Source organism: Lutra lutra, chromosome X, assembly GCF_902655055.1.
Source record: "Lutra lutra chromosome X, mLutLut1.2, whole genome shotgun sequence".
Lineage (NCBI taxonomy): Eukaryota > Metazoa > Chordata > Mammalia > Carnivora > Mustelidae > Lutra > Lutra lutra.
This window is the reverse complement of record NC_062296.1, coordinates 11317850-11606207: the sequence shown is the minus strand read 5'-3', so window position 1 is coordinate 11606207 and position 288358 is coordinate 11317850. Positions and strand designations below refer to the sequence as shown.

The following is a 288358-nucleotide window of genomic DNA, read 5'->3' as shown; positions in this document are numbered from 1 at the left end:
GGGAAAGGATGATTACCTTTTCCCCCCAATGAGTTGTGGGCTGTGACAGTACATTAGTAATTGACCAGTGTCCTTATCTCATCCTGTGCAATCATGCAGGGACAATCTACCTGATGTCCAGAAGGCAGTGTATTGTAATGGTTAAGAACAAGAGATTGGGGAGGAGGGAGGTAAATCTGGCTTGAGATCCTGGCTCTGCTATTTAATAGCTCTGTGATCTAGAGAAGTTATATAAACTTATGGAGGCTGAGTTTCCACATCATTAAAATGAAGATGACAATAGTATATAACTCATTTAGGGCAGTTGGGATGGTTGAGTTAATAAATGTAAAAAGACTGAACCCTTTGGTATTTAACAAATAGTAACCATTTTATTATCTAGTCCTCAATAGCTGGGATGGAAGGAAACGGTACAAGGCTGCTGCAGGTGAGAACCATTACCGAACATTATGGAGGTAAAAGTAATGGGGCAACAGAAAGAGTAATTGAAAGCACAGATCTGGCATCAGAGTGTAGGTTTAGACTCCTCCAGCTCTATGTGACCTTAGATAAGATAACCTCTCAGAGCTTCACCTTAAATCATGGGGATAGTATTGATTATTTTTTCACGGGGTTGTTCTGAAGGATCAATGATGTGATGCATATGAAATGCAGAAAGGGACTGTCCCGATTGTATGTGTCTGTTCTAATCACTTTTCTGATTGGCCTCCTGTCCTTCCACCCTCCTTCACCCGTGGGAAGAACTGTGAAGTCCTAGACAGACGTCATGAGTTGAGCCCCACTAAGACATAATTAGTGCAAATGAAAACATAGATTTATATCCTCCTTGATTGTGTCCTTGAAGGATAGATCTGTTAAAAAATGGAAGATGTCATACATAGTTGGTCAATTGATCAAAGGTGTCAAAGCAATTTAGTGGAGGGGAAATAGTCTTTTCACCAAACAGTGCTGGATTAACTGGACATCAATACAGAAAAAAAAAAAAGTGAACACCAACTTTTACCTTATGTCACATGTAAAACAACTCAAGATAGATAACAAATGTAAATGAATTCTAAATGGACGTAAACGTAGAACTCCAAACTCTAAAATATCTAGAAAAAACCAGGAGACAATCTTTGTACTTTGGGGTAGGCAAAAGTTCACAGATAGAACACAAAAAGCAGAAAAATATAAAAAGTGATAAATTTTATGTGATTAAGATTTAAAACTTTTACTATTTGAATGATATTGTTGAGAAAATGAAAAGACAAACCTTGGAATAGGAGAAAATATTCATAGCACTTATATCAAAGTACTTGTATCCAGAATATATAAATACCTCTTCTAATTCATTATTAAAAAAAAAACCAACCTATAAAAATGGGTGAAAGACTTGGGGCGCCTGGGTGGATCAGTGGGTTAAGCCTCTGCCTTCAGCTCAGTCATGATATCAGGGTCCTGGGATCGAGCCCTGCCATCGGGCTCTCTGCTCAGCGGGGAGCCTGCCTCCCCCACCCCCTCTTTCTGACTGTCTTTCTGCCTACTTGTGATCTCTGTCTAATAAATAAGTAAATAAATCTTTTAAAAAAATGGGCAAAAGACTTGAAGAGATATTTCACAAAAGAAAATGGCCACAAATGGCCATCAAGTGAATGATGCAAGCAAAGCCAAATTTAAGAGGGGTATTTTCTAGGCTCCATAACCCTGCTTCTTCCCATCGTCTCTTCCATACATTGCTCTATTTCCTCTGTTCCTTTTGCTCCTTCTTATCTTTTCTTCCCTGAAGAGAAAAGGTTTTGGAGGGCTCAAGTCCAGTGGTCTGTATTTGCTTCATAGTCATATAGCTAGTTCTAGGCGGAACCGGAAGCTAAAGCTATTCTGACTTCCTGGCTGCAGATTCCTCATGGGGTGCCATGGGACTGGTTGGTTGCCCTTTCTCTGCACCTTTAGATTAACACTGTGCACTACTTTAAAACAGGAAGCCCAGCAGATGCAGAGGCACATTTATATTGGAGATATGTTTGCAAAGCAGATGTGCCATGTCACTTGCTGAGATGTAGTAGGTGTCTCTCTTTCACTCTGAGTGGCAGAATTACACCTCAGTACTTTGGGCAAAGATGGGTAATCAGCATTGGCTTTGGCTCCCAGAATCAAGGTATAAATTTATATTGTTGTAACGCAGTTAACACTTTCAAGCTGATGTTCTCACCTATTTGTAAAGTTTTGTGAAATGTTCCTTCTCTTGACAGTCTGGAAAGAAAAAAATGTTTCCCCAGAACTACCCAGAATCATCTGCGCCTAACTAACTGCATGACCTTGGGCAGTCACATCCCTCTCTGGGCCTCAGCATCCTCATGAGTAAGACTGGGGATTGAACTAGTTGATCTCTGAGGGCCCTTCGGCTTTTCCATTTTTTACATTCTCTAGCTGCATGACTCCAAGTCATTAGCCTTAACATTGAAATGCCACTAACACAGAGTTAGGTGTATTTTTTTGCTGTTGATTTACAGTGTCTGGGATTCCTCTGCCTTGTTTATCGCTTCCTTGGAGCTGTCTTGCATAATTTCCCTGCTTACGATCTTGCTGTTTCCTACAGACAGTGTCGTGTTTGGAACGTGAAGGCAGGAGTATTCGGTGCAGAAGCCCAGACCTAGACCTATCCCCTTCTGACACTGAAGCTACGTGCCTCTCCTGTTTCTTGTCCTCTGTCCCTCTTCCAGTTTGTTCCACTGCTACATTTGGGTTTTATGATTACAACTGCAATAGCAGGCACAGATGTTTTTTTCACTCAATTGTATGGTTAATGGTGAGATGGATTTTTCGAGCAGATGCTCGCATGTGGGTGCTATTCTTTTCTCTCCTGACACATTCTCTACACAAACAGCAGATTGTGTGTCTGGTGTGCTCTGAGCCTCGCAAGAGAAGAATTCAAGCTGAATAACATGGGGCTGATTTTCAAGCTCCTAAAAAAATAACACAGGCACTCAACTTGACAAACTCTTGATAGCACTCCGACAGACCAGAAACCGGAGCCGTATCTCCAGCCTTTGCCAGTTTTACCTGAGGAGGCTGAGAGGAAGAATTTGTCCTTTGAAGGGCTGTCTTATGAAGGGAAAATGGTATCTGATACAATTTTTAAAGAGCTGGACTCACTTGCTCTCTCGCTGGTTTCTGTGTCTCGAGGCATGTCATTTCAGTTCTATTTCGTCATCTGGGAGATGGGATCGATAATAAAAAGCTGGTGTGCGTCACTGGTGGGGGGAGGGTTGCTGAGTTGCAGAGGTCCCTGCTTCAGTCCAGTCCATGCTCACCATGGCACATATGGCTAACTGGAGTTGACTGACCAGAAGCCCATTTGCATAAAGGACAGAGAAGCCTCCAGGGAGAAAGGCAGATGTGTGGAAGGCTTGAGTTTGGGCTTGACCAAAACCATGAGAGACTATGGACTCTGAAAAACAATCTGAGGGTTTTGAAGGGGCAGGGGGTGGGAGGTTGGGGGAGCCAGGTGGTGGGTATTATGGAGGGCACATATTGCATGGAACACTGGGTGTGGTGCATAAACAATAAATTCTGTTATGCTGTAAAGAAATAAAAAAAAATTTCAATAGTGCCAGGGCTTCTCAACCCTGGCACTACTGAAATTTGGGGCTAGACTGTTTAGTGTGCATTGTAGAGTTTAGCAGTGTCTCTGGCCTGAGTCCAGTAGTGTACCACCCCTCAAGTTGCGACAATTAAAATGGTCTCCAATTAAAATTGTTTCCAGATATTGCCAAATGTGACTCTAAGGGCTCCAGTTGAGAACAACTGCCTTGGAGGCATTCAGTCCTGGCTTTAAATGCTAGCCCTAGGGGCGCCTGGGTGGCTCAGTGGGTTAAAGCCTCTGCCTTCAGCTCAGGTCATGGTCCCAGGGTCCTGGGATTGAGCCCCACATCGGGCTCTCTGCTGGGCGGGGAGCCTGCTTCCTCCCACTCTCTGCCTGCTTCTCTGCCTACTTGTGATCTCTGTTAAATAAATAAATAAAATCTTTTATAAATAAATAAATAAATAAATAAATAAATAAATAAATGCTAGCCCTATTGCTTGTCCAAGGTCATGCTGCTAGTAACCCTATGTGCTTCAATTTTCCTCATCGATAAATAGGATTCTTAGCTACTTGGTAGGAGTGATTGTTGAGAGAATTGAAATAACAGATACGTACAAATTTTGGCACATAGTAACACACTACCTCCCTGAGACAATAGGGCCTTTGCTTGTTCCGTTACCCTCCCCTAAGATACTCTGTTGCTCTTACCCCATCCCTTGTGAACTCCAACTCATCCTTCAGATCTCAGCTAAATTATCACTTCTGGGGGGAAGCCTTCCTTGGTCCCTCAGACTATATCAGAGCTCAGGGTACTTTCAGCACTTATATTATTGATATTATACCATATAAGACTTGGGTGATCATTTCACTAATGTCTTTTGGACTACCAGACTGTAAGCTTCATGAGAGCAGGTGCTATGTTGCTCTTGTTCGCTGTTGCACTGCTGGAGGTCAGGACAGTGCGTGGAAGAGAACATACTTTCAATAAAATATTACTGGAGGCAAAGAGGAAGCAAGAAATAAGGAGCTCAACACAACACTGAAAATATCATTATACTTTAATTGCCCTAAGAAATTATAAGCACCTAGTTAGCCCAATGAAAAGAATACAGTCACAAGAGAAAAACAGTAGTTCTAAGGAAAGTCTGTCCCTGGACAGACAGCTTAGTTCCCATAAACCATGGAATTTGGTGGGCCCAAGAAATGAAATGGCTCTTTTCTACTTGAGTTTGGAACTAAAAGAGTCAGAGAGATGAAGAGCAACAATATCATCTTTATTCCTAAAACCTGCTAGGTTTGGAGAACATAGTTTATGTGTATAGCAACATACGCCTAGTACTGCTTCCCAGAATTAGCTAGATTTACCTAGTCATAGGCAGCACTACACAAATGTGCCACACCCCTGCCAATGGGAACTTGCATTTCTAAAATTCATGGTGTGCAGATCAGAAACTATTTGTTCCCTAACAGAAGGCCTGTCCCAAAGGGAAAAGCAAGAGGTGTTGAGCTGAGGGAAGATTTTCCTCCTCCTGTGGAGAAAGGCTGGGAGTGCTACTCCAGTGTAGGTCCCTCCATTTAGGAACAAGATGCCATGGGAAAGGACATCCACATCCACTCCTGCCAACAGGTTTATGTCTGTGTCCAGAGAAAGAAGAGAACTTGGAGCAAAAACTAACATAGGTATTTCATTAAAGAGCCTGTAATATATTAGGACCTGCACAGTATTGCTCTGGGATTTCTCTGATTATGGTAGAAAAGGATAAAGAAGTTATCTTCCCCATTTTCCCACAAAACTCTGAAGCTTTGGCACCTTGAAGGCCCTGGCAAATTGATCTCACCAGTTGTTTCTGGGGGACATGGCAGTCCCATGGAAATGGCAGGGGGTCCCACCGAAGATGGGCATACTCAGTGGAAGAAGCAGTGCTCAGTGCAAGGCTTCTAGATCAGGATAAGAAGCCCATGCTTAGTTGGCAATTTTCAGAGGCTTATAGTACAAGGACCATGGAAATGATGAATCCACCCCTATTTTAAACTCGGCTACACTAATCAGGGAAATTTGTACATGAAAACACAAACTTTGTAAACTGTAAATCTGTTCAAATGCGAAAAGGCTATTAAATTTTCCCTTTTCATTGTTTCATTTGTTTCTGTTCCAACCCAATAAGCTTTTTAAAAATTTTTTTTAATTTTTTTATAAACACATAATGTATTATTAGCCCCAGGGGTACAGGTCTGTGAATCGCCAGGTTTACACACTTCACAGCACTCACCATAGCACATACCTTCCCCAATGTCCATAATAACCCAATATGCTTTTAATACCTTAAGTCTTCATGATATTCTGCTGCCCATTTGCTGTGGTCTGGTGACTTTTTAGGATCAAGACAGATAGGTGCGTAGGTAGGTATGGTGGCTTGAGAATCATCAAGCAACATGACGTGCCTATGTTACCTGATCTTAATAAAAGCCTCAGACCAAAAGACTAAAATGGGCTTCCCTAGACTGATACATTGCACACCTGTCTCCAACATTTGCTGCTAGACAGAAAGCATATCCTGTGTGGCCCCACATGGGGAGGGACTTCAAAGCCTATATGGTTAGCCTCTCTGGATTTTGAGCAATTAATATCTTTTCCTGTTGCTTTTGCTCTGTACCTTTGTTGTAATGAACCTTTCCATTCACATTGAATTGTTGTTGAATCTTGTGACTCCTTGTAGTGAGTCAACAGTTGAAGGTGGTCTTGGGGCCCCCGACACACTCTACCTTCAAAATATCTCCAGAAGATGGGGGGAAATTGGAGGGGGAGACAAACCATGAGAGACTGTGGACTCTGAGAAACAAACTGAGGGTTTTGGAGGGGAGGGGGTAGGGGGCTGGGTGAACTTGGTGGTGGGTATTATGGAGGGCACGTATTGCATGGAGCACTGGGTGTGGTGCATAAACAATGAATTCTGGAGCACTGAAAAGAAATAAAAGAAAAAACAATTCCTTAACTGAAAAAAAATATCTCCAGAAATTAACCACATTGTACTATCTTTTCTGCTCCTGCTCTGGTCCAGACTACCATCATCTGTCATCTGGGATAATGCAATACTGATTGCACTCTTACTTCCCTATATCCAGTTTTCTAAAGAGCAGCCAGAGCAATCCTCAAAAAATGTAAATCTTATTCCATCATTCTCCTACCTTTCAATACCTTCCAATGATTCTCCACCATATATGAAAAGTAATGCTCCTTACCCTAGCCTACAAGGTCCAGCATGAGTTGGCCTTCTGACATCTCTCTGAGATCATCTTTTACCACTCTCTCCATTGATCATTTTGTGCCTCTCTGCTTCTAGAACACCCTAGGTTCATTCATTCCGGCAGAAGCTCTTCCCTTCATCTAGAAAGATGTAGCTCTAGCTCTTCCTCTATATTTTCCCATGGTTGGCTCCTTCTGGTCATTCAGGTCTCAGCTCAGATGTCACCTCACAGATCACCCTAGCTTTTAGCTCTTCTCCTCAATTGCTTTTACCATATAGCTCTCTTTATTTGTGTCCTTTATCTGAAATTATCTTGTTTGTTTTTAGAACACAATCCCCTTGAGGGTTATACCATTATACCATTATACCAGTGCTATAATGAGCACTGTCTTTCTTATTTACCGATGTTTCCCCAATGCCAAGAACAGTGCCTGACTCATAGTAGCAGACACTCAGTAGATATATTTTGGTTGAGTGAATGAAATCTAGAACAATTTGCAGTTTCAAGGATATTCCTATTGGGAGGTGTGTGTGTGTGTGTGTGTGTGTGTGTGTGTGTGTGTGTGTTCTGAAACATGCTGGAAAAACCTTTATGTGGGTAATGTATGTATAAGGCTAGGATTTCTCATACAGTGAAAGCATCATCTATACTATTCATCATTATGTCCTCAGTTTCTGGAACAGTGCCTGGCTTATAGTAAGTGTTCAAGAAATATTCATCAAATAAATGAATGGTACCTGATACAAAGTTTGCATCACAAATATTTGGAGAAAAACATAAGTTAAGATACCACAAATACCTAGGTAAATGGTTTCTATCTTTCCCTTCCCATGTTTCACATTTTTCTTCCCCTCACTGAAAGTTCATTCTTTCAATCAAAATTTATTTAGGGTCTAATTTGTGCTGGTGATATTATAATACAGCTACCCAAACTAACTTACTAACTGCATTACTAGACCAAACTCCTTTAACAGTTGAGTTCATCTTATATCTTTGTCAACTGGGAAGTAAGAAAATTGGTGAAAGACTGGAATCACACTCTATCATGTAGTATCATAAATTTTGACTCCACATCTAAAGATTTATACACAGGGAGAGAATTAAAGGGATGAAGCTAGATAAAAGATCTAACGATGGTACAGACTGAGCAATTTTTTTGTCTACCCCTAATGCCTATGTCTACTGCTGGGATTTTAAGAAAGTATTTCTATGAAGTTCAATGTGCTTTAATACATTTTACAAAAGGATTGACTGCCTTAGTCAGTTAAGGGTGGGTTGTGCCAGCCTGATAGCATTATTTGGATGCCTGCTTTTGGGGTAAAACTTCAAAGGTGAATTATCTTGGATCAGAAAGACAAATTATTTCCAGTGATTTTGGACAAGTAAGGGCCTCTACAATGTCTAGGAATCTCAGGGGTGCTATAATGAGCACTCATGTACATACATATCCATTTATACCACTGAGGTAGATTCCTACAACTGAAGTGGCTAGATCAAAAGGTATGCACTATTAAAATGTTCATAGGTACTGTCAAATTGCTTTCCAAAATGCTGAGAGCGAACTTATACTCCTGCCAGCATCTGTGAGATATTGCCCTTTTCCTGTACCTGCACTAGCAGTAGGTATCATAAAACCTAATTTTTCTAATTTTCAAAAAAAATCATATGCTTTTGATATCTCAATTTTTACTTCCTTGAAAACTGAGGTTGTGCATATTTTCATGTTTACTGATTATTTTTTAATTCTGTAAATATGTATTCACACTCTGCCTATTTTATACTGTATTAACTGTATCTTGTATAAAAGATTATTATTGATTTGCTAAATTTTTTGTGTATTAGAGATATGAATAATATAACTATATTATATATCTATTATATTTTAAAATATTTCATTTATTTTAAAGATTTTATTTATTTATTTGAGAGACAGAGATCGCAAGTAGGCAGAGAGGCAGGCAGAGAGAAAGGAGGAAGCAGGCTTTCCGTGGAGCAGAGAGCCTGATGCGGGGCTCGATCCCAGGACCCTGGGATCATAACCTGAGCTGAAGGCAGAGTCCCCAACCCACCTAGCCACCCAGGTACCCCTCATTTTCATTTTGTTGTTTGAATTTATTTATTGAATCTTTTGATATACTAGAAATTTTAATATTTATATGGTTAAAGTGATCAAGTTTTTGTTCCTTCAGGATTGTTTTTTTATCTTGCTAGGAAATCCTTCTGATGTGAATTTGCAAATTATTATCTTCTTACAACATGGAATTTTTTTGCCATTTCAATTTTAATCATTCTAAGATACATGTATATGAATTTAAATTAAAAAAAAAGAAAATATCAATTTATTTTCTTCCAAACATATTCCAATGGGCCCAATTAGATTTATCAAATACTCCTTCATTCCCTCATATCTTTGATTACTCCCATTTAAATATATTTCATTCCTGTATACGTTTGGATCTGTTCTTTGACTCTGGGTTTTTTTTTTTAACATTTTATTTATTTATTTATTTATTTATTTATTTATTTATTTGACAGAGAAAGAGAGAGCCAGAGAGGGAAAACAAGCAAGGGGAGAGTGAGAGGGAGAAGCAGGCTCCCCATTGAGCAGGAAGCCTGATGAGGCGGGCCTCGATTCCAAAACCCTGGGATCATCACCTAAGCCAAAGGCAGATACTTAATGACTGAGCAACCCAGGTACCCCTCCTTGACTTTTTGTTTTACTCATCCATTTGTCTATTCTTTTATCAATAGGATAGTCCTTTGATCATAGCAGCTTTATGATATACTTTGTTATCTGTGAGGTCTAATCCTTCCACAGTTTCTTCTTTAAAAATCTTGACACTATGAACAGACACTTCTCCAATGAAGACATACAAATGGCTATCAGACACATGAAAAAATGTTCAACATCACTAGCCATCAGGGAGATTCAAATTAAAACCACATTGAGATATCACCTTACACCAGTTAGAATGGCCAAAATTAGCAAGACAGGAAACAACATGTGTTGGAGGGGATGTGGAGAAAGGGGAACCCTCTTACGCTGTTGGTGGGAATGCAAGTTGGTGCAGCCTCTTTGGAGAACAGTGTGGAGATTCCTCAAGAAATTAAAAATAGAACTTCCCTATGACCCTGCCATTGCACTACTGGGTATTTACCCCAAGGATACAGATGTAGTGAAAAGAAGGGTCATCTGTACCCCAATGTTTATAGCAGCAATGGCCACGGTCGCCAAACTGTGGAAAGAACCAAGATGCCCTTCAATGGACGAATGGATAAGGAAGATGTGGTCCATATACACTATGGAGTATTATGCCTCCATCAGAAAGGATGAATACCCAACTTTTGTAGCAACATGGACGGGACTGGCAGAGATTATGCTGAGTGAAATAAATCAAGCAGAGAGAGTCAATTATCATTTGGTTTCACTCAATTTGTGGAGCATAACAAATAGAATGGAGGACATGGGGAGTTAGGAGAAGGCAGTTAGGGGAAATTGGAAGGGGAGGTGAACCATGAGAGACTATGGACTCTGAAAAACAATCTGAAGGGTTTGAAGAGGTGGGGGGGGTGGGAGGTTGGGGGAACCAGGTGGTGGGTATTAGAGAGGGCACGGACTGCATGGAGCACTGGGTGTGGTACAAAAAACAATGAATACTGTTATGCTGAAAATAAATTTTAAAAAATGATTTATAAAAAAAATACTTTATATGTTAATTGAATTTAAATAAAATAAAAAATTAAAAGAAAAAAAACTTGGCACTTTTTGGATTTCTGCTAAGAATTCTAAACTTATTTTTTATAATTGCAAAAAAATCTACTTGAATTTTGATTGAAAATGAATTAATACACTAACTCCATTGCCCAGCCTTCCTATTATAAACAACTACTAGACAAATAAATCTTACCTCTCTAACCTTAAAGACTGCTATTCAGATGGAAAAGTCATTTTGACTGCAAATTGAAATCTGTAATTCATAACGTCTGATCCTCTGATTTGGTGCTCATAAATTTTCTGTCTCTGTAGCCTCCTACATGTCATTATTGGTGAGTGGTCACATGAATATCTTGTGCTTCAGTGTCAATTGCTCTGAAGGACACTTGCCTTATTCCTGGAGGTGATATCCAGAGCCTCCAAAATTATTTTCATGTAAGCCACATGGTTTACATTTTATCTCATATTTAACATGCTCAATGGTATTTTGAAACAGAAACTTAATTTAGATTTAGGAATATATTACACCTTTAAGGCTTTCTCTTCCTTTCTAAGGATCATGGGATGTCTATCTATTTATTATGTACTTTTATATGGTTTCAATATGTTCTTATAATTTTTCATTATAACATTTCTTCCTTGGTATTTCATAGATTTTAAGGCAATTGTGAATAGAATTTCTTATTTTTTCCATTTCAATTTCTAATTGTATATTGTCAGTATAAAACAAGGTTCCATCTTACTTCTAGCCAACTTCCTAAATTTTCTTATCCTGATTGTTGATTTACTTGGTGATTTTGAGTTTTCTAGGTACATAATCATAATATTTGCAAATAATATTGATTTTGTCTCATGTTCTAAAATGTATACTACATACTTAAGTTTGCTGTCTTATTGCATTAAGTAATGCTCCAAATAATAATTACAGATAGAGGAAGATGTTTTTTATACTAATGTTCAATAGTTATACTGAATACTATGTGGGGGAAAATCTAAATACTTAATGACAAGGGAGATGCACCTCATGCACTCATTTTAAAAAGATGCAAATTATTTCTGGAATATGATCTAGTTTGAAAACATACACACATACTCACATATAATATAAAATTAAAAAAGAATCTTGGGTGAATATATGTCAGCATAGAAACTGTATTATCATGGGAAGATAGAATTTTCCCTTTTAAAAAATATTTTTAAAATAAAATAAAAACATATTTTTAGGTGTTTTACAATTTCCATGTTGAGCACATATAGTTCTTGTGATCAGAATAAAACCATAGAGGTTATTAAGACCAAGATAGAGATTTTTAGAAGAAGTATTATCAGATAATGAGAAGGGGCTCCTTATTTGGTCTGCAAGGTCTAGACATTAAGTTCCAAAATATTAACTGCAGAGAGTTTTTAATACAATGGCAGTTACTCAACATCCTGTCTTTATATTTCTATGACTCTAGTTGCTGTCTTCAAAGATTTATGGAATGCTGGCACTGCAACTCTCCTTTAGTGCAAACTGGCTCTGCCAATGCCATCTGCAAAATGAATTTGCTAAAAAATGTATTTGCAAAATGGCTACCTTGTTGGACCTAGGTAGAGGAAAGAAAGAATTTCTGCTGAGTACTGCCTCAAAGATCCTCTTCCATCACTTATGCAGTCCCTTCTCCCCAGAGATCTTTTTCTGCTTTCTCTACCAGCAATCATGCCCTTAGCTGACACAATTCTAGTTAAAACTGGTCTCTTTGAAGGTTTGCTGTTGCTTTCCTGTGTTTCACAAAGGTCATAAAATGGTTGTAACTTCTGTACACAAGTAGAATTAAATAACTTGCACTCTCATGTTTTATAGCTTTTGCCCATTCTTCCTACTGAAATTTTATTTAGAAAAGATGTTCACCTGAATTTGCAATTAACTGTGAGTCAGCCAATGTAAGCCATAGGAGCATCTTAAATTTTAAGGATGGAGGCTCTGAAGGCTTTGTTGTCTGTGGCCTTTGGTTTTTTTCCCTCCTGGTGTGAATAGAGTGGAGGGCAATGGAGCTTAAGGAAACCACATAGAGTAGAAGCTGTCTAAGGCATATTAGGTAAAATCTAAGACAAGAATTCCAAACCTGCCATGTTTGAAAGCATAAACTTTCCTTCAAACCCTTAGAACACAGATATATCCCTTAAGCCATTGGTTTATGTTAGAAAGCCCCATTTTTTTTTCATCCTGTTAAAGAATATTTTTATGAAAGTGTTAATTTTTAAGTGGACTGCTATATTCTGAGCGTATGTTCTTGGTTTGAGCAATTCAGGAACACCCTACATTTTGATCCATGGTTGAGGTTTTAGATGGTATTTTCTTTCTTTCTTGCATTTTCTAACAAAGATGCTACCACTGAAAACAAACTGTTGCTTTGTCAAGGCCCATATTTTGTTATTCAGTGTTATTTATACAGAGTCTAATAAAACATTATGCTACTAATCGAAGGTGATAGATACAAAGTATTGTTTTGTCTTCTGGCATTATGGATTATGCTAATGGCCATCTGCCCATAATTGATATTTCATTCTTCAGTCACAGAAAAATAAACAGAATAAACTATAAAAGACAATTATTTTGTTGTGATAGATGCTTTTGCAGTTGTCTTTTATTCTCCATTATGTTTTTCATAATTTCTTAGTTAATTATTTAGTAGTATAATGCTTTTATGGCACTAGGACTGTCACTGCATTCTAAATGGGGATTTGAAATATATTGTATATACACAGTGATGTCATCCCTAATATCCTTACTGTGCAGCTGGAAAAGAACAATCAAGCCCGTAACAGTTAAGACATATGGGGGCTAATATTTTACTTTTGTTTTCATACATGTCAAAGGGTAACTTACACTCTAGTTTTCTGCAGAGTAAGAATTAGTAATAAAAATAATCCATCCAGAAAAATATAGGTTTAATGGTTATAATGAAAAATCAATTAAGCCAAAGTCTCCTTGGATTCTGCACATATAGCCTTAAATTAGAGGGAAACTCATTTCTTACAAGGAATTTATTTGTTAACTTCACTCTCCATTACAATCAAAAGTTCCTTTTGTAGTTGTGTCTGGAAGTAGATGTGGATATATGTAGTCAAAAACCATTCATTGTGTGTGTGAAGAGAACTCTAGTGAATACCACTAAATACTAGGAGGAAATACAAAAGAAGCCAAGGATGTGGTACTTACTCTCGAAAAATTTATGATCCAATTGGGAGCTGTACTCTACAACTTAGGAACATTTGTAAGCAAGGCATCCAGGGTGAATTGATAGAGGCTTGAAGTGCTGGAAGGTAAGGATTTGGGTAATACAATTACCCACAGAAATTACTCACTATTTTGAAGGGTCTAAGGCAGCTAAGAAGAGAAGTTAAAATCTTTCCTGAGATCTTTACACTCTATATGCACAGTGAATAGATGTCATTTGAAGGTCATGGTATAGTCCCATGGTAACAACTAGCCTTGCATTGATAATTGAAATAGCATCATTGGTGATTCGTGTCTTTAAATTAAGTACCCCCTTCCCCATGAATTAGGTATGATTGGTACCTCAGGTTAAGTTATGTGATTTGCTTGCCATAGTCCATAGCAGAACATGTACCTGTATACAGAGCTTCTATTTATGGACACCATACCCTTTTCTGAACTTCAAAAAGAGAAGGGATGGGACATAATGTCTGCTCATTTTTCTGTCGGGTTCCTAATGTATCATTGTATATTGTTTATTAACCTTTTGGTTTTCATATACAGCAAATATTTTCTCCCATCTGTATTTTTTGCTGTTGTTGTTACTTTATTATGGTACTTTTTGCCCAAGTTTTAATTTTTATGTTGTCAAATATAAGAACTTTTCCTTTATGTATTAATACATATGTTTGATTTAATGTTTAGGAAGGCCTTCTCTACTCCAAAATCATACAAATAGCTTCCTTTGTTTTCTTGTATTTTTCAGTTTCAATTTTTATGTTTATATTTTTAATTTATGTGGATTTTTTGTTGATGTATGGCATGAAGTACAGTTTAACTTTGTTTCATTCCTTTTCCCCCAGCTTGTTGTGTCATCATTATATACTTCATGATGACAGAAAATGAAACCTTTATCCCATATTGAATTACAATGCATACATTGTTTTTTTTTGTTTCTGGAATCTCCCTCTATTTAATTGATCTATTTGTCTATTCTATTTAGTGCCAGGATCATGTTCTTTTTATTGTTGTAGCTTTATAGTAGATTTTTATATTTATAGGGCAAGATTCCCGCAATATATTTTCTCTTCCATAAGAATTTTAGAATCAACTTGTCAAGTTTCCAAAGAAATTTTCACTGGGTTTTGGTTGCAGTTGAATTGAATTGAACTGATGGCTTAATTGGAAGGAATTATCTTTATAATATAAAGTATTTCTATATAGGAATTCGATCCACCTCTGCAGTCATGCTTGCTTATATAGATACTTCAATTACGTATAATAGGTTTTTTATTTCAAAAAAGTGCTACCCAATTGAATTTGAAGTCATTTAGAGCATATTTTCCATGTATTTATAACTTTTTCCAACTTATTTTGCCTTCAGCCAACTGTATTCAAGAGAAGTTTGTGAAGCTCTAAATGCCTACCAACGACTATGACACAACTCCCATGATTCTTTCTTAATGAATAGGAACAGCATGAGTCCAACACTCTGACCACAACCAGCCGGAGATCAGAACCAGTCATATATAGAACAAGAACTCTGGGGGTGAAAAAAAGAACTTTTTCCATTAGAATAGTTACTCTCTTAGGTTACTTTCTCTTAGAAAGGGGGTGGGCAGGGACAGACAGAGAGAATCTCAAGCAGACTCTCTGCTGAGTGCGCAGCTCAACTCGGGGCTCAATCTCACAACCCATGAGATCGTGACCTGAGCAGAAACCAAGAGCTGGACACTCAATCAAGTCAGCCACCAAGTGCCCCTCTACTGGGGAACTCTAATTGGGGGGAAAGTCAGTGGCTGGTCATTGGGCAGAAACTGGATGAGACAAAACAGGAATTGGAAGAATGAGGCAATAGAGTTCGTAATTATTCAGAAGCCATGAGATAAGAGAAATGTCCAGGAGTAGTAGCCTAAGCAGAGCAGATGGAAGCAGAGAAAGTGGAAAAATCTAAGTCAAGAATATGGTAGAGTTGTTAAAATAGGGAACAATAAACATCTGTTGGTAAGGGGATAGGAATAAGACTGGGTCCTTGCTTGTTGTATTTTGAGTAATATTCCAGCTCTCCAAGGGCTGCTATTGAAACTCCTGTCCTTCATTTCTCTGTGTATTTTTCCAATTAGTACTTTTGAACTCAGTCAACTGGGACACATTTCTGTTCCTTGCAAACTGAAAGATTCCAATAACATGGTTGCCTTCTTTGAATTTGAGAACCTCCTGCTGAATTCCACCCCAGATTGTTTCTCCCTGATTCCCTATTTCCTACAAAAGGAAGTTCCTAGTTCAGACTCCATGTCCTTAAAAATACAGGAAAAGAATAGAGGGTTACTTGGGGATGCCTTTACCTATCAAACAGAGGATGCTAGAAGTGGTTTCCAAGAGTTGTCTATGTAAAGTCTCCAAGTCTTCACTTTCCATTCTTTCTTGAACACACTCAGGCTTTTCACTCTACCGTTCTATCACAATTACTTTTGTGGAGGCCAGGGAACATCTCCACATTGATAAATTCAGTGTTCAATCCACCTTCCTCAACTTACTTAATCTTCAGCAGCTTTTGAAATAGTTGATGACTCTTTCTTGAAACACTACATTTGTTTAGTTGCTGACATCACACTCCTAATTTTCCTACTGACCCCCTGGCTAGTACTTCTCAGTGTTCCTTGTTAGTTCATCCTCATCTCCCCAAACTCTTCATGCTGCAGTGCCATAGGGTTCATTCAATCTTTGAACCTTTTCTCTGTCTACACTCACTTCAGCTAGGTGATCTCGCGCAGCCTCAGGCCTTTACACAACATCTATAAGTTGATGATTTCCAAATTTATATCTCTCCTCTATGCTCTCCTCTCAGCTCCAGACTCATTTATCTAATTGCCTAATCAATATCTCTACTTGGTTAATAAGCATCTCAACCTTTTTTAAGCCCACAACTGAACTCCTGACCTCCCCTAATCTTCCCTTCATAAACCTTCTGTTTCCTCATTCTTTCGCATTTTAGTTAATGGTGATTCCGTCCTTCTAGTTGTTCAGTCCAAAATTCTTAGAGCCATCTTTGATTTCTTTTTTACTTTTCACATCCCAAACCCTCTACCCTTTACAAATGCTCCTAGGTAATATCTTCAAGATATATACAGAATCTATCCATTTCTCACAATTCCTGTTGCTATAAACCTGATCAAGGCCATCATCTTCTCTTGTCTTGATTATTCTAATAGCTTCCCTTTTTCCCAACTTGGCCCCATAAGTCTGTTCTTGATACATCAACCAGAGTCATCTTGCTGAAGCAGAAATCAGATCTTGTCACTCTGCTGGAACATAATTTTTCATTCATTTCTCACTCAGAGTAAAACCATGTAAATTTTGCAACCTTCCCCTCATCTGACACTCTGCCCATCTGACATTCCTTATTTCCCTTCCTTGTTGCACTTTATAACACTTTAAACTTTCTAACACACTACTTGTTTTACTTATTTATATTGTTTATTGCCTGACTCTGTTTGTTTGACTATATGAATTTTTTTCTATCTTATTCATTATTCCAACATCCAGAATGGTACCTAAAACATAGTGAATGCTAATAAATACTTACTAAATGGATTAGTTAAATAATTGATTTCTTCCAACACAAAGACAAGAAGGAGTCACCTAAGTAAAATAAAAGGGCTTAAATATTGCAAAACCTTCCCTATATGCCATCACATAGCAGCTAAGACTTTGTTAGTCAACTCTTCAATGTATTTCCATAGCAAGCTGCAATTACCCTATCAAAACCCTGTTTGAACTATATTGCAATTATCTACTTACTAATCTTCCACACTAGACAGCTCCTACATGGTAGAGATGGTTTAATATTCACCTACTTATCTTTTGTATTGATTGAGTAGAGCCTGCCAAAAATAGGTACTTTGTACTATTTGTTGAATATATGGATAAATCCATGAATAAACGTTCTTGTCAGTCCTGGAGGCTGCCTTACCCAGTATGTTGTTAATATTGACACTGTCTTCTTCCTGAAGAATTTAGAAGTTCTCCCAGAAGTATACTTCCAGTTCAGATCCCACCTCCCCACCAACCTATATTTGCTGACTCTAAGGAGGCAAACTGGCCAAAGCTGACAAAGCCACTGTGAATGATGACCTTCTTTTCCACCCAGAAGACTGGGTAAGACTAAAAGCTCCAAAAATCCTGTCCTTAAAGGGCTGAACCTTTAGAAGTAAACAAATATTGAATGTAAAGATTGGTCTTTGAGCCTCAGTGCACATAAAAATTCCTTTCCCTCTGGGGTATTAGTTGGCCCTCTACCTAGAGACTATGGCTTTTCTCAGATGAGCATGATTTGAGCTCTGAAACAGCATCTCTTTCCAATCAATGTTCAAAGATAATCACTGCTCCTTTCTGTTACAGGTCTTCCTCCACCTTCAAAAATTACATTGTGTCAGTGATGGCATAAGCACCATAAAACTGTTGGCTTTACTGTAAGATAAAGCAGCATAAAAGCAGTTTTGCTGTTCAGCTGGTTTCAAGAATACCTTCCTGCCCTGCAATGGCATTTTCACAGGTGTCCCTGTCACCCTCTTGATTAAATAGCCTGAGCAACGGTGTTAGGTGATGTGATAGTTTATGTATCTGAATTAAAGCTATGGAGACATACAAATTGTCGGGGTGATTTTGCTGTTGCTGTTTTTGTTTTCTGTAAAGTTATGTTTCTTGTAGGACAGTTTAGCATCTTTTCTTTCATTTTATGTTATTTTTTTCTCTCTTTTCAATTCACTTTAAGGGGAAGACACCAGGGCACCTGAAGCATGAAACCAATAGAAAAAAGGGCCAGTGTCTAGTTGGATACTACCCCTCAACCCTGGAAAGCAATACTTTCTCCAGTGCTAAGCAATGAAATGCTGGAACAGGAAATGCAAGAAAGCAGCATGTCTTTCTGTTCACTTTCCACCCTTCAGCAATGCAATTGTGTTCGGAGTATTAAAAAATTGACCCATTATCAACCAATCCCCTAATTTTCAGTTAGCACCTTAATTATCAGCTAACTGGAAACTAATACCTAGTCCTTCAGTCAAGCTTTTTTCGGGGTTTTAAATGGTAATCAGCAAGAATGAGTTCTCTTGCCCTGCCTGCCAAAACAAAGGGGGGTGGATTTTTTTTTTTTATTCTAAGCTTTTTCATGAGGAAATTCTATTTCCTTATGAAAAGCACACTTTGCACTTGCGAAATAATTAGGCAAGAGTATGAGCTGAAAATTACCTTTCTTGATCCTACTTTCTACTAGAAATGCTTATACATAATAAGTACTCAGTAAATGCCTTGTGAATTAATGTCTAAGCCCACTCTTATATCTTAGTGGCAATGAACTCATTTCATATGGGAGAAAACTGAGATCTGATATATGGCCACAAAGCTAGGCAAGGTTTCCTTGTTCTCATTCCAGTCTTTTCCCCACCAAGCACTCTGCTGATATGAAGCAGGAACTATATTGAAACCCTGCCACTCAAGCCCAAGATTCCTTGGGACAGTAAGCTGAAAAGAGCCTTGTGACAGCTGGTATCTAGATGTAATTTTTATTTTTATGGATCGACAAATTAAAATAAATGAAGTCATTGAAAGAAAATTTTAAAAAGCAATCATCTGGGGCACCTGGGTGGCTCAATGGGTTAAAGCCTCTGTCTTCTGCTCAGGTCAGGATCCCAGCAGGGAGCCTGCTTCCCCCTCTCTCTGCCTGCCTCTCTACCTAATTGTGATCTCTGTCTGTCAAATAAATAAATAAAATCTTTTTTTAAAAAAGCAATCATCTGTCTGATGGACAATATATTAGCCTATTTTTATACCACATTTAGGAATATTAATTATATATAACTATAATCATTGTTCTACTCATTCTACTTGGGATGTTCTGTGAGCTATTTAAAAATAGGGGCAATATTCCACTCTCAGTCCCTGTGGCTGGCACTATGGTCCAAGGAAGTTGCTCTGTGAATATACCAGTAATTAATTCATTAATTAATTAGCATTAATAAAAACAATTGGTTTAATGGCATCAGATGGTCGTACATACACACAGAAACACACACAAACAAATCAAAGATAGTCACTAAGCCAATGGCAGGAAGAATTGGTATCTGTTTTACAGCAGAACTTCTTGAAAGTCTTAAAAGTATATATATATATACACATGTATATATACACACATATATATACATGTGTATATATATATATATATATATATACACATACACACACATACATATTTATATACATATACATATAATATATGCGCACACACACATAGTAGGCTAAATCAAACCATACTAATCCAATTCATACTCTTGCATTTCCTGGGCAAAGTTAGTCCCAGACATTTACAGTAATCCATCTTCTCACTCTCCAACACTCATCATTCCATACTCTCCAACACTCATAGCTTCACCATCACAGCCTCCTGAGACCACACAAACTAGCTCACTTTATTCCTGATATGCCAGTTACACACAGGAAGCCCTATATTCCCAGGGTTCATCTCCCACAGTCTAAATTCCATATAATTCCACACCATCACCTCTATCCTGTCCATTTCCCCAACCTTTCCCCGATTCTGGAAAGCCTTCCTCTGTGTCCTCTGAAACTCCCCACTCCATCATCAGCAAAACCCACCATAGCGTTAGTCTCCTTTTGGAAATTTCCCTTTCCCCCTTTCTCTAACTAAAACCTCTATCTTCCTTGAGCACATTGCTGCTTCTGCTGTCTTCTTACACTGTGCTTCATTTTTCTCCCGCTGTCTCCTTTTACACTGTATCTGGAGGTCAGAGAGAGGCCTACTTCGAATCCTCATTACTATATCCAGAACATTCTCCCTTACTCCTCCCTAAACACTAACAGTTTTTTTTTTTTTTTAAGATTTCATTTATTTGAGTGAGACAGAGAGAGAGACAGAGTCACAGCGGGAGAGGGAACACAAGCAGGGGGAGTGGGAAAGGGAGAAGCAGGCTTCCTGCTGAGCAGGGAGCCCAATATGGGGCTCTATCCGAGGACCCCGGGATCATGACCTGAGCCAAAGGTAACAACTGAGCCACCCAGGTGTTAAGGCGCCCCAACACTAACAGTTTTGATTCTCCTGTCACCAGGCTAAATTACTCACTCTGCCCCACTGTTGTGACATTTTTTAAAGATTTTATTTACTTATTTGAGAGAAAGAGAGAGAGAGTGTACGTGAGTAGGGGGAGAGGCAGAGGGACAGGGAGAGAGAGAATCTCAGGCAAACTCCCTGCTGAGTAGATAGCCCCACACAGGGCTTGATCTCAGGACCCTCAGATCATGACCTGAGCAGAAATCAAGAGTTGGACGCTCACCTGAGCCACAAAGGCGCTCCCCATTGTTGTGATTTCTAATGGCTCCTGGGCCATTCCCCAATCATTTCCCAAAGATGTTATTTCCAGGCTCATTGACATTTTCTCTAAAATGATACCTGTCTTAATTCTTAACAATTTCATAATAGCTATAAGTGATACTTCACTTCAACATTCCAATATTTCAATTCCTTGAAGCTTTCTCCTCTAATGATTTTGTTTTAAATCTGGATACTTGTTCCCATGGTCATAACTTTGATTTTATCATAACTAATGTTTATGCTACTGTCCTTCAATCCTCGTGTTTTCTCTCATCTCCTTGGCCAGATTAAAATCCAGAGTCCAACATTAAAATCCTTCCTTTGCAGTGACACTCAACTCCCTTGCTACTCTCTTGCTTGGTTGTACTCTCTTAGAAAAATAATGACCTGGTTAAAACCAACTCTCCTCCTCTTGTGCACCAGTAGTTATGCAAATGAAAGTGGATGGATAAAATCACACAGCCATGCTTACTGGAATGACTTGAAATTCATTCCTAGTAAGTACATGTGGATATTTAATGTAATCCATGCACTCCCTCACTCTCCAACAGTCGTGCTTTTACTATGTCCTCTCTCTGTAAACCCCTACAACCGCCTACCACACCTTTACTATCAGCTGATGAGCTTGCTTACTCTATCACTGAAAAATCTGCAGAGATCAGAAGCAAATTTCCACATACTTGTCCCATCATCTGATGGCATTCACCTACTAAAAGCTGTCCTCATATACTTAACCTTCCCACCTGCCACGATTGATTAATTATGCACGTTTCTGTCACAAGCCATTCTTTCTGATCTACACTTTAGCTCTCCTTTCCTCTCACTTATTCTAGACACTGAATTGCTCCAACAGTTCTTGACCTGTCCTACAGGATCATTTGTCTCCACTGAACGGGGCCATTCCATTAGCATACAAACATGTTGTTATGCCTCTTGTCTTTAAAGAATAAGCTCGGCCGTACTTTGCTATCCGGGTACCACCACATTCTCTCTTTATCCTTTGCAGCAAAAGTCCTTGAGTTTTCTGTACTTACTGTATCCAATTCCTTTCCTTCCATTCTTTCATCTTCAAACCAGGCTTTCACTATTACCACTTCATACCAAACAGCTTTTCTCATGGTCACCAATGATGACCACACTGCTAAAGACAATGGTCAAGTCTCACTTCTCATCCACCAGCAGCATTTGAACAGGGCTCCTTAAACAGTTTCTGGCTGAAATATCTGGCTTCCATGATACATTTTGTTCTTTTCATCTCACAGGCATTCCTTTCTGAGTCTCCTTTGCTGTCTTCTCCTTTTCTTCCCAACCTTTAAAGTAGGAGGACCAAGGGATCCTTACTCATAGTTCTTCTCTAAAATACATTTCCTTTCTTGGTGGTTTCATCCAACCTCATGTCTTTATCATCTATATGCTAATGACTCCCAACTCTCTATCTCTAGCCCAGACCTCTCCCCTAAACTCCAGACTTGCATATACAGCTGTCCACTTGACATTTCCACTTGGATGTCTAATAAATATCTACTAGATACCGAAAATTTAGGATTCAAAATGAGAGCTCCTGTTCTTCCCATACTAAATCCTGCTCCTAGCACAGTCCTGCCCATCCCAGTTAATGGCAGATTCTTTGGCTATACCTTAAAATATATCTAGAATCTGCCTCCTTTTGAACCTTCCCACCAGTGCCACCTTCAGACCTAGAGAAGAGGTGGCTTTTCTCTTGGCTTACTTCTTCAGAGTGCCCTGCTTATCCCAATCACACAAAAGAAATTTATTAAGGAACACATGGACATTTTTGTTATGTGAGAACAAACACTCAGCCCTGGCAAAATATAATCTGTGGCCCTAAATATTTTCTTGATTAATATCATTCAGGCACCAGAGAAACACTTACGTTACTTGTTCTGTATTCTTGAAAAAATAAGTAACTACATATAAATGCTCTGAAGAAGCACAGTTTGTGTGGCTGCTGAAATTGAAGTATAGTGTGGGGAGGATCTGAGAGGCAGAATCTCCTAAATAATGAAAAGAACAAATTAACTTAGCAAATCCTCCCTCTCAAATAGCATAAGTGCAATAGACTCTTGAGTAAGAAAATATGGTTTCCCAGCAGTGCTAAGTGTCCATTTTCTTGCTTTCTTTTGTGTTCTAGTTCATGGTTCCAGAGGGAGTTATAAATGAGTTCAGTATTCACAACTGGACATGGCATCTGAGGAATCTTTCTTCATATTACACAATTCATATTTGCTTAAATTTAAAAAGTAAATTTCTTTAAATTGCCACTAACTTGTGGGAAGCATGAAACCAATTTTTAAAATTACTATACATATCTATATATTACCTTAAGTGTTTGTGAAATTTGTATATATCCTAGAGAATTAAATGATGACATTTAAATATATTGTAATATTTTTTGCCATAATGAAAATTTGCCAAATGCACTCAATTATAGTATTTGAATGTGGTAAGTAAAATCTATGGTTCATTTGTGACTCTAACTATTGCTTTAACAATTACATTAGCAATTGCAGTTGTTACTGCCTCACAGATAGTCTCCCCAAATTGAAGTTATTAATAATATGTTAATAATGTAGTGACTCAAAAAAGGATATCTGCCATTGTCATGAACAGAACGAATATTATGTTAAAATCTTGATTATAATGATTTTGCTGAAATAAAGACAAGAAAAATTTTACAGAATAGATATATAATAAACCATGAAAGGTATGTTTTATGCTATTAGTAACACATACATTGTTAGTCCACCAACAGAACGCCCAGATACACACAATAATATATAAATTTGGTCATACTTGACATTTTCCAGCTTTTGGTTACTTAAAAAGCATATATTTATGATTAAAAAATTCATTTTCCAGCTTTAGGTTACTTAAAAAGCATATATTTATGATTAAAAAATTCATATTTGAAGGCATATTTGTAATAAAAAGACTATGTCATATTTAACACATGTGGGCTTTCATTTAAACTCTTTCCCTGAGCACTACACATTTTAGGGTGGCCTAAGATTGGTCCCACTGAGTTCAAAGCCACCTTAACTGCTCACCTGAATTACTGCAGTAATATCCTAACTGATTTCTCTGCTTACATGTCACCATACCACTTATTCTTAACCAAATAGTCAGAACATTTCTGTTGAAATGTAAGACTGAATCACTCCTATATTCAAAACCCTTCAGGGTTCCTTACATCATCAAAGCCAATGGCCTACCAAGGTACCATACCACATCATTGTATTTCTCCCTCATCTCCTATGACCCCTCTTAGTTTACTTACTGCTTTCTAGTCTCCTTAGCTTTCATATTATTATGCAAGGCACACTTCTGCCTCAGGCCCTTTTCATTGGTTATCTCCTCTGCCTAGAATGACCCTTTCCCTACAGACACATGGTTCACTTCCTCTTCACTATCAAGCCTTTGCTCAAATATCACTTTCTCAAATGAGGCCCATTTAAAATTTCAAGCCACCCCCCAGCAGTCTTAATTCTCATGGTACACACACACACACACACACACACACACACAGACGCAAGGAATATTATTCAGCCAGCAAAAGAATGAAATCTTCCCATTTGCAATGAAGTAGATGGAGCCAGAGTGTATTACGCTAAGTGAAATAATTCAGTCAGAAAACAACAAATATCATATGACTTCACTAATATGTGGCATTTAAGAAACAAAACATGAACATATGGGAAGGGAAAAAAAGAGAGGGAAGCAAACCATAAGAAACTCTTAACAATAGAGAACAAACTGAAGGTTGATGGAGGGAGGTGCGTAGGAGAGAGGCCAGGTGGGTGACTGAGTATTAAAGGGGGCACCTGCGATGTATGGTGTTGTATGTAAGTGATGAATCGCTGAATTCTACTCCAGAAATCAATATTGAACTATATATTCACTAAAATTTAAATTTAAAAAATTACTGAATAAATGAATGAGTCCTGCCACTTCGGCCAAAACAGTATTCCTATTACTCAAAAAGAACTATACAATTTCCTTGCTTAAAATCTTTCAGGGATTCCCCATTGCTCCCAGGGCACAATCCATCCTCTTAATGGCTAATCAGAGTTTGCATGTCTTACAAGGTTTATAAAGCTTTGCATTATCTGTTTTTCACCACCATTTTAATTTCTTGACTTTATCCCTCCATGTCCCCACCCAAACTCACTCACAGTTTATGGCTTAACCCAGTCAAACTTTCTCATTTCCTACTCTGTACCATATCAATATCTCCTTCAGATTTTGATATATTTGAGGTTCTGTCTGCCTGAACTCCCCTCTCAAGCCAGTGAGAGCACACACTCCCATATGCAGTCTTTTAACTCTAATAAGCCTTCAGAGATCTTAGCTTCAATGCCACTTAAGCTGTCAATGACTCACCTGAGAATTTGTTAGGTCCTCCTAACAAGAGTTTCTATAACCCACTGAACTTCCACCTCAAAGCACTTGCCATAATCTTGTTATACCAGTTTAGGTATCTTTTTCTCCAGGTGGATTTTGTGGTTCTTGAGAACAGGGCCCCTGATAGGCATATCCTCAGTGCTTAGGCCTGTGCCTGGCAATAATAACCAGTGTTTTAGTGTTGGTGTACTTTTCTAAGCACTGACTATGTATTAAGGGACTAATCCTAGCAAATAACTCTAAAAGGTATTATTACCCTCTGATTTACAGAGGAAAAGAGCAAGGCACAGATATTAAGCAAATTGCTGAAGGTCATAAAGTAATAATTGCCTAAGCCAAGATTTGAACCTAGCCTGACTGCCCAGATCCAGAGCTCTTGCCCCAAGCCATCATGTTATACTGTCTCTGGAGCATGGTGAATGTTAAGAGGGCAATACACAAAGGATGGGGCACGCATAGGCTCAGTGGATGGCACTTCTGAAAGATAACTTCTTCAACAGAGGCCAACAAGACCCCTGTGCCAGCAGTAGGCAATGACTGTACCCACCGAAGACATAGACTGCCACACAAAGTTGATCCTCAGATGCCTGATGTTGCTCCTGATCATCACAACTTGCTGTGTGACTCCACAGTCTTCCTTCCTAGACCTGTGCATCCCTGTTGATGGAGTATTCACAAGGAAACTTTCCTGTTCCTGACACAGTATTCATATCTGAAAGCAATAGGCCATCATTGTAAATCAGAAAATAAGGAATCGCTCATGAACCTTAAAAATCAGATAAAATTAAAAATTTTTATCTCTTAAAATGAGATAAATAGGATGAGAAATAGAAAAGGTATCTTCTCAGCAAAATTAAAAATTAAAAAATGTCTTACTACTCATAGCTGAGTAAACATTATATGGATAGTGCTAGGAGTGTAGCTTGCTTACTAATTCTCAAGACTTTATCAGTCTCTTTTCCTATTCATTGTATTTCAAAATGGCTCATTTACTCAGAAAAACCTTATCCAAATAAGGCAGAAAAATACTCTTGAAATGTGTGGCAGACCACAAGTAGAGAATATTTGAAAGAAAATGTCATGTTGTGCCCACCGGGGTATATTTTTATGTATCTTTTTTTCCTTCTGAGCTGACCAGTGTGGACTCTACCTGTCTTCAGTAGCTGTTTGAAGAGACTAAAACAGGTCTAGACACCACGAGATCTCTGTGCCATCAGACAACCTAGGGAATTGGTTGAGAAAGGTAAGCCTGAGTATGTGCTGAAAGGTATTCACTAGAGGATAGACGGGAGATTCAGAAAACAGACCGATCTTGACAACCAGCTTCTCTCTTACAGAAGATATATCTAAATCTATATAAATCTATTTTTATAGATCTATATCTTTAGATTTTAGATATATTCACATATCATTCATCCTGAGTTACTTAGAGAAGACAATATGTTTTTATAATAAGGAGGGATTTTATTTTACATCTTAGAGTAACTTGATAGGAGGGTGAACTCTCACACCCTTGCTAATTCACTGATAGAAGGAACTAATGTCTGAACGTCTCCAGAATAGAGTGAGCACTGTGCCCACAGATAAGCATACAGCCACTTTTCTGACTTGGGTTTTCTCAGGGATTTTAAACTTTAGTTTTTAAACTTTATTTATTTTAAACTTTAGTTTCTTTTCATGCCATTGGGAAGATTAATATAATTCAGAAGGGCTTCATATCATAGCTGGGGTGAGGCTATGGAATAGTAGACTGCTTTGTCAAATCACTTAGTAATTAATGACTTATTGGGTATGTAAACATGTCAAGTTTTACTTCACGTTTTGGGGAAGTTGTGGTATATTTGTGCACAATACACTTCTATAAAGTATCTTCTCTGCTTCCCAGAAATCTAGAGGTCAAACTGTGCTACTGAAAATAAACTGAACTGTGGTCTCCTCCTATCTACTGTCTCTTACACTCAATCCAGCCTGAGAAATTGGTGTGATCCACCTGTAACATAAATCTGATTATGACATCCACTGTTTAAATCTCTTTAATGGCTTCAATTTTACTATTGGATAAATCCAAATTCTTCATCATGAAATGAAGTGACCACCAGCTTTGGCACCTGCCATAGCATCCTCTACCTAGCCTCACATAACCAAAAGATAAACTACACTGGACTATTCCCAGAAAACAGCATAGACTTTTTAATTCTATGCTTTTGAATATTCTGTTATCATTGCCTGGAATGCCCTGCCACACATTCCATGAAGTATTGACTCTAGTTGTAACCTGGAGAAGCTCTCAGTCAACTGTAAAAGACAGAAGCCCAAAACAGTTTCCTGATTGTGGCGAAATGACAAATAAAGTCAAAAATACTCCTTTAATGAGCACCTAATAATGCCTAGTTGGATATAACAGAACTTCTTTCATGTACATACATGAGATCATAGTTTCTGGCATCAGAAATGAAGTGAATACTGAAAACGAGAGCAGGAAGTAATGAATTAATATCTTGACTATTATAAGGATAGAAATGATATGGGGTTATGAGTATCAATAATCTGAGGGCTGGGGCTTTTAACATCCACCTGAGGACAGATGAGTCCTTGGGCTCAAGCAGGACAAATAATTTGAAGTAAGAATCTGGTTTAAAGCTAGGACCACTGAAGAGCTGCATTTTCAGCTAACTGATTAATTATGAGAAAAAACAAAAAGACAAATCAAGGTTCCCAACAGCATAGGGATATGATGAGGAAGAATTTTTGCCTCTATATACCTGGGTAGAAAATTATCAAAATATCTCTCTTAATAATTCAAAACCCTAGATCTATACCACATGTGGACTTGGATTAAGAGCTCTAAGCTCTGCCCGTGTGATGCAAGAAACTCCAAGCCAATAAATTAGCATAAGATGGGGGTGAGCTCAACTATCTCTGGACATTAGCAAACATAAAATCATCCTGAAGGGATATGCCTCTAGCCTGGTGACCCACAATTTCTTCATACAAAGCTCAACAGAAAATAACTTACACTCCAAAATTTAAGAACACAGGAGGAAATAATTTATCATGAGTGAGAATCAGCAGAAACAGCAAAATAGAGGCTTACTACTTTTCCTTCATTCCTCCATCCACTCAGTAGGTTTTATTTTATTTATTTTTTAAAAAGATTTTATTTATTTATTTATTTATTTATTTATCTATTTCTCAGAGAGAGAGAGAGAGAGGGAGAGAGAGATACAGATCGAGAGCTCAAGCAGGGGGAACAGCAGGCAGAGGGAGAAGGAGGCTCTCCGTTGAGCAGAGAGCCCGATGCGGGACTTGATCCCAGGACCCTGGTATCATGACCTGAGCCAAAGGCAGACGCTTAACTGACTGAGCCACCCAGGCATCCCACTGGTAGATTTTAAAATAATCTGAGAGACTATAAAATACATATATTTATGATAATTAAAGATCTGGTTAGAATAAAAACCATAAGAAATAACAAGATGATATGAAAAAGAAAAGGAATGTGGATATATGGAAAATAACTAAAAGGCACTTCCAGAAATAAATAATATGGTCTTTGAACTTCAACTCACAATCTATAGGGCAAAACTGTCTATAATCCATTTAGAACTCATGAACTAGAATACAGACATTTAAAGATTATCTAGAGTTCATTTCAGAGAGATAAAGAAATAGAAAATGCGGAAGAGATATCAAGGGACATGGAAGATAGAATGAGACATTTCAATATATATCTCATAGAAGTTCTGGAAAGAGGAAATAGAACAGGGATGAGGCAATATTCAAATATTTTTCTAGCATTTATGAATATAAATCTTCAGACTCTCGAAGTATAATGAATCACAAGAAGACAAATAAAACTGAGACTACTTGTAGATATATCATAGTGAGACTATAGACCAGCAACAGGGAAACATTTTAAGAGCAATCAGAGGACGGAGGATTATCTACAAAGTAATGATAGATAATTAGATAGGCATAAACTTCTCACATTCAGTAACAAAAGCCAGAAGAGAATGAAATCATTTCTGTAGGTAACAGAAGGAAGAAAGTAACTGTCAGCCTAGCATTCTATAACTAGCTAATCTGTAATGTAAAAATGAACATACTTTCAAAGAAATAATCTTTATTTCAAAGAAATAAAGAAAAAAATAAAGTCATAGATACTTGCTAAAATAACTATTAATAGAACTACTTCATTTTATAGAAATTGAACTCAGAAAGAGTGAGATATAAGGAGCAATGGTGAAAAAGAAAGTGATAAATAAGTGGGTAATATAAACATGGACTACATATAATAATAATTATGGCTAATTTCAGAGAGGATATAAAGCCCAATGGAATTAAAATATCAGCCATGTAAGAATGAAAGAAAATGATCTCTGTAAGAATGTTCTAAGGTTTTTGAATTATCCAAAAGGAGGGCAGAGATACTGCTAAAATTTAGTTTAAATCATTTCCATAAAATGTTAAGGTTAACAACTAAAATAACAAATAAAAAGTTTTCTTTACATACAGTTGACCCTTAACAAGAGTTTGAACTGCACGGGTTCACTTATATATGGATTTCTTTACAATACAGTTCTGTAAATATATTTTCTCTACTTTATGATTTTCTTAATATCATTTTGTCTAGCTTACCTTATTTTATGAACACAAATATAATACATATAACATGCAAGGTATGTGTTAACCAATTGTGTTATTGGTAAGGCTTTCAGTCAACAGCAGGCTATCAGTAGTTAAGTTTTTGGGGAATGAAAAGTTACACAGATTTTTGACTGCACAGGGGATCAGCACCCTTAACCCTGTGTTGTTCAAGGGTCAACTGTACTAGTAGAAGGGGAAAAGGTAAATAAAGAAGAGTGGATTTGTAAAAAGAATGCAGGAGAAGAGAGAGGTAAACTAAAGCAAAGAAAGAGTATAGAAAAAAAGAAAAGCAAAAAAATGATAGAAGTAAGTCCAAATATATCTGTTATTACAATAAACATAAATGCCGATAATTGTTACTTAAAATCAAGGTTCTTATATGGCATGTGGAAACTTTTAGCCATATTTTGTTTATAGAAGATATGCCTAAAATGCAAAGACCTAGATAAGCTAAAGATAAAGGAATAGAAGAAAATACATCAGGATTCTCATGCCATGGAAATATTAGTATCAGATGAAATCAATTTTAATATGAAAGAAGCATTATTAGGGATAACATAATGCTTAAAGATATATTATTGGGGATTTATAATCATATAATGCATAGCATCAAAACACATTACACCAAAAATATCAGAACTACAAAGAGAAAAATCACAAATCCATGACCATAGTGACATTTTAATATTCATCTCTCAGAAACTAATGAAGCAGGAAGTAGAAGTATGAAGACTATAACATTTTGTACAGCAAAATTAGCAAAGTTTACCTAATGGACATATTTAGAATCTCACACAATTAGAGAATAAACTTTTTTTCAGAGCACAAATGGAATATGTATTTAAAAAATAGTTTTATTGGGGCACCTGGGTGGCTCAGTGGATTAAAGCCTCTGCCTTCAGCTCAGGTCAAGATCCCAGGGTTGTGGGATTGAGCCCCACATCAGGCTCTCTGCCCAGCAGGGAGCCTGCTTCCTCCTCTCTCTCTGCCTGCCTCTCTGCCTACTTGTGATCTCTGTCTGTCAAATAAATAAATAAAATCTTTAAAAAAATAGTTTTATTGGTGATGACACAATATCTACCCTTTTAGATTTCAAGTATTCAATAAAACATTGTTAACTATATTCACATTGCTGTACATTAAATCTCTAGAACTTTTTCACTTATATCACTTATATCACTGAAACTTGAGCAACATTTCCCCATTCTCCATCCCATATCAGCCCCTCATAACCAGCACCCTACTACTCTCTGCTTTTATGAGTTTTGCTATTTTTAGATTCCATATACAAGTGAGATCATACAGTATTGGATTATTTTATTTTATTTTATTTATGTTTATTAACATATAATGTATTCTTTGTTTCAAGGGTACAAGTCTGTGATTCATCAGTCTTACACAATTCACAGTGCTCACCATAGCACATACCCTCCCCAAGGTCCATTACCCAGCCACCCCATCCCTCCTACTCCCCGCCCCTCCAGCAACCCTCAGCTTGTTTCCTGAGATTAAGAGTTTCTTATGGTTTGTCTCCCTCTCTGGTTTCATCTTGTTTCATTTTTCCCTCCCTTCCCCTATGATCTTTTGTCTTGCTTCTCCAATTCCTCCTATCAGTGAGATCATATGATAATTGTCTTTTTCTGATTGACTTATTTCACTTAGCATAATAACCTCTAGTTCCATCCACATTGTATTATTTTACTTAGCATAATGTTCTCCAAGTTCATTCATGTTAAAAAAAGAAAAAAGCAAGAAAGAAAGAAAAAAAAGGGAAACTGATAACTATGTGAGGAAATGGACATGTTAATTAGCTTCATTGTGTTGATGATTTCACAATGTATATCAAAATATCAAGTTGCATACCTTAAATATATATAATTTTGTTTGTCAATTATACCTCAATAAAAGATGGAAACTTATATAAAAATAAATAAATAAATGAATTCTGTCAAGAAAAAATATTAACCATGTTTTAGGCCAGAAAGAAAATGTTAGTAAATGCCAACCAATATCATATAGAGCAGACAGTATTTGTTTTGTTTAATATGAGATGAAATAACAGAAATAAATAATTAAAAGATAACCAACACCAAATATATTTAGAAATATTAAACTCATGCAACAAACTGAATGACAATGAAAGCAGTTCCTATCAAAAGTTGTGAGATATAGACAAAGCAGTGGTAAGAGGGAAATTTGTAGACTCATATGCATATATCAGAAAAGAGAAAGGACTTCAAATTAGTAAGCAAAATTTACAACAGAAGAAATCATAAAAACAGCAAAATAAAACTAAAGAAAAGAAGAAAGAAGAAAATAAATATAAAAACAGAAATAAAGGAAAAAGTAAATGGAGAAACAGGAACAATGAAAAATTTGTTTTTTTTTTTTTAATAAAAAGCAAATATACCAGATAAAAGTCTGGAAATGTGGCTCAAAAAAGAAAGACAAAAGGGCCAAATAAACAATATTACGAGTGAAAATATGAACATTACTGAAAATAGAGCAGAAGATTCAAAAAGCATAAGGGAGTACTATTAATAACTTTATGCCAATAAACATGTAAACATGCATGAAATAGATGATTTCTTAGAAAAACAGGACCTCTCAAAAGTGTTTCACAATGCATTGAAAACCTGAATAAATCTAAAACCACTAAAGAAACTGAAACAGTAGATTAAAATCTACCTGTGAATACTCCACCAACACACACACACACAAACCCATATGCACACATCCCAGTCAAGTTCTGGCAAACCTTTAAGGAAGAGACGATCCTATATTATACAAACTGTTTTTGATGCCCAACCACAGCGAGACTGAGGAACATTTTAAAAGGCTACAAGATGCCACTGCAAAGGCTGAGAACTACAGAGCCTGGTTTTACTTCTTTATTTTGTAGCAGAGGAAAGTGGGACTTAGGTAAAGTGACTTTTTCAGCTCACAGGGTCAGTTATGTCCCTCAAACTGAAGTTGGTATTTTTTTTTAAAGATTTTATTTATTTATTTGACACAGAGAGATCACAAGTAGATGGAGAGGCAGGCAGAGAGAGAGAGAGAGAGAGGGAAGCAGGCACCCTGCTGAGCGGAGAGCCTGATGCGGGACTCGATCCCAGGACCCTGAGATCATGACCTGAGCCGAAGGCAGCGGCTTAATCCACTGAGCCACCCAGGCGCCCCAAAGTTGGTATTTTTATTGGCACAGGAAGATTTCACAGAAACCTCTTTTGGATAGTTTTCTTTTTTTAAAAAACATTTTTAAATTTTTTTATTAACATATAATGTATTATTAGCCCCAGGGGTACAGGTCTGTGAATCGCCAGGTTTACACACTTCACAGCACTCACCATAGCACATACCCTCCCAATGTCATTAACCCCACCACCCTTTCAGTACCCACCCCCCGCAACCCTCCGTTTGTTTTGTGAGATTAAGAGTCTCTTATGGTTTGTCTCCCTCCAGATCCCATCTTGTTTCTTTGGATAGTTTTCTTATTCAGAACTGCAAAACCTATATTTTTCATTCTTTTTCTTCTTTGGAACTGGTTATCAGTAGTAGAAAGTTACACTTCTGATGAGCCCATAATAGGAAGAAATATGTGATTATGGAATGCCATTTCATTTTGAAGAAGGATTGAAATTGAATTCTTCAGGAGTGAAAGGAGCAGACAATAAACTTCTCACCTGAAATGGTTCAACATCAGGTTTTCACAACATAGAAAAATGAGAGAGAAGTACTTTGTGCTCAATTTTTCTGTAATCCTAAAGGGGCTCTAAATTAAAAACAAATCTATTAATTTACAAAAGTGATAGAAAATATCCTCTTTCTTCTTTAGAGAGAATTTCTTTTGTGGTTTATACAAAGGACCATGAGAATTAAACCTAGAACTTTCTTGGCATTTAGTTCCTCACTCTTGCTCAGTATTAGAGTAGATAGGGAGGGAGTATCTATCATATGCTAACTGGTTCAGAAAGTGTCCAATTAGATGGAAATATTTCAATAAATGTATCAGCCACAATTACAAGCATAATGAACAGGAGTCGAAGTATATTAGTAAGGATTATGATTCACTTTTAGAAAAGTTGATTTAGTTCCAGCTCAACTGGGTAGTTCAGATTATATTTCCGGTGGGTAACAGGCATGTCAGTTACATTGTGAATACTTCTACAATAGCCACAAATTATAATGAACACAGAGTTACAAAAACTAATGGAAGATGGCCTCCACTATGACAAAAATCAGATGGAAGGCCAATGTCCAAAACTGATATTTAAAAACGTATATGAGACTCCAAAAACCCCAAACATTTCTGTGTTAAGAGCAATCCCTCCAGGGCACCTGGATGGCTTAATTGGTTAAGCATCAGATTTCAGCTCAGGTCATGATCTTGGGGTTCTGGAATTGAGCCCCAAGTCAGGCTTTGTGTTCAGCAGGGAGTCTGCTTGAGGATTCTCTCTCCCTCTCCTTTGTACTCCCCCCCACCCACTCATGCGTGCTCTCTTTCTCAAATAAATAAACAAATCTTTTTTTTTAAAAGAACAACCTGCCCAAGAAACTAATATAATGTGTTCAGAAGAAATAGTCTATGCAGCCCGCACTCAAATAGTGACAATAATAAACATCCATTGAATGCTTATTATCTGTGAGTTATTTTAATATACATTATCTTATTTAATATACATAATAATTTTTCAGGTTTGGCAATATTACCTACATTTTTCCAAAGGGGAGGCTGTAGTAAATAGGTCAAGGGACAGCACCAGAGCTTTAACTTAAACCTGCCCATTTCATCCCTAGTGTTCTTACCATTACTCTATTGTTGTCACATTTTTAAGAAAAGATTTATTTATTTGAGAAAGAGAGAGAGAGAGAACCGAGGGATGAGCAGACAGGGGGAGGGACAAGGAGACTCCATGCTGAGCACAGAGCTTGATGCAGGGTTCAATCCCATGACCCTGTCATCAGAACCTGAGCCGAAATCAAGAGCCAGAAACCCAACTGATTGAACCGCCCAGGCACCCCCACTGCCACCTTTTAGAAACTCTTCAAGGTTGGAGCCAAGAGATACTCCGAAAGCAATTTCACAAAGTTCCCGGGAGAGGTTGGGCTGGTTGGTCTCTTTTCTCTCACCCTGAGTTTGTGTTCCCGCCTTGGCATTTCTCTTTTCCTACTGCCTCATGTCAAGAGAAAGCTATACCCACTTTCTTTCAGGCCAAAGAATAAGCAACAACAGCTTTTTAAAAAATTTGTCTTTTTTTTTTTCTCTTTTTAACAAAGGTATGACAAAGTGGGATTTTCAAAACAAAACAATTTTACTAAAATTAGAAAGAAACATGAGAAAAAAAAGGAAGGAAGAATCAGAAAAAGTCTTATCTCAAGTGCAGTTTTCTGATCTGAACAGGTAAAGAGTTGGTGAGAAGGTCCACATGTAAAATAAGAACTTTGCTCAGAAAAGTCTCCTATTCATTCTGAAGGTCCTTTCCCCCAGATCTTGAGTATACTGGAAGTAGAGTGATCATAATGTTAATGGCTTAGCCCCAAATGCATAAGGTAACCCTGTATTTTTCCTGGTATATAGCAGGAAGGTCAGAAAGTACTGAGACTCAAAACTATCCTCCAATCACCTTCACTTGGTCCTGTGGTTATCTCCTCACAAGTGCCTACAACTCCTTACTATGTTAGTAATTTTTGCCCCTCTACTTTTATTAATGGAACAAATCTACAAACTCTAGGCACTGGACTTTGTGACCTCCAAGGTCCTGCCAGATCTAAAACTATAGGTTTCTAGTATCTGTCTTTCTCTGACTTATCAAACTTAACATAATGCCCTCAAGGTCCATCCACATCATCAAAAATGGAAGGTTTCCTTTTTCCTTATTGATGAATAAATAATATTCCATTGCACATATATGCCACATTTCCTTTATCCAATTATCCATTGATGAGCATTGAGTTGTATGACATCAATTATACGTGGGACTCAGGGTAGGGAAATGTTTAAAGATATAAACTTGCAACTAGTAGACAAATAAACGCTGGCTATCTAACAAAAGCACAGTGACTATAGACAACAATATTGTATTATAATCATCAAACTTGTTAAGAGACTAGATCTTAATTATTTCCATCACCAAAAAGAAATGATAATTATGTGATGTGATAGAGGTGTTAACTATCACTACAATGGCAGTCATATTACAATATATAAATGTGTCAACTCAACATGTTGTACACCTTGAATTTAGGCAGTTATATGTCAAATATATTTCAATAAAAAGAACTATAGGCAATGAATTCTGTTATGCTGAAAAGAAATTAAAAAAAAAAGAACTATAGGCTTCCACGAGATGATGAGCCAATGCATTTCCAAATCATCTGAATGCCTGAGAGCACTCCTTCATTAGAACCCTAGTGAAACACAGTGTTTACTTAAATACCTTTGTCCTCAGTTCTGGTTAAGTCACAAAGCTCCTTTTGGCACTGAGCTGCTCTGATGTGATAATAGGTCTCATCACAACAAAAGTAACACACAGGTTTTGTCCATACAGTGCTATTATGTTTTCAGATGTAGGTAGCAGAATTGATTAATTAAAAGTTAACGGCAATGTTGGGATGCCTGGGTGGCTCAGTTGGTTAAGCAGCTGCCTTCGGCTCAGGTCATGATCCCAGCGTCCTGGGATCGAGTCCCACATCGGGCTCCTTGCTTGGCAGCGAGCCTGCTTCTCCTTCTGCCTCTGCCTGCCACTCTGTCTGCCTGTGCTCACTCTCGCTTCTCTCTCTATGACAAATAAATAAATAAAATCTTTAAAAAAAAAAAAGTTAACGGCAATGCAAACTTAATTTTACCTTCAGTGTATCCGTCCTATTTTCTCTGAAAGCCTAGGGACCTGCTGTTGAAAAGTTATGATTTATCATTGTCTGCAGTGGTTTCTTCTGAAAGTCTGATAAGAGTTGTGTTATTTTGCAAAATCATTATCAGTTTCTGCTACTTTCATATTTTATCTCTTTGTTTATAATGAACTGCTCCTCTGAAGAATCACTTAAGGCAGTTGTTCACTGAAATAATGTGCATATCTAGTTTAATTTGTTATAGGAACAATTAGTGCTAAATTCTCCACACTGCCATTCTGTTTTATTTTGCTCACAAATGGGGCCAATTAACTCAAGGGTTTATTGGTCATTCTTTTTGTAATAGCAAGACTGGACTTTTCAATACAAAGAAACTGAGTGCTTTTGGCTTTATTTTGATCATTTCTTCCTCCAAACTATGATTTTCTGTTGTCTTGGAGGCCAAGCAAACTAGTAGTTCTTAAGTGAAAGGAGAAACCATATCCCACAGGAGATTAGCTTAAACCCCAGAGTGTAATCCCTACTTTCTGCCATATGGAAGGCTTGTGTTGATCATTTCTAAGAGACACTGCCAGGCTGCCCAAATAAATCTGTCCAAAACTAGCAGAAATTGCCAGGTTTTCACTAGTGTGAAAATCTATACATGCGGACACTAATATTTCCCCCACCTCCACTCTGGCTCAGGACATAGTCTTTTAATGAAAAGCAACTGACATAAAAAATTCTTGTTTCAAATGAAAAAATACATAGATGGAGAGATCTTATAAAGACAGAGCAGAGAACAGTTGGAGTACAAAAAAAGATCTGCTAATGCACATCTAAATCAATAAAATAATAAGTATTTTCATATTGCTCTCTTGTGGAGGAGATTGAGAGAGGCAAAATGTGATTTAAGGGAACAGCTAGGGTATAATCTGTTGCTTTGAGAGAGTACCAGCCTAAGAGAAAAGCTGTCTGAGGCAACCGTCACCTAGTTTAGCAATGTGGGTAAAGGAAGCCCTCCATCATATCATTCAGCCGGAGCGATGTCAGTGACACTGACGCTATGAACCAGACCTATATGGCAACTGCATCAGAACCTGTACAAGTGATACAGAATAAAGCACTCATTATAGGAATTATCTGGTTGTGTGCTAATGTGGGGACTGGTGATGTGGAATCTCTCTATACATCTGTAGTTTCTGAGTCTTGTGTTTGCCCTGAAGATAGAAGGGCAGGGAGTTAGGAAGGAAAGATGCATGTAAAATGGAGGGAAGAAAGGAGAAACCAGAATCTGCAAGCATAAGCTCGAAGCCACGTGAATCTCCTGCCACCTCTTTGATGACGCAGATAAAATGCAAGAGGAGCCAATGTGTTTCACCAGGAAGCTGAACACACACCTGGTTCAGAAGTCAGAGAAGCTGAAGCTGAAGGTCCAGCAGGCGCTGAAGGGGCTACAAGCCTGAGTCTAATACCTATGCCAGTAAGATGAGAAAGGAGATCTGTGACAATGTGCATGGACTACCACTCTGCATAATCCTACACTAAACTGAGTGTAACTCTGTACCTATGAATATGTGTGTGTATGTATATATATATACATATATATGTATATATGTATAACTACGTAACTATGAGTATAACTATATTCATAGTATATGTACTATGTATACACATAGTATGTGTACTATGAATATATATACATATATATGACGTATATGAGTATATATGAGTGTATATATATATATGAGTATATATATGTATATATGCATATATATATGAGAGAAGGGAGAGAGAGGGGAGGGAGAGAGAGATGATTTACATACTATAAAATTCAGCCTTTAAAACTGTACAATGTAATGGTTTCTATTATATTCACAAGGTTGTGAAACTATTGACAGAATCAATTTTAAAACATTTCCATTCAAAAAGAAACCCCATATCCTCTAGCAGTCACATCCATCCTTGCCTTGCCCCCAGCACTAAGCAACCACTAATTTATGTTCTATATCTATGAATTTGCCTATTTTGGACATTTAATATAAATGGAATCATATAATATGTGGTCTTTTTGGAGTGGCTTCTTTCATTTAACATTTTCAAGGTTCATCCATGGTGTATGTATTGGTACTACATTCCTTTTTATTGAGAACACTATTCCCTCATATGGATATATCTCATTTTACTTATCTAATCAGTTGGTGGACATTTGAGTTAATTCCATTTCTGGTTATTATAAATAATTATTCTATGAACAATAGTGTATATATTTTGGTGTGGGCATATGTCTTCATTTCTCAGAGGTATATATATACCTAGGAATAGAGTTGCTGGATCAAGTGGTAACTTTATGGTTAACCATTTGAAGAAATGCCAGACTTTTCCAAAGCAGCTACACTGCTTTACAATTTCACCAGCCATAAATGAGGGTTCCAGTTTCTCCACATCCTCAGCAACACTTAGTGTTTTTTATTATTGTTATTATTATTATAGCCATCCCAGTTGGTGTGACATGATATCTCATTGTGATTTTGATTTGCATTTCCCTAAGATTAATGATGTTGACCATCTCTTCATGTGCCTATTGGCTAATTGTATACCTTCTTTGGAGAAAGGTCTATTCAAGTCCATTTTTTTTAAATTATTTTTTTAAAGTATGCTCTACACCCAATGTGAGGCTTGAACTCATGAGCCTGAGATCACAACTCACATGCTTTACCTGCTGAGCCAACCAGACACGCCTCAAGTCCACTTTTTGAGATCTTTTTCTTTCTGTGTTGAGTTGTATAATTTCTTTAGATATTCTGTATATTAATCATTTATCTGATACATGACTTGCAAATAATTTATCCCATTCTGTGGACCGTCTGTTCTTTTTATTGATAGTGTCCTTTGAGATACAAAATTTTAAATTTTTATGAAATCCTCATTGTTATGAAATCCAACTTTCTCCTTTTGTCACTTGTGTGTTTGGTGTTACTTCTAAGAAACTATTGCCAAATACAAAGTCATAAAGATTTGTACCTGGGTTTTCTCTTAATAGTTTTATAGTTCTAGCCCTTATATTAAGGTTTTTGTTTCATTTTGAGTTATCTGTATATGGTCTGAGATAGGAGTCCAACTTCATTCTTTTGCATGTTACTGTCTTAGGGCAGATCACAGTTTTAAAGGCAACAAAGCAGCAAATTGAGACTCTGTGAACCTGACATTCAGTTCTTTTCCTGCCACTAATATGTCTGGTTCAATATTTATCAATTAGATATACTTCACTTATTATAACCAAGGTCTTCTATGTGTTTGATGTTATTGCTTTGTCCACTTGATCTATAACGGTCTGACAGAGATGAATTAAAACCTGTACTTCTCTTACATTTTTATCTTCTTCATTTTATTTCCTGTTATTTTTTGTTTTATGAAAATTAATGCTGTACTATTTGGGCACAGAGATATTCACAATTGTTGGGTCTTTCTTAAGAATTTCACCCTTTGGGGCCCCTGGGTGGCTCAGTGGGTTAAGCCTCTGTCTTCGGCTCAAGTCATAATCTCAGGGTCCTGGGATCGAGCCCTGTGTCAGGCTCTCTGCTCAGCGGGGAGCCTGCTTCCTCCTCTCTCTCTGCCTGTCTCTCTGCCTACTTGTGATCTCTGTCAAGTAAATAAATTAAAAAAATCTTTAAAAAAAAAAAGAATTTCACCCTTTATCACTACAAAGCATCCTATGATTTTTCTATTTTAATGTTTGTTGCCCCAAATTCAACATGCCTGATATTAAAATTATGAACTCTGCCTTATTTCTGCTTGTGTTTGCATAGTTTAATTCTGTCCTTCATTTCATATCAATATTTCTGAGTCACCTTATATACATATATACATATATATTGGATTTTCCCATATGGTCTTATTGGAAAGTTTTCATTTTTTTAAAAGATTTTATTTATTTATTTGAGAGAGAGCAAGAGAGAGAGAGCACGAGCAAGGGGGAACCACAGAGGGAGAAGGAGAAGCAGACTTCCTCCTGAGCAAGGAGTCCAATGCAATGCAGGACACCATCCCAGGGTCCTGGAATCATGACCTGAGCTGAAGATAGACGCTTAACCAACTGAGTTACCCAGGCGCCCCCAAAAAGCTTTTATATTTTAATATGTGAATTTAGTTGATTTTACTTATTGAAATGACAAGCATATATGGACTTAGTTTTGTCAAATCATAAGCTATGCTTTCTGTTTTTACTGCCTTGAATATATTTTCTTTGACTTTTTGTGTATTTCTTCTCATACTTTCAAAGGATTACATTTTAATTCAGTAGTTTTCCTTTAATTATAAAGAACACACTCAATCCTCTGCTATTTCTGGTAGTATTCACTGCTGATAATGAACATTAGTATATTTTCACTTTCTCCATCTTTCTTTTCTACCTCTCTATTACTCAAATTTCAGTTCTCTTATTTATCCAAGTATTTATCATTATCCTTTAAAGTATCTGGGTACATGAATTACTTTATCAAATTAGAATACTATGATTTGACGTCAGTTATGAAAGACGAACCTGATACTGTAAAGAACACAAGCCATTTTACTCCAGTCCTTCCTTCCTTCTCTTCCTTAATTACCTCTTTTCTACATCATCAGAGTTTGTGGAATTTGTATTTCTTTATCTGTAATTATAATCTCCACATTTATTTTACTTTTAGCCCTACATTTCAATGGATTCAATACCTACTATTAGTCTTTTTGCCAAATTTTCCACTCATCCCCTCAAGAATGCAGCATGACCACTGCTGCTATAAAAAATAACCACGGATTCAGTGGCTTGAACGACACAAATTTATTATCCTATAGTTCTGTAGGTCTAAAGTCTGACAAGTTTCTCAATAGGTAAAAATCAGCAAGTCAGCAGAGCTGCATTCCTTACTGAATGCTCTGCTAATTGTCTCCTTGTACCTCCAAGTTGTTGGAATTGTAGGGCTGAGGTTCTTGTTTCCTTATTGGCTGACAGATTGCAGAGCTATCTGCATGCCTTGGCTCCTGGTTCCCTTTCTCCATCTTCAAAGCCAGCAATGGTGGTTTGGAGTCCCTCTCACGTTGATTCTCTCCTATATCTCTCCAAATGCTCTTCGGCCTCTTTCCTCCAGTTTTAATAAGAGCTCATACATTTATACCAGGCTCACATAGATAATCCAGGATAATCTCCCTATTTTAAGGTAACCCTAATTTCAACTGCAAAGTTCTATTTCCTATGAAAGGTAACATATTCACAGCTTCCAGGAACTGGGACATCTTTGGGTGTCCATTATTCTGCCAACTATAACCATCACACCATTTTAAGGTTTTCTTCATATCACAGAAGAGAAGCCAGAGAGAAGTTTCCCAGAATTCTTTTTCCTAAATGGTTCTGCATTAAAGTTGCCTACGAGAAGCACTTGCTCGAGATTTAGAAGGTGGAACAGATTAGTCCATTATACTGTATCAGCAGTTGCAGCCAGATGCAAGGCGGATGTGAGATTACAGGGAGCTTCCCAGTACGCTCTTGAGAGACATCTGCTTTGTAGTGGCAGACAGAGATAGATACTGGGAGATTCCTCAGGATTCTTGAAAAATCACAATAACCTCCCAGCATATGAGTAATATAACTGATATGAAACATCTTTTCTACACCTTGGAAAATTATCATACTCCTTTCTAAGTACGGATTGGCTCCCAACATTTTATCCTTTGCATTTTCAATACTTCAAAACATTTCTTTAAGAGTTCCTTTAACGTGAAGGGTTTTGCCCATGTTGCTTCTCCGTGACATTTTTATCTTTCTCATTACAACCACTTTCACATTTCATGCTAGGGGTTATTTGTTTGTTTCTTTGATATACTTTCATTTGTTGGTCAGTTCCATCTCTTATTATCCGTTTTTGTAAAATGTCACATAGTTTCATCAATGGGAGGAAAGTATGTAACACAATTAGTAGGCTTTGCTGTCTGGGTCTGAACTGAGTGTCAAGCCTATAGTGACCAGTTGCTGACAGACTGTGTAAGAAGTAATATGACTGGTCATTCATCATGATGTGTACTTATTATTTACATAGTCATATGTGGACTGAAGAGATAGCAGCAAAATGTGTACTTTATGCAATTATTCAATTGATGCTGTGGTAACTGACATTTGAACCATTTTTTGAGTGGTGGTATTAATTAACTAAATCACAGTCCATTAGTTTTTGGGGGGGCTACCGTAACAAAGTACCACAGATTTGTAGCTTAAATAACAGAAATTTATTTTCTCATAGTTCTGGAGGCTAGAAGTCCATGATCAAGGTGTTAGCAGGGCTGGTTCCTTCTGAGAGCCATGAGAAAATGATCTGTTCCAGACCTTTCTCCATGGCTCATAGATGGCCATCTTCTCCATGTCTTCACATCATCTTCCCTCTGTATGTGTCTGCAACCAAATTTTCCAGTCATATTGGATTAAGTCCCACCCTAATAAGCTCTTATTTATTTATTTATTTATTTATTTATTTATTTATTTTAAATTTCTTTTGTGTGTTTCAGAATTCATTGTTTATGCACCACACCCAGTGCTCCATGCAATACGTGCCCTCCATAATACCTACCACCAGGCTCACCCAACCTCCCACCCCCCTTCCCTCCAAAACCTTCAGTTTGTTTCTCAGCATCCACAGTCTCTCATGGTTCGTCTTAACTTAATTTCCTCCCTAAATTCCCTATCTCCAAATAAGGTCATATTCAGTAACTGAATTTTTTTCATTTCAGTAACAAATTTGTGCATATACAAAGAGTATGAAAAGAGAGTGTCCTTTGTTTACCTGAATAGACCCTCACAGAAATATAGCTAAATTTTTAATTTTAGTAGTATCTTGAAAAATGACTCATGGGAAATATGTTCCATTAGTTTTTTCCAAGTGCTAAAATCACTCTGTGTCTTTATATGTGAATGTCAGATTTGTTATGTTTAGAATTCTTAAGTCACCTTTTCTTTTAAGATCTTTGAACACTCCAAAGTTTTTTTCTCCTAAATTCAGGTATATTTATATAAATTAGGAGGCAAAGATCGCAAGTGTTCAGTTGGATGAGCTGTAACAATTGTATAGAACCATGTAACAACCAACCAGTTAAAATGTTGGAACCCTTTAATCACTCTCAAAATTTCCCTTGTATATCTTCACAGTCAATCTCCCCTGCACATCAAGCCCCAAGCAACCTTTGTTCTGATTTCTACCACCACAGAGCAGTTGTGTCTGTTTTTGAATTCTATTTAATTTGAACCACAGAAGTATAGCTATAAATTGAACCCCAGAAGTATAGCTAGCTTCTTTCACTCAACATAATGCTTTGGGGATTCATCCTTGTGCTGTGTGTGTCAGTCCTTTGCTGAATGGTATTGAATATAGGGATGTGCCACAATTTGTTTTATCCATTCTTCTGTTGATAGACATTTGGGTTGTTTCCAATGCTTTATGAGCATTCTAATAGAAATCTTTTGTGAACATACATTTTTATTTTAGGAACAGATACACATTTAATTGTATAAGGAATTACCAAACACTACAGTTCTCAAGAGTGTCTGTACCATTTTTACATTCTAACCAGCAGTGTATTAAGAATTGTAATCATTTCACATTCTCAAAATCATTCAGAATTATCAGGGTTTTTGAAAAGTCATTCTAATAAGTAAAATAGTATCTTACTTTACTTCCCTTACACTAATGATAGTAAGTACCTTTTCATATACCTATTAGCCATTCCTATGTCTTTTTTTGCAAAATAGTTTATTCAAGACTTTTGCCCATTTAAAAAAAATAAGTTGTTTGCCTTTTGTTTTTAGTAAATAAACTCTATTTTTGGAGCAGCTTGAGGTTTACAGAAAATTTACTGGAAGTATAGTTTCATATTTTCCCTCAACCATCACGTCACAAGTTCCTATTATTAGTACTATTAGTCAGTGGCTTGTCTATTCATTTTATCTGATAATTTGAAATTTATTTATATTGGCTTAAATAAAAGCATGCCTTGTAAAATATACATTTTTTATTGAAGTTTAGTTGACATGCAATATTTTGTTAGTTTCAAGTATACAATACAGTGACTCAACATGTACCCAAATTATGAAATAATCACCATAATTAGTTACCATCTCTCACCATACAAAGTTATTATGATATTATTGGCTATATTCACAATGCCATACTTTATATCCTCATGAATTAATTATTTTATAAATGGAAGTTTGCATCTCTTAATTCCTTTCACCTACTTTGCCCATCTCTTTATCCTCCTCCTCTCTGGCAACCATCAGTTTTTTCCTCTATTTTATGAACCTATTTCTATTTTGTTTTGTTTCTTTTGTTTTTCACATTCCACATACAGTGTCCAAATGATATGGTGTTTGTCTTTCTCTGTTTGACTTATCTCACTTAGCATATTCTTCTTCAGGTTCATCCATGTTGTTGCAAATGACAAGATTTCATTATTTTTTTTAATGGCTGAGTAGTAATATTCCACTGTGTGTGTATGCGTATGTGTGATATTGCCTTTTTATTTAATCATCTATTTATGAACATGTAGGATGCTTTCATAATTTGGATATTACAAATAATGCTTCAATGAACAAAGGATAGATATATTTTTTTAATTAGTGTTTTCATTTTCTTTGGATAAATATCCAGAAGTGAAATTGCTGGATTGTAAGGTATTTCTATTTCTAATTTTTGAGGAACCTCCATACTATATTCCACTGCACTAATTTACATTTCCACTACAAGTACACAAAGATTCCCTTTCTTCACATCCACACCAACACTTATTTCTTTTCCTCTTGATAACAGAAATTCTGACAGGTGTAACACAATATCTCATCACAGTTTTTTGTTTGTTTTTTTACTAATTCGTGTTAATTGATATTTTCCTATCTCACTGTGATTTTGATTTGCATTTCCCTGATGACGTTGAGCATCTTTTCATGTGTCTGTTGGACATCTGTAAATCTTCTTTGAAAAATGTCTATGTAGGGCCTTTGCCCAATTTTTAACTGGATTTTTTTTGGTGTTGAGTTGTGTGAGTTCTTCATATATTTTGTATATTAACCAGATATATCACTTCTCCCATTCAATAGGTTGCCTTTTATTTTGTTGACGGTTTCCTTTGCTGCACAAAAGCTTTTTAGTTTGAAATAGCTTATTTGTTTCTTTTGCTTTTGTTGCCTTTGCCTGAGGAGACAGATCCAAAAAATATATATATATATATATATTCTAAGACCAAAGTCCAAGAGTTTAATGTCCATGCTTCTTCTAGGAATTTTATGATTTCAACTTGAAATTTAGGTCTTTAATCCATTTTGAATTTATTTTTTATATGGTGCAAGACAGTGGTCCAGTTCCATTCTTTTGCAAGTAACTGTCCTGTTTTCCCAACACAATTTATTGAAAAGACTGTATTTTCCCCATTGTATATTTTTGCCTCCTTTCTTGTAGATTAATTGACCATATAAGCATGGGTTGATTTCTGGGCTCTCCATTTTGTCCCATTAATTTATGTGTCTATTTTTGTGCCAGTACCAATACTGTTTTGATTACCATAGATTTGTAGCATAGTTTGAAATAGAAGTGTGACACTTCCAGCTTTATTCTTTTTCAAGGTTACTTTGATTATTTGGAGTCTTCTGTGGTTCCACACAAATTTTAGGATTATTTGTTCACATTCTGTGTAAAATATCATTGGTATTTTCATAGGGACTACATTGAATCTGTAGATTTACTTGGACATGGTAAATCTTCCCATTTGTTTGTGTCATCTTCAATTTCTTTCATCACTGTCCTATAGTTTTCAGAGTACAGGTCTTGTAACTCCTTGGTTAAATCTATTCCTGGGTATTTTATTTTTTGATGTAATTGTAAATGGGATTATTTTCTTAATTTTACTTTCTGATTATTTGATATTTGTATGTAGAAATGCAACACATTTCTGAATATTAATTTTGTATCCTGCGACTTTACTAAATTCATTTATTAGTTCTAATAGTTTTTGTGGAGTTTTCAGTTTTTTATATAGACGTTTGTATCCTGCACCTTTACTGAATTCATTTATTAGTTCTAATAGTTTTTTTGTGGAGTCTTCAGTTTTTTATGTCATCTGCAAGTAGTGACAGTTTTAGTTCTTCCTTACCAATTTGGATGCCATTTATTTCTTATTCTTGTCTGATTGCTATCATTAGGGATTCTAGCACTATGTTAAATAAAAGTGGGGAGTGGGCATCCTTGTCTTGTTCTTGATCTTAGAAAAAAATCTTTCAGCATTTCACCACTGAGTATGATGTTAGCTGTGATTTTGTCATATACAGCCTTAATTATGTTGAACTATGTTCCCTCTGTACCCACTTTGTTAAGAATTTTTATCACAAATGGATGTTGAATATTGTCAAATGCTTTTTCTGCATCTATTGAGATGACCATATTATTTTTATCCCTCATCTTGTTAATGTGGGGTGTCGCATTGATTGTGAATGTTGAACCACCCCTGCATCCCTGAAATAAATCCCATTTGATTATGGTGCATGATCATTTTCATGTATTGCTGAATTCAGTTTGCTAATATTCTGTTATGGATTTCTGTGCCCATATTCCTCATGGAAATTGGCTTGTAATTTTTGTAGTGTCTCCATTTGGTTTGGGTATCAAGGTAATGTGGGCATCATAGAATGAATTTGGAAGAATTTCTTCCTCTTCAGTTTTTGGGATAGTTTGAAAAGGATAGGTATTAACTCTTCTTTAAATGTTTGGTAAAATTCACCTGTGAAGTCCTGGGCTTTTGTTTGTTGGAAGGTTTTAGAGTATTAATTGAATTTATTTGCTGGTAATTGGTCTATTCGAGTTTTCTCTTTCTTCCAGTTTCAGTTGTGGTAGTTTATGTTTCTAGGAATTTATCCATTTCTTCTAGATTGTCTAATCTGTTGGCACATAACTATTCATAGTAGTTTCTTACAATCTTTTGTATTTCTGTGATATCATTTGTAATTTCTCCTATTTCTTTTTGTTAAAGATTTTATTTATTCATTTGACAGACAGAGATCACAAATAGGCAGAGGCAGGCAGAGAGAGAGAAAGGAGGAAGCAGGCTCCCCGCTAAGCAGAGAGAGCCCAGTGTGGGGCTCGATCCCAGGACACTGGGATCATGACCCGAGCTGAAGGCAGAAGCTTTAACCCACTGAGCCACCCAGGTGCCCCAATTTCTCCTCTTTCATTTCTGATTTTATTTACTTGGTCTCTCTCTCCTTTTTACTGATGAGTGGGCTAGAGTTCTATCAATTTTGTTTATCTTTTCAAGGAACCAGTTCTCAGATTATTTTTTTTTCCCATATTTAAAGTCTCCATTTCACTTAGAACAAAGTTTCTGTTCTAAACTTTATTCTTTCCTTCTACTAACTTTAGGTTTTGTTTGCTCTTTATTTAGTTCCTTTAGGTATAAAATTAGATTGTGTGAGATTTTTCTTGTTTCTTGAAGTAGGCTTGTATCACTATAAACTTCCTTCTTAAAACTGCTTTTGCTGTGTCCAGTTGATTTTGGAACATTGTGCTTCCATTTTCATTTGTCTCAAGGTATTTTATGGTCTCTTCTTTGATTGCTTCATTGACCCACTGGTTGTTCAGTAGTATGTTGTTTAGCTTCCACATGTTTATGTTTTTTCCAGTTTTTTTTTTTCTTGTCATTGATTTCTAGTTTCATCCTGTTGTAGTCAGAAAAGATGTCATTTTGTTCATTATTTTCTGGTTATTTTTGTAGTTCTTCTCTGTTTCTTTCTTCTCTTGCTCTCTTTCCTTTTGATTTGATGATTTTCCTTAGTGTTATGTTTAGATTCACTTTTCCTTGCATTTTATGTATCTGTTATAGGCTTTTGGTTTGTGGTTACCATGATGTTCATATACAACTGATGAACAGAGCAGTCAATTTTAAATTGAAACTCTCTTAAGTTCTAATGCATTATTCATTTTCTTAGCATCTCTTAATGAACAATATATTTTTCATCTTTATGAATCTAATTTATAAGTTTTTCTTTTATGGATAGAAGCTTCATTCATAGTTTTAGCTTTTATTTGTCTATCTCAAGTTAATGGTTATATACAAAATGAGGTAACATTTGAAGCTCATCTTTCCTTCCCATATGGCTTTATAGTTGTTCTAGAAGTGAAAAATCTATAATAGCAATTTGCATTCCTAACCCTAATATCTTTATTCCTGAAAAACATTTTACACTAAATGTAATGAGGGTTCCTTGAGAAATGGCTGATTACAGAGGTGGGACAGGAAAAGGACAAGATGAGCCAGGAATATCTTAGTGTCTCAGAAAGAAAGTGCTTAAAGAATAAAGTAAGCATGTTTTAAAAGGACAGAGAAGCCAGCTTAAAAGGGTTCCCACTTCAAATGTGGGAAATTTGAACATCAGCATGAATAAAGACAGTAATGGATTATAATCTGCTGTATAAAATAAGAATTCAAGGGCTCATACTGATAAAAATAAAGATGAATAAAAGATGAAAAAGCTCTCTTTTAGGGTAGAATGTAAACTAATATTAAATATTTCTTAATAATCACAAAGTAATTATCTTAACTTTGGAGGGGAAAACCTGGCAGAAAACTCTCTTAACCAACTGATAAAATTACTACCACCAGAGATGGAACAAAGGGACATTGTGTGCTTTCTGATATGATGCACTGAGAAAAACAGTGACAATTCTGTGGTATTCCTGCCAAAAATGCATAAAATAAATATAATAATGGAGAAATACTAGCAATTGAGGGACACTTTGTAAAGTTACTAAAAAACCTGCACTTTTCAAAACTACCAAGGTCATGCCAAAGAAAGACTGAAAAACTGTTCCAGACTTAAGAAAACTGAAAAGACATGGCAACTAAATGAAGCACACAATCCAGGATTGGATATGCCACCTAAAAATTTCCTGTTGGTAATAGCTAGAGAAAATCTTAATGGAGCCAGTACATTTAAAAGTACCATCATGTCAGTGTTAATCTTGATTTTGATAGTTAGGCTATGGTTTTGTAGGACAGTATACTTGTTTATAGCAAATGCATGCTGTAATAATAAGTGGAAATGAGTCTTCATGTTTGCAAGTCTCAAATGGTTTAGGAAAAAAGATCTCTCTCTCTCTCTCTCTCTCTCTCACACACACACACACACACACACAAACTATGAGAGAAAGATAAACCAAATGGGGTAAAATGTTAATAACTGGTTCACCTGAGGGAAGCATATGTAGGAATTCACAAAAACCCTACAAGTCTTTTACACATTTGAAATTATTTCAAAACAAGTTTTAAAAGAATGGAAATTAAGAATTAATGTGTCACCAAGATCTATAAAGAACTTACCCAACTCAACACCCAAACAACAAACGGTCAAGAAATGGGCAGGAGACATGAATAGACATTTCTCCAAAGAAGACATACAAAGGACTAACAGACACATGAAAAAATGCTCAACATCACTCAGCCTCGGGGAAATACAAATCAAAACCACAGTAAGATACCACCTCACACCAGTCAGAATGGCTAAAATTAACAACTCAGGAAACAATAAATGTTGGTGAGAATGCAAGCCGGTAGAGCCCCTCTGGAAATAGTATGGAGGTTCCTCAAAGTTAAAAATAGAGCTACTCTATGACCCAGCAATTGCACTACTAAGTATTTACCTGAAGGATACAAACATAGTGATTCCAAGTGGCACCTGCACCCCAAGGTTTATAGCAGCAATGTCCACAATAGCCAAACTATGGAAATAACTCAGAGGTCCATCAACAGATGAATGAATAAAGATGTGGCGCGTGTGTGCGCGTGCATGCGCGCGCGCACACACACACACAGAGACAGAGGAATATTACTCAACCATCAAAAAGAATGAAACCTTACCATTTGCAATGAGGTGGACGGAACTAGAAGGTATTATGCTGAGTGAAATAAGTCAGTCAGACAAAAACCATGATATGATTTCACTCATATATGGAATTTAAGAAACAAAACAGGATCACAGGGGACGGGAGGGAAAAATAAGATAAAATCAGAGAGAAAGACAAACCATAAGAGACTCTTAACACTAGGAAACAAACTGAGCATGGCTGGAGGGGAGAATGGTGAGGGGATGGGGTGATGGGCATTAAGGAAGGCACATGATGTAATAAGCACTGGGTGTTATATACAACTTATGAACCACTGAACTCCATCTCTGAAAGTAATAATATACTATATATTAATTATTTGAATTTAAATAAAATTTAATTTAAAAAGAATTAATGTGTAAAAAAATTTTACACTTTAAAATTTACTTTCATATTCATTTTCTCACTTGAAACTCACACCAACTTTGTGAGAGGGCATTTTTCTTCACTTTTTACAAATAAGGAAATTGGGTTTCAGAGATGCTCAATGGCTTATCTAAGAAAGAACATGTCAGATATAAAACCTGGACCAGCTATTCTCATCCCTGGTCTAACTTTCTTTTTACAATTCCATGTTGCCTTTATTTATTTTATTTTTTTTTACCCTCTTACACTGTTGGTGGGAATGCAAGTTGGTGCAGCCACTTTGGAAAAACAGTGTGGAGATTCCTCAAAAATTTAAAACTAGAGCTACTCTATGACCCTGCAATTGCTACTGGGTATTTACTCCAAAGATACAGATGTTATGAAAATAAGGGCCATATGTACCTCAATGTCCATGCTGCCTTTAAAGTTCATGTCTTACGGGGATGCCTGGGTGGCTCAGTCGGTTAAGCATGCAACTCTTGATTTTGGCTCAGATCATGATCTCAGGGTCATGAAACGGAGCCCTGCGTTGGGCTCCACATTGGGCATGAAGTCTTCTTAAGATTCTCTCTCTCCTTCTCACTCTGCCTTACCCCTCCTACTCATGTTATGTTCGCCTTATGCAAGTTACTCATCTCCTCTGGAACTTCATTTCCTCATCTATGACTGGTTTTCATTAGCAGGCCACTCTGTAGGTCTGTCTCTCATTTAACAACAAAATAGCCCTTAGAACGAGCAACTAGCACTGTCCCCTCCAACTCTGAACTTCTGTGAGTCCATCCCCATTTTGCACAAACACTGGGGTCCTTGTCGGAACCAGTCTGAGATTTGAGAAAGATACATACCTCCTCTTACCTAGGGAGGGTTTTTACTCAAAGAGCCCATTTCCCATATTGAGAGAATTAGGCACTGAGTAGACAGGAGGAGCCAAAGGTGCTGAAGGAGGCTAGCAGGAAAGCTTAGGGAACCTAACAGGAGAAGGTGCTGGAACTCAGCTGAGGGCCAACCAGAGATACTCCTAGGGCTGAGAGAAGCACTGTTTCCTTCTCTCAGGTAACCCTAGGACTGTTGGCCTCTCCCGGGAGGATCACCATGATGGCACATTGATGAAGGAAGTTTTCTGGAAGTACAATTGCCTCTTTACTCTGGGAAAGCATGAAATATCCAATCCCAGATACAGCAGGAATTCTCCCACAATTGAGAGAGAAAACAGAAAATGTTACAAGGTAGCCCTCAGGATGTTGCAATGGACAATTTCTTCCCTAAAAATCATGTCTCATCATTAGGAGAGTAACATATTTTGAACTGAGAGAAAGCAAGACCAACATAGTAAACAAGACCATGACAATATGAACCCAAATTTCAAAAATTCTTTTCTTTCCCTAATGCTGCCCTGAAATGTGCTTCCCTCTTTTACATAGCATATATATCCCTTAGAGAACACATGGACAGTTTTGATTTTATTTTTGCCACACTGTGACCCTGCCAGTTCTCATTACAAATAGCATCGCTGGTAGTAGAGGGCAGCAATATGCATGTGTCCACTTGGATATGACAGCTCACGTGACATGTGTGTCACATGCCGTCTCCTTAGATTCATCATGATGCCAGATACTTTCTAAACTATATGAAAATGCCAGAAACAAACCAAGTGTATAAGTTCTTGTATGTTCGAGGTGACTAATTATATTAATGTAATTAGGATAGAGGAAAAAAATGGGAATAAAAATCTAGTGCAATATACTGAAGGAAATAAAGTCTAGATTATAGCATAATGGAAATATACATGAATAATACAAATTATTCAGGAATAAGACATTAATTTATAGAAATCACTCAGTTATAGAAATCTGATTTTCTAGTTCTGTATCTTTGGGACGATGGGTGTATTTGGCACTATCCTTCTCCTGCATCATCTGAGAATCTGAACAAAGTTGGGTCTTTCTAGTTTTCAGACAGGAGTGTGTACCTGAGAAATTCAGGTGGAGTATTATACAATCATGAAGAAGAGAGATCTGTGTATTCTATCTATGTCTCCTGACATATATCTTGATCTCTCAACATGACTCGTTCAACATATCTGTTAGTAGAACAATGTGTCTTTGGATTCTGTGAACCCCATGTATCTATCTGGAAGGAGACAAACTGAATTTTGGGTTTTCAAGTGGGATTTTGTAGGGAGAAGGAGAGATACCAGGAATGTTTCCTTTTTAACACACCAGTATGGATTTGTTAACCATAAGAATATATTAATTTAGTACTTAAATAAACATGTAAAAATGTTTTAGGACATTTGGTAAGCTAGAGAGGGTGAAGCTACACCTTTCATTCCTCTCTCTAGGCCAAGAGGTCTCCACAGCCCTCTTGATGTGGTTACTGTAAGAAGCAGTCCAAGGGGTGCCTCATTAAGAAGGAGGGGGAGAGGTCTATGGGCAGAAGCCTGGATCTTAGTGGCACCTATATGACTCACAAATATCTCCTCCAAATCGGCTTTCTGCACCTTGCTGAACATTCAAGTGCCAGGCTGGTTTAACCAATCTGCACACACCTCTCTACAGCTGAAGAAGTAAGGGACACTTTCACGCTTGTTTCGAGGGAATGTTACAAGTCTGGCTGCTAGTTTATATGGGGGTGGGGTTTAAGGCCTGGGGTTTAAGGCTTAAGAGATAAGCACTGGAGATTACTCCCTTGGCCTTGGGCCAATGGTTCTGCTAAATACTGGGGTCTGAAACACTACAGGACATTCTGAGCTAGAGCTGTCCTGATTAAGTTCCTGAGCCTGAGATAAGATAACACAGTGTACTTTGCCTCTGCCCCCAGCATCTTCACTCAGTTGAAAAGGAACATTCAAGGTTCACTTGAGAGGAGAGAGGAAGGACAGTGACGTGTAGCCCAAAGCAAGGTGAACGGAGAAGAAGGGCTAGCAGGCCTTAGCATTGATGGGAAAGCATCAGGGGTAGCAGGAAGCTGGTTAACATGAACATTAGGCGTCTATACATTTTTTAGCTACTGATACTACTCACCTCTTCCCAGCTGCTTCCCCTTGGGTCACTGATGAACTGCCTGTATCTCCTCCCTCCCTCCAAGTTGGGAAGCATTTCCCAAAGTCACTGCTCAGCTCTGTGATCAGTTCTGGCCAGGGTATTTCTTGTTTTCTAGGAACTCAGAGCCCCCTCAGAGGTGATACCTGTGGTTGCCTCCTGTTTCCCTTCCAGATTCCCCCTGTCACAGGGTTATAAGGAAGAGGACTAGGGCAGCACGAGCTTAATTAGCTCTGGATCCCCAGCAGACCTGCCACATTCACAGAAGTCCAGTGTATAACAATTGTTCCATGGAAGGTCATGTGCAACACATTCAGAGAAGCTGAGACTGTGGTACTGTGCCACCAATGTATTGCTCTCTTGGGTCTCGGGCTTCTAGGGTGCCTGTCCTTGTGTATGGTCCTTGTTCAAGGGCCACGTAGGCAGCTCATTTCAATCACCAGATCTGGTGCCTGCCACAGAACGTTTGCTACTGGGACTAGAACCCTGAGTATCTCTTCTTGTATTAGGGTCTGCACATGGAAAGTGGAGCTGGACATTCACTACTGCCCAGCAGGTCCACCATCCATCCGGTGCTGTGAATGGGCAGAATGGCCAGAAACCTGCCTCTGACATTTCCTGTCCCTTCAGTCAATCCACTGAACACTTACGGGGTGCCCAGTAAATACTTTGAGATGCTGAAGATGAACAAATGACTGAGAGAAGGTCTCTGCTTGGCCCCCAGGGGCTTCTCATCTAGTGCGGGAGCTCATGTCACAGGAGAGTCCAAGGTTCATAGTCCATCCTACATGCTCTCAGTAGAGTGATCTCTTCCCACTTGGACCTTGGCCTGTTTCCTCTCCTCTCAGCCTCTCAAGTCCATGGATGCCCACTCAATTCTATTGTAAAAATACTAATTGGGGTGTTTTAAAAATTATTTTGCCATTTTTACTATGTCAGTCATCATTTCACTATTTCATGATCAGAAATAGATAATTTTGGACAATTTGAAGAGTATTTTGAACACTTTGTGCAGCCACCACTTCCATTTTTTATCTCAACATCTCAACATCTGTACCCTGAGATTTTTTCACCCACCAAACATTTCTGGATCTTCTACTCTGGCCCAGACACTTTTCCAGGCATGCAGGATAGAGCAGCTACCAAAGCAAAATCTTTGTTCACAGAGACTTACATTCTAAAGTGGAATTACATTCACCATTTTGACTGATGAACAAAGTGCTATAGGATATGAGGGCTGCTAGTATGACAAATGCTATGTAGGGAAATGAAGAAGAATAAGGGGTTAGAGATTACTGATAGACAGTAGACCACCTCTGATAGACGAGGTGGTCAGGAAAGTCTTTTCTGAAAACAGTGGGAGAAGGAGTCAGGGCAGCTAACTGGGGAGAGAGCCTCATAAGGCAGAAAAGATAGAAAATGCAAAGATACTGAGGCCAGATGTGTGGTGAGAATAAGCAAGAAGGATAATGTAATCATGGGAATAGGCACAGGAGATGAGGCATGACCAAGACTTTGTTTTTTATTTCAAGTGAGAGGGAAAAACTGTTGGGAAGATTTTGAGCAGGGGAGTAAAAAGTTCTCACTTTTGTTCTAAAGGATTCCTGTGCCTACTCTGTGGGCACCGAGAAATACGAGCCACTGCCCCAAGACACTGCCAACCCCTTCCTTCCCTGGCCATATCCACGTGGGATCCGTTCCAAGATCCCCAGTAGAAGCTTGAAACTGAGGATAGTATTTAATCCTACATAGACTATATTTTTTCCTATACATATATACCTATGATAAAGTGTAGATAAATTAGGCACAGTAAGACATTAACAACTAATATAATAAAATAGGATGTTTATATGCTTTGCAAGTTTCAAAATATCTCCTAAAATATCTTATGGTACTGCACTCACCCTTCTTGTGATGATGTGACATGATAAAAACGCTTAGCGATGAGACGCAGTGAGGTGAATGACATAGGCATTGTGACGCAGCATCAGGCTCCCGTTGACCTTCTGAGGGTAGGTCAGAAGGAGGGTCAACTGATTCCAAACCAAACCACTACTGGCACGGGTAACTGAAGAGCAGCGCAGGAAAGCAAAACTCCTGTGCATACTGTAGGAAGAGAAGAGTGAAATCTAAGCGGTTTGCAGCAGTCTGGGTGAGGAAGAAAGGCTGGGGCAGGGTGGTGGTAGAAGTGACAAATGATTGAACTAGGGATGTATTTTAAAAGCAGAGCCAACATAATGTCAGCTCTAAGGTCCTGGACCCAACTTAGCTGCCAGCAACTATTTGAAAAATAAATTTCAAAGTAGAAAACCAAAACCATTTAAAAACACAAATCTTCATTGTTAAGCAACGAATAATGTATGAATGCTGGCCAAGGGACACTAATACTAGGACATGAACTAGAGGGCTAAAGATAGGCAAGAGACTGCAAATGGTTCTCCAATGTTGATTCTGCAGAACTTTTTACACTTCACTGTTTAGAAAAATACTTTTTTAAAAAGGAGGTAGGCACACAGTATTATTTCCCAACTAAAGAAAAAACCCCCGTTGAAATAGTTTTGTAAGAGGAGCCCTAAGGCTCTTTCATAACTCTGGAAAGGTTGTGACTCCCGTGGCGCAGCCAGCAGAGCTACTAGTTCTCTGGGTGAGTGAAATTTAAATAAGCAAGGAAAAGTGTTAAAAAAAAATCACGCAAGTGGAATCTAGTAGCCACCAACCCACCAAAGAACACTGAATTGTGCGAATCGGCTGAGTCGAAGGGTGATCCTTTAAACTTGAGCAGGCTGGCCCTGAAACATGGGCTTTAGCACTCACTCGTTCCTGGCTAAGCCGGGCCCACATCCGGGGTCAACCGGGGTGCCCTGCCTTTACACGCTCCGGTCTCGAGAACCACCCGCCCGCCAGGCCGAGACCCTACCCGCCCCTTTCCCCCCGACCAAGTCTCCGCGCCCCGGGCGCCCCCCCGCCGGCCACGCCCCCACGCGGCGCCGGTCGCCTCCCTGGCCACGCCCCCCGACCCGGGCCGCGCCGGCGCGCCGGCCGCCCAAGTGGCTGTGTGGGCGGAGCTTGCGCAGCCGCCGGACCCCTACGCGCACCGCCCTCCGCCCCTGGCCACCGTGAGCCTCCGCGGACACGCACTTCCTGCGAGGCCTCCGTGCGCACCTTAGCTGAACCGAGCCGAACCCAGCACTTCCAAGTCGTTAGCCATGGTGGACGAGCTGGTGCTGCTCCTGCACGCGCTCCTGATGCGGCACCGCGCCCTGAGCATCGAGAACAGCCAGCTCATGGAACAGCTACGGCTGCTGGTGTGCGAGAGGGCCACCCTGCTGCGCCAGGTACGTCCGCCGAGCTGCCCGGTGCCCTTTCCCGAAACGTTTAGCGGCGAGAGCTCCCGGCTCCCTGAGTTTATCGTGCAGACGGCGTCTTACATGCTGGTCAACGAGAACCGATTCTGCAACGACGCCATGAAGGTGGCATTCCTAATCAGCCTGCTTACCGGGGAAGCCGAGGAGTGGGTGGTGCCCTACATTGAGATGGATAGCCCCATCCTAGGTGATTACCGGGCCTTCCTGGATGAGATGAAACAGTGTTTTGGCTGGGATGACGACGAAGAAGATGACGACGACGACGAAGAAGAAGATGATTACTAGGCCGGGAGACCCTCGGGCCCGGGAGGGGGAGGGCCCTGCACGCAGCCATCCTCTCCCCCCCCTCCCCTGCCCGGCCCGGCTCGGAGCCGCCAAGCTCCCTTTCGTCCCCGGATCCCCTTCCCTACCCTTAACCCTCCGGTTCTCTATCATCCCCCCGTAGTGCTTGCCTTTGTTCCAGGAACAGTGCTCCAGTTACCTGCTGCTGGGGCCTCGCTCTGAAGCGCGCTGCCACCCACTCTGGCCAGCCCCAGCACCCTCCCCTGCTAATTTGGACTGTGTCCTGAGCCCCAGCTATAGGGCAGGCCCCTGTTACAAACTGGTTAGACTACGCACAGCTCTGCCCTGCCGACTGCAAGGCCACCGTCTGCCCAGAGACCTACGCCACTTCACCACCATCCACCACATTCCAGCGACAGACCGCAGCCTTTGAAAATAAGGACCAGCCTAGAAGATGCCTGAGTTGGCTGCATCTCCTCCTCGGACGTTAATTTGGACAGCTCACCAACCCCCAAGGGGCCAGTCTTTCAACCTGGTTAGTTCCCGACCTTCTCCCAGAGTCCTCCCCTTCCCCACCAAATTGCTGCAGGGGCCTAGTGTGCCCAGCAGCCAAATTGTTGACATTTCTTTTCTCCTCTGCACCAGTTTTGCACAGCTCTCCTTTTACTTTCAAAACTGCAGCAGTCCCAACAGATGTGTGCATTTGGACAAACGTACTAAAAACAAAACAAACAAAAACAGGTACTCAGCCCAGCTCCTCAGTACCATCTGGAAAAAGCATTTACGTTCTTTTCAATAAATATCAAGCACTACAAAAAAAAAAAAGAAGAAGAAGAAAGGAGTGTCTTTTAATGGTTAAGTGCTATCATTGGCCTCTACCAATCTCTCTCTGACTCTCATTATTTCCCCTGAGATCAGGGAACCTAGTTCAATCCCAGTATTCGCCACTGTCATCTCTAGGCGACAGAGGACAGCTATCACAGGATTTGATAGAGATTCTGGTACTCTCCTCACCAAGGCATTTCTTAAAGCCCTGGCGAGAGGATTGAGTGTCCTCTGGGGCCTCCAGGGTGGCATGCGTAAGGGGTGGTTGAGCAGGTGGCACACCATCCCAAAGTGGGACACTAGACGTGAAAGGGGACACTATTAATAATTAGACTGGGACAACAAGCATGAGACACATACAATATTCCCATTTTCCTGAGCCTTTGGGTTACTTCCTCAACACTGCTAGGGAAATTCTGCCCCTTAATTCTTACCATCTGAGGACTGCTATTGAGTTAAGACTTAAGTTAACAACGTAGCACCTTTCAGGTGCTTGAGCTAACATTAAATCCTGGGTCCTGGGTGAGTGTACCCATAGGAAATAGTGATCTTAACATTTCATCACCCCAGGTGAACACTCTTAGAGTCCCCAGCCATACATATGTCCCGGATTCCTGCCTATGCAAATTGGCAAGATGCCTGGCTATCTCCTGAACTAGACCTTGTCCTGTTAAGGGGGCTGTGCTGAGACCTCTTTATAGGCCTGGACAGCTCAGGGGCATTGAGGGAATGGGGTGGGTGCTGAGAAGAACTCTTTGAAATGTTAAATTAGGGAAGTTTGGTTGTGGGGTTTGTGGGAGCTGCCTCTGCCAACCAGGAACATTTAGGAGGATTTGAGGGGTTTACAGTTCTCATCTATATCTGCCCAAATGTACTCATTATACCATAACTGGAGTCAGCCCTACCTTAAGATCTCTAATTTAGGTAATAAACTTCCCTATTACATAAGACCTTTTGAGGCTGGTTATTCTTTTATTTTTAATAGTAAACCTCACAGTGTGGATTAAATGAGATTCTGGTCATCATCCTGGTCACCTCACAGGCTTGGATTCATTGAGATTACGCCCATGAGGTCTTTACAGTTGTCCCTACTACATGGTGAACATCCAGTAAATATGGGCTGTTACTCCAGACTTGGGATTGGAAGTCTAACTTGGAAAACAGGTGTCTTGCTGTGAGTTTGGCTTTAGTAGGAAAATGTCAGGGGTGAGCGGGAACGGAACAGGCTCAGGGAGAGGGAATGAAAGCACGCTGAGACATAGTTTACTCATTGGGTTCTGACATAAAGTCAGGTAGAAAGTTTACTTGGTCAACAGGAAAAAGTTTAGGGCAGGAGTGATTTCTCTGGCCTAAGAAAGTTGTTTCTGGAGGGAAACGATGGGTGGATATGGTTTAGCAAAGGAGGTTGAGGCCCAAATGGGGTAAATGTGGGAAAGTGCTAGGCAAGAGCTGAAAGCTAGGTAAAGGGTCCAGGAAGACCAAAAATCAGTCATTCAGAATGATCAGTGGTCCAGGTATACTGAGAGGTGGCCCAGGTATAAGAGTGGTGAATGAAAGGTGGTTGCCCTCACAGTGATTCCGGTTTGTAGCTTTTATGGTGCCTTGAGCCAGAACTAGGTTGGTATCTAGCTCCTGGTAAGGTCTGGAAAGAGAATCTGGACTGTGATTAGATCGGGGAGTGAACTTTCTGGGGGTGGGGGGAAGTTGAAGATGAGTAGACGGGATTTATTCCTTGCCACCAAACCAAGTGAGCACATGCTCTGTGGGGAAGGCAGAGATTTCTGTACAGTGAGGCTGCCGTGCTAAGACAGCATCTAAGGACCATCAAGGAATTTCTGAGATCTGAAACGTACAAACCCTGGGTGCACATGCGCAGGTGTGTGTGTGTGCGTGCGTGTGCATGAGTTTGCTCTGAGTGTGTGAATGTGTATGGCGGGGCAGGGGTGATGTCCTTCTTGTATCCTGGAAGAGCAGGCTATGCTGTGAGCTGTAGAGGACAGTGTGGGAATCTGGCTACTTTGGGGGCAGATTCTGCAAAAAAGCACCGTGTTTGGCAAGGACTCTACCACTCAGGATGAAATAAATTCATGGTGGTGGCATAAGGCAGAGCAAAAGAGAATGAAGAAGTAAATAAGCATGTCTAAAGATAAAAGCACGACTTGGATGCAAACTGTGAAGGTAGAAATGCTGAAATAGCAAATACGAACTTCAGACTCCTGAATTCTCATATTGGTCATACTGGCTTTGAAATGGTCACTGACATGCTATCAAGAAAATGAAAATAATATTAAAGGTCACAATCAATTAATCATATTAAATCTACCAATGTATTTTGGAGTTCCTTAACCATTTGAATAGGTAAACACTGCTATCCCTTACTTAGGTGTTGCTGTGTTTTGCAGGATGGTATATGAAGGTAGAGGTACAATTATGTATGTTGTGTTTGCTTATTTTCTGCTATTACAATGGTGAAAACCTCAGCAGTTTGGAAGTAAGCAGAATAGAGAGAAATGTCTTTTTGAAACTGTGGAACATTTGCTTTTTAATAGGAATTCTAAGAAAATTTCTAGGTTCTTAATGCAATTAAAGCTAATAAATGGGCATCAATTCAAGGTCCTGAGAATGGGTGATTCTCAAGGTCCCAAGGTCCTTGATGGGTGATTAGGTTGAGGAAATTGTATGGAGCAAATTTATTATTTGCATTAAAATATGAATTTTGTTAAAGTTGTGTTTAAAGGATAGTTCAGGTATATTGCTTACAGTCTTATGACCACTTAGGTCTAAAGGTAGATACAATGAACTAGTTCGTGTCCTTTGACAGTACTGGTAGCCACTAACTTCCCTTAATGAGAATCTGATCATGGCCCCTGGATTTTCTCCCCCTTCTGTCTGAAATTCCTCTTAAGATTTTTTTTTTTATCTTTAAATATTCTGTTGTCCGAAGACACTTTTTTTAATGACATAATTACCCTGGGATGGAAGACTTGCTTGGAGTAATTATGAATATCATAGTCAGATTTGTTCATGGAGCAGAAGCCCTCCTCTGGATGAGGAGGGGGGCGGCGCTGGTGAGGTACTGCAAGGGGACTTCGGAATAGCCAGATAGAGCAGCATTTGTGTATCTCCCTTTCTCCCCTTGGGCTGGTGTCTGAGGTGTGATCTGTTACAAATTTTTTTCTTATGATACTATTCATAACATTTACATAATTCCTCCCCTCCCTAAATGATAAATTATTTCATTAGCAAAATTGCAATAATAGATCTTATATTTTAGCCAAAGTCTTTATACAGTTAGTTTAATTGAACAGCCAATTCAGAGTCAACCAGTCAGCTCAAGATAAAAAACTGTCACATGACTGTTTATGTGCCTCATTTTATTTATTTTTTTATGTGCCTCATTTCATCTTTAGTTTTAAAACAAATAATACCAGTAAAGGAAAGCAAAGGGAATTATATTTCAATGGTACCCAAAATAATTGTGATATTTTTTATTTGTCTGTTCTGTAGACACGGATAATTGCATTGCCATACAGGACTTTTAGAAATGTTCATTTGAAGAAAAAAATGTTCATTGTAATGTATGTTAAAATTTTAACATATACACAAGTAGAATAGTATAATGAGCACCTTAAACCCATCTCCAGATTCAAAACCTACCAACATTTTTGCTACCGGATTATCCCTTTTCTTTCTCATAATTTTTATGGAATATTTTATTTTATTTCTGTAGACTGGGGCAGGGAGGGATAGAGGGAGAGCAGAGAGGGAGAGCGAATCCTAAACAGGCTCCATGCCTAGCATGGAGCCACCATACCTGGGGGCTTGATCTCACGCCTGAGATCATGAACTGAGCTGAAATCAAGACACAGATGCTTAACTGAGCCACCCAGATGCTTCTGGAATGTTTTAAATCAAATCCCAAATACATCAATTTGAAGGGTAACTTCAGTACTTCAGTATGTTCCTCTAGCAGATAAAGTTTTAAAAACAATCCATAACATCATCATCACATGTACTGAAATTGACGATGGTTCCTTAATATTTAATACTCAATTCATATTCAAATATTTTTTAAATTATAAATAAAAATGTCTTTTTGATTATTTGCTTGAATTAGTTTTCAGAAAATGTCAACACATTGCATTTGGTTTATATATCTCTTAACCTTCTTTTATTGGTAACAGTTCCCCTCCACTCTTTTTTTCCCCTATAATTTATTTGTTGAGAAAACTGTGTCATTTGTCCTATGGAATTTTTATATTCGGGATTTGCTTTATTTTTTCATATCCTTGCCCAATTTCCTCTTGAGTTGTTGATGTTTCTCAATTTTTTAGATGCTCCTTATTTGTTAGGGATCTGTGATTTATGTTGTAAATATTTATGTCCAGTTTGTCATTTACCTTTTTACGTTCTTCATATTTCATTCTGTTGTGAAAATGTTTAATATATTTCCATTTTTTCCATTCTCTCTTCTCATTCCTGTGCTTCCCAGTTTATGTGCATTACTTTTTTCTCTTAGTGTTTATACCTTTAAATAGTGTATATACCTCTATTATTTTTCAGATACGAATGATCTGTTTTGACTCTCAGCCATGAAAGATGAGGAACTCAACATATGCACTAATTCTATTTCCCTATCAACTTTGTAAGTTACGTCATTTCTATGTTGTTCCTGTTTGTAACACTTACATATTTTTCTGTGACCATCATCCCCTCTTCTTGTTATCTTAATATATCTAATAAATGAAATAATTATCTCGTTCAATTTTCATAATCTCTTTTGGTTAGCCAAGGGTATTTTTTTTCTTTTCCTTTTTTAGTTGTTTCTTTAAAAAAAAAGAACCTCCTAGAACTATGTGCTCTGAGTTTTGAAGGTGAATGGTTTTGTTATGGGTAGAGTTGGTGGGACACACTTTCTCTTCTTTCATTTCTCTACTAACTTTTAGCTTTGACTTATTTTGTAGAAGTCTGAGGTCATCTTAATATTTTTCACTCATAATCGATTTGATATTTTTCTTGAGTTCCCAGATATTTTTTCTTTACATTTGAATAGAGTATATCTGAGTGTTATTTATTGTTTGTCGTATTTTGTGGAACCTAGTATGACCATTTAATAGGTAGGTTCAAGGCCTGATTCATTTATGCAAAGCTGTCTGAATTATTTCTTTAAATGCATATAATATATACTGATATATATGTTGACTCTCCCTTTTACCTACCCTCGATATTTTAAATGTTCTCAGGCTTTTCATTGTATTTTTTTATTTGAGAGAGAGAACAAGTGATGGGGAGAAGGGCAGAGGGAAAGAGAGGAAGCGTGAGGGGCAGACTTCCCACTGAGCAAAGACCCTGATTTGGGGCTCAATCTCAGGACCTTGAGATCATGACCTAAACTGAAGGCAGACACTTAACCCATTGAGCCACCCAGGTGCCCCTGTTCTCAGGCTTTTAAAATGTTTTCTTCATTTTTCTTTTATTCCACTTACTTTTTTTAAAATTTATTTTATTTTATTTTTTATAAACATATAATATATTTTTATCCCCAGGGGTACAGGTCTGTGACTTGCCAGGTTTACACACTTCACAGCACTCACCATAGCACATACCCTCCCCAATGTCCATAACCCCACCCCCCCAACCCCCCTCCCCCCATCAACCCTCAATTTGTTTTGTGAGATTAAGAGTCACTTATGGTTTGTCTCCCTCCCAATCCCATCTTGTTTCATTTACTCTTCTCCTACCCCCTTAACCCCCCATGTTGCATCTCCTCTCCCTCATATCAGGGAGATCATATGATAGTTGTCTTTCTCCGATTGACTTATTTCGCTAAGCATGATACCTTCTAGTTCCATCCACGTCATCACAAATGGCAAGATTTCATTTCTTTTGATGGCTGCATAGTATTCCATTGTGTATATATACCACATCTTCTTTATCCATTCATCTGTTGATGGACATCTAGGTTCTTTCCATAGTTTGGCTATTGTAGACATTGCTGCTATAAACATTCGGGTGCACGTGCCCCTTCGGATCACTACATTTGTACCTTTAGGGTAAATACCCAGCAGTGCAATTGCTGGGTCATGGGGTGGTTCTATTTTCAACATTTTGAGGAACCTCCATGCTGTTTTCCAGAGTGGTTGCACCAGCTTGCATTCCCACCAACAGTGTAGGAGGGTTCCCCTTTCTTCGCATCCTCGCCAGCATCTGTCATTTCCTGACTTGTTAATTTTAGCCATTCTGACTGGTGTGAGGTGATATCTCCTTGTGGTTTTGATTTGTATTTCCCTGATGCCGAGTGATAGGGAGCACTTTTTCATGTGTCTGTTGGCCATCTGGATGTCTTCTTTGCAGAAATGTCTGTTCATGTCTTCTGCCCATTTCTTGATTGGATTATTTGTTCTTTGGGTGTTGTGTTTGCTGAGTTCTTTATAGATTTTGGACACTAGCCCTTTATCTGATATGTCGTTTGCAAATATCTTCCCCCATTCTGTCAGTTGTCTTTTGGTTTTGTTAACTGTTTCCTTTGCTGTGCAAAAGCTTTTGATCTTGGAAATAAAGGCCTTAAACTATTCTGCTTACTTTTATCAATCTGCTTACTTTTATCAATCCCATTTTCTATGTGCTTTACAGTGCTATCAGGAGTACCAGTCGTTATTTGCGCTGCTTCCAACCTGGCTTCATTTCTGCAATAGTTTGGTTTTTCTTCCACTTCTTTGCCCAGTGCTGCCAGCTCCTGTTTTAGCTTCTGTTGACTCCTGCATATTTCTGAAGCTCATATCTCTGATTTATTCTCTTGTCGTGTAGCTATGATTCCTTTTTATTTTTAAAGTTGATGGTGATATATTGTGATACAATGTGTCAGTGATCGAATAAGTCACTTCTGTTTCCTGGCAATATTTTTCTGTGGAGCATTATTTGCCATTTTCTCCCCTGTGGCAGTATTCCAAGAATCCTTTCAGGATCTTGTCTACTTCCTAGTAAGGCCACTCTTCCTCAGCAGGGATAGTCAGCCTTCTTTGTCTTTTTCAGTCCAGTCCCAAAATAATTTCCTCTGGCACAGATAAGTCAACATTGGTAGCTTATACCTTGCCTACTTCCCACTTTCCAAAGATGAGACAAATCTGATCCCCTACCTCTTTGTTTTAACATGTCACGGGTCACTTCAGTAGCATCAGGAAGAACCTGGAAGGTAATTAAAATATTGATGACTTACAATACTTCCTCACTATAGCTGTGTGTGTGTGCGTGTGTGTGTGTGCGCGCGCGTGTGTGTGCGTGTGTGTGTTTCAAAAATCAATTTTACTATCAAGTTTTGGAACGACTGTTTCTTCCCATGTGTATCAGGAAGACAAATGGAAGGGTTTTCGGCATCTGTACAGTAGAGGAGATGCTTGTGTAGACATCTGATCAATGTGTATGCAGGAAAAAGAAAGAAATCTGTTATCCATTGGAAGAAGAGTTGGGAAGGTTGAAATTAGTATCAGAAAACGGACCTTTGAAGAGATAGACAAGTGTATATGGAAAGATCAGTTTGTTGTGAGCTGAGAATAGTTTGTTCTTAAAGTTTGAGTTCAATGAGAATGTGCTGGTGATCAGAAAGATCTTTGATCCCTGTTGTGGCTTTGCCACAGATTTACTTAGCCAACCCCAGACAGTTTACTTGACTCTAAACTTCTGTACCTGTAACATGGGAATAATTACAGCTCAGGACTAATATAAGAAAAAACTGCTTAGGGGGCACCTGGGTGGCTCAGTTGTTAAGCATCTACCTTTGGCTCAGGTAGTGGTCTCAGGGTCCTGGGATCGAGCCACTGCTCAGTGGGAAGCCTGCTTCTCCCTCTCCTCCCCACCTGTGCTCTCTGTCACTCATTCTCTCTCTCTCTCAGAACAAAGCAAAGCAAAACAAAACAAAACAAGAAACACAAAACTGCATAGCATCTTATCTGGTAATCAGTAAATGTTAACTTCATTCTTTTCTTCAATAGAGATTAGTAAAATAGAAATGTGAGATTGACTGTTATGGCAGACTTGCATGTTCTGGTAGAGAGATAATGATATTGGGACGTGTGGAATATCAGGAGAAAAGCTATCTAACACATTAAAATAAACAGTAATATCAGAGGGAAATTCATAGGAGTAGATAGTAAAGATTAATTCACATGTGAACAGCACTTGACACTTTAAAAGTTGCTTTTGCATTCATTTTCTTCTTTGCGACTCACACCAACTCAGCAGAGGATTTTTATTTACATTTTACAGTTTGGGATAGAGATGCTCAAGGACTTGTTCATGGTAGAAAGTGTCAGAATTGGGGCCAGAAATTCCCACCCCAAATCCAGTGCTCTTTTTATAATTTCATGTTGCCTTTGAAAGTAATGCCTTGTTCAGGTTGCTTATCTCTCATTGATCTTTGCTTCTTTGTAACCTGAAGTATTTTCATTAGGGGGTAACTTCGCAGGTCCTTCTCTCATTTAACAAAATAGCCCTTAGAATGAGCAACAGGCCCTGTCCCCTCCAACTCTGAACTTCTGTGATAACATCCCCATTTTGTACAAACACTGGCACTTGCAGGAACGGGTATGAACTTTGGAAAAAGATGCTGGGATTACCCTTTTATTTTTTAACAGCAACAACAACAATGCCAAAATGTTTATCAAAGGAGACAGACTTAGATAAATTAGGATAAATTACATCCCTCTATGAGCTACAATGCTGGGGTAAAACTAATATTTTCTTTATATTTATGAGGGGAATTTCTAATAGGAATTGTTAAGGATAAAAGGAATTCAGAGATATATGTAGAGGATGATGCCATTTACAAATATTTTAGTATTGATTTATTTATTTCAGTGGGGAGGGGTAGAGGGAGAAGGAGAGAGAGAAACCCAGGCCGACTCCATGCTGAGCACAATGTGGGGTTCAATCTCACGACCCTGAGATCACTACCTGAGCCGAAACCAAAAGTTGGATTCTTAACTGACTGCACCACCCAGGCGCAGTATATTGTATATTGTAAAATATATAAATATTTTAGGGGCGCCTGGGTGGCTCAGTGGGTTAAGCCGCTGCCTTCGGCTCAGGTCATGATCCCAGGTCCTGGGTTCGAGCCCCACATCAGGCTTTCTGCTCAGCGGGGAGCCTGCTTCCTCCTCTCTCTCTGCCTGCCTCTCTGCTTACTTGTGATTTCTCTCTGTCAAATAAATAAATAAAATCTTTAAAAAAAAATAAAATAAAATATATAAATATTTTAAAACCTACATGTGTATGAATGTCTGTATGTGTGTGTGTATACATACATGTACAAAAGGTGAAAAGAACAGAATGATAAATGCCAAATTTTAAAGTGTTCACCTTAGAGAAAGGAGTAGCATGAAAGGAATCTTTTTGCTATTTTATTCTTTGTTGCTCATCTTTATTATAATGAGCACTAGTAGTTGAAAACAAATAGAATTAGCACTTATTCTGGAAAAGTTATGGTGAAAATGAAAAACAATTGTTGGCACTATTATAAAATAGTGCTCTTTTGGAAACAACAATTCATATTGTAGGAACCATAAACCGATTCACAACTTGTTAGAAAATACAGATAATTGGTTTTATAAATTCTGTTATGTTACTTTAATTCTACTGAACAGTTATTAATAAAACTGTTTTATCAGTGGAAACAAGCTATACTCAGACATTTACTTTAGTGGTACTCAGGTCAGTACATTTGGATACCAGTACATTCCCCTCATACCTCTTCAGGTTGTCTCTTTCTTTTCAGCTACTGTTGCCTTAGTTCACATGCTCATTGCCTGCCAGGTTTATCTGAATGGACTCCCAGATGATCCTTCTTCTTACTGGCTCTCTTCTTTCTAACCTGTTCTTCTCATTGCTGTTAGTGTTTTTTTTTTTTTTAAGATTTTATTTATTTATTTGACAGACAGAGATCACAAGTAAGCAGAGAGGCAGGCGGAGAGAGAAAGGGGGAAGCAGGCTCCCTGCTGAGCAGAGAGCCAGATGCAGGGCTTGATCCCAGGACTCTGGGATCATAACCTGAGCTGAAGACAGAGGCTTTAACCTACTGAGCCACCCAGGCGCCCTTAGTGTCTTTTGATACCTAAATCTAATTTACCACATTTGTATTCAAATTCCTTCAATGATCCCCACATTCAGGAAATTTTGGAATTCCTTAATATAACATTTATGTCTAGATTACTCTTTTTAAAAATTAACTTTTTAATGAGTTATAATTAACATACCATAAAATTCACCCTTTTATGTGGTTGATTCAGTATTTTTAGAATATTCACAATGTTGTGCAACCATCACCGCCATCTAATTCCAGAACATTTTCATCATCTCAAAAAGATATTCTGTACCCATTAGCAGTTGTTCCCCATTGCCCCATCTCCCTCCCCTCCCCCTATCCTTGGAAACCACTAATTTCTGTCTCAATGGATTGATTGCCTATTGTGGACATTTCATACAAATGAAATGATACAATACATGCCCATTTGTGATTGACTTCTTACACTTAGTGTATCTGCAGGGTTCAAACTGGTTGTAGCATATATCGGTACTTCATTCCTTTTTATGGCTGAATAATATTCCACTTCATGAATGTACCAAATTTTGTCCATCCATTTGTAAATTAATGGACATTTGGGTTATCGTGCATCTCAGCTATTATAAATACTGTTGGCTATAATTTTCATGTACAAGTTTTTGTTTGAACACCTGTTTTCAATTCTCCTGGGTTTATATCTAGGACTAGGATTGCTAGGTCACATGGAATTCTGTGTTTAGCATTTTAAGGAACTGACAGATTGTTTTCCAAAGTGGCTTTACCATTTTATAATCCCACCAGAACTATATGGGTTTTAAAATTTCTCCACATTCTCAGCAATATCTACTTTGTCCGTGTTTTTGACTGTAGCCATCCTTCTTGGCATAACGTGGTATAACATTGTGATTTTGGGGGCGCCTGGGTGGCTCAGTGGGTTAAGCCTCTACCTTCGGCTCGGGTCATGGTCCCGGGGTCCTGGGATCGAGCCCTGCATCGCATCGGGCTCTCTGCTCCGCGGGGAACCTGCTTCCCCCTCTCTCTCTGCCTGCCTCTCTGCCTGCTTGTGATCTTTGTCTGTCAAATAAATTTAAAAAAAATTGTGATTTTGATATGTGGTACACAGAAGTATTTAATTTTGATGAAGTCCAACTTATCTGTTTTCTCTTTGGTTCTTTCTGCTTTGGTGTCATATTTAAGAAACCATTTCCAACCCAGGATCATGACAATTAACACCTATGTTTTCATAGTTATGTTTTACATCTATGTTTTCAAAATTCTCAAAGTTTTGTTTTATCTCTTTTATTTTGGTCTTTGACCCATTTTGAGTTAAATTTTTATAGATGATATGAAGTAGTGGCATAAGTCCATTCTTTTACATGTGGATACCCAGTTGTCCCAGCACTATTTGTTGAAAAGACTACTATTTCCCCATTGAATTATCTTGTCACCCTTACTGAAAATCAATTGACCATAAATGTATAGGTTTATTTCTGGAATCTCCATTCTATTTCCTTGAGCCGTATGTCTATCCTATGCCAGTATCAAGCTGTCTTCATTACAGTAGTTTTCTAGTAAGTTTTTAAATTGTGGAGCATGAGTCCTCCAAATTTTTTCTTCTTCCAAGATTTTTTTTTTTTTTTTGGCTATTCTGGATCCCTTGCATTTTAATATGAATCTTAGGCTCAGATTGTCAGTTTCTTCCAAAAAAGGCAACTAGAATTTAATAGGGATTCTATTGAATCTAGATCTATTCGGGGATTATTGCCATTTTAGCAATATTAAGTCTTTCAATTAATGAACATTATCTTTCTGCTTATTTAGGTCTTCTTTAATTCAGTGATGCATCGCTGTTTTTGTTTGCATGTCTTCCACTTACTTTGTTAAATTTATTCTTTATTTTCTTATTCTTTTTGCTATTACTCAAAATTGAATTTTTAAAATTTCATTTTTAGATTGTTTCAAGTGCATAGAAATACACCTGATTTTTGTTTAGTGGTCTTGTATCCTGCAACTTTGCTGAACTTGTTTATTAGCTCTTATAGTTTATTTTGCAGATTGTGTAGAATTCTCTATATAAGATTATGTCACCTGCAAATAGAGATAGTTTTACTTCTTTTTCAGTGTGAATGCCTTTTATTTCTTTTTCTTGCCTAATTTCTCTGGCTATAACCTCTAGTACTATGTTGAATAGAGGTGACATGAACATATATCCTTGTCTTGCTCTTGATCTTAAAGGGATAGTTTTCTGTCTTTCACCATTAAGTCTAAGGCTAGCTTGTGGGTTTTCATAGATGTCTTTATCAAAATGAAGAAATCCACTTCTTCTCCTTGTTTGCTGAATGTTTTTATCATGAAAGGATGTTGGATTTCATTAAATGCTCTTTCTGTGTGTATTGAGATGATCATGTGGCTTTGTTTTTTATTCTGCTAATATGGGGTATTACCTGGACTGATACTTATACATTGACTCAATCTTGCCTTCCTGGAATAAATCACACTTAGTCATGTAATATAATCCTTTTTATATGTTTCTCGATTTGATTTGCTAGTGTCTTGTTGACAATTTTTGTCTGTATTCAGACAGAATAAAGTCCTGTAATTTTTTTGTGATGTCTTTGTCTAGTTTTGGTATGAGGATAATATTGGCCTCATAGAATGAGTTGGGAAGTTTTTACTCACATTCCTTTGCACTTAGTGTTTTTGCTTAATTGTAAATTCAGAAGTAACTCAGTTCATAGATACCATCCTCATTTTTATGCAGTAGCATAATTAACTTTTTGTATTTGCTGTAGTTATTCATAATTCTTTTATGTATGGTGTTATGTATGGGAAATATTTTATTATGACAAAAATAAGTTTCACCATTAATGACAATGTGCCTATTGTATTTTTATATCTGTGGAGGTATACCTTTACAGTAGGTTCCTAGGAGAAGGATTGGTGGATCAAAAAGTAAGTGCAGGGGCACCTGGCTTAAGCCTCTGCCTTCAGCTCAGGTCATGATCTCAGGGTCCTGAGATCGAGTCCCGCATCGGGCTCTCTGCTCAGCAGGGAGCCTGCTTCCTCCTCTCTCTCTCTCTCTTTACCTGCTTCTCTGCCTACTTGTGATCTCTGTCAAATAAACAAATTCTTTAAAAAAAAAAGTAAGTGCATATGCAGTTTGTCAGATATTTCTAAGTTCCCTCCCACAGTGGTTTTGCCATTTTACATACCCATCAGAAATGGATGAGACTGCCTGTTATCTTGCAGCATTACCAGGATAAGGGCTATTTTGAATTATCTGGTAGGTTTTTAAAAAAATTCATCTCAGTTGAGTTTTAGTTTGCACTTCTCTTATTGTGCATGAAGTATTTTTCCTATGATGAGGGCTATTTTCATTTCTTTTTCTATGAATTGTCTGTTCATGTCTTTTGACCATTTTTCTGATCTTGTTTTTCTCATCATTTAAAAGCTCTTTATATACTTGGGAAATAGCGCTTTGCTTATGATATAAGTTGCACGCATTTTCTTCCAGTTTTTCATTTGTCTTTTTTCTTTTTTATGGTATCTATTTTCTGCAGTACTGAAGTTTTGCATTCTTATGTAAATAAAGTCACAATTCTTTTCTTCTATTTCTTCTAGATTTTGAGTTAGTTAGAAGACTTGTCCCAAATCCAGGTTGTAAATGAATTCCCCCCAGTGTTTCTTTTAATATTGCTGTGGCTTCAGTTTTTGAACACTTACATTTCTGTTCTTTTTGGTGTTTATTCTAATGTATGAAGTATCCAACTTAACTTTTTTCCAAATAGCTATGTAGGGGTCCATGCCATTTGTTAAAACATTCATCAGTTATGTAATATAGTCATCATGTACTAAATTTCCATATGGATCATTTTGTCTATCTGTGGACTTCCTATTCAGTAAAATTAGTCTGTAGGCCTGTTTCTCTGCCATTATCACAGAATCTTCATTATAGAAACTGTAGAGCATGTTTTAATATCTGGAAGCACTAGTCCTCCTTTTATTGCTCTTTTTTCTCGGGGCTCTTACATGTTAATTTTTCCATGTGAATTTCAGAATCACCATGTCTAACTTTATAAAAAATAACTTATTATATTTGGTAAGATAGCATTAAATTAGCATATTGGGAAGACATCTACAAAGTTGAGTTATCCTATCCAAGTACAAGAGCTGCCTTTTCAATTGTTCAGACTTATTTTCAGGCCTTTCAGGAATATTTTAACATTTTCTTTATTTAAGGGTTTTATTTATTTGACAGAGGGAGGAAGAGCACAAGCAGGGGGAGCAGCAGGCAGAGGGAGAAGCAGGCTCCCTGCTGAGAAGAGAGCCTGATGTGGGGCTCAATGTTAGGACCCTGGGATTATGAACTGAGCCAAAGGCAGATGTTTAACTGACTGAGCCACCCAGGCACCCCAGTTTTAATAATTTCTTATATAGGTTTTGAATATTGTATTTCCTAAGTAGCTTCTAACTGATTTCTCTCTCTCTGAGTGTGTGAATGCTATTGTTTTTCTGTGTTAATTTTATGTCATGCCAAAAAACTTCAATTTAGTTTTTGTATTTATTTTTGTTTTTCCATATATACTATTATTATATTATACATAAAACTTCTTTTCCAGTTCTCATACCTACAATTGTTTCCTCTTGTCATGAAATTGTAGTTGAGGTGGAGGGAATTCTTTCCTTGTTGACAGTGCCCATAATGTTTCCCCACGTTTGTATTTATAAACACATAGATATTTGTGTATTGTGTATGTGTGTGTTTGTTTTGTGTGTGTGTGTGTGTGTGTGTGTGTGTGTGTGTGTGTGAGAGAGAGAGAGAGAGAGAGAGGGAGAATCATGTTACCTCACAGTGTTAAATTTTGTATAGCCTGTTTTCAGAATCTATGGAGAAAATCTTAATAGTTTTTTCCCTTGGATTTATTAAAATGGTGGATAAAGAATATCCTCATTTTAAACCTTCCTTGCATTTCTGGAATGAATCTCATTTGGTCGTAATATCTTTTTTTTTTAATGTGTAATTGGAATCTGCTTTTACATAAAATTCCAAGTTTTCTATCAGTATTCATGAGATTGGTCTGTAGTTGTCGTGTTTGTGGGTTTTTTTTTTTTTTTTAGAGGAATTATTTTTTAATTTTTTTATTTTTTTCAGCATAACAGTATTCATTATTTTTGCACCACACCCAGTGCTCCATGCAATCCGTGCCCTCTACAATACCCACCACCTGGTGCCCCCAACCTCCCACCCCCCACCCCTTCAAAATTCTCAGATCGTTTTTCAGAGTCCATAGTCTCTCATGGTTCACCTCCCCTTCCAATTTCCCTCAACTCCCTTCTCCTCTCCATCTCCCCTTGTCCTCCATGCTATTTGTTATGCTCCACAAATAAGTGAAACCATATGATAATTGACTCTCTCTGCTTGACTTATTTTACTCAGCATAATCTCTTCCAGTCCCGTCCATGTTGCTACAAAACTTGGGGATTCATCCTTTCTTTCTTTCTTTTTTTTTTTTTTTTTTACAGCTTTATAAACATATATTTTTATCCCCAGGGGTACAGGTCTGCGAATCGCCAGGTTTATTAAGAGTCACTTATGGTTTGTCTCCCTCCCAATCCCATCTTGTTTCATTTACTCTTCTCCTACCCCCTCGACCCCCCATGTTGCATCTCCTCTCCCTCATATCAGGGAGATCATATGATAGTTGTCTTTCTCCGATTGACTTATTTCGCTAAGCATGATACCCTCTAGTTCCATCCACGTCGTCGCAAATGGCAAGATTTCATTTCTTTTGATGGCTGCATAGTATTCCATTGTGTATATATACCACATCTTCTTTATCCATTCGTCTGTAGATGGACATCTAGGTTCTTTCCATAGTTTGGCTATTGTAGACATTGCTGCTATAAACATTCAGGTGCATGTGCCCCTTCGGATCACTATGTTTGTATCTTTAGGGTAAATACCCAGCAGTGCAATTGCAGGGTCATAGGGTAGTTCTATTTTCAACATTTTGAGGAACCTCCATGCTGTTTTCCAGAGTGGTTGCACCAGCTTGCATGTTTTTATCAGGTTGATGTAGCAACATTTTGCTTCATTCATCAACAAAATGAAAGTTTTCCTTTTTACTATGCTCTGGAACAATTTAAGTAGCAGTGAGATTGTCATACCAGGTTCAATTTAAATCTATATGAACAAAATAGTCATTGCAAGATTAATACATCAAAATTCTCCAGTGGAAAAAAAGGTGACATTTGAAAATACTTTGTTTAATAAATAGTTTACTAAAAGTTTAATAATGGTTAATCACAGTTAATTTTTGATAATAGTTAATATCATGTTTAATAAGTAATTTTATATTGTATTGTGTGATATGCACTTCAATTTTATGAGTATTTTATACTTGTTTTATGGATAAGAAAACTGAGGCTCAGAAGGATTAAGTAGCTTGTGTAAGCCACACAGTGAGCAGCAATGAAAGAACCTAAACCTATACTCTGTTCATTCTGTACTGCTTCCATGAAATGTAGTTCACCGTCTTTATGCCAGTAGTTGGCCAAACATTTTAACCCACAACAGCTTACCTGTGTATTTAGTAATGAAAAACATCCTTGGTTTTGAATATTTTTGTTGTACTATGACAGTACCAGTTCTCACTACAAATAGTATCCTTGGTGATAGAAGGCAGTAATATATGTATGGCTATTTGGATATTATCTCTCTCTCTCTCTCTCTCTCTCTCTCTCTCTCACACACACACACACACACACACACGCACATACCCTTTAAGGACATCATGGGATAAGATTACCTTAAACCATGGATTCATAAAATCCAAATAGGCTTTTGTCATACAGAGTTGCTATTATTTAGGGAACATACTTTCATTTCATACTATATTCTCAGTTTACTTGTCTGCTTAATGAAAAGATTAGATTGGCTCTATGTTGCCAGCCATTTTGAAGACAGGCCTATTAAAAATAAAAACAAACAAAAATTCCAAGTATCTATAAGAACAGACTTAATGTGATTGCAGATATTTACTATAATATATTGAAATTACAGAAACAAGCATAATACATAATCTCTTGTACCTTAAAGTTGACTACCTGTACTAAAGTAACTAGTAATTGGAAAAGTGTAAAATAATAGAAGAAAATACGTAATCAGTAAACTCAATAGTATAACAATACAAAAATATATACATTTTGCTGATACGAAGCATTTTCATTTTTTTTAAATTTAAATTCAATTTAGTTAACATATAGTGTATTTTTAGTTTCAGGGGTAGAATTTAGTGAATCATCAGTTGCATATGACACCCAGTGTTCATTACATCAGTGCCCTCCTAACACCCATCATCCAATTACCCCATCCCCCCGCCCACCTCTGCTCCAGCAGCCCTCAGTTTATTTCCTGTAGTTAAGAGTCTCTTATGGTTTGTCTCCCTCTCTGTTTTCTTTTTATTTTATTTTCCCTTCCTTTTTCCTATATTTATCAGTTTTGTTTCTTTCTTAAATCTCATTTTATTTATTTTTTATTATATTCAATTAGCTAGCAAATTGTACATCATCACTAGTTTTTGGTGTAGTGTTTAATGATTCATTAGTTGCATGTAATTCCCAGTGCTCATCACAACATGTGCTCTCCTGAATACCCATCACCCATTTACCGCAGCCCCCTACCTCCCTCCCTTCTGTAACCCTCTGTTTGGTTCCCCAGAGTCCAGAGTCTCTTGTGGTTTGTCTCCCTCTCTGATTTCTTCCCATTCAGTCTTCCCTCCCTTCCCCTGTGGTCCTCAGCACTATTCCTTATGTTCCATATATGAGTGAAACCATATGATAATTATCTTTCTCTGCTTGACTTATTTCAGTTAGCATAATTCCCTCCAGTTCCATCCATGTCAGTGCAAATGGTGAGTACTCATACTTTCTGATGTTTGAGTAATAATCCATTCTATATATGGACCACATCTGTATCCATTCTCTCTGTTGAAGGGCATCTCATCTCCTTCCACAATTTGGCTATTGTGGACATTGCTGCTATGAACATTGGGGTGCATGTGCGCCTTCTTTTCGCAACATCTGTATCTTTGGGGTAAATACCTAGTGGTACAGTTGCTGGGTCACAGGATAGCTCTATTTTTAACTTCTTGAGGAAACTCCGTACTGTTTTCCAGAGTGGCTGCACCAGTTTGCATTCCCACCAATAGTATAGGAGGTTTCCCCGTTCTCCACATCCTCACCAACACTTGTTGTTTCCTGTGTTGTTAATTTTTGCCATCCTAACTGGTATGAGGTGGTATCTCATTGTGGTTTTGATTTGTTTTTCTCTAATGGCTAGTGATGTTGAACATTTTTCATGTGTCTGTTGGCCATTTGTATGTCTTCTTTGGAGAAGTGTCTGTTCATGTCTTCTGCCCATTTTTTGACTGGATTACTTGTTTTTGGGGTGTTGAGTTTGATAAGTTCTTTATAGATCCTGGATACCAGCCCTTTTGTTGACTGTTTCCTTTGCTGTACAATAGCTTTTTATCTTGATGAAGTCCCAAAAGTTCATTTTTGCTTTTGTTTCCTCTGCCTTTAGAGACCTGTCTTGAAAGAAGTTGTTGTGGCCGGTGTCAGAGAGGTTATTGCCTATGTTCTTCTCTAGGATTTTGATGGATTCCTGTCTCACATTTAGGTCTTTCAACCGTTTTGAGTTTATCTTTGTGTATGATGTAAGAGAATGGTCTGGTTTCATTCTTCTGCATGTGGCTGTTAATTTTCCTAACACCATTTATTGAAGAGACTGTCTTTTTTCCATGGATATTCGTTCCTGATTTGTCAAAGATTAGTTGACCATAGAGTCCATTTCTGGGTTTTCTGTCCTGTTCCATTGATCTATGTGTCTATTTTTGTGCCAATACCGTGCTATCGTGATGATCACAGCTTTGTAATATAGCTTGAAGTCAGGCAATGTGATGCTCCCAGCTTTGCTTTTTTTTTTTTTTTTTTTCTTTCAACAATCCCATGGTGATTCAGGGTCTTTTCTGGTTCCAGACAAATTTTAGGATTTTTTGTTCCAACTCCATGAAAAATGCCAGTGTATTATATTTTAATAAGGATGGTGTTGAAAGTGTAGATTGTAGTGTAGTGTTGTAGTGTTGAAAGTGTAGATATTTGATAAGGATGGTGTTGAAAGTATAGATTGCTCTGGGCAGGATAGACATTTTCACAATGTTTATTCTTCCAGCCCATGAGCATGGAATGTTTTTCCATCTCTTTGCATCTCCCTCAATTTCTTTCATAAGTATTCTATAGTTTCTAGAGTATAAATCCTTTACCTCTTTGTTTAGGTTTATTCCTGGTATTTTATGGTTTTTGGTGGTATTGTAAATGGAATCGATTCCTTAATTTCTCTTTCTTCAGTCACATTATTAATGTATAGAAATGCAGCTGATTTCTATGTATTGAATTTGTATCCTGCCATTTTGCTGAATTGCTGTATGAGTTCTTGTAATTTATCAGTGGAGTCTTTTGGGTTTTCCACATAAAATATCATGTCATCTGCGAAGTTTGACTTCTTTTTTGCCAATTTGGATGTCTTTTATTTCTTTTTGTTGTCTGATTGCTAAGGCTAGGAATTCTAGTACTATGTTGAACAAAAGTGGTGAAAGTGGGCATCCCTGCTGTGTTCCTGACCTTAAGGGAAAAGCTCTGTTTTTCCACCTTGGGAATGATATTTGCTGTGGGCTTTTGATAGATGGCTTTTATGATGTTGAAGTATGATCCATCTATCCCTATATTTTGCAGAGTTTTAACCAGGAAAGGATGGTATGTTTTGTCAAATGCTTTTTCTGCATCAATTGAGAAGATCATATGATTTTTTGTCTCTTCTTTTGTTAATATGACCTATCACATTGATTAATTTGTGAATGTTGAACCACCTTTGCATCCCAGAAATAACCCCCAGTTGGTTGTGGTGAATAACCCTTTTAATGTACTCCTGGATCCTATTGGCTAGGAACTTCTTGAGTATTTTGACATCCATGTTTATCAGGGATATTTGTCTATAATTCTCCTTTTTGATGGGGTCTTTGTCTGGTTTAGGGATAAGGGTAATGGAGGCCTCATAGAAAGAGTCTGGAAGTTTTCCTACTGTTTCTATTTTTTGGAATAGTTTCAGGAGAATAGGTATTAATTCTTCTTTAAATATTTGGTAGAATTCACCCTGGGAAGCTGTCTGGCCCTGGGCTCTTGTTTGTTGGGAGATTTTTGATGACTGTTTCAATCTCCTTACTGGTTACAGGTCTGTTTAGGTTTTCTATTTCTTTCTGGTTCAGTTTTGGTAGTTTATATGTCTCTAGGAATGCATCCACTTCTTCCAGATTGTCTAATTTGCTGATGTATAGTTGCTCATAATATGTTCTTATAATTGCTTGTATTTCTTTGGTGTTGGTTGTGGTATCTCCTCTTTCATTCATGATTTTATGAATTTAGGTCCCTTCTCTTTTCTTTTTGAGAAGTCTTGCCAGGGGTTTATCAATCTTATTAATTCCTTCAAAGAACCAGCTCCTAGTTTCGTTGATTTGTTCTACTGTTCTTTTGGTTTCTATTTCATTTGGCCCTGGACTCTTGTTTTTTGGGAGGTTTTTGATTATTGTTTCAATTTTCTTGCCGGCTGTTGGTCTGTTCAAGTTGTCTATTTCTTCCTGTTTCAGTCTTGGTAGTTCATAAGTGTCTAGGAATGCATCAATTTCTTCCAGTTTGTCTAGTTTGTTGACATATAGCTGCTGGTAATAAGTTCTAATAATTGTCTCTATTTCCTTGGTATTGGTCATTATTGTTACACTTTCAGTCATGATTTTATTAATTTGGGTCCTTTCTCTTTTTTTGTTTTTTGTTTTTTTTTGATAAATCTGGCCAGAGGTTTATCGATCTTATTAAATTTTATTAAATTCTTTCAAAGAAATAGCTTTTAATTTCGTTGATCTGTTATAATGTTCTTCTAGTTTCTATTTCATTGATTTCTGCTCTAATCTTTATTATTTCTGTTCTCCTGCTTGGTTTAGGCTTTATTTGCTATTCTTTCTCCAGATCCTTTAGGTGCAAGGTTAGCTTGTACATTTGGCATTTTTGTAATTTTTTGAGAGGCTCAGATGGCTATGTACTTCCCTCTAATTTCTGCCTTTGCAGTGTCCCATAGGTTCTGAACCAATGTTTTCATTTTCATTAGTTTGCATGAATTGTTTAACTTCCTCTTCAATTTCCTATTCATTCTTTAGCAGGATGCTTTTTAACCTCCAAGTGTTTGCATTTCTTCCAAATTTTTCCTTGTGGTTGAGTTTCAGTTTCAAAGCATGGAGATCTGAAAATATGCAGGGAATAATCTCAGTCTTTTGGTATCTGTTGAGACCTGATTTATGACCCAGTATGTGATCTGTTCTGGAGAAAGTTCTATGTGCACTTGAGAAGAATGAGTAGTCTGTTGTTTTAGGGTGGAATGTTCTATATATATTTGCAAAGTCCATCTGGTCCAATGTGTCCTTCAAAGCACTTGTTTCTTTGTTGATCTTCTGCTTAGTTGATCTGTCCATTGCTGTGTGATGGGTGTTAAGTCTCCTATTATTATTGTATTATTGTCAATATATTTCTTTAATTTGATATTAATTGGTTTATAAAATTGGCTGCTCCCAAGTTAGGAGCATAAATGTTTGTAATTGTTAGATATTATTGTTGGATAGACCCTTTAAGTATGATATAGGGTCCCTCTACATCTCTTACCACAGTCTTTGGTTTAAAATCTTATTTGTTTGGTATGAGGATTGCTACTCCAGCTTTCTTTGGAGGTCCGGTTGACATGCTATGTGGTTCTCCATCCTCTCACTTTCAATCTTGACTTTAGGTTCAAAATGAGTGTCTTGTAGACAGCATATGGATGGGTCCTGCTTTTTTATCCAATTGGAAATCCTGCATCTCTTGGTGGGAGCATTCAGTCCATTCACACTGAGAATAACCATTCAAAGGTATGAATTTAGTGCCATTGTATTGACTATAAAGTCACTGTTTCTATAGATTGTCTCTGATAATTTCTGGTCTATATTACTTCTGGGGTCTTCCTTCTTTTATAGAATCCCTCATAATATTTTTTGCAGGCCTGGCTTGGTGGTCACATATTCTCTAACTTTCTGCCTGTCCTGGAAACTCATGATCTCTTTCCATTCTGAATGACAGCCTTGCTGGACAAAGTATTCTTGGCTGCACATTCTTCTCATTGAGTACCCTGAATATGTCTTGCCAGCCCTTTCTGGCTTGCCAGGTCTCTCTGGATAGGTCTGATGTTATTCTGATGTTACTCCCTCCACATGTAAGGAATCTCTTCTCCCTAGTTGCTCTCAGAATAGCATCCTTGGCTCTAAGATTTGCAAACTTCATTATTATATGTCAGGGTGTTGATCTATTTTTATTTATTTTGGGAGGGGTCCTTTCTGCTTCTTAGATATGAATGCTTGTTTCCTTCCCCAGATTGGGGAAGTTCACAGCTATGATTTTCTCAAATATACCTTCTAGTCCTCTCTCTCTCTCCACCCCCTTGGGGATCCCAATAATTCTGACAGAACATTTCATGGTGTCATTTATCTCTCTAAGTCTATTCTCATGGGCTACTAGCTGCCTATCCCTGTCTTCCTCAGCTTCCTTCCTTTCTATCAGCTTATCTTCTAGATCACTAATTCCTTCTTCTGCCTCATTTACCCTGGCTGTTAGAGTATCCAGTTTAGACTGCATCTCATTCATAGCATTTTTAAGTTTGGCCTGATTATCAGGTTGCATTCCTGCCCTTAGAGATTCTATATTGCCACTATTGCTTTTCTCAAGCCAGCTACTGACTTCATGATTGCAACCCTGAAGTTTGTCTCTGACATCTTGCTTATATCCATATCCATTAGATCTATGGCAGAGGACATTGTCTCTTATTCTTTCTTTGTTGGGAGTTCCTCCTCCTAGTCATTCTATTGAGGGATGGTTGAGGGAATAGACAGAGTCCAAAATATCAACCATGACCTAAGCAAAATGTACCTGGAAAAAATCTGAAGTGGTTAAAAACTACCACAGATATGCCACCAAAGCCAAGATGATCCAAAACAATAAAAAAGAAAGAAGAAAAAAAAGGAGGAGGGGTGGGGAGAGAGATTATAATCTCTCACGGTGGACAAAGCAGGGTGATTTGCCTATTCTGGTTTGATTTTTGGTCTGTGTGTTAGAAGACACTATATCCCAAAATTGCAAAGGAGAAGTGAACCCAAGGAGGCATATGGGAAGATAGAACATGGGGGAGGGGATAGGGAGCCTCTGTCAGCTGGTTACCCGCAAGTGATAAAGCAGTGGAGCACAAAATTGGAATTTTTAGAAGTCTGTTCTAGTGAGGGATGGTGTTCAGGCAGCTAGGAGGGGATGGGGGAGAACCATCGCAGGGACAGTGTGGTCTCAGAATCCTTGGGGTCATAGGAAGATCGGGGGTGCCTGACTGTGGCAGAGCTCCCAGGTTTTGGGACAGTGAAGTTGGCCACAAAGAGTGAGCCCAGGAGTGGGCGCTCAGCTCGGGTTTGCCAAAAACCGTGATCTTCAGCACAGTCGGGCCACTGCTCTCTAGGAGGGCCCCAACAAGCGGCAGATCCAGGGAGACTCCCCTACCCCCCCCACCCTGGGAGGAGCAGCCTGAGAGTGCGCTGTAGGAATCTGCTGCATTTGGAGACTCCAAACGGAGCCATGCGCCAGAGATAGCAACACTCGGTCACAGGCCGGGTGAGCACGGAGCGCGGCTGGAGACCGGGGAGACAGGAGGGACTGACCGCTTTTCCCCCAGGGCGCACTGAGGAGTGGGACCCCGAGCTCTCTGCTCCTCCCGGCGGAGACTGGGAGGCCGCCATCTTCATTCCTGCCCTCCGGAACTCTACGGAAAGCGCTCAGGGAACAAAAGCTCTGAGAGCAAACCTGAGCGGATTACTTAGCCCGGCCGTGGCAAGGGCAGTGCAGTTCTGCCTCCGGCAAAGACACTTGAGACTCCTGGCCACAGGCCCCTCCCGCAGAAGATTGTGAGTCTGTGGAGTTTGGTTCATGCAGAGGTGGAGATGGTTGACCTGGAGCATCTGTTGATAGGAGTGGACTGCAACATTTTGGCTCTGGGCCAGAGATTCTGGCACGGCCATGTTCTCTCTGACCCTCTAAAGAGAAGCGGAAAGACACCAGGAAAGAAAAGCCCCGAGGCCAAGCAGCTCACGTTAAGCCCATCCCCCTGACAAGAGGGGGACAACTCCACCCAGGCAAGGAAGCCTGAGAAGCCAAGAGCAGGCGCCTCTCCCAGAAGATAGACTGGAAGAACAGGTGAATGATAAGCTTGTTTCCACTGGATAATCTTTCCTGCTTTGACAAAGGTTAGTTGACCACAGAGTTGAGGGTCCATTTCTGGGTTCTCCATTCTGTTCCATGGATCTATGTGTCTGTTTTTCTATGTTTTTTTTTTAAGATTTTATTTATTTATTTGACAGACAGAGATCACAAGTAGGCAGAGAGGCAGGCAGAGAGAGGGGGGGAAGCAGTCTCCCTGCTTAGCAGAGAGCCCAATGCGGGGCTGGATCCCAGGACCCTGGGATCATGACCTGAGCCGAAGGCAGCGGCTTAACCCACTGAGCCACCGAGGCACCCTTTGTGTCTGTTTTTGTGCCAACACCATACTGTCTTGATGATTATTGGTTTGTAATAGAGCTTGAAGTCTGGAATTGTGGTGCCGCCAACTTTGGGTTTCTTTTTCAATATTACTTTGGCTCTTCGGGGTCTTTTCCAGTTCCATACAAAGTTTAGGATTGTTTTTTCCAGCTCTGTGAAAAATGCTGGTGGTATTTTGATAGGGATTGCATTGAATGTATAGATTGTGAAGCATTTTCATTTTGATGCGTAAAGGCCTATTTAGCCAGAGCGATTCCATCCAGTTAATCAGTGATTTTGTTGTTGATGCAGTAAAACTTAAACTGACCCTGCACCCCCCAGGGGAACTTACTTAAAAGCAAGTCTGGGAAACCAGTAAAATATGGTCAACCAGTCCCTGATAACAGAGCCCAAATACAAGGGCGGGTCAGGTCAGGTGGAGATAACAGAGCCCGAATGCAGGGATGAGTCGGGCCAGGTGGAGGTATCCAATCAGTGGGGCACACATACTGTCTCCCTAGCTACCAAGGAGCGTGGGCCCCGCCTTTTGGATGCCAATTCTGACCAAGGTGATAGGCTAGTTCAAGTAGCTACTATGGGGTGAATTGTAATTCCGTTGGCCACCCGTGTGTGACCTAGCATGACTGTGCAGCTTTCTCTGCGTGTTACAATCTCATTGGCCACCTGTGTGTGGCCAGGCTCAACCACATGGCCTTTGCTCTATAAAAGTTAGTCTGTGAGGCTGGGAGGGGTCACCCTCTCTGTAAGAGGCGGCCCTGAATGGTCGGTTTGATTCTCGATGCTTGGCTCGAAATAAAGCTTTGCTTGACTTTCGCTTTGTATCAGTCTTGCTCCTTTGATCATGGGCCTATCATTGGGGGACCTTTCAGATGTACATTTATCTTCAGACTAATTTTGTACAAAGTGTTCTAGCAAGTTAGTTAACATGATTGTCTTTATTTCATCTAATTCTAGTAGTACCTGGAATACTTTATCAGATGTAAACTTTTTGTCATGGCTGTGCACAAGGTGCCCCTTCTCCTCTCTGAATTCATCGTTCCCTTTCTATTCTTCATTCAGAGCTCCAGCTTGACTGGCTTTTTACAATTTCAGGACTGCCACAGTTTTTCCTTCTGCAAGAACATCCACATGTTGTTCCTCTGCCTGGGACAATTTTTCCTACCTCTCTTTACTTAGCTAACTCCAACATTCTTCTGATCTTACTTCAAATATAATTTTTTCAGAGTGACCTTAGCTGGCCAGTGGCAACCCCCTTTCTCAAATCACAGCAATTTACCCTGTTATAACCTCTTGGTGTGCTATACTTTTATCTTGAAATATTTGTTACATAATTATTTGTGTAATTTTTTAGTCCCCCATTAGAATGCAGGCTCTGTGAGGTCAGGGTCCTTGCATATCTTTTCTCCACTATATCCCTGGTATCTAGGTCACCTAGTAGGCACTAGTAAATATTTGTCATTTAAATGAATGAATGAATGATTTTAAATAAGTACTGTGAAAGAAGTTGTTACATGAGACAATCAGATCTGGGGAAATCAGAAAATTCAAGCATCATTACCTTAGCAAATACAAAAGGAAGGAGACTGGCATGAGCATGCCCTAAGAAAAAAGTAAGCCTTTCTGCAAAAGCAGGACAGCATGTAGCTCTTTTTGTAAAATGTTTCAGTACTTTATGGGCCATTATCATTTCCTTATTTAATTTACAAATGAAAAGTTGTAAGCAAGAACAGCTGGGAGTGGAATTCTTTCTGAATTTTATCAATGATGTACACAGCTTCTGCCGCTCTACTGGAGATACTAGTGTATTTGGGGGAAAAAAGTCGTTGAGAACACTGGATTCATGTTACCACCCTAGGGACATTGGGAAAAGCACAGATTTAAGTTTTAGCTTAAACAAATAACATGGAGGACATAGGGAGATGGAGAGGAGAAGGGAGTTGAGAGAAATTGGAAGGGGAGATGAACCATGAGAGACTATGGACTCTGAAAAACAATCTGAGGGTTTTGAAGGGGCGGTGGGTGGGAGGTTGGGGGAGCCAGGTGGTGGGTATTATGGAGGGCACGGATTGCATGGAGCACTGGGTGTGGTGCATAAACAATGAATTCTGTTACGCTGAAAAGAAATTAATAAAATAAAAGGACACTTTTGGAGAAAGAAAGATCATGGGTTTTTAAAAATGTCAATACAAGAATCATGTCTGTATGCATACAGCAGTTAACTGTTTTGAAGTTACTTTTTCTTCTCTCATACCTTATTTCCATGTCCTTTTCTTTTTTCTATATTTCCCTCTTCCCTTGACTGATCAGTCAACCATGGAATGGTTAAAGTAGTTTTTGTAAGTACACTCAGCCTATACACCTTTAGGTCTAAAATTTGTAAAGGTACAATAAAAGGAATTCCGGATGCAACATCACACTCTGCAGTGAGCTTGTTTTAATTGCCTCTGGGATGGTAGCTACCCTCATGAATATGAATGGAACAATAGAATTTGAGAGAATATTTTATTTATGTGTTCTTGTCTGTTAAGCATTGCATATTTAATACTTTTTGGTTATTTTTAACATTTCTTTTGTCAGAAGTGCCCGTGGAAAGTGTAAGCATCATTGATAGTAGTTTCTAAATTTTCAATTGGAAATTATGATGGAAATATTTATTTGATATCTAGTATTTGCATGGTGTTCTGCTGTATGGCTGTTGGTGGCCTGGTTCCAATGTTTACTTCCTCAATGAAGCCTTCCCAGGTCTCAGCCTGTTTTCCCTGAGCACATATATACACACATCAGATTCAATCTTGCCCTTTCTTCATATTCCTTTAGCAGTTAAATTGGATTGTTCCAGAAGACCTGAGAGAAATGTTTTGATCAGTTGCATGGCAGTCAACACATTTTTAGGAGTTAGAGACAGAAGAGGGAAGAGGGTATGTATTTACTAAGCTTTACTTTGCCCTTTCTCTAATAATACCAATAACAGAGCCCTGCCTTTGAGAGATACAGTTTTGCGGACATGTAGTCCTGAAGCTAACACAGTACTGGAAAATTTCCTGCCCTTCATGGTAGTCATCTAAGTGGGTAATGTCTTGATATCATCTTATATCAAGGCATTGCTAGGTAGAACTTGAAAAATGCCTATAGAATATAAATAAACTCCTTGAAATAATTGAATGGTAGGCCATTGTCAATTATATATCTGTTCAATACTTTAAAAATACCTGGAGATGCACTTTAAAAACACAACAATATTCTGAAATGCATTTTGGTTTCTGGCCATACATCTCCAGTATGGGAGAGATTCTCTTGCAAAGACGTCAGGAAAACAGACAATGTATGGCTTTAGTTTTGCTGATACAGTGCTTCAACTGCTGCTAAAGTAGCTTTCAAATCCCTGGGATAAATTATTCTCTTTTGCGAAAAGTAACTATTTGAATAGAGGTCCAATGTCACTGTAGTTAATGGCCCAATGACGATGCAGTTCATATCAAGGATGAAAATGTTTATGGTATTTTATTTGTTTAGAGATCTTTGTGCATCTCAGGAGACATAGTAAGTCATTTTGTAGACACCAAAACTGAGGAAAAGACTGTTGGAAGCACCTAGGATTACAGTCATAAGCCTACCTCAGAACTGAGATTAGAATTTAGAATCCCTGGGTTCTTGCTTTTGTTAAGAAATAGTGATGAAGGGAAGTGTACATGGTGACAGTTTGCAAGAAGTGAGGTGTGTGTTGTGTCTTGGGTGGACTTGCTCAAGTAGATATGGTTATCAGTCCTTTGGATGTTTTATTGTTAGGCATCCCTGATGTGGCCCCATGGAGTACTGAACCTGATAACATCTCTGAATGCGTACAGTATGCCAAACTCTGCCAAGCACAACGTATCATTATCTCTTTTATCCCAATCTTTCAGAAATAGTATTATTCTTCTTTAACAGGAAATTGAGGCTCAGCGAGTTATAAGTACTTGCCCAGATTTTATGACTAGTGAGTACCCAAGCCAGGATTCAAAGTCAAGTCTACATGATCCCAAAGGCACCACCACACAATGATTCTGTATGAATAATCAGCTGTATCAAATGAATATATCATGTAATAGAGTAGTGAGTATATACAGGAGGGCTGGCATTTGAAGGGTGGGTGGCTACTGTTAACAAATTACTACAAACTTGGTGACTTAAGGCAGCATAATTTTGTTCTCTTTCAGTTTTTGAATCCAAAAGTCTGAAATTAAGGTGTATGCAGGGCTGCAAGCCCACCTCTAGAGGCTCTAGGGGAGAGATGGTTTTGTTTTGTTTTTTTCCTTTTCCAGTTTCTGGTGGCTTGTGGTTCTATCACTCTGATCTCTACCTCTGTGATCACATTGCCTCCTTCTCCTCCATCTGTCAAATTTCCCTCAGTCTTACTCTTAACAAGAACACTTGTCATTGGAATTAGGGATCAGCAGGATAAGCCAAAATGGTCTCCTCCTCTAAAGATCCATAACTTGATTACTACATCTGCAAATATCCATTTTCCAAGTAAAGTAACCTTCACAGTTTCCAGGAATTAGAACGTAAACATGCTTTTTGGTGGGGGGTGGGTGTGGGTGGGGTAGTATTTGGCTTACTGCAGTGAGTAATGGATTTCCATGGTTAGAATAAGTTGCACCAGGGTCTTTGACCCCTTTCTCCCAGTTTTGCTTTCCTGGAGAAGATGGGATTGTTGGAGCTCTCTCAAAGGCCTGAGGAGATGGATAGGTCAGATAAATTGAACAGACCGGGAAATGCTGAAGCGGTGTGGCAGGATTAGGCCTATGGACTCGAATCAGCCAACATGAAATCACTGATAGAAAAATTGAAAGATGCTATGGAATAAACTAGTTTCAGAGCGAATGTTCACTGTGGAGACCCTGTCTTCAAGGGACTTACATTCTAGGCAGCATGGCAGTTCATTGCATAAAGTATAGGCCCATCATGAAAGTTCATCAGTTGCTGGATATTTTCATAAAAGTCCACAGCAAAAAAAATAAGCGTTAAGTGAAGAAATCACCATACTGGGGGAAAAACATGAAGAACAGAATAAAGCTGAACAGGCCTGCTCTCAGACAAAACTACCACCCTTCCTCTTTGGCCAGCTGTGAACAGGGTTCCACCACCACTGCTTTGTTGTGAAGCTGTGAGGACTAATTTCATCTTGCCCTTTTATCCTTTGTGTGTCAGTCCCACAAGTATCCCAGGTCTCCTGATCGCCATATTTGCCTTGTACATCTTCACTTTTACCCCATTTCTCAGCTCCTATGCCCTCTGGAAATCAGGGTTAATGTTCAGTAAAATCCTATCCTCAATAATGTCTGTGAATAGTTCCTTTACCTCCTTATTTTAACTGAAATCTGGCTCTACCCTAATGGCTGTCATGGCGGCCTTTTTAAATAGTTGATTTTATTTTTTTTTTCCTCTAACACAGCCCAACTGTTGTTGATCCTGGAGTCAGGATAGGTATTTTCTTTGTTCCTCCTTGCTGATGACCTACTAATCTCTCTTCCTTCTCCTCCCAGCTTGGAATCTTATGTCATGAGATTATAGATCTCCCGTTACTCCTTTTGGTGGTTAATTTTATGTGTCAACTTGACTGGACCAAAGGGGGCCCAGAAATTTGGTCAAACATTATGCTGGCTGTGTCTGTAAAGGTGTTTTTAGATGAGTTAACATTAAAATTGTTAGCCTGCGTAAAGCAGATTGCTTTTCCTAATGTGGGTATGTCTCACCAATCAGCTGAAGGCCTGAATAGAACAGAAAGGCTGACCTCCCTTAAATAGGACAGACTTCCTTCTGCCTAACTGTCTTTGAGCTAGGACATTGTTTTTCTTGTTGTTGTTGTTTATGTTTTTGTTTTTTTTCTGCCTTTGGACTTAAACTGGAGCACTGGCTCTTGCTGGCCCTTGACCCCGGGATTACACCTTCAGCTCTCTGGGTGCTCAGGCCTTTGGACTTGGACTAGCACTGCATCATCACCTCCCCTGGATCTCCAGTTTGCTGCCTGTAGATCTTGGTACTTGACAGCCTTCATAATTGTGCAAGCCAATTCCTTATAATAAATCTCTTTAAATCTTATTGATTCTGTTTCCCTGGAGAACCCTGACTAATATACCCCTCCTGATTACAGTCATCTACTGACTTCTAGTTTGCTCTTCAGTCATTGAAGATGTTTGACCTCATGCACTATCACCCTTATCAATACTGTTCCTGTTTCAATTCTTGGTGACTTCAATACCCATGTATAGGTTCCTTTCAACGCCTGGCCTCTCAGCAGTATGACTTTTTTTTTTTTAGTTTTATTTTCTTCACCAAGGTTGCCACTTGTTCCCATGGGCATAAATTATCTTGTCGTTATTAATAACTGCAACCCCTCCATAACCTCAGTGTTAAGCATCCCACTTGACTACCATTTCACTCCCTCTGGTACCTGATGACAATTATTTTACCTCACTCAGGCCTTCAAAATAATGACTCTACTAATTTTTTTCCAATCATTCCCCCCCCCACAAACATATCCTTACTTCCTTCCACATTGGGCTCAGAGCCCATTGTTCATTATTATGTTAAATTCCCTTGCCCTTCTCTTATTAATCACACTCATTTGACGAAGTCCCCAGCCCAGTTAAATCAAACTGTGATTGCTAAGTGGTCTTACTTTAAATTCAAGATCACCAGCCTCAAGAGGGTCCTTAACACTGCCTGGCAATTATGCTATCTTTGCCAATTCCATTAGCACTCTCAATGACTATTTCATGCCTTCTCCCTTTTCAAAACTCAAATATTCACTCCCTCCACTTGCTTCCTGTTCAACTGTGAAAACAGAAATAATCAGAAGAAATTTTTCTCAAGCTATCACCACATCTTCCTACCAACCCACTTCTACGCCCATATATTCAGCCTTCTTTTCTGCTACCAGAGATGAAATCTCGGTATGAACAGCTAAAATCATTGCACTTGATCCCATCCCTGCTCACCAACTGTAAGATATCTCTCCTGCAATTCTCTTCTCCCTTTCCTGTACCATTAATTTTTCCCTGGATCTTTCTCATGAACATAACCTACCAATCTTTCTCTCATCCTAATAAAACAAAAAAATAGCTCTCTTGGTTGCATTTTCCCCTCTGGCTGCTGCCCCTTTTCTTTTTTCTTTTCTTCTTTTTTTTTTGTTTTGAAGATTTTATTTATTTATTTTTAAGAGAGAGAGCACGAGAGAGCACACAAGCAGTGGGGACCAGCAGGCAGAGAAAGAGGAAGAAGCAGACTCCCCACTGAGCAGGGGGCCTGATGCAGGACTGGATCCGAGGACTCCCGGATCATGACCTGAGCTGAAGACAGACGTTTAAGTGAGTGAGCTGCCCAGGTGCCCTGCCCCTTTTCTCCTTCCCTTTTACAGTGAGAGCCCTTGAGAAAGAGTAGTGTAGAGTCATTGTCTTTGGTTCTTCTCCAGTTTTTTCTTCAAGGCTTTCAATCTTACCATTCCATGCACAATTGAGTTTTATAAGGTTATAGTTGTAGACTGAATTGTGTCCTCCCCAAATTCATATGTAGAAGTCCTAAATCTTAGTACTTCAAAGTGTGACCTTATTTGGAGATAAGGTCTTTACAGAGGTAATTAAGTTAAAATGAGGTCACTGAGGTGGGCCCTAATCCAATAGGACTGGTGTCTTTTTTTTTTTTAAAGATTTTATTTATTTATTTATTTGACAGACAGAGATCATAAGCAGGCAGAGAGGCAGGCAGAAAGAGAGGAGGAAGCAGGCTCCCTGCTGAGCAGAGAGCCCGATGCGGGACTCGATCCCAGGACCCTGAGATCATGACCTGAGCCGAAGGCAGTGGCTTAACCCACTGAGACACCCAGGCGCCCCAGGACTGGTGTCTTTATAAGAAAGGCAAATTAGGACACACAGAGAGACACCAGGTGCACATGGGCACAGAAGAAAGGCACACAGTAAGAGGCGGCAAGCCAAGGAGTGAGGCTTTAGAAGAAACCAAACCTGCAAGCTCCTTGATCTTGGACTACTAGCCTCCAAAAACTGTGAGACAATAAAGCTCTAGCAAACTCTGGATGGCTCCAGGGATCCATCGTTGGACCCTCTCTGTATTCATTATTCAACATTCCCATTACTATGGCTCTGGTCCAATATACAGTTTTGAGATTGGATTTTAGCTGTATTTTTCTAATTTAACTCTCCACTTCTGCATTTGACTGTCTAACATAGTAGCCACAGTGGCATTTCTGAAGGATTATATTACTTCTCTTCTCAAAACCTTCTAGCAGTTCCTCTTTCCACTAGTCCAAAATCATTCCATAAGGTCCTCATGATCTTACTCCTGCTTACCTCCTTAATGCCTCCTATGACTCTCCCCTTGACTTATCCAACACTGGCCTCCTTGCTTTTCCTTGAGCATGCCAGACATGGCCTCCACCAGGATGTATTTCCACTTGCTTCTCTGCATCTAGAATGGACTCTACCCAGACAGCTGTGTTTCTCTCTCCCTGACTTCTTTCAGGACTCCACTCAGAAGTCACCTTCTCAGTTAGGTCTTCCCCTACCATGCTGTTCAAAATTTGAATGGCACCAGCAGCAATCGCTACTTATATCCCTTGCTTTTCCACACAGCACTTATCATCATCTGACAAAAATTGTGCTTTACTTACTATATCACACATACTCAAATAGAAACTCCATGAGGGCATAATTTTTGTCTGTTTTGTTTGCCATTGTCTGCCTACCTCCTAAGATAGGACCTGGCATGTATTTGGGTGCCATGAGAATTTGTTGAGTGAATGATCAAATTATATTCATAGCTCAAAATTCCATCATGGAAGAGTGAGTCATGAAAAATAAAAAACTCTTGAGATTATTTAGAATTCAAAGGAAGATGTTGGGAACCATGGATAGAAGTCAAGTCCTGTAATTGCCTTTTTCTGACTGTGATCCCTTCCAAGTTTTTATATTAAAAAATCCACTTGTTTCAATGACTTCAATTTGGGTGTAAATTTTATAGTTTGAGTTTTCTTTACCTAAAAAAAAGCCTCTTAGCACTACCTATGTGAGGAAGTAAGAGGGGGCACACTAAAGCATAAGACATCCAAATAACACTTGGCGACATAGGAGTTTTTACAAGTTGCTTGCTTTTCATCAACATGATTTTTCTGCATCCTATAGAGTCTGAAAGCGTGTATTTTGAAGGACACATGGTATTATAATTGACCAGTGTCCAAAGAAACTTCCCAAAGCATAAACATTACTTAGGAAAGTTCGTGAAACGTGCTGTGAAACATAAATATGAAAGCTCATTTCTCGCAGTTCGGCTAGACATTACATTATCAGTAAAACCAAAGTCTTACCAAACTTCACCGTGTCCTTCTGGGCTGCTTACTTTATCCCATTGTCTTATCTGCTTTATATGATTTAGGGTATTTTCCTCCTTTGTATTAGTGAGGCTTATTTCCTTTTCCAACCTTCATTTGGAATTATTGAATGATATTTTGGCTAAGTACCTAGCATAATGTCTGACATATTGTAGCCCCTTGATACATTTTGAATGAATGAAGAAATATTTATTTTAAAAATTCAATATCTTTTGTCTGTGTTTCTCAAAGGGTGATTTGCAAGGTACCTGCATCAGAATCACAGGGATGCTGATTTTTTTTTTTAATGCAAATTACTACAGTCCATCCATGATACACTAAATAGTATGGAGGCATTGAAAATCTGAGAAAGTTATTTTAAGCTGCTACTGTTTGTCATACTGTGTGTGATATGCGCTGTGATAGACAGCTGAGATATTTTTGGTCCTGTGAAAGAGCTCACCCTTCAATAAGAAACAGGGAGCAGATAACAAAAAATTAAACGGATAATTATAGAATGCGGTTAGTGCTATGAAGGAATAGATAGGGTGCTTTGATAAACAATAATAAGATGATATACTCTTATATTGGGTGGTTAGGAAAGTTCTCTTTGAGGATGGCTTAACTTGAAACATGAAGATATTTAAAGCCATAGTACACTCATACATTTAGAGGTTGAAAACAGGAGGATGGTGAGGATCCAAATCAGAATATTTTGGAGAATGAAAGGAGGCAGGACAAGTGTGTGAGCGAGCAGCTCCTTGCTGGCACGCTGGTGACACTGCATGTCTCCCCGCAGGCCATGTAAACAAGGCTCAAGGATCATGTAAAAATGTGGATAAAAATAGTACCTATTTCATATGTCAGTGTGAGGATTAAATAAACAATTAGTACCTAGCAGATAGAACATGCTTAGTAGATGTTAAATATTGTCTGTTATTTTAACTTTGATTTCTTGGATACTAATGACATTATATACCTTTTTATGTGTTTATTTTCTCTTATTGTTTCTTTTTGGAGGTATTTCCTGTTCACATTTTGTTTTGCTAGTGTTGTAATGTTGTGTTCATCTTTTCCTCAGTGGAAAGGATGACCTTGACCTTAGTCTTCTGTCTGTAAAATAAAGAGGTTGTATCAGCTGCTCTTTAAAGGCCTTTATGGCGTGTCGGCTTCATATTTCTAAGTGTCTTAAAGGCAGAGACATTTCAATGAGAAGGACCTGGACCCCTAAGAGTTTTAAAAAGTGTTCTGACACTGTACTTTATGATAAAGAGGCAATCAGCACTTGCATACCTGGTTTTCTTGTTAGGCAACATAATAATATTCTACGTCTTCATCCCCATGTTGCTCAGGTTTCACTGCTTAGAAGTAAGTGGTTTGTGAATATCATCTTGAATTAGCCTAGTAACTTCTTCAAAGCCATCATGTTTTGCTTTGAGATTCACTTACTCGTCTTTGCAAAAGAGTAATATCATATAATACATTTAAATTTCACAAAGGAGCAGTATCAGATAGTACACTTAAATTTCACAAAGGTAAATTTTCCTCCCAGAATGTCCTAGTTAACTGCGTTGTTGCCAAACATTCTCCTTGTAATTAATTATGGCAGTAGTAGCAGTGAGATGAGCGATGTAAGATCAAGACTAGAAATAATTCCCTTGCTTTGAGTTTAGGTCATGACATATCTTTGAGCCAGTAACAGGCTACATATGCTTATTGCTTCTTTTTCCTACAGATTCTCTTTGGGCTACATTTGGATGCATCAAATCTTCCTGGAATTTTAGTTAATACCTCAGTCACCTATGGTTATTAATTAAGTTCACAGAGAAGCACGCATTTAGATACTTGGGTATTCCTGGAGAAGGTAGGACCTCTGTGCTCATGGGGAAATCAGGGCACACTATCTACTAAGAGATATTACTATACCTCAAACTAGTGCCATGGTACTAGGATTACAGTAATTTAAACTTTCTCAGTTCTCTCATCTGACAAATGGGAATAATAATGCTATGGATTTGGCACTATTATTATGCTGACATAGTGTTTTTCATATTTGCGTAGCTGAATCTTATAGTTTCTTTCCCCTCTATTATGTTGTCTTTGTCTCGTATAGTGCAAGAGCATGCCCTAATCAGATCAGTATTTACCCAGTCTATCTTTTCTAGTTCTTCTGTCATTTTACTTTTTACATTTATCTCTCTGATCGTCTTGAAATGTATTTGATATTTGGTGTGAGACAGAGAACCTAATCTCTTTCTTTTCAAACACTTAGCCGATTGTTTCAATATCACTTATTTAAGGAATCCATTCTGCTACCCGTTTGTCATGCCAATTTCATGATGTCCTCCTCTTGGATGTAAACATGGGAACATAGCTTTGTTTCTTGATTTCTTCCTTCTCTTCCAATTTTTCATCTACCTAATCCTTTATCAGTATTTAACTGTTTAATTATTGTGGCTTTATAGTGTATATTAATATGTGAGTCACCTCCTTTTTTTGCTCTGCTTAATCTTGTCCAGCTGTTGTACGTAATCCTCAGAATCATTATTGTTAAGTTCTAAAAGCACATCAAATAAATTGGAGGTGGGTGTTTACGCTTCCATTTGTTCTAACTCTAGACCTATAAATAAGTTTGACTATATGGGTAGTGTTTTGTATGTCATGGAAAGTGTGGTTGATTGTCATCTTTAGGTATGTAGGGTGACCATATAACTTAATGTCCAAACCAGGATACTTTTAAGAGTGAAAGAGGATAGGACAACTGTGTAGGGTAGATCCACACTGGTCCTCTGACAACCTTGCGTACCTCCACATGGGCCGTATAGGCGAGGCTCAAACACAGACTGGCCTGAGTCTTGGTGTAATGCACTGGAACTAAGGCAGGAACATGGCAAAACTGGCAGCCTTATGAAGAGATGTCATGAGGCATTTCTCATTTGACCCTTTATCTTGTGAGAGGCTAGTAGGAGGCAATTTCTCATTTGCCTCCCTGGTTTTGGTGAGGCACAGAATGTTCCAGTCACTCCCCTCTCCTTAGAGTACAGCTGCATTCTATCAGACCACTTAGCTGAAGTCTAGATGGGCTCCCCAGCAACTGAGCAACCTACCGCTCATGTGGTCTTTCATTCGGCCACTTTGATTTGCTGTCGTTTTATAAGTCAAGTGACACATGAAGCTGACACCATGTTGCTCTCACTTTTGCTCTCTGTGTAGGTAATAAACTGAATCTGTCTGGGCCCTTTATCTTCTTACTGTTAGTCTGTTTGACAAAATGCTAAACCAGTTGAGATTTGGGAACAATAAGAATAAAATGCAGCAGAACAGTCACGCCCACATTGTTCTCCACATTTTCCCCATGATACGAAAGGGGCTCGATGGTGGTTTGTCCATAACAGTTTTATGCAGTCAGCAATACCAGTAAAATACCTTCTCAGTGATATCTTCTGGTAAGCTCTTGGGCTTTCCATTATTGTGGTGTTACTGCTAGAGGAAGGCAGCTAATCAGACACACATTGTATTTAACTTCAGTGATGATAACATGCTGACTCTAGAACATTTTGGAATGTACACAAAACTAAAATGACAACTCTTATAAATATTCTTGGTATATACCCTTTTAGTCTTTTTTTAGGTACTTTTACCTAGTTATAATGACGTATTATGTCTATCTTCCAATCTGCCTTTTAAAAAAAATTATTTATTTGACAGAGAGAGTGAGACAGCACAAGCAGGGGAGAAAGAAGTTGAAGCAGACTCCCTGCTGAGAAGGGAGCCCAATGTGGGGCTTGATCCCAGGACCCTGCGATCATGACCTGAGCCAAAGGCAGGTGCGCAACTCTCTGAACCACTCAGGCACCCTAGATCTGCCTTTTTAATCCTAATGCTTTTAAATGCTTTATAAACATTTTAATGACTACATATGTTTTCATCAAGTGGATTTGTCAGTTTTTGTAAATACTTTCCAATTAAGTGAATTGAAATTACTTTTCTGTTTTTTTTTAATAGTAGCCAATAATGTTGTGATAAACATATCGAGCCCATATGATAGATTCCCAGCAGAGAAAGCTGTTTGTTTTCAGGCTCTTGATGCCTACTGTCAAGTTGCTTTTTAAAGGGTTTGCCAATTTACATTCCCACCAGCATCTGTAGTATCCATTGCCTAGCTCTGAAAGTGCAAAACAAATCCCAGAGCCTCATAATTATTTATATTAACTTTCTGGGAAATTAGGAATAATTATGTCTATAAGGACCAAGCAAATTCAATGAAACACTAAATGAATGTTTTTTTCATACTCAAATAATGTATTGCATTTTTTTAAAAAGTGAAAATTTTTTGACAGATAAGTTTTCCTGAATGATATATTTTTTAATTTATGTTATAAATATATTAAATGTCTATAATGGCAGAAGAATATCTAGTGTGGACTTGATGGTCCTGGATATTACCTAGAATTTCCACAAAGGTGGAATGCTGGAGCGTGCCTCCTATTGCTGATCAAAGAAAGATTTCTCTATAGCCGCTATCTTGATTGCACTATGCAGGACGTACATAGACCAGTGGTTGTTAACTATCACGAAAGTAGGGAGTCCTTTGGAGAGCAGGGAAATGTAAGGACTTTCTCCCTAAATAAAGTGAACGTATGGACATAAACATTAAATTTGCAGAAATTTTCAGGTTTTTGATGATCCTCTTGAAGTATATGTGAAGATTCCAGATTAAGAACTTCTGATTTAGGCTTTGATAGCCCCATCCTAAAGATTTCGATGAGCAAAATGTAGTAGACCAATTTTGCTCTAGTGCATATGGAATATAGTGTAGTGAACTTTTACTCTCTGGACACCATACATCCAGGCACAGTTTTGCCTCAGATTTCTGACTGACTTCTTGGCAAGTGAAAGCCCCAGACCCTTGACTAAAGGAATGGCATCTCAGCCAGTTCTCCTCCCTTTCTTCTAATGTGTATCATTTCTTCACAAAAAATGTGGAAGTTTGCATTTACAATTGTTGGCCATCATCCCTGGGAGGTACACATGAATTGTGAGTGGTGGTTTTCAAATTTCAATATCCATAAGACTCTTCTAGGAGCAATTGTTAGTATGCAGATTTCCAGTTTGCACTCTGAAAACTGTTTCAGTTGTCTGGGTTAGACCTTGGGGATATTTTTTTAAAATAATGTCTAATTTTAGAATCATTTTGATTTACAGAAAACCTGTGAAGAAAAAACACAAGAGTTCTTTATAAAATACACCCAGTTTCATTTCCTCTGTTATTAACATTTGACATTAGTATGGTACATTTTTCACAGTAAATGAGCTAATTTTTGATACATTATTATTAACTAAACTCCATACTTTATTCAGATTTCCTTTGTTGTTACCTAACTTTCTTTTTTCTGTTCCAGGGGCCCATCCAGGGTACTACATTACATTTAGTTGTTATAGTTCCTTAGCCTCTTCCTGCCCATAACAATTTGTCAGACTTCTCATGTTTTTTGTGACCTTGACAGTTTTGAGGAATACTAGTCAAATACTTCTTAGGAAACCTGTCTAATAGAATTCTTCTGATTTTTTCTCATGATTGGACTGGTGCTCTGGGTTTGGGGGAAGAAGACTACAGAGGTTAATCACCATTGTCATCACTTCCTATCGAGGGTATACACTATCCACATAAATTATCATGATTTACATTAGTCTTGATCACATGGCAGAGGTAGCGTTCATCTTTTTCTCCACTGTAAAGTTATCCCTCTTACCGCTTTTCCATACTGTCCTCTTTGGTAGGAAGTCACTACATACAGCCCACACTTAAAGAATAGGGAGACACCTGGGTGGCTCAGTTGGTTAAGCATTTGCCTTTGGCTCAGGTCATGATCCCGGGGTCCTGGGATTGAGTCCCATGTCAGGCTCCCTGCTCAGTCAGGAGTCTGCTTCTCCTTCTGCCTGCCTCTTCCCCTGCTTTGCGCTCTCTGGCAAATAAATAAATAAAATTTAAAAAAATCGGAAGTTAGACTCCACCTCTTTAGAGGTGGAATATTTGCATAAAGTATTTGGAATTTGTCTGTAGGGGAGATTTGTCTTATTTTATTCTTATTTAGTTATTTCATCATTTATTCATATCAGTATCGATTCAAGGTTACTTGTTTTATACTTTGGTCTGTACTGTAATACTACTTTATTTTGTTCATATTGTTGCAGTTTACACTATTGGGAACTCTTATAGTTGCCACCTATGCCCCTTTGGCATACCGCCATCATTGTATTTTTTTCTCTTCTCTTCTCTTCTCTTCTCTTCTCTTCTCTTCTCTTCTCTTCCTTTCCCTTCTTTCTTTTTAGCACTTCCTCACTTTCTGTCTAGTGCTCTAGGCACTTCTCGTGTATTTCTGGCCCCAGGCTTACAATCATCCATTTCTCCAAAGATCCTTGGTTCTTCTTATCTGGGCACTAGGTATGTTTATTGTTACTGGGATGTCACTGTTTCCAGATCCTCTCAGCTGACAGAGCAAGGGCATATATGTTGTATACTAACGTATGTGTGTATACCCAGCTGTCTAGATAGACATCATCTATATTGTCTATATGTACATCCATATCTATATTAAGATAAACATGAGCTCATGCTAATTCTTCACCTCTAACCATCATTACATGGATCATTCCAGCATTCCCCTTTGCTTGTTGTAATCTCTCATTTTGAGAGTGAGAAGCCTGGCTCCCACCATCCTCTATCCATTTACTTAATACTTTAATTCCAGTATACATGTTCGGTGTTTCAGAATTATAACTTGTACTACCATGGGAAATGACTTTACCAACTTTACTTTTATGTATAGTTCCTTTTGCCTTTAGGCTTACAGTATCCACGCATTTCCAAAGTTACTTAGGTTACCATCTTTTCTCCCACTGTCCCCTTCAGTGAAGTTGTTTCATACTTGTATAATAATGGTTAGATGGTTTTGTCACACCCTATATTCCGTTCTGGGATTTTAAACTTCATAAATGACTTCTAAAATTTGCATACATTAAGATATACTCTTTGTGTTGTGAAATTATATAGGTTTTGATAAATGTATAGTGTCATGAATCCACAAATACAGTATCATACAGAATACTTTCACCACCTAAAAAATCCTCTGTGCTTTGGGGCGTCCGGGTGGCTCAGTCATTAAGTGTCTGCCTTCAGCTCAGGTCATGATCCCAGGGTCCTGGGATTGAGTCCCGCATCGGGCTCCCTGCTTGGTGGGAGGCCTGCATCTCCTTCTCCCAATTCCCTTGCTTCTGTTCCCTCCCTTGCTGTGTCTCTCTCTGTCAAATGAATAAATAAAATCTTTAAAAAAATCCTCCGTGCTTCAGCCATTAAACCATCTTCCCCCAGTCCAATGCCCTGCAAACCTCTGGCTACTGATCTTTTTTATTGTCCCTGTAGTTTTGTTTCTTTCAGAATGGCATATAATTTGAATCACACAGCATGTAGTCATTCCGACTGGCTTCTTGCACCTACTAGTATGCTTTCAAGCTTTCTCCATGTCTTTTCATGGCCTGGTAGCTCATTTCTTTTTATTACAGAATAACATTTCACTGCATAAAAATACCATAGCTTTGGGGTGCCTGGGTGGCTCAGTGGGTTAAGCCGCTGCCTTCGGCTCAGGTCATGATCTCAGGGTCTTGGGATCGAGCCCCACCTCGGGCTCTCTGCTTGGCGGGGAGCCTGCTTCCCCCCCCCCCTCTGCCTGCCTCTCTGTCTACTTGTGATCTCTCTCTGTCAAATCAATAAATAAAATCTTTAAAAAAAATACCATAGTTTTTAAAACTCTACTCACCCATTCAGGGGCATTTTGGTTGCTTCTAGTTTTGAGTGACTGAATACAGCTACCATGAACATTTACATTCAGGTTTTTTGCGTGAACATAGGTTTTCAAATCAACTGAGTAAAATACTTGGGAGCACAATTGCTAGATCATATGGTAAAACTATGTTTAGCTTTGTAAGAGACTTCCAGACTGTCTTCCCAAGTACCATTTTGCATTTATACCAATGAATAAGAATTCCTCATCAGCAGTTGGTATTGTGTTCAGGTTTTATACATCCTAGTGGATGTATTGTAGTATCTCATTGTAATTTGCATTTCCCTAATGCAAAATGATGTTGAGAATTTTCATGTGCTTATTTTCTTTGGTGATGTATTGTGATATTTAGTCCATTTTTAATTAGCTTGTTTCTTATTATTAAGGTTTAATAGTTCATTATGTATTTTGGACAAAAGTTCCTTATCCTATATATATTATCAGGTAGCTGTTTTGTAAATATTTTTTTTCAGCCTATGACTTATCTTTCTATGGCCTTAATGGTATTGTTTACAAGCATAAGGTTTAAATTTTAATAAAATCCAACTTATCAATTTTTTTCTTTCATGGATTATGCTTTTGGTTTGTGTCTAGAAACTCATCATTTCACCCAGGGTAATGTGGATTTTCTTCTAGGCTTTCTTTTCTTAAAAAAAAAAAAAAAACTTTTCTTGCCACCCCATTCTCATTCCTCACCATAGATTCTGATATTCATGGTCATTTCTTGTATAACACTTTGAGAAACACTGGTGTAGAATTTGGGAGCTTGGGTATTATATTTAGACAGCTGTCTATTCAAGTTCTGGCCCCACTACTTGATAGCACTATGATTTTTTTCCAAGTCCCTTTACGTCTGTGAACTTTAATCTCTTCATTTACAAATGTATCTATAATATCAACAGAGTTGTGAAGATTAAATGAGTTTAAATCTGTGTTGTTCGGGACGCCTGGGTGGCTCAGTTGGTTAAGCAGCTGCCTTCGGCTCAGGTCATGATCCCAGCGTCCTGGGATCGAGTCCCACATCGGGCTCCTTGCTTGGCGGGGAGCCTGCTTCTCCCTCTGCCTCTGCCTGCCATTCTGTCTGCCTGTGCTCGCTCGCTCTCCTCTCTCTCTCTGACAAATAAATAAAAAATCTTAAAAAAAAAAATCTGTGTTGTTCAAGGGTCAACTGTAAATTGTAATAAGAACTTTTAGGTAAGCCACATGGTAACACAAAGCAAAAACCAGCAATAGGTTTACAAAAGATAACCAGAAGGGAATCTAAGCATACCAGTCTGAAAACCATTCAATTCACAAACTAAGGCAGCAAGAGAGGAATAAAGGAACAAAGGAACTACAAAATATACAGAAAATAATTAAATATAAGGCAAATGAGGCTCTGAGAAATAAAGTTCCTTTTCCAAAGGTCACATAGCTATTATATGTCTGAGTCTGGATTGGAACTTAAGACTGCAGACTCTCATGGTTCAAGTGAAATGGGTATAACAGTTACTGAGGGTATTAAAGTGATATCCAAAAAAATCAAATAAGGCTTAAATGACAAGATGTACTTTCTGGGTAATTGTCAGTTACTATATCTACCTTAGGTTTCTGTTTCAGAAACTCTGTCCTTAGACTGTCCAAGTATTCTTTTGGTTCTCTTGGTAGTGTGTATGATGTGACAATGACCCATCTTTCATGATGATCCTCATTAGACAAATGATCCATGACTGAAAGCAAAGATAATTCTATTTTATATTTCAGAAATGTGTGTAACAGAGATTCCAGTAATTGTGTGACATTTGTCTTTTTGCATTTTCTAAAACTAACAACTCTATGGTTGATGTCATTTTTAAGAAAGTCAGTCATTTAGTTTCCCAAAGTAAGTTGGATGTCAGTGCTAAAATTTAGAAGCATCCATGCTTTACTTCAACCCCTGCATATGTTTTTTCTTTGCTAATTTGATATTCTATATTTATTAGCACACTATTTCTTGTCGACATCTTCATGAACTTTGTAATAATTTGTTTATAGTTTGACTTTGCCTTCATGTAGCATTTGACAGATATGAATTTGTTGTACCCTCATTATGAAACTCACCGTGGTATACCGGTTCTCAGTATGTGCCCATTTCACTTCATATTAGTACTCCTCAAGGGATGGACGCGTGAATTATTCATCTCTGTGTTGTATTTGGTACTAAGCAGAGGCCACTCCCTTAGTATCTCCTTTGACTTCAACAAATATGTGTTGAGACGAATAAAGCCACAGAGTGGGAATATTTCTGGTCATAATCTCAAGATGTTTCACGGACATCAGGGAGTTTTCATATTTTTTTTAATATTTTATTTGTTTGTTTGACAGAGAGAGAGCGAGAGATCACAAGTAGGCAGAGAGGCAGGCAGGAAAAAGGCTCCCCGCTGAGCAGAGAGCCCAATGTGGGGCTCAATCCCAGGACCCTGGGATCATGACCTGAGCCAAAGGCAGAGGTTTTAACCCACTGAGCCACCCAGGCGCCCTGGGTTTTCATATTCTATTTGACATTTGCCTATAAAGAATACAGTAATGACTGATCTATACATTTGGTATTATTAAGTTGGAATCTTGAGGACTAATAGGTCTCTGATTTGCATTTCATATGAAAATTTACTATTACCAAAATAAATTCTCTATAGGCCAAGAGAATGATTTTGAGAAAGTAATCTCTAGAGCGTGAGAAATCTGAGATTTTTCTTTCCACAAAAATACTTTTAAAAAAATTTGTTCTTCTCATTGGGTGTCATATATAGCCCTTGTTTCTCTTAATTTCATGAACATCTTTATGAACTGAAGTAAATTTGAAAGCCATTTTTAAAACAACTTTTCCTGCTGCCTTTTAACTGGCATCTGTCCTTTCTCATTGATTAATGGGGATTATTGATTTGGCTTATTACATGTTCCTCAGTATTAGGAGACTATCTTATCTCCCCCTCAGATTTTATTTCCCCTGCAGTTTTCTAAAGCTGTTAATTTTCTACAGATGCTTTCACGATGCACCTATTCTCAAGGACAGAGATGCTCAGATAAGGTTTGGCAATGTGTAGAAAAAACTTTTACCTCTCTGCTCTCCAGGTGAGGAAGTGAAGGATTAATGGAGCAGTGAAAGAGAATAACTGAATTGTTGTTATGGATTGCTTAATAAAAACAGATTTGTGAAGCAATTACATTTAATGTTAAACAATATTTACAATGTAACCATTTTGCTGTAGGCTGAATGAGAAGATATATGTGAATATGCAGAAACCTGCGAAGTGCTGTTTGGCATCATTTATCATTAAGCTATTTCTTATTCAAGCTGCTATCAGAGGCCTTACCACACCTCCTGCCCACCTTAGCCCCTCTCCCCAAATTAAGACAAGACAGAGTATAGATGTTGACTTCTATTTATCGTGTTTTTGTAACTTTTCTTCATTCAAGCAGCACCTAACTTTGGTTGCTTAAATTAGTTTGTGGCAGTTCCATGTTCCTATTACTGTCTGTGTTACACCAAGATCTGACCCAGGCCGGCTCCCAGCGCTCATCTCAGCCTAGTGCACCTGCCTTCTAATACCACAATACTATTCAAAGGACATCTAACATTTTTTTTTTATGTTGTCTTTGTGGGCCACTTTGTCCTCCCTTCCAACCTTTACTTTCTTTAATATGTCTGCTTAAAATTCAGTCTTAACATATTTTATGAATCTAACTTGTCCTCCATGAAGCCATCACTTAGATCTGCCCTCCTGGGGGGTAATCATGAACAACTTTAGGTCCCTTTCCCCTTAATAAGCACTTGAGAAGAGCTCACATGTCTGTTCTGTCTACCCCAATGTCTCTCCACTCCCACATAGCAGTCTTCTCGTCTCCAAGCTAAATATCCCCAGTTTCTGTCAAACTTTTCCTCCAAGAAGTGTTTGACTCCTTTGACCTAAAACATTTGTTACGATGACTCTGTCTCCTTCAGTAATGGTGGCTGCTGCCAGGTCAGGTGTCCCCCATCCTACACCAGTAGAACTGGTTTGTTAGATCCAAGTGCAAATCTGTGTTGGGTTTTTGATCATGGATTTTTGTTTATTTTACTCTGGAATTGGAATTATTCTGATCATTCGGTCACCTCAACTGTTTACTTATCTAAGGGTGTTTCAAGAAAGGGAATATTGGAAGATATGATAATAAAAATAAAATATACTCTATATTGTATTCTTATATGTCTTCTTTCACTTTATCATCATGATAACACTTTGAGCCTATTATTAGTTTCTGACAGCATAACATATGTGTTAAATGGAGGAATTAATTAATGTTCAAGAGCTGCACTAACTTTCCCAAGGTCTAAAAGATCTTAAGTGGCATTCTGTGAGACACCAGATCTAAACTTCTTAAGTGTCATACTACACAGTCTGTTTTAAGGAAGACTTTGAAGAATAACAGTGTCCCAAGCACTTACGTACTTGAGACTGTGATATTTTGTATTTGTCACCTTGAGCTTCATGTGATCTTTCATTCATTAGTTTATTCATACACTTCATAAATATTTATTGAGCACCCAATATGTACTGGGCATAGTGTAGTAAATAAGGTTTCCTTTATTACTCATTTTCAGAACTTTCTGCTATTTAAACTGTGTCCCCTGAGGTGCTGAGGAATATATGGCAATTTTCATATACCTATACCATTTTCTTCTCCATGTTTTGTGCACAATGGGTACTCATGTTTGTTCAATGGTGTGGTGGTGTCATACAAAAAATACTAGAGTGGGATCCAAGTTCTGGCCCTCGTATTTACTATCCCTGTGACTTCATCTGTACTAGCCTCAATTTCCTTATCTCAAAGTAGGAGCAGTAATCTCTGCCTCACTAGTTCACTGAATCTTACTATGGGGATAAATGAGCTTTGTAGGGTACAAGACTGCAAATTTTTTTCATTCCTGTTATAGCCATTGTTGACCAAGCAGATAAGCACTAGAAAGTTATTTTTAACTTGGGAGGAGAAGAAGCAGAAATTGGGAAATGAGGCTGAGAAATTAAAGTTAACATGTTAGTGGTGCCTGGGTGGCTCAGTGGGTTAAGCCTCTGCCTTCGGCTCAGGTCATGATCTCAGGGACTTGGGATCGAGCCCTGCATCAGGCTCTCTCCTTGGCGGGAAGCCTGCTTCCCCTCTCTCTGCCTGCCTCTCTGCCTACTTGTGATCTATCTCTCTGTGTCAAATAAATAAATAAAATCTTTAAAAAAATAAAGTTAACATGTTAGCTTTGGACCTTCTTTCATTTTGGTTGCTTTCTTTTTAACTATTTTTTATTTGTTGTTATATATTTTTTATAGATTTATTTATTTACTTGAGAGAGAGAGAGAGAGCATGAGTGGGGGGGCACAGGGAGAGGGAGAGAGAACCTCAAGCTGACTCCCCACTAAGCATGGACCCCATGTTTTCGGGGCAGGGGGTGGGTGCTGGATCTTAGGACCTCGAGATCATGACCTCAGCTAAAATCAAGAGTCTGACACTCAACCAACTGAACCACACAGGCACCCCTGTTGTTATATTTTCAACATGCTGTCCTAATAGTGATGGGGACTGACATTTTACAATGCTAGAACATGCCTGAAGAAAATGATAGATTTGAGACTTTCAAGAGTTGTCATGTTTATAGAGAGGCATTAGTTTAGGGCTCTTTATGTTCCCTTAAAATGTAAAGATCTGAGGAATATCATAAGAAAGAGATGATTTAAAAAATATAGATGAATGCTTCAAAACTTCACTACTGTATAGTGCGCACGGGGGAAAGGGAAAGCAAAACTTTTAGGTCTTCATGGGCTTTCTTCCCAGAGAAGTTGCAAGACTTTTGTGTCTATTGCATATACTGATGTTTATTCAGACATTTCCTCCAGACAGTGTAAGGCTATAATGCTACTGTTATGAAGTTATAAAGGACATGGCCTCTTTAATCGCAGGAGCAGCAAAGACAGGAGAAGATACAGCTTTAAGAGTGTTCTCTGCATTGCTATTTTAGAAATAAAATTGCAGTCTGGCAACTTCTCTGTTGCTCATAGCTACTAAATTTGCATAGTCTTCCCTCCTCCACTTCCAAAGCTTTGAAGTAGGAACATTTTATACTGAATGTTTTCTGACTATTTTAATAGAAATACAGTGGCCATTATGGAACACTGACAAAGTACTGTACATGAGACACAGACATTGGGGAAGAAGAGGACCATTGTGAGGATATCAGTAATGATCACTTATCAAAAATTTAAAATGAAGATACGACATGGAAGAGCGGAAATTACAGACTGCTAGGAGTTTAGACACATGATTTAATAACCCTTCTTGTTTGCATAACATCATATAGTGTGTGCAATACCATCTCTTAAGTTTTCTTGTTTGCTTCTCCCATCAATAGTATGAGGTGGCTAAAAACACTTAATTTTGCTGTTGTTTATACCTATCAAAAATTTCCCACCATTTTTTTGTTACAGCAATTCTTTTTCTTGGGGAAAAACCATCTCTAGTATCTAGAAGGATGCAAAGTATCCTGAGTGACCGTTCCACAAGAACCATGTGGTTCTACAGTGGGGGAGAAGAAACAAACACGTAATTAGTAATGTTTGAGGAAGGAGAGAAGTCTTGAAGACATGCTTTGCATACCTGAATGCAGTCCTGTCTGAGGTCTGTTCCATTCTTCTATATTTAAGATGACATATTTCCTTTATCTGAGACAGTTGGGCTTCTGTTCCTTGCAACTGAATGAATCCTGAATAAACAACCCCCAGTGTACAGAAGAGGAAACTGAGTGTGCTCCCCAAAGTCATCTACCTATGTGTGTAGAGTTAGGACCCAGATCCAGGCTTCTCGACTCAAAGCCTTTGTTTTCTTATTACACAAATGTTCTGTAATTCTGGCTCTATCTTTAAATATCTGTAGGACTTTGATGAAATTGCTTAGCTATTCTAAGCCTCTGTTTTCTTCATTTTTAAAATGATGTAGCTGGATCAATGATGTCTAGTTCCTCACCAGCCCTAGTTTTTGCTTACTTTCCTATATATATATATATATATATATATATATATATATATATATAGTTTTTTTTAATTTATTTGACAGACACAGATCACAAGTAGGCAGAGAGGCAGGCAGAGAGAGAGGAGGAAGCAGGCTCCCTGCTGAGCAGAGAGCCAGATGCGGGTATCAATCCCAGGACCCTGGGATCGTGACCCAAGCCGAAGGCAAAGGCTTTAACCCACTGAGCCACCCAGGCACCCCTATGTATTTATTTTTAATTAAATAAAGAAACCATGAAAAATTCCCATTGTCAACATTCCAAACATTGCATATTAAACTGAAGTACCTTTGACCACTGAGCTAATTCCTCTTCCTTTCCCATCAATTTAGTGTTTATCCTTTAGGAATTTTTCTATGCATGTAACATAAATATGGATGTTTCTGTAGAACAATTTGGTTTGCTTTGTGTCCTTATGTATATTTTTAACTTAAATTTTCTCATGTTGTATGCATTGTTGTGTAACTTACTTTTATCATTTGACTGAGTCTCATAGATTTACCAAGTCAGTGAGTATAGATCTACTTTATTTTCAATTTTTCTATGCTATCAGTCTACCATATTTTATTTATCCCCAACATATAGATGGATAGTTCACAGTTTTTCATTATGACAAACAAAGCTACAGTGGACAACCCTGTCTATATTTGCTTTGTGTGCATGTTCTAAAATACCAAGAATTCCAATTTATAGCTTTTCAGCAGTGCATGAGGGTTCCTATTTTACCACATCCCCTGCCAGCCCTTAATATCATTAAAATTTTAAAAAGTTAACAACTGAATTATTGTTTTATGTGCATGTTTCTGTGATTTGGGGGGATATTGAGCAGATTCTTTTTTAATATATATTTGTGATTTTCTCACAGATTGGCACATTCTGAGGTTCTAAGTATTTGGCTATGTGGTTAATCTGGATGGCCATGATCTCAGTGTTACACTGTAGAGTGCTAATAGGGGTGTGATAATGAGAATCTTCTTCCTTCAGAGAATTTTTGGGTTAGATATCATTGGACTGGCTTTTCTACCGAAGTGTACTTGGAGAACTGACATGGAATTACAGAACCTCATGTCTGGAAAAAATTGAATTTTAGCTGTCTTTCAGTCCTACCCAACCACATGATGTGAAAACTCTGTCTTCAAAATCCTAGCTAAACAAGCATATAACTAACACTGAAATGTGCCCCTTGGGGTAGCCCATTCCATTAGTGTATGGTTCTGTTAATTGGAACAGTCTTTCTTGTACTAAACCAGATATTGTCTCCCTGTAATTTCTATCCACTGTCTTGAATTCAGAGAACAATTCTGCCTCCTATTCCCCATGATAGCCTTTCTGATATATGGTGACAGTTTCTATAGTACTTCAAGTCATCTTTTCTCCATGTTAAATATACTAGTTCCCATATGATCCTTGTTTGATGTGTTTTTAAGGGTTTACCCCCCGCCCAACTTCTTGGCTATTTTCTGTTGAACAATTCTTAGTTTATCCATGTCACCTGTGAATAAAAAATATGTCACTGGACTAAGCATTCTCTTCCAACATGAAAACTTTTTGTCTTGTGGGTGGGAGCCTCAGGCTTAGGAGGTTGAGAATAGGGAAAGAGAAAGGCACATTTCTGGATTCATCAGGTCAAGGAGGGTGGCTGCTGCTCCTATCGAGGGCAGGACTCAAGGCTTAGCCCCAGACACGTGGCAGGAAACAGCCACCAAAATAACAACAGGCCACCATTCCCCACATAGTAATGTTTTATACCAGCAGTAGTATTTACTTGGCACTTAGTTAAAGGCAGCAATTTCCATCCTGAGGATGACCCTAAAATGGGGGGACTTCAGGTCCACAATTTCTCATCCACAACTCCAAAATCTAGAAAGTTCTGAAAACCAAACATTTTTCTCTTAACTCAGGAAGAGGCATGTTATGTCCTGCAGACCAAATTTGGACCTGTCTCTATATGGCACACAAGCTAAGAATGTTTTTCTGCATTTTTAAGTGGTTGAAAACAAAATAATGTATTCATGACAAGTAAAATTTACATGACATTCAAATTTTCATTTCTAGATATAAAGCTTTATTGGAACACACTAAATATGTGTCGCTGGATTTAATACCTTAGAATTTACTAAGTAATAATGATAATAATGAATAATGATGCTTACAATGATGGAAATTGACCTTTATTGAGTGTCAAGTACTGTGCCAAGTATTTTACATCTATCAATTCATTTAATCCTTACAACAATACTAGGTGTTGGACTTTTCCCCTTCATTTGACTAATGAGGAAACTGAGGCGCATGCAAGTTCAGTAATTTACCCAAGACTGCACTGATCATAGTGGAACTAGAATTTCTCCAATTATTGCTATCATATTTCAGTGTATGCACCTAAGACCATGTTAGTTTTTTTTTTTAAATTTCTAATTGATTCATATTAACTATCAACTAAAATCAAGTCTTAATTGAATGGACTAATGATAAGGCACTGCTTTCCATCTTACAGAGTTGAGTTTTAGAGCCCAGTCCAGGACCTTATGTTTGTCTCTGTAAACCTGCACATAAACTCACTTAATCTATTATAATTCATAGCCCACCATGCTATTCAAGACATCTCCCTCATTCCATTTTTCTCCCTGATTCAGTTAGCTGGCTCTCTTCTTGTGGTGACTGACTTCACACTTGACACTCGCAATGACAGCACCATATACTACATATTTTCAGCTTAGCTATACATGGATGAATTGCTTACTTTATTTTGCTTTCCTTTTCTGTTTGAATGTAGAAAGCAGATTCCAGGGTGGAGGGGAGTGGGTATATTTCTACAATTTTATAGAGGTCATCTACTCCATTTTTCTTTCCTGCCAGAAGGATCAAAAGCATTTACCAACTTGTCATATGCTTCATGTAACAGTCAGTGTTGTTTATGTTCCTTTCAATTTTTTTTCATCAGGGATATGCTTGAAAATGATACTGTGCACCAGACTTGTCAACCCGGTTTCTGCCTTTCTACTTAAGAAAAAATATATATGTTTTTGTGTATTAGCTATAAAATAAAATGCCCATTCTTACACTCTTTCTAGGCTTAAATTGAATAATTAATTAAAAAATCAAGAAAAATATTTAGAGTACATATCAGCTCTTTTTTTCTACTTTGTTTTTTTCCCCTCAACTTCATAAAATCCATCTCTGAAAAACCCTTTCTCAATGAGGAAAAGCTGAGAGCCCTTCCCTTAAGATCAAGAACATGGCAGGGATGTCCACTGTCACCACTGTTGTTCAACATAGTACTAGACGTCCTAGCAAGAGCAGTCATACAACAAAAAGAAATAAAAGGTATTCAGACTGGCAAAGAAGAAGTCAAACTCTCTCTCTTCGCAGATGACATGAAACTGTACGTGGAAAACCCAAAAGACTCCACCCCCAAATTACTAGAACTCATACAGCAATTCAGTAATGTGACAGGATATAAAATCAATGCACAGAAATCAGTTGCTTTCTATACACTAACAATGAAACTGTAGAAAGGGAAATTAGAGATTCAATTCCATTTACAGTAGCACCCAAACCATAAGACACTTTGGTATTTTTTTTCCTACTTTGAATTCAAAAGTAGATGGAGGAATATAGTGGAAAGATCAGGGCATCGATGTGTAGTACTGGGATTGTGCACAGGAGACCTGGTTTCTACTGTTGTTTCCTCACTATTTGGCAGATGAATCTCCAGATGTCATTTCCCTCCTCTTGTATGTAAAATCTATAAAATGAGGTAACTGGAATCAAGTGAGGTAAGACCCTTCACTACTCAAAAACTATCTTGAATTTAATATATTTTTTTATATATAACTCATATTCTTCCAAAATATCGAAACAGCTTTGTGTGGATGCTTTGTAAATCTCTACTCAAGCTTCATAAAAAGAAACAAAATTCTGGGGCTTTGTCTATGAGAAACATTGCCTATTAGAATTTAGAGGACAAAACTTTCTGAGAATTGCTTTAGTGCTGATTCTGACAAAAATAGCAATCACAGTTGGATCATTTTAGAATTTTTTTATAGGCTAAGGCCTTGTGTGGCTGGCTGTGGGCAGATCAGGTACTTTCAGTTTTTGGTATTGCAAAGGGAGTCAGAGGCCCAGCCTTGTTCTTGTACCCTACAATATATCCCCTGGAGGACTGGCCTCAAGGAATGCTGGGAGCCTCTTGAAATTCATTCACACACCTGCACAATCACAATCAGCTACCAACTTATTAAAAAAAAACACCAAGTTTTCTGTGAAAACTCTCATTTGCTTTTTGAGTCTGAAAAAAAATCACATGAGAAACATCTGGGAAGCATCTTCAAACCTATTTGTAAATATATCACAGGGATTAAAAAACACAGGCTGAATTGTTTCATTTCTTTAATGCAATGTAGATTTGAAAGGGGACTTTGTTATAGCCTACTGGTATAAATGAAGATATTAGTGAAGATATAATTTATTTACAAGAATTTTTAAAATACTACCTTCCTAGGTTTCTTGGGGAGGAGTTTATTTTTTATTTATGCTTAGAATATGTTTTACTATGCTTCAGATCTACTGTTTTTATATTTTTTTTAAGTTTACTGTTTTTAAGTGTTTTTGTTTTTTGTTTCTTTCCATTTAGTCTCTGGGTACATTTATCTGTCTAAAAGTATACATATTTTAATGCAATTAATAATTCTAATTTCTCTCAATAATTTCTTTGTAAGAGAATCCAGTGAATGCCAACAATATGCAGCATTGCAGAAATGAAAAAAAAATGTGCTTAATTGTGCCTGTGATTTCTAGAACAAGCCCTTTTTAGAGAGGATGATGTGACCCAGTTAGCAAAACTTAGAATAGTTAATTTCAGTAGTTGACACAAATATCTTAATTATGTTTTTCTCAAAATATTGATTACTTTATAAAGAGGTAGACAAATTATTGTTAAATTGAACATAAATTCAGCAAGAATGCATATAGTATATTACATTAAATGAAGAGACTCATATTTAAACAAACAGATCAGAACTATTCAACTATCTAGTGTACTGGGAACTCAGAAGTAAATCAATGGGGAATGGGTGGAAGCTAGGTATACCAAAGAATAAATTAAGATATACCAATAATTACATACAATAATTATATGTATGGCATATATCTAATTATTATATCACTTTTCCACTCCTTATGCTTTCCTAAGGGAAATATTCACATATCCTTCAAGCCATAAGATACTGGCGCAAAAGACATATTTCTAATCTTCAGAATCTTTGGATTTTACCAATCTGAGTTTCAAACTTTCAAGTTTCCCCTCTCTTGTTGGCCACAATATCTCTCAAACTCACTCTGCATTCCTTGTATGAAGTTCTAATATGAAAAATTTTTTGCCTTAAAACACAATATTTTATTTCTTTACATTTTTTTAAAGATTTTATTTATTTATTTGACAGACAGAGATCACAAGTAGGCATAGAGGCAGTCAGAGAGAGAGGAGGAAGCAGGCTCCCTGCTGAGCAGAGAGCCTGATGCGGGGCTCGATCCCAGGACCCTGGGATCATGACCCGAGCCGAAGGCAGAGGCTTTAACCCACTGAGCCACCCAGGCGCCCCTCTTTACATTTTTGACGTATTAAGTCAACCAACATTTATTCATAGTGTCATTTCAACAGGTGTTTATTGAGAGATTCCCATTTGTGCAGTACCCTTCCAGGCACTGAGTAAATCAGTGGTGAATAAAACCAACCAAATGTCTCTGTCCTGATAGAGCTTACAGATCATAAACAAATATATAATTTTAGGTAGTTCTTTGACTAAGATAAAGGAAGTAGAGAGTTGGAAGAAGGAATTGGTGTAGAGAATACCTCTACAAGGAGGAGATATTTGAGTGACAAGGAATGATGTAAGTAAATACCTGTGAGTATGTGTCCTAGGTGGAAGAAATAACACGTGCAACAGTATGAAAGACCTTGAAATGTCAAGGGCACAGCCAAAGACTGGTGTTTCTGGAGCAGGGTAAACGGGAGAGACTAGTAGAGGATGTCAGAGAGCTAACAAGTTCTGGGATAATGTGTGGGCAGTATATGCCACTTAAGAAATTCAGATTTGATTCTAAAGATAAAGGAAAGCCACTGAAGAGTTTTGAAATAGTGACATTGTATAGATTATTATCTACTCAGCACAAGATATAGATTTATATCTAGTTTATATCTGGTATCCTTTTTACAGCTTTTTAAAGTATACTTGACATACATACTTGACATATATACTTGACATATGCATATTTTAAGTGTATGATTTAAGACATTTTGAAGAATGTGTATAGCAATGAAAATATCACCACAATCAATAAAGTGAGCACATTTGTTACCTTCAAAAGATTCCTTGTGAGGTGATTCCTTTGTCATTCTTTTCTTCACTCTTCCCTGCCCTCACCCTGTCCCCAAGCAACCACAGGTCGGCTGTCACTGTAGCACTATAGAATAGTTTCTATTTTCCAGAAATTTACATAAATGCAAGGACACAATATGTATTTGTTTCTGTCTGAGTTTTTCAGTTTGGATAGTTATTTTGAGATTCACTAATGTTCTTGTGTTTGTCAATATCATCCCTTTTAATTAACGAGTAGTATTCTATTATATGGATATACCACAACTTTTTAAACATCTGTTGATGGCTATTTTAAAAATAACAGCTTTATTCAGGTATGATTAACATACCATGAAGTTCACACTGTGAAGTGTACACTAAAGTATTTTTAGTATATTCACAAAGTTATGTAGCCATAACCACAATCTCATTCCAGAACATTTTTATCGTCTTAAAAAACAACCTTATCTATTAGAAGTCACTCCCCATTGCTTCTTTCCCCAGCCCCTGGCAATCACCGATATACTTTTTATCTGTACAGACTGGCCTATTCCATTTTATAAATTGATTCATACAATGTGTGGGCTTTTATGTTTGGACTTTTTGGCTTAGCAGAATGCTTTCAAGGTTCATCCAGTTGTAGCATCAGTAATTCATTCCTTTTTATGGTGGAATAATATTCCATTATATAGATTTATCCTGCTTTGTTTATCTGTTCATTGGCTCAGGACATTAGATTGTTTTCACTTCTTGGATCTTGTGAATAATGATACAATGGACATGCATGTCCACGTTCTTATGTGGATATATATTATAAATACTCTGAGGTATATATTTGAACTAAAATTGCTAGGTCATATAGTAGCTCTATGTTTAATATTTTGAAGACTGGCAAAAATTCTCATAAATAATGTTTGAGGGTTCCAAATTCTCCATATCCTCATTAAACTTGTTATTGTCTGATTTTTTAAAAAAATAGCCATCATAGTGGATGTGAAGTGGTATTTCATTGTGCTTTTGATTTCTATTTTCCTAATGACTAATGATGTTGAGCAACTTTTCGTGTGCATATTAACTATTTATATATCTTTTTTACAGAAATGACTTTACAGATTCTCTGTCCATTTTTAATTGGGTTATTTGTTTTTTATTGTTGTAATAATTCTTTTTATATTCTGACTCTGAGTCTTTATTAGATGTATGATTTACAAATATTTCTTCCATTCAGTGATTTGTATTTTTACTTTCTTAATGGTATCCATTGAAGCCCAAATTTTTAAAACTTTTATAAAGTTTAATATATTTTTTCTTTTGTCATTTATGCTTTAGGTTTCATATGTAAGGTTCTGATGAAGCTCAGTAGATCTATTTTCTCTTTTGTTGCTTGTGTCTTTGATGTCACATGTAAGAAGGCTTTTCCTAACTCAAATTCACAAAGATTTACTTCTACATTTTCTTCTAAGAATTATATAGCTTTGGGGTGCCTGGGTGGCTCAGTCATTAAGTGTTCATCTGCCTTGAAGGCAGGTCATGAACCCAGGGTCCTGGGATCAAGCCCCACATTGGGCTCCTTGTTCAGCAGGGAACCTGCTTCTCCCTCTTCCTCTGCCCCTCCTCCTGCTTGTGTTCCCTCTCTCACTTTCTCTGTCAAATAAATAAATAAAATCTTGTAAAAAAAAGAATCGTATAGCTTTAAGCTCTGACATTTAGGTCTGTGGTCCGAGTTAATTTATCTGTGGTATGAGGTAGGGGTCCATCTTTATTCTTTAGCATGTGGATATCCAGTTCTCCCAGTGCTATTTATTAAAAAACAAACAAACAAACAACTTTTTCTCCATTGAATTCTCTCAGCTGAAAATCAATTGACCACAAATATAAAGGTCTATACTTGCAATTTTGTACTTTCTATACTTATAATTCTGTTCCACTGATCTGTATTTCTATAATTATGCCAGTATCACAGGATTTTTTATTTATTATATTTTATTATGTTACATTAGTCACCATACAGTACATCATTAGTTTTTGATGTAGTGTTCCATGATTCATTATTGCTTATTGTGCTCCATGCAATACATATCCTTCTTAATACCCATTACTGGGCTAATCCATCCCCTTACCCCACTCCCTTCTAAAGCCCTCAGTTTGTTTCTCAGAGTCCATAGTCTCTCATGGTTTGTCTTCCCTTCCAATATCCTCCCCCATCACTTTTCCCTTCCTTCTCCTAATGTCCTTCATGCTATTCCTTATGCTCCACAAATAAGTGAAACCATATGATAATTGACTTTCTCTGTTTAACTTATTTCACTCAGCATAATCTCCTCCAGTCCCATCCATGCTGATGCATAAGTTGGGTATTCATCCTCTCCGATGGATGGGTAATATTCCATTGTATATATGGACAATGACATCTTCTTTATCCATTCATCTATTGAAGGAAATCTTGGCTCTTTCCACAGTTTGGTGATTATGGACATTGCTGCAATGACCATTGGGGTGCATATGGCCCTTCTTTGCACTATATCTGTATCTTTGGGGTAAATACCCAGTAGTGCAATTGCCAGGTCATAGAGTAGCTCTATTTTTAACTTTTTGAGGAACCTCCACACTGTTTTCCAAAGTGGCTATACCAACTTGCATTCCCACCAACAGTGTAAGAGGGTTCCCCTTTCTCCACAACTTCTCCAACATTTGCTGTTTCTTGCCTTGTCAACTTTTGCCATTCTAACTGGTGTAAGGTGGTATCTCAGTGTGGTTTTGATTTGAATTTCCCTGATGGGTAATGTTGATGAACATTTTTTCATGTGTCTGTTAGCTATTTGTATGTCTTCTTTGGAGAAGTATCTGTTCATGTCTTCTGCCCATTTCTTGATGGATTATTTGTTTCTTGGGTGTTGAGTTTGGGAAGTTATAGTTCTTTGATATCATCAACCCTTTATCTTTTATGTCATTTGCAAATATCTTCTCCCATTCCCCAGGTTGCCTTTTACTTTTATTGACTGTTTGCTTTGCTGTGAAGAAACTTTTTATTTTGTTGAAGTCCCAGTAGTTCATTTTTGTTTTTGTTTCCCTTGCCTTTAGAGACATGTCTTAGAAGAATTTTCTGTGGTCAATGTCAAAGAAGTTACTGCCTATGTCCTTCTCTAGGATTTTGATGGATTCTTGTCTCACATTGAGGTCTTTTATCCATTTTGAATTTATCTTTGTGTGTGGTAGAAGAGAATGGTCGAGTTACATTCTTCTGTACATGATTGTCCAATTTTCCCTGCACCATTTTTTGATAAGACTTTTTTTCCATTGGATATTTTTTCCTACTTTGTTGAAGATTAGTTCACCATAGAGTTTAAAGTCCATATCTGGGCTCTTTACTCTGTTCCATTGGTCTGTGTGTCTGTTTTTGTGCCAGTATCATGCTGTCTTGGTGATCACAGCTTTGTAATATAGCTTGAAGGCAGGCAACATGATGCTCCCAGTTTTGTTTTTTCTTTTTCACCATTTCCTTGGCGATTTGGGGTCTTTTCTGGTTCCATACAAATTTTAGGATTATTTGTTCCAGGACTTTGAAAAATGCTATTGGTATTTTGATCAGGATGGCATTGAAAGTGTATATTGCTCTGGCAGCATAGACATTTTAACAATGTTTATGCTTCCAATACATGAGCATGGAATGTTTTTCCACCTTTTTGAGTCTTATTCAGTTTCTTTCATGAGTATTCTGTACTTCCTAGGTAATAGATCTTTTTCCTCTTTGGTTAGGTTTATTCCAAGGTGTCTTATGATTTTTGGTGCTATTATAAATGGAATTGATACTCTAATTTCTTTTTCTACAGTTACATTGTTAGTGTTTAAGAAAGCAACTGATTTATCTTTTTTTAAAGATTTTATTTATTTGAGAGAGAGAGACAGCGAGAAAGGAAATTTAAGCAGTGGTTAGGAGAGGGAGAAGAACCAGGCTTTCTGCTGAGCAGGGAGCCCCTTGGGGGGCTGGGATCATGACCTGAGCTGAAGGCAGACACTTAACGACTGAGCCATCCAGTCATCCCAAACAACTGATTTCTGTGAATTGATGTTGTATCCCGCCATGTTACTGAATTGCTGTGTGAGTTCTAGTAATTTGAGCATGGAGTCTTTTGAGTTTTCCACATAAAGTATCATGTCATCTGTGAAGAGAGAGAGTTTGACTTCTTCTTTGCCAGTCTGAATACCTTATTTCTTTTTGTTGTCTGATTGCTGTTGCTAAGACTTCTAGTACTATGTTGTACAATAATGATGAGAGTAGGCATCCTTGTTGTACTCCTGATCTTGTTGTCTGATTGCTGTTGCTAAGACTTCTAGTACTATGTTGTACAATAGTGATGAGCGTAGGCATCCTTGTTGTACTCCTGTACATCCTTGTTGTACTCCTGTTGTAAGAGGCTCTCAGCTTTTCCGCATTGAGAATGATATTCACTGTGGGTTTTTCATATAAGGATTTTATGAAATTGAGGAATGTTCCCTCTATCTCTATACTCTGAAGAGTTTTAATTTGGAAAGGATGCTGTATTTTGTCAAATGCTTTTTCTGCATCAATTGAGAGGACCGTGTGGTTCCTGTCTCTTCTCTTATTTATGTGTTCTATCACATTGGTTGATTTGCAAATGTTGAACCACCCTAGCATCCCAGGGATAAATCCCACCTGGTTGTGGTGAATAATGTTTTTTATAATACTGTTGGATCTTATCAGGTAGGATCTTGTTGAGAATTTTGACACCCATATTCATCAGGGATATTGGTATGAAATTCTCCGTTTGGTGGGGTCTTTGCCTGGTTGGGCATCAAGGTAATTCTGACCTCATAGAATGAGTCTGGAAGTTTTCCTTCTGTTTCTGTTTTTTGAAACAGCTTCAGGAGAATAGGTATTTCTTCTTTAATGTTTGGTAGAATTCCCCAGGGAATCCATCAGGCCCTGGACTCTTGTTTTTTGGAAGGTTTTGATCATTGCTTCAATTTCATTACTGGTATTGGCCTATTCAGGTTGTCAATTTCTTTCTGTTTCAGTCTTGATAGTTTATGGGTTTCCAGGAATGCATCCATTTCTTCCAGGTTCCTTATTATTTATTGACATATTGCTGTTGATAATTTCTGATAATTTTTCCTATTTCCTTGGTGTTAGTCATGAATTCTCCCCTTTCATTCATAATTTTATTAATTTGGATCCTTTCTCTTTTCTTTTGCATAAGTCTGGCTAGTAGTTTGTTGATCTTATTAATTCTTTCAAAGAACAAACTTCTATTTTCATTGATGTGTACTACTGCATTTCTAGTTTCTAGTTCATTGATCTCTGCTCTAATCTTAATTATTTCCCTTCTCGTGTGTGGGTTAGGCTTAAATTTTTGTTGATTCTCCAGATCGTTAATGTGTAAAGATATTTTCTGTATTCAGGATTTCTCTGGTTTTTTTTTTGAGTGAGGCTTAGATGGCTATGTATTTCCCCCTTAGTACCACCCTTGCAGTACCACATAGGTTTTGGACTAATGTGTCTTCATTCTCATTGGTTTCCATGAATTGTTTAAATTCTTTGATTTCCCAGGTAACTCGAACATGTCTTTAGCTTCCAAGTATTTGAATTTCTTCCAAACTTTTTCTTGTGATTGAGTTCCAAATGCAAAGCATTGTGATCTGAGAATATGCAGGGAATAATCTCAATCTTTTGATATCAATTGAGACCTGATGTGTGACCAAGTATGTGGTATATTCTGAAGAAAGTTTCGTGTGTGCACAAGAAGAAGGAGTACTCAGTTGTCTTAGGGTGGAATGTTCAGTATGTACCTATGAGGTCCATCTGGTCAGTATGTCATTCAAAGCTCTTGTTTCTTTGTTGATTTTCTGCTTAGATGATCTGTCTATTGCTGAGAGTAGCATATTAAGATCCCCTACAGTTAACATATTCTTATCAATAGGTCTCTTTATTTTTATTTTTTTTTAATTTTATTTTTTATAAACATATATTTTTATCCCCAGGGGTACAGGTCTGCGAATCGCCAGGTTTACACACTTCACAGCACTCACCATAGCACATACCCTCCCCAATGTCCATAACCCCATCCCCCCAACCCCCCTCCCCCCATCAACAGTTTGTTTTGTGAGATTAAGAGTCACTTATGGTTTGTCTCCCTCCCAATCCCATCTTGTTTCATTTACTCTTCTCCTACCCCCTTAACCCCCCATGTTGCATCTCCTCTCCCTCATATCAGGGAAATCATATGATAGTTGTCTTTCTACGATTGACTTATTTCGCTAAGCATGATACCCTCTAGTTCCATCCACGTTGTCGCAAATGGCAAGATTTCATTTCTTTTGATGGCTGCATAGTATTCCATTGTGTATATATACCACATCTTCTTTATCCATTCATCTGTTGATGGACATCTAGGTTCTTTCCATAGTTTGGCTATTGTAGACATTGCTGCTATAAACATTCGGGTGCACGTGCCCCTTCGGATCACTACATTTGTACCTTTAGGGTAAATACCCAGCAGTGCAATTGCCGAGGATGTGATCTATTCTGGAGAATGTTCCATGTGCACTAGAGAAGAATGTGTATTCTGTTGCTTTGGGATGAAATGTTCTGAATATATCTGTGATGTCCATCTGGTTCAGTGTGTCATTTAAGGCCTTTATTTCCTTGTTGATCTTTTGCTTGTATGATCTGTCCATTTCAGTGAGGGGAGTGTTAAAGTCCCCTGCTATTATTGTATTATTGTCGATGTGTTTCTTTGATTTTGTTATTAATTGGTTTATATAGTTGGCTGCTCCCACGTTAGGGGCATAGATATTTAAAATTGTTAGATCTTCTTGTTGGACAGATCCTTTGAGTATGATATAGTGTCCTTCCTCATCTCTTATTATAGTCTTTGGCTTAAAATCTAATTGATCTGATATAAGGATTGCCACTCCTGCTTTTTCTGATGTCCATTAGCATGGTAAATTCTTTTGCACCCCCTCACCTTAAATCTGGAGGTGTCTTCGGGTTTAAAATGAGTTTCTTGTAGGTAACATATAGATGGGTTTTGTTTTTTTATCCATTCTGATACTCTCTGTCTTTTGATTGGGGCATTTAGCCCATTCACATTCAGAGTAACTTTTGAGAGATATGAATTTAGTGCCACTGTATTGCCTGTAAGATGACTATTATTGTATATTGTCTCTGTTCCTTTCTGATCTACTACTTTTAGGGTCTCTTTTTGCTTAGAGGACCCCTTTCAATATTTCCTGTAGAGCTGGTTTGGTGTTTGCAAATTCTTTCAGTTTTTGTTTGTCCTGGAAGCTTTTAATCTCTCCTTCTATTTTCAATGATAGCCTAGCTGGATATAGTATTCTTGGCTGCATGTTTTTCTCGTTTAGTGCTCTGAATATATCATGCCAGCTCTTTCTGGCCTGCCAGGTCTCTGTGGATAAGTCTGCTGCCAATCTAATATTTTTACCATTGTATGTTACAGACTTCTTTTCCCGGGCTGCTTTCAGGATCTTCTCTTTGTCACTACGACTTGTAAATTTTACTATTAGGTGACGGGGTGTGGACCTATTCTTATTGATTTTGAGGGGGATTCTCTGAACCTCCTGGATTTTGATGCTCGTTCCCTTTGCCATATTGGGGAAATTCTCTCCAATAATTCTCTCCAATATACCTTCTGCTCCCCTCTCTCTTTCTTCTTCTTCTGGAATCCCAATTATTCTCATGTTGTTTTGTCTTATGGTGTCACTTATCTCTCGAATTGTCCCCTCGTGGTCCAGTAGCTGTTTGTCCCTCTTTTGCTCAGCTTCTTTATTTTCTGTCATTTGGTCTTCTATATCGCTAATTCTATCTTCTGCCTCATTTATCCTAGCAGTGAGAGCCTCCATTTTTGATTGCACCTCATTAATAGCTTTTTTTATTTCAACTTGGTTAGATTTTAGTTCTTTTATTTCTCCAGAAAGGGCTTTTATCTCTTCAGAGAGGGTTTCTCTAATATCTTCCATGCCTTTTTCGAGCCCGGCTAGAACCTTGAGAATTGTCATTCTGAACTCTAGATGTGACATATTAGCAATGTCTGTATTGATTAGGTCCCTAGCCTTCAGTACTGCCTCTTGTTCTTTTTTTGTGGTGAATTTTTCCACCTTGTCATTTTGTCAAGATAAGAGTATATGAAGGAGGGGCACCTGGGTGGCTCAGTGGATTAAAGCCTCTGCCTTCGGCTCAGGTCATGGTCCCAGGGTCCTGGGATCAAGCCCCACATCGGGCTCTCTGCTTGATGGGGAGCCTGCTTCCTCCTCTCTCTCTGCCTATCTCCTCTGCCTACTTGTAATCTCTGTCTGTCAAATAAATAAGTAAAAATCTTAAAAAAAAAAAAAAGGAGTATATGAAGGAGCAAGTAAAATACTAAAAGGGTGGCAACAACCCCAGGAAAATATGCTTTAACCAAATCAGAAGACATCCCAAATCGTGAGGGGGGAGAAAAGGGGTAAAAAGAGGTTCAGAAAGAAAAGAAAAGAAAAGAAACCATTAAAAAAAAAGGAAACGAATAAAGAAAAAATATAAAAAAGAAAAAATATACATATTAGATAAACTAGTTAAAAAACGTTAAAAAGAAAAGGGTAAAAGAATAAAATAGCAGAAGAAGAGACAAAAAATTGAAAATGAAAAAAAAAATTAAATTAACTGCAAGGCTAAGGAATCATGGGGAGAAAGCCATGAATTCCGTGCTTTGCTTTCTCCTCCTCTGGAATTCCGCCGCTCTCCTTGGTATTGAAACTGCAATCCTTGGTAGATGAACTTGGTCCTGGCTGGGTTTCTTGTTGATCTTCTGGGGGAGGGGCCTGTTGTAGTGATTCTCAAGCGTCTTTGCCCCAGGCGGAGTTGCACCGCCCTTACCCGGGGCCGGGCTGAGTAATCCGCTCGGCTTCGCTTTCGGGAGCTTTTGTTCCCTGAGCGCTTTCCGTAGAGCTCCGGAGGGCGGGAATGAGATGGCGGCCTCCCGGTCTCCGGCCCAGAGGAGCCGAGCGCCCGGGGCCCCACTCCTCAGTGCGCCCTCAGAGAACAGCGCCCAATGACTCCCGTCACCCTGCCTCCGGCCACGCTCCGAGCTGACCGAGCCTGCGACCAGTTTAAGGTAACCCCGAGCTGAGAGTCACTCCTCGGCTCTGTCTCTGTAGCCGGCTTCCCCATTCTAATACCTGTGAGCTCTGCGACACTCAGCCACCCCCGGTCCTTCTGTGACCCTGCGGGACCCAAGGCCGTGCTGACCCCGCCTGGGCTTCACCCCGGTTAAGCCTCTGGAGCGATGTCCCTCAGCGGAACAGACTTTTAAAAGTCCCGATTTTGTGCTCCGCTGCTCCGCCGCTTGCCGGGAGCCAGCCACTCCTCCCGCGGTCTATCTTCCCGTCGCTTTGGATTCACTTCTCCGCCAGTCCTACCTTGCAGAAAGTGGTTGATTTTCTGTTTCTAGAATTGCTGTTCTTCTTCTCATCGATCTCCTGTTGTATTTGTAGGTGTTTGCAATCTTTAGATAAGCTATCTAGCTGATCTCCCACTACCTGAAGTAGTCTCAGCCTGCTACTTCTCCGCCATCTTGACTCCTCCCCCAGGTCTCTTTATTTTGATTAGCATTTGGCTTATGTAGTTGGCTGCTCCCATGTTAGGGACATAAATTTTTATAATTGTTAGATCTCCTTGAAGGGTAGACCCTTTAAGAATGATGTTCTGTCCTTCTGTATCTCTGACTACAGTCTTTAGCTTAAAATCTAATTTGTCTGATATGAGATTTGCTACCCCAACTTTCTTTTGAGGCCCAATGGCATGAAAGATGGTTTTCCATCCCTTCACTTTCAGTTTGGATGCATCTTTAGGTTCAAAATGAGTTGTAGAAAGCATATGGATTGGTCCTGTCTTTTTATCTAATCTGCACCCCTGTGCTGTCTTATGGGAGCATTTAGGCCATTCTTGTTGTGAGTGATTATTGAGAAATATGATTTTATTGTTATCATGTTGCCTATGAAGTCCTTGTTTCTATAGATTGTCTCTGTGTATTTCTGTTCTATATCACTCTTGAGGTCTTTCTCCTTTTATAGAACCCCCCTTAATATTTCTTGCCGGGCTGGCTTGGTGGTCACATATTCTTTCATTTTTTTGCCAGTCTTGGAGGCTCTTTCTCTCTCCATCCATTCTAAATGACAGCCTTGCTAGATAAAGTATTCTTGGCTGCAAGTTCTTCTCATTTGGTACCCTGAATATGTCTTGCCACCCTTTTCTGGCTTGCCAGGTTTCTGTGGGCAGGTCTGACAGTATTCCTCTGACATATGTTCCTCCCTCTGTACATAAGGAATCTCTTTGTCCTAGCTGTTCTTAAGATGTTTTCTCTGGTTTTAAGATTCCTGAGTTTTAGTCTTACATGCTGCCTGGGGGTTGGTCTGCTCTCCTTGATCTTAGGGGTGTTCTCTCTCCCTCTAAGACACGAATACTTGTTTCTATCCCCAGATTAGGGAAGTTCTCAACTATGATTTGCTCAAATATATCTTCTAGTCCACTTTCTCTCCACCCCCTCAGGGATCCCAACAATTCTGACATTGGAATCTTTCATAGCATCATTTGTTTCTATAATTCTGTTTTCATGGATTTTAAGCTGTTTGTTCCAGGCCTCCTCCTCTTCCTTCTTTTCTATCATTTTGTCTTCTAGAGCTTTTTTTTTTGTTCTTCTGCCTCATTTACCCTAGCTGTTAGAGTGTTTAGATTAGATTGGATGTCATTGATAGCATTTTAAAGTTCTTCCAGAGCAGCAGCTCTCATTTCTGCCCTTAGAGAATCTATGTTACCATTAGTAGTTTTCTCCAGCCTAGCTGTTGTCTTCATAACTGTTACCTTGAAGTCTATTTCTAACATCTTGCTTAAATCCATTAGGTCTGATGGAGAGGCCATTGTCTCTGGGTCTTTTCTTTGTTGGCAGTTCCTCCTCCTAGTCATTCTGTTTAGTTGTGATTGAGGGGATGTACAGCTGAAAATATAAGCCATAATCCAGGCTAGGTGCACCCTGGGAAAGTTTGGAGCTATCAGAAGCCACTATCAACAAAACAAAACAAAACACCCAGTCAAAATGAAACCCAAGAATAAGACTTATAAAGTACAAAAACAAAAACAAAGAAACAAACAAAAATTCCAACAAAAAATAATAAAATGGGAGGGTGAAGGGAAGGTGGCTATAATCTCTCCATGTGGGCAAGGTAGGGTATTTTAGTTCTTCCTGGCTGTATTTTGTTCTGTTAGAGAACACTACTTCCCAGAGATACAGAGATACAGAGAAACTAAATCTGGTATATATAAAGGTAATATATGTGTATGTATGTGTGTGTGTGTGTGTACACACACACACACATATGTGTATATATATATATATATATATATATATATATATATATAAAGGTAGTATTGAAAAGGGGAAAAAGGACTACATTGAAGCTTATATCCATATATATAAAAAGAAAAAAGTATATATGTGAAAAAGTTCAAGTTAAAAAGTTACCATGGAATGTGTTTTATTAAACATCTAGTTGAAATGATAAGTAGGTTTAAAAAAAAACACAGAAGAAATGCAAGAAAGAATTTTAAAAGGAGAGAAAAGTTGTATCTAAGAAACACACAGGCCATGAGGCAACACCAGGAGCTTAATATACTATTTTCCACCAGTGTTGGGGTTTTACAGTTTTACGGGGACCCTTGGATTGTTGTCCTCTTGCTCTTCCAGCTTGTCTTCTGGGGGAGGGGCCTGATGCATTGTTATTCATTCCATCCTGCTTGGGTAGAGTTGCCTTGCCCCTATGAGGGGACTGGGCTCTGTGGAAACCAGTTTTTGGGGCTTTTGTTCTCTGGTGGCTTTTTGCATATTTTGGGAGGGTCAGAACAAAGGAAAAGGTCCACACCCAGACCTCTGCCCCAGAGGAGAGAAACCACAGTCTGCTCCTCTCTGAATGGTCCAGAACATACAGTCTTCCCCTCTGTAAGTGTCACTGAAAACCGCAGCCTGGCACAGGCAGTGCATGCCCCCAGTGATCCTCTCAGCTGTGGGCCCCAGACCCCCTTGTCTCTGCGAACAGCCCCCCTTCGCTCCCCGCACCTCCAAAACCATGAACTATCCCAGGTGCAGACAGCAGTTGTGTATTACTTTTTGAATCTTTGTTCATGGAGGACATTTGTCTGAACTATTCTTATAGTAGTCTTTTGTATCAAGGTTATGGTGGACTTACACAATGAGGAAGCATTCTCTCCTGTTAATTTTGTGAATGACTTTGTGTTGAATTGGTATCATTTCTTCTTTAGATATTTGTTAGAATTCTCATTAGAAGTTTCTGGGTTAGGAATTTTCTTCATGTGAAGTTTTTATCTAAAACTTGCATTTCTTTTTATAAAGATAGTACTTTTTAGGTTATCTATTTATTTTTTGTGTGAGCTTGGGTAGCTTGTGTTTTCAAGGTATTTATAACTTCTTTTAAGTTGCTGAATTTATTGGCATAAAGTTGTTCATAACATTCAATTATCATCTGATTAAATCTATGGAACCTTTAGTGATGCCATCTCCATCATTCCTAGTATGTATTTTTCTCCAGATTGCTTTGGCTAGAAGTGTATCAGTTATATTGATCTCTTAAAAGAACTTCTCTTCCACTGATTTTTCCTATTATTTTTGCTTTCTATTTTATTTATTTCTGTTTCAGTGTTTTTTTTTTTTATTCTGCTTAGTTTGGATTTAATTTGCTCTTTTTCTTAGTTTCTAAATGTAGAAACTTTTGTCATTGCATTGAAACCATTATTCTTTTTTAATATAGGAATTTTTGTACTACAGATTTACCTCTAAAAATTGCTAAAGCTGCATTCCCCAAATTTTGAAAAGATTTTGTTTTCATTCCCATTCAGTTTGAAATGCTTTCTAATTTCCTTTCATTACTTTCTTGACCCATATGCTCCTTAGAAGTGTGTTATCTAGAATTCAGTTAATTGGGAATTTCTTAGACATTTTTTTATATTGATTCGTAATTTAATTCTATGGTAATTAGAGAACATGCCTTGTATTATTTGAATCATTTAACATTTCTTCAGACTCATCTTATGATGCTGTATAGAGTTTTGACTTGGTAAGTGTTTTGTGTGGACTTGAAAAGACTGTGTTCTGCTGTTTTGGGATGAGTGTTCTGTGAAAGTAAAATAAGTGTGGTAGTTTGATATTGTTTCAGTTTATATATTTTATTGATTTTCTGTTTTTGTTATCAATTATTGGGAAGAAGGATTTTGAAATATCTAATGACAATTATGAATTTGTCTATTTCTCCTTGCAGGTTTATTTGTTTCTTACATTGTGGACTTTGAAGATCTATTACTTTGGTTGCCTAAATATTTGAATTTTCATGTTCCTTTAGTGAATTGTGCCTTAGAAAATTGGAAGTTTATAAACTGGAAAGTTTATAATTTCTCTTATTTTGCCTGGTGATATTCTTGCCTCTAAAATCAATATATGATATTCATGTAGGTATTCTAACTTTCTTTAGTTAGTGTTTCTTCCTTGCATAAATTTGGATAGTTATCCTTCCAATGTCTTTAAGGCTGCTGGTAGTTTTAGTTTGCGACAGTAGCCATAATAAAGTTACCACACACTGAGTGACTTAGAGAAATTTATTGTTCTGGAGGCTATAATTTTAATATCAGGGCATTAGCAGAGTTGGATCCTTCTAAGAATTGTAAGAAAGAAATTTTTCCATGCCTCTCAACCAGATTCTGGTGATTTTCTGGCAATCTGTGGCATTCTTTGGCTCGTGAAAACATCACTTTAATCACCTCCTTCATCTTACCATAGTATTCTCCTTGTATGTATGTTCTATGTTCAAATTTCCCCCTTTTTAAGATTGATTATTTTTATTAACATATAATATATTATTTGCCCCAGGGGTACAGGTCCATGGGTCGTCAGGCTTATACATTTCACAGCACTCACCATATCACATACCCTCCCCAATGTCAATAACCCCACCACTCTCTCCCTACCTTCCTTCCCCCCAGCAACCAACAGTTTGTTTTGTGAGATTAAGAGTCTCTTATGGTTTGTCTCCCTCCCAATCCCATCTTGTTTCATTTTTTTTCCTTCCCTACCCCACAAACGCCTGCCCTGGCTCTCATATTCCTCATATCAGAGAGATCATATGATAATTGTCTTTCTCTGATTGACTTATTTCACTCAGCATAATACCTTCTAGGTCTATCCACGTCATTGCAAATGGCAATATTTCCTTTCTTTTGATCACTGCATAGTATTCCAGTGTGTGTGTGTGTGTGTGTGTGTGTGTGTGTGTGTGTGTGTGTGTGACATATTCTTTATCCATTCAGCTGTTGGACTTCTATGTTCTTTCCATAGTTTGGGTATTCTGGACATTCAGGTTGAGACCTGATTTGTGGCCCAGGATGTGATCTATTCTAGAGAATGTTCCATGTGCACTAGAGAAGAATGTGTATTCTGTTGCTTTGGGATGGAATGTTTTGAATATATCTGTGATGTCCATCTGGTCCAGTGTGTCATTTAAGGCCTTTATTTCCTTGTTGATCTTTTGCTTGGATGATCTGTCCATTTCAGTGAGGGGGGTTGTTAAAGTCCCCTACTATTATTGTATTATTGTTGATGTGTTTCTTTGACCTTGATATTAATTGGTCTATGTAGTTGGCTGCTCTCATGTTAGGGGCATAGATATTTAAAATTATTAAATCTTCTTGTCATACAGACCCTTTGAGTATGATATAGTGTCGTCCTTCCTCATCTCTTATTATAGTTTTTGGTTTAAAATCTAATTTATCTTATCTAAGGATTGCCACCCCAGCTTTCTTTTGATGTCCATTAGCACAGTAAGTTGTTTTCCACCCCTTCACTTTGAATCTGGAGGTGTCTTTTGGTCTAAAATGAATTTCTTGTAGACAACATATTGATGGGTCTTGTTTTTTTATCCATTCTGATACCCTGTGTCTTTTGATTAGGGCATTTAGCCCATTTACATTCAGGGTAACTATTTAAAGATATGAATTGAGTGCCATTGTATTGCCTGTAAGGTGACTGTTACTATATATTGTCTCTGTTCCTTTCTGGTCTGTTACTTTCAGGCTCTCTCTTTGCTTAGAGGACCCCTTTCAACATTTCCTAAAGGGCTGATATGGTGTTTGAAAATTATTTTAGTTTTTGTTTGTCGTGGAGGCTTTTTTTTTTTTAAGATTTTATTTATTTATTTGACAGAGAGAGATCACAAGTAGGCAGAGAGGCAGGCAGAGAGAGAGAGGGAAGCAGGCTTTCTGCTGAGCAGAGAGCCCGATGCGGGACTCGATCCCAGGACCCTGAGATCATGACCTGAGCCGAAGGCAGCGGCTTAACCCACTGAGCCACCCAGGCGCCCCTGTCGTGGAGGCTTTTTATCTCTCCTTCTATTTTCAATGATAGCCTAGCTGGATATAGTATTCATGGCTGCATATGTTTCTCATTTAGTGCTCCGAATATATCATGCCAGTCCTTTCTGGTCTGCCAGGTCTCTGTGGATAAGTTTGCTGCCAATCTAATATTTTTATCATTGTATGTTATAGACTTCTTTTCCCGAGTGGCTTTCAGGATTTCTCTTTGTCACTTACTTGTAAGTTTAGCTATTAGATGATGGGGTGTGGACCTATTTTTATTGATTTTTGAGAGGGGTTCTCTGTGCCTCCTGGATTTTGATGCTCGTTCCCTTTGCCATATTAGGGAAATTCTCTACTATAGTTTGCTCCAATATACCTTCTGCCCCTCTCCCTCTTTCTTCTTCTTCTGGAATCCCAGTTATTCTAGTATTGTTTCATCTTATGGTATCACTTATCTCTTGAATTCTCCCCTCCTGGTCCAGTAGTTGTTTGTCTCTCTTTTGCTCAGCTTCTTTATTCTCCATCCTTTGGTCTTCTACATCACTAATTCTCTCTTCTGCCTCATTTATCTTTGCAGTAAGAGCCTCCATTTTGGATTGCTCCTCATTAATAGCTTTTTTTATTTCAACTTGGTTAGATTTTAGTTATTTTATTTCTCCAGATAGGGCTTTTATTTCTCTAGACAGGATTTCTCTAATATCTTCGGTGCCCTTTTCAGGCCCAGCTAGCACCTTGAGAATCATCATTCTGAATTCTAGTTCTGACATATTACCAATGTCCATATTGATTAAGTCCTTAGCCATCAGTATTGCCTCTTGGTCTTTTATTTATTTATTTATTTATTTTGTGGTAAGGTGTTCTGCCTTGTCATTTTATCCAGATAAGAATATATGAACAAGAGAGTAAAATACTAAAAGGGTGGCAAAGATCCCAGAAAAATGTATGCTAACCAAATCAGAAGGACCCAAAACCGGGGGAAGGAGAAAAGGGGGAAAAAGAGATAAAAATTATATATATACTAGGCTGGTGACTAGAACAGAGCCACCCACTTGATTTTGGGTGTGTTCTGGTCTCTTGAAGAAACTACCTCCCAAATTTTAAAGGAAGAAAAACTTACATATATACAAAAATAAAGGTAAAATGAGGAAGGGATGGACTATGATTGTAAAGATGAAAATTTAAAGAAAAATTCTAAAAAAGGAATTGATATGTTGGTTAGAAAAAGAAAAAAAAATAAGAGGAGAGTGATCAGCCTGGAGACTAGAACAAAGCCATGGGCTAGATTTAGGGTATGTTTTGATCTATTAGAAGAAATTGTATCCCAAAATTTTAAAGAAGAAAAACCTATATGTATACAAAAATTAAGGTTATATACAATGAAGGGATAGAATATGGTTATAACAATGAAGATTTAGAAAGGTTTTTTATAAAAGGTATTGTTAAGATAAACTACTTAAAAAACGTTAAAAGAGGAAAGAGGAAAAATTAAAAAAATAGATTAAGAAAAAAATTTTTAAAAAATAACTTTGCAAGACTAAGGGATCATGGGGAAAAAACCATGAATTCTATCTGTTGCTTTCCCCTAGCTCTGGAGTTCCACAGTTCTCGTTGATGGGTGAACTTGGTCTTGGCTGGATGTTCTTGCTGATCTTCTGGGGGAGGGGCCTTTGCAGTGAGTCTCAAATGTCTTTGCCTGAGGTGGAATTGCACTGCCCTTTCCAGGGGCCAGGCTAAACAATCTGCTTGGGTTTGCTCTTGGGAGTTCCCTGAATGCTTTCCATAGAGCCCTGGAGGACAGGAATGAAGATGGTGGCTTCCCAGTCTCTGGCCTGGAGGAGCTGAGAGCTCAGGGCCCTACTCCTGTGTGCCCTCAGAGAAAAGCAGCCAATCCCTCCCATCTCCCTGGTCTCTGGCCGTGCTCCATGCTTACTCGGCCTGTGACAGAGCATTGCTATCTCTGATGCATGACCCCATCTGGAGTCTTGAAACCCAGCAGATTCCTGCCATGTGCTCTCCCACTGCTCCTCCCAGAGGAGGAAGGAGAGGTCTCTCCAGATCAGTCACTTGTGGGGTCCCTGCTCAAAGAGCAGTGGCCTGATTGTGCCTTGGATCATGGTTTAAGGTAACCCCAATCTGAGAGCTCACTCCTCAGCTCCATCTTTGCAGCTGGGTTCCCTGCTCTGATAGCTGGGTGCTCTTCCACACTCAGGCACCCCCAGTCTTTTTGTGATCATGTAGGTCCTGAGACCACACTGTCCCTGCAAGGGCTCCACCCCCACTTAGCCTCTGGAGCGATTTCCCTTAGTGGAGCAGACTTCTAAAAGTTTTGATTTTATGCTCCTCTGCTTGCCGGGAGCCGGCCCCTCCCCTGCGGTCTGTCTTCCTGTCACTTTGGATTCACTTCTCTGCACATCCTACCTTTCAGAAAGTGGTCAATTTTCTGTTCCTAGAATTGCTGCTCTTCTTCTCATCTATCTACTGTTGAGTCAGTAGGTGTTCAGAATCATTTGATAACCATCTAGCTGAACCTCTGTGACCTAATGTCATCTCAGTCACTACTCCTCCACCATCTTGCATCTTCCCTGCCAAATTTCCCCTTTTTATAAAGATACCAATCATATTGGGTTAAGACCCACCCTCATGATTTCATCTTAGGAAATTTTATCTGTAATGACCCTGTTTCCAAATAAGATCACATTCTAAGGTAATAGTGGTTGGAACTTCAACTCATGAATTATGCGGGAAGCACAATTCAACCTATAACATTGGATTTTTCCTTCTGCAGTGCCTAATATGCTATGTATACCATCCAGTATATTTTTCATTTCAGACCTGTAATTTATAGTACTAGAAACTTAATTTGGGTATTTTTAAAATGTTTTATATGCCTGTGTAACATGTTCAATTTTTTCTCTTGTTGAACAAGTAGAATGTAGTTATAATGGCTATTTTAATGTTCTTATCTTCTTATTTGATCATATGTGCCATTTTCTGGTCTGTTTCGGTTGAAAGGATTTCTGTTCATTATTGCTCTATTTTCTTCCTTTCTTGCATTTTTGGTAATTTTTTATTTGATGCCAGATAATGTTGGATTTTTTTGTGTGTGTATTTTTTCCCCTAAAATTATTTTTTCCCCTAAAATTATTCTCAAACTTAAATCTGCAATGCTTTTAATTTACTTGGAAACTGATTTTTTTTGAGGCTTGATTTTAAGCTTCATTAAATAGAAATGGACTAGCTACTAATATATGGCTTATTTTTGTCCACAACAGAGGCCATCTGAGGATCTTACCTGATGCCATGTGAAATACAAGGTTTTCTTTCTTTTTTTTTTTAAGGATATTTTATTTATTTATTTGACAGAGAGAGAAAGAGAGAGAGAGACAGAAAGAGAGGGAACACGAGCAGGGGCAATGGGAGAGGGAGAAGAAGGCTTCCCATGGGGCTCAATCCCAGGACCCTGGGATCATGACCGGAGTGAAAGGCAGATGCTTAACAACTGAGCCACCCAGGCACCCCAATACAACATTTTATATTCTGTCTTTTGGGAATATGAAATGTTTCCTCTTCTGGTTGCACTCCAAGAATTATTCCTTCTTTTTTCTATGTGATTCTTTCTCCAGCCTCAGGTAGTTGCATCACATTTATGTACTGATGAGTGCTCAGCTAAGTAGTTGAGAGGACCTCTACACATTTTTGTGCAGGTCTCTCCTCTTTTATATTTTGCCCTAAGAACTCTAGCTGCATTTCTCTCCTTGGACTCCCAGCTCTGTCTTTTTTTCTTTTCTTTTCTTTTTTTTTAAGATTTTATTTATTTATTTGACAGAGAGAGATCACAAGAAGACAGAGAGGCAGGCAGAGAGAGAGAGTGAGAGAGAAAGAGAAGCAGGCTCCCCGCTGAGCAGAGAGCCCGATGCGGGACTCGATCCCAGGACCCTGAGATCATGACCTAAGCCGAAGGCAGCGGCTTAACCCACTGAGCCACCCAGGTGCCCCAGCTCTGTCTTTTAACAGGGAGACCACTAGCTTCCACTTGAGTTCTCCCTGCCTGTGATACAGCCTAAACTCTCCTTCCAGGCAGTAAATTAGGATAATAATAAGGCTTCACTTTGCTTGTTTTGTGTCTTGCTGTACCTCAGCTCCAATATGTGAAAACCATAGCTTTATATATATAGTCCAAGTGTTTTTATTTGTTTCTGCCAGGATAATCCTATTCTTTGTTATGCCATTTCAGCTATATGTTTCCTAAGAGATTATTTTGTTATTTAACTTTTTATCATGAAAATGATACTTTCTTATAAATGTTTCTAGCAAAACAGACATTAGCAAAACAGAAAATTTGCATTTCCACCATTCTCCCCACCCTGTATTCTCCCAAAACTCAAGTGCATTCATGGTCCTCAGAGGAAATATTTTATAGTTGGTGTGTACACTTACAGATAATTTTATATTTATTTAAAAATATGTACATGCACATATTATAGATATAGCCATATACATATATACAAACATTATACATACATAAAAACTTTGAAAAAAATGAGACAGTTATTATTTTATAAACTGGATTTCTTGCTCTATGACTGGATTTTTGGATTAGGTCATACAGATGCATCTAATTATTTTAATCATCTGCATAGAACTCTATAGTATGGATACACCATTTTTTAAATTTAGCTATCCTTTTAATGATATACATATAGATTCTTACCTAAATTTCACTATCACACATGTTACAATGAACATTTTTGAGCTATGTGTCTTTGTATATGTGTTATCATATCTGTTGAAAAGACTCCTAAAAATGTAATATACTTTTCAAGGTTTGGATTTGCCAAATAGGATTTGCCAAAATATCCTACAAAGTAGTTCTACTTTGTACATTCCTAACCAACAGTGTAGGAGTCCTTCCTATTCCCACTTTTTTTTTTTTTTTGGTCAATTTTATGGAAGAAAATTATCCCTTTGTTTTAACTTATATTTACTTCATGAATAGTGACATTGAATGCCAATTCTTATGCATATGTAGTTATTAATTTATGAATAGCCTCTTTTTATCCACTGTCTTTTTCAATTAGGTTATTTTCTTTTTCTTTTTGATTTATATGAGAATTTTAAATTTTTATTTTTCTATTATTACATTATGATTCTTTTCTCTCAAGCTGTTATGTTTTTTTTTCCCAATTTTTTAAATTTATTTATTTTCAGCATAACAGTATTCCTTGTTTTTGCACTACACCCAGTGCTCCATGCAATCCGTGCCCTCTCTAATACCCACCACCTGGTTCCCCCAACCTCCCACTCCCCGCCACTTCAAACCCCTCAGATTGTTTTTCAGAGTCCATAGTCTCTCATGGTTCACCTCCCCTTCCAATTTCCCCCAACTCCCTTCTCCTCTCTAACTCTCCTTGTCCTCCATGCTATTTGTTATGCTCCACAAATAAGTGAAACCATATGATAATTGACTCTCTCTGCTTGACTTATTTCACTCAGCATAATCTCTTCCAGTCCTGTCCATGTTGCTACAAAAGTTGGGTATTCAGCCTTCCAATAGAGGCATAATACTCCGTAGTGTATATGGACCACATCTTCCTTATCCATTTGTCCGTTGAAGGGCATCTTGGTTCTTTCCACAGTTTGGCGACCGTGGCCATTGCTGCTATAAACATTGGGGTACAGATGGCCCTTCTTTTCACTACATCTGTATCTTTGGGGTAAATACCCAGTAGTGCAATGGCAGGGTCATAGGGAAGCTCTATTTTTAATTTCTTGAAGAATCTCCACACTGTTCTCCAAAGTGGCTGCACCAACTTGCATTCCCACCAACAGTGTAAGAGGGTTCCCCTTTCTCCACATCCCCTCCAACACATGTTGTTTCCTGTCTTGCTAATTTTGGCCATTCTAACTGGTGTAAGGTGGTATCTCAATGTGGTTTTAATTTGAATTTCCCTGATGGCTAGTGATGATGAACATTTTTTCATGTGTCTGATAGCCATTTGTATGTCTTCATTGGAGAAGTGTCTGTTCATATCTTCTGCCCATTTTTTGATATGATTATCTGTTTTGTGTGTGTTGAGTTTGAGGAGTTCTTTATAGATCCTGGATATCAGCCCTTTGTCTGTACTGTCATTTGCAAATATCTTCTCCCATTCCGTGGGTTGCCTCTTTGTTTTCTTGACTGTTTCCTTTGCTGTGCAGAAGCTTTTGATTTTGATGAAGTCCCAAAAGTTTATTTTTGCTTTTGTTTCCTTTGTCAGGCTGTTATCTTTTGACTATGTAAGGCACTATCTGCCATATGAAAAAGTATCTTCTGAAAAAGAATAAACCTCTTTCTTTTTTTCTTTTGAAAATTTCCCCTCATCCATCAGCTGGAGGGCAAAACACTGAAATGGTTAACTGGGTTTGAGAAAAAGAAAAGCAGCCTCTGACATTCAGGAGCTAGGCTCGGGTATTGCTACAAGCTGGCCTTGGCAGTCTTAGCTTGTATCCAACATAAACACTTCCAGAGAACATCAACATCAAACCAGGCCCCTCTGTGACTCTGATGGATCAAGATGGAATAAAAAAAAAGACCACTCCAAAATCATGACTGAACATAGAGAAATGGTGAACACTGTGCAAGTCACAAAAAAGTGACTACACGTTATCCTGTACTGGCTGATAGGAGTGACTACTGGTTCTTCACCAGTTACAGCTTTACCTTTGCTTTTGACTGGCTTCCCCATAGATAAGATTTATTAAGATGCTTAGTCATCCTATTACCCCTACTTCCTGACAGCATCCAATTTAGACCAAAACACTGCTTTCTTAAAGCTTCCCGCAAATCACTTTCTGTAAGCCAAAATCCTATAACAAGCACTTTCTGTCATCTTTTTATTGAGACATGCTGCAGTTCCCTGTCATGTGTGTTCTCTATCACCACAGTGAGTCATCAACCCTACGTGGGCCACTGTGGTGTGTTCCTGTTGGTCTTTGGCTAAAGGGCCAAATTATGAAAATGTTGTGGTTCATAGTCAAACTGCTCTACGTTTTAGTAGAAAAGGTCATTTTCCAGTCATATAATAATGTAAACTTTCAGAGATGCTATGTACATTAGGGCAAAATAGTATCAGGGGGTCAGTGTACTGTGGTTGAAAAAACACTGTGGTTTTGATGTGAAAAGATCTGAATTTGCAACATACTGGCAAGATGGTTTGGGGGCAGTTTGTTAATCTCTCTGAGCTTTGATTTCCTCATTTGCAAATGGAGATAATAAGTCTTATCTTACAAGGTTGTGAGGATCAAATGATACAAAATTTATGGACGTTTTTGTAAGCTAAGACATGTCCTGTAAATACAAAGGACTTTTAAACAAATTGAATGTCAGTGCTGGAAGGGGAATGATTACATGCACATTCCCCTTCAGTTTGTTTTATTCACGGGAAACAAACAAACAAACAAGCAGAGAATTGGCTTGCCTTGGATCATAAAGGGTCTTTGGAGGTTGACTTAAGATTAGATTCCAGATCTTATGACTTTGTCTATCATCCTTTCTATTGCCTGAAATATTTTTTTCGTTTTTATTCTTTCTTTATTTGCTTCTCTATAACAAAAACTGATCTATCTAATGATTTTTGAGATGACACTATCTTTGAGATTAACTCCTCTGAATCCCCCAAACAATTTGCAGCATGAAAGGCTTCAGGGCATTTATGGGATTATGTTTAAGCCACAAACCTGTATTTAAAAAGTAATTGCCAATCTTTTCACATCCCAATGATTCTTTTGGGATTACCCCCCACTTTTTTTTTTTTAAGTACATTGACTTTCTTTGTCTAAGCAAGATTCAGGGTCTTATTTGATGATGGTTTCACTTGGTTATAATTGGGTGCTATACAATTGTGTTTGCTCTGCCTTGCAATACAGGGTTTAAAAAAAGAAAAAAAAAGTAATCTTGGAACCTGGGGAAAGTATTCTCTTCGCTGATTACAAATTGCTATCTATTTGCCAGTCAGGTCTTTGTTCTGGTTACTTATTCTTTCTAACATGCTTGACTGCACAAATCACAAAACAGAGGGATAAAAAGATCTTTCAAAATCTGTATTTGGTATGTTGTAAGTTCAGTAACCATATGGAACACAAAAGCCCAGGGCCTTAAGTATGAACCAGCATTTTGTTGTTTTGCTTTCCGCCTTAGCATTTTGAGTATGTGTTTTTTTCATTGCTGCTGAAATGGAGACTTTATTGTAGAAAGAGACTGTGGAGTGTGTGTTGGGATGAGGATACCAAAATCATTATAAAAAGCAACACTTTATGCAGCAGACAAAGATGGTAATCTAGGCATTGTAAATAATTGGGAATTTTTCTGTGAACCTTTTAGACATTGCCCAGGCATTGATTACACAAACATATTACTCTGCTTCTATCATATTAGTATGCTTACTATAGCCTAACCCCAAAGGATTTAGGTCATGGGAACTGACTTCAAAGCAGACAAAAAAGGAGACAAATGATCAAATGAGTCCTTTTATTCCCTCCCTCACTTACTTTTCACACATTTTGGAGACCTGTTTTGTGACAGTCTCTGTTCTCAACCTGAGAATACAGAGTGAAGAAGACAAGGTTTTGACTTTATGGAGCTATAGTACACTTCTTCTTCTTCTTTTTTTAAAAGATGTATTTATTTGAGGGAGATGGAGCAGAGGGACGGGGAGAGAGAGAATCCACCAGCAGACTCCCAGCTGAATGTGGAGACTCAGGTGGGCTCAATCCCAGGAACCTGATATCATAACCAAGAGTTAACTGACTGAGCCACCCAGATGCCCTTATAGCAAAGCTTATTCATGAGGCAAGAACCAGAAGACATGTGGCAAGGAGACTAAGTGCTGTCTCTTGGTACTGAGAGTTCTATGGCTTCTCTCAGCTTTGTAGGTGAGGCATTGATAAGTCCTCATGGAATGCAAGCCAACTTGACTATTAATGTAGCTTCATTTTTAGGAAGACATATCAGCTTTCTAGGTTCATATATGACATCCCCCAAGCAAATATAAATGATAGATTTATCTGGCTGCTGATGGGAACATAGGCATAGGTAACAGAGAGAATTTTGAGGAAGTTCCATAACATAAATTAACTTCATAATTTTGAAGAAGTTCCATAATACAATATTTATTTCCCCACAAATCTGGCAAAAATATATTGCCAAATATCAGAAAATGTAGGATCTTGTAAGAGGAATAACTTCACAAAACCAAATAAGTTTACTGACAAGGAAATTGTACTTCAAGTGGTTGAATGACGTCTTCAGGATCACCAGCTCCCAAGTGCTAGAAATGCGAACAACAATTTATCTTTAATCCTCCCAATAACCTTTTAATTTAGTTACTATTCATCTTTTACAACTGAGGAAACTGAAGTCCAGAAAAGGTGTGTTTCTTGCCCAGGACCAAGTGTCAGGGCCAGGATTTGACCCTGGAGTTTTGACTTGAGAGTCTACAGTTTTAACCCCACATTATTCTGCCTCTCCAGGAATAGCCTTAGTCACATTTTCCCGAGTTTTCTTCTTTCAACCTTTCCCCATTTATGTCTACTTTTTTTCATTATACTGTGCTACTAAATATACATATATACAAACACACATGTACATACACAACATTAAACATTTTAAATATAGGAATGTATATCTCTGTGTCTCTATCTTCTTTGCTTCTTATTGTGTCTGCAGAATCATGATTGATAAATGACTCAGCTCAGAGAGCAGAGACTGATTCTGTTTTATCATCAGCCGGGAAAGAGAAGCTTCCTTTAGGCGTTCTAAACATAAGGCAAGATGAACAGGGTGCTAATTAGCTCTAGCCCTATCAGCCTGCTGTCCTTTGTTGGGGGCCAAGAAGGAAAGAGGTTAGATTGTGCATAACAATATGGTCCACTGGCCTGATTACAAGCCTCCAAGAGGGTTTTTGCAGCATGAGCATATGGACATTTTGCAATATTTACAGGGGAAAATGTACGCTGATTGGCATAGAGGTTACAAATGGTTTCATGTTGGAAGCCTCTTCAGTTTTTTTCCCATAGGTATTGTTGCTCACCATCCTCTTAGATTTAATTGCTTTTAATTCACAGAAAATACTTTACTCAATTATAATCGGAACTTTAGTTTTTCTAGAGGAAATTATGAAAAAAATACCACTAGAAAAATAATTTAATGGAAAAACATTGGTCTTAGAGTCAGAAATTATGTACTGGGTCCTCTTTTCTGCCCTGTGCATTAATTACCCCTTTTTCATACCTGGAGAAAATCAACCCATCAGGTACCCTGATTTTACTTTAAATTAAAGTGAAATTCACTTTAAAGTAATGCTCTCAAAACTTAAATTAGGTTTCAATACTGCCTGGAATTTCAACTGTTTCTCTATAGTAAGCTCATCTTTCTACCCTCTGAGACTTCATTTTAATACCTTCTCTCTTCATAAACTTTATATACCATCCCCATTCCCGTATTCCCAGTCCTATACCTCACTGAGAAACTAAAAGCCATGTAGAGGAGACTGCTCAGTCTTTTTACTGCAAAATCTCTACACCTCACATTTTCATAGCCTCTCCTTTCTCTTACCACCAAGGAAACATCCCTATTCCTGTCAAAGAGCAGTCCCAGGGTGCCTTGGTAGCTCAGTTGGTTAAGCATCTGCTTTCAGCTCAGATCATGATCCAAGGGTCCTGGGATGGAGCCCCACATTGAGCTCCCTGCTCAGTGGGGAGGCTGCTTTTCCCTCTGCTCCTGCTCATGTGATCTCTCTCTCACTCACTCCCTCAAATAAATAAATAAAATCTTAAAAAAAAAAAAGTAGTCCCTCCACAGTTGCACTGAATCCCATTCTCTTTCACCTAACCAAGTGTTTTGCTCTTTCATTTATACCTTCTTTCTCTTTCAACATCAGTTTATCCTTCTCTATTAGATTATTTGTTATCATACACATACGCTATAATATTCTCTCTTTGCCCTGCCCTCTCCATGTATAATCCAATTTCTCTGCTCTCCTCACTGCAAAATCATGCAAGAGATGTCAACACTCACCATTTCTTCCAACATTCCTATCTCTATTTATCCCACTCCAGACTTCACTCTGTCTACTCTACTGATCTTGCTTTCATTAAGGTCTCTAGCCATCCATGTTCCTAACTTAATGATCAACCATCAGTCTTTTCTTTTTTTTAGAGATTTTATTTATTTATTTAACAGACAGAGATCACAAGTAGGCAGAGAGGCACGCAGAGAGAGAGGAGGAAACAGGCTCCCCGCTGAGCAGAGAGCCAGATGTGGGGCTCGATCCCAGGACCCCTGAGACAATGACCTGAGCTGAAGGCAGAGGCTTAACCCACTGAGCCACCCAGGTGCCCCCCATCAGTCTTTTCTTAAGTAGTTGCCCACTCCATGTTGGTTTGAACAACTTCTTCCCTTTTCTTTTGTAACTTCACATTTAACCTGTGTATTTGTCTACCTCACAGACTTCTCTTTCTTATGTTCCTTTACTGGCTCCTACCTTATTCAATCCTAAAACCTTGGTCTTAGGCTCTCTACTCATTTTCTACATTCATTAGATCTCACTCAATCTCTGCTTCCCAGGATTTTTTTTCCTAGCCATGTATTATTATTTTTTATTTTTTTCATGTCTAGCAGTTATCAGAAGTTGATCAGACATTGTTTGTGAAGGAATGGAGTGGTCGATAATATTGGCAAAGCAGTTTTTGATCAGATTTTATAGGCCTTATACACTCAGCTTTATGGACTCTGTTGTGTTCAGCACAATGCCGAGGATATTTTTTTCAGTCTGTTCAATTTATGAAAACAGGAACAGAATATGAGAAGCAAAGCATATCAGTTACAAAGTTATGAAGCTGAGCATTGTAATGTCTTGATGTAGGGTGAGGAGGGTCTGAATTAGATATTTTGTGACGGTGGAACTATAACCAAATAATGGACAAAGAAAGACAGTAAAGAAGACTTGACAAGAGTGGTGAATGATTGGATATGAACAGAGAAGAGTACCTCTCTTTATGATACCTAATCCACATGATTGGGAGGATGAGGTGTTAATATGGGTAATGAACACATTCTCTCTAGGGAGAGACTGACTTCTCTAGGGACTGACTGACTTCAGAATTGGAGCTAAATTTACTCTTATGGCTCCACTTAAATTGACGTGGTACATTGGTCTGATTTCTTTTATGAAATCAGCTCTGAAAAAATTCTTATATTCAGACTCACTCTTTGTTCTGTTTTGATCTTTCTATTGTAGCTAAAGATCGCTTTGTGCCTTTTCTTTGTTTTTGGCCAGAGGCTATTGCAAAAGCAATGAAATTATGACCTAGTTCTGTGGGCAGAAGGAGGAAGGTCTAGAGGGAAAACTGGTTTGGGCCAACAGATGCTGTTTCAAACATGTTAGGTTTAAGGTGATGTCAAGATATCCCAGTGGAAATTGCAGTTACAAAGATGGAGCTCAAGCTTAGGGAACACTGTGAATGGTGAAGTCAGTCTGGACAGTCATTCATCGGAGTGTAAGGGCCCTGAGATAGAGGTAGGAGCAGTGTTCTAAGGCTGGGGATTACATTTCACAAACAGCAGAGGGTATTAAACCAATCAAAGAGATAGATGAGATGCCTGCACAAAGGAAGGACAAAGAAACAAACAAATACACAAACAAGAGAATGACTAGCCAAGAAGACATTTTGAAAAGCAGGGAGGGGTCAGCTATGCTGAATGAGGGCCTAGAGCTATCAAAGAAAATAAAGGCAGAGGATTTTGCAATGATAAGGTTGGCTTTGAGGAGTACTCAGGGAAGTGGTAGGGTATGAGAGTCTTAGTGAAAAAGAGATGAGTCAATAATGAGGAAAAGGATGCAAAAAAGAAGAGAAATAGCTGCAGGGAGTGGCATTTTCAGGGGAAAGCATTTTTAAAATAGTTTTATTAGGTTATTGTTTTATTTTGTGGGAATATGATACACACTTCTTGTAAAGATTAAAAAATTCAAAAAACTATGGATAGAAAGTAAAAAAAATGAAAAGTAAGAATATAGAAAAATAACCACCATTATTGTTTTGATACACATACCTGGAGATAATTATCTATGCATATGTTTATGATTTTTTTAAAGTTCTCTATACCTCATCTCTATGGTTCAAATCTTAACACCAGACATGAACACAGAACCCCATTTGTTATGCATCTGAGGGAAAAAGGAAAGATAAAAGTGGCATCAATCACACAATTTTTTCAAATTTTTCTCCCTACCTATTGGCCTTTGAGAGAAGACTCATGAGTTGAAAATCCTTTCCAATAGGATGAATGTTATTTATTGTTAATACAAAGTCACTGTCTCACTCTGGACCATGGTTCAGTTGTATGGATCTCCATTACCCACTCTTCTTTTTTTCTGTCTCAGGGTGATCAAGAAGAGGCTGAGTTAGATAATTCAAGATATGCAAAAAGAGGAGCATTTGCTTTCAGGGGATTGTTCTGAGGTTATGGGTGTGTTCTAAACTTCAAGCTGTAACCAGGACTCAAAACATCTTTAGCAGAGCTTCCAGTGTGAATGTTGGGTCATATTCATGTACTCAGAGTAGAACTAACTTTTTACTGGTCCCTTCCCCCAAGGCTGCCACATCAAAAGTGGGATCATACATATTGGCTTATTTCTTCCTAAAATCCAGGCAGAGAAGATGGTATCTTCATCTATTGATGATTTAGCTACTTCATCATTCTTAGGGGAGACAAGTTTAATAAATCCGAACATTCTTCTGGCAGGGTCTTCTTGACGACATACAGTACAATATTTTGATCCAAATTGTTGTTCTCTGAACACTTGCCTTGGACTGTATTAGATTGAAGTAGAAGAAATACATCTGCAGAAGAAGAATCTCCTATAAGATTCATTCACAGCAGGCCGTTGTTTTCTAATGCTTAAAAGCCCTTTATGCATCACTGTCATATTAATTTCAGGGAAACTGTGTACACATTGATTTTTTTTTACCAAGTGATCATCGTGCTCTGTGTTAAATTTCTTCTGAGTTGAGTTAGCTTTGCAAGTAATAGCGTCATACAATGGATTGAAATTAATATATTAAAAAATTAGAAAATAATTACTAAATATAAAATGTTAACATTTGTTGAAAATGCACTTCTTAATGAGATGCATGGGATTTTCTCTCTCTCCTTCCCATTCATTCTTGTACACAAAGATGATTATTACTAATTGCTAGAATGAGACAAGGTTCATTATTAGTTCTATCTTCATTTTTTTTTTATGAAAATACCAAAGAGACTTTGTTCTCATATATAAGTATATGAGAATGGATGGATATGTTTTCCTTTTAGAGTCATTTCATTCAATCCTTTAAACTTCTTGTGAGTTATGTACTCAAAATTATATATTTTACACATTATATATTAAAATTATATATTATATATAATTACATGACAACGACAAGTCATTCTTCAATTTTGTTGAAAACAAAGCATTAGAAATTAGCTGACTTGCAAAAAGGATTTGCTGCATAGTCATTAGAGTTGTTCACTTTCTCAAGTCCATTATCAATATTTCTAATTATCCTCGTGCCCTTGAGGTGGTTTTCTTTTTCTTTCCTTAAACTTCCTGTTATCAAATAAAAATAAAGTGCACAAAATGAGCATGTGACTTTAACTCTACCACACAGCTATCAAACAGTAGAGCATTGTCACCAATGTCTGTATTCTCCTGCATGCCCCCAGACCAAATCACCACTCCCTCCCTCAGACCATATTTTAACAAAATGAAGATATCTGTGTTTATAGGCAGCCACAAAGTGACTGACCAATGGGGAAATCAAGATCAAAGACACTTAGAACTGAGAAAGGAGACACGATGAACCAAGGTATTGAAAAAGGCAGGAGAGGTTAGAATAGGATAAACTCTACATCATTATGAGATGTTAATCTTGGAAAGGAGGAGCTTCTCTCTTTAGTCAGAGAAGAAGAAAGAGGGGACAAGTTTATTCACCTAGTTATTTAACAAAGATTTATTAAGTCCCTATTGATTGACAATGTTGTAGAAAACACTAGAGAGAGTTTTTAATTTTTAAATTTTTAAAAATTTTTAAAATTATTTTTATAAACATATAATGTATCATTAGCCCCAAGGGTACAAATCTGTGAATTGCCAGGTTTACACACTTCACAGCATTCACCATAGCACATACCCTCTCCAATGTCCATAACCCCACAACCCTCTCCCTATCCCCCTCCCCCTGGAAACCCTGAGTTTGTTTTGTAAGGTTAAGAGTCTCTTATGGTTTGTCTCCCTCCCAATCCCATCTTGTTTCATTTATTCTTTTCCTACCACCCAAGCCCCCCACGTTGCATCTCCACTTCCTAGAGAGAGATTTTAAAGAAGAAAACAAACTGTACTTAGGCTCTCCTGCTAAGATGAACTTCATCTCTTCAAGAACGAGAAGATGAGGTCATGGGCTCTGAGTAAGAGCTGTTTGAAGGAGGGCATATTTGGACATTTGAGGAGTGTGAACGAGATTTCAAAAAGCTACAGTGAGGAAAGCCCTAAGGAATCAGCACATTTTCTTTGCAGGGCTCTTGAAAGAGCCAAGCCTAGAGTTTTGTTTTAAAAGCTAAGCTTGGAATGCTCATATCATACATCACAGTGAATTTTATTGATTCCATTTTTAAAATTGCACCTGCCATGGAGTTGTGCCAAAACACACATACCAAATTAAAGCACAAAAACCAATAAAACATAACAAGAGCTGAATGCTGCAAATTCAATTGCTTATTAAAAAACCGTTAGCCTTAAAATGTTAGCTTGTCAGAAAACAATTCCCTTCCACCAATGTCAGCCTCAAAGGTAGCTAATTGGAAATATATAGAATTAGGACATTTAGGGAATTTAATAAAGCAGACCCTGCAGTGGAAGAAACTTTGCTCCAGGACCTTGCTGGTGGAATTGGAAAGGTGTCATCAGGTGCAGGCCCACAGATCAGAGCTCTCATTAAGCAACTAACAATTCGGGTGTTTCTGAGTTTACCTTTAGTAACTCAAGTCATCTTTTAACATCTCTTTTAAAATATCCTCTCATCTGTTAAAATCTCTTCTTTGATGTACTATTTTAATATGTCTCTTTAAGAGTGCTCAAAAACTACTAGGATATGTGAATACTTTAGAAATAAAAATATTCAAAAAAAAAAAAGCTAACCAGTGAGCTTTCTTTCATACTTTTTTTTTCAGGAAGGCAGTTTTGTGGTTTTTCTTCTTTTGATTCCTTCTTTCTGTTCTTTGAAAACTAACTTTGATTTTGGATTCATACAGAGTGGAGTGGTTACCGAAGTCTTAATCAACATTTAAGCCAACAGAAAACACTTGCACCTGCTATTATCTTTTCTGCTGAGAGAAGTGTTTTATTGTAATGCCCTGTGATCTCTGAAGGCTTGGGAAAAGAGGTCTTTGAAACTGAGGTGAATGATGGAGCATTGCATAGATCCCTAAGGCTCAGAGAACTGCAAAGGTGACTCAGGGGAAAGTTATTTATAAGACCATTGAACAGAACATGAAAAGGAAACTATCTTACTTCAAGTATGATACTCTTTTATTACTATTAACTGAATCATAGAATTTGAATTGGAGGAGATTTTATAAGTCATCTGGCCCAGTGATTTCCTAACACTAATTTCCATACTGACACAAGACTGGGATGGTATTTTCACCAATCCATGACCGACTTAGAAATAAAATAAGAAAACAGTGTAGAGAGGTTTTCTATGAAGCTAGATTTGTTATTTGTCTTGAATCCTGGTATTATGTTCTTCCTACTTTTTAGTCCTAAAATATTATTTCTTCTGTGAGATGATGGGTGCACACAGTGGGATGTTTAAAATGTCCTTGGTTGACAAAAGGATACATTGGTGGTTCCCCCATACATTTTATAAATTCTATTGAATAGTGAAAATAACATTCTGGGGCCACTACACTGGCTTTTTTTTCTTTTAAGATCTATTTATTTATTTAAGAGAGAGGGAGGGAAAGAGAGAGAGGTAGGAGGCGAGGGGCAGAATGAGAGAACAATCAAGCAGACTCCCACTGAGTATGGAGCCTTACATGGAACTTGATCTCACAAACCATGAGATCAGGACCTAAGCCAAAACCAAGAGTCAGTCACTTAACTGACTGAGCCACCAGGTACCCCTGCACTGGCTTTTAAAGGTAGAAAGAGAGACACAGAGTATGCCCCCTACCTAGCCATTTAATACTAATACTTGGTTAGATCAAATGAAGTAATCTCTATTCTTTTATTTATTTATTTTAACTTAATTTAATTTTATTTAAATTCAATTAGCCAAGGTATAAGTAGTACATCATTAATTTTTTTTTAAACTGTAACTTGTATAGATGCCATTATTATTCTTTTTTTTTATTTTTTTAATTTTTTTATTTTTTCAGCATAACAGTATTCATTATTTTTGCACCACACCCAGTGCTCCATGCAATCCGTGCCCTCTACAATACCCACCACCTGGTGCCCCCAACCTCCCACCCCCACCCCTTCAAAATTCTCAGATCGTTTTTCAGAGTCCATAGTCTCTCATGGTTCACCTCCCCTTCCAATTTCCCTCAACTCCCTTCTCCTCTCCGTCTCCCCTTGTCCTCCATGCTATTTGTTATGCTCCACAAATAAGTGAAACCATATGATAAATGACTCTCTCTGCTTGACTTATTTCACTCAGCATAATCTCTTCCAGTCCCGTCCATGTTGCTACAAAACTTGGGTATTCATCCTTTCTTTTTTTTTTTTTTTTTTTACAGCTTTATAAACATATATTTTTATCCCCAGGGGTACAGGTCTGCAAATCGCCAGGTTTACACACTTCACAGCACTCACCATAGCACATACCCTCCCCAATATCCATAACCCCACCCCCCTCTCCCAACCCCCTCCACCCATCAACCCTCAGTTTGTTTTGTGAGATTAAGAGTCACTTATGGTTTGTCTCCCTCCCAATCCCATCTTGTTTCATTTACTCTTCTCCTACCCCCTCAACCCCCCATGTTGCATCTCCTCTCCCTCATATCAGGGAGATCATATGATAGTTGTCTTTCTCCGATTGACTGATTTCGCTAAGCATGATCCCCTCTAGTTCCATCCACGTCGTCGCAAATGGCAAGATTTCATTTCTTTTGATGGCTGCATAGTATTCCATTGTGTATATATACCACATCTTCTTTATCCATTCGTCTGTAGATGGACATCTAGGTTCTTTCCATAGTTTGGCTATTGTAGACATTGCTGCTATAAACATTCGGGTGCACGTGCCCCTTCGGATCACTACCTTTGTATCTTTAGGGTAAATACCCAGCAGTGCAATTGCAGGGTCATAGGGTAGTTCTATTTTCAACATTTTGAGGAACCTCCATGCTGTTTTCCAGAGTGGTTGCACCAGCTTGCATTCCCACCAACAGTGTAGGAGGGTTCCCCTTTCTCCGCATCCTCGCCAGCATCTGTCATTTCCTGACTTGTTAATTTTAGCCATTCTGACTGGTGTGAGGTGATATCTCATGGTGGTTTTGATTTGTATTTCCCTGATGCCGAGTGATATGGAGCACTTTTTCATGTGTCTGTTGGCCATCTGGATGTCTTCTTTGCAGAAATGTCTGTTCATGTCCTCTGCCCATTTCTTGATTGGATTATTTGTTCTTTGGATGTTGAGTTTGCTAAGTTCTTTAGAGATTTTGGACACTAGCCCTTTATCTGATATGTCATTTGCAAATATCTTCTCCCATTCTGTCAGTTGTCTTTTGGTTTTGTTAACTGTTTCCTTTGCTGTGCAAAAGCTTTTGATCTTGATAAAATCCCAAAAGTTCATTTTTGCCCTTGCTTCCCTTGCCTTTGGTGATGTTCCTAGGAAGATGTTGCTGCGGCTGAGGTCGAAGAGGTTGCTGCCTGTGTTCTCCTCGAGGATTTTGATGGATTCCTTTCTCACATTGAGATCCTTCATCCATTTTGAGTCTATTTTCGTGTGTGGTGTAAGGAAATGATCCAATTTCATTTTTCTGCATGTGGCTGTCCAATTTTCCCAACACCATTTATTGAAGAGGCTGTCTTTTTTCCATTGGACATTCTTTCCTGCTTTGTCGAAGATGAGTTGACCATAGAGTTGAGGGTCCATTTCTGGGCTCTCTATTCTGTTCCATTGATCTATGTGTCTGTTTTTGTGCCAGTACCATGCTGTCTTGATGATGACAGCTTTGTAATAGAGCTTGAAGTCCGGAATTGTGATGCCACCAACTTTGGCTTTCTTTTTCAATATTCCTTTGGCTATTTGAGGTCTTTTCTGGTTCCATATAAATTTTAGGATTATTTGTTCCATTTCTTTGAAAAAAATGGATGGTACTTTGATAGGAATTGCATTAAATGTGTAGATTGCTTTAGGTAGCATAGACATTTTCACAACATTTATTCTTCCAATCCAGGAGCATGGAACATTTTTCCATTTCTTTGTGTCTTCCTCAATTTCTTTCATGAGTACTTTATAGTTTTCTGAGTATAGATTCTTAGTCTCTTTGGTTAGGTTTATTCCTAGGTATCTTATAGTTTTGGGTGCAATTGTAAATGGGATTGACTCCTTAATTTCTCTTTCTTCTGTCTTGTTGTTGGTGTAGAGAAATGCAACTGATTTCTGTGCATTGATTTTATATCCTGACACTTTACTGAATTCCTGTACAAGTTCTAGCAGTTTTGGAGTGGAGTCTTTTGGGTTTTCCACATAGAGTATCATATCATCTGCAAAGAGTGATAGTTTGACTTCTTCTTTGCCGATTTGGATGCCTTTAATTTCCTTTTGTTGTCTGATTGCTGAGGCTAGGACTTCTAGTACTATGTTGAATAGCAGTGGTGATAACGGACATCCCTGCCGTGTTCCTGACCTTAGCGGAAAAGCTTTCAGTTTTTCTCCATTGAGAATGATATTTGCGGTGGGTTTTTCATAAATGGCTTTGATAATATTGAGGTATGTGCCGTCTATCCCTACACTTTGAAGAGTTTTGATCAGGAAGGGATGCTGTACTTTGTCAAATGCTTTTTCAGCATCTATGGAGAGTATCATATGGTTCTTGTTCTTTCTTTTATTAATGTGTTGTATCACATTGATTGATTTGCGGATGTTGAACCAACCTTGAAGCCCTGGAATAAATCCCACTTGGTCGTGGTGAATAATCCTTTTAATGTACTGTTGAATCCTATTGGCTAGTATTTTGGCGAGAATTTTTGCATCTGTGTTCATCAAGGATATTGGTCTGTAGTTCTCTTTTTTGTTGGGAACCTTGTCTGGTTTTGGGATCAAGGTGATGCTGGCCTCATAAAATGAGTTTGGAAGTTTTCCTTCTATTTCTATTTTTTGGAACAGTTTCAGGAGAATAGGAATTAGTTCTTCTTTAAATGTTTGGTAGAATTCCCCCGGGAAGCCGTCTGGCCCTGGGCTTTTGTTTGTTTGGAGATTTTTGATGACTGTTTCAATCTCCTTACTGGTTATGGGTCTGTTCAGGCTTTCTATTTCTTCCTGGTTCAGTTGTGGTAGTTTATATGTCTCTAGGAATGCATCCATTTCTTCCAGATTGTCAAATTTGTTGGCGTAGAGTTGCTCATAGTATGTTCTTATAATTGTCTGTATTTCTTTGGTGTTCATTGTGATCTCTCCTCTTTCATTCATGATTTTATTTATTTGGGTCCTTTCTCTTTTCTTTTTGATAAGTCTGGCCAGGGGTTTATCAATCTTATTAATTCTTTCAAAGAACCAGCTCCTAGTTTTGTTGATTTGTTCTATTGTTTTTTTGGTTTCTATTTCATTGATTTCTGCTCTGATCTTTATGATTTCTCTTCTCCTGCTGGGTTTAGGGTTTCTTTCTTGTTCTTTCTCCAGCTCCTTTAGGGGTAGGGTTAGGTTGTGTACCTGAGACCTTTCTTGTTTCTTGAGAAAGGCTTGTACCGCTATATATTTTCCTCTCAGGACTGCCTTTGTTGTGTCCCACAGATTCTGAACCGTTGTGTTTTCATTATCATTTGTTTCCATAAATTTTTTCAATTCTTCTTTAATTTCCTGGTTGACCCATTCATTCTTTAGAAGGATGCTGTTTAGTCTCCATGTATTTGGGTTCTTTCCAAATTTCCTCTTGTTATTGAGTTCTAGCTTCAGAGCATTGTGGTCTGAAAATATGCAGGGAATGATCCCAATCTTTTGATACCGGTTGAGACTTGATTTAGGACCAAGAATGTGATCTATTCTGGAGAATGTTCCATGTGCACTAGAGAAGAATGTGTATTCTGTTGCTTTGGGATGAAATGTTCTGAATATATCTGTGATGTCCATCTGGTCCAGTGTGTCATTTAAGGCCTTGATTTCCTTGTTGATCTTTTGCTTGGATGATCTGTCCATTTCAGTGAGGGGAGTGTTAAAGTCCCCTACTATTATTGTATTCTTGTCGATGTGTTTCTTTGATTTTGTTATTAATTGGTTTATATAGTGGCTGCTCCCACGTTAGGGGCATAGATATTTAAAATTGTTAGATCTTCTTGTTGGACAGTTCCTTTGAGTATGATATAGTGTCCTTCCTCATCTCTTATTATAGTCTTTGGCTTAAAATCTAATTGATCTGATATAAGGATTGCCACTCCTGCTTTCTTCTGATGTCCATTAGCATGGTAAATTCTTTTCCACCCCCTCACTTTAAACCTGGAGGTGTCTTCGGATTTAAGATGAGTTTCTTGTAGGCAACATATAGATGGGTTTTGTTTTTTTATCCATTCTGATACCCTGTGTCTTTTGATTGGGGCATTTAGCCCATTAACATTCAGAGTAACTTTTGAGAGATATGAATTTAGTGCCATTGTATTGCCTGTAAGGTGACTATTATTGTATATTGTCTCTGTTTCTTTCTGATCTACTACTTTTAGGGTCTCTCTTTGTTTAGAGGACCCCTTTCAATATTTCCTGTAGAGCTGGTTTGGTATTTGCAAATTCTTTCAGTTTTTGTTTGTCCTGGAAGCTTTTAATCTCTCCTTCTATTTTCAATGATAGCCTAGCTGGATATAGTATTCTTGGCTGCATGTTTTTCTCGTTTAGTGCTCTGAATATATCATGCCAGCTCTTTCTGGCCTGCCAGGTCTCTGTGGATAAGTCTGCTGCCAATCTAATATTTTTACCATTGTACGTTACAGACTTCTTTTCCCGGGCTGCTTTCAGGATCTTCTCTTTGTCACTAAGACTTGTAAATTTTACTATTAGGTGACGGGGTGTGGACCTATTCTTATTGATTTTGAGGGGGGTTCTCTGAACCTCTTGAATTTTGATGCTTGTTCCCTTTGCCATATTGGGGAAATTCTCTCCAATAATTCTCTCCAATATACCTTCTGCTCCCCTCTCTGTTTCCTCTTCTTCTGGAATCCCAATTATTCTAATGTTGTTTCGTCTTATGGTGTCACTTATCTCTCGAATTCTCCCCTCGTGGTCCAGTAGCTGTTTGTCCCTCTTTTGCTCAGCTTCTTTATTCTCTGTCATTTGGTCTTCTATATCGCTAATTCTTTCTTCTGCCTCATTTATCCTAGCAGTGAGAGCCTCCATTTTTGATTGCACCTCATTAATAGCTTTTTTGATTTCAACTTGGTTAGATTTTAGTTCTTTTATTTCTCCAGAAAGGGCTTTTATATCTCCCGAGAGGGTTGCTTTAATATCTTCCATGCCTTTTTCAAGCCTGGCTAGAACCTTGAGAATCATCATTCTGAACTCTATATCTGACATATTACCAATGTCTGTATTGATTAGGTCCCTAGCCTTTGGTACTACCTCTTGTTCTTTTTTTTGTTGTGAATTTTCCCGCCTTGTCATTTTGTCCAGATAAGAGTTTATGAAGGAGCAAGTAAAATACTAAAAGGGTGGCAACAACCCCAGGAAAATATGCTTTAGCCAAATCAGAAGAGATCCCAAATTGTGAGAGGGGAGAAAGGGGATAAAAAGGGGTTCAAAAAGAAAAAAAAAAAGAAACTATTTAAAAAAAAAGCCGATAAAGAAAAAATATAAAAAGAGGAAAAAAAATATATATATATTAGATAAACTATTTAAAAAACGTTAAAAAAGAAAACGGTAAAAGATAAAAAAATTTTAGCAGAAGAAGTGAAAAAGAAAAAAAAATTGAAAAAGAAAAAAAAAATTAAATTAACTGCAAGGCTAAAAAATCAAGGGGGGAAGCCATGAGTTCCGTGCTTTGCTTTCTTCTCCTTGGAATTCCGCCGCTCTCCTTGGTATTGAAACTGTACTCCTTGGTAGGTGAACTTGGTCCTGGCTGGGTTTCCCATTGATCTTCTGGGGGAGGGGCCTGTTGTAGTGATTCTCAAGCGTCTTTGCCCCAGGCGGAGTTGCACCGCCCTTACCCGGGGCCGCACTGAGTAATCCGCTCGGCTTCGCTTTCGGGAGCTTTTGTTCCCTGAGCGCTTTCCGTAGAGTCCGGAGGACAGGAATGAAGATGGCGGCCTCCCGGTCTCCGGCCCAGAGGAGCCGAGAGCCCGGGGCCCCACTCCTCAGTGCACCCTCAGAGAACAGCGCCCAATGACTCCCGTCACCCTGGCCTCCGGCCGCGCTCCGAGCTGACCGAGCCTGCGACCGGTTCAGGGCAACCCCGAGCTGAGAGTCACTCCTCGGCTCTGTCTCTGCAGCTGGCTTCCCCGCTCTAATACCGGTAAGCTCTGCGACACTCAGACACCCCCGATCCTTCTGCGATCCTGCGGGACCTGAGGCCGCGCTGACCCCGCCTGGGCTTCACCCCAGTTAAGCCTCTGGAGCGATGTCCCTCAGCGGAACAGACTTTTAAAAGTCCTGATTTTGCTCCGTTGCTCCGTTGCTCTGCCGCTCGCCGGGAGCCGGCCCCTCCCCCCCGTGGTCTATCTTCCCGTCACTTTGGATTCACTTCTCCGCCAGTCCTACCTTTCAGATAGTGGTTGATTTTCTGTTTCTAGAATTGCTGTTCTTCTTCTCTTCAATCTCCCGTTGGATTTGTAGGTGTTTGCAATCTTTAGATAAGCTATTTAGCTGATCTCCACTACCCGAAGTAGTCTCAGCCTGCTACTTCTCCGCCATCTTGACTCCTCCCCCCTACATCATTAATTTTTAATATAATGTTCAATGATTCATTAGTTGAGTGTATCAGCCAGTGCTCATCATATCATGTGCTCTCTTTAATGCCCATCACCCAGTTACCCCATCCCCTCAACCCCACTTTCCACAGCCCTCAGTTTGTTTCCCTGAGTCAGGAATATGTATTCTTTTGGAATTTAGGGCAGGGCTCAGGTGATACACTAGAAATTAGACAGCATTCAGTTTGATGCCTGGTATCTCAGCTTTCCTGCACTCTTCCTCTGCAGTACTCAATATCTTTATTTTCTGGTGCAGTCCACAATGTTCTACCCATTCTCCCCCCCAGTAGATCCCAACTTTGAAAGAATGAGCACTGAGTCATTTATTTAACTCAGTTGCAAAATGAGAGTGAACTGGAGAGTGGTAAGGGGGCATCATCTCCTGCTCCCAGTTTTTTCTCATGTGTATTGATCTTTCCATCTCTACCAGCTTAGTATACAGGTGGGATCTAAATTCTTATATTGCTTTAATGAACTGGAACATCCTCCATTTCATATCCCCCTCCAGCTCATTTCTTTTTTTTTTTTTTTTCAAAAATTTTATTTATTTATTTATTTATTTATAAATAAAATAAATTTTATTTATTTATTTGACAGAGATCACAAGTAGGCAGAGAGGAAGGCAGAGAGAGAGAGAGGAGGAAACAGGCTCCCTGCAGAGCAGAGATCCCAACGTGGGGCTCGATCACAGGACCCTGGGATCATGACCCGAGCTGAAGGCAGGGGCTTTAACCCACTGAGCCACCCAGGTGCCCCTCATTTCTTTTCTCTACTAAACACATTCTTCTCTGTCCCTTTCTTCTCACTCACTTTTCAATTCACCCCAATTTGGTTTTGTTCTTATTCAAGTGGAACTGCTTTCAGCACAGTCAACAATAACATCTGTGCTACTAAAACCAATGGTCAATTTGCCATTTTTATGTTACTCAACTTCTCAGTGCCATTTAACATGTTGGTTGTTCCCTCATCTTCCAACATAGAAATCTACCAAGATTGTCCCATTGCAGAGCCTCTGCACTTGGTTTTCCCTCTTCTTTGATGCTTGCTCTTTCTGATAAATCCTTCAGATCTCCTCTGAAATAATACTTCCTTAGAGAGGACTTCACTTAATGCCCAATTTAAAGTAGTTCAGTCCATCCCAACCATTACTGCAGCCTGTTGTTCTCCCTCAACACCCCCAAACTTCATTCATAGCACTTATAAGTGTTTGTTAATTATTTGTTTCTCTTAGTTACTGTCTGCTTCTCCCAGTACTGAAGCTACATGAAAGCAGGGACCATTCATTGCTGTATTCACTGCTGTACCTCCTGAACCCAGCACAATGCTTAATGCATAATAAATGCATAATATAGTCTTGTTGAGTGATTCGACAGATAGATGAATGCTAATAGTTCCACAGTCTGTTCAGTAGTCTCAAACTTGAAAATGCATAGTAAGGCCTTTGTATTTACTCTGCAATAATTCTAGCATCTGTCTCTTCCTTTCAAACTTTACTTTTACTTCCCTTGCTCAAGTTGCTATCACCTCTTACTTTACCATTTAATAAAACCTATAACTCACCTTCCCTCTTCTCTTACCGAACTTCAATCCACAGTATAATTGCAGTTAACCTCATAACCTTCCTGAACCTCAGACTTTATCATTTTCCTATGAAAAAAAAAAGAAGCTTCCCCTTTGTCTAGAGAGTTTCTTCTAAACTTTGTAGCCTGGCATTTGTGGCTCTTAAAGACCTGGCTCTAACCTCTCTCAGCTATAAGTGATCATGACATCTCATGAGTTCACCTCTTTTTAATATACAGGAGTCTGCCCTTATCCATGGTCTCTCTTTTCACAGTTTTGGTTACACACCATCAACCTTGGTCTGGAAGCAGGTGTCAGAAGGTCAGGAGTAGCCAAACACAATGTCATGATGCCTGCTCACACCATGACAAGAAGAAGGGAGAGTACAATGCAATAAAGTATTTTGAGAGAGAAAGATCATGTTCACGTAACTTTTATTGTAGTATATTGTTATAATTGCTCTATTTTATTATTAGGTATTGTTGTTAATCTCTTCCTGTGCTGAATGTATAAATTAAACTTTAACATAGTATATATGTATAGGGAAAACCGGAGTCTATGTAGGGTTTGGTACTATCTACAGTCTCAGGCATCCACAGGGGATCTTGGAATGTATCCCCTGCAGATAAGGAGGGACTATTGTACTTATGGAGTTCTTGTGGAAATTTTATGACTCAGTATGGAGTTATTATGCCATTTTAGTAGAATGAGAACACCTTGAGGGCCAATACATGTTATATTTTCTAATATCGTAGCACTGTTAATGCAAATATCTTGATACATAGTAAGATCTATAAATATTTGTTTTTATAAATCATCGCATGACCCTCATCTTGTAGTTCTGTGTTCAGGATCAAACAGACTACAGAATATAAGAAATAATTGATTGCAAACTCATATAGTGTTTAGGCATAACTAAAGTTAAAATGTGTACTGTATATTTTGGTTAAAGCGTGACTTATTAGCTGCGGTAAAGTTAAATATATTCACACAACTAACCTTTGTGGCTTCCTGAGCCAAAATAGGAAAAAAAAAAACAAAACTTGTCCTCATACGCTGTCCAACTAAAAGGCCATCCAATTAATCACAAGACCCTTAGTAAAAACTGTTGATGCATGTAGCCTTTTTGCCAGACAGATCTGCAAGATAGGAAGAGAACAATAGCTTCAGGCAGCACACTCAGGAGATGAGACTGTAAAATGTGAAAAAGCCCACTCTGAACATTTCCAGCGCAGACTGGCTGTCTGCAGGTTCTGCTACTGACAGCCAAACACACTGTTTAGACTACCTTCACCACCCCATCGTCGCTCATGTGACATTTTTGGCAGCTTAGCAAAGGAATTCAAATAGTGAAAGATATATTTTAAAATTTTGTTTAAAAAATTATTTCTGAGGGGCGCCTGGGTGGCTCAGTGGGTTAAGCCGCTGCCTTCGGCTCAGGTCATGATCCCAGGGTCCTGGGTTCGAGTCCCGCATCGGGCTCTCTGCTCAGCGGGGAGCCTGCTTCCTCCTCTCTCTCTCTGCCTGCCTCTCTGCCTACTTGTGATCTCTCTCTGTCAAATAAATAAATAAAATCTTTAAAAAAAATTATTTCTGAGTTTTCTAATGCTGCATGGAAACAATGTAATATAATTAAGGCCAAATTAGTAGGTAAGCATTTACTTTGTGGAGTATTTTTCTTAACATAGTAGTTCTCAATTCTAGCTGTACATTAAAGCTCTCTGAGGAGCTTCCAAAAATTCAGATGTCCAGCTCCCCCCACCCCCACAACATATTCTAATTTAGTTCGTCTGGGGTGGATCCAGGCACAGGAGGCTTTTTGAAAGTTCCCCAGGTAAATCTAATGTGCTACCAATGTTGAGAACCATTGCAACTCATTGAAGATTGACATTTGGCTGTAGGTTATTAAGGTGTAAAATAATTGATATTCAGGGACTTCTGGTTTCATTTTAACACTCTTTTTTTCTCTCATAAAGCTACAAGCTTGAGATGTGAGTACTGCACTCTCAACACCTACCGTGAATGCCAACAAAACTCCACACTCATAGAATATAAATTAGTATTCCATTAGGCACTAGCTGTTCCAGCTATATTTTTTAAGAGTTGAGAGGGTCGACATACCATGTGTAATCTCTTATCAATCATGGTCTAGTCTCTGAGTAAACAAAGTGCATGACTGACATTTGAGATACTTCATACTTTATTCCTGTTTATCTTCTTATCTTCTGTTTTCATCTTGTGCTGTGCCTGATTCTCTTTCCAGCTTATGCTGCAATCACACTGAATGATGTTACAGTTCCCTCCACTCCAATAATGCGCACGTTTTTTTAATGTCTGGAGGCTTTTGCCCATGCTGTTTCCTCTGTTTGTACTCTCTCTTCTTGTATGCCGAAAATTTCCTACTCGTCCTTGTATACCAAAAGTTCTTAATGGTGCACATTATGAGTCAGTAAGCAAAATATACACCTGTGTATTTGGGTTTGATGCATTTTTTAAAAGATTTTATTTATTTATTTGACAGAGAGAGATCACAAGTAGGCAGAGAGGCAGGCAGAGAGAGAGGGGGAAGCAGGCTCTCTGCTGAGCAGAGAGCCCGATGTGGGGCTCGATCCCAGGACTCTGAGATCATGACCTGAGCCGAAGGCAGAGGCTTAACCCACTGAGCCACCCAGGCGCCCCTAGATGCATTTTTATTGGAAGGGATACCATAGATTTCATTACATCCTTCAAATGGTCTGTGACCTCGTAAAGATTAAAATCCATTCCTCTTGGGGCGCCTGGGTGGCTCAGTGGGTTAAAGCCTCTGCCTTCGGCTCAGGTCATGATCCCGGGGTCCTGGGATCAAGTCCCACATCTGGCTCTCTGTTCTGTGGGGAGCCTGCTTCCTCCTCTCTCTCTGCCTGCCTCTCTGCCTACTTGTGATCTCTCTCTGTCCAATAAATAAAATCTTAAAAAAAAAAAAATCCATTCCTCTTGCTTGTGCTCAGATGTGACACAATGGAAGCACATTCTGAGAACTCCTTGTCTCCAGCTGCTCCAACCAAGTTCCCTGTCACAGTTACTCTGTACTTCTGGGTTCCCAGAGCATTTTAAATGTCCCTCTTTTTATATCATTTTTCCTTGTCTCACAATGGACTGGGAGCTCATTGAGGACAGGAAAAATGACATTCATTTTTGTTCCCAAAGCCTAGTACAAACATGTTCATTTGTGTACAGCTGGAGAGAATGTTGAAGCTCAGATTAACTTGCTTGGAATTTAAAATTTTCATACACTGAAGTTGTGGGAGGAGCCAGTATTTGTGTCTTTCAACTATTACCCATGTGGTTCAATTTTTGACCAGTCATTTCCTTTTTCAGGTCACACTTAATATGCACACTAAGAAACACAGTATTTCTGCTTAATGAAGTATGAAAATCTTGAGCTATAATACATTGATTTCCAGAGCATGTGTGTCCTATATATGATATATAATTTATCATATACAAGATAACATTATTGACATATATACAATATAAAACATATATGCAATACAATACAATATGCCTATATGTATATACTATATTATATAACATAGTTATGTAATATATAATTATATATAGATATATAATATATTTTAAGATTTAAAATATATATAATATATAAAATATTCTATATAAATATAAAGTATCAATACAGTTACTATATTAACATATAATATATATAGTTATATATATGCTATATGTTATATAAAGTATATATAAAACAGAATCAGTGTGGCTCTCTCTTTGCTAAGAAAAATTTCTTTGGTATTTTATTTTATTATTATTTTTTAAAGATTTACCTGTTTATTTGAGAAAGAACATGAGCAAGGGGAAGGGCAGAGGGAGAGGAAAAGAGAGAATCTCAAGCAGACACCTTGCTGAGCAGAGAGCCTAATCTGGGGCTCAATCTCATGACCCTGAGATCATGACCTGAATCAAAACCAAGAGTTGGATGCTTAACCAATTGAGCCAACCAGGTGCCCCTTCTTTGGTATTTTAATTATACAAGTTCTAAAAAGAAAAAAAAATTACATAAACTGGAGGGGAAGAAATTGTCAGGAAAATAACTCAAGAAAAATTCTTAGAACTTGAAGATGTTCATAGATTAAAAGATTAGTTGGGGCACCTGGGTGGCTCAGTTGGTTAAGTGTCTGCCTTTGGCTCAGGTCATGATCACCAAGTCCTGAACTAGAGCCCCAAGTCAGGCTACCTGATTAGTGGGGAACCTACTCCTCTCTCTCCCTCTGTCCTTCCCCCCAACTTGTGCTCTCTCCCTCTCATTAATAAATAAAATCTTTAATAAATAAATAAATAACCAACACCCAGCAAAACATGAAAATAGACTCATGCCAAGATACATTAGTGTGAAATTCCAGAACACTGGGAACTAAGAGACAATTGTACAAGTTTCTAAAGGGGTAAAAATAGGTCAAGAATCAGTATGGCTTAAGCATTTTCAACACCAGGCAATGGAGTGATACTTTGGAAATTCATAAGGAAAATTATTCTGGCCATACATAAATAAATATATAGATAGAAAACAGACATTTTCAGGTATATGAGTTCTCAAAAATTTCGTCTCCCTGTGCACATTTTTTCAGGAAGCTATTGGAGATTTTTCTCCACCATAAAGAAGAAGTAAACAAAGAGGAAGATATGGGATACACAAAATATGAGGCATAATCTAAGAGACAGAAATAAAATCCCTAGAAGGGTGGTGAAGGGAGATTATAGGATGACAAATTTGAACCTGACCTACAGCAGCCAATCCAGACTGTTGCAGGTCAGTAGCCTTCAGGAGTATTCTTCAAGATGAATAACATTGATAGAACAATTGATGAGATGAAAGTCTTGGGGAGAGATTTAGATGATTAGTAAAATGTTTGTGATTGAATTAGTGAAAATAAAAGCACAATTAAGTTGGAATTTGATAACAAAATCAAAAACAGAAATACATACTTCTCAGCAGTTTATGGGTTATCACAATGCAATAATTAGAACTTAGTGATTTTGAAAGAATTAGAGTTTAAACTTGTGAGTGGCAACAAAAGTGGTAATTTAGTAGGACTTTATAGACTCAAATATTTTTACTAGAAAATAAAAAACTTGAAAATTAATGTGCTAGGTATCTATCTCTAGAATTAGAAAGGAAGCAGCAGAATCAATTTTGAGAAACTAAAGTGAAGAGATAATAACAATGAAGTGCAAATTAATAAAATGAAATAGAATCAGTATAGCCAAAATTTGTTCTTTGAAAAAATAATAAAATGGACAAATCTCAGACAAGATGAATTAAGGAAGAAAAGAGGGAAAGCAAAAACAAAGTTAAGAATTAAAAGTGGGGGCACCTGGGTGGCTCAGTCCATTAAGCGTCTGCCTTCTGCTCAAATCATGATCCCAGAGTCCTGGGATCCAAGTCCCGCATTAGGTTCCCTGCTCAATGGGGAGTCTTTTTCTCCCTCTGCCCCTTTCCCTAGCTCATGTGCTCTCTTTCTCTCTTAAATATAAATAAACAAAATCTTTAAGAAAGGATTAAAAGGGGGCACATAACTAGAGATACAGTGTAGATTACAAAGCTAATAAGAGAATTACTAAATACTTTTTAAAAAAAAATTGAAAACTTAGATGAAATGGAAAGTTTTATAAATATGCAACTTAGTAAAATTGATACAAGAAGAAATATATAATCTGAATAGTCTTAAATATTAAAGGAAATGAAGGATTAATTAAAAAGTTGGTCCAACAGATAAAAACTAGATATAGATTTTTTCCAAACAGAGGATTCCAATTTATAGTCATATAAATTCTAAAAAATAAAAAAGAGGAAAAATCTGAAACTTACTCTATGAGGTTAGCAGAACTTTGATACCAACACCACACAAAGTACAAAAAAAGATATTAAAATTATACTCCATTCTGGAGGACATTACTCTAAGTGAAATAAGTCAAGCAGAGAAAGTCAATTATCATATAGTTTCACTTACTTGTGGAACGTAAGGAATAGCATGGAGGACATTAGGAGAAGGGAAAAATGAAGGGGGAGTAATTGGAGGGCGAGACCAACCATGAGAGGCTATGGACTCTGAGAAACAAACTGAGGGTTTTAGAAGGGAGGGGAGTAGGGGATGTGTGAACCTGGTGATGGGTATTAAGGAGGGCACTGATTGCAATGAGCACTGGGTGTTATACACAAACAATGAATCATGGAACACCACATCAAAACACCACATCAAAAACAAAAAAATGATGTACTGTATGGTGACTAACATAACACAATAAAAAATAAATTATACTCCATTCCTATCCATGAGACAAATAGTAAAATTACAAATGTAAAAACATTTGTTTGAATTGTTTGAGGTTTGAGATGAAGGTTGCTTCTGCCACATGTCCAGGATCACTGCTACTCTGGGATAATCCAACAAACATTCCTATCTTGGGGTTTCCTGTAGTCCTTGAGCACTATGGAACCAGTCTGTAAATATATGTGACAACTAGCCCATTGGCCAGGACTTGTCAGGGATGCATATTTTTGCCATTTCCCCTGCTTTCTCTGCTCAAGACCAAGGTAACCTTCACTGAAGTTCCTTGAGACTGGAAAAGAGAATAGGTTCTTTGTTTCACCTTTACCATGAAGGTGTGATCCTCTGGTATCCCAGATCCATTTGAAGATAGTCTGCTATTAAACTCCCCCTTTTTAGGTAAGCCCTGGGCCTTGGGTTACAGTTTCTCTTGATATTTGAGGCTGATTGTTCCTTCCTAGCCTTCCAGTTTTCAATACTATTAAAATTCCTTCTGAATTTTTTTTTATCTCCTCTGTGACAGCCTTTAGCAGTTAGTATTCTTCATGTGATACTATTTTCTTTTCTGTTTCATTCCTTTTTTTTTCTGACAGTGTACTTTTTATAGGTATGAATCTGATATTTTTTGAGCACATCTTTGAATGAAGAAAGTTTTTCCTGGGCCAAGTATTTGCAGGCTCTCTGGATGGGAAGTGTTCAGGGGAGGGTAGAAAGATAGTAGGGATTTTCCTTAACATTCAGAATGTGTGTGTGTGTGTGTGTGTGTGTGTGTGTGTAGGTGTGTATATGTGTATGAGGGGTTTTTTGGTAAGCTTTTTTTAAAAAAGATTTTATTTATTTATTTGTCAGAGAGAGAGAGAGAGAGAGAGAGCAAGCACATGCAGACAGAGTTGCAGGCAGAGACAGACAGAGAAGCAGGCTCCCTGCCGGGCAAGGAGCCCAATGTGGGACTCGATCCCAGGACGCTGGGATCATGACCTGAGCCGAAGGCAGCCGCTTAACCAACTGAGCCACCCAGGCATCCCTTTGGTAAGCTTTATAATAAGCTGTTCCAAATTAATGATTTTGCATAGTATATCCTGTCATCTCAGAACATTTGTTGAAGAGACTATTCTTTCCTCATTGAACTGACTTGCCACTCAGAAAGCGATTGACCAGAAATGTATGTGTTTATTTCTGGACTTCCAATTCTATTCTATTTATCTTTATGTCGATACTTGTACCAATAACACATAGTCTTGATTACTGTAGCTTTATAGTAAGTTTTGAAATAGGAATGTGTTTCTTCCGACTTTGATCTTTTTCTTGATCTTTTGTCTTTCCATACAAATTTTAGGATCAGCTTGTTAATTTCTGCGAAAAAGATAGGGGTTTTTTGATACGGATTGCGGTGAATCTATAAATCGGTTTTTAAAAAAGATTTTATTTTTTTATTTGACAGAGAAAGAGAGACAGTGAGATAAGGAATACAAGCAAGGGAAGTGGGAGAGGTAGAAGCAGGCTTCCTGCAGATCAGGGAACACAATACGGGGCTCGATCCCAGGACCCTGGGATCAGGACCTAAGCTGAAGGCAGATGCTTAATTGACTGAACCACCTAGGTGCCCCAGTATTGTTAACTATAGTCACCATGCTGAATATTACATCCCTGGAAGTTATTCATCTTATAACTGAAAGTTTGTAGTCAAGTGTGGAGTCTGACATGGGGCTTAATGTTGACCCTGAGATTACGACCTGAGCCAAATCCAGGAGTCAGAAGCTTAACCAACTGAGCCACCCAGGTACTCTTGATATCAATTTATTCATTTTTACTTTTACCTTTATTTTTGTTTAAGATTTTATTTATTTATTTGACAGAGAGAGAGAGAACAAGCAGGGGGAGTGGGAGAGGGACAAGCAGGTTCTTCGCTGAGCAAGGATCCTGATAGGGGTTGGATCCCAGGACCCTGGGATCATGACCTGAGTGGAAGGCAGATGCTTAATGACTGAACCACCCAGGTGCCCCTATAGATCATTTTTGAAGAGTTGCCGTCTAATTGATTACTTTTCAAATCTATGAACTCTGGATTTATTTCCACTCTTTTTGGTTTTCTTTTATTTATTTCAACATTTTATAGTTTTCACTGTTCAAGTATTATAATTTTGTTACATTTATTCCTAAGATTTTTATTCTTTTTGATGCTATTCTAAATAGACTTAAAAAAAGTCTTTAAGTTGCTCGCTGCTGGTGTATGGAAATACAAATGTTTTGTGCATTAATCTTGTATCTTAAAAACTTGTTGAACTTCCTAGCTATAATAGTTTCTTTGCAAACTCCTTAGAATTTTTTATATATGAGATCATCACATCAACAAATAGAGAAAATTTAATTTTTTTTTCATATCTGGATGTCTTTTATTTCTTTTCCTTGCCTATTTGCCCTACCTAGAACCTCTATTACAATGCTGAATAGAAGCAGAAAGAACAAAAACATCCTTTCTTTGTTTCTAATCTTGGGGGGAAAATGTTCAGGCTTTTGTTGGAAAGTATAATTGATGTTAGCTGTGGGATTTTCATAGATGCCTTTTATCAGGTTGAGGAAGCTCCCTTCTATCCCTAGTTTGCTGAATATTTTTACCGCAAAAGGGTCTTAGGTTTTGTCAAAATTTTTTTAACTTTAGTCACTGATTTTCATGTATAACTATTCCTTTGATAAATCCCATTTGGGTCATGTTGTATAATCCTTACATATATTTGGTTTGTTTGCATTTTGTTGAGGATTTGGGGGACTATATTTATAAGAGAATTTGGTCCACACTATTGTTGTGTTGTCTATTTCTTCAATTTTCTCAGTTGCGCTTCATCTATTTTGAGAGGGTTTTTAAGGTGCATGTATAACTATAATTCTTACATCTTCTTCATAGATTGACCCTTTTGCCATTATGAAATGTCTACTTTAACCACCTGAAATTCTTCAGTAACAATTTTTTTCTGAAGCTTAGTTTGTCTGACATCAGTATATACAATCCAGCTTTCTTTTGGTCACTTTTTGCATCGTATATATTTTCATTTTTACCTTCAACTCATTTGTGTCTTTGGATCAAGTGCCTTTTGTAGACAGTAAATGATTCAATTATGGGTTTTTAAAAATTCTTCCAACTTTTGCCTTTTAATTGGTGTGTTTAATCCATTTACATCTAATGCAATTACTGATAAAGTAGGATTTACTCTGCCATATTGCTATTTGCTTTCTATATGTAATTTCCTTTCTGTTTCTCTGTTCTCCCATTATTGCTTTCTTTTGTTATAGATAGATATTATCTAGTGTGCAATTTTTAATACCTTTATAATTTTGGTAGTATTTTAAAATTTTATTTTGCCAGTAGTTGTAATGAGGATAACAATTATCATCCTAAATTATAACAAAAATAAAATTATAACAACCTAGTTCAAGTTAATACCAACTTATTTCCTTTAGTAAACAAAACTTTCGCTCCAATATAGATTCATTCACTCCCCTTATTTTATGTGATTATTGCCACTCAGATTACAACTGAACACATTGTATGCCCATCAGTAGAGATTTATAGCTATTTCTTTATGCAGTTGTCTTTAAGTTACAAGAAAAACAGAATTACAAAAAAATACATATATAGTGTATTTACGTTTATCTATGTAATTATCTTTATCAGTTTTTTAAATTCTTTATATGGATTTGGGTTACTGTCTAGTGCCATTTCATTTCAACTGAAGAACTCACTCTAGGATTTCTTTTAGGACAGATCTTCTGGAAAAAAAATACTATGATTTTGTCTTAATTTCTCCTTCATTTTGGAAGGACAGTTACTGGATTAGTTGACTTAGAGGACTTTATTTAGAAGACTGCTTTTAATATGTCATCCCATTGCCTTCTGTCCACTGTGTTTTGTGATGAGAAATTGGATGTTAATATTATTGAGGATATTTTGTATGTGATGAGTTTTTTTCTCTTGCTGTTTTCAAGCAATTCCTTGTCTTTGGCTTTTGATAATTAGGTTATAATGTGTTTTGGTATTGATGCCTTTGAATTCTGTTTAGAATTCACTGAGCTTTGATGTACAGATCAATATTTTTTTCCATCCAATTTAGGATGATTTTGGACATTATTTCTTCAAATATTCTTTCTGCCTCATCTCTATTCTTCTTTGGGACTACAATTATCCATATATTGGTATGCTTGATGATGTCTCACAGATTTCTAAGGCTCTGTTATTTTTTAAATTCTCTTATTCCTGTTCCTCAGACCAGAAAAATCTCAATTGATATATCTTCAAGTATGAATTCTTTCTTTCGCCTGCTCAAATCTGCTCTTAAGCTCCTTCAATGAGCTTTACAGCACAAATATTTTACGTTTCAACTCTATATTTTTATTTGTTTTTTTTTTAATAACTTATATATCTTTATTGAACATTCTCTATTTGGTAAGACATTGTTTTCATCTTTTCTTTCAATTTTTTAGACATGGTTTACTTTAGTTATTTGAACACATTCAAAATAGCTGATTTAAAATTTTGTCCACTGGGGCACCTGGGTGGCTCAGTGGGTTAAGCCTCTGCTTTCAGTTCAGGTCATGATCTCAGGGTCCTGGGATCCAGCCCTGCATCATGCTCTCTGCTCAGCAGGGAGCCTGCTTCCCCCCCTTCCCTCTGCCTGCCTCTCTGCCTACTTGTGATCTCTCTCTTTGTGTCAAATAGATAAATAAAATCCTTAAAAATAAACAAAATTTTGTCCACTAAGTCCAATGTCTTGGTTTTCCTCAGGGATAGTTTATATTGAATGCTTTTTACCCCATGTATGTGTGGGCCATATTTTCTTATTCCTTTCCATGTCTTGTAAGTTTTTTGCTGAGAACTCAACATTTCAAATAATATAATGTGGCAACTCTGGAAATCAGATCCTCCCCCACCTAGAGTTTTTTTTTCTCTTTCTTGTTGTTGTTGGTTTATTTAAAGACTAAATGATTTTTCAGAATAAATTCAGTCAAATCTGTATTTTTTTTGGTCATGCATAATCACTGAAGTTTCTGTTTGATTAGCTTAACCTGTCAACTAATGACTGGGCAGTTATTTCCTCAAATGTCTGAAATCAATAAATCTTTCTTTGCCAAAGGGCTCTATGTATGTCTTGGAACATACTTTCAACATTCAGACAAGTAGTTTACAACTAAGGATTATCCTTCTCTTAATGTTTGTATATCACCTCATGATTAGCCAGAGATGAGAGCCTAAAGTCTTCTTAGGTCTTTCCCAAACAGTTTCATAGACATGGAGATGTATGTAGCCTTATGCATATATGTAATTTCTAGATTCTCTGGAATACATCAGAGTATGACAAAACCCTCTATGAACATCTCATTTCCCAGCTTTTTGATTAGCCTCTTGCTTTCCCCAACTGTTATATACCACTTTGGGCAGCTGTACTGTGCAGTACTTGCTCAAAGTATTTTTTAAAGACAACTTTGTGGAAAAGACTGTTATTTATGGGTGATCTTTGGGACAGGTCAAAGAAAGACATCCTTGGAATATAGTCTTCCATCGAAATACCAGACAGGTCAAATAAAAATATTCTCTGAGAAGATTCTTTGAAAGATCTTGTATTAGGCAGGGAGCCTGCTTCGCCCTCTGCCTCTGCCTGCCACTCTGTCTGCCTGTGCTTGCTCTCTCTCTCTCTAATAAATAAATAAAATCTTAAAAAAAAAAGAAAGATCTTGTATTAGTCTACTTGGGATGCCATAACAAGGTACCATAGACTAGGTGCCTTAAACAATAGAAACTTATTTTCTCATGATTCTGGAGGCTGGAAGTCTAGGATGAAGGTGTTGGCAAATTTGGTTTCTGGTGAGAACTCTCTTTCTGGTTTGTAGGTTGCTGCTTTCTTGCTGGGCTTTTACATGGTCTTTGCTCTCTATGTGCCTGAAGATAGTGAAAGTGAGTGAAATCTGTGATGTCTCTTCTTTAAAAAAAAAAGTATTTTATTTATTTATTTGACAGAGAGAGAGAGATCACAAGTAGGCAGAGAGGCAAGCGGGGGGTGGGGGGGAAGCAGGCTCCCTGCTGAGCAGAGAACCCAATGTGGGGCTTGATCCCAGGACCCTGGGATCATGACTTGAGCCGAAGGCAGAGGCTTAATGCACTGAGCCACCCAGGCACCTCATCTCTTAAAAGGACACTGATCTTCTTGGATCAGGACCATATCCTTATAACTTTGTTTATCCTTAATTACCTCCTTAAAGGCTTGTTCTCTAGGTGTAGCCAAACTAGGAATTTGGGCTTGAATATATGAATTTTTTAAAACTTCCATTTTTTAACAGATCTCTAACTCTGTTCTGTCTACTCTCCAGTGACTGCTAGGATGTGGGTTTTCACTGTGATTGTGGACTATTATTTTTTATGAATGTTATGGAGTTGGAACAGAGGTGGTAGGAACAGAGAAAGTTGTAATGCAGTAAAGCTAACTGTTAGTTCCATGGTTTAGGTATTTTTTCCTCAATAAATAATTCCTCAATTTCTACAAAGCATTGGTTATTACTATAGTTCTAAAAACATTGATTTTGATAATTTATTCAACATTTTTTTGTTGCTTTTATGGAAGAGATCACTTTCAGAGGTCATAATTCCACTGTTTTTGCTGATAAGCCCTTATTTTAAGTTTTTGAAACAATACTAACATATCAATCTGGTACCATTTTCTGTATCAATTGTCTATTGACACAATGATGCTGCATAACAAGCCATCCAGAACACAGTGATCTATAAACTAACCATTTCTTATTATACATATCATTTACAGGGTTTGGATTATTTTGGATGAACTTGTCTGCTCAATTCTTCTCTTTTCCACTTGGGTTCATTTATGTCTTATCACTGGATGGTTGTTGGCTGATATAAGATAGCTTCAGCTAGGATGACAGGCTCTGTTCCATGTCATTCTGTATCAGTCCAGAAGTCCAGACCAGGCATATTGTTATGGAGCTCATGATGGAGGGAGAGAGAGAGAGATAGAAAGAAAGAAAGAAAGAAAGGAAAGAAGAAGAAGAAAAGAAAAGAAAAGAAAAGAAAAGAAAAAGAAGGAGAAGAAGGAGGAGGAGGAGAAGAAAAATCTAAATTCTTTATAGAATTTTCTGCCTGTATAAAGTTTGCTACTATGCCTTTGCCAAAGCCAGTCATACATATAGGGTCAGATGGGAGGATACTACAAAGAAAGTTGATATAAGGAGGTATAAAAAATTGTAACCATTATTTGAGTCAGTCTATTACAGATCATTTTACTCTGCATTTTCAACAATTTCCCCAGCTTTCCAGCTTCCAATGTTGCTATAAAGTCAACTGACATGCTAAGTTTTGTTCTTTTGTTTATTATGGTCTCTTTTTCTGGTTGCTTTTAAGATCTTCTCTTTCACTTATGTATTCTTCAGTTACACTAAAATATGTCTAGATATGGATTTATTTTTATGCTACTTGAAATTTGATGTTTTGAATGTGAGGATTCGTATTATTCATTCTTTATAGATAACACTGAACCATTACCTTTTCAAAAAGCTTTTTGATTATCTCCTCCACTTTTCTTTTCTCCTTCAGGAGATGACTGGAGGAATGTTACAAGTGCTCATTTTGTTCTCCATAGCTCTTAACCACTCTTTCCTATTTTTCATCTCTCTATCACTCTGAAGCATTCTGAATAATTTCTTCAAGTATACATTCCCCAAGCTGGTCTCATCAGGTGCATCCAAAATAAAGACAGAAGTTCTTGTTTGTTTGTTTAGTTTGGTACCATGTAGATCTGAGTATTTGCAATTCTGGGTTTACAGCGCCAAACCTCTTTGAAATCCCATCAGTTAGGTGCTGCCAAATGTATGGTTATTTCAGACAAAACTGCTAAGTAAATAATACTTCACATGGGCAATTTATTCTGTATATGTGTACTTCTGGTGTGTGAACATAACCACAAACATATTTTCTTTTAATTATTTTCACTGTATATTTTAACCTAGATCTTTTTATACAGGACTATTTACTATATGGATTATTCTTCCCATTATGGGACAGTTTTTAAATGTTTTCTTTGGCTTTATTTACTTTTTCCCATGCATATAAATCAGCCACTCTATAAACAGATTGCTCCTGGAATTAGGAAAAATTGAGCATTAAATGTTTTATTTTTAATATTTAAGTCATTGTGCATTAATCTGTACTTTTTTTCCCCTAATAACTGAGAGCCTTTCACCACAAGTTGAAATTCTGGGGAATACAAGGCTGATTTTACTAAGCAAAAGTCATGTTAACAAGGTAAATCAATGTCCCTTTAATTTTTGCTTTTCTTCAATTTGGTATGCTAGACTGGTCCAGGAGCAACAAGAGAATTATCTTCTGGGGCACCTGGATGGCTCAGTGGATTAAGCCTCTGCCTCTGGCTCAGGTCATGATCTCAGGATCCTGGGATCGAGCCCCGCATAAGGCTCCCTGCTCAGCAGGGAGCCTACTTCCCCCTCTCCCTCTGCTGCTCTCCCCCACTTGTGCTCTCTCTCCTTCTCTCACCCTCTGTCAAATAAATAAATTCTTTTAAAAAAAAGAATTATCTTCTGCACATATCTTTATTAAGCCACGTTGGTGGCTTAGATTTAGTTAATTAGACCAGTAACTATTTTCTTTACCTGAGAGGAAGAGATTTCAGATTTTAGTATAAATATTCAGCATGATAAATAAGCTGTGAGTGCAGAATGACCAAATACAGCTTGAGTTAGAAAAAAAAATAGGAGGGAAATTAGTTTGATTATAACAAATAAATATAAATCATAATAGTGAGTTAGTCTGTGATATATTCATCTAATATGTTTTCAAAGTGAAGGCAAGTGTACATAATTTAGGAAGGAACAATTCATAAAATTTGCTTAGGACTTTGTTTCAAGTGAACCTGATTGAAATTTTATTGAAAACTTGATAGGTCACCTATAATTTTTACAATAATCAGCTATATAAGGACCTATGTTATAAGCCTTTGCTTAAACTGTAAGCATTTTGGGGAACACTGAACCAGCAGAAGGATTCAAACTGTCCGTATTCATAGTTTGGGCTGTAGGATCACAGTTGTTATTTTTTGCTGGAGATGGCCAAGTTTCAGTCTCATGTTACTGGATCTCTCTGTGTCCTTTGGATTTCGTGCTTACATCCCTTTGAAGCACTCTTTCCCCTGTTTCTGTTACACTATCTCTTGATTCTTGCTCACCTTCTTTCATTTCTTCAGCTTCTTTGAAATGAATTCCTTCACACCCTCCCCTCCTTAAATACTGTGTTCTTCGATGTTCCAGCATCATCTCTCTTCTCACTTTGATCTTCTCTCTCCCTGTGATATTCCTCCTGATTTCTCATACAGTTCATACATTAGCAACACCCAGTATGTATCTCCTGCACTTTCTCTTTTCTCTGATCTTGATTCATGCATCAGTGACCCTCTAGACAAGTATTCCTATATGTTGTGTAAATATTTGTTAACATACCCTAAACCAAACTCATTATATTTTTTCTACTCTTCTGTTTTTATTCCCCTTATTGCCAAAACTTATTACCTTCCTGTATTTTCTATCTTGATTAATGGCAGCATCTTTTCACCTATGTCAGAAACTCAGAATTGATCTTCAATCCCATTCTTTTGTTCCCACTCACAATTACTTGGTCACTCTATTAGGTTCTCATTGTTCCTGTAACAAATTAGCACAAATTTAGTGGTTTAAAACAACACAAATTTATTATATTACAGTTCTGGAGATTAAAAGTCCCTTATTGTGCCCAAAATGAAGGTTTCGGCAAGACTGTGTTTCTGCCTTGAATATTTAAGGAATAATCGATTTTCTTGCCTTTTCAGCTTCTAAATGCTACTGATGTTCCTTGGCTCATGGTCTCCTTTGGTCTTCAAATCAAGTGATGGCTGGCATAGTCTTTCTCATATTGTGTAATTCTGACATCCTCCCACAGTCATGTATCCCTCCAACTCTGATTCTTTGGCTTTCTCTTCTACTTTTTAGGACCCCTATGATTATATTGGGCCCACCAAGATTATCCAAGATAATCTTCATATTTTAAGTTCAGCTGATTTGAGGCCTTCATGCTATCAGCAATCTTAATTTCCTTGTCCTCTTTAAGATAACACAGTCACAGGTGCTGGGACTTAGGACATACACACATTTTGGGGACCATCATTGTGTTCTACCACATCACCAAATCCTGTCTCACTATCTCCTGAATCTGTTTTTTTTCTGTTTTTCCTGTTACTACATTAGTTCAGACTTTATAAATTATCACTCCTATTAATGCAATGTATTCTAAACTAACTTAATTCTATACCTCTGGTAGCTGTCTCCTTTGGTTCATCTTCTACATAGTTGTAAATTAACGTACTAGAACACAAATCTGATCAGGTTGCCCCTATTTTAAGACCTTTAGTCTGACATGCAAGACCATTTATGATATAACAACTGCTATTCCCCTTCCCCATCCTCACCACCTACTACATTTGATCTTATCAAACAGTTTACTTTTCCTTAAATGTGCCATGCTCTGGCATACTTTTTGGTTTCTGGATATACTTCTTGAAATGCTTATCCCCCAATTTCCCCCCAGCTCTTTTATTTTTCTGCTAACATCTTCGCATCTTTTATCATCCATCTCAAATATCTCTTCTTTCATGTGTTCTTGCCAGTAAGTCAATATGTCATTTGGACACATATTGCATGGAGCACTGTGTGTGGTGCATAAACAATGAATCTTGGAACACTGAAAAAATAAAATTAAGTTTAAAAAAATAAATAAAAATAAAAATGAAAAAATATGTCATTTGTGGTCTTCTACCATTTAGTATAATCATTTATTCTTATCCTATCAAATTGTAATGATTTACTTACACTGACCTAAAAGCTTCTCAAAGAAAGGGTCCAAGCCTTACTCATGTTTTCTCCCTGAACAAATATTGTGGAAATTTTTACTGAGCATGTATTAAAACTGGATTATGCACTAGGTCCTTTTGAACACTGTTTATCTTTTGATCCCTCACAACCATTGGAGGTAGGTATTAAAGCAAAAATAAATCTGGGATTTGAGAAGTTAAGTGACTTGTTCAATCACACACAACTAGGGAGTGTTGAAGCTAAAATTTCAACCAATGTCTCTGCAACTCCTAGGTTATTTCAGCCTGAGTTAGGAAAAATTTTTGTGATATTAGTGTGGGATGAGATGACTTCATGGAAAGCCTGAGGGGTAATTATGGCCTCAATGTTAATCTTGGTTTCAGCAATGTAAATAACTGTGCCTCAGTTGATACTGTGGGCTTTTGCCTGAAACTTTGGAATACTAGAGAATGAACAAAGCCACTCCATAAAAATTGGGCATATTTAATAGTCATTTTTTTTTTTATCTCTCAGGCTGTACTTTACTAACCAGTACTCCATCTACTTCAGGTTTTGGTGATTTATTTATTTTCAAATATGTATTGAGAATATCTTTGTTAGAGACTATGCATACCACAATATTCCTATGTAGTAGGATAAAGTTGGTCTGTGTTGTCTTAGTGCTTACTGGGGGATATGGATAAAGTTCACCTAATAGTTGTTGGTAGTGATGGGTAGCATTGTTGGAGAAGACTCTATTGAGAATTGGATGTTTAAGCAGAGATTTGAAGTATCTGAATAATAATAAAAAATAGATAGGTTGCAGACAGAGGCTGGGAACAAATAGTCAAGGTAGAGGCAATAGTATGTGCAAAGGCCCTGGGGCCAACACAGAACTTGACACATTTAAGGGACTCAGATGTAAGGGTGATCCTGAGAGGAAGACTTACATAGAGAGATAATTACTGATATAACCAATTTCAGAATTATTCTTGACTACATACCTGAGATCTATTTATTTAGATCAATTGCTATGATGCATGCAAAGTGAAAAATTAAATAAATCTTGTGGTTATATCATCTACTCAGTAGCATTTGTATTTGTTAAGGCCCAGAGTACTGTGTTTGGTTAACAATCCTTAATGATTATTCCAAAATTAATCTCACATATTGAATATTCCAATTCTATCAAATTCTACATAGGGTGTAAGAAAGGAAGACCTGGGGAAGAGTGATTTTATTTTTTAAATTTTTATTTATTTTATTTATTTATTTTAAATTTCTTTTCAGTTCTCCAGAAGGGGATATTGATTTTAATGATAGAACTGAAAGATTGTATTATAATTAATTTGACTTGTCAATAAACTTATTGCCTCCTTTCTACCTCTTTTATGTGCTATGTTCTAATTTTCTTTCAGCTTATTTTTGCTCCTTTATTTCTCTTCCCCTCTTTTTCTTTTTTTCCCCCAGTCCTGATCATTTCCCACTGAGTAGTGAGCAAGCAGTTAACTAGGCATGAGAGTGAGGAAGGGAGAGAGAAATTTTCCCTTTTTTCTCTCGATCTATTTACTGCTAACAGTGCTCTTTGGCTTCTCTGGTCCTCCAAATCATGAAGCATAAAAATTCACAGGCCAACCTAGAACAATTTGTATCTTTATTTGAGGCATAAATATGAAGAACAAATAGCTCCTTTAGTAAGCTGTAGTTTTCCCGAAGTTTTCTTGTTCCATGGAGAAGGTATCTCAGGCTTAAGACTTTGAGTATTCATTGTCAAAGTATATTGTGAATGAAATGGGGAGAAAATTCACTAGTTTCATCTAATTTGCAGACTATCATGAAGCATGCCAAGTTTATGTTACTTACCTTCAACGGTAAAAATATAGACCCTTGATTGTGAGGAAATATATCATCTATTAAGGGTTGTCTCCATATGTCTTAAACATCTATTAACACAATGACTAGCAATTTTAGAACTTGGCTGATTCCTCATTCCCACATGTGAGTTTATGGAGCAAATTAAATATGACTCTCTTGACCATTTCCAGAATTAAAAACTTTCTAAAATTGAGATTATTATGTGTTTTACTTCTTTTTTATAATCATTTTTTTAATTTATTTTCAGCATAACAGTACTCATTTTTTTTGTACCACACCCAGTGCTCCATGCAATCCGTGCCCTCTCTAATACCCACCATCTGGTTCCCCCCACCTCCCACCCCCCCACCTCTTCAAACCCTTCAGATTGTTTTACTTCTTATTAAGTTTTTTATTCTAATTCTGGTATACTTAACATACAGTGCTATATTAGTTTCAGATGTACAATATAGTTATTCAACAATTCTTTTTTTTTTAAGATTTTATTTATTTATTTGACAGAGAGAGAACACAAGTAGGTAGACAGGCAGGCAGAGAGAGAGAGGAGGAAGCAGGCTCCCTGCTGAGCAGAGAGGCTGATGCGGGACTCGATCCCAGGACCCTGAGATCATGACCCGAGCCGAAGGCAGAGGCTTAACCCACTTAGCCACCCAGGCGCCCCTAGTTATTCAACAATTCTATACATTACTCAGTGCTCATCACAATAAGTGTACTCTTTTTTTAAAATTTTTATTTATTTTTTAATTTTTTTTAAATTTTATTTTTAAATTTTATTTTTTATAAACATATAGTATATTTTTATCCCCAGGGGTACAGGTTTGTGAATTGCCAGGTTTACACACTTCACAGCACTCACCATAGCACATACCCTCCCCAATGTCCATAATCCCACCCCCCTCTCCCAACCCCCCTCCCCCCATCAACCCTCAGTTTGTTTTGTGAGATTAAGAGTCACTTATGGTTTGTCGACAATAAGTGTACTCTTAATCCCCATCATCTATTTTACTCATTCCCCTAACCACTCCCCTTTGGTAGCCATCAGTTTGTTCTCTATAGTTAAGAGTCTTTTTTCTTTTGGTCTTTTTTCTTCCTTTGCTCATTGTTTTGTTTCTTAAATTCCACATATCATTGAAATCATATGGTATTTGTCTTTCTCTAACTTATTTCACTTAACATTATACTCTCTAGCTCCATCTGTGTTGTTGCAAATGGCAAGATTATATTCTTTTTATGGCTGAATAATATTCCATTCTCTATGTATGCCGCATCATCTTTATCCATTCATATATCAATAGATACTTGGGCTGCTTCCATAATTTGGCTACTGTAAATAATGCAGCAATAAACATAGGGGTGCATATTCTTTTTGAATTAGTGTTTTTATATTCTTTGGGTAAATACCCAGTAGTACAATTACAGGATGATAGAGTAGTTCTATTTTTAATTTTTTGAGGAACTACATACTGTTTTCCACAGTGGCTGCACCAGTTTGCATTCCCACCAACAGTGCATGAGACTTCCTTTTTCTCCACACCCTCACCAACACTTATTCCTTGAGTTTTTGTGTTAGCCATTCTGATATGTTTGAGGTGATATCTCACTGTGGTTTTGATTTGCATTTCCCTAACGATAAGTGATGTTGGACATCTTTTCATGTGTCAGTTGGCCCTCTGGATATCTTTGGAGAAATGTCTGTTCATGTCTTCTGACCATATTTTAATTAGATTATTTTTTTTTTGGGTGTTGAGTTGTATACGTTCTTAATATATTTTAGATACTAATCCTATGTCATTTGCAAATATCTCATCCCATTCAGTAGGTTGTCTTTTAGTTTTGTTGATTGTTTGCTTTGCTGTTCAGAAGCTTTTTATTTTGATGTAGTCTGAATAGTTTATATTTGCTTTTGTTTCTCTTACTCAGGAGACATATCTATAAAGATGTTCCTATGGCCTATGTCAGAGAAATTGTTGCCTGTGCTCTCTTCTGTGATTTTTTTTTTTATGTTTTCAAGTCCTACACTTAGGTCTTTAATCCATTTTGAATTTATTTTTGTGTATGGTGTAAGAAAGTGGTCTGGTTTCTTTTTCATAAAGCTGTCCATTTCCTCCCAACACCATTTGTTAAAGAAACTGTCTTTTTCCCATTAGATAGTCTTTCCTGATTTGCCAGAGATTAATTGACTATATAATTGTGGATTGTTTCTGGGCTTTCTGTTCTGTTTCGTTGATCTATGTGTCTATTTTTGTGCCAGTACCTTACTGTTTTGATTACTATAGATTTGTAATATAACTTGAAATCTGGGTGATACCTCTGGCTTTTTCTTTATCAAGATTGTTTAGGCTATTCAGGGTCTTTTGTGGTAACGTACACATTTTAGGATTATTTGTTCTTGTTCTGTGAAGAATTCTGTTGGTATTTTGATAGGGATTACATTAAATCTGTAGATTGGCTTGGGTAGTACAGACATTTTAATAGTATTTTTTTAATCCATGAGCATAGAGTATCTTTCCATTTGTGTTATCTTCAATTTCTTTTATTAGTGTTTTGTAGTTTTCAGAGTACAGGTCTTTCACCTCCTTAAGTTTTTTCTTAGGCAAATTATTATTTCTGGTACAATTGTAAATGGGATTGCTTTCTTAATTTCTCTTTCTGTTGCTTCATTATTGGTGTATAGAAATGCATTAAATTTCTATACATTGATTTCATATGCTGAAACCTCATTATATTCATTTATCAGTTCCAGTAGGTTTTTTTTTGTGTGTGTGGAATCTTGAGGGTTTTCTATAGTATCATGATATCTGCAAGTAGTAGAAGTTTTACTTTTTCTTACCAATTTGGATGCCTTTTATTCCCTTATCTTGTCTGATTGCTGTGGCTATAACTTCCAGTACTATGTTGAGTAAAAGTGGTCTGAGTGTACATCCTTGTCTTGTTCCTTATCTTAGGGGGAAAGCTATCAGTTTTTCACCATTGAGTATGATGTTAGCTGTGGGGTTTCATTTATTGTGTCTGTTATGTTGAGGTCCATTCTCTCTAAACCTACTTTGCTGAGGCTTTTTTATCATGAATGGATTTGTGCTTTGTCAAATGGTTTTTTTTTAATATTTTCTCTTACTGATGTGATGTATCATTGATTTGTGAATATTGAACCACCCTAGTTTTCTAAGAATAAATTCCAGTTGATCATGGTGAATGATTTTCTTTTATTTTGTTGTTGGATTTGGCTTGCTAATATTTTGTTGAGGATTTTTGCATTTATGTTCGTCAGAGATATTGGTCTACAGTTTTCTTTTTTGTGGTGTCTTTATCTGGTTTTGGTGACAGGGTAATGCTGGCCTTGTAGAACTAATTTGGAACTTTTCCTTCCTTTCCTATTTTTTGGAACAGTTTGAGAAGAAGAATTCTTTAAATGTTTGGTGGAACTCACTTGTGAAACTACCTAGTCCTGGACTTTTGTTTGTCGAGATTTTTTTTTATTACTGATTTAATTTCATTGCTGATAATCAGTCTGTTCAAATCTTCCATTTCTTCCTGACACAGTTTATGGAGGTTCTATGTTTCTAGGAATTTATCCATATCTCCTAGGTTGTCCAATTTGTTGGCATATGAAATTATATGTTTTTTAAAAAAAGTGTGTCTTCCCAACCCTGAATGCCCAGGCCTGGAGACATGGTGAGGGGAATGTCATCATGAGAAGCACCTAGTCCACAAAGGGCTCTCCTTCACCACCAGGTGTGAGACCCTTTTCCCACAGCCAGGGACACCATGCAACTAGGGCAACTAGCCAAGATGATCATGCCACAACAGGACCCAGGGAACATCTCTAACCTCCCACCCCCACATGCACGGGAAAAGCTGCCACAACAAATGCTCAACCCTGGAATCACTCTTCATCTCGTGGTATAGAGATTCTCTGTCCCCACCTAGAGGCACAGGCAAACCGATCTGGGGAACTTTTTTCTTCCACCTGAAGCAGCATCAGCAGAGACCATTGAATTTAGGGACCAAAAACATGAAATATACCAGATAAGCCAAAATGGTACTACTTGACCTCTGAAAATTGTGTTTTTTTTTTAAAGATTTTATTTATTCATTTGACAGAGAGAAATCACAAGTAGGCAGAGAGGCAGGCAGAGAGAGAGAGAGGAAAGCAGGCTCCCTGCTGAGCAGAGAGCCTGATGGGGGGCTTGATCCCAGGACCCTGAGAGCATGACCTGAACTGAAAGCAGAGGCTTAACCCACTGAGACACCCAGGCGCCCGAAAATCGTTTCTTAGAACCACAGACAACAAAATTAGTCTGGGACCTTTGTTCCAGATCTAAGCAAAAGATTGCCTACTAAAATAAAAAATAAATAAGACCCGAATCCTCTAACAGATTAGTCAAAATGTCCAGGATACAATAAAAAGACACCCAGCATACCAACTATTATGAAAATCACAACATGAATGAGAAAAATCATTTGACTGATGCCAACACCAACATAAATCAAAGTTGGAACTATTAAGGATGTTAAAGAAACCATCATGAAAATGATTCAACAAACAACTAGAAAACACTTGAAATAACTAAACATTTTCAGAAAAGTAATATGTTATTAAAAATCAGTGAGGGGTGCCTGGGTGTTTCAATCAGTTAAGCACCCAACTCTTGGTTTCAGCTCATGATTTCATGGGTCATGACCTTAAGCCCCATATTGGGCTCTGTGCTCAGCGAGGAGTTTGCTTAAATATTCTCTCCTTCTGCCCTCCCCTCACTCACACTCACTTTCTCTCATAAATAAATAAATAAACAAACAAATAAGTAATCTTTCTAAAAAATCAGTGAAAATTATGGAACTGAAAAATACAATGACAAAAACAAAAAAACCTATCTGGAATGTCTCAGTAGTAAAACAGGAAAGACCGAGTATAAGATCAGTGAACTTGAGGGCAACTCAATAGACTTTTTGCAGTCTGAGTAACAAGAAAATAGACTACAAAATCAGCAGGATCTTTGGGACTAAAATGTAAAAAGGTGAGCAACAGGAGGGCACATGATGTAATGAGCACTTGGTGTTATATACAACTGATGAGTCACTGAACTCTACCTCTGAAACTAATAATACACTATATGTTAATTAAATTTAAATAAAATGAAACTAAAAAAAGGAAGATGAGCAAACTACAAATATGACAAGCCAAAAGAAATCTACACCAAGGCACATCATAATTAAACTTCAGAAAACTAAAGACAGAAAAATAATTTGAAAGAAGCTAGAGAGTATTAACATATTGCCTATAAAGAAATAGTGATGGATTTCTCCTTTGAAATTATGGAGGCCAAAAGAGGTACAGCATTTTTCAAGTGCTATATAAAAATAACTTTCTACCACAAATTCTACATTAGAGAAACTGTTCTTTAGAAATAAAAGGGAGGGACATCTGGGTGGCTCAGTTGGTTAAGTGGCTGCCTTTGGCTCAGGTCATGATCCCAGTGTCCTGGAATCTAGTTCCACATTGGGCTCCTTGCTCAGCAGGGAGCCTGCTTCTCCCTCTGCCTCTGACTGCCACTCTGTCTGCCTGTGCTCACTCTTTCTGACAAATAAATAAATAAAATCTTTAAAAAAAGAAAAGGGAAAAGTGTACATTATCAGATAAAAGAAAACTAGAATAATTTGTTGCTAGTAGAACTAACCTTAAAGAATAGCTAAAGAAATTTATTTAAACAGACAGAAAATGATAAAAATAATCACAGCATCAGGAAGAACAGAAAAAGCAGACATATGAATAATAAAATAGACTATCCTTCTCCAAATGAGTTTTCTAAATCTTATATGATGATCGAAACAAAAATTATAGCACCATTTGGTACTCATGATGATGATTTTAAAAGTATGAAGGATAATGAGATCTAAATGGAAACAAGGTTTCCATATTTCACTTGAAGTGGTAAAACATTGACACCAAGTAGTCTGTGATAAGTCAAAAACTGATCTTGTACTACCCAAAGCAACCACTAAGTAAGCTATACAAAGTGATAAATCCCAAGACATTATTAGTAATTCACACTGGACTCTTAGAAAATGTTGAAGCAGCCCACAAGTAAAGATAAAACATAAAAAATAAGACAGAGGAAACAAATGGAAACAAAATAATAAAATGACGGTTTTAAGCTCAATGATATTCATAACTACCTTAAAGCTAAATGTTTTAAACACACTATTTAAAAGGCAGAGATTGGCAGAGTAGATTTAAAGAAATACAACCCAGCTGTATGCTGTTCACAAGAAACTCAACTCACATTTAACCACATGCATAGGTTGAAAATAAAAGAGTGGAAAAGATATAGCATGTAATCAGGAATCAAATAAAGCAGGAGTGGCCATATCAAATACACATAAGGTAGACTTAACAAATAAAATTTCTAGAGTCTCAAAGAGCCAGGTGTGAGGTGAGCTCTCAATCCTGACAGGTGTTTTGCATTTCTCTGATGTTGAGCACCTTCTCATGTACCCAATGCCCATTTGTATGTCTTCTTTGGGAAAATATCTATTCAGATCCTTTGTCATTTCTAAAAATTGGATGATGATGATTATTATTTTCCTATTGGGTTTTATGAGTTTCTGATATTTTTTGGTTATCAACCCCTATCAGATACATGATTTGCAAATATTTTTTTCCCATCCTATGGTTTGCCCTTTCATTTTACTGGTTGTTTCCTTTGCTGTGCAGAGGCTTTTTAGTTTGGTATAGTCACACTTGTTTTTCTTTTGGGTGGTTGTGCTTTCAATGTCATATCAAAAAAATTATTGCCAAGACCAATGCCACAGAGCTTTATTCCTATGTGTTTTTTTCTAGGAGTTTTATTGTTTTAGGTCTGATTTAAGTCTTCATTTTAAGCTTGTTTTTGTAAATTGAATTGAGTCCAATTTATTCTTATGCATCTGGATATCCAGTTTCCCCAGTATCATTTATTGAAGAAACTACCCTTTCCCTATTGTATATTCTTGGTGCTCTTATCAAAGGCAGTTAATTGACTATACATATTTTTGGACTCTATTCTGGGTAATTGGTCTATGCATCTGTTTTTATGCCAGTACCATATTGTTTTGATTCCTATGTTTTTGTAAATTGTTCTGATTCCTATGGCTTTGTAATATTGTTCTGATTTCTATGGCTTTGTAATATAGTTTGACATCATGTTAATGCTTCCTGCAGACACAGGACTGCTTCAGAGTTCAAAATGGAGACCAAGCTCTGTAGGCTTACCTTTGGGGACTTGGACTAGTTTGTATCCTGCCAGGTTTCAGGGCAGACAAGATTTCTGCTGGCCTGCAGCTGAGCTGAGCTGAGCTGAGCTGGAGCCAAGTCACAGGGCTGCTTCAGGAGTTTTAGTCAGACTGGAGGCACAGAGGACTATCTATCCTGCAGGTACCATGGGTTGACAGAAGTGTTTCAGGACTATGACTGAGAGGGGCTAGAGCTGTTATAGGGCCATTTGAGGATCTGATTTTGGACTGAGATCAGCAAGCTTGTTACTCAAGGCATGGGAAGGCATGGCTCCTTTGGGGTTCCCTGGCAGATGATGCTAGGGGCTGGATCAAGTCCAAATGAGGTTCTGGCCGAGTCCACAAGGAGATGTCTGTTTTCAGGACCATAGTCAGTGAGCCTACCACATGGTAATGAATCTGCCTTTTCAAGATGGCCCTCCTTGTTCTTGGACTCCACCAGGGTTTCACAATCTATCTGAATCCCAGAACTCCCACAAAGGCACTCTATTGGTGGATGGTTGACAAATAACCATTGCTGAGGGGGGATATGAGTAGGGGATCTTCTATTGTACCATCTTGCTGATGTTACCTCTCTCAGTGTTTCATAATTTTCAGTGTAGAGGTTTTACACATTTTTATTCATTTTTTCCTTAGTATTTTCTGCTTTTGAATGCTACTGGAAACAGTATTTTAAGAGTTTATTTTGAAATTTTGGTTGCCAGTAGATTAACAACTACAGTTCTTATACTGACTTCATGTTCTGTAAATTTGCTGATTAATTTAATAATTGACTAGTTACTTACAGATGAATTAGAATTTTTTTATGTAAACCACCCTATTGTCTGCTAGCAAAGTTTTACATGTATTCTCAAATGTAAACCTTTGTTTAACGTTCTTGCTTTATTTCATTGGCTTGACCTACAGTAAAAGTGTTTCTTTTTTAGAAGCTTAATAGAAAAATGTTCAATATTTCACATTAAGTATGACATTAGCCAGTAGGTTTGTATAGATTCCTTTTATTGGGGTGAGGAGATTTCCATCTATGTCCAGTTTATTATGAGTTTTTAAAATCATGATTGAGTGTTGAATTTTGTCAAATACTTTTACTGAATCTATTCAAATGATCATTTTTTTTTATTTTGTTAACATGGTGAATTACAATGGTTGATTTTTAATTGTTAAACCAACTTTTTATTCCTTGGATAAATCTCTCTTGATCATTGTTCAGAAAAGAGTTAACATTGCAGTCTTGAGACTACTATCATTAGGATGTATACTTGCATGGTTGACCACTGGCTGGTATTCAGGAACTTGGATTTTGGGAAGGCTTTCTCTAACTGATAAAAGTGGCTCACTGTGCTTAAATTGCTTGTACAAATAATGTAGTTATGTTGACTGTCTGCTTTCCTCATTGGACTCTGGAATTTTGGTATGCGCTAAGCAGAAGGTGCCTACGTGATCAGCCCCCAATAAAAAAAACTACATTATTAAGTCTCTAATGAGATAGCATTTCACATACTTTGTTACAACTCTCTGCATGGGTTACACATATCTTGTGTTTAATTTCCAGAGAACTCTTGGAAGCTTGTGCCTGGTTTTCTCTGAACTTTTCCTCTTGTGACTTTTCCTTTTGCTGGTATTGCTTTGTATTCTACACCAATGTTTGTGCATGTGTACATGAGGGGTATTGATCATACTTTTCTTTTCAGGTAATACTTTTGACAGAATTTTGATATCAAAGATATGCTGGTCTTCTAAAATAAGCTGATAAATATTATTTCCTCCTCTATTTTTGAAACAACTTGTGTAAATTTGGCATTATTTCTTCTTCTTTTTATTTTACTTTTATTTTTAAAAAAGATTTTATTTATTTGTTTGACAAAGAGAGAGAGAGAGAGAGATCACAAACAGGCAGGCAGAGAGAGAGGGGGAAACAGTCTCCCTGCTGTGCAGAGAGCCCAATGTGGGGTTCGATCCCAGGACCCTGAGATTATGACCTGAGCCGAAGGCAGAGGCTTAACCCACTGAGCCACCCAGGCACCCCTATTTCTTCTTTTTTAAAAGATTTTATTTTTAAGTAATCTCTAAACCCAACATGGGGCTCAAATCTACAACTCGAGATTGAGGCTCTATTGTCTGAGCCAGCCAGGCACCCTAGAATTATTTCTTCTTCAAATGATTAAATTCACCAGTGAAGACATCAAAGTCTGGGTGTGTATGTGGTGTGTGGGGATGTATTTTTAAAAATTACATATATATTGTTTACTTACAGGTTCAGTTTTTAACAGATTTGAGACTATATCTCTCAATCCCTTCTTATGTAAAATTTCATAAGTTGGATATTTCAAATAATTTGTCTATTTCATCTGTCTTCAAATTTATTGGCATAAATTGGTTTTATATTCCTTTATTATAATTTTACTGCCAATAGGATTTGTAGTGCTCTACTCTCTTCCCTGATATTGGGAATTTGTGTGTTATTTTCTTTTTTTTTTTTTTTAAAGATTTTATTTATTTATTTGACGGAGAGAGATCACAAGTAGACAGAGAGGCAGGCAGAGAGAGAGAGGGAAGCAGGCTCCCCGCTGAGCAGAGAGCCCTATGTGGGACTCGATCCCATGACCCCGAGATCATGACCTGAGCTGAAGGCAGCGGCTTAACCCACTGAGCCACCCAGGCGCCCCTGTTCTCTTCTTTTTATTTTAATTTTATTAAAGATGTATCAAGTTTATTAATCTTTTCAAAAATCTCTTTGAATCCTTCCTTATCATAACATAAAACAGAGATCTACATGTTTTTATGTGTAGATTTTTGTTATTCAATTCTAAGCGTTTTGTAAATTCCAAAATCGTATTTTTTTCCTAATACATGAGTGATCTGAGATCAAGTTTCCTACTTCCCAAATTTTTAAAATATTCTTTTAATTTTCAATTTCTTCTTTACTTTTTTCTTCTTGTGGCAATGAGTTCTGTAAGACATCAATTTTTAAAAATTTTTTGAAATTTTCTTCATGACTTGAAACAAGGGTTAGGTTAACAAATTAAGGCCTGTATGGCAAATTCATCTGGCTGCTTGTTTTTGTAAGTAAATATCTTTTGCACACAATCATACCCATTCATTTAGGTATGGTGTATTAGGAATTTTGTATTATGATGGCAGATTTGAATACCTGTGAAAGAGACCTTATAACCTATGAAGCCTAAAATGTTTACTAGATAGCTGTTTGCGGAAAAATTTGCAAACCCCTGACCTAGCAAACAGTCAATTTTTGTAAATGTTCATTTTGTGCATGTAAAAAAACTCTTTCTCCCCTATCTTATATCTTTCTTTCTTCCTCCTCTCCCTCTATTTCTTTCTACACACATACACACGCAGGTACACATATGCATGGCCAAGCATATTAACAGAATAGTTCAAATAAGTTTTGTCATTTTATTTTTGTATTTTTCAGCTTTGAAGAGAATTTGTATTAAAAATCTACCCTTTTGATTTCTCTTTGTGTTTTTTATCAAATTTTGCTTCCTGTATTTTCAGACTATGCTGTTCAATGCCTTTGGTTCACTCTAGGTGGATAATGATTTTTACTATGTTGAAGTGTACATCTTTATATCTGTCAATTTTTATAGTTTAAATTCAATATATTCTGATATTAATATTGATATATCAGTTTGATTTGGTTAGTATTTTCCTAGAATATCTTTTTATATCACTAATTATTTCAACCTTTCTGTTGTTTTCTGTTTTGCTTTTAAGTACATTTCTTATAAGCAGTAAATAGCTGGACTTTTAGATTCTAATATAATTGTCTTTCTTGCCAGGCAGGTGAGTTTAATCAATATTCATTGCTATTATTTTTTGTAATTTGGACTTATTTATATGATTTTATTTTATTTAGTTTACCATACTTTTTATTTGATCTTTTCTACTTTTCTTATTTATGTTGGAGGATAAAGCTTTTTTCTTCACTTTAATTTCTATTCTATTTTAGAAACTGTAGCTTATATGTCTATATTTCTGATGGTTATTTTTAAATTTTTAGCACTCACAGTAACTTGCATAGTTTTTCTATTAAATTCTAAAGTCATTCAATATTCCCTGCTTCCTATGAGGCAAGAAAAATGTCTTAGAATGTTCAAGAAACCATTGAATCTCCACCTCCTATTATCCTTGTAATTGCTTAAAACTTAATAGTTCTTCTCAATACAAAAAGAATCTGTGTTCTTTGGTGGGTACCAGGTATAGTTTTTACATCCTCCTTTCGAAGAGCAAGGGACCTCTCCCGGCTCCAACTTCAACCAGTCATCTAGTTTTGATCCTCCCTCACATGTAGGGTGTTTTATTTTCTTTCACATCAGAGTAGCCAAACAAGTCTCTTTTTTTTCTGTCCTGTAACTTCAGCCCCACTTATTCATTGTTATGGAGCTTAACTGTGTTTCTCTTTACCTTCTCTTACCAAATTCATATGGTGAAGTCCAGACCCTGATATCTCAGGATAGGAATATATGTGGGGATAGTGCCTTTAAAAGAGATGATCAAGGTAAAATAAAGTAATACAGGTGGGGCTTAATCCAATATGTCGGACATCTTCATAAGGAGAGGTGATTAGGACAGAGACGGGCACCTAGGGAAGACCTTGTGAAGACAAGGAGATGACAGACATTCATAAGACAAGAGAGACACTGTCTGAAGAAACTAACCCTTTCAGTCCCCTGATCTTAGGTTTCTAGCCTCCAGAACTGTGAGAAAATAAATTTCTGTTGTTTAAGCCACCCAGTCTGTATACCTCGTTACGGCAGCCCTAGCAAATGAATACACTCACTCAATATTTCTGTTTCAGTTTTATTTTTTAAATCCAGTTATACTTTTTTCCCCCAGTTATACCTTTTTATTTAAAATAAAAACCTGATTGTTTCTGTGTGTTTAGGAGGGTAGGGTGGACAGTTTTTTTTTTTTTAAAGATTTTATTTATTTATTTGACAGAGAGATCACAAGCAGGCAGAGAGGCAGGCCGAGAGAGAGGAGGAAGCAGGCTCCCTGCTGAGCAGAGAGCCCGATGCGGGGCTCGATCCCAGGACTCTGAGATCATGACCTGAGCCGAAGGCAGCAGCTTAACCCACTGAGCCACCCAGGCGCCCCGGGTGGACAGTTTTGAACTTGAACTCCCAGAAGCATTTTTATATAATCTCAGCCTCTCTTCTTTGCATATCTTTCAACATGGATATTTAATGTAATCTCTGAGTAATGTGGTATTATTAGGACACATTTTAGGAAACATCTAGAAGGCAGGACACATCATGGTCATTTTTGTATCCCCCCATATACCTAACACATTGCCTCATATCATTGGTGTTCAAGATGTCTTTGGTAAATTGGCTAATGGGAAGTAGACTAGACTGGGACACTGGAGATCTAGGTTCTATCATAGCTGTGTATCTCACTAACTGGTTAAGTCAGTTAACTTCTCTGGGCCTCATTTTTGTTCCTCTGTACCATTTGGGTTTGGGTTAGATTCTTTTGGGTTAGAATAATAAAAATCTATATATGCCTGAAAAACACATCCAATTTACCCAAGATCATGTAGATGGAGATAAAAGTTCCTGGAGTGCAATTATTCCCTTGGTTCTCCCTACTTACTTTGAAATTTATAACCAGTCAAAGTGCTCCTTAGAAGCAACTCTGCAGCCCATCATTAGTCCCCAATTGATGAAACAAATCTAGACTTAATAAAACTTACTTTTGCTAACGGCAAGTAATAGAAGAATCAAAATCTCCCAGAGACCACAGGCTTCATTTCCCTTCATACTTTACTAACTGGATCAGCACTTATTGTGTACTTGAGCTGTCTAAGGCTAATAACCTTGGAGTTGAGAAAAAATACCTCACTTATTCTTTTATAGCAGTCACTGTGTGGTAATCATGAAGTGGTTTCTGGCCCATTATGCGTCCTTAAGACCAAAATGCCAGGCTCAAATAACAGGGCAATGGAGTGCCTTAATAAAGAGATTTCTATAAAATGCTCAGAGGCACTGGTCTTAAAATTGCAACAGATTTCCTTTGATGCCGGCTTCTGCCTAAACTGGGTTCTCTTTGACATATATTTATTTTAAAAGTGTAACTGAATTCACCTGATATTGGTGGCAAATATAATATTTGAATGTTCCCATTAAGGTAAGTACTATCAAACAAATGACTTTTGAAGATGCGTGCAAAGACATACATATGAGTTTATATGTATATATACTAAATTATATTATATTTACAAGAGCCTTTCTTTTTATCCAACATATCCTTTTTTTAATCTAGTGGTGTTTATTTTTGAATTAATAACATTTCATACTTCTTTGAACATAGAAATCCTATTAAAAAATCTTTCTGCATTAAAAAATAAATAAATAAAATAAAGTTTCCATACACATGCAGCTCCAGCACCAGAAAGGGATTCAGCTAGAAATCTCTTCTTAGAATTAAGGGATCAAAGTTTGGATATTTTTAAGTTCCTTTTCTAAATCAGTACTCAATAATAAACTTAATAATTAAGGTTTAATGAGGATTTTTTTCCTCCAGTTAATTTTACAATTCAGAGATTTAGAAATTTTGAAAGAAAGGAGCTTCTGCCTTAGAGTGCATTGTCTCTTAGTCGACTGTGAGTTTAAGAAGATGACAGCAGAGTACAATTACTCAAGACCTCTGATATTCCAATGTAGGAGCTACAGGACTATTGGCTGGGAGAGTCTTTATAAACAAATTTTGCAAAGCTTTTGAGTATCAGTTTGATATTTGACTTAGCTCTACATAAGTCAAATCTAGCTTGTAGGAGCCATCAATCTGCCTCATGAGTTTAGTCCCAAGTGAGTGAGTATCTATTGGAATACAACTTAACAAATCTGAAATGAGAGAATACTCTTTCTCTAAGAGAAAGAGATCTCAGGTACCACTTACTTCTTAACCAGGGGGAACCCTACCTTAACTGTTTTTATGCCAGAAATTCTCACAGTTAAAACTTAGTCGTTTGGCTTCATTATTTTTTCAACAAATATTTATTGATGAGACTATGTGCTAAGCACTATTCTAGATGCTGAGGTTATAGCAGCAAAGAAAGCAAACAAATTTCTAGTAGGAGGATATAGACAATAAACAAGATAAGTAAAATCTAAAAAACATAAGCCACATAGAAGGGATTGTACATTTGTTGGGTAGGGTTTAAAGGATGCAGGGTGGCGAAGGAAACCTCACTAAGGAAGTGATGTTTGAGTAACATTCTGAAGGAAGTGAAGGAATGAACCATGAAGACCTCTGAAGAAGAACGTCCTAGGCAGATGGAAGACAATTGCAGAGGCCTGAAGCAGGAGCAAGCCCGATATTTTCCAGGAATAGCTAGGAAGCCAGTAGAGCTGGACCAGAATGAATGAACCAGAGAGTAGTATGAGGTGAGTTCAAAAGATATAGGGAAGCTCATGAAGAACCTTAGAGGCCATTATAAGGACTCCAGCTCTTACTGTGAGTGAGATGGGAATCCACTGCAGAATTTGAAACAAAGGGGACAAATATGGAAGCAAGGTCCCAAGTGATGACATGATTGCACTGTTTCAAGTGAAAAATAATGGTGTTTTGGACCAGAAAAGTAGCAATGGAGCTTGCGGAGAAGGTGTCAGATTCTAATGTAGTTTGACATTAGAGCCAACTGTATTTGTTGAACCAGATATGGGTTATGTGGGGTGTTTGGGAGTTGAGGATGACTCTAGTATTTTTTCCCTAAGCAAATGGATTTACTATTCCCTGACATAGGAAAAACTCTCAAAGAACAAGTTTGGTGGTGGTGGTGATGGGGAACGGGAGCTCAGCTTGGGACATGATAAGTTTGACTTACCTATTAATTGCTGGCAGTGATGGCATGTAGTTCCGAACACAAATTCTGGAGCCAAACTAACTGAGTTCAAATTCTCACTCCACCACCCAGTAACTGTGTGCCCTTGTGCAGATTACTTACTCTGTGTCTCTGTTTCCTCCTCTTAGAATGGGGGTGATAATAGTACATACTTCATGGGGTTGTTGTGAAGATTAAGGTGAGTTAGTATGTGAAAAGGTGCTTAGAATAAGGTCTGGAAAATAATAAATACTATATAAGCACTAGTTTTTACTATTGTCATCATCATCATCATTACTATTATTTATTGGTACTATTAGATATTTCAGTTAAGCTGTCAGGGGAGCGATCTGTGTTTGAGACATAAATTTTGGACTTATCACCATATAGATGGTATTTAAGCCAGGAGACAAAGAGAATACCAAAGATATGAGTGTATATAGACTCTTCAAAGGCAATGGGACACATTTTTACCATTCAAAAGCCTGAGAGATAATGTACATTATGAGAAGGGGAGTGAGAAGGAGTGGCCAGAGAGGTGGGAACAAATCTGAGTGTGTGGCATTACATGAAGAAAGTGTATCAAGGAGGAAGGTATGATCAGTATAGTCAAATGTTGCTAAGTCTAATAAGATGAGGCCTCAGAAATAGTGAGTTTTAATTGATTTCAGTTCAGTGTAATTCAATTCATTAATTTGTGACACTGCTTATTGGAGTGGGAGAAGCATAATATTTATTTGGGTTAAAGACGAAATAGAAAAAGAATATAGGCAAATCTTTCTAAGAGTTTTGCTGTACTGAGAAGAGAAATGGCCATGAAGCTGAACAAAGAAGTGGGGCCAAGGGAAATTTTTACTTAAGGTGGTAGAAATAATAGTATATTTATATCTGATGATCTGATGATACTGATCCAGGAGAGTGGAAAGTGTGATGATATCAGGGAGAGAAGGGAGAATTGCTGGAGTGATATGATTAAAGTGTGTTTCTCAACATTACTGAGTAGAAGAAGACCTTACTTTTCATTATTCCTGAGGACTCTAACTAACAAATAAAATGGGGTGCTGATATTGATATCACATAAAGGGGGAGATACATTACTGGGAAAGTTTTGAACAAATCATGGAAGGGGTGTACTTTGGAGCTGGCCTCCCTCCCCACATTGATAAACCTTGTAAACTACTAATAATGGTTGTACTCTTAAAAGGGCATATGTTGATAAAGGCACATATCAGCAATACCTGAAACCTGAACATCAGAATTATATTATGAATCCCTGTACTTTTTTTCAGCTGCACTGACCCTTTCTTAATCTGAGTCCCCATCACCTCTCATCAGAACTACTATATTAGGCTCCTAGGTAGTCATCCTACTTTGATCATAGCATCCTGCAGTCTCTTAACTGCACAACAGAAAGAGGAATCTTTTTAAAAAAATATTTTATTTATTTGCCAGACAGAGAGAGACAGAGAGAGAGAGAGAGACAGAGAGAGATGGAGAACACACAAGCAGCGGGGAGCAGCAGGTAGAGGGAGAAGCAGGCTCCCTGCTAAGCAGGGAGTTTGATGTGGGAATCGATCCCATGACTCTGGGATCATGACCTGAGCTGAAGGCAGATGCTTAACTGACTGAGCCACCCAGGAGTCCAAGAGAAGTCTTTTTAAAATAGAAGTCATAATGTCAACATTCTTCTCCCTTCAGTGCCTTTTCTGAATGAGAGGTTAGCCCAAATTGGAAAATCACAAACTGTTAACTGTTTGATATATTGATATCATGCTAAATCATTGTTCTAAGAAACCTGCTTGATTCTCATCTGACACACGTTTTTGTTTGAGTGTAGCCTTGTCACAGTTATCTAATCATCTGCAACTGTCAAGGTTGAAACCAGGTTAGAGTTCTGCCAGGTTCAAGATTAACCTGTAGAAATTGATAAATTGTTAGGATTGTGTAGCCTGGTGGGAATGTTAACCCCAAAACTGTTATGATTTTGCTTTCTTATAGAAAGATAGGCAAACCATATATCTAACACTGTATTCTTATTTAGGCATTTCTTTTCTGCCTGACTAAATAAATCCTTGTTTGTCAAGTTATCCTTGAAATAGCTCTTCTTTATTACCTATTCGTTCCCTTCTTAATGAAGTTAATAATGTTCACACATGCTCACTATTTTTATATGAAAACATTGTAATACTCCCCATGGTATTTAAAGTAAAATGCAAAGTCCTTATCATGACCATAAGGACATGTGATCAGGTTGTTACCTATCACTCTAATGTCATCTGCTACCACACTTCTAAGCCATGCTGGCTTTCTTGCTGTTCCTAAAACACACGAAGTCATCTCTGATCTTAAAACCCTTTCAATATGCTGTTCCCTTTTCCTGGAAAGATTTTTCTCTCAGATTTCTATTCACATTGACCCCTCACATGAGTCAGGTCTCTGCTCACATGTTAGCTCCTTATAAATGCTTCACTGATCCAATCTTATCCAAGATATCACAAATACATACCACTCTCTAAACCCTTTAACCTGCTTTACTTTTTCCAACTTTTCACCATGATCATTTTCAAACATACAGCATAATTGAAAGGAATTTGGAGCAATCTCCTATCTATCCACCACGGAGATTCCACCATTAACATTTTTAGCTTTGTATAACATTTTATAAATTCTCTTTTGATTGTGATCATTGTTTTTATGTCCCCCCACAATGGCGATTTATAATCCAAAAGTACAGTGAATTTGTCTGTTTTGAGCACTCCTGTATCCTTAGTGCTTGTAACAATCCTCGATATGTAGCAGATGTGGTGGTAGATTAAATTAGTGGCCCTAATTATTCAGTAATTTGTAGTACTATTATACAACCATGTCCTTGCCGTGGCCTTGTGAGAGAGAGGTGGATTATACTTATCCATCCCATTTCTTTCATCTTGGCCATTTACTCTCTTTGTTCAGTGAGATGTTTGCAGATACAATGTGAAGACAGGTTTGAAATGTTATTTTCAAAGTTGGGCTTATCTTCTTGTCTACTGCCATTGCCATAAGAAGAACATGCCCCAGGTCCCTGCTGTCCCTTCAGTATGCATACTGGTACAAGAAACATTGTGAAGCTGGCTTCAGTTCAGTCTACAGCCTGACTCAATTCTGCCCCAGCTGACATGCAGACCTGTGAGTAAGGAAATGAATGTTTTTGTCTGCCTCTGAGATATTATGGTTGTTTGTTATGCAGCATTATTGCAGCATTAGCTGATTTAGACACTAGGTGTTCAATAAGTATCATTAAGTCAGTGAACTAGTAGTAAGTTGTTGACAGATACTGTGTAATTACACAGCATTTTATTAAACTACCATATGCTTTGCTTTGGTATTCAAACTATGTTCAGGCTTAGAATGTATTATTAGAGGAAATTTTAGGATATTAGAGTGTTTTAGCTGTTCCTGCTGCCTTCATGAATATCCTAGAATAGTTAAGCTGAATGTGGCCACTTTAAAGCTCTAGCAAGGGGAACAATATTCTCAGACTCAAAGACTATGGCTTGACAAGATCTCTGGCAGGGGTTCCTAGCTGGTAGAACTGATTAAAAGTAAATAGGCTCAGGGTTTATTGAATTTATAAGTGTGTTATACTGCCAAAGAAACAGAAATTGTAGCCAAGAACCTCAATCCCCAAGTTTCTATGCTTACAGCAATACAAAGTAGACTAGTAAGGCAGTGTAATCCCCTGTGAGGAAAAATATCTGGTAAATGCTCATCACAGATTTGACTTCGGAGGAAAATTGATGAGAGAGATTTTCTCTGGGAACAGATCTGGGGACAGCCAGCTTGGCTGATTAGGGAATGATCTTCCTTTGAGTACAGGGCATCCTCTTCTATTCCTGACTAGCGAGACATGATATATTGTGTGGTGTGCTTTATTCTCCCTCATTCTTGTTTTCCAATAATAATTTGTTTTAAGGCAGTTTTCCTATTCCTCCATCTTGATATGCCAGTGTGTTTCAGATAGGTATATGAGACCACTTCATTCTGAGTCACTGATGTGTCACCTAGAGACCACGTGCTTAGATCTGAGTGCAGGACACAGATTAGGCTTTAGGCAGACTCTCTTTGGGGATGGTCAAAGTCATTTCATGGAGGTATGAGCACTTATGAATGTGTATATATTAGAAGTAGGTAGAGCATGGATATTGATCGCCTACACAACACCTATTTCTCCCTTCTCTCTTCATGACAGAACCCCAATTTTCTTCAGGCATTTTCCTTCCTACATGAAGCTTATATGATTCAAGAAGGTGTCTTCATCTCCAGCTTCAGAGTATATGATGAGCCAATCAATCATGGCAATTCTGTCCTGTTGCCAGCATTTATTTCAGGAAACTAAGCTTAAGCTAATCAACACATGGCCATCTCCTGTGATGGTTACTGGTCTAGGAATAAACATATGCTATAAATTAGGCCAGTCAGAAATAAGGGATGAGGGGCTAATAGAATTTCTCCCATAGAGAATTAACAAAAAAAAGTGTTTAGACCTGACTGCTTCTGAAGCCGTCTTACAACTATAAAGGATACTAGTATTGATATGAAGCTGCTGTTGTGGACGAGTGGGCTAAGAAATTACAAGAATGAATTACATCATTAAGGAACTGATCCAACCAATCAAGAAACCTTACTTGGCATACCTCTTGTGTGAGGTAATAAATGCCTTATTGTTTGAGTTGGTGATTTTGCTTATTTGCAGCTGAAAGCATTCTAACTGATGCAAGTTCTTATTGGTCTGTGATCTTGGATTGGTCAGTTAAGTTCTCCAAATATCAGTATTCTTATGTATTCTGGAAATAATATTATATCTGTCAATTTTGTCTTTCTGGTATCTAAATACCCTTTTGGGGGGTAATACAAAGAGAAATATGAGGCAGGACCCCACTTCCCATTAGGAAACTGAAAATGGAAGACAAATATTCTTATTGACCAACTTGTTGGCATAGACCTGGGACATAAGTTTAGCAGTCTGGACTGCTTTGCTCCAGAGTTTTCACTCTTGAGGGTGTAATACTAAAGTGTAGAGAAATTCAAAGATTATTTGCAGTGTTCATGGCAGAGGCTAGAGTCTGGTGGTGTGGTAGAAATTGTTCAGTAGTGATAAGGATTGCATTAAGGTCTTAAGAAGACTGATTCTTTTGTGTGATTCCCTTCTTCCCTTTGGGTATTACCAGCCATTCTTTGCACCTGTTTCTTTGCTCTTCTCGTGGATCTAAGAGCTATCTGATATATCTTTAATAAAGTGTTATTTCTGCTTACATTAGCAAACTTGGTTTCTTTTGTTTGCAAACTAAATCACCATATGGAATAATGATCTGCCTAACAGGGTTGACTTGAAAATCATACAAGATGATATCTGCAATAGATGCTGAATAAAATTAAATTTCTTTCTTTCTTTTATTATTTTTTTTAGGATTGACAAAGTCATGCTTTGGTAACAAATGGCTTCAAAATTATAAAGGTTCATTTTTTTCACTCAGTTTGGATTGGCTACCTCTTTTGATGATGTCTTTTTTGTTCTAGGAAATAGGCTGGTGGAGCATCCTCTTTCTGTAATACTGCTAATCATCATTGTGGAGAGAAAGGAAGCAAAGTGGACCACTCTCTTAAAACCTTTTTCCTGGAAAAGACACATATCACTTCCATATTTCACTAGCCAAAGTAGGTCACATGGCCTCTCCTGAATTCAGTAGGATAGGCATTAAATACTTTCAAGTGAAAAAGACTAAAGGAGAAACACCAAGAATATTTGGTGAACAGTTATGCAAACTATCACACTGTCTTTCCCTATTTTCTAATATCTCCACATAAAGACTTGACTAGTTCTGTATTTCTTTGCTGAATCAGACGTTCTTTCCTAGGTCCTTCAGGTGTTTATACCGCATTTTCTATTGGACTATCTAAAGCAAGACCTAGACTTTCTTCTCATTGCTGGCCTCTGAGGATTTTCCTGGTTGGTGATACATTTGAAAGCTTTAAAAAATAGGTCTTACACTATTTTTGATAGTTTCACAATGGAAGGGAGTTTAGTCTGCCTTAATGCTAGAAGCAGAACTTGGGATTTACAGCATATTTATGTGTGTGTATACATACATACATATATATTTGTATATATATGTGTGTGCATGTACACACATGTGAACACATGTATGTGCACGTGCATACACACGATACATTGCTGCAGCTTGAGATCTCCAAAAACATACTCTGCAATTGAAGTTTTGGGGTACAAGATATTCATTGAGGATCAGTAGCTATAAGAGGAAAGGAGAAAGAGCAGGGTTGGGCAGAGGAAGAAATTGAACTTCAATGAAGGCTCAACAAAATCTCATCCAATCTTACTGGGAACTCTGAGGGGAGTATTGCCTTTGTATCTGCTCAGGCACTAGGTATGGACTGCTGTGAGCATGACTTCAGGGAGGCAGCTCTTTGCAGCCGAGATAGACCTTGAAGGGGCTGATGGCTAGAGGCTGTGTGCTGACTCCACTCCTTGTAGGTGGGCATCATGTCTTTCCTTGAAGGGGGATCTGGGCAGCACATCTTTTGTCTGTCACATATCTAGCATTTGATAAATGTTAGAACTGCTTTGACCAAGATCTTCTGAAATAAGTAGGCCTTAGAAAGAAATTTGGATTTTGGCTTAAAGAGATTTTCGCTGTAATGGTGGTTATTGCAATGGCATCTGACTTGCTCGCAGTTGAGTCGGAACTATCTGGCCAATGATGATGACTGTTTCATTGTCACTGTCCAGATCCTGAGGAATTAAACACAAAGAGCAAGAAAAGACTGTCATCAAACAGTAAAGTAGCAGAACAAGACATCTAACATTAGACTAGCATCATTTTCATGAAGTCTGGAAAGCAGTATTGAGGCCTTGACTTCCGAGTCTTACTTTGCAGTGTGTACTGTCTGGCAGTTGCCTTATGGAAAGCTAGAGACCAAGGCAGTACTGGCTCCAGCATTTGCCAGAGACGTTCTGGCACCACTACACCTGCATCGACCCTTCTTTGTTTAACCTGGCCTTATCTGGCCAGTCCTTCTGGATGTTATGGGTTCTCCATGGAGTCGTTTAGGCTCCTCACTATAACATTTTTTGGGAGAAGTTGAGGAAGAGTCCCAAAAGCTCTGGCACCAGTAGACTGGTGTCCCTAGCCACAGTTATTGTCACTGTTGTGCACCTCTGATCTAGGCAGGCAGGGGTCCTTCATTATAGGAACTTTGAAATTATTAGAATAAAATAATTTACATGCCTGGTAAAATTAATGTTTAGCAATCAAGAAATGGTTTACATAACCATTAGAAAAACATTCAAATAGTGCAAAAGCTACCATTATAGTAATACTTAATGCTTTCAATTAATTGATTACATTTTATGTTATAATTTAAGAAATAATGAGGTAGTAAGAGTTATGTGATAAAGAAAAAGAAATATATTACCCAAAGTAGACTCTGTGTCAAACAATGGTAGATTAAAGACTTCAATTATTGGAAGGAGCTAAAGAGAAAAATCACATGCGAAAGGGATAAAGCTGTATGTTTCAGCTTCCATTGTTAAAATGCTAAAGAAGTAGTCATTTACTAGTTCCCTTGATAGTCATAGTGGTGATATTCATCATAATGAATTCACTAAATGATAATGTGACTATGAGATGCAGTGTTAGAAATTCTAATTTAATTTTTAAAATAATTGATAAAATATACTCTGAAGAATTGGCCTCTTGTTCTGGGGAACATTTTAAATGGAAAGATGTTAATTTTATTGGTGTCACAATTATATTATAGGATTAATGATGATAGTGTTCACTTAGATGTAACAAGGAATTTTAATGTGATTTAAATTACTTATCCTGTGTTTTTGAGGATTTCAGTTTTATTTTTGCTTTGCAGAAACCAAACCAAACAGTATATTTTGATAACATTACAGAAAGTTGTAAATGGTGCAGTTTAAATACTTCTGAAAAACAGAGTGTAATCCTTTACTCACAAATAAAGCCTCTGTATAAATTTTCCTATAAAACTAAAGTGTGAATGGATGATGTGAAGTAGTACAACTAGATGTAGACGTGGCACCTGAAGGGTGAATGAGAAACCCTTTCAAGTGTCGACAAGATTGCAAATGGCAGGAGATTCTTTACGGAGATTCTTTCAAGGGAATTACAGTCTCTATGGAACAGAAGGTATTCTTATGGATGAGGCTGGTATGCTTTAAAATTGTGGGGGTATTTCAATATGGTCATTGGGTCAGATTGGTAAAGGATATTACTTCATGAGGACAAATGTGTTCTTAAATTAGTATTTTGAAACTCTGTATAAGATGGGGTGACTTTATATTAATGCAGGTTCCTTCATGGAGCTGGTGTGTCTGTAGGGTGACGGTTGCCCTGTTAAAGGGTCACTGTAGATCATTTATTCCAACTCCCTCATTTTATACCTGAGGAAAACAAGTCTTGCTCAGGAAACAAACTTTGGAGTAGTGATGTGTTTTATGGGCTGCTCTGTAGAAATATATGTATTATCTATATATATTTCTGATCATTTCCAGATCTAGGATCTAGAGATAAATCTGATTTACCTAATTCACAATAAGATATTTAGCAGATCCAGATTACCAGTCTATTATGTTTCTCATTGTAGGAACTATGTTGCATTTTCTTTTTTTTTCTTTTAAAATTTTAATTTATTTTCAGTGTAACAGTATTTATTGTTTTTGCACCACACCCAGTGCTCCATACAATATGTGCCCTTTCCAATACCCACCACTTGGTTCCCCCAACCTCCCACCCCCTGCCCCTTCAGAACCCTCAGATTGTTTTTCAGAGTCCATAGTCTCTCATGGTTCACCTCCCCTTCCAATTTCCCTCAACTCCCTTCTCCTCTCCATCTCCCCTTGCCCTCCATGCTATTTGTTATGATCCACAAATAAGTGAAACCATATGATAATTGACTCTCTCTGCTTGACTTATTTCGCTCAGCATAATCTCTTCCAGTCCCGTCCATGTTGCTACAAAAGTTGGGTATTCATCCTTTCTGATGGAGGCATAATACTCCATACTGTATATGGACCACATCTTCCTTATCCATTCGTCCGTTGAAGGGCATCTTGGTTCTTTCCACAGTTTGGCGACCATGGCCATTGCTGCTATAAACATTGGGGTACAGATGGCCCTTCTTTTCACTACATCTGTATCTTTGGGGTAAATACCCAGTAGTGCAATGGCAGGGTCATAGGGAAGCTCTATTTTTAATTTCTTGAGGAATCTCCACATGGTTCTCCAAAGAGGCTGCACCAATTTGCATTCCCATCAACAGTGTAAGAGGGTTCCCCTTTCTCCACATCCTCTCCAACACATGTTGTTTCCTGTCTTGCTAATTTTGGCCATTCTAAGTGGTGTAAGGTGGTATCTTAATGTGGTTTTAATTTGAATCTCTGTGACGGCTAGTGATGATGAACATTTTTTCATGTGTCTGATAGCCATTTGTATGTCTTCATTGGAGAAGTGTCTGTTCATATCTTCTGCCCATTTTTTTATATGATTGTCTGTTTTGTGTGTGTTGAGTTTGAGGAGTTCTTTATAGATCCTGGATATCAACCTTTTGTCTGTACTGTCATTTGCAAGTATCTTCTATGTTATATGCCAATAAGCTAAGCAACCTAGATGAAATGGATGCATTCCTGGAAAGCTGTAAACTCCCAAAATTGAACCAGGAAGAAATTGACAACCTAAATAGACCGATATCTAGTAACGAGATTGAAGCAGTGATCAAAAACCTCCCAAAAAACAAGAGCCCAGGACCTGACGGATTCCCTGGGGAATTCTACCAAACTTTCAAAGAAGAAATAACACCTTTTCTCCTGAAGCTGTTTCAAAAAATTGAAGCAGAAGGAAAACTTCCAGACTCTTTCTATGAAGCCAGCATTACCCTGACCCCCAAACCAGGCAAAGACCCTACCAAAAAGGAGAATTTCAGACCAATATCACTGATGAATATGGATGCTAAGATTCTCAACAAGATCCTAGCAAACAGGATCCAACAGCACATTAAAAAGATTATCCACCATGACCAGGTGGGATTCATTCCTGGGCTAGAAGGATGGTTCAACATTCGCAAATCAATCAATGTGATAGAACAAATTAATAAGAAAAGAGAGAAGAACCACATGGTCCTCTCAATTGATGCAGAAAAAGCATTTGACAAAATCCAGCATCCATTCCTGATTAAAATGCTTCAAAGTATAGGGATAGAGTGAACATTCCTGAACTTCATAAAATCTATCTATGAAAGACCCACAGCAAATATCATCCTCAATGGGAAAAAGCTTGCAGCCTTCCCGTTGAGATCAGGAACATTATAAGGATGCCCACTCTCACCACTCTTGTTCAACATAGTATTAGAAGTCCTAGCAACAGCAATCAGACAACAAAGAGAAATAAAAGGTACCCAAATTGGCAATGAAGAAGTCAAACTCTCTCTCTTCGCAGGTGACATGATACTTTATATGGAAAACCCAAAAGACTCCACCCCCAAACTACTAGAACTCATACAACAATTCAGCAACGTGGCAGGATACAAAGTCAATGTACAGAAATCAGTGGCTTTCTTATACACTAACAATGAAAATACCGAAAGGGAAATTAGAGAATTGATTCCATTTACTATAGCACCAAGAACCATAAGATACCTGGGAATAAACCTAACCAAAGCGGTAAAGGAACTGTACTTGAGGAACTACAGAACACTCATGAAAGAAATTGAAGAAGACACAAAAAGATGGAAGACCATTCCATGCTCTTGGATTGGAAGAATGAACATTGTTAAAATGTCTATACTGCCTAGAGCAATCTATACTTTTAATGCTATTCCGATCAAAATTCCACTGGTATTTTTCAAAGAGTTGGAGCAAATAATCCTAAAATTTGTATGGAATCAGAAGAGACCCTGAATCGCTAAGGAAATGTTGAAAAACAAAAATAAAACTGGGGGCATCACGTTACCTGATTTCAAGCTTTACTACAAAGCTGTGATCACCAAGACAGCATGGTACTGGCATAAAAACAGACACATAGACCAGTGGAACAGAGTAGAGAGCCCAGATATGGACCCTTAACTCTATGGTCAAATAATCTTTGACAAAATAGGAAAAAATATACAGTGGAAAAAAGAGTCTCTTCAATAAATGGTGCTGGGAAAACTGGACAGCTATATGTAGGAGAATGAAACTCGACCATTCTCTTACACCGTATACAAAGATAAACTCAAAATGGATAAAAGACCTCAACGTGAGACAGGAATCCATCAGAATCCTAGAGGAGAATATAGGCAGTAACCTCTTCGATATCAGCCACAGCAACTTCTTTCAAGATATGTCTCCAAAGGCAAAGGAAACAAAAGCAAAAATGAACTTTTGGGACTTCATCAAAATCAAAAGCTTCTGCACAGCAAAGGAAACAGTCAACAAAACAAAGAGGCAACCCACTGAATGTTGCATTTTCTAAGATGATATTTTAATGGAATAATGTATTTTCTTTATTTAAATTAAGAGATTTAATCCTAAGGATTTAAATGAAGTGTCCTGAATTAGTTTATTCTGAATTATTTATGTGTTTAAAATGAGAGTTTTAGTTTTATGTATTTAAAGTCCTAAATATAAATTGTATTCTTGGATAAATTCAATGTATGTTAGTTTTATAATCAGAAATTAAAAATCATCCATGACATCATTATTAAAAATAGAAAATGAATCAGTTCTTCCCCTCCCCCAAGACCTTTATCATTCTTATGAGACCCAGTGGGAATTTTCCAGCACATGGTTGAAAAAAGTGGGCTAATTAAGAACTTTTATAAGAAATTAATTTTATGGCATTCATTGTTTATTATTTAATTATATTTGTGAAATAACAATTTTTTTCTGATTACCAAAGTAATATATATTAATTACTCTAAATGTAGCCAATGCATAAGTCTACAAAGAAGGAAAATAAGCCCAATTCTACTTCTGGAGATGAGAACTGTGAATAAGCTGGTAAACATTTTTCTCTTATTGTTTCTATGTATGTGTCTAAATATGTAAATTCAATTTAATTTGATTTCATTCTATGGTGGTGTTTAGTAATTGCTTTTTGGATATAATATGTTATAAAATTTTGATATAGGAATGTTAGATTCCTCTAACATGGTTCTTAACAGCTCCATCATTGACATGTAATAATGTCTTAGGCCCTGATCAAAGAAGAATGTTAGATCCTCAGAGCCCTGAGCAAAAGAGCTCCTGGGCTTTTATTCTGTTGTCAAAAGGATCACATCAGTGTCCCAAAGCATCATATGCAACCTTAACAGACAGTATTTTTGCTACTCAAGAAGGACCATTACCAAGACTTTAAACTTCCAATTCCTTGAGTGACAGCAAAATGGTAGAATAAGAGTTTTCTGCTATCTTCCCACCAAAAAACACCTATTTCGACACTCACAGACTAGAGCACCTTTGTGGAAGTCCAGGAGTCCAGCAGAGAAGTTCCAGCATGCTGTTGGGACAAAAATATCTGAGATCGGAAACACTGAAGAGGATAAGAGGATCAGTTTCCTTTTACCCTTATCTCCCATTTTCCACGGCAGCACAGCTCTGTACCAATAGAGAGATCCCCAGCCTGCTGTTTCTGCCACATGGGAAAGTGAGCCTGTAATGAGCACCCACTGCCCCAGCTGTACATGACTGGGCCTGAGAGGTTCACTTCTTTCTTATCCCATCCAGAATAAAGAGATTGCTACATAACTGGAGTGGGTTGGCTGGGAGAACAACAAATGGGCTTCTTCAAGAGCATCAAAGGGATGTAGATCCTACCAAGCACTCTGCAGAATTCATCAGGAAGCCTGCCCACAAACCACTGGGGATGACTAACCTGTGGATTACCCAACAGGCCCACAGGTACCCCCAATGCTCTGTACACCTCACGCACACACACACACCCATGCTGTAGCTGGCTCCCTGTGTTTCGCCCTTGAGGGATTGGTGTGCAAGCTTTTGCTGTGGCTGGGGAGCTTGCACAGGAAACTGGCTCGACTCTAAGATTAGGAGAAAGTACACAAATTGGAGCTCTGAACACCACCCTAGGGAAAGCAAATGAGAGACTGTCCACCCTTGGCCTGGCTTTGCAGGATGAGAGAAAGCACTTGATCATAAGAAACCCCACCCCCTAAGCAGAAATAAGAAGTATGGAACAGGCATATCCATAGAAAAGGTCTGACAAACCTGGGAATCCTTAGCAGGACTGGTAGAATATATTTTTCTCCCAAAGCTACTCAATAAATGATTGTTTCCTTAATTTCTCTTTTCAATATTTCCTTATTAGTGTATAGAAATGTAACTGATTATTGTATATTGGTTTTGAACTCTGCAACTTCACTGAGTTCATTTATTAGTGCTGATAATTTTGTGGCAGATTCTTCAGGGTTTTCAACATGACATGTCATGTCATCTGTAGGCAGAGGCAATTGGACTTCTGCCTTTCTGATTTGGTTGTCTTTTATTTCTTTTTCTTGCCTGATTGTTTTAAGTAGGACTTCTAGTACTGTATCATATTGAAGTAGTGAGAGTGGGCATCTTTGTCTTGTACTTGATCTTTTTTTCCAAAGATTTTATTTATTTATTTGAGAGAGAGAGAGAGTGAGAGAGAGCATGAGAAGGGAGAAGGTCAGAGGGAGAAGAAGACTCCCCTTGGAGCTGGGAGCCCAATGCAAGACTCCATCCTGGGACTCCAGGATCATGACCTGAGCCGAAGGCAGTGGCTTAACCAACTGAGCCACCCAGGCGCCCTGTCTTGTACTTGATCTAAAAAGAAAACTTTCAGCTTTTCACTGTTGAGTATGATGTGGGTTGGTCATATATGGCCTTTATTATGTTGAGGCGCGGTCCTTCTACAACTAATTTGTTGAGAGATTTTATCATGAAAAAATGTTGAATACTGTCAAATGATTTTTCTGCACCTATCAAGATGATCATGTGATTTTTATGCTTCATTCTGTTTATGTGTTGTATCACATTGATTTATTTGGGTATGTTGAACAATCATTGCATCCCAGCATTAAATCCAACTTGATCATGGTTTATGATCTTTGTAATGTGCTGTTGGATTCTGTTTTGTAGTATTTTGTTGAAGATTTTGCATCCATGTTCGTAAAGGATATAGACTTGTAATTTTCTTCTTGTAGTGTCCTTATCTGGCTTTGGTATGATTTCAGTCTTTTTAAATTTGCCAGGACTTCTTTTGTGACATACCTTATGATCTATCATGGTCCAAGTCCAGTGTTTTCCTGCTGATGTTCTGTCTGGGTTTTCTACTCATTGTTGATAGTGGGTTATTAAAGTCCCCTACTATTATTGTCTATTTCTCCCTTCAGATCTGTTAGTGTTTATGTTAAAGTTGGCATCTTCCCAAGTTTTTTCTCCACTTCCCTCAACCATTCCACGCATGACAGGATTTAATTCTCTTTACATAACATCCTGGTCATGTTCTATTGACTACCTTCCAATTTGCAAATGCTCTCAGATAAGTGTACTGAGTACTGCATAATTTACACAATGGGGAAAAAAAAGTTGGTAGATTTCCACCCTCCAACAATTCTAAACACTCAGGTTTAAAAAATAGAACTATCTCTATTTGAAAGTAAACTTCTATGAAAATAAAATTTCTGGCATTTCCTTTACAATCTTCTAGTCATTTTAAGCTATATGGCATATAAACTTTCATTGTTTATCCTGTTAGTAATTAGAGTAGCACATTTTGAAATTGAAGACAAACTAGAGATAAAGTAAGATTTTTCCCCCAAAGACCTAGAAATGAAATAATGTGTTTTATAATTTTTTTCAGGAAAAGAAAAGTGATATTTCTTCAAGTGACAATGCACGAAGCAAGATACATGAAAAAAATTGAAAAACATCCAAGGTTTGTACCTCATTTTCCCCCATACATTTATGCTTTAGAGTGATAGTTATGGAAACTGTACCTCTAAGAGGATGGTATTTAGTGACTTTTGCAGAAACTACCCTCTCCTGACCAGCTACTATAATGTTAGGCTACATCTTCTTGGGCTCCAAAATTTGTTGTGGCATTTCATTAATTTATGGTTACTATGAACATAAATTCTGGATTTTCTAGAAAGCTCTCATTTGAAAGATTCTGTAATATTGTCGAGCCATATTTTGCAGCACTGGGCTCAGAAATATGAGTTGTATGTTGCATTTGAATTTTGTGGCAGAATTTCTCCAAGGTTATAGAGGGTGAACATCTATTAGCTAGGTGATGAACAGGTAATGGATTTGGAACCTCTAGCCTGCTTAGCAATTCCTTCCATGTAAAATGATCTGCCTTTTATGAAAAACTAGTCTTGACAGTGATATTGGGGAAAAAACTAATTTGGAATGGACAGTTTAGTCCCTAATGTTTTACCAGAAAGTGTCTCCATTCCTGTTATTATCTGTTCTGACTTGCCACTGTGAAAATAATGTTTAATCACAATTATAAAGACTTGGAATAAATGAAGGCAGGAAATCATTAAAAAACTATTGGGTTTAACATAACATTTTATTTAGATGTTCTTTTTGCTTCTTTTCATTTAACCTTTCCAATGACCTGGTATGCTCAGGCATGGTATAGAATAACTGAGGGAAGTAGGACACTTAATTGAAGCTCACAGGACTTCATCTGAAAAAGCATTTTCTGCTTTTTGTAACTTATTTGATTATTAAATGTAATATGTTAGAGCTGCATTTTAATTACTTTTCAGAAGTGTGTTAAGGACTTATTTTTCTAGTGTACAATATGGAGCCGTGCTGTTCGGTAGAGTGGTAACTAGCTAGAACTAGCCACATGTGGCTATTGCACATTTGACATGTGGTCAGTTCAAATGGAAATTTGTTGTAAGTGTAAAATACATGCTGGATTTGGAGACTTAATATAAATAAGATAATGTGTGCTATATCGTTAAAATTTTTTAAATTGTATGTTGAAATGGTATTTTAGATACGTTAGGTAAAATCAAATATATTATCAAAATTGATTTCAGTGGTTTTTAAATTTTTTTATTGTGGTTATTGGAAAATTTTAAATTATATATCTGCTTACATTTTATTCCAATTAGCACGTGTATAGTGCTGCTTATGACTTACTGTGTTTGACCCATCTCAGGTGCTCCATAGATGTGTTGAATTGGTAATGGCTTACAATTGTATTTCACTGGCTTATGAAGCAGGAATTTTGAGTTTTGTCTCTAGCTCTGCCTCTAACTAGCTTTGTGACCTTGCACAATCACATCCCCTTTACTTGTCACAATTTTTTCCTTTGTAAAATGAGGGAATTTAATATGGTGATTAAATAATTTTCAGTTCAGACATGCTGTGATTCTGTTTTGTGACTCTATATTGCTAGTCTACATGGCAGTTAGAATTTCCATTTCTAAAGTGGCACAGAAGTTTTTACTTTAATCAAGATGACTATAGTTTGCTTGTGTCTGCCCCCTGAGACTGATTATTCCTTTTTTCCTGAATTTAACACAGTCAGGTTCTGGAACCTGCCAGGAAACACCCTTCTGTGATCCTTACCTGATAAGTGAAATATTCCCCCTCATCTTTCTCTTCTCCCTTCATAATGCTCCACATTTTAATTATTAGTCATGCTGGCATTTTAACTTTGATTTTGCATTAAAATATGTCTAATGTGTCACAGGAAGAGCTGTTCAACCCAGATGAGCACATTAAGGCTTTGAGGCATAGTGATAGCTTACCAGATGACATTGAGAACCTGTTGGCACTCGGTGCCTTAGATTATTACTCTGTAGAATCCAGTCAATGATACTCTATATCTTCCTGCTGACCTATGTGAAAGAAAGTTCTGCTCTGGCCCCCATACTTTCAAATGAGAGATAAGGAAGAACTCAGCTGAGCAGCATACACCAAGAAAGAACACATTCCTTTCCATTCAGGCTTCAAACCTTACTATCTGTATTGGTCCATCCAGATTCCCCACAGCTCTGTTTTGCCATTTAGATCCCCTAACAATGGAGGAGACTAGAAACAGTACTTAGAGCTCTTCAAGGAATGTAAATTGCTTTTTTCTATATACTGAATAATTCTTTGGCTTTTTCAGACTTAGATCCTTTTACCAAAGAGTTAATAGTCATGTAGAGGTCATATATAGATACAAGGAACATATACAATGAAGTACCATTAGAGTTCAGAGAAGACAGACTAGAGTCATAAGGAAGGCTTTCAGGAATATTCATGCTGGCCTTATAGGGACCAGTAGCAATTAAAAAGGGAAAGAAGTGGGAGGGCAAAGGATTAAAGGATGAAGGAATAATGTAAGAAAGGCAGAAGTGGGAGCCATGGTAATGAAACAGCAAATACTCCCATTTGGAATGATCACAGATTAGAAAATTGATGAACGGAATTTGTCAGATTATTTTAGAATTGCAAAGGACTTCTAATGGGAAACACTGCAGACGTGAAAGATATCAAATATCATGGCAAGAGTCATGGACATTGTCTTCAATTAGCATGACCCTCCAACTCAAAGTTGGCTGGTGTAGTGAATACTGTGGCTCTTCACTCAGATCCCAATCTCAAGGCTATGAAATCTGCAACAGGTAATTATAAGCCATTTGAAAAGCAGCTACTGTTGTGTTCCTCTACTGGGTGATGGAATCGGAGTATCTAATTAGTGGAGTCTGTTGAAGACACTAGATGATACCCCGTATCTCTGGCTCAAGGACTTTTCTCATGCAGCTATCTTCTCTCTTCCTTTCATAATTATTTTTTCTTTTGATTTCACCATTTTCATATACAAATATACTGTCCTTTCCATCTTAAGATAGGAGAACATTTTCTGACTTTATCGTATCTTTTCTCTGCCTCCTTGGCTTCCATTTGAAACTAAAGCCTGAAAAAATCTATACTTGCCATCTCCACTTGCTCTCTTCCTGTTACCTCTTGAAACTAAAGTGGTTCAATCAGGATGTTATCTTCACCACTGCACTGAAACCGTACTTGTCAAGGCTGCCAGTGACCTCCATCTTGCTTAATCCAATGATCAATTTTCAGTTCTCATCTTACTCCACCTCTGAACAGCATTTGACATAGTTGGTCACTTTTTCAAGAATTTTTTTTTTCCACTTAGCTACCAGAATATGACACAGTCCTTGTTTTCCTCCTACCTTTGTGACTTTTCCTTCCCATCTCATTTGCTGTCCCACCTTCATTCTTCCCAGCTACTAAAGGTGCACCAGGATTCAGTTCTTGACTCTCTATCTTCTCTCACTTAAGATAATCTCATCTGGTCTTATGGCTTCAACTGCCATCTTTATGCTGTCAAATCCCATATTTGTATTTGATTCTCAACTTCTTCCATGAATTACAGGTTTTTATGTCCAGCTTACTCCCTTATATCTCCAATTGGGACATCTAATAGGCATCTCCACCTTAATATGTCCAAAACTGATCTCTTGAGCTACCACCACAATCATCTTTTGTACAAACCAGCAAATTCCCCAGTTAACTCATTTCAATAAATGAAACACCATTCACCTGGTTGGTTAGGTAAAAACTCCTGAAGTTTTGCTTAACTCCTTTATTTCCCTTAGATATACATGCAATCTATAAGCAAAACCTGTTTTTTCCACTTTGAGAATATATCCAGAATTTCAGCATTTCTTACCTTCTGTGCTCTCACTACCCAAGTCCAGGATAGTACGATCTTTCAACTAGACTTTTATAAAGCACCTTAACTGTTCTTGTTTGAATCCTTGCTCATTTATAGTCTATCCTCAAGAATGAGGTATCTTGGGGCACCTGGGTGGCTCAGTGGGTTAAAACTTCTGCCTTTGGCTTGGGTCATGATCTCAGGGTCCTGGGATGGAGCCCTGCATTGGGCTCTCTGCTCAGCAGGGAGCCTGCTTCTTCCTCTCTCTCTCTGCCTGCCTCTCTGCCTACTTGTGATCTCTGTCTGTCAAATAAATAAATAAAATCTTAAAAAAAAAAGAATGAGGTATCTTACTGATATTTTTGGCTGATTTGTCTACTGATCACTTAGAGAGGTATATTAAAATCCTGCTCTCTAATCATGAACTTATCTTTTGCTTCCTATAGTTCTGTCAAATTTTGCTTTCTATATTTGGTAGGTACATTATTAGGTGAATACAAATTTTAAACTGTTGTATCTTCCTGATGAATTAAACCTTTTCTCATTAGGAAGTTCATTCACTCATTTATTTAATATCTACTTATTATTTATTGAGCATTTGCTGTGCACCAGGCACTATTCTAGGTGCAATGACCAAATGGAAAGAAAAAAACCCCTGCCCTAATGGAGCTTACATTTAGAGATACTTTATCACTCAAGCAATGCATTTTGCCTTATAATCTATTTTGTTCTATAGAAATAGCTCTAATTCTTTATCTTTTGGCTGAAATTTGTTTGGTAAATGTTTTCTCATCGTTTTGCTTTCAGAATTTATATTTTAGATGTCTCCTGCAAGGAACATATACTTGGAATTTTTGTTGTTGTACTTGGAATTTTTAATCCTCACTGAAAATATTGGCCTTATAACTGGATAATTTAGTTCAATTAAAATTAATGTAATTATTGGTACATTTACATTTATATCTTACCATATAATTTTGTTCTTTTGTCTGAACTGTTTTATATTTCTTCCTTCATGATTTCTCTTGAGTCAAGTTTTTTTATATTTCCTTTTATTCTTTCTACTAATTTGTGGGTACACAATTATTTTTAGTGATAACCCTGTAAATTACAACATTCATACTTCACTTCTTAAAGTCTAAAGATAATCAATACATTTCTCTTCCTCTTTTTTAAATTTAAATTCAATCGATTAACATATAGTGTATTATTAGTTTCAGAACCACAATGAGATACCACCTCACACCAGTAAGAATGGCTAAAATTAATTCGGTTCCTCAAAAAGTTAAAAACAGAGCTACCTTACAACCCAACAATTGCACTGCTGGGTATATATCCCAAAGATACATTTTTCTTCCTCTTGACAACATAGGGACCATAGAATACTAGCTACACTTAAATTCTTTCAACTTAACATACTGTAGTTATTAAATGATTTTTTTTTTATGGTGAGCCCTTCATTTTCCTCAGAAAATTACTGTTTGGTATTCTTGGAGACCCAGATGTATATAACTTTCTCAAAAGAGGATTTTTGGTTTTTGTTTCATTCAGGTGTCTGGGACTACCACCCACTGAGGATTGATTACTTTAAACTAATTTCTTGGCTTAAGTTTTTTGGGAAGATATTCAGGTAGTATAAATTTGGATTTTCAATCCGTATTAGGGCCAGCTTTTAGTTGAAAAATCCATGTATCTCCCTGCCCCAAGCATCTATAAGAATTTCTAAGGCAATTTTCCTTGCTGTTCATTAGAGATGAATGTGAAACAGAGTTAGATTTACTTCTAGTTCACATTTACACTGAAGTTATAAATTTATGGGATCTAAGATTTATGAAAATAGGGGCTCCTATTAGATTGTCCATTTTGTGAAGGTCCTAGGCATTGCCTTCTGTTCCCCACAGCCTCTGAGATCATTCAAACAAAGTTCAATTCCTATAGGTTTGGCCACAAAAATAGTTTCATTACTTTTGGAAATCCTGTCTTCATTTATATTTTGACTTGATGAATTCTTACTATCTTTCCAGTGTTCCAGTGTTTTTAAGAGGATTGGTTTTAATCCAGAGTTTTAACTTAATTTTAGTAGGATATAGGCCTTCTCAGCCAGACATACTAATGGAAAGGGGAGTCTCTCAAAGGGTCTGTTTTCCCCACACAAGCTATAGTGTTATTCTTTTTTTTTTTTAAGATTTTATTTATTTACTTGACAGATATAGATCATAAGTAGGCAGAGAGCCATGCAGAGAGAGAGCAGGGAAGCAGGCTCATTGCTGAGCAGAGAGCCCGATGCAGGGCTTGATCCCAGGACCGTGGGATCATGACCTGAACCGAAGGCAGAGGGTTAACCCACTGAGCCACCCAGGCGCCCCTACAGTGTTATTCTTAAAATGTAAATCTCACTATGTTTTTTCCCTGCTGAAATCCCCCCAGTGGCCTTCTAATGCACATAAAACAAAGTCTAATGTCCTTATCATGGATTACGAAGTCTTATATGATCTGGCCTCCCACTGACTCCTTGTCATAATCTTTCAGCATTCTCTGCACTGTTCACCCCTTTGTAGACACAGTAGCCTCCTTGAACACTCCTAGAACATTCCATTCCTAGAATGTGCCTTTACTTCAGGGCCTTTGCACCTTCTGTTTTCTAGATATTCACATGGCTTTTTCCTTCATTTCATTCTGTTCAAGTACTACTTCCACAAATGGGTGTTTTCTGGCCACTCTTTCTAAATCAGCATATCTTTTCCACATTTTCATTCTCTGCTTTATTTTTCTCATAGTACTTGTCACAACATGACATTCTATTATGTATCATTTTATTAATTTTTAAATTTTCTCTCTGCACCCAAAAGAGAGTAAGATGATTGATCCAGGGCCATTGTTTCCCTGCTGTACCCTAAACCTTTAAAACAGGGCTTTTCAATGTCAACGGGATTTGTTAACCAACTATTGACATTTTGAGCCAAATAATTATTTATTGTGGATGGCTGTTCTGTGCATTGTAAGATATTTAGCAGTATCTCTGTCCTTTACCCACCAGATGCCTGTAGCACATCCCCCTGTTGAGATAACCCAACATGTCCCAAGACTTTGCCAAACATCCCCTATAGAACAAAACCAGTCCTGGTTGAGAACTGCCAATCTAGAACAGCTCCTGAAACAATATTTATTCATTAATAAATGAAGACTCAATGGGTTGAGTCACAATTTTGCCCCTTAGTGCCTGTGTGACTTTGTAAAATAACAGTTCTAATAATTGGCTTATAGTTTTGCTAGGAGGATTAAAGAAAAAATGCATATAAAGCATTTACCAGAGTATTTGACATTTAATACTCAGCAAATGTTGTTTTCATTATCTTTAGTATCCTTTAAGATCTAGGTCAAATATCCCCTTTTATCTGAAGCTTTCTCTGAGTTCTTCCTCACAAAATTCTCTCTTGTGAATTCTACTAAAACTTTGTCTTTAATAGACCATGGCATATCAATGTTAATTTGTCATTTGATTGTCTGTTTTTTCTAATGGACTGTGAACTACTCTTTAGGAAAAGGGAGAGTGACATATTTGTCTGAGTATCTCTTGAGCTTACATTGCATTTGACACAATTTAAAGAAAATAAAACACGTTCCCTTTCCTTTAGACTGGAAGAGATTGAAACCCATTAAGCTGATGGGACATTGGGGAAGATCTCATCACTGACCTTTGTTTAGTAGGAACCTTCTTTCCTGCCCCTGGATAGAGTAAAGTCAAGGATCAACCAAGAGCACTAGGGTAATTAGAGGCAGAACTGAAATTAAGGAGAGTTTTCAAGTTCCTAAACCATGCCTTGCCTCATCTCACCACGTTAACCTCCAATGAGAACACTAGAACTAGGGAAATGGACCTCCAAAGTCATGGTGTCAACCCCTAGCCATAGGACCAGGGGACCAGAAGTCATACACCTTATGTAAAAATATTTATCCTGAGAATATTCTATGGAAGCTAGCCATAGGAAACAATTATTCCCTTTAATGAGACTAAGAACTTTACACAGACTTCATATAGAGGTAATAGGCCACACGGAGGAAAGAACTATAATGAAATATTCACATAGACCTGGGTTTGAAACCTAGCTCTATCTTTCACTCACTGTGTGACCTTAGACAAGCTACTTAACTTCTCTAGACCTCAATAATCTCATTGTGAAACAGGAAATAATGAGACTACCTGATTCATAGAGCTTGTTTGAGGATTAAAAAGCATAGTGCTTATAGCAAAGAAACAACCTAAGCATCTGTCAACAGATAAGTGGATAAAGAAAATGTTATGCTATATGTATTATGATATATAATACATAATAGAATATTATTCAGCCATGAGAAAGAAGAAAATCCTGTCATTTGTGAATGAACCTTGAAATAAGTCATAAAGTGAAGGACAAATACAATATGATCTTACTTACATGTAGAATCAGGAAAAGCCGGACTCACAGAACCAGAGAGTAGACTGGTGCTCACGTGGGCCTGGGGATGCGGGGTGGAAGACATGGGGAGGTGTTGGTTAAAGGATATAAACTTCCAATTCCAAGATGATTAAGTTCTGGGGATCTAATATACAGCATGGTGATTATAGTTAATAATACTGTATTATATACTTGAAAGTCGCTAAGAGAGTTGCTTAAATTTTCTCAACACAAAAAATTACTGTTAATGCAATGAAGGTGTTAGCTGATGCTATGATGATAATTGTTTTGGAGTATATGTGTATCAAGTCAAAGTGTTACATGCCTTAAACTTACACAGTATTATAAGTGAATTATATCTCAATAAAGCTGTAGGATAAAGGATACTGGATAAAGCTATGGTCCTCCTGAAACACAGGAAGTGATTAAAAATGACAGCCTATTCATATTGGTGACTTAGTATTTCAGGTTGCCTGAGATAAGGATTTATTTCATTGGATTCTTCTCTACTTGCTGCCCCCCTTCAGTTTTCCAAACATATCTTCACTACCAGTATATATATTAAATAATACAGGATCAGGATTTTGTAAACTAGAAAGGAAATTAAGTGGCAAATAATTAACTGAAGGGGACATTAATAGTTTTTCTCAAATATTTTTTAATAATTTTTTTCAAAAAGCCCCTAATTATTCATTTCTACAACAAACATAACTGTTAACAGTTAACCTTAGAAATCTTAAAGAATAGCATTTTATGTACAGTAAGCAGTGAACTATGATTGTGGCTTAGGTTTTAAAGCCACTTTCACATTAAACACCTTTGCTTTTGTTCTTTATTTTCTAGCAAGAAAGAACTATCTGTTTCCCACTAATCAAAGGTGCTAGTTTTCCTTTTTCTAAACCTGCCCTCTCCCTGACTTAGGAAGCACACAGAAGAAATTACCAAGAGGAGAGAAAAGGCTGTAATTTCTGGTTCCTTTTATGCTATTCTCATCCCACAGTGCAAAGCTTTTGACTAGTGTGAAACTCTGTGATTGTGTTTCTTCAATCAAAAGTTTCAAGGTGTCTTGCTTTTGTTTTTCCTCAGTTGTTTTTTTAACAAAAAAAAAAAAATAGTTGTTTTTGCTGCCCAAAGCTTCCTATAGCCATTTCTCCCATTAATACCCTAGATAGGGTATAAAAAAATGAAATGTATGGGACAACTAGATTTTAATCTCCCAATTAGACTGTTCTCAAAAAGCATAAACAATGAATCTTGGAACACTGAAAAATAAAATAAAAATTAAAAAAATGAAATAAATTACAAATAAGTCATTTGAAATTAGACCCATAAAATCACAACCTATATATAAACTTAGGGCTTCAAAATGCATTTATGAGAGGGATTAAAAAAAGATATTTTGGAGAAATTTAACGTGGGTCTACCAGAACACAGAAACTACAGGTCTGACAGATATTACAGAAAGCCAACTCTGAAAAAGTAAGATACATTTCTCATAAATAGACAATGACATTGAAATTTTTTTTTTTTACTTTCACAGTTTTAGCAGTAGGAATCATGATCATTGTAATGCATATAGCCTGGCACATAGTAGTATCTCAATAAAGGTTTGTTGGGCATATGGATATTAGAATAAATAGAATAATGCAATTTTATGGGTAGGGGTAAAAAGGTTCTATATACACAGACATACATGCTAGAAAATATGTTTATTAAAAGTGCATTGAAATATTATTGACTATATTCCCTATGCTGTAATTTTTTTTTTCAGGCAAATTAGATTTTATTTATTTATTTATTTATTTTTAGTGGTTCTTTGATTTGTACTTTTTAAAATTATGTTCAGTTAGCCACTGTATAGTACATCATTAGTTTTTGATCAGTTACATATAACACCCAGTGCTCATCATAACATGTGTCCTCCTTAATACCCATCACCCTGTTACCCCCCCACTCCACCCCCAAAACCCGAAACAAATATTTATTTGTCAGAGAGAGAGAGAGAGAGCACAGAGTCTTTCATGGTTCATCTTCCTCTCTGATTTTTTCCACTTCACATTACCCTCCCTTCCTATATGGTCCTCTGTGCTATTGCTTGTGTTCCAAATATGAATGAAACCATATGATAATTGTCTTTCTCTGCTTGACTTACTTCATTTAGCATAATCCCCTCCAGTTCCATCCATGTTAATGCAAATGGTGGGTATTCATCCTTTCTGATGGCTGAGTAATATTCCATTGCATATATGGACCACATCTTCTTTAACCATTCATCTGTTGAAGAGCATCTCAGATCCTTCCACAGGTTGGCTATTGTGGACATTGTTGCTATGAACATTGGGGTGCCTGTGCCCCTTCTTTTCATGACATCTGTATCTTTGGGGTAAATACCTAGTAGGGCAGTTGTCAAGTCGTAGAGTAGCTCTATTCTTAACATCTTGAGGAACCTCCATACTGTTTTCCAAAGTAGCTGCACCAACTTGCATTCCCACCAACAGTGTAAGAGGGTTCCCCTTTCTCCAGATCCTCAGCAACAGTTGTTGATTCCTGTTTTGTTAATTTTTGCCATCCTAACTTGTGTGAGGTGGTTTCCAATTGTGGGTTTGATTTGTATTTCCCTGATGACTAGTGATGGTGAGCATTTTTTTTCATGTGTCTGTTAGCCATTTGTATGATATATCCATTCCTGATTAAAACTCTTCAGAGCATAGGGATATAGGAAACATTCCTCAATATCAGAAAAAGCATCTATGAAAAGCAAATATCATTATCATAAGATTAATAACATGACAGGGATGCCCATTCTCACCACTATCGTTCACATAATACTAGAAGTCCTAGCCTCAGCAATCAGACAACAAAAAGGAATAAAAAAGTTATTCAAATTGGCAAAGAAGAAGTCAAACTTTCTCTCTTCACAGATGACATGATATTTTATGTGGAAAACCCAAAAGACTCCACCATCAAATTACTAGAACTCATACAGCAATTCAACAATGTGGGAGGATACAGAAATCAGTTGCTTTTCTATATGCTAAAAATGTAAGTGTAGAAAAATAAATTAAGGAATCAAGTCCATTCACAGTAGCAACAAAAACCATAAGATACTTAGGAATAAACCTAACTAACGAGGTAAAGGATCTATGCTCTAGAAACTACAGAACACTTATGAAAGAAACTGAGAAAGACACAAAAAGATGCAAAAACATTCCATGCTCATGGATTGGAAGAATAAACAGTGTTAAAATATCTCTCCACCCAGAGTAATTTATACTTTCAATGCCATCCCTATCAAAATACCAGAGACATTTTTCAAAGAGCTGGAACAAATAATTCTAAAATTTATATGGAATCAGAAAAGACCCTGAATCACCAAGGAAATGTTGAAAAAGAAAAACAAAGCTGGGGGCATCATGTTGTCTGACTTCAAGCTATACTACAAAGCTGTGATCACCAAGACAGCTTGGTATTGGCACAAATACAGACACATAAACCAATGGAACAGAAAAGAGACTCCAGAAATGGACTCTTAACTCTAAGGTCAGCTAATCTTTGACAAATCAGGAAAAAATATCCAATGGAAAAAAGACAGTCTTGTCAATAATTGGTACTAGGAAAATTGGACAGCTGCATATAGAAGAATGAAACTGGACCATTCCCTTATACCATACACAAAGATTAAACTCAAAATGGATGAAAGACCTCAATGTGAGGCAGGAATCTATCAAAATCCTAGAGGGGAACATAGGCAGTAACCTCTTCGACATCAGCCACAGCAACTTCTTTCAAGACCCGTCTGCAAAGGTAGGTGAAACAAAAGCAAAAATGAACTTTTGGGACTTCATCAAGACAAAAAGCTTCTGCACAGCAAAGGAAACAGTCAACAAAACTAAGAGGCATTCCACAGTATGGGGGAAAATATTTGCAAATGACATTACAAATAAAGGGCTGATATCCAAGATCTATAAAGAACCTCTCAAACTCAACACTCAAAAGACAAATATCCCAGTCAAAAAAATGGGCAGAAAACATGAGCAGACACTTCTCCAAAGAAGATAAGCTGTACTTTAATCTCTGCTATACTTTTAATCTCTGTGACTATTTGTTTTGTAATTTAAAGTTTGTATCTTTTCATCCCTTTTATCTATTTCACCCATACCACTGCACTGAACTAAATAATGTATGTAATTGTTGAATCACTATGTCATACACCTGAAACTAGTATAATATTGCATTTTAATTATACTTCAATTTGAAAAGGAAAAATGCAAATGCATTGATTATATACATAATTGTGATTATATCCTATAAGATATTAACCAAAATCAAGTGAAATAGAGTTTTATTTATAATATATCTTTGATATGTTTTTAAAAGATTGATGTAAGGACAGCAAATACCAGATAAATATATATGGTATGTTTTGATTTTTAATTGTTTTTTTATTAATTTTATTTTTTATTAACATATAATGTATTATTTATTTCAGGGGTACAGGTCTATGATTCATCAGTCTTATGTAATTCACAGCGCTCACCATAGCACATATACTCCCCAGTGTCCATCACCTAGCCACCCCATCCCTCCTACTCCCCTCCTCTCCAGCAACTCTCAGTTTGATTCCTGAGATTAAGAGTCTCTTATGGTTCGTCTCCCTCTCTGGTTTCATCTTGTTTCATTTTTCCCTCCTTTCCCCTATTATTCCCTGTCTTGTTTCTCAAATTCCTCATATCAGTGAGATCTTTGATAATTGTCCTTCTCTGATTGACTTATTTCACTTAGCATAATACCCTGTAGTTCCATCCACATCATTGCAAATGGCAAGATCTCATTTTTGAGGGCTGCATAATATTCACATATATATATGAATATTATGAGTTTATACTGATATCTTTAACTCTAATTCATCACCACATGTAATGAATATATATATATATATATATATATATGTCATATCTTCTTTATCCATTCATCTGTTGATGGACATCTAGACTTTTTTCATAGTTTGGCTATTGTGGATGTTGCTGCTATAAACATTGGGGTGCATGTGCCCCTTCAGATAACCATATTTGTATTTTTGAGGTAAATACCCAGAAGTGCAATTGCTGGGTTGTAGGGTAACTCTATTTTCAACTTTTTGAGTGGTGTGCTTTTATTTTAAAAAGTGGTTACAGAACTTCCACTTTTGGCCATGAAGAAATAACCAATCCAGAACTTTCTATATCTATGCAAACAACTAGAAAGCTAGAAGACATACATTTGAAATAATCTCTTATCAGAAATCAGGACATTTGGCAGTGCAGGATTATGATCACTAACAGAAAGGAAATGAATGAGGTGAGCTCTGCAATCACTCCAGCTCCCTCCCAGGAGGGACATTTTGAACTGTGGCACAAGAAAGAGGAACCCAAGTAAACCACTGTTATTTCGCTAAATTGAGGAGTAGAAATTAGAATTCAGGCAGGCTGAAATAATTGAAATTTGCATAGTAGAATAATGGAGAGGAGGGACCTATGCAGAAAAGGAGCTCAAGAAATCTTCATGAGGGCCATTGGAATCTTTGGTTACTAATCAACCCATTCGTAGGATGAGTTCCATGAGACCAGAGAAAGAATGACTGCTTGTGAGTTATCATTTGAAAAATTCCCAGAACTCTCTGTCATAGTCCTTCAGGAACACACCTATAGATGAAGAAGTTGGGTTTATTACTCATTTCAGTGAGGAGAATGAATACCAGGACATCTCAGTAAGAGGCTGTTAGAAAAAATATATTAAAGGATTTGGGCTTTGGGTGGGTGATTTGGAAGAGGGTATAAGAAAGTAGTGGTGTGCTCTAGATTGAGTGCTACCAGAAGATAGGGACAATTCTATGCTTGGATATCAAAATAAATCTCATATAAAGGGAGACAGAGTAGAACAAATATAAAATTGTAATTGGAAGAATAAGCAGCAGTCACTCATATTAGTCGGGAGGGAGGATATTCGTATTTTGTGGGTTATACAGCGATCTTATTTTTGTCTGTGCTTAGACAAAATTATAAAATGGCATTATTTATCTCACTTTATCATTGTCTGAAATTGGTGTTCTATGAAATCATTTATGTCCCATAAGAGAATAATATGCCTTAGCTGTGAGTGGCAGACTAGCTTCTAATAGCACTGAGGCCTAGCTACAAGTGTCAGGCCAATTCTCAGGTGTCAAAGACTGTTTTTTAAAATTTTCTACACAAAGGATTGGAAAAGTCTTCAAAATCCTACTAGTGAAAGTGGAGAGACATCAGTTAACACTTCAAGAAAGCATTAGACACCAGAAGGCTAAATTAGTCCAAGAGTAAAGGCTACTGGAGACTTGCCCTAGCAAAGCTTAAAAAAAAATCTTAAAATCAAGATTTAAAAAATCAAATTAAAGGTCCTATTAAATCAAAAGCCAAAAATCTTCATTTAACTGCCTAACAAAACAAACTGAATAGTAAATTGTGAGCTATAACAAGGAGGAAATCAGAGATAATGGAATTAGCTGAGAAGGGCTTTAAAACAATTCTTTAAAATAATGTAACTATGTTTTACAGTTTAAAGAAAAAACATGAACGGGCTCTCTGCTCAGCAGGGAGCCCGCTTCCCTCTCTCCCTCTGCTTGTCTCTCTGCCTACTTGTGATCTCTCTCTCTCTATCTGTCAAATAAATAAATAAAATATTTTTTAAAAAATAAATTAAAAAAGAAAAAGAAACATGAACATAACGAGGAGATAAATAGAAAAGAAAACATGAGAGTTTGGAGCTAAAACATATACTGAAATTAGAAACTAAGTGGATGAAATTTCCAGAACATTAGATACTTGCAAAAGAAAAAAAAACTGTCTAAACCACATGAAAATAGAAAATTCAGATGGTAACAACAGAATCTGACTGTATTACAAATGTATTAAATGACCTCACCGAGGAAGGTGGGGAGAAAGGTGGGTATGAATGGAATCTATAAGACTAAAAGCAAAATGAGTTTTATATAAACACTGCACTCCACTGGGTAACATTGTTTCCCACTGGGGCACAGACTAACAATTCTGAAACCCTTGACATCTGTACTGGAACTGAACAAATAAGCAAATAAATGATGGATTTGGAGAACGGAGTTTTGCAATATTGGAGTGGGAGGTTATAGATAAGCAAGGCAGAAGGCTAGAATGATACATATGCTAATGAATTAGAGCTGAAGACATCAGTATAAACTCACATTTAGTTTAATATAGATATAGATGGCTACATATAGAAATATTTGTAGATATGGTTATATACACAATAGAGCGTACCTACATATACTTTCTCACTGTATCTGCTGAGGGGGCCTAGAACTGATGACAACCAAATAACAACCAACACACCTAGGACTCAGATCTTGGCTTCGAATATCACTCTTCAAAAAAAAAAAAAAAAACAAACCAGGACTCCTTGAAGAAATGACTGATTCGAGGGCTGAGGCAAGAAATATATAACATGAGCCTAGAGCATCTTGTAATGTCAGAAAATTAAAAATAAATCTCAAGAGCAAAAGGATGGGGGTATGGAAAAAGGACACAGAAACCAACCAAATATGAAAGGCAAAGTTAATAAATAGTACTGACATATTGTAAACTATACAATAAATATCTAGGAGTACATAGCAATATAAATATATTGGGTAAATATATAAGTGGAAGAAAAGAGATAAGTCTCCTATACAGAAGAGCTCCAAATTATGTTGAAACTCCCCATTCAGAGGTGGAGCAAAATTCCCCTCCACTTTGAGTGCTGGTTGTACTAAATGATTTGCTTTGAAACTCTACTGTGCAGGTAACTTTACTGTGGAGAAATCTGGTATACACTGCTGTGGCTAGGTGATTCAAGCTAATGTCATTAGTGATGTGTCATGTGCTATCATATATAGCCCTGATATGATGTGATGAGAAAAACAGCTCACCTCTGTGGTATTCTTCCGTAAAACTCACAGCTTCAGTCTAAGAATAAAAAAGCATCCTGGGGCACCTGGATGGCTCGGTTGGTTCAGCATCTGCCTTTGGTTCAGGCCATGATCCCAGGGTTCTGGGATCAGAGCCCTGCCTCGGGCTCCTTGCTTAGCAGAGAGCCTGCTTCTCCCTCTACTTCTGCCTGCTGCTTCCCCTGCTTGTACTCTCTCTATCTCTCTGTCAAATAAAGAAATAAAATCTTTTAAAGAATCAGAAAAAAATCCCAATTGAGGGACTTTCTGCAAAATATCTCACCAGTACTCCTCACAGCTGTCAAGGTCATCAAAAACAAGGAAAGTCTGAGAAACAACTAAGAGCAGCCTGAGGAAGCACAATGACTAAATGTAATGTGGTGTCCTGCATGGGATCCTGGAGCAGGAAGACAACATCAAGTGAATCCTAACGAATACTGAATCAAGTATTGACTTTAGTTAGTAATAATTATCAGTACTGACTCATTTGTTGTGATATATTTGCCATATTAGTGTAAGATATTAACAATAGGGAAAACTGAGTTGTGGGTTTTTGTATACGTGAACTTGCTCTACTATTTTCACATCTTTATGGTAAATCTGAAACTATACTAAAAATGTCTATAAAACAATTTACAGACCACTAACGACAAGTAGAATAATGTTACATGACCCAATATATGTATATTAGAAATCCAAGAAAGAGAAGAAAAAAAGGGGGAAGCAGGTAATTATGTGAGGATAAATGGATGAAATTTTGTAAATTTGATTTGAAAACTATGAATTTGTAGAACCAGAGAGTTCAGTTAAATATGGGAGGATAAACACAAAGAAAATCAAGCCCAAGGCATCATAATCAAGTTACTAAAATAAGTGTGGGGAATAAAATTAAAAGTACAAAAGCAAACAAGATATATTACATATGGATGAATAAAAAGAATTATTACAAACTTCTTACCAGAAATGATGAAAGCTGAAGGACACTTTGACAAAATTGATAAATGTGTTAAAACAAACAAAACTGCCAACCTAGATGTCTACATCCAGTGAAAATATATTTTGGAGATGAAGAAATACAAAAATTTTCAGAAACAATAAAAGCGAGATCATTTTTCACAAGAAGTCTAGAAGTAAAAGAAATATTAAAGGAAATTTTTTCAGATTGAAGGGAAAAAACAGAAATTTGGATCTGTACAAACTAAAGGGCCTAAAATGATGACTATGTGTGTAAGTTTTAAATATTTTTTAAATTAATTATGGGCGCCTGGGTGGCTCAGTGGGTTAAGCCGCTGCCTTCGGCTCAGGTCATGATCTCAGGGTCCTGGGATCGAGTCCCGCATCGGGTTCTCTGCTCGGCAGAGATCCTGCTTCCCTCTCTCTCTCTCTGCCTGCCTCTCCATCTACTTGTGATCTCTCTCTGTCAAATAAATAAATAAAATCTTTAAAAAAAAAGATTTTTTAAATTAATTAGAAGAAAGAAGATACAAATTACCAACATCAGGAATGAAGGGGAGAATGCCACTATATACCCTATAGTCATTGAAAAAAATAATATGCGGGACGCCTGGGTGGCTCAGTTGGTTAAGCAGCTGCCTTCGGCTCAGGTCATGATCCCAGCGTCCTGGGATCGAGTCCGCATCGGGCTCCTTACTCATTGGGGAGCCTGCTTCTCCCTCTGCCTCTGCCTGCCATTCTGTCTGCCTGTGCTTGCTCTCTCTCCCTCTCTCTCTCTGACAAATAAATAAATAAAATCTTTAAAAAAAAAAAGAAAAGAAAAAAATAATATGCATATCAAACAACTTTATGACCATACATTTGCCACTTAGATGAAATGACAATTATTGAGAAACACAATACCTAAATATAATAGAGAATTGTAATAGGTCTACATTGCATGCCTACATTGACTGTATATAAATCTATAATTCATATATACTAAATATATATACTAAAAAACACTGGATAATTTATTTTTTAAGCATAGTACTTACATTAGTACCCTTATCAAGATGAGCACTGAACAATGTATACAATTGTCAAATCACTAAATTGTACACTTGAAACAATATAACACTATAAGTTAACTACACTAGAATTAAAATTAAAATTAAAAAATTAAAAATTAAAAAATAATTTTATAATAGTTATTAGTATAGTAATAGTTATTACTATAACTATATAGTTATATATAACTATATAATATAGTTATTACTATAACTATACTAGAATTAAAATTAAAAAATAGTACTGACGTTATTTTCCCATTTGTACTACATAAATGCTACTAATACTATTTTTCATACATCTCCCATTAAATTTTGTTATTAAAAAAGGAAAAAAAGTTACAATATTTTAACCATGATACAAAATATTTAACATAAAATAGCTAGGATCACCTAGCAACTCTTCTTGCTTCACCAAGGTTATGAAGAGAATAAATTGCTGTGGTCAGAAACCCTTAAAAACAAATAGTGGTGCTGAAAAATAATTCCTGGAGTGAAGTTATGTATGTAAACCTGCCCTTGAGGCACTTGACTTTGGGGCAGTCGGATTTCATGAGTCTTGCTTGAAGGCTAACATTTTTTCTTCTGGAGTTGGCATGAGATAAAAAACAAGACCTTTAGTCAGAAAAAGCTGGCTAAACTGTGCACTTCCTAGTATGCAGTCTTGGTTGAGTTGCTTAACTTAGCTGAGTATTACTTTTTTATTTATTAAATGGACCATAATACCTATCTCTCAGTGTTTGAAAATTAAAGGTATCATTTAAAAATCTAAAACTGATTGATGCCCAATAAATGACAACAATTATGATTAGTTTTACATGATTATTTTGTTATTTACAGTTGGGCATAGGGCTAGTTTAGGGGTAAACGATATTGTTCCCTTAGTGGACTTGTATCTGTTATAGTTAAGGAATGTCAATTCTGTATAGCTACTAAAATTCTTTCATAGATAGGGCTTATTATCACTGTTTGTGAGTTCACTTTTAAACTTGACTCACAAAGTTGAGAACTTGAACAAAGTAATTGCCTTTGTGTCTAGGGCTAGAGTATAAGAATTGTAAGGGGGCAATTCTGCCTTGTTAAGTTTTTGATAATTAGTGTATTGACAGGTTGATTGGCAAAGTTAGTTAGTGATGTGGGTTTCCTTCTTTGTATTTGAATTAAAATGCAGTTTAATTTAAATGTCATCCAAAATAAATTCTTAAAAAGAACAACTTGCAATGATCCTATTTTGGCACATTATAATTACATCTTTCATATTACTCCTTCATTTCAATCTTCTTTCAAGTAGAAAAGTACAATTTGTAAGTTTTCCTTATTATAAATGAAGATACAGTTATCACATAGAAAGAAAAAAGTTGAATTGAGGAATTAACCAACTTGCACTCCAAAAAAAGCTTATTTATTTCTAGTTTGTTATACAACTATCTTACTGCTCCCTTTGCTGTAGCTCTGAGAGTAATGGTGTAAATGGAAAATAAACTGTGTGTGATCAAAGGGTGTGGGGTCCTGCTTAGAGTCTTTTAACACATAAGATATATCACCATCACATGCCACGATCTTGCAGGAAACATCGATACAATGCACTACTGAAACATATATTTTATAAAACCCAAATCAAAGAGGGTATATGTGATAGGTTACCTTATTCTAAAGTGGAATAGTGAAGATTTGGGAATAAGCCTCAGAATAAGATGTCTTCTGTATTGGAAAACAGGGGTTTTTAATCCTTATTCTTTTTTTTTTTTAAGATTTTATTTTTTTGACAGACAGAGATCACAAGTAGGCAGAGAGGCAGGCAGAGAGATGGGGAAACAGGCTCCCTGCTGAGCAGAGAGCCCGATGCGGGGCTCGATCCCAGGACCCTGAGATCATGACCTGAGCCGAAAGCAGAGGCTTTAACCCACTGAGCCACCCAGGCGCCCAATCCTTATTCTTTTTTTAAAATTTAATTTTATTTCTTCAGTGTTTCAAGGTTCATTGTTTATGCACCATACCTAGTGCTCCATGCAATACATGCCCTCCTTAATACCCACACCAGGCTCATCCTTACCCCCACCCCCCCTCCAAAACCCTCAGTTTGTTTCTCAGAGTCCATAGTCTCTCATGGTTCATCTCCCCCTCTGATTTCACACAATTCACTTTTCCTTTCCTTCTCCTAATGTCCTCCGTGTTATTCCTTTTGTTACACAAGTAAGTGAGACCATATGATAACTGACTGTCTCTGCTTGACTTATTTCACTCAGCATAATCTCCTCTAGTCCCATCCATGTTGATACAAAAGTTGGGTATTCATCCTTTCTGATGGCTGAGTAATTTTCCATTGTATATATAGACCACATCTTTTTTTTTAAATTTTTATTTATTTATTTGACAGACAGAGATCACAAGTAGGCAGAGAAGCAGGAAGAGAGAGAGGGGGAAGCAGGCAGGAAGAAAGAAGCAGGCTCTTTCCCCACAGAGCAGAAAGCCCGATGTGGGGGCTCTATCCCAAGGCCCTGGGATCACGACCTGAGCCAAAGGCTTAACCAACTTAACCAATTGAGCCACTCAGGGGCTCCCAGGACCACATCTTCTTTATCCATTCATCTGCTGAAGGGCATCTTGGCTCTTTTCACAATTTGGTGATTGTGGATATTGCTGCTATGAACATTGGGTACATATGGCCCTTTTTTCACTACATCTGTATCTTTGGGGTAAATACCCAGTAGTGCAATTGCAGGGTCATAGGTTACCTCTAGTTTTAATTTTTTGAGGAATCTCCACACTGTTTTCCAAAGTGGCTGCACCAACTTGCATTCCCACCAACAGTGTAAGAGGGTTCCCCTTTCTCCACATCCTCTCCAACATTTGTTGTTTCCTGTCTTGTTAATCCTTGCCATTCTAACTGGGGTAAGGTGGTATCTCAATGAGGTTTTGATTTGAATTTCCCTGATGGCTAATGATGATGAATATTTTTTCATGTGTCTGTTAGCCACTTGCATGTCTTCATTGGAGAAGTATCTGTTCATGTCTTCTGCCCATTTTTTGACATGCTTCTCTGTTTTGTGTGTGTTGAGTTTGAGGAGTTATTTATAGATCTTGGATATCAGCCCTTTTTCTATTGTGTCATTTATGAATGTTTTTTCTCATTCCGTGGGTGGGTTGCCTCTTCTTTTGTTGACTGTTTCCTTTGCTGTGCAGAAGCTTTTGATCTTGATGAAGTCCCAAAAGTTCATTTTCACTTTTGTTTCCTTTTTCTTTGGAGATGTGTCTTGAAAGAAGTTGCTGTGGCCAATGTCAAAGAAGTTACTGCCTGTATTCTCCTCTAGGATTTTGATGGATTCCTGTCTCGCGTTGAGGTCTTTCATCCATTTTGAGTTTTTCTTTGTGTATGGTGTAAGAGAATGGTCGAGTTTCATTCTTCTATACATAGCTATCTAATTTTCCCAGCACCATTTATTGAAGAGGCTGTCTTTTTTCCACTGGGTATTTTTTCCTGCTTTGTTGAAGATTATTTGACCATAGAGTTGAGGGTCCATATCTGGGCTCTCTACTCTATTCCACTAGTCTATGTGTCTGTTTTTGTGCCAGTACCATGCTGTCTTGGTGATCACAGCTTTGTAATAAAGCTTGAAATCAGGCAACATGATGTCCCCAGCTTTGTTTTTCTTTTTCAATATTTCCTTAGCAATTCAGGGTCTTTTCTGGTTCCATTCAAATTTTAGGATTGTTTGTTCCATCACTTTGAAAAATGCTGGTGGAATTTTGATTGGGATGGCATTGAAAGTATAGATTGCTCTGGACAGTATAGACATTTTAAGTGTTTATTCTTCCAACCCATGAACATGGAATGTTTTTCCATCTTTTTTTTTTTAAAGATTTTATTTATTTATTTGTCAGAGAGAGAGAGGGAGAGAGAGCAAGCACAGGCAGACAGAATGGCAGGCAGAGGCAGAGGGAGAAGCAGGCTCCCTGACGAGCAAGGAGCCTGATGTGGGACTCGATCCCAGGACGCTGGGATCATGACCTGAGCCGAAGGCAGCTGCTTAACCAACTGAGCCACCCAGGCGTCCCTGTTTTTCCATCTTTTTGTGTCTTCTTCAATTTCTTTCATAAGTGTTCTGTAGTTCCTTAAGTACAGATCCTTTACCTCTTTGGTAAATAGAATTAATTCTCTAATTTCCCTTGCTATAGTTTCATTGTTAGTGTATAAGAAAACAACTGATTTTTGTGCATTGATTTTGTCTCCTGCCACATTACTGAATTGCTGTATGAGTTCTAGTAATTTCTTAAAATTTAATTCATTCAATATTGCCTACCTACCATGAACCAGGCAATATGCTAACTATGTCTGAGGTGGGGTTGTATGTTGGTGGGTATTACGGAGGGCATGTATTGCATGGAGCACTGGATGTGGTGCATAAATAATGAATTTTGGAAAACTGAAAAAAATTAAAAAGAAGATGAATCTGGACAGAACATGACCTTGGTTACCAATAAACTGTCATTCTAGAAAAATGTATGAGCCTTGTGTTTTAATTATTTATCTGCTATATTTTAAGTTGTGTGTTACATGTTTCTCCATATATTAGCTAACAGGATCTTTCAAACAATCCCAGTTAGTGTCTAAATATATATATATATACATATATGTATATGTATATACATATATGCCAAATATATGTATATGTATATATTATACATATACATATACATAAATATACATATACATATATGCCAAAAGTCACAGATCTAGTTAATGACAGCTGGAGTGTGAATCCTGGACTTCATGTTCTAAGTCCAAATGCTGTTTCCATTTCACCACAGCATCCTCCCTATATTTCATATATGAAATGTTGTAAGAGAGTAACAATAAAATATAAGAATTCAAAGGAAGTAATAAAATATAAGAATTCAAAGAACTTCTCTAGTCAGAAGTTTTGGCCATGCTTCATGGAAGAAGGAATATTTCACCTCGGACTTGGGGGATAGTCATAATTTCAATAGATAGATATACAATGGAACAGAAGAGAGAGAATAGGTCTGTGACCAAGAGGATATCAAAGATGGTGACCAAATTTGGGGCACAGAGACCTAGAGGATAATGGTATCATTAAGCTTAATGGGAGACTCAAACAGGAAAATGCTTGGCATAATTGGTATTTTCTAGGACTGCTTAATTGCTAATGATCTTATCATCCATTTAAAATATTTTATTATTCAAAAATAATTCCCAAATTTATATTAGTACATCCATACCATGGAGTAAAGTGAATAAGCAGAGTAATAGGAGATGTGTTCACAGAGGTAACTGGGAATAAAGAAGGAGGGTTCCTGGTAGAAAGATTATAAAAAGCCTTTTGGCTCTAGGTTCAACTCTGAGGATGGCTGTTTTGAGAAAAGGAATGACTTGATCTGACTTGAAATTTCAGGATCACTGTGTTGAGAATAGACTGAAGGAGGGAAATGGTTGGAACCAGGATTCCAGATAGGAGGCTCTTGTGATATTCTAGACAAGAGATGACAATGGCTTGGATATAGATATTGTCAAAGGGATTGGTGGTTAAGTGGATGAACTGTAGGTTTATTTTGAAAGTAGAGCCAGTAGGAATTTCTCTCTGGTTAGATATGAGGAGTGAGAGAAAAGAGAGGGGCTCCAATATAACTACAAATTTTGTGGCCTGAGCAACTGGGAGGATATTGCCCTTTACTGAGATGGAAAAGACTTGAGATGAGAAGGTTTGGGTGGAGAAAGGGGAATCACCATCTTAGTTGGGACATTTATGTCAAGTTTTATTAGGCATATGAGTGTTGACTTCAGAGGAAAAGTCTGAGCTGGAGACACAAACATGGAAATCATTGGCATGAAGACGGTATCTAAAGCCATGCAAATGAATGCAATCTACAGAGATGTATTGATAAAGAAGAAAATTCAGTTTTGAGCCCTAGGGATCTTTATCATTTATAAGTCAGAGAAAAGACTACAAAGGTTAATAGAGAGATACAGGGAAAGTTAAGAAGAAACAAGAATACAGCGTCCTGAAACCTAAGGGAAAAAAAGTTTTCTGAGGAGGAGGGAATAAGTGATTGTGTCAAATACTGTCTAGAGTTTAAGTAATTTGAGGACTGAGAGTTGAAATTGGATGTAGCAATGTGGATATTATTGGTGGCATTGATAAAAAAAAAGTTTGGATGGACTAGTAAGGATGACATTCTGACTGAAGTGAGTTTATTGCAGAGTGAGTAGAGAGCAAAAGAAAGTAGGGTCAATAAAGGTTTGGTTTTGTTTGTTGATTGGTAATATGGGAGGAAAGAGCGTGTATACTTATGTAAATATGCAGTGGAGAAGGAAAACATAATGATACTGTAAATAAAAGTGATAGTTGCTTCAATAGTGTCCTCCAATTGGCAAGAGAATATGGGATCTAATGCTTTTGTGGAGAAAGTAGTCTTAACTAAGAGTAAGAATGCTTCACAGAGTAACCAGGATGAGGGGGGAGTGGTGTATGGTACAGATGCAGGCAGGTGTGTAAATGTGGTGGGGGGGCTGTAGAAGTTTATGCCCTTGACTGCTTCAGTTGCTCCTATATGGATGATCCAATATGAGACCAGACTAAACGTTCTGCCTCTGTATTTATTCCTGCCACCTACAGAAAAAAGTGTTAAGTTCTTCCCATTACTCTTTTAAATTATGACATGGTTGAATCTGAGAAAGTAATGACTGAAAAAATGTGAAACAATACAGGGAAAAGTCTCAAAGCAAAATGTGTGTCTAACAATGTAAAACAATCATGAGTTACTATTAATAATAACAACAATAACAGTATTCAATTCTATGTAAGAATTGTTACTATTCTGGGAATTTGATATAGATATTGTTTGCTTCCCATGATTTTTCACCTATCATCCTTTTGGCAGTATAAAGTGAGATTTATATGGCTAACCTTTAATGATATACACAGAATAGTGACACTAATAAATTTGTGTCATAAAAGTTACCCATCCATTGCATAAACATTTTTTGAGGACCTGCTATGTGTCAGATACTGTGCAGGTTCTCTGGATACAAAGATGAGTAAAGCTCAGTCCCTGCCCTTGAATAAATGTGGTTTGACAGCGAGAGTAGTGGAGAAAGACAAAAAAAGCAGGCAGTTCCAATATGGGTGGTATATACCATGGTGGAGAAATAAATAGAATAGAATAAATTAAATGGATACATTTTGCAACTATTTATGGAGATAGTTTACATTGACTACATAGATGGGTGACTTTCATGAGTAATTAAGACTACTTTTTTCACAGAAGACTTGGACAACACTATAAACCAACAAAACCTGACAGAAGTCTATTGAACACTCTACACAACAATAATAGAATACACATTTTCCCCACATGTACATTAAACATTCTTTAGGGTCAGCCATATTTTAGGTTGTAAAGCACATCACAATAAATTTACATACAGAGTATACTCTCTGACCACAAAAGGATGAAATTAGGAATCAATAAAAAGACAAAATTTGGGCAATATGTGTAAATTAAACAACATACTCCCAAATAAGGTAAAGTGTTCAATAGACTTCTGTCAGTTTTTGTTGTTTTATAGTGTTGTCCAAGTCTTCTGTTTGTTTGTTGGCCTTCTTCCCAGTTCTTTTTTTTTAAGATTTTTTAAACTTATTTGACAGGGAGAGTGATCACAAGTAGGCAGAGAGGCAGGCAGAGAGAGAGGGGGAAGCAGGCTCCCTGATGAGCAGAGAGCCCGATGTGGGGCTCGATCCCAGGACCCTGAGACCATGACCTGAGCTGAAGGCAGAGGCTTAACCCACTGAGCCACCCAGGCGCCCCCTGTCCAGTTCTATCCATTATTGAGAGTGGGGCATTGAGGTCTCCAGTTATTACAGTTGAGTCATCTGTATCTTTTTTTCAATCCTGTCAGGTTTTGCTTCATGTATTTTGGGGATATGTTATTAGGTTCAATTATTTTTATAATTTTTATATATCCCTGATGGATTAACAAATTTACCATCACAGAAATGGCCCTATTTGTCTCTTGTAATAATTATTGTCTGAAGTCTATTTTGTCAATAGCCACTCCATTGTTCTTTGATTATTGTTTATAGAGAATATATATTTTCATCCTTTTACTTTCTATTTATTTGTGTATTTGCACTTGAAGTGCATCTATTCATGAATAGCATAGCATTGGATTATTTTTAATGTTTTGCCAATATCTTCCTTATAATTGGAATGTTTTAATCTACTTATACTTAATGTAATTACTGATAAGTTAGGATTTGTATCAGCCATATTGTTATTCATTTTCTTTTGTATTATGTTACTTTTGTTTTTCTATTAATCCACTACTGCCTTATTTTGTGTTAAATATGCATTTTGTACTGAACCAGTTTAATTCCTGTTTCATTTATTTTATAATTTATTTTAAATATTATTTTATTAGTGGTTCACTGAGGATTGCGATTATCATTTTATTAATAGCAATCTACTTTGGATTGGTATTTATTTCTTCATTCATTCTTTCATTTTAGAGACAGCATGTGCCCCAGCAGGAGGGAGAGAGAGAGAGGATCTTAAGTAGACTTAAGTCAGTGTGGAGTCTGACATGGGGCTCAATCTTGACCCTGAGATTATGACCTGAGCCAAATCCAAGAGTCAGAAGCTTAACCAACTGACCCATCCAGGTGCTCCTGATACCAATTTATTTATTTTTTTAAGATTCTATTTGTTTATTTGACAGACAGAGAGAGAGAGAGCATAAGCAGGGGGAGTGGGAGAGGGAGAAGCAGGATCTCAGCTGAGCAGGGAGCCCAATAATATGGGACTTGATCCCAGGACACTGGGATCATGACCTGAGCTGAAGACAGGCTCTTAACTGACTGAGCCACCCAGGTGCCCAATACCAATTTATTTTTAATAGTATACAGAACCTTTGCTTCTACATAGCTATGATTTCTCCTTCCTCTTTTGTGCTCTTATGGTCATACAAATTACATCTTTGTACAATACATTTCTATCAACAGGGATTCATAATTATTGTTTTAAGCAGTTGTTTTTTAAACTGTAAAATGATTTTAAAAAGTTACAAGAGAAATATATTTATGCTGGTTTTTATTTTTGCCTTTGAAGTAATCATTATTGATGCTTTTTATTTCTTCAAGTGGATTTGAATTACTGTCTAGTCTTCTTTCATTTCAAGCTAAAGAACTTCCTTTAGAATTTATGGTAGGACATGTCTGCTGGTGATGACTTGTCTCAGTTTTTGTTTATATGAGAGCATCTTAATTTCTCCTTCACTTTGAAGGATAGCTTTGCTGGATATAAATTTTGGGTTCACTGCTTTTCTCTTTTAGCACTTTATATATGCCATCCTATTGCCTTCTGATCTCCATGGTTTCTGATGGGAGAACAACTGTTAATTTATTGAGGATTGCTTGCAGAAGATTAGTTGCTTCTCTCTTATTGCTTTTATGATTCTTTTTTGTTGTTGTTTTGGTCAATTTGATTATGGTGTGTCTAGATGCAGATCTCTGAGTTTATAGTACTTGGAGTTCACTGAGCTCCTTGGATGTGTAGATAATTGCTTTTCCTTAAATTTGGGAAGTTTAGGCAATTATTTCCTCCAAGATTTTTTATTCACTATTCATTCTCTTATCCTGGGTCTCTCTTTATGCATATTTTAGTATGACTGATGTTAATTTCTGTGTATTCATTTTTCTTCTTTCTTTTGTTCTTCAGGTTAGGTAATCTCACATTCACTGATTGTTTTGTCTTCTCAGATCTGTTCTTGAGACTTCTAGTGAATTTTTCATTTCAGTTACTATACTTGTTAATTAGAGAATTACTATTTGGTACTTTTTAATAACTTCTATTTTCTTTTTGATATACTCTCTTTTGTGAGACATGATTTTCATATTTTCCTTTATGTTTTTATAAATGATTTCCTTTTGTCCTTTGAACATATTTAGAATAGCTTATTAAACTCTTTTTCTAATAAATCCAATGTCTGCTCCTCAGGGACAGGTTTTCTTGATTGATTTTTAATTTTTGTATGGGCCATACTTTCTTGTTTTTTTTTGCCTATCTTATAATTTTTTTATCAAAAACTAGATATTTAAAATAATGTAACAACTTTGGAAATGAAATTCTATAGCTCAAGATTTGTTGTTGCTGTTTACTATTCATTTGTTTGGAGACTTTCTCAACTAATTCTGTTAAGTATTTTTAGTCATGTGTGGCCATTAAAAATTCTACTCAGTTTATTTGTCAACTAATGATTGGACAGAAGTTTTCTTAAATGGTTGCAACCAGTAAGTCTTCCAGTCTTTGCCAAGGGGCTCTGTGTGTGTGTGTGTTGCAGTTGACAGTTGACTGCTTTGCCTTATCCTTCACTTCCTGTTTGTACAAAGCCTCAGGGTCAGGCACAAGTGCTCTCACTTGCCTTCTTGGGTCTTTTCAGAACATGCACACAGCCCTGGCCATATGCTTAGCCACCTGTATGCCCTCGGCCCCCTAGAGCTGAAGTCTTTATAGCTATCTTGTTCCTTAGCTTTTCCTTTTAAGCTTTTTGGCTAATCTATTGTTCCCTTTAATGGTCGTCCACCTCCTTAGACAGTCTTGAATTTAAACAATCGGCTTTAGTGGTTTTCTTCAAACACTCGGGAAAGAGCTTTTCTTAGTAGATGATCTTTGAATGAGGTCAAATACAGACAGCCTTGCAAGTAGGCTCTTCCAGGGAGACATCAGACACATCAAATAATGACATTCATCTGGGAATGTAGCTTTGAAAAAGCTCTAACACTGTTCTGTCCCTCCAGTGACTGCCAGACTACTGGTTTCACTGTGAATGTAGGCTGTTAGTTTTCAAGGCTCCTGTGGAGCTAGAGAATGGGTATTAGACTAGGGCAAGTTAAAACGCTACAAAGCTCACTGTTCTTACCTGCATTCAACTCTTTTTCTTGATTAAATAATTCTCATATTATATTAGTCTTTTGTTAATGTCCATTTTGAAAGAGATGATACTTACACATTTTTACTAGTTTTCTCATTGCTTTTATAAGGAGAAAATTTCTGGAGGTACTTGCTCCACTATTTTCACTGTCATCACTCCTTATCTGGACCTTGTATGACTATAAAGAGTTCTCCATTATCATAATAAAAAGGGTAACCCTCCAGGCAGAGGAAATTTAGAATAAATGCACAGAAAGAGGACATAGAACAGCATCCTTAGGGAACAATTAATCATTTTTTATGATCTGAATGCTGAATGGAATCGGCTGGAAATCTAAGCTTAGGGTGTGATTATGAAGGGCTTTGTAGGCCTCGCTAAGAAGATTTATAGTGGTGTGCTGGAATTCCTGACCTAGTTGATTATTAAAAAGTATTAATTTTATATAATTTAATAAAATTAAATTATGTAAGATATGCAGTTATACAATATATTAAACCCAAGGTAATATCTACTCAAAACTCATCATTTCTTAATTATTTTACTCTATTTAACTATTATCTATGCTATTGAGGATATTTACTTCTATTATATCTACATGGTGGACATATTATATATATCATGGTGTGCTGCTGTGCATTTCTTCCCATCTGGGTTTAGTGAAATAATGTTGTCAGTTTGAGACCAGTCATGATGTTAGTATATACACAACAGTTACAAATGCTATAGATCAGGGTGTTGTTTTTTTTTTTTAAGAACCAGTTGGTAAACATTTACCATCACATTACTGAGATTATACCTTGTTTTTCCAGAACCTCTAGACATTGAAAAAATTAGAGAATAAATAAAATAATTTAATTGTGCTTTGAAAGGATCATTTTAGCAAAAGTGTGGATAATAGGTTTGGGGAGGACTAGGTGGGAAAAAAGGGAAATCTCTTAGTATGTCAGTGAACTAGATCTTAACAGACAGATATTAACTGGGTAATAAGCTGGTATGGAGAGGTTACATATTCATGCTCAGAATGATCTAGTTCAGATAAAACATCCAAGTAATATATGCATTAAGTTAAGAAAAGCCATATTCCAGAAGACTATAGAATAGTTTGTCATGAAACATAATAGTCCTATGCCTATACTATTCCTCTCCCAGTTTTGTGCCCCAGAAGAAACCACCTTGTTGACTTTCTAGTTTTAGTTCCTTCTGGTTGTTAATTCCTTCTAAGTAATTCAGTTTCACCACTATTTAGAAACTTTAAATATTATCTGTTGATTCCCTGCAATTATTGATTTGTATTTGGATATTTTGCAACCTCCCACTTCTATGCCTCTATCTTCCTCTCAGTATTGCTATGTCATTTGTGTCAGATATTTCTAGTGCTCACCACTATCTGTGTTTCCTCTCCTTTCAGGCACACAGAAAACTACATGGAAGACTATGTTTTCATGTGATTAGTGCTGGCTAATGGGGTATGGAGAGAAGTAATATATTTTGCTTCTAGCCCCAAAGGATTCAAGGGGAAGCATGGAATTTTCATGTGACCTCCTCTTATACTGTGGCAAATTCTGAAACCTTGTGCTAATATGGAGGCATCCTAAGATGGTGGATACTCAGGGAGTTTAGTTCTGAGTGACTACATGGAGCAGGGTCTCTACTGCCCCAGTTAAACATGTTGTTAGCAAGAAAAAACATCTCTTGTTAATGTTGGGCCACCTTGTTTCTGAGACTAAATTTCTACTACGCTATAATCCAGCGCAGGAGTTATCAAAAAAATTTTTATGTAATGATTCAGCTAGTAAATATTTTAGGCTGGGGCTCTGTTTTAGGATTCTCACAATTATTCAATTATGTTCTTGCAATGTGAAAGGCACCACAGACAAGGCATAAACAAATGGGGTGCCTATGTTCTAATAAAACTTTATTTATAAAAATAGATAGCAGGTTAGATGCTAACTCTGACTTAGCATATTCTACCAATATATTATTATTATATTTCTTGACTGGTCACCTCTTCCACTTCAAACTGAATATTTAAATCTCCATTTCTTGCTTTACCAACCAAAAGCAGTTTCTCCTTACTCCCTATTTTGTAGAATGAAATATTGGTAATTCTCTCCTTCCTCTTTCCTTATATCCTTCCTGCACCCATTCTTACCTCTTTCTAGCACCCAGGCTTTATATGCACTCTTTATTTGATATTGCCAAGGCTTATCACTATGGTTACAGAACCAAATTGTATTAAGTATTCATCTAGTTGATTGTATAGGTAGAAAATAATAAATATTGATATCAATAAATATTGATATTATCTTGATTATATAAATGTCATTTACTATGAGACAATAGTATGCTTAATTAAATTTCTTCCTCTATGGGCATAAGGTCAGATCATCAGTGCCATTCTAAGGACCACATTTCAAGCAATGGATTCAAATAGATTCACTTTTTCTTATTTCCCCAATTGCTTTTATCATAAATGAAAGTTTTCCCAAATCCACAATTATTTTACCCAGGTGTTTAAAACATAGAAAGTTTATGATAAGTCATTAGTGTTGTTCATCAACTATTTCATTTCCCCTCCCCTCTAGATTATATAAATTAGTTTAGGAGCAGTTACATTGCAATAACGAACAACCCTAAACATCCATAGATCGCACTAATAAAAGTTTATTTCTTGCTCATGCTACTTCTTGACTTCATGTTGGCTACAGCTCTATTTAATATCTTCATTCTAGGATGCCAGTTTGTAGCAGAGGAAACATAGAACATGAAGAATAATGCTGTGGGTTTTACAAAGTCTGTTAAGTTATTTCCACTTACTTTTTATTGGTCCAAGCAATCACATGACCAAGCATAACAATTAGGGTGTGGAAGGACAATGAGAGGCATGATTTATTCAGATCAACGAATTGTAGTAGAAATGACAAACGTAATTTCTAGGCCAAAATACTTAATTGCTGATGTGAAATACTCCATGGCTCTGTTTTCCCTCTGCCACATTTGCTAGTATGTAATCTAGATAGTCAGTGCCCTTTGAATAGGACTTTTTATCTCACCCTTGATATTTAGCATGAGTATGAATTAAAGCTTTGTTATATTAAGCCACTAAGCATTTGTATGTTTGTTTCTCCAGCAAATACTAGTATATCCTAGTGGATAATCATGACTGGCTTAGACCATATGAAGATCCATCCTTGAAGTGTGGAATGAAGGGATATGTACCATAATTTACCATGAATAAATAGATATTGTTGGTGCTTGAGATGGGGTACTATACCCTGAACTCTCAACCCATTCAGTCCTTGAATGGGTGGAGAATAACTGAATGTAAGAAACCAATAATTGGTTTAGGACCCAGAGTTGAGAGTACATACATATTCTTGAGAGAATAAGAGACAAATTGCCTCTAGGCCAGAATAATGAGAGATTAAAAGAAATGTCCAAGTGATCTAACTGGGAAGATGGGCCCAGGACTGCCTTCTGCCATTACCCTGCCCTGTGTTTCCATGCACAGTGTGTCAGAGGAGTGCTACCTGAGAGTAGCCCTCAGGCAATAAATGTCCTATAAAAGCCCTACCTTGTTTCTTGAAGAATCAGAATAGTGGAAGGAAGCAGTTAAATGTTTCCCACACCCCTAAGAGGGACCAGGAAGTGTCTTAAAGAGAGTTGGAACTAGAGGAGCTCTGTGGTTGGGATAGAGGGATGGCAAAGAAGTGTTTTGCATGAGTCAGCCACAAAGGTTCAAATGATGCACATCTCAGGAGATGGATACAACCCTAGGGAACATGACAGAAATCCTGAAGTGTTTGCCACATGATAATTAGGCCCGCTTATAGAAAAACAGCATTGTGTTTATTGCTCAGCTGAGCATTTGGACCAGGTACATTATTCATATACCAACTATATCAATAAAAATGTCATTCTCTTGCAAACTCACTTGCATTCCAGTATACTTTTTTGAGTGTAAGAGGAAGAAATGGAGTTATAAGTAAGGTTCTGAGAAATAAGCATACTTTGAATTCTATCTTCTCTATTTTGCAGAAAGATCCTGGCATTGTATATTGCATGTGAGAACATCACTTTTCTCATGGGCAATAGAAATTGACAATCATTGACCAAGGCCATTGTTCCATTTGAGAACTGGTGTATATAAATATCTGCTATTAACTGAAATATAGACCATGCAGGCTGGCCCCATAACCCATGATACAATAATGCTGAGTTCAGCTTAAGACAGCTTCTATTTGTAGATCACCCTTTGGAGGTGATCATGATTTGGACTCTTGTAACTGAGGACATGAACTCATTTCAGACATCAAATCTGGTTCCACGTTAACATATGCTCCAGGCTAAATCTAAAGAAAAAAAAAAAAAAAAAAGAAGAAGAAGAAAGAGAGAAGAACAAGGAAAAAAGAAAACATCCCTAAACTTGAATTTGTGGAAAGCTTCAGAAATCTATTGACAGCTAATTAAAAATAAAGTTATTAGAAAGTCAAGTAGCATAAAAAATGTTTCTGAAAAACATCTGGGCAACTGGAAAGTGCTTCTGGAAAATACTCAGTAAAGTAATAATAACAATGATTTTTTCTTATTCCGTCAATCACATACTATATATTTTAAACCAGATCCTGTCTTCCCTTTGATGAAATTTCCAACAACTTTGATTAGAATGAAATCCAGAGTCCTATTAAGGCTCTACATGATCCAGTCACCTATTACCTCTCTGATGTCAATGCTTATTGTTCTCCTGACTGCTCTTCTCCAGTCACAGTAGCCAATTTGTGATTCCTGTGACCCACATGCATTAGTCTATCTCAGGGCCTTTGCATTCTTCCGTCTGGAAGGTTCTTCTCTAAGATACCAGCTGTGTATCATTTTCTTTCGGTCTTGACTTAGAAGCCCACCTATTAGAAAAACCATTCCCAATTTAATGGTGAAAGCATTAAGTGGTACTTGTATTTCTGTCCCCCCCCAAAAAAGTGATCCTTTTTATCAGTTTCATCTTAATACAGTGCCTAGAACATGTAAAGTTTAAAGAAATATTTAGTGATTGTATGCATGTTAATCTAAACTTAGTATTGCAGCCTTCAATATTTGAAAGCATTGACGTGTAGAAGAAAGAATGCTGAATTCCTTGGAAGGAATATTTGGAACATGATTAATTCCTTTGTCTATAAAATGATGATAATATTCATGCTACTTATTTGCACAGTAGTGGTAAGGGTTATCAAATTGTCAAATGTAATGCAATTGAACTCATATTAATGTTATGCTTCATAAAATTACTCCTGTTACATTCAATGGAGGCAATATGGCACCAAAACAACAGCAACAACAACAACAAAAACATGAGCTTGTTTCAATTCTGGGTTCTGCTGTTTCCTAGTTGGTCAAGTATCTTAACCTCTATGCACTTTAGTTTCTTCCTCTAAACAACAGGAATAATACTAGTATTTACTTTGCAGGTTGTTGTGGGAAACAAGTGAATTAATATATGTAAAAATTCTTAGCACAGTGCCTGGTATATAGCATTTGTTCAGTATTGTTAACTACTACTGGTGAATATATTAAATGTGGAAATTCATGACATTGAACTTCTAGGACTAAGATTTAGATCTTTACAAAAGAGAAAGCACTGGACATTATTGAAGCCAATACATTTCTAGCATAGAATATTTAAAGTAGAAGAGATCTTAGGATCATGGAACCCAATGTCATCTTCTTTTTTTTTTTAGAAGAAAAAAACTGGAATCCAGAGAGGGAAAATAACTTAGCATCAACCACATACTTTGTAGCAAATTTAAGGCAAGAATCCAGGTCCCAACACTCAGAAATATGCAATTGTTCCTTCATGAAGCTGCATACTAGGCTTGTGTAGCTTTTGCAATCAGTGGTGATGCAAAGGCATCTGGGGCACAAAGCTTAGGACACCATAATATTCATTAGACACCACCACAAATGCTTCCCCAAAGAGACATGCAGGTAAGAAAGAGTGACATTGCTATGCAGATTGATCCCAGGACAAGTTCTTCAGCCTTTCTTCCTACTTCCCTCAACCAATTACTGTTCCCAAACTCCACCAATATAAAAATTCTAGAATGGTAATAATCTCTATCAATGTCACTAATGTGCATGGAGCAGAGATTTCAACCTAATTTCATGAGTTAATCATTTATAGAATTTTTACATTTTGTGGATCATATGGGATTTTGAAAAAAATTGTCTAGAAATGTTAGTGATGCCAGAGCACCTGGGTGGCTCAGTCCTTAAGTGTCTACCTTGGGCTCAGGTCATGATCTCAGGGTCCTAGGATCAAGCCTCACATCAGGCTCCCTTCTCAGTGGGAAGCCTTCTTCTCCCTCTCCCACTCTACCTGCTTGTGTTCCCTCTCTTGCTGGGTCTCTCTCTGTCAAACAAATAAATAAAATCTTGAAAAAATAAAAATGTTAGCTACGCCTTCTTATGATAGGGAAATGGTGTCATAGCTGTAGTTTGATATACTGCCATTTTCCTCTCCAAGTGATAGGAGTGAGTTTGCAGCTGAGGTAAGCAAACATTCCAATTCAGGTATCAGGTCCTTGGAGAAAGGAGATTAGAGTTTGACTATCAGTTAATTCCAGAACATCAGTGTACCAAACAGACATATATGACGATGTTCACAGCAGAAAGACTCAACACCATCACCGTGTCTATCTGTGGTAATTGAGTCACCAGTTCCTGCTGTACTGTGGAGAAAGTTGAAGCTCTGTTCCCCTGCGGAGATGAACTGTAAATTACTCAGTGGAGTGGGCTTCCAAAACATACCAACCATGCCAGTGTGGCCATCATACACTGTGGGTGTCACTGTTTTGTGGTAAAACCTTGCTGGGTAGATGACATGGATAGCCTTTTCAGTTCTACTATGAAGTCATATTACTTAATTATATATACAGTTACAGGTTTGTTTGTTTCCTTATGGGCAATCATTTCTCCTTGTACTTAAGCGAATAAAGCTTATTTATTTCCATTTTTGACCTGGGAGCGTTTGGATGATACCTCACCCAAAATGGGAATACCAGGGAAGGCTTTTCAGAAACAGTAAAATTTTATTGTTAAGCTGGTCCTTTTAGGACCAGGAGAAATTAATTTCAGGAGAAAAGATATTCCCAGCGCATGCATAGAGGCAAAGAGAAACAAGAGAGAAAAAGATAGATTTGGAATCTGTAAAGGGTTCACTTTTTGTATGGATTTGCATGTTGAGATGGCAAGGGTTGAGCTGAGGTCAGGTTCTCAAATGCTTTGAAAATTATGCAAAAGAAACTTTACTGTCCTCCTAAAAGTTTTTGAATTTATCTGAAAGGTTATGGGAAATCCTCAAAAGGTTTTGAATAGAAAAGGATCATGAATAGTCTTTTCTGACAGGTGGGCCAAGGGATAGATGTGGAAAGAGATGAAGAAGGTAACTGTAAATAAGTTTCATACTTTCAAAATAAGGCCTTTTAGAAGTAAAAAAAAAAAAATCATTCCAAAATCAAGTGAATGCAAGTTTGAAATCTTCTGTCCCCAAATAAGAACTGTAGGGATGGTAGAACTCATGTTCATTTAAAAAGACTAGAGAAATTTTTATTTATTTTACTTCTTTTTGACATTTTGTTTTAATATTAAGAGCCCAAAACTATTTGACTTTTTTCTTGTGAATATTGTATCCTGAATGTGTTTTATGTCCTGTGTTGTAGTTTCATTTGCTTTGGCTCTTTCTTGGCTAAGCCCCAAGCAACGATCATTCAGTACTAGTAGGATCCACACCTTTTTCCTACCATCATGAATGAACCTTCATGTTTCCTATCATTTAAGAATAAGAAAGGGGGAGAAAAAAGAATAAGAACAAGATACAGTATGTGTCATGAAATAAAGAAATCCATTCTCCTTGTTGTTTTAGCCAAGGGGAGCCTGAGAGAGATCACAATTTTTTAAATAATAGCATTTAAGGTGCTTTGTGGCTGTTAAGGCTGACCCAATGCTTTTAAGTGTAAAAACAGTTTCGGAGGACATTTTCTATCAAAATAGATCAGTGAATCAATTTCTTAATATAGCCTATCATCTCCCCTAACCCTTTGATATCATTTGAATAGGTACTTGCAGCATTCTCCCATAGGCAGGCATTTGAACACAGAAAAAAATCCTTGGCTTCATGGAGACATTTCATTATTCAAATGAAAGGTGATTTGATCATGAGATCAAGATGTAGAGCATATAAATTTGGTTTCATCACAAAGTTATAATACAACTCTAATGTTTCAATATTTTTTCATAAAAAGAAACTGTCACCAAGGACAATAGTGATGTTATTATTTTTTTTTAAGTCATAGAGAATGTTAACTAAAACATTAAACCTGAGTCTTTATCTTTAGGTTGAAAATAGAATTATAGAAAATTCCCTTATATTTATGAGGATATTAAAAAGAAAACCACACCTCCTTGAGTGCACTTATTATTTACCTCTTTCAAAAATATTTGTTGATCATTAGCTCTGTGCTACTCATTTCCCTAGGTAATGTTGATAAAATGTGGAACAATACCAGACATGGGCCTCATGGACTTTATCTTCTAGTTGGCAAAATATATATTTTACTTCACATAAGTAAGTGTATCATTCCAATCTGAGAACAATGTTATTCACGTCAAGGACATGGCTAATGGATATATTATGAAGGAACTGGACCTACTAGGGGGCGAGATTGACCAGGGAAACTTCTTTGAAGAAATCTTGCTTTAGCTGAAACCCAAAACATGAATAGGCCTCGATTAGGTAAAGGGCCTACATATGTGGGAACAGGCCGTGTAGAATGATACATGAAAGGCACTCAAATCAGGCTAGGGTGATGGAGTGCAAGGGTGAGGCTAAGAGTGCTACGAGAGGAGGCAGGAGTGGGAAGGGGGCAGCACCATGTAGGGCACTAGGAACTCACTGAGAAGTTTGGTTTTTAAGAGTGGTGAGTCACTCTTTGAGCATGCAGTTCTCCTGCTCATGTTGGTGTTCTGAAACCATCTAGTTGCAGCAGAGAAAGTGAACTGAAGGATCTGGAGTAGAATCGGAGAGATCTGTTGGGAGGTTATTTCCATTTACCAAAGGAGAGATAGATTAGGGTAGACTTGCAAACAGTGATGACCAACAGAAATGCAGATTCAAAAGGTATCAAGGAAGCAACATTGACAAATTGATAATGAACTGGAAATGTATGACAAGGAAGAGAAAGGGGTCAAGAATAACTCAGGTGTTTGAGCAGCACTATGGATTGCATATGATATGCATACATTGAAGACTTCTGGACAGGCTATCCCTGTAAAAAAAAAAAAAAAAAAAAAAAACAGGAGTCATTTGGAAACAGAGGTTATAGTATAGGAAAACCAAAGTGGTTCCAAACTTCCACAAACAAATTATAGTCCATACATCCATTCTACATATTAGAAGAGAATGTGACTGTCCTATAGATGCTATGCATTGCCATGTAAGTTGATTTTTTAGAGGTTAAAATGGTTGATTACTAGTAACCTATTCACCCATAAGTCACAGTGCACTATCTATATAACTTTTATATCTACTTCCTTTCCTCCATCTTTCTTTCTTGTTTCTTTCTTTCCTTCCTTCTTAGATTCTTTTCTTCCTTCCCTCAAGTCTTTACTCTCTACACAGAGTTATGGAACATTTATTAGGACATTATTGGGCATTTTGCTAGGCACTAGGCATACAATGGTAAATGAAGCATATTTGCTGACTTTATGGAGTTTAAAATCTGTCAGGGTAGATACTTTAAAACAAACATTGAGAAAGAAAGAAATATTTGATTGTATCTGTGATAAGTAACATAAGGAAAATGTACAGGGTGCTATGAGAATGAAGATCAGCTCATTTGGTCCCACAGGTACACAGAGAAGATAACTACCTATGTGGTGAAATAGCCCATTGCCTTTTGAACTGTGTTTCCTAAAGACAGAACAAAATGGACCATCATCTCCACAATAGACCTTAACATGGAGAAATTATTTTTGACCCTTTATGTTTTTATTCTTCATTTATTTACATATTTGTTACTAAAGTTTATATATAATTTAAAGTTTACAACATGATGATTTGATATACATATACATAGTGAAATGATTACTACAGTCAATCTAAAAACATATTACTTCTACCCTCTTAGTGTATTTTGAGTTCAATACAGTATTTGTTAACTAAGGTCATCATGCCTCTACACTAGCTCTCTGTGTTTATTCATCTGACATAATTACAACTTTGTACCTTTTGATCAATATCTCCCCACTTCCCCCCACCTCAGCAGCCCCTGGTAACCACTATTCTACTCTCTGCTTCTGAGCTTAACTTTTTATTTTTAGATTCCACATGTAAATGAGATCATATAGTATTTGTCTTTCTCTGTCTGGCTTATTTCATGTAGCATGATATCCTTCATGTCCACCTAGGTTTTTTGCAAATGGCAGGATTTCCTTATTTTTCATGACTGAATAGTATTCCGTTATGTAGAAGATGTAATATATACACATATATGATTAATATATGCTAATATATTAGTGTATACATATCTGATGAATGCATACATATAATTAGTATATATTTTGCCAATCAGATGATAAGGTCCATAAGAAACAAATCTGTTTTTGTACAACATTGTATCAGCATTTTCTAGCATAATGAGCACCACATTGCTGACAATCAGTAAATGATTTTGAAAGGGGTAAATAATAAATGCACTTAAAAAGATATAATTTTTTTAAATAGGGGAGTTTCCTATAATCTCCAACTATAATATACTATTGTTCCTTTGAATACAATCCTCTGTGGGACTGGATCTTGAGGCTAGCTGCTAGCCTTAATAGAGGTTAAATAGTTTATGCCCCAAGGTGACTTAGGGGAAGATATTTTATACATTTATGCTGTATACCTGTCTCATAGCCCAGAACATCTCTCCCTTCCAGTAACATAGTTCTCTTTGTAGGAGTTTGAAGGGAATATAATAGTGTCAGGATAATATCTTCCATCACATGAAGGGTAAGAAACATGTCAATTGTAAGAGCACTACTCCTCTGTGTTGCTCATCTGCCATTTTTTATTTTCAGTTCTTTGTAAGTTGTATATCTGTAACTTAAGAGATTGTAGAGATTTGCTAAGTGAAATAAGTCAAGCAGAGAAAGTCAATTACCATATGGTTTCACTTACTTGTGGAATATAAAGAAGAACATGGAGGACATTGGGAGAAGGAAGGGGAAAATAAAGGGGTGAAAATCAGAGGAAGAGACGAACTGTGAGAGACTGTGGACTCTGGGGAAACAAACTGAAGGTTTTAGAGGGGAGGGATGTGGGGGGGATGGGTTGGCCTGGTGATGGGTATTAAGGAGGGCACGTATTGCGTGGAGCACTGACTGGGTGTTATACACAAACAATGAATCTTGGAACACTACATCAAAAACTAATGATGTACGGTATGGTGACTAACATAATAAAAAATAATAATTTAAAAATTTTAAAAAATAAAGGAACCTCATCAAACTTTACATTTATGTATAGGAAGTCCTTTAAGTGACAATTCCCTGTTATTTTTCCATAGACGGAAATGATTTTTTTCACAACTTACCCATTTTCTAAGAGATTAAGTCCTATTAACTTTCCAGAAAATATACTCAGTTATGCGAAACACACAACAATATTTGACTCTGCAAGTACAGATGCCAAAGACAAAGTGGGTTGAGATGGGAGCAGGAGTGAAAACAACAATCATGTTTCTATAGGCATCCTAATGAGATTGTATTTAGTACAGGCTATGTTGCCCTAGGGAATATAGGCTTGTGGGGTTCAAAGGTCTTGATATTGTATATTTTCATTCCTATTCCTTTCAAGAGATGAAGGATTTCATGATTTTGCATTATTTTGTGTTCTTTAGTTATGTTCCTGCATTTGCATAGTAAACTTTAAGACCGCAAGGTGTATTCTGGAAGCTCCCAGTGGTCTTGTTGGCCCACAATGTGGCACAGCCTGTAATGGTGCTGCTCCTCTAGGGCTAGCTCTTTTGCCTCTCTCCTCCTCTGACCATCTGACCCAGAAGGACTGCAAGCCACAGTTTTCAAACCTCTGTCCCAGCTGAGCCAGTTAATATACACTATTATGTGAATATTTAAATTCAGCTTGATGTAGAACCACTACCAGTGATTTTATATTCTACTAAATAACATTTTTATGTTACCAACCTAATCAGAAAATCCCAGTTCAATCAGACTTTCTCAGAGCTGAACTACAACATGTCCTCCTATTCCAATTTTTAATCTCCACCTTGAGATAAATATGCCGAACTACTCTATAGGCAGCAGTTAATCTGACAGTGATTTCTTTACAACAAAAATTAGTTTCTAAAAATTATTTCAAAATTTTAAAAAGTCACCTCAGGAAGTAAGAATGCAATAGACTTTATAAATTGGCTTTGGCATAAGGAAAGGTTCTGCAAATCATGTTTTCTCTTTAGAAGGAAGGAAAGAAGGAAGGAAATTGACATTTATTGAGCACTTACTACATAACAAGTGATTTGCTGGATGTTCTCACTGGCCTTAATAAACTCATCTCATTTAAATTTCATAGCAACCCCCTGAGGTAGTTATTACATACACTTCTATATATGAAGACAGACTTAAAGAAGTTCAGTGACTTGCCTAAGTTTGCACAGAACTCAAGTGTCAGAACTGTTTTAGTTTTGTTTTTGTTTTTTAATCTGTGTCTGCCTGATTTTAGAGCCTGTGCCCTTTCCAACACATAGGATTGTTTCCTCATTTCTTGGACATCTTTTCTTCCTGCTTCTAGATAACATTATAGTTTAACTGAATTTTAGCCTTCCATACACAATTTGTTTCTTTCACAGGTCGTCATTATGCTTATTGTTCAATTTCTATCTACTTTCAGTAGATGAAGGCCAGATACACCAACATCAAACAATTACCTAACACATGGTTCACTGTAGCTTCTTTTTTGTTAACATAATAACCCTATAAGCCATGTTCATTTTAACACAAAATCTTTATCTGCGCCTGAGTTTCATAAGAACTTATAAAGAAACTCTTAGAAGTGAGTCAACGAAATTGCAGAAGAATATCCATTCTTACAAGCTTTTTTTTTCAATAGCTAAGACAGCAATCTGAAATTAAAAAAATACAGAGACATAAATTCTTGGAAATAGAAGGCATTTTGGAGATCATTTACAAGGAGGGGAATATGTTTCACCTTGCATGTTAACTCTGATGGTCTGGTAGCAGCTGCCTGGATTGTTGAGTTGGAACTGTGAGGCTTCATCCAGGTTTAGGAAAAAGGGTGCCATGATCCATTATGAGTATCTGTCATGACTAAAAGATGAACTAGTGGAAGTATATTTTCTCCAAATATACCTTTCTTCAACTTCTTTAAATCCCTCTTAATTTCAAGATACATAAACTGAGACCCAAAGAGGGGAAGTGATTTATTGAAGATTCTATAGTCAGGGGGTGGCAGTGTCAGAACTAAAACCCAGGTCTCCCACATTGTAGCCTGATGCTCTTTCCATTTGACTACCCTTTGTCTAGTCAGACACTTTCCTACTTTGAACATAAATCAAGCATATTACATTATCTCTTTGACATTTTGAATGGGTTTACTACCAATGAGATCCCCAAATTCATTATAATCTTCTTTAGAGGATAGCTTGGAGGAATTCTTAAGAGAAATTCTTTAGAGAGATAGTTAAGGTTTATTTCTTCAACTACGATATTGGATATCTATTGTTAACTTAAGAATAAGTTAAGAATGAATATATTTGGGGGGATTGGGAGACAGCATCTCATTTACATGATGGGATTCAGTGTGCATGCATTTCCAGGTTAATATCTCTCTTAGGATTGTCAGTATATGACCTCATTGCTATCTGAGGCCTAAAAGGTAATAACATCTTCTCATAGATCCAGAAAATCTGAATGGATTCATATCTCAAAACTTTAGGTTTCTTTGCCCTTTCACCTTTTTGATGGTATTCATTCCATTCCTCCCTCTGTGACTTTGTCTGGTCACACCTGTAATGGTTATGATGCCCTCCTTATAGCCTGCTGCATTACGCTTCTTCCCTCCTCCATGAAGACTTTCTAGATACATATAAAGAAATGTTGATTTTGGAGCACCTGAGTGGCTCAGTGGGTTAAAGCTTCTGCCTTCGGCTCAGGTCATGATCCTGGGGTCCTGGGATCAAGCCCCGCATCGGGCTCTCTGCTCAATGGGGAGCCTACTTCCTCTTCTCTCTCTCTCTCTCTGCCTGCCTCTCCGCCTACTTGTGATCTCTCTCTCTGTGTAAACTAAATAAATAAAATCTTTAAAAAAATGTTGATTTCATTCTTAGCTCAGATTGGGCATATAAATTCCTGTTATCATATCTACCATTTCTTTGTAGTGAAAAAGGAATATATTGATTTTGAGTTATATCATGCTTGATTTTTGTGCAATTGTTTATGCAGTTTGAGCTGAATTCAGCTAATCTGAGCTGTTAAGTTTACTACAATATACTACGGCCTCTAGGGAAGCTCCTTTCCACAAAGTTTCTTTTTCTCTTGCTGGAAAATTCTCCATTAAATGTATTATTTTGGTGCTGATGAATTAAAGGCTCACTCTACAGCACTTCAAACCATTGCTTCCCTAAATCTAGTCAGAAATAATGGTTTAGGTGTTTTTTTTTTTTTTTTACCTGACTAGAAGTGTTAACATCTTATCACAGCTTTATTGTCTCTTCTGATTCGTCAAAATAGCATCACTAGTTGGTTGACAATCATGTTGCCTAGGACTTGTTACAGAAAACACATACAATACCATCTTTATTCTTTACCATCTACATTCTCCACAAATCTATTATCTTACACTTTTGGAGTTCAGAAGTACAAACTGGGGTTCAACTGGCTAAAATCAAAATGTCAGCAGGCCTATATTCCTTTCTGGAAGGTTTCTCAGGAAGAAGCTGTTTTCTAGCTTCTGGACACTTCTCACATTCCTTGACTTGTGGCCCTCTTTCACAAAGCTAGCAAAGGCTGGTGGAGTATTTGTTATGATGCCATCTCACTGGTTCTTACCCTTCTTCCTTCTTTGTCCGCATTAAGGACCCTTGCAATTATATCAGTCCCACCTGGATAATTCAGGATAATATCCCCATCTCAAAATTCTTAACTAAATTATACCTGTAAAGTCCCTTTTATGATGTAAGTTAAAATACCTAACAGTTCCTGGGAATTAGGACATGAAAATCTTTGGCCAACCCTTGTTCTATCTACCATAATCACTAATAGGGGGTTAGGATAGCATACCATGAAGTCATATGTCTGTTTTCCCAAAATTGAAAAAAATACATTGCAGAGTGGACCTGGGTTCATAATGGATACAGGAATTCAAGAAATCTACTTAACTGTGTACATATGGAAACAGACTTGACTACATATTTAATTATTTTAAGTTGAGAGAAAGAAATTTCTTCAGATGAAACACATATATCATCTGTCTTAGAATTGCCATTAAGTAATAACATTCAGAGCTTGGCAAAAACACATTCCAATGACATTGGCACAATCACTTTCCACCTACTTGCTTTAGGCATGTCTCTGTGCCAGTGAACACATTAAATGTGATTAATCTCTTTGGAGATGGAAGTTGGAATCACTTATCAGCAAGCCCTGAGTGAACAAAAAATTTTGAACAAAACAATACCCTATTAATACATCCTATTTAGATGCAAATGAAAATTATATCCCAAGTATTTTGAAAGAAAATGCCTTATTAAAATAATAATTAAAAATTTAAAAATACATCCTATTAAAAAGAGAAATTGCATTTGACCTTATCTTTAAATGCCTTACAATTTAACTTCCTTTGACCAACTTACTGTGTATTTTCTTTTCCCAAATATATTATGATAGGGACAATTTCCGAGTTTACATTGTAATTTATTTTGTTAGACTTAATACCTCTATGATAAGGTAAATACCTACCTCTTTGCTTTTGTTTTTCATGTCCTCTGTATAAACAAGGGAACATTACCTTGATTGTGGTGATGCTATCACAGATGTATGTATTGTCTAAACTTATCAAATTTTACACATTAGATGTGTGTGGTTACTTTTCATATATCAGTTATACCTTAATAAGTGTGAACATTTTTTAAAAGATTTTATTTATTTGACAGAGAGAGACACAGTGAGAAGGGGAGTGGGAGAGGGAGAAGCAGACTTCCTGCCCAGCAGGTTGCCCAATGTGGGGCTCCATCCCAGGACCCTGAGATCATGACCGGAGCCAAAGGCAGACGCTTAATGACTGAGCCACCTGGGCACCCTGAACATTTTTTTTAATTTATGAAAGAAACCTAGAGCTTAAGGGTGGCTCTAAAGATGACAGAAAACTTTCCCATGATGATGACAGCAAAGCAAGCATTCATTCAATGATTACTGAATGCTTGCTTAAATAATTGATCCATTTATGCAAAGTTTATATTGTTATGACATATAATTGTTTGTCAATTATCAATAACTGCCAAAAACTCTTAAGGAAGTAGGATAAGACAGAAAGCAACACAATTTCTATTGACTTCTTTGTGAGGCTTACAGTCCTCAGAAAAAGAGAGCCTAGAAATTTCTTTGGTGATCATTCTTAATGACTGAAATGAGCAGAGTTGGTAAAGCATTTTGGCGCATTCACTAAGTGCCATTCCGGAATTAAAAAAAAAAAAAAAAAGAAAACAAAGAAAAGAAAAGAAACCACGTTGAGTATGCTCATGCTTGTTTTGCTAATGACCATAACCAAACCATATTTGACCAACTAGATTATATAACAAACCAGTCCCCATCTATCTAGCTATGGAAGTTGTTATCTTAGCTTTTTACACAAGAAAAAGAATATTCCTAAAATATGCTAATGGATTGGTGGACCAAATGAATGGCATTACAGCAGAAATGTGAGTTGTCTTGTATTTCTAAACAACATAAAGAGAAAGGGTAAAATGCTTCTAGTTATCTGAGTATGACTCCAGAACTTTCACAGTGTCTATCTTATACCTTCAGGGCTATTTTCAGAAATCAAATGCCCTGTGGCTCTGAAGGGCAAAGTGAAGCCTTCATTTTATCCCGGCAGTTACTTTAGGCACTCTGTTGCCATAATCAGCTTACATGACTCTGCTCAGTCACTATTTCTGAAAAAAACCAACTTAGCTGTGAATAAGGTCTGCCCATGTCCATCCCTTGCCAGTTGTGGCCTGTTTTAGTCTACTCAGCATATGTTAGAGACTTAGCTTGTGATCAATGTGATATCGAAGTAATTGGCTAAAATTTTTTAAAAAATCCATTGATAGGCACTAATTTACCAGTTTCACTGATTTATTTTTTGTGAATTCATTTAGGTTTGTAGGATAGATGGCTTGATCTGCTTTGGATTCAGGTGGATCTACTCCTGTATGTCATTATTGCTATTCACAGTTAATAAATTTAATTTTAATAATAACTGAAAAGTATTGATTAAATCTGTGTACTTTCTAAACTGAAGTCAGATATGTGTGAAGGGTCATCAACTACTTAACTCTCATAGACATTTTAGTCATCTTTTCTGAGGCCTTTTTTTTAAAGATTTTATTTATTTATTAGTCAGAGAGAGAGAGAGAATGAGCACAGGCAGACAGAGTGGCAGGCAGAGGCAGAGGGCGAAGCAGGCTCCCTGCCAAGCAAGGAGCCCGATGTGGGACTCGATCTCAAGATGTTGGGATCATGACCTGAGCCGAAGGCAGCCGCTTAACCAACTGAGCCACCCAGGCATCCCTTCTGAGGCCTTTTGATGAGACATATGCAATGTATTCTTAGTAATCCTTTCTAACCTTGTGGGGGAATTTTATTGATTAGTTCTACATTTTCTATTTTTTAAAAATACTTCATTTATATTGAAAAGCTGTACTTTTTCTCCCGCTTTATTGAGGCATGATTGACAGATGAAAATTTTATACATGTAAGGTGAACAATGTGATTTTTGGTATATATACACATTGTGAAATGATCACTACAATCAAGCTAATTAACATATGCATCACCTCAAATAGTTACCATTTTTTGGTGTATGGTGAGAACACTCGAGATCTTTTCTTGTAGCAAATTTTAAGCATACAATACTATAGTCACCATGCTGTGTGTTAGAGCTCTAAAACTTACTCATAACTGAAAGTTTATACCCTTTGACCAACATTTCTCCAAAACCACCATCCCCTAGCCTCTGGTGACCACCCTTCTACACTTTGTTACTATGAGTTTGACTCGTAGATTCCACATGTAGTTGAGATTGTGAAGTATTCATCTTTCTCAGTCTGGCTTATTTACTTCAGGTTCATCCATGTTGCAAAAGGAAAGATTCCCTTCTTCTTTAAGGCTGAATAGTATTCCATTATATATATTTTAATTATATATTTATATTTTCAGTTTATATATATAATTATCTTTATTCATCTTTCAATGGACACTTGGATTGTTTCTATATCTTGGCTGTTGTAAATAATGCTGCAGTCTACATGGGAGTACAGAACTGTGAGAAAATCACTTTCTATTAATTAAACCACCTAGTTTTCAATACTTGTTACAGCAGCGCAGGCAAACTGATACACTTGATTTATAGCATTTGCCTAATTCCATGGAGCAAATACTCCCACTGTGGCTATTTTCAGCCTACCAACATACTGTCATCACACACAAAATTATGAAGAGACACATACAATCAACTCTCTCAAGCAGGTCTATGTCGACACCAGACAGCACTGCCAGATCACATCCAATCAGGGGTGCCAATAAAAGCAGGGAACACATGATTCTGGGGGCAAACAGAAATGGGCCACTAAAAAATAATGTTTCTATTCTTATTCATGTTCCACTTTCTAAAATCTCATGCCATTACATCAAGACAAATGTGATTTGAAAAAGAAGAGCAAGAGTAGAAGGAGGAGCTGGAAAAGGAGGAGGAGAGGAAGTTTAGAAGCAACTAAACTATTTACTATCCTTTCCTTTACAGAAAAATTTGTTATTCCTGGAAATAAAGAATAGTAAGAAGCAGAGTAGCAGTTGGTCAAGTTAATTCCATTTTGGGGAAAGACAGTGGGAGGAATTATGGTAGGATTTATACTATTGACTAAACAGTGAAGCTAGCAGGAACACAATTGGTGTTCTATATCGAAGAATGAACTTGAGTCTGCTGACTCCAGAGAGAGATTTTGGCCACTGTTGACTTACCTTTTTATCCATTTACTTGGTTTAAGCTAGTGGAAATTATATGGTTAGAAATATATGTTGTCTCGCCTGTTCTATCTTTTGACATTAAACTCTGCAAGGGAACTTGAATTGGAAAAAGGCAGAAATTCCTTTTAGTTTCCTATGTAAAGTAACATGTAATCAGTGTAATTCTAGGGCCTGCTAATTAAATTGTTCTTTCTACCATTACCATTGTCCACAAGGGCTGTGAAAGTAAAATAGGAATGTAGAAATCTATTGATACTGTTATTATCAACATTATTGATATTTTAGCTTTACTATTATTATTCTCATTGTGGATTAAGTGTGCTTCAAAAATACAAGGCTCTTCCTGCATAAAAATAATCAAAACTTCTCTATATAAAAGCATATATAAGGGGCACCTGGGTGGCTCAGTGGGTTGAGCCTCTGCCTTCGGCTCAGGTCATGATCTCAGGGTCCTGGGATTGAGCTTCATATCGGGCTCTCTGCTCAGCTGGGAACCTGCTTCCCCCACCCCTGCCCCCCCGTCTGCCTCTGCCAACTTGTGATCTCTGTCAAATAAATAAATAAAATCTTTAAAATATATATATAAAATAAAAGGTAAATAACCAGAAAAAAAGGGATACATGTGTCATGCAAGAATTGATTAATATGTAAAGTTTTTTTTAGGAAACAATAAGGACTATATAATGTCCCAGTAGGAAAATGTGCAAAGATTTGATTAGGTAACTCCTAAAAAAATACATATGATCAATTAATTTAGGAAAGATGTTCTAATTTTACTGGAATCAATTGGAATAATTATTGACACATTACTTTATATATACTTTTTCCTCATTACATTTGACACTAATGAAAGAGAAACATTTCCATACATTCAGTAAAATGGTAAAGTAGAGCTTATAATATAACCTACTTTTTAGGATTGTTGGGGGATCAGTTAAGGTAATGCATGTGAAGTGCTTAAAACAGGATCTGGTGCATGGTAAAAGCTCAATAAATGTTTGTTGTGATGACATTACCTATTAAGATGAAGAAAATGTTCAAGGAAATGGCCTCATGATGGGGTAGGATGAGATAACCCTGAGGACTCTGAGAGAGAAGCTATCTATGTGGCATTGACCTTGGCATAGCCCAGCAAGAGAACATACAGAAGCATTTTAGAGCAGACAACACCGAGGAGAAAGTAGGGTGAATCTAAGGCCATGAGTGTGCCCCTATGAATTAAACTGGGGACAGGAAGAGTGGGCAGAAATAATGCTATTGATTTGTGCAGACCAGAGTGAAACTTAGAAGAGGTTTTCCTCCTAGGAACAGTCTCTGTGATCTTCAGGTAAAGTTGTTCTCAAAAGTAGCATCATATTTCTTCTGAGGATTTAAATTCTCATACTGGCCTGTTGCATACTCACACCTTGGCAAAAAAGCAGTGAACTTGACATGTGCCATTCCCTGTGTAGAGACTTGCAGAAGGGCATACCTTTCCCGGAAATAGCCTATAATGTGTATTTTGCTTTTGTTAATGTTTCTGTTAAGTTAGTTTAAAATAGTTAAAATTCCAGAACAAAAGCATAACTTTGGAAGCTATAAATGAAGACTGAGACTTTTATAGCCAATTCCTTTGCTGAATTTCTGAATAAAGTTGTAAGGCATAAAAATATATTTTATTCCACTGTAGTGTAATTTAAGCTTGATTACAAAAGTACATATGGTTATCTTTAAATTCAGTGTTTTGTGTTTCAGGTTTATAGAATGGAATTTGCAGATTTCATAGATTTGAAAAAAGTCACACATCTGGATAGATGATATATAGTTGTGACAAAATTGCTCTTCTCTTTAATCCCTAGAGCAAAGAACATGATTTGTTCTATCAGGGATTTTGTGGAGGTTTTGTCTTCCTTTCTTTATATTAAGAGCAACTGTGTATTGATTTCCAAGCACATCTTGACATGTTAACATCTTGTTTTATTTTTTCTTTAGTTATTTAAGGTCACTGATTTTGAGTAAATCTGGAAAAAAAAAAAACCTTGGGAGTGGAAGACTTCACAATAGCACAATCTTGAATTAGCTGGGAGTAGTTTTCATTTCTAACATTGGCAACCGTATTCATTGAATCACATTTATTCCATTGACTTTTCAATAAATGATTTTCTTTCTGGTAGCTAAAAGAATGGTGAAGATGCACCAGTGGTTGATTAAAATGAAAAATACCTGTAAACTCAATGAAAATTAGTGACTTGCATCCATCAACAAGTTACCAATACAGGACAGTGAGAATAAGAATATAGCCTTTTGGAATAATTGACATTTTGGCAGTTGACAATATTAAGCAGTGAACCATTATTGGAAGCACTTTCCAGGAAAAGTTTGACATTTAAAATAAAAATTGGTAGCATATAAATATTTGAAGTATCTTTTCGGGGAATTAAAACATCTGGGAAGTTTGCTTGAGATAGGGAGACCTAATTTTTGCTGAGAATTATTATATTCCAGTCACTGTGCTGCCCTTAGCACATACTTTATTTCATTTATTCTTAACAATATTTATATGAGGCAGGTGCTGTTATTACCTGCAGCTTAGAGATGAGGAAACTTAGAAGCTAGTATGCTCAGGGTCATATGTTAGTAATAAAAGATCCATGATTGTTTGACTTCAAAGATCAGTCCATCAATCATTAAGGTTTATTAGTCATATTTAATTCCTTCCCAGTAATTAATCATTTGGCCTGGGTTGATTTTAAACCTGACAAACAAAATTTGTCAGAAGAATATAATAAATGATGATAGAATAATTAATAGCTCTCACTTAATGAGCATTTACATGTTCCAGGTGATACACTATACTCTTTTTTCCTGCCTACCACATAGGCTTTTTTTTTTTAATTTTTATTTATTTGACAGATAGAGATCACAGGTAGGCAGAGAGGCAGGCAGAGAGAGAGAGGAGGAAGCAGGCTCCCTGCTGAGTAGAGAGCCCAATGTGGGGCTCGATCCCAGGACCCTGGGACCATGACCTGAGCCGAAGGCACAGGCTTTAACCCACTGAGCCACCCAGACGCCCCCACATAGGCTTTTTAATCAACTTTACCGAGAAGAAATTCACATGCCATACAATTCACTCATTTGAAGTGTACAAGTCGGTGTTTTTTTTTTTTTTTTATATAGTCGCAGAGTTGTACAACTGTCTCCACGATCTACTGCAGAACATTTTCAACATCTCAAAAAGAAGCCGTATATTCTTTAGCTATCATTCCCCAACAGCTTTTACCCTCAACCATAAGCAATTATTAATCTGCTTTGTATAGATTTCCCTCTTCAGACAATTTCATATGAATAGAGTGATACACTTATGTGGTCTTTTGTGACTGACTTATTTCACTTAGCATAATGTTTTCAAGGTTCATCTATGTTGTAATATGGATTAGTACTTCATTCCTTTTGATGGCTGAATAGTATTTCATTATATGGATATGCCAAATTTTGTTTATCCATTCATCGGTTGATGGGCATTTAGGTTGGTTCCACCTTTGAGGATTATGAATATTGCTGTTCTGAACATTCATGTATAATTTTTTGTGTGGACATATATTTTCATTATTTTGGGAATAAACCTATAGGTAGAATTGGAGGATCATACAGTAACTCTGTTTCACTTTTTGAGAAATTACCAAACTTTTCCAAAGCATCTGCACCATTTTATATTTTCACTAATAGTGGATGAGGGTTCTGATTTCTCTACATCCTCGCCAACACTTACAATTATCTGACTTTTTTTATTCTAGCCATCCTGGTGAGTATGAAGTAGTACTCTTGGTGGTTTTCATTTGCTTGACTATTGATGTCAAGCATCTTTAATGTGATTGTTGGACATTTGTATATCTTCCTTGGAGAAATGTCTATTCAGATCTTTTGCCCATTTTTAATTGGATTATTTATCTTTTTGTCATTGACTTGCAAGAGTTCTTTATATATTCTGGATAAAATCTCCTTTTTTAATGATTTTATTTATTTATTTATTTGACAGACAGAGATCACAAGCAGGCAGAGAGGCAGACAGAGACAGAGAGGTGGAGGCAGGCTCCCTGCAAAGCAGAGAGCCCGATGCGGGGCTCGATCCCAGGACCCTGGGATCATGACCTGAGCTGAAGGCAGAGGCTTAACTCACTGAGCCACCCAGGCACCCCCTGGATAAAATTTCTTATCCAACATATGATTTGCAAATTTTTCCTCCCATTCCGTGGGTCATTGTGCTATATTCACTACGTGAATTATTTCATTTGATCTTTATAATAGCCTTATGAGATATTATTCTCTACTATTTTAGAAATCAGAAAATAGGTTCAGAGTGGTTAGGTACCTAGCCTAACTCACAAGGCTAATATGAAATGATTCCAGGGTTTGAACCCCCATTTTTATTGGAAGTTCAATTAAAGCACTCTGTCCTCTTGCCTTGATGCTCATATACACTGTATGCATTTGATGAGAGAAATTGAACCCTGTCTATACTTCACTCCTAGACATTCCAGTAGATCAACACTAAAAAGAAAAACACTTTTGCAATACTTCTCAAATTGATTACTTGGGAGAAGCGCTGACTCCCAGAAGAAAGGGATAGCCACAAAGCTCCTGAGGCAGGTTGAATTGATGTTCTGAGCCTGGATCTATAAGCATGGGGAATTGTTCTTTTAAACGACAATGACAAAGGGAAACCTTTTAATTTGAGCCATATGCAGCCATGCTTTTGATTAAATGTTTGCTGGTAACCATACTTAGGTGGGAACATCTGCCCACTGATGAGCTCCCTGGAGTTTTAGCAGGTGAATTTATGTAGGAAATACAATTCCAAGTACTTCTTCCTAAAGAGAGATGTTAGCGGGGAGAAGTTCACTTTCTTTTCTTCCATTATTTTCCACCTGCCATTTAAGAGGCCTCAGTAAATGTATTCCTGTATTGGGAAAATACTACTTCCTCTTGGCCTCTCTTTGCTTTCCCCGTTTTAGCTTTGCAGGTGCCAAATGTTGGTACCTACATGTGGGCCACATGTGTGCAGGCATCCTGGGTTGTCCAAAAATAGTGCACAGCTCCATATGCCTATAATAGCAACCTTCTGACATTAGAATATGATGCTATTTTTCATACACACCCACACTCCTGAACACACACTTTCCTCTCCTTTCAAATCTACCCTTTTAGATGTCCTTACTAGTCTATCTTTGAAAGGCTGCATCATCATGCATCAGCCTAAATACCATGACACATGGTCTTTAGACACATGTTCCTATTGGTGTTTCTGGATGCTTTTAGGTTCTAGGTTAATCTCAAGCAATCCCCAGTCAGGAGGGCTTTACTGACCTCCCAGACTGCCATGCAATCACAAGGTTTATCTTGTCTCATCACTTATACTTAAGTCACAACACTGCATATTATCCATCATTACCTAGATTTTTATCCACATACTGTTCTACAAATGACACTACACTACTCTCTCTCCATCTTCATAAGCCCTTCTTTTGGGTGCCTGGGTGGCTCAGTTGGTTAAGCAACTGCCTTAGGCTCAGGTCATGATCCTGGAGTACTGGGATCGAGTCCCGCATTGGGCAACAGGGAGTCTTCTTCTCCCTCTGACCTTCTGCTCTCTCGTGCTCTCTCTCACTGTATCTCTCTTAAATAAATAAATAAAATCTTTTAAAAAGATTTAAAAAAAATAAGCCCTTCTTTTCTGCCCTCTGTTACTGATAGTAAATTGTTAAGAAACTGTCCAGTAGCTTCAAATTTTCCTCTCAATGTTCATCTGTGTTTTATAACTGGAATGTGATTGTGCGTTGAGGAAATCATTTCCCCTACAGTGCTCTTAGGTAAACATTAGTTTTCCTCATATACCCCAGGGAGTAGAGGTGGAGTAGCTGGTTGCTTTGCTCCTCATTATCACTTCTAAACCATGTCTGCTCCATTCTCCTTTGAAATTCAGAGCTTGGGGCGCCCAAGTAGCTCAGTGGGTTAAAGCCTCTGCCTTTGGCTCAGGTCATGGTCTCAGGGTCCTGGGATAGAGCCCAGTATCAGGCTTTCTGCTCAGCAGGGAGCCTGCTTCCCTTCCTCTCTCTCTCTGCCTGCCTCTCTGCCTTCTAGTGATCTGTCTGTCAAATAAATAAATAAAATCTTTTTTAAAAAAAAGAAGAAATCCAGAGCTCATTTGTAGTTTACATTATTAGACAGTATCATGTGCTGCCTTTCCTTATGCCTTTCCCTTCATTCAATAGACACTTCAATTCCGAAGCCCCTTTTTCCTCTCTACTTTTATCACTGCCCGCATTCTGTCAACTTCAACATCTGTCATCTATGTGGATATTCATCCAACATTTTTGGCCTTGCAAATCTTTCATGTCCTCATGTCCAATGACATTTTTCTTCCATCATACTTAAGCCACTCATTTTAAAGCTCATGCTGTAGATATTGCCATTCTCAAAAATTGTACCAATTCTGAAATCTTGATTTTAAAACATATATCTCTTGAGCTAAAAGTGGTTGTTCTTCCTGCCAAAAATACCTCCTTTGCGTGCATGTATGTACACGTGTACACACACGCACATGCACACATGCATACACATATACACACAACTCTAGCAATTCTTTAACTTTGAATTCCAGTATATGAACTCTACTAATTTTCACCCTTCTCATTCCTCATTTCCTTATTCTTTACCAATATAAAGTTCACATTCGATCACTATTATCACTTACTTTCATAAACCTTCATATCCATATCTACTATACCACTCTAATACACTCCTGGCAAAACCACAACCCTTCTGAAATCTAGCTATCTACCTACTCTGTTCCTGTATACAAGTGATGTATGCTACTGTAGAAATTTACAAGACTGAGCTGACTCATATCAACTTAAATTCTTGACTATAGATCTCAAATCAGCAATCCTTCCATATTGTGTGCCCATTTCCATTTTTTCCAAATGAATATCAGCACCTTATCCTCTCCTCAGTTCCTAAACCTCCCACACTAATTCCTGTCATTTTATGACCTTACCTCATCCTTCACTGAGGAAAATGAATAATCAAGAGAGAATTCCCTTAAATCTTTCCCACCAAATCCACCATCTTACCTGCATTGGTAACCATACCAAATCATTTCCTTCTTTTCTTTACAGTATATAAACATCACCTGTTCTCATGTTAGGAGAATCCTTCTATCTTTAATGTGTGTCCCATCTACTTGTGCTTTGAATACTCCATTTGTTTTCTCAATACTTTTTCTTCTTTAATTATCCCTTTGATCTTTTACATTATCAATTTCATTGAATTATTTACATCAACATACAGATATCCTCTAGAATCTACACTTTTAAAAGTATATTCGCTTGATACCAAATCCCCCTCTAGCTATAGTGCCACTTTCTCCTCTTCTTGGCATCACACCTTGCAAAAGAAATTGCCTATTCACCACCTACTTCCTCATCTTACATTATCTCCTTGATACATACTAGCAGGGTTTATATTAAATATTTTCCACTCCTTTAATCTCCTTTTTAAAAAGTTACCAATTACCCCCATATTACTAAGTTCAATAATCTTCTTTCTGTCTCCATCTTTCCTGTGAAAAATATTTAATAAAGTTGACTGTTTTTTCCTTCTTCAAACATGATCTGTCCTTTGCCTTCATAATGCTCCCTGTTCCCCCTCCCCCATGCTTTCAGTTCTTTTGGTTATATATCCAGGAGTGGAAACCCTGGATGATATGGCAAGTCTATGTTTAACTTGTTGAGGAACTGTCATACTGTTTTCCAGAGGCTGCATCATTTTATGTTCCCACCATAAGTGTATGAGGGTTTTAATTTCCTCACCCCCTTGCCAATACTTGTTATTTTCTATTTATCTATTTATTTTTTATTTATTGAGGTATAATTGATATACAGTATTATATTACTTTTAGATATATAATACAGTGATTCAACATTTGTATATGCTGCAAAATGGCCAACACAATAAGTCTAGTTATTGTCACCTTACAAAGTTAATATAATATTATTATTTATATTCTCCATCTATACATTATATCCCTATGACTTACTTATAACTGAAAGCTTGTACTTCTTAACCCATTTTTCCCTCCCCTCTCATCCCACCTCCCCTCTGGCAACAAACTAATCTGTTCTCTGTATTTATGACTCTAGGTTTTGTTTTGTTTGTTTTGATTTTAGATTCCATATATCCGTGAAAATATTCAGTGTTTGTCATTCTTTCTCTGACTTATTTCACTTAGCATGACACCCTCAATGTTCATCCATGTTGTTGCAAATAGTAAGACTTTTTTTTTTATCACTGAGCAGTATTCCATTGTTTATGTACACCACATCTTTTTTATCCATTCATCTCTCAGTGGACACTTAGGTTGTTTCCGTATCTTGGATATTGTAGGTAATGCTGCAGTGAACATAAGGATGCATATATCTTTTTTTAGTGTTTTTTTTTATTCAGTTTTTTGTTTGTTTTCTTCAGATAGATACATAGCAGTGGAATTACTGGATCATATAGTAGTTATGCTTTTAATTTTTTTTTAAAGATTTTATTTATTTATTTGACAGAGAGAGATCACAAGTAGACGGAGAGGCAGGCAGAGAGAGAGAGAGAGAGGGAAGCAGGCTTCTGGCTGAGCAGAGAGCCCGATGTGGGACTCGATCCCAGGACCCTGAGATCATGACCTGAGCCGAAGGCAGCGGCTTAACCCACTGAGCCACCCAGGTGCCCTGCTTTTAATTTTTTTGAGGAAACTATACTCTTTTCCATGGTGGCTGCACCAATTTACATTTGTACCAACAGAACACAAAGATTCTTTTTTCTCTACATCTTACCAACACTAACTGTTTCTTGTCTTTTTCATAATATCCATTTTAACAGGCATAAGCCATATTAACAGGCAATGATATCTCATTGTGATTTTGCTTTGTGTTTCCCTTATGATTGTGATGTTGAACATCTTTTCATATGCCTGTTGGCCATCTATATGTCTTCTTTGGAAAAGATCTGCCATTTTTTTTAAAGATTTTATTATTTATTTGACAGAGAGAGAGAGATCACAAGTAGGCAGAGAGGCAGGCAGAGAGAGAGAGGGGGAAGCAGATTCCCCACCAAGCGGAGAGCCGGATGTGGGGCTCGATCCCAGGACCCTGGGATCATGACCTGAGCTGAAGGCAGAGGATTTAACCCACTGAGCCACCCAGGCGCCCCAGATCTGCCATTTTTTAATTGGATTATTTGTTTTTATGTTATTGAATTGTTCAAGTTAATTATATATTTTGGATATTAACTTCTTGTTGGATGTATGATTTTTCAAATATCTTCTCCAGTTTAGTAAGTTGCCTTTTTGTTTTGTTGATGGTTTCCTTGGCTGTGCTATAGCAGTGGTAGTAGTCCCATTTGTTTATTTTTGCTTTCGTTTCCCTTGCCTTTGGAATCAGATCCAAGAAAACGTGGCTAAGATTAATGTCAAGGAGCTTACCCTCTATATTTTCTTCTAGGAGTTTTATGGTTTTGGGTCTTTTATTCAAGTCTTTAATCCATTTTTTTAGTTAATTTTTATACATGCTGTAAGACTGCGGTCTAGTTTTATTCTTTTGCATGTAGCTGTCCAGTTTTCCCAATACCATTTATTGAAGAGACTGTCTTTCCCCGTTGCATACTCCTGCCTCCTTATTATAAATTAATTGACCATACATGCATGGGTTTATTTCTAGGCTCTTTATTCTATTCCATTGATCATATGTCTGTTTTTTGTCAATACTGTATGGTTTTGTTTACTATAGGTTTGTAGTATATTTGAAATCAGGGAGCACACTTCTGGCTTTGTTCTTCTTTCTCAAGATTGTTTTGACTTTTTGGGGTATCTTTAGTGTTCCATACAAATTTTTTTTTCTATTTTTAATTTTTTTTAATTTATTTTCAGCATAACAGTATTCATTGTTTTTGTACCACACCCAGTGCTCCATGCAGTCCGTGCCCTCTCTAATACCCACCACCTGGTTCCTCCAACCTCCCACCCCCCCACCTCTTCAAACCCTTCAGATTGTTTTTCAGAGTCCATTAGAATTATTTGTCCTAGTTCTATTAAAAAAATGCCATTGGAATTTTGATAGGGATTGTATAGAATCTGTAGATTGCTTTTATTTTTCCTTTGATTTCTTCTATGACAAATTGTTGTTCAATAAGATGTTTTTTAGTCTCTACATATTTGTAGTGTTTCAGTGTTCTTCTTGTAATTTATTTGTAGTATTTTACCATTGTGGTGGGAAAAGATGCTTGATATGATTTCAATCTTCTTGAATTTATTAAGACTTTTTTTTTTTTTTTTTTGCCTAACATGTGATCTATCCTGGATTACGTTCCATGTGCCCTTAAAAAGAATGTGTATTCTATTGCTTTTGGATGGAATATTTTGTATATATCTATTAAATCCATCTGGTCTAATGTGCTGTTTAAGGCTGATGTTTTCTTATTGATTTTCTGTCTGGATGATGTATCCACTGATATAAAAAGGATTTAAAATCCCTTACTATTGTTGTATTGTTATCAATTTCTCCTTTAAGTCTGTTAATATTTACTTTATATATTTTGGCTGGGTACATATATATTTATAAATGTTATGTCTTCTTGTTGGATTGACCCTTTATCATTACGTAGTACCCCCCCCTTTGTCTTTTTATCATGGTCTTTATTTTAAAGTCTCTTTTGTAGGATATATGGATAGCTACACCATCTTTCTTTTCCTTCCAATGTGAATTGAACATTTTTTCCATTCCTCACTTTCAGTCTGCATGTGTCCTTACTTCCGAAATGATTATTTTGGTAGGTAGTATATAGATGCGTCTTGTTTTTAAAATCCATTCAGTTACTTTTTGTCTTTTGACAGGAGAATTTAGCTCCAGGCTAAATAAATGGACGTTTTTCAGAGGAGACTGGGATATTATCTTTTAGTTGGCTCCATTGCAGTGCCCTGGATGTGGTGGCCTGTCAAGAACTATCTTTCCAATTGTTACAGTCTCTTGCAGCTCTGGAATACCAGTTCTATTGGCTACAGAACCAGACAATCAAGGGGTGTCCTCTGCGTGGATTGTGTGCTCCAACTGGCTTTAGCATGGCAGCTAATGTTAGAGGTAGGGAATGCTCACTGGATTCATAAAGGCAGTGGGACAGTGTCTTGACTCTACCTGCCCACAGGCTTCAGCAATGCATTTGGAGAGTGACTTCTCTATGGACATGTGCCAGCTTTAGTCTGAGAGCAGCAGAATGCCATAACCGCTCATTCTTGCTAGTCCCAGCTAGGGAGTGCGGGAGTGACACAACAACCTACACTCACAGACTTCAGCTAGGGAGTGGGAGAGCTCCATGACTGTTTGTGCTACCCTGCCCCAGCCAGGGAGCAGGGGAACATTGCAATCACCCACACTCTCCAACCTTGGCACGTGCTGGGACTGCTTGCCCCTTCCAGTCCCAGCAACATGGGGGGAGGGTGCTGTGTTTGAGCTTACCTGCCTGTGCTAGCAGACTGTGTGGAGGGTGCCAGGGTGCAAAAATGGGATCCATCAGTATCTCCGCCTCCAGGGAGCATCTTAACTGTCTCTCCAGCAGATACTCCCAGATCAGCAAATGAATCTCTCTTATATATAGTCTAGGCACTTTTCAAACTGCTGTTTTTTGTTTGTTTGTTTGTTTGCTGGGTTTTGGGGTAAGTGAAACTGCATGTGAGCCCTCCAAGAGGGAATACTATTTCCTATAGCACTTTGGGCCCCTGGATATCAGCACATTGGATTTTGAAACAGATGTTCTGGGGACTCATCTCTCTGGTGCAGATCCCAGGGACTAAGGTGAGCTATGTAGGGTATCAACATTTCATTCATTCAGGAGAAGCACCTGTCTGGTGAGATCCCTCTCTATTGCATGTCACCATGCAGGGGCAGGTGGGTTTTTTGGTGTGAGTGTGTGTGTGTGTTTCTGCCTCTCCTACCTGTCTCAATGTGGTCCTTTTATCCTTTGTTGTGGAGTGCACTTTATCCAGTTTTCAGGTCTTATTAAAGGAAAATGATCCATATGTAGCTATAAATTTGGTATGCCCATGGAAGGAGGTAAGTTCAAGATCTTCTTATATTGCCATCTTGGACCTCCCTCTCAATTTTATTTAAAATTGTAGCCTTCCTAGTGGGTGTGAAGTGGCATCTCATCATGGTTTTGATTTGCATTTCCCTAATGACTAATGACATTGAGCATATTTTCATGTGTTTGTTGGCTATTTGTGTATCTTCACTGGCAAAATGTCTATTCAAGTCCTTTAATTTTTAACTTTTCGTAAGAGTTCTTTTTGTACTCTGGATACCTGACCTTTATCAAATATATGATTTGCAAATATTTTTCTGTTTTTCTCTGGTGTGCCTTTTCACTTTCTTGATAGTATTTTCTGCAAGAGAAAATATTTCTATATAGTCCAATTTACTCTTCTTGCTTGCTTATGCTTTTGGTGTCCTACCTAAGAAACCATTATTTAACCAAGTTCTGTAAGTTTTTAATCTCCATAACTGACCAAAAGAGCTCAAACACATTCATTCGACAGAAATATTTGTGACCACTTACCATGGGCTAGGCCCTATCCTAAATCCTGGAGATTGTGATGAACAGGATTGTGGAGACAGAGATTACTATCTGATCTCCAACATGCAAGTTCTCCTCTTCTTTTTGTAGTTAGATGTGGCTGTGTGAGTTTTTGGCAATGAAAAGTGAGTAGGAGTAATGCATGAACCTTTTGAACCTGGCCCATAAATATTCCCATGTACCCTCCTCCATGTTCTTTTCTGCTTCTGCAGTTAGAATTGAGATGGCCTCAGGAGTCCCAGCAGAGCTGGCAATAAGTGCTATTTTGCCACTTACCTCAATAGAGTTGTGATGAGTTTTAAATATGGATATGAATATTTAGCATAATTCCTACATAGACTTAATGGTCAATAAATGTTAGTTTCTATAATTATTACAGTCTTTGGTGCCACAGTAATCAGCTAGGATGGGAAAAATATAAGAGCCGCTACATATTTCAGCAGATAGTGCAATTAGGTCTTCTCTCCTATAGACTGTCAGGTTTGCTGATGCTAGCAGTATTTTCTCTTACACAGTTTCTCTGTTGATGAACCAGGATAATTCTAAGCCGCCTTAAATAATATTTAAAGAACCATAATTTGGGAAATACTAATCTAGTGAAAAGTAGCTTAAACTAAAAACAATATGAGAAGCTTCTTATAATGGTTATGAGAATTCTAAATTGTGCTAGAATATCTTTCATTTACACAGCACTATTTTATAAAAGAGCCCCTCCACTTTCTCTTTCCCTGTGGATCTATATCTGATAATAAAGCCCAGGTATTCTCTCCTTTGGGGTCAGTAGGAAGTTCAGACCATGCAAGCCCTGACTTCTATGTGGGAACACTCACTCTAGCTTCATTCCCTTGACACCATAAAAACCAAGCCAGTTGTTTGTTTGTTTTGCTCTCTCAAGCCATTCTTGAACCTGTTTGAGAGCCTGTCCTGCTCTCTCCAGAAAACCTCATTATGTGAGTAACAAGCTTTCTCATACTCTCTTGGTGAGTGTGTCATTACTCTTGATATCCAACCACATTTGGGGTGAAGGATCCATTCTGTCTCTGGGGAGTGATCATGGTAATTGGCCCTATAAGCAGGACATCACAGCACTTTCCACCACCACCAGGGTTCTTTCTTCTCTTGCTTTGGCTTCCTGACTGGCTCTGCTGCATGCTGGTGAGCAAGCCCTTTGAGCTACTGCCCACTGCCTAGCTTGTACTTGGAACTGTGATCCTTTGTGCTACATTTGTGAATTCTTAAGATTTGACCAACAAGTCAATTTAACAAATTGGCATACAGTGACAAGATTGGATTGGAGCCCTCCTCAAAGCAGTCATGGATTATGTGTCTCCACCTAGACCTATTTGAGGGTCTCAAGTTAAATCATGTGTCTCAATTCCAAAGTACTATGTGGCTGACACTAAGCTCAAGGGAATGACTCTTACCTTGTAAACATTAGTTGTATCTCAACCAGGTATTGGCCCCCTTTCTGTATGGAGCTAAAATGAAAGACTGATAGTATGCTTAATATATAGGCTTATTGGGTGGTCACTTACGTGGGGCAAGAACAGTTACTATGTGAGATGCTGAAGCCACACTTCCAAAAGCAGAAAACTCACCAGTACCTTACAAAATGTTTCTACTGTTTGTTTATACCTCTCTCTCTCTCTCTCTCTTTCTCTCTCTCTCTCTCTTACACACACACACACACACACACACAAGGGGGAGAGAGAGAGAGAGAGAGAGACTGATCCTAAGGGTTCTAGGGAGAAATATCCATGGCACTCTTGTGACAAAGACAAAGCATTAATTCAACTGTTGCCATGGGAGGTCCATAACCCTGATGGTAATGATTTGATTTGGGATTCTCTAGAAGAAGAAGTGTATATATATATGAGCAGGGCAGAGAAGAACCTCACTGAAGTATGTCCAGTAACCACACACACACACACACACACACACACACACACAGACACGTGTGCCCATCACCTGGAAAAATTGTCTGGTAGAGCCAAGTGTTGGAGGGAAGTGTGATAATTCATGTATCTATTGAAAGTTAAATATGGGCACATTAGCTCAGAGGAGTTTTAGGTAAGACCAAAATATGAGGCAATGTATATGTGGTATATTATATATATTATTCAGCCATGAGAAAGGAGGAAGTCCTGCCTTTTGTGACAACATGAATGGACCCAGAGGAGGTATTACACTAAGTGAAATAAACCAGAGGACAAATAGGTATGGTATCACTTATATATGGAATCTAAAAAAAAATATATATCAAATTCATAGAAACAAAGAGTGAAAAAGATCGCCAGGGGCTGAGGAGTGAAGGAAATAGGGAAATGTTGGGGAAATAGGGAATGTTGGGGAAATGATCAGCTATAAGATTAATAATGTCTGAGGACTACTGTAAAAACAAAAATCAAAAAAAATACCCCTAAGCTGTCAAAATCCTCAAAAACAAGTAGTTTAAAAACTGTTACAGCTAAGAGGAGCCTGAAAAGGCATGCTATGTTAACTAAATTTAACGTGATATCCTAGATGACATAAAAAAGACATTAGATAAAAACTAAGGGAATCTGAATAAGGTACAGACTTTAGTTAAATAACAGTTTCACTGTTGGTTCACTAAGTTTAACAAATGTAAAAATTCTAAAAAGAATGTTTTAACATAAAACATTAATAAGGGAAATTGCACATGGGATATATGGGTATTATTTTCACAATTTTTCTGTATATCTAAAACTGTTGTAAAATTAAAAATTTATTAAGAAAACACAAAATACTACGTAGTGATAAGCACTGGGAGATGACAATGAAACACTGAATGTGAGTGGCCATGGAAAATGCCTTGGAATAATCACCTTCTCCCTGCCATGTGTACCACAGGAACTGAACCAGAGGAGATGAGAATGAGTAACAGGTCAGTTTTTGAGGGCTCTTTAGGGGGCATTGAGAAATCTCCCCCTTTCTCTAAGCAGAGCGTCTGAACTCCCTACTTGTTGCCTCTCCTCCCGTGGGTTTTCATGTCAGGTGTTTTGTGATGGCAAGCCACTCCAGGGCTACCATTGGCTGGAGCAATTTCTTACTCACCAATCAAAGCTAATGGGTGTGGCTCCCCATTGTCCCGGCATGCTATATATAGAGCAGCCAGGAGGCCTGGAGTGGGCCACGGTTGCTACAGCATGGCAGAGGTTAGTGAGGTAGTGGCGGGGTCTAACTCAGATACAGAGACAGAAGTAGAACAGGAAACACCAAAAATAAAACAGTGGGTTACAGCTATCACCGAAAATAAGAAGACCCTTCGTCAACCCAAGGACGAAGAATGTGAGAAGGTAAGATTACCCTACTCATGCATCTCCTCTTCTCCATCAATCCCCCACCAAGACACCTATCCTGCCCTTATCTGGCACAAAACTCCTCCTCAGTCTGTACCCATTCTTTTAAAGTCCCCCTTCCCATCTATTTCCATCCTCTTCCTCAAAACCAATGTCTTTTCTGGGCTCACTTTGTTTTCCTACCAGGTGAAGAAGATACTCTCAAAGGTTAAATTAGCCCTTCAGCTGAGTGTGGAAAAGGATAAGAAGAGGAAGAAGTCAACAATACTGGTCTGTTACTACAGGCAGAGTAAAAAGAAGAATGAAAATCAGCCAAAGGATGAAGAAAGCCTGACTCCAACCCAGGCAATGCTGTCTGCCTACCAGGGGTCAAAGACCTTGAAGTAGCTGTTACCTCTCCAGAAATAGCGCTGGAGACATGGATGCTCCATTAGAGGTCAAAACTTACATGGTCACCTGTGTGGAGACCAAATGAAGTACATGGGTTTTGATGAATAAAACACCAACAAATTGCAAAAAGGAGATGTGTGTGTGTGTGTGTGTGTCTTTGTTCTCTGTTGACGAGAGGGGAAAGAAAGGGGTAAGTGAAAAGGGAGGGAGGTGGAATCCTGCAAGTTTGGGGCCCAGGTCAGCCAGTCCATAGTTAGCTGGACATTGGGAATAAGGACTAGATGAGGATGGGGGACTGAAGATAAATTTCATAACACTTTATCCCACTGGAGAGTAAAAAAAGAACTTGGTGTTCTGTGTTTGGGGGGCCCAGATAGAGAGAGGGATGGTGTATGAGGGGGTGGCAGTGTGTAATGATGAATCTGATCCCATGTTTTAACAGAGTATGAGCAGGGCTGGGGAGGGGTAGAGGGAGAAGGAAAGAGAAATTTAAGCAGACTCCAAGCTGATTGCCGAGCCTGATGTGAGGCTTGATCCCATGCCGCTGAGATCATGATCTGAGCTAAAACCAAGAGTTGGAAGCTTTACCAGCTGAGCTACCCAGCTGCCCCTCCCTGATCCCATTTTTAATGTTTGACTATTGACAACTTTTAAGCCTCATTCCTCCTCTTTTCCCTTCTGGCCCACATCTGGGCAAGCGGATAAAAACAGCCAGGGATTTAACTGAACATAAAATAGAAACAAATATGTGTAACCTTAACCATCAGAAAGAACTATTGCCTTGCCCAAATTCTCCATTGCCAAAGCAGTCATTGCCCTGAAACATTCTCTAGCGTACAAGGACAGTCTGACCCAATGAGTAATAAAATTAAGTCTCTGGCACTTGTCAATTTGAAAAAAATATGACCCTATGGACTTTCCTCCCTAGTTAAAATAACACCTTCCATCCCATATTTTTTTAAGAGGCCCAATCTAAATGAAAACAGGGACTTCAAAGATTGAAACCCATTATATAAGACCTATTTAGAGAAGGTGTGATTATTCCCACTGCTTCTGCATTTAACAGTCAAATTTGACTTTGTTCTTAAACCAGGAAAATATGAATGTGCCTCAGTGTGAATTTTCATGCTCTTAATATCATGGTCCCACCCATTAAAACTCCGTATATAATATTATTGAAATGACTGATTCCATCCAATAAGTAACTAATAAATACTTTACAGTCACAGCAATGTATTTGGCTAACATGTTCTCTTCAGTGCCTATATCAGCATTCTCTCATCTGTAGTTAATCTTCACCTTTAAAGGGTCACAATACACCTTTGCCTGGGTACTCAGTGGGGTAGCTCTCCCATTCCTGCCATCTCATATAATCTCTGCAGGCAATATCTTAACCACTTCTAGCTTTTTCCAGATGTACAGGTATGACATCCCACTGGTGACATCCTTTGAGGAGATTCATATGACATAAAAACATTCACAAAGGAACTCACAAAAGAGTAGGACCCATTACTCCCACACATGGTACAAGGCCCTACCACCTAAGTTCTTAAAAATTAAGTGATAAGCAAAGGGCTGATCTAGCCCAGACAGTGTGAAAAAACAGCTTTTAGCCTTCTTAGTACCCACATTGTTAAAACAAGCCTAAAATCTTTTAGACAATTTTTTTTGGATCCTGGAGGCAACATTACACATAATACAAATTTTATTTAAGTCCATGTGTTCTGTTACTTGCAAATAAGCCCACCTTGAATGAGATTCCCTACAATAAAAGGCTCTAGAATCTATCTAAATTGATTCAGAACAGGCACGTCTATTAGGCTGCCCTAGAGACTCCTTTTACTGAAGAGGCTTTAAAGACCTTCTGTCATACCTCTTAGAATCCCTAGAATATCCATGATGTCCCTTAGTTGCCCATGCACTTCTGATATAAGGAACTGCCTTCTTTTGCCCAATGCTATATGACATTAGTATGGCACATACTGTACTTTCCTAGAAATATAGACTTTCTCAGGTCCTGAATCTGTGACTCTCTATATCCAGCTGCTCATTATGACATAGCTCATGAAAGCAGCATTATGCAAGCTCAGCATGGCTAGTAAGGCCTCCTTGCTACAGGATAGAGCCAAAACTAGGCTTTCTGCATAACCCACCTATAGGAGAGGGTAACTTCCCCGGTGCTCAAACCTTTTTCCAGATGCCATAGTGCTAGAAGAGGTCATCTTATCTTAGAACCATTGAATAACTGGGGAAGCAAGGATCAACAGAGTGAATACCGAAGGGAGTTCATTCACTTAACCAATGATATTACCACTGTCACACTTAATGGAGCTTGCTTTAGAGCTGCTGCTTCTCATCCCTTAATCAGGATGTTTCTGATAAAGGACAGGACCCAAGGGTTAGCTCAATTGGACAAACTTTAGGCAGTCATCTTAGCACTGGATGTCTTTGCCAACAATTTTCCTCTGCAGATTTCTACAGATCTTTGGGCCACTGTCAAACGGTTTGACCATCTGGTCTGGCCAGTACAAACAATTCCTTACCCAAGGTTGCCTCATGTGCGGTAAAGAACTCTTGGAATCTCTTACCTCACAAATACCTAAAATATAAATCAAGGTTACTTATTTCTCTACACATATTAAAGACACAATATAAGGTCTCACCATGGCACTGCTTATCATCTTGGGAGTTCCACACATTGATAGTGACCATTCATTTCAATTCTCAGAATACACAATACTGAGCTCTTAAACAAAATATTCTATGGAGCATTTATTGGTCCATAATGGAGCATTATGGCTGTAGATGCCATAATAGCTTACATAAACAAGTCTAAATTAAGCTAAATATACCATGAAATATTTTTGTTATCAGTCAAGCATCATGGATAATTTGGAATAGAGTATGACTCCATTTTTTTCAGGTTTATTGAAGTAAAATGGACAAACAAATATTGTCTATATTTAAGGTGTAAACTTTAATGTTTTGATATGTATATATTGTGAAATAATCACAACCATCTAATTATTCATCACTTCATGTAGTTACTATTTTTTTACTCTATTTTTGATGCATAACTCATTATGTGAATAATAATCCTTTTTGTACCCTCTTGATCTATGTATGCTATCATTAGTTTTGAAATTCAAACCATATTTTGATTGGGGGGTATACATCCTACTTCTGCAAGGTAACAACAAGCTTACATACTCCACAAAAAATTAATGCTATAGATGGAGATAGAGAGATTAGGCATGTGGGTTTGGCACTTTAAGAAGGATACCAGTATTTCAGGAAACATATGTCTTGAGTGCCTAGTATGAATCAGACACTGTTCCAGTCTTGGGCTTACAATGAAGAACAAGAGCATTGAATGACACATTGGACCAGATGGACCTCATAGATATATACAGAACATTCCACCCTAAAACAACAGAATACTCATTCTTCTCAAGTGCACATGGAACCTTCTCAAGAATAGACCACATACTGGGTCACAAATCGGGACTCAACCGATACCAAAAGACTGAGATTATTCCCTGCATATTCTCAGATCACAATGCTTTGAAACTGGAGCTCAATCACAAGGAGAAGTTCAGAAGGAACTCAAACACCTGGAAGCTAAAGACCACCTTGCTTAAGAATGCTTGGATCAACCAGGAGATCAAAGAAGAACTGAAACAATTCATGGAAACCAATGAGAATGAAGACACTTCGGTCCAAAACCTATGGGATACAGCAAAGGCTGTCCTAAGGGGGAAATACATAGCCATCCAAGCCTCCCTCAAAAAATTTGAAAAATCCAGAACACAGCAGCTGTCTCTACACCTTAAAGAACTGGAGAATCAACAACAAATCAAACCAACTCCACACATAAGAAGGGAAATAATCAATATTAGAGCTGAGACCAATGAGGTAGAAACCAGAGATACAGTAGAATGTATCAATGAAACCAGAAGCTGGTTTTTTGAAAGAATCAATAAGATCGATAAACCATTGGCCACACTAATCCAAAAGAAAAGAGAGAAAGCCCAAATTAATAAAATTATGAATGAAAAGGGAGAGATCACAACTAACACCAAGGAAGTAGAAACAATCATCAGAAGTTATTATCAACAGTTATATTCCAATAAGCTAAGCAACCTAGATGAAATGGATGCATTCCTGGAAAACTATAAACTCCCAAAATTGAACCAGGAAGAAATTGACAACCTAAATAGACCAATATCTAGTAATGAGATTGAAGCAGTGATCAAAAACCTCCCAAAAAACAAGAGCCCAGGACCTGACGGATTCCCTGGGGAATTCTACCAAACTTTCAAAGAAGAAATAACACCTATTCTCCTGAAGCTGTTTCAAAAAATTGAAGCAGAAGGAAAACTTCCAGACTCTTTCTATGAAACCAGCATTACCCTGATCCCCAAACCAGGCAAAGACCCTACCAAAAAGGAGAATTTCAGACCAATATCACTGATGAATATGGATGCTAAGATTCTCAGCAAGATCCTAGCAAACAGGATCCAACAGCACATTAAAAAGATAATCCACCATGACCAGGTGGGATTCATTCCTGGGCTACAAGGATGGTTCAACATTCGCAAATCAATCAATGTGATAGAACAAATTAATAAGAAAAGAGAGAAGAACCACATGGTCCTCTCAATTGATGCAGAAAAAGCATTTGACAAAATCCAGCATCTGTTCCTGATTAAAACGCTTCAAAGTATAGGGATAGAGGGATCATTCCTGAACTTCATCAAATCTATCTATGAAAAACCCACAGCAAATATCATCCTCAATGGGAAAAAGCTTGCAGCCTTCCCGTTGAGATCAGGAACACGACAAGGATGCCCACTCTCACCACTCTTGTTCAACATAGTATTAGAAGTCCTAGCAACAGCAATCAGACAACAAAGAGAAATAAAAGGTATTCAAATTGGCAATGAAGAAGTCAAACTCTCTCTCTTCACAGATGACATGATTCTTTATATGGAAAACCCAAAAGACTCCACCCCCAAACTACTAGAACTCATACAGCAATTCAGTAACGTGGCAGGATACAAAGTCAATGTACAGAAATCAGTGGCTTTCTTATACACTAACAATGAAAATATAGAAAGGGAAATTAGAGAACCAATTCCATTTACTATAGTTCTTGCTGTCAAGTAATTACATTTACGTGGGGGTGAAGAAGTAGTTAAGGTGCTGGTGTGAGGCAGAGGACAGCTGCTTCAGCCAAAGGTATGAAGTCTCTGAGGAGCTGATAATTGAATTGAGACCTGAATGATGAGATAGAGTGAACTGGGTGAAGACTTCAAAGAAGAGCATTTTTGGTGCAAAGGACAGCAAGTAGCAATGCCGTGAGATAAGAACAAAAACAATGTCCTGAGGAATAGCAAAGAGGTGGTATGACTGGAGTACAGAGATGGGCAGAGTGGAGGTGATGACTGAAACCAGAGTCTGGCAGAGATGAGGCTGTACAGGGAACAGGGACTTGCAGGGTGAGAACTTGCAGTTTGTTTTATGTGCAGTGGAGAGCCCCTGGATGATCTGATACAGGAAAGTGATGTAGTTTAGCAAGTTCACTGGAAGCTGACTGTGTAGGACCAGAGAGGTGACAGCCTGTTGCAACAGTACAGGGGTGAGATGATGGTGGGTTGGATTAGGGTTGTAGCCAGGGGCAGGGAGATGCAACTCGGTGTTGAGCAGAGCGATTTGGAGCATATGATTTGAAGTCCAACCTCCATTTACAGCTTCACCACCTAAAAGCTATTTGACCTCGAGTAAGTTTCTTAACCTAAGATTTAATTTCCTTACCTGTAAAGTGGAAATGATATGTGTTTATGCCTTAGAGGCATTCTGGGATTGAAATGAGGTAATTTATGTGAAACACCTGACACTGTATTAAACCCATAATCAGCACTTGATTAAATGCCTTCTGTTACTGTTATCAGTAATGTAAATAAATAAATAATAAGTTTTCCTTCTTGCTTCTCTCCCCCACCACACTCCCTGAAAGCTAGCCTGTCTGTGTGAGCTTCTGCTAACCCATGACTACTGACCCCTGTTTTATTTTCTGAAGACATGGGATTTGGGGGCACCTTCCCGCAATGGTGAGGCATTCTGGTACCTTCAGTTACTTCACAGTAAATGTCTTTATGTGGCTTATGATTAATTTATATAATGAAGTGGTGGTAATGGCTGATCTCTAACATCCCTCTTCCTACCTAATGAATCAACACTTAAATATCTATCCTCTTCTCTCCAACCTCCTTCCATAAGATCCTCAATGAACAGCAACCATATTTCTTTCCTAACTGCAAATATAACCTGCTGAGCTTAGTCAGGTTGCTTTGACAATTGCTTCCTCCCATTAATTACAGCTTCCAATTTTTCTTCCCTCAGAGAAATCTATTTGCATTTTTCAAAGAAGGTTCTCATTTTATTACTTCATGATCAGATCCCTTCCAAACTCCCTTGTTCCCATGATGTTTTTTTTTTTTCTTTTTGGTCTCTGATATCTCCCCATCTTTGTGCATTATCATCATAAGACTAAAATCATAAGCTGTTTACTGCTTCCTCCACATCCTTGATGAAATGAAATAGGACACGATGTTGTTTCCTTCTTTGAAGGGATTGCTTTCCCCTCCCCACCTTGGGCTGGTAAGTGATTAAAGCTTACTCACTCTTCAAGGCTAAGCTCAAATCATGATTCCCCTCTGAAGCCTCGTCACCACCAATGCCAGCAGAGTTAGTTGCTCCTGTTGTCCTACAAATACTTTAAAATAATTGTAATATTGTATGAGAATTATTCATTTACATATCTATCTCCCCTGATATACAATTCACAATGGCAAGGAGCATATTTCATCCATCTTTATAATCCCAACCACCCTAACACAACTAACACAATATCATGATGACTGCTCAGTGCATTGATGAACGACTGAAGGAGTGAACAATCAAATCATATTATACATACTGGATCGTTTCCTTAATCTGCTCTGTAATATTTGCTTTAGAAAATGTTAAACTTAAAATCATTTAAAAATTTTATTGTTAAAAATTCCAAATATCAGGAACAAAGTTTAAAAGAACTCATAATCCCTAAAACTTAAAACACCCTGCAATTAGCACAATTTGGGCAACGATCTTTCTGTACGTGGCTCTGCATTGATTTAAACACTTACGTGTGCATTTACATAAGTAAAATCACTTTATAGATATTTTTAATGCTGAGAAAAATAATTCTATAGAACTTTTGCATTTCATTACCCTCTCCTTCACTGGATAACCAGTGTTAAAAACTTGCTGTGCACTTTTCCATATCTCTCTCCCTGTTCATACAATAATGTAACCTATATACATATACATACAAACATATAGGGGCAGTATTTTACTCTTTACCACATCTTGTTCTTCTCGCTTAGAAACACTTCATAGAAGTTTTCCCACATCATCTGGTATAGACATAACACACTTTTAAAAGTAGATATGTAAAGCGTGATGATTTGAATGAAAGACAACTTATTAAACCATTCCTCTATTGAAGACATTCAAGTTGATTCCAATTTTTTGGCCACCACAAACAATGTTACAATTAATCTGAATGTGTGTGTGTGTTTGTGTGTGTGTGTTTATAATACATTTTGTTTATATTCATCATTATACATTTGTGCTTTTATTTCCATGGAAAAGGGTCTCAGAGATGGAATTGCTAAGTTAAAGTTTATGTGAATTCTTAATTTTAATAGATGTTGCCAGATTGAATTCCAAATGCCTTTACTACAGCACATATCCCTCAGCAGATGTATGAGATAACATGTTAGCTTCCACCACCCTCCAGCAATATGTGGTAACAACTTTAATGGTCCTAAAGTGATATGCCTTTGTTATGTTAATTTCTGATTCTTGTTAGGCTGAGTAACTTCACTTGTTCATTGACAAGATGGATTTCTTCTTCTATGAATCCTTATACCGTTTAAACACTTTCAATTCAGGTGTGTGTGTTTTTTAATTAACGTGTGGAAATTTTATATGATGGATATGAGCCCTTTATTTGTAATATCTACTACAAATATATTTTTCTCTATTATTTGTCTTTCGATTTTACCTTTACTTTTGCCATATGATTATATTTTAAGTTTGAAGTGCTCAAATATTTCAAACTTTCCTTTATAGTGTCTAAGTTGCCGAGCTTGAATAAAAAGTTTTGACTCTTAGATTATATGTAAGTTTTCAAATTATCTATATTAATTTTATCTTTTAAATTTTATTTATTTTTATTAGTATCAGAGGTAGAGTTTAGTGATTCATCAGTTGTATGTAACACCTAGTGCTCATTACATCAAGTATCCTCTTTAATACCCATCACCCAGTTATCCCTTCCCCCCACCCACTCCCCCTCCAGCAGCTCTCAGTTTGTTAATTTTATTTTAACATTTTCATCTTTAAACCATGCAGAATTTTATTTATTTTGTGTGAGAGAGGAGCCCCAAATTTTTATCCTTTCTTTTTCTTCAGTTTTTATTCAAATTCCAGCTAGCTAACATACAGCGTAATATTAGTTTCAGGTGTACAATATAGTGATTCAGTACTTCCATACATCATCTTGTGCCCATCACAAATGTACTCTTTAATCCCCATTCTGTATTTGACCCGTCCTCTACCCCCACCCCGGCCCCGGTAACTTAGAGTCTGTCTCTTGGTTTGCCACTTTTCTCCCTCTTATGTTTATTTTTTGTTTCTTAAATCCCACATAAGTGACATCGTGTGTTATTTGTCTGTCTTAGTTCACTTAAAGTAATACTTTCTAGCTCCACCCATGTCATTGCAAATGGCAAGATTTCATTCTTTTTTATGGCTGAGTAATATTCCATCATATGTATATGCCACTTTTTTTTTAAGATTTTATTTATTTATTTGACAGAGATTGATCACAAGTAGGCAGAGAGGCAGGCAGAGAGAGAGGAAGGGAAGCAGGCTTCCTGCTGAGCAGCGAGCCCAATGCGGGACTCGATCCCAGGACTCTGGGATCATGACCTGAGCCGAAGGCAGCGGCTTAACCCACTGAGCCACCCAGGCGCCCCAATATATGCCACTTTTTAAATCCATTCATCAACTGATAAACACTTGGGCTATTTCCATAATCTGGCTGTTGTAGATACTGCTGCTATAAACATCAAGGTGCATGTATCCTTGTGAATTAGAGTTTTTGAATTCTTTGGGTAAATACCTAGTTGTATAATTGCTAGATCATAGGTTAGTTTTATTTGTAATTTTTTGAGGAAATTCCTTATTGTTTTCAGGAAAGGCTGCACCAGTTTGCTTTCCCACCAACACTGCAACAGGCTTCCCCTTTTTCTGCATCCTTGCCAATAGCTGTTATTCCTTGTGTTGTCAATTTTAGCCATTCTAACAGGTGTGAGGTAATATCTCATTGTAGTTCTGATTTGCATTTCCCTGATTATCAGTGATACTGAGCATCATTCCATGTTTCTGTTGACCATCTGGATGTCTTCTTGGAAAAATGTCTATTCATGTCTTCTGCCCATTTTTAATTGGATTATTTGTTTTTGGGTTTGAATAGTATAAGTTCTTTATAGATTTTGGATACTAACCCTTTTTCAGACATGTCATTTGCAAATATCTTCTCCCATTCAATGGGTTGCCTTTTAGTTTTGTTGATTATTTCTTTTGCTGTACAGAAGCTTTTTATTTTGAGGTTCTCAATAATTTATTTTTGCTTTGTTTCCCATACCTCAGGAAACACATCTAGAAAGAACTTGTTTGAAAAGTTTTTTATAAATCTTGGATGTTAACCCTTTATCTGATATGTCATTTGCAAATATCTTCTCCCATTCTATGGGTTGCCTCTTAGTTTTGTTGACTGTTTCCTTTGCTGAGCAGAAGCTTTTTATCTTGATGAAGTCCCAAAAGTTGATTTTTGCTTTTGTTTCCCTTGCCTTTAGAGACATGTCTTGAAAGAAGTTGCTGTGGCCAACGTAGAAGAGGTTAATGCCTAGAACGTTCTCCTCTAAGATTTTGGTGGATTCCTGTCTGACATTGAGGTCTTTCGTCCATTTTGAGTTTATCTTTGTGTGTGGTATAAGAGAATGGTCCAGCTTCATTCTCCTCCATGTGGGTGTCCAATTTTCCCAGCACCATTTATTGAAGAGACTGTCTTTTTTCCATTGGATATTTTTTCCTCATTTGTTGAAGATTAGTTGACCATGAAAAAAAAAAGATAAAGAAAGAAAGAAAGTTGCTACAGCTGCTGTCAAAGAAGTTACTGCCTGTATTCTCTTCTAGGATTTTTGTGGTTTCAGGTCTCACATTTAGTTTTTTAATCCATTTAGGATTTATTTTTGTGTATGGTGTAAGAAAGTGGTCCATTTTCTTTCTTTTTTTTTTTTTTTTTTTGCATGTCACTGCCAGGTTTTCCTAACACCATTTGTTGAAGAGACTCTTTTTTCCATTGATATCCTTTCCTTTTTTTGTCAAAAATAAATTGACCATGATTGTGGGCCCCTTTCTGGATTTTCTATTTTGTTCCATTGATCTATGTGTCTATTTTTGGGCCACTACCATACAGTTTTGATTGGTATAGCTTTGTAATATAACTTAAGTCCAGAATTGTGATGCCTCCAGCTTTGTTTTTTTGTTTTCAATGTTTCTTTGGCTATTCTGGGTCTTTTGTGGTCTCATACAGATTTTAAGATTATTTGTTCTAGATCTGTGAAAAATGCTGGTATTTTGATAGGGATTGCATTAAATATGTAGGTTGTTTTGGGTAGAATAGGCATTTTAACATTTGTCCTTCCAATCCATAAGCATGGAATGTCTTCCCATTTCTGTGTCATCCTCAATTTCTTTCTTTGGTGTATTATAGTTTTCATAGTACAGGTCTTTTGCCTCTTTGGTTAGATGTATTTCTAGGTATCTTATCATTTTTGGTGCAATTATAAATGGAATTGTTTCTTTAATTCCTCTTTCTGGCACTTCATTATTGACATCTAGAAATACAACATATTTCTGTACATTGATTTTGTATCCCGAGATTTGATTGAATTTCTTTATCACTTCTAGCAGTTTTTTGGTGGATTCATTCAGGTTTTCTATATAGAGTATCACGTCATTTACAAATAGTGCAAGTTTGACTTGTTCCTTGCCAATTTGGATGCCTTTTATTTCTTTCTTTTCTGATTGCTGTGGCTAGGACTTCCAGTACTATGTTAAATAAAAATGGTGAGAGTGGATATGCCTGTCTTGTTCCTGACCATAGAGGAAAAGCTCTCAGTTTTTTCCCCATTTAGGATGACATGAGCTGTAGGTTTTTCATATATGACCTTTATTATATTGAGGTATGTTCCCTCTAAACCTACTTTATTGAGGGTTTTTATCATGAATGGATGTTGTACTTTGTCAAATGTTCTTTTTACATCTATTGAGATGATCATATGTTCTTATCCTTTTATTAATTTATTCTTTTATTAACAATGTATTGTGTTGATTAATTTGCAAATATTGAACCACTCTTGCAATCCAGGAATAAATACCACTTGATTGTGGTGAATGATTTTTTTAATGTATTGTTGGATTTCATTTTCTACTATTTTACTGAGAACTTTTGCATCTATGTTCATCAGGGATATTGACCTGCAGTTCTCTTTTTTAGTGGTGTCTTTATCTGGTTTTGGTATCGGGGTAATGCTAGCCTCATAGAATGAATTTGGGAAATTTCCTTTCTTTTCTATTTTTTGGAATAATTTGAGACAAATAGGTATTAACTCTTCTTTAAATGTCTAGTAGAATTTCCCCGGGAAGCCGTCTGGTCCTGAACTTTTGGTGAGAGTTTTTTGATTACTGATTCAATTCCCTTGCAAGTTATCAGTCTGTTCAAGTTTTCTGTGTCTTCCTGTTTCAGTTTTGGTACTTTATATGATTCTAGAAATTTATCCATTACTCCTAGGTTTTCCAATTTGTTGGCATATTCTTTCTCATAATATTCTCTTGTTTGTATTTCTGTGGCATTGGTTCTAATTTCTCCTCTTTCCCTTGTGATTTAATTTATTTGGGTCCTTTCTCTTTTTGATAAGTCTGGCTAGGGTTTTATCAATTTTGTTAATTTTTTCAAATAATCAGCTCCTGGTCTATTGATCTGTTCTATTGCTTTTGTGGTTTCAATATCATTTATTTATGCTCTAATCTTTATTTTTTCCCCTCCTTCTGCTGGCTTTGGGCTTTGATTGTTCTTTTTCTAGTTTCTATAGGTGTAAGGACAGATTGTTTATTTGAGATTTTTCTTACTTCATGAGGTAGTCCTGTATTGCTATATTCTTTGCTCTTAGGACCACTTTTGCTACATCCCGATGGTTTTGGACAACTCTGTTTTCATTTTCATTTCTCTCCATGTACTTTTTTACTTCTTTTTTTTATTTCTTCATTGACCCATTCATTATTTAGTAGTATGTTTTAAACTGCGTATATTTGTGACCTTTCCAGATTCTTTTTTCCTTGTGGTTGACTTCTAGTTTCATAGCATTGTGGTCAGAAAATGTGTAGGGTATGACTGGAATCTTTTTGTATTTGTTCAGGCCTGTTTTGTGACACAATATGTGATCTATTCTGGAGAACATTTCTTTATTATTATTATTATACCAATTTATTTATTTATTTATTTATTTATTTATTTATTATTTCTTTTCAGCGTAACAGAATTCATTGTTTTTGCACCACACCCAGTGCTCCATGCAATGCATGCCCTTCATAATACCCACCACCTGGCTCCCCCAACCTCCCACCCCCACCCCTTCAAAACCCTCAGGTTGTTTTTCAGTCCATAGTCTCTCATGGTTCATCTCCCCCTCCAATTTCCCTCAACTGCCTTCTCCTCTCCATCTCAACCATGTCCTCCGTGTTATTTGTTGTGCTCCGCAAATAAGTGAAACCATATGATAATTGACTCTTTCTGCTTGACTTATTTCACTCAGCATAATCTCCTCCAGTCCTGTCCATGCTGATATAAAAGTTGGGTATTCATCCTTTCTGATGGAGGCATAATACTCCATAGTGTATATGGACCACATCTTCCTTATCCATTTGTCCGTTGAAGGGCATCTTGGTTGTTTCCACAGATTGGCAACTGTGGCCATTGCTGCTATGAACATTGGGGTACAGATGGCCCTTCTTTTCACTACATCTGTATCTTTGGGGTAAATACTCAGTAGTGCAATTGCAGGGTCATAGGGAAGCTCTATTTTTAATTTCTTAAGGAATCTCCACACTGTTCTCCAAAGTGGCTGCACCAACTTGCATTCCCACCAACAGTGTAAGAGGGTTCCCCTTTCTCCACATCCTCTCCAACACACGCACGTTGTTTCCTGTCTTGCTAATTTTGGCCATTCTAACTGGTGTAATGTGGTATCTCAATGTGGTTTTGATTTGAATCTCCGTGATGGCTAGTGATGATGAACATTTTTTCATGTGTCTGATAGCCATTTGTATGTCTTCATTGGAGAAGTGTCTGTTCATATCTTCGGCCCATTTTTTTATATGATTGTCTGTTTTGTGTGTGTTGAGTTTGAGGAGTTCTTTATAGATCCTGGATATCAACCTTTTGTCTGTACTGTCATTTGCAAATATCTTCTCCCATTCCGTGGGTTGCCTCTTTGTTTTGTTGAATGCTTCCTTTGCTGTGCAGAAGCTTTTGATCTTGATGAAGTCCCAAAAGTTCATTTTTGCTTTTGTTTCCTTTGCCTTTGGAGACATATCTTGAAAGAAGTTGCTGTGGCTGATATCGAAGAACGTTTCATGTGCACTTGAAAAGAATGTATATTCTACTGTTTTAGTATGGAATGTTCTGAATATATCTTTTAAGTCCATATGGTCCAGTACGCCATTGTTTCCTTGTTTATTTTCTGTTTAGATGATCTGCCCATTGATGTAAATGGGTTGTTAAAGTCCCCTACTATTGTTATATTATTAGCAGTGAGTTCCTTTATGTTTGTTATTAATTGTTTCATATATTTGGGTGCTCCCATTTTGGGTACATCAATATTTACAATTGTTATAGCTTCTTCTGGATAAAACCCTTTATTATTATATAGGGCCCTTCTTTGTCTCTTGTTACAGTGTTCATTTGTCCAAAATAAATATTGCTACTCTAGCTTTCTTTTGACATTCATTACATGATAAATGTTTCTCCATCCCCTCACTTTCAGTATGCAGGTGTCTTTAGGTCTAAAATGAGTCTCTTATAGGCAATATATAGATAAATCTTGTTTTTTTAATCTATTCTGACACCCTATGTGATTGGAGCATTTTGCATTCAAAGTAACTATTGATAGATATGTATTTATTTCTGTTTTTCTATTTTATTACTTGGTTTGTGGTTGTTTCTGGAGATATTCTCTGATCCTTGTCTTTCTTTCATGTGTTTCTTATTTTCCTTAGTGCTGTATTTGAATTTCTTTTTCCTTATTCTTTGCATGTTTATTAGTGTTTTTATGAGTGGTTTTTGATATATGGTTACCATTAGGCTTGTATATAACCTCTACTGTGAATAGCAGTCTTTATTAAGTTGATGGTCATTCAAGTTTGAACCCATTCTTTTCTCTTGTCCTCACCATGTTTTGGGTATATGTAATTATACTTTATGTCCTTTTTCTGTGTGTGTTCCTTGACTGATTTTTACATAAATATTCATTTTTCTTGTTTTTGTGTTTCCTGCCTTTACACTTTAACTTTTGATTTCTCCTTTCCACTCGAAGTGTCCCCTTTAATATTTCTTGCAGGGCTGGTTTAGTGGTCATGAACTCCTTTAATTTTTGTTTATCTGGGAAACTTTTCTCTCTCCTTCTATTCTGAATGCTACCCTTGCTGGATAGCAAATTCTTGGCTGCAGATTTTTTCTCATTCAACACTTTAAATATATCATGCCACTCCCTTCTGGCTTGCCACGTTTCTGTGGAGAGATCTGCAGCTAGCTAGCCTTAAGGGTTTTCCCTTGTAAATTAATGGCTTATTTTATCTTGCTGCTTTTAAGATTTTGTTCTTTATTGCTATATTTTGCAAATTTAATTACAATACATCTTGGCGTTGGCTTGCTTTTGTTGATTTTGGTGGGAGTTCTCCATGCCTCCTGGATCTGGTCATCTGTTTCCTTCCCCAGATTAGGTGAGTTTTCAGCTATAATTTCTTCAAAAGAAATTTCTGCTCCTTTTTCTCTCCCTTCTTCTTCTGGGACTCCTATAATGTGAATGTTATTATGTTTGATGGAGTCACTGAGTTCCCTAAATCCAATCTCATTTTGGCGAATTCTTCTTTCTCTATTTTTTAAAAAATTTTTCTTTCTCTATTTTTTTCTCTATTTTTTAAGTTTAAAAAAAAACTTTATTTATTTGAGAGAAAGTCAGCACGTGAGAGAAAGCCTGAGTGGGGAGGAGGGTAGAGGAAGAAGGAGAAGCAAATGTCCTGCCGAGCAGGGGGCCTGAACACATGGGGCTCAATCCCAGGACCCTGAGATCATGGCCCTAGCTGAAGGCAGAAGCTTAACCGACCAAGCCACTCAGGTGCCCCTCCTCCTCCTCCTCCTCCTCCTCCTCCTCCTCCTCCTCTTCTTCTTCTTCTTCTTCTTCTTCTTCTTCTTCTTCTTCTTCTTCTTCTTCTTCTTCTTCTTTTTCTATTTTGTTCAGCTTCATTGCTTTCCATTACTTTTCTTCTAGGTATTAATTCATTCCTCTCCTTCTTCCAGCCTGCTGTTCATTGTATCAAGAGTGTTTCTAATCTCATTTATTGCACTCTTCATCTTTGATTATTTTTAACTCTTTTATCTCTGTGGTAAGGGTCTCTCTGATGTCTTCTTTTCTCAAGCCCATTGAGTATGCTTATATTTCTCCCATCTGGCATGTCACTTATCTGTTTCACTTAGATCTGTGGCCATGGTCTTATCTTGTTCTTTCATTTGGGAGAAATTCCTCTGTCTTCATGCTTTGTCAGTGTCTGCCTTCTTTTTGTTGGAAAAGCCATTTATGTCTCCTGTTCCTAAAAGTAATAGCCTTATGGAGAGGTCATGTAGTGCCCATGGCCTGGCACTTTAAGGAGTGCCTGAGGTGTGTGTTGCATGTAGTATGCTATTGTGTTCTGGCTGCTCTACCCTTTAGGCCAGTCATCTGCAGAGGCTCTCCTTGCGTGCTGTGAGCAGTGTTTTGTTCCTGACCTGAATGTAGTGAGTTTTAACAAGGTGTACTCTGGTCTGTTTGTAAAATGAAACTTGTCACCACCTCCACTGGAACTGAGGCCCTGCAAAAACTCTGGTTGGGAGATGTGGTGTGAGCAGAGGTTTGTGCTGGTTTTCTGGGGAGGGGCCCACTGTACTGGGACTGAGGCAAGCATGACTGAGAAAGGCAGTTCCACCAGAGCACAAGAAGATGGTGCTTGGTGTTAGCAAGTTAGGATGACAGTGTCAATGCTGCACGGCTTCCCACAGGTAGCTCTGTATTTATGCTGAGGGGTGGAGGAGGGAAATGGTGCTGGCCAGCTCCTTTGTTTGTGAAGAGGTGTTTATATGAAAGCTGAGAAGAGTGAATAATCTTCCCCACTGTGTGCCCCAGGTGCTCTTCAGATGCTGTTTCCATGCTTTATGCCCCTGACTTGTTTGCCTGCCTTTTCTCTAGAAGCCCTCAGTTCCCTAGTTCTCTATCTGAGCCACACCCATTGACCTTTAAAACTCCATGTGTTAAGCCCCACTGGTTGCAAGAACTCAGGAAATTCAGCCCCTCATTTTCCAAGCCAGTAACTTTGGGGAAACTTCTCCTCATGCATTCCCCTGTATGCTCCTCTCTTGCCCTTCTCCACAACCATGACTCTTTCCCCTCCACATCACCCAGGATCCATTTCTCCCCTAAATCATGTCCTCACACTCCTTCAATGTGGCCTCTGCTTTGCCTTTAGTTGTGGAATTTGTTCTGTCAGTCTTCAGGTCTATTTATGGGGGTATTTGGGATAATTTGATAGTTTTCTAGTTGTTTTTGCGGGACAAGGTGAATCTAGGGTCCTCCTAGTCCATTGCCATCTTCCTCTATTTTATCCTTTCTAATAAATATAAATAGTAAATGTATGCTATATTACTAAGAAGAAAATAGAATTTAAAAAAAACACCTTAATTTGAATTTAAATCCAGCTTTGAAACTTACTAGCTATTGCCCTGAGAAAGTCACTTAATTTATGTGAACTTCTCTTTCCTTATTTGTAAAAAGAGAGAGAGAGTGAGAGAGAGAGAATAATGTCAACATCATGGAAGTTTTATGAGAATTAAATTTGATAATATATATTAAATGCAGGGACCAGCATGTAGTCAGAGGTCAACAAATGATAGCTATGATGGGTGTTATTTGCCTCTCTCTGAAATGCTTTTGCCTTAAACACATTTAGAAATGTTGATAAGCCCAATTTAGTTGTGCATCATGGTTCACTTTGATCTTATATCTTTAACAGTCTTTTTACTCTACAATATTCCTAAAGTTAAAAAAAAATACTATTTCAGGAATTTGGCCTCAATGCTATTATCAGCTAGATAGAGTGAGCACTAGAGGACAGACTAAAGTGTCCTACCTCCGCTTCATACAGAAATACATCCTTTCGTAGAGCAGGATCTGCTAGAAGTTCCTGTTTCTGGAAAATATGACAAAGATATTAATAAATGTAATAACTTTGGGGGCAAACATATTTGAAGCTCTGAATCTTCAGAGAATATTTGAGTGAAACCTTTTGCTCTACATAGTCCAGAGAAGTTAACCCAAAGGATGCCAACTTGGACTCCATACCCCAAATTCCATCACTGACAGAATTGCAGTTTGTAGTCAATGCTCAGTGCCCTTAGAGATTATCTCTTGTTTCACAGGAAGGAGAAATAACTTTCTGAATCAGTTATTTTATCTGACCAGCATTTACCATTGATCATACTCTGTGCCAGTAACTTTTCTTAAGGGATTTCCATATATCAATTCGTTTAATCTGCACTATAGCTTGAGACAAAGGTATTATTACTAGTGTTTGATAGATGAGGAAATTGAGTTGCCAAGAAGTTAAATAACTTTTCCATAGTTGTACAGCTGACAAATAGCAGATCTGGAATTCGAACCTAGGCAGCATGGCTCCAGAACCCATGTTCTTAATTACCACTTTCTGGTGATTATTGTATAACATGCTCTTGAAAACTAAGCAGGCAGTACAATTACCTTCTGTAGGCCAAATAGTTGAAGACAATTTTTCACTATTTCCTTACTTGTCAATTTAGACCCTGAGTTTTAATAGTTTATAAATTCTTTGAATATTTAAAAACAGCCACCAAAAATTGATAAAATTAATATAATATTCATCTGGATTAAAAATAATATCAAACGAGGTATGCTAAGACATTTGAATGGGATTGTGTTCTACCCAATTATGGTAGTAAAAGGTGACTTGCTACTAGAGAAAATAGATCTATCTGATATACCTAAGAGTTCAGACAGACTTTAGTATGTTTATTTTATCTTAAAGTTGAATTTTCAAATTTGTGGTGAAACAATGGTCTGTTTAGTAAACTGTGGTGGAACAACTAGTTTTCTATATGATGGTAAACCTTTGATAATAATCTCACAACATAATATAAAACACATTCCAGTTGGATTAAATATCAAAACATGAAAATTAAAAACCATGGAATTACTAGAAGAAGATCTAGAATATGAGTGTTACAACTTTTGTCATTCCTGAGAATGACCAAAAAACTCAGGAGCCATAAAGAAAAGAGCTAATAGGTTTATCTTCATTAAACACACACACATACCTGTAGACTACAAAATACCATACAGATTGATAAATAAAGATAGATTATAAATTAGGAAAAATAAAAGTTATTTTCAATAATACTTAATAGAATATATATTATTTGGTTAGAATATATATTTATATATATTTATGTAATAGAATATATATATATTTATATAATAGAATGTATATTTATATTTATATATTCATCTGCTTGGGCTGCCATAATATAATA

The 288358-nt window shown here is 37.4% G+C and overlaps 1 protein-coding gene and 1 long non-coding RNA gene across 2 annotated transcripts; both read left to right on the top strand.

Moving 5' to 3' along the window:
- Positions 1-57423: 57423 nt before the first annotated feature.
- On the top strand, positions 57424-59787 carry LDOC1 (LDOC1 regulator of NFKB signaling). Its single transcript, XM_047716428.1, has one exon. It carries the CDS (start codon positions 57572-57574, stop codon positions 58013-58015), a length of 444 nt encoding a protein of 147 aa, XP_047572384.1. The 5' UTR covers positions 57424-57571; the 3' UTR covers positions 58016-59787.
- A 23237-nt stretch (positions 59788-83024) lies between these two features.
- LOC125092375 (uncharacterized) lies at positions 83025-255328 on the top strand. Its single transcript, XR_007124887.1, has 4 exons — positions 83025-83302; positions 145955-146150; positions 204482-204556; positions 255112-255328. It is a non-coding gene; the product is annotated as an uncharacterized LOC125092375 (long non-coding RNA).
- The last annotated feature ends 33030 nt before the right edge of the window (positions 255329-288358 follow it).

What these genes read in the sequence shown, in the direction of transcription:
- LDOC1 (XM_047716428.1), top strand. Translation starts at nt 57,572, where the DNA reads ATGGTGGACGAGCTGGTGCTGCTCCTGCACGCGCTCCTGATGCGGCAC.